This window comes from Mustelus asterias, chromosome 13, assembly GCF_964213995.1.
Source record: "Mustelus asterias chromosome 13, sMusAst1.hap1.1, whole genome shotgun sequence".
Lineage (NCBI taxonomy): Eukaryota > Metazoa > Chordata > Chondrichthyes > Carcharhiniformes > Triakidae > Mustelus > Mustelus asterias.
Genome location: NC_135813.1, coordinates 100,261,255 through 100,549,612, shown reverse-complemented (window position 1 = coordinate 100,549,612; position 288,358 = coordinate 100,261,255). Strand labels below are relative to the sequence as shown.

General features: G+C 45.9%; 1 protein-coding gene across 3 annotated transcripts; it reads right to left on the bottom strand.

Moving 5' to 3' along the window:
* Window positions 1-88,996: 88,996 nt before the first annotated feature.
* LOC144502951 (transcriptional activator MN1-like) lies at window positions 88,997-283,523 on the bottom strand. 3 transcript variants are annotated; one of them, XM_078227386.1, is made up of 2 exons: window positions 279,036-283,523; window positions 88,997-89,439 (listed from the first exon to the last, which is right to left on the bottom strand). In XM_078227386.1, the coding sequence occupies exons 1-2, from the start codon at window positions 282,673-282,675 to the stop codon at window positions 89,405-89,407; spliced, it is 3,675 nt and encodes a 1,224-aa protein (XP_078083512.1). In that variant the 5' UTR covers window positions 282,676-283,523; the 3' UTR covers window positions 88,997-89,404. The 3 variants fall into 3 exon arrangements, with proteins under 3 accessions (XP_078083512.1, XP_078083511.1, XP_078083513.1); XM_078227385.1 differs by lacking the exon at window positions 88,997-89,439 and adding an exon at window positions 246,112-253,791; XM_078227387.1 differs by lacking the exon at window positions 88,997-89,439 and adding an exon at window positions 258,582-258,734.
* Between the last annotated feature and the right edge of the window lie 4,835 nt (window positions 283,524-288,358).

Genomic DNA, 288,358 nt, shown 5'->3' with positions numbered 1-288,358 from the left:
AAACTATTCTGAACCAGAGACACCCCACAAAATATATATATAGGACCGCAGGAACAGAGGAGGCATTTCAGCTCTTCTCCATTCAATTCGATCATGGCTAATCAGTATTTTAACTTCATCCACCTAGCTTTGATTTGTAACCATTAATACCATTGCTAAATGGAAACCTAGGCAGGATTCTCCGATCTCGTCCATACTCTGTCCTAAAGCCAGCGGGAATGGAGAATTTGGCGTACGGCCAAAACTTGATTCACTGCAGCAGCACCGGAGAATCCCAGCCACAGTTGAGGTCAGGGATTTTCGGCACCTATCTGTTTTGCCATTTTCAATTGACCTAGCCTGGAGAACTATATGCCAAGGAGAGTTCCAGATTTCCAGTACCCATTGTACAAAGAAGTTTTAAAGTTTATTTATTCGTGTCAGAAGTAGGCTTACATTAACACTGCAGTGAAGTTACTCTGAAAATCCCCTAGTTGCTACTCTGGTGCCTGTTCGGGTGCACTGAAGGAGAATTTAGCATGACCAATGCACCTAACCAGCACGTCTTTTGGACTGTGGGAGGAAACCGGACCACCCTGAGGAAAGCCACGCAGACACTGGAAGAACGTGCAAACTCCACACAGACAGTGGCCCAAGCCGGGAATTGAACCCAGGTCCTTGGCACTATGAGGCAGCAGTGCTAATCAATGATTTGTCATAACATCATCAAATGATCTTGTTTAATTTAACCATTATGCCCCCATTTTCTGGAGCAGAACTATCTGAGAAAATAGTTTTTCTCTGTGCTATCAAATTCTTCAATCAACTTAAACATCTCAAATAGATTATCTAAAAATCTTCTAAATTCAAGGGAACTCAAGCCTGGTCCATGCAACTCTGTCCTCACAATTTAACCCCTTTAGTACCAATATGTAAATCTGCAATGCACCCTCTCCAAGAGCAAATTATCCTTCCTGAGTTGCAATGACCAGAACTGATATGCAAGCAACAATTAGATGAATGGCCAATTAATCTTTTTGGGAATGGGATATCAGTTGGTTGAGAAGTCGTGATCTGGACAACTCCCTGCTCCTCTTCAAATGCAGCCAGGAGTCAATGTTTCATCTGTGTTATCTCTCAATCTGCCAACCTCGTTCGCAATAACTTTCGAGCCCACCAATTTTGACTGTAATAACTCGCAGGCCATCTCGGCTCCACAATATGCGTCTCAACCCAACTGCAATAGAAAAGCAATCAGTCTCCAAAGAGGTGAAAAATCAATTTCAGGGGAGGAGGGGAAAAAAAAACACACACACTGGCACTCGCACCATTTCATCCTGACCACAAATCACAAAGTAATACCACTTGCAAACCAAATACAATAGGAAACTCTTCAGCAAGAGAAAACTTTGTAACTTTATAAGATGTGCGCGGTTGGGAAATAAATGAACAAAAGAGGAACAACGGAATTAGTTTCATTTTTTGAAAGATTGATATGTCTTCTGAGATGTGTTTGTTTTATGGTTCGGAAATACGGCCAATGAAAAGCAATACACTGGCATGAAAACAAGAGTAATTATTTAACAACTTGTTGGCTGCAAGCACGGATTACATTTGTCAACATAAATAGTCAATGTCAACACCAGGAAGAATCAAACTGCTGGTTCCATCACTCTGCCAATCTGAGTTCAAACTCCTGCAATCCAGAAAGGACGCATATTTACTTTTGGGGATGTGGCACTGCAGAAATTGCATTCTCATTATCAACATGAACTTTCGTACAAAGCAATACATAGGCTTTGCCTATTCCCAAAAGGATGGGGTTTCTGCTGCTGCCAATTGAAAATGTGCAACTCCTCGTTGGCAACAAACAGACAGGGTTACATCAGACAGAGGGAGGGCTCATTAATCAATCCAAGATTAGGTCGGGCATAGTTTGAGTGTAAAATAAAGCTTTGGCTTCGCTCTCAAGTCAGACATAGCGCAGCTTTAGATGGGGGCTGCCATTTCCTCTACTTTCTCCCAACTATCAATATTTACTCCCCAGACTCACAATAGCATCTAGTCTGACAGTATCATTATTCCTCGCAGCCTTCCTTATGGCTCTTCTGTAAAATTGGGAACTTATAGAATAATAGAATCCTACAGTGCAGAAGGAGGCCATTCGGCCCATCGAGCCTGAACCGACCACAATCCCACCCAGGCTCTAGCCCCATAACCCCACATATTTACCCTAGTCCCCCTGATACTAAGGGGCAATTTAGCAAGGCTAAATCCACCCAACCCGCCCGCGCATCTTTAGACCGTGGGAGGAAAGCGGAGCACCCAGAGGAAACCCACGCAGGTGGGGAGAATGTGCAGACTCCACACAGACAGTAACCCAAGCCCTGAATCGAACCCGGGTCCCTGGTGCTGCAAGGCAACAGTGCGAACCACTGTGCCACTGTGCCACCCCACTTATGGGCACTATTTACTGAAGTGTGATCATTTTAACACTGCTGGCTCAAGTCCACTGGAAACTGTGCTGAGAGCACTCAGGCTCATTTCACTTAAGAATTTTACACCCAGAAGACAGAGGAGACTTTCACACCATTAGCCTGATTTGGCATTAATTTGGCATTCAGGTTGTAGAAAGAGAAGACGGCGAACCAATCACACTCTGGGCCATGGCTAACAACAACCCAACCTCTGCTGACGACACTCTAAACACTGACTACAACACCCAGTGCTTGACGATACAAATTCCTGACTGATTCCACCCCAGTCCCCTGCCTGATTACACCTCTATCCCTGACCAATTAGATCCTAATCCATCATTGGCTGCAAGCCAATCCTAGACAGGCTGACCTCAACCCTTGACGGGTACACACAAATCTCAGACTGCCGACTATCAAGAGTTTAATCCGTTATATCTCCAGTCTTCAACTTTCTTCAGACACTTCACAGATTGTTTTCGGAAAGAGGATGTGTAGTTAGTTAATAGTGCACCTTCAGTTCAGCACTGTACGGTGCCAAAGTTGGAAACAACACAACAGACTAACATCATTGAAATTTGGAAACCAAATGATCACTGAGCATTTTTAGGTGATCTCAATGCTAAATGAATCTGTGCACACGTTTTAAAACAGTGGTGAGTCTCTGACTGTGTAATAGCAAGAGGACTCAGATTACCCACATGTAACTGGCTTTGTTGCCTCCTAATACTGAACTGCATGTACAGTGAAACACAGGGTACTTTCTTAAGATTTGAGGGGATTTTTCTCCTATGGCTCTCCAGTGCAGTCACTTAAATTTACTTTGCCGTTAAGCCATTCTTCACAGTTCCTTACACTGTGTAAAAATGTAACTCTGATATGCAAATAGGATGATAGTGAAAAAAGAGCCAACATATCACAATTAATATACAGATTGATCTTCTACATTTTAGGATCTTAAGATTGCAGGATCCACTTGGTCCCCCCCACCCCTCCAATCCCCCTCTCCATCTCTCCCTTATTTTACAATGCGAGCGAATACTGGTGGCCTCATTCCTTTGAAATCTTATATTACCCACAGGAGACTTGACCTGAGCTCTCAGTCCCTTCCACCCCATCCCTGCCCCCCCCCCCCCCCCACCTTCCTAGAGGCGGACCTGTGAGCTTCATTGAACACAAAAGTTAACAGCAGCATCTGGGAGCCATCAGTCTGGTAGTATGGGAAAGGAGGACTGCAGAACCTGCTCACTCCCCCTGACCTGCCTATCATCAGTGCATTCCTCAGCCAAACTTCTAATCCAAACATATTTTCTGACTCTTTAAATAACATACCCCCATTCCCATGTGCTCTACAGTAAGATTTAACTCCTTCAAAGCTGCTCTAGCCCCTTTCGGGTGCTTGTGCATGATTTGAAAAGATATGCTCATAAGGGGCATCGAGTTTTACAATTTGTATACACACCATGTATATTTTGTCGGTATCATGGCCTCATACTGTCATTTAAAAGTGTTATGTCAAAAAACTGCCCCGATGAAACATCACCCTCAGTTTCTTCAATGTCAATTTAATTTTACCTTCGTTATGCTGTTATCCCTGAACATTACACTGTGAAAGTTACACACAAGTTTCCTGGAGTAAGTTTGTTTGGTGCAGCTCTGATGTAACTTGAACATAGAAACTATGTAAGAACAGCGTAACTCTTAAATGCTCTCCACAGACTCGCAGCAGCTGCTAAACACTGTCGGACAGCAAGGTGAGAAACCAACCATCACTTTTACTGCAGCATCAGTCTAGACTCATCCAGACTCGTACCCTCATAGCCACTCCTGTACCAGTTGAGTTTGCTGGCTCTCATTCATGCCAGAGTTGCAGGCAGTTAAGGCTCAACTGGCTCCTCTGACAAAGCCTGCCAAGCCTTCCTCCAAGAAATACAGGACACTCTCTATCTCTCTCTAAAACAGATTGATCATTCCAGAACCAGGTTAGATTGCATTGCCACTATGAGCCCCTTCTTACCCAGTGATCACAAGCATTGAATCATAGAATCCCGACAGTGCAGAAGGAGGCCATTCGACCCATTGAGTCTGCCCTGACCACAATCCCACCCAGGCCTCATTCCCGTAACCCACATATTTACCCTCTAATTGCCCTAACACTAGGGTCAATTCAGCATGGACAATCAACCTAACCCGCACATCTTTGGACTGTGGGAGGAAACCGGAGCACCCGGAGGAAACCCACACAGACACGGGGAGAATGCGTAAACTCCATACAGACAGTGACCCGAGGCTGGAATTGAACCCGGGTCCCTGGCACTGTGAGGCAGCAGTGCTAACCACTGTGCCACCGTGCTGTCCTGTAGCATCTATAATATGTCTCCAGTCTGCTGCCTTAAATCTCTGCCCAACCCGGGCAGTATCACAACCTTCATCCTGTTAAAGTAACAATTGAAATATACTGGGATTTGTATTTCAATTCTTTTTGTTAATAAATGTGCCAATAAGTCAGGAAATAGACCATTTAGTAGGTTCAGACTAGTTCAAACCTGGCAAGTTCCAGCTGGGTCCAAAGGATCTATTTTGACATGATCTGTTAGGGTGCATAGAAAGTGTAGCTAAGGTGCTGCCATTGCAGTCAACAGTCAGTGAGCATTTTCTGCACAATCTCCCATCTGGCACTCTAATAATGAGGAGCTGGGAATGAAATTCCTGCCTATTTACATATATCAGAGGTTGCCAAGTTGATACCCTTCAGTGCCCGCTGCATGCCATCCTGCCTCTCTGCAGTTTGGCTAATCTAACCATACAATCCTTGGTTCTATGTCTCTGCTGTGTCCAGGGATATGACTGAAGCACTGGATTCATGCCCTGACAGCGTCTGGATTAATACTTCATGGATCCCCTGTAGCAGCCTGGAAGGATCCAAAGACATGAAACATTCAGAGCTGTTGCTACTTTAGTTGCTGCAGTTATTACAAAGGAGTGAATCTGTAAGTCATCATGCCGGCAGACTTGCTTAATGGCATTCTTAGAGAGAAGTAGCTTCGAGATGTGCAGGTCCATAGAGAGGTCCTCACTGGGCTGCTCTGGTCTGTACATGTGTTGGGAAAGGTGATTCCCGTTAGGCTTCTGACCTCAGCTACCCTAAAGACATTATTCCTAGGACTCCTCCTCCAAGATAGAACAAAGAACAATACAGCAAAGGAACAGGCCCTTCAGCCCACCAACCCTAGGCTGATATGTGCCTTCTATCCTTCTGCTCTGTGGCTATCAAGATACACCTTGAATGTTGCTAACATGCCTGCTTCCACCACCTCCAGTGGCTGTGCGTTCTAGGCACCCATTATTCTCTGTGTGAATAGCTTTCCCTGCACATCACCCCCAAACTTACCACCTCTCATCTTAAACCGGTACTCAGTTGTAGTTGACCCTTCCACCTGGGAAAAAGCTGATGCCTCTCTTAATTTTGTAAACTTCAATCTGGTCGCCCCTCATCCTCTGCCTTTCCAGTGAAAACAATCCAAGTTTATCCAACCTCTCTTCATACCAAAATCCCTCCAGACCAGGCAACATCCTGGTAAACCTTCTTTGCACCCTTTCCAAAGCATCCACATCCTTCTGGTAGCATGGCGGCCATGTGCCTATTGCATTATACGGCAGACACACCCATCTAGGCAGATGGGAGCCCCTTGTCTAAATTTGATTGGAATGTGGATTTTGGGTTGGCTGAAGCTATAGGTCCCAAAATATTTATTGGGGAAAGAAAGGAAAGATCAACAGTAAAATGGAATGCAGTTGTCAGTAATTTAATAATATGCTAAAAGGAGTTTTAATGTAGGAAAATGTGTAATTGTCCATTTTGGTAGGAAGGATGAAAAAGGAAGCATTTTATCTCAATGGTAGGAGATTGCAGAGCTCTGAGGTGCAGAGGGATCTGGGTGTCCTACTGCATGCATCGCAAAAGATTAGTATGCAGATACAGCAAGTAATTAGGAAAGCTAATTGAATGTTATTGTTTATTGTGAAGGCATTTAGAATACTGTGTACAGCATTGGTCTCCTTATTTAAGGACGGATGTAAATGCATTGGAAGCAGTTCAGAGAAGTTTTACTAGGTTAATACCCCTGGAATGGTTGACTTATGAGGAAAGGTTGGCTTGTATTCATTGGAGTTTAGAAGAGTAAAAGGAGACTTGATTGAAACATATAAGATCCTGAAGGATCTTGACAGGGATGTGGAGGGGATGTTTCCTCTTATGGGAGAATCTAGAACTCGATGTGATTGTTTAAAAATACAGCAGAGAAGAGGAGAAATGTTTTCTCTCAGAGGCTGTTGAGTCTTTGGAACTCTTTTCCTCAAAATCAAAGTCTTTGGACATTTTTAAGGCAGAGGTAGATAGATTCTTTACAAGCAAAGGGTGAAAGGTTATTAGGGGTAGGTGGGATGTAGAGTTGAGGTTGCAATTAGATCAACTAATATCTTACTGAATGGCAGAACAGACTCGAGGGGCTGAATGACCTACTTCTGCTCCAAATTTATTTGTTTGCATGTTTGTATGTTCATATAATTTTGCTGGATTAAAGCCTTTGGTTAGCAAGACTCTGCTGAGAATGCCAAGTCATAAAGTTACACCTGTGGAGTATTGTAGAGTGTTACAATCAGGGAAGTGGTAGACTAGCATCCCCCTTTTCCCACTCTTCATATCGCCACAATAGGACATGCTTGCCAATTAAGTGAGCTTTTAATGCTTTGACTGTAAAATGCACACACAGACACATTCCCTTTTAAGACTTTGAAATAACAAAGAATAGTATTTATTGTACTTAACACATCCAAGCTAAATGAAAATAATAAAAATAAATGCTCTGACTCTCACGCACATGCATTCAAGGATTCTCACACACGTGTGCACACATAAGTCACAAAGTGGGAAGTTAGGTTAAATAGTTTAAAAGTCCAATTATAGTCAGTGGTATATGGATCTTGTCGATTGATGACTTGGATGCTTTCAGACTGGTCTTGGTTGTCTTTTGAGATTCTGGTCAAGATGACTTAAAGATGTTGATGGATGGAGACAGCAGATGCTGGTTTGATTTTTAAGACATATTCTATAATCTGTCTGTAGTCAAACAGCAAGCAGGGTTCAAACTTGCAGGATCAATTGAGAGAGAGAGAGGGAGAGAGTGCCCACCCCAGTGACCTGCTTCTCCTAGTTCTCTTCTTCTGTTCCCTGGTTTGGAGAAAAGCAGTTTAGTAAAACACAAAAGAGGATTAGTTGGCTCATCACATGATCCCCTCTTGACAACTGACCACTTACCCAAATATGGTCATGACCAAAGGGAATGTGTCTGTGTGTGTATTTTACAGTCAAAGCGTTAAAAACTCATTTAATTGGCAAGCATGTCCTATTGTGGCCATATGAAGTGTGGGAAAAGGGGGAAGCTAATCTACCACTTCCCTGATTGTAACACTCTACAATACTCCACAGACTTGGCATTCTCATCAGAGTCTTGCTAACCAAAGGCTTTAATCCATGGCATTCAGGTCCCTGGTTCAAACAGTTTATATCTGGAAGAGTTTCCTTCCAGCCAGGGTTTATTGTCCAAAGTTATTACATCTAATGGCTTGTTTCACACCCAGCTATATCCACATTTGCTGCCTGGGCATTATGTGAATGGATCAGGAGATGGGCTATGATGAGTTCTTCCAGATTGCTTGGTTCCAATTTTTAACTTTTAGGATAGGGTTATACAAATGTTCAACCATTTTCGATGCTGCTGTTTTAAGTTACGGGAATGCTGTCTCAGTCTTTCAAAACTGAATTATTGGGTTTCATCCCAATACTTAAATACAGTAATTTTTGATATAAAGTTTGGCTTTATAACAAGAGAAAAGGGTAAGAGATCATTCCAGTCTGGCTCCATATCGCTTGTAGGTACTCCACTCTATATCTCGTTACACACTGAACCACGTTCATATGTATACCTCAGTGTCAGCTTCTGCACATGTTGAAGAAAAGGTAACAAGGATTGAATGGTCTGTACGTATGTTGTATCTGCTCCTTTATTGAATACCAGGCAAAAGGCCATGATTCATTCCTGACTGTTACTGTAACTCTTGTCTAACACAGTGGCAGTTCCTGTATCAATGTACAATACTTATAACGTGAGGGGAAATGCCCTCACTCCTGACTGGTCTATTTGTGATGTGGCGATGTCCTCGTGTGTGCGGAACTTGGCTGTCGGTTTCTGCTCGGCGACTCTGTGCTGTCGTGTGTCGTGAAGGCCGCCTGTGAACAGAATTCCCACTCACCTGAAGAAGGAGCTGAAGGCTCCGAAAGCTTGTGGCTTTTGCTACCAAATAAACCTGTTGGACTTTAACCTGGTGTTGTGAGACTTCTTACTTGGTCTATTTGTGTCAGAGTATCAGGTCCCTCATACCACCTTCAGTGAAGATCCCTGGTATAGAGACACAGGTCAAGATTTCGTCAATAGCGTGCCATTCCTGATGTTATAATCGGAACTGTGTGACACTTTTGTCTTTTCTCTTTTTGCCTTTTCCCACATGATTATAATTCAAATTCGAAGAGCCAGCTGTGTACCTGCAAATCACATTTGATTTAACAGCTCATGAAGTCTTTCGTTGGTGAAAGCCACCATCAGCTGACGATGCAGCATCTACAGGTCACTTATTAAACAGGGAAGATCTGCATCAGGCTGAATGAGTGGGCATATGCACGGCAGATGCAATATAATGTGGATAAATGCAAGGTAATCCACTTCGGTAGTAATAATAGGAAGGCAGATTATTATTTGAATGAATGTGAATTGAGAGAGGTGGATATTCAGCGTGACCTTGGGGTCCTTGTGCATCAGTCGCTGAAAGTAAGCGTGCGGGTACAGCAGGCAGTAAAGAAGGCAATGGTATGTTGGCCTCATTGGCAAGAGGATTTGAGTATAGGAATAGCGATGTTTTACTGCAATTGTACAGAGCATTGGTGAGGCCATACCTGGAGTATTGTGGGCAGTTTTGGTGTCCTTATCTGAGGAAGGATGTCCTTACTATAGCGGGAGTACAACTAAGATTAACCAGGCTGATTCTGAGGATGGCAGGTCTGTCATGTGAAGAGAGACTAAGTCAGTTAGGATTGTATTCATTGGAGTTTAGAAGAGTGAGAGGGGATCTCATAGAAACTTATACAATTCTAACAGGTTTAGACAGGATAGATTCAGAAGAAAATGTTCCCAATGGTGGGGGAGTCCAGAACTCGGGGGTCATAATTTGAGGATAAGGGGTAAACCTTTTAAAACTAAAGTGAGGAGAAATATCTTCACCCAGATGGTGGTGAATCTGTGGAATTCACTATCACAGAATGTAGTTGAGGCCAAAACGTTATCTGATTTCAAGAGTGGGAGTTGGCTGGAGTGGAAGGAATCTGGATTGGGCCCCATTTCCACTGAGCTTCCGTTCATTTCCATGCGAATTTGGCAAGTTCTGATGAAGAGGAGTGGGTTGTGTCTAATGTGACATGACATTGGGAGACAGGGCAGCAATCCTGTCCGGTAAACAGTCCATTGTAGGGATGGCAGCCTGAAATGGAGCAGCCGGCAGAACCAACATTGAGGTTCATTCACTTAGGCCGAAGAGGAGCCTGTCTCTCTCTCCCACCACACCCCAACCCAAAGAGAGGAATCAGCAAGAGCCCAGACAGTACCGTGAGAGATCTCCCCTACATGAGGGAGGTAATAGGGTGACACGACGACACAGTGGTTAGCACCGTTGCTTCACAGCGCCAGGGACCTGGGTTTGGTTCCAGCCTCTGGTGGCCGTCTCTGTGGATTTTTATTTCGATTTTTGTTTTGTTTTTGGAGCACCATTAATGGCATGGGTGTCAGCACTTATTCAGCAAGTAAAATCAAGCCCGCCACACATCCTCCGCAACCCGTCTCCCTTCCCCACACTCACCCACCCACCGGATTTGGTGCAATGGGAGTGTCATGTGGCTAGCTCATCACATCGACAGCAGCAGAGCCAGGGACCAAAATTCTTCAGCTGTTCATGCCCAGTTGCCGCTGTCAGGGAGGACAAAGGAGGTGACACTCAGCCAAAACTCTATTCACTGCAGCGGGAAGGGAGAATCCCGGCCGGGTCTCAGGACCTCTGGGCAGAGATTATTCCTTCTTCCAGTGCAATGCCCTCTGTACTACAACTGCTGCTGTTCAGGACAATGCAGATTGCTGGGACAGTTAGGGATGGACAGTCATGGTCAGAGAAATTCAGAAGCCACTTAAGTGCTCCCTGTATGTCCATGTCAGGGTACTTAGCATTGGCAGGGTGGAGGAGGGTCGGCTGCATTTTGGATTTCGAAGCACTGTGCCTTTTTTTCTCTGCACAAAAAAAACACTATCAGAAATTGGAACAAAAAATACTTCACATTTTTGTGTGGTGAGGTTAGAGGGAGAGAGCGTTATTTGAAACCTCAAGCAGCTCACTGAAGGCTCAGTTAAGTGGAGGCAGCAGCGACATGAATCTAAAGACTATCCCCAGAAAGAAAACAAATATTTCCCCTTTCCGGAATGAGTCGGGTGGTAAACGTCCCACCAGGTGAGCCAACCAAACCAGATGTTGGCCAGGTTCGCTTTCCAGCCTGCACCAAATTAGCTGAGCTCAGCTAGGGCAACAGATGTGACACTATCGGGTTCCAAATCTGCTGACTGAACAGGCTGGGTCTCTTTTCTCTGGAAAAGAGAAGATGGAGGGCTGACCTAATAGAGGTCTTTAAAATTATGAACCCAGTTTGATGGGGTAAACATATGGGCGAAGTTTCTACTTCTGGGAGAATCCAGAACCGTGGGGTCAGAAATATAACTTGGTCACTAATAAATCCAACAAGGAATTCAAGGGAAACCTCTTTAACCAGCGAATAGTTAGATGGTGGAACTTGCGACCGCAAAATGCAGCTGAGGCAAATAGCACAGGCACATTTAAGGGGAAGCTAAAGAAGCAATGAGGGAGAAAAGAATAGATGGACATGTTTTTTGTGTTTCATGAAGGAGGTACATTTATGAACCCTAGTTTAGACCAATTGGGCTGAAAAGCTTGATTCTGCATTCCACATTCTATGTAACTCGATGCAGTGTGTGTGTGTAGTGTCCCAAATAGGCTTACATTAACACCGCAATGAAGTTACTGTGAAAATCCCCTAGTCGCCACACTCCGGCGCCTGTTCGGTTACACTGCGGGAGAATTTAGCATGGCCAATGCATCTAACCAGCACATCTTTCAGACTGTGGGAGGAAACCAGAGCACCCGGAGGAAACCCATGCAAACATGGGGAGAACGTGACAGACAGTGACCCAAGCTGGGAATTGAACCTGGGTCGCTGGCACTGTGAGGCAGCAGTGCTAAGCACCGTGCCACACGTATGTGCACGTGTGTGTGATTGTGTGTGTGTGTTGTGTCCATGTGTTGTGTATGTGCGCTGTGTGTGTGTGTTTTGTGTTTTATGTGTGTTTGTGTGTGTGTTTTGTGTGTGCGTGTGTGTGTTGTGCGTGTGTGTTGTGTGTGTGTGTTGTGTCCGTGTGTTGTGTGTGTGCACTGTGTGTGTGTGTTTTGTGTGTGTGTGTGTGTGTTGTGGCCGTGTGTTGTGTGTGTGTGTGTTTTGTGTGTGTGTGTGTTTGTGTGTGTGTGTTTGTGTATGCGTGTGTGTTTACCTGAATGAGTGAGTGGAGGACACGCAATGCCTGTACAGCTCCACCCTGAGTGACGAGATTCAGTCCCTTGAGAAGGGCTGGGAACAAAGAGAAAATAAAACTTGACTCTGAAAGGAAAGCTTTCAGATCTGGAGAAGTCCTGGTGATTCTCCTGGCATTTGTAGCTTGGAGTTGCCAATCGAATTGCCCACATGCGGCCAGTCGAAACATGTGCAAATGTGGGGGTCATAGCATTGCCTGTTAAAAGAGCAAACTGGACACCTCGGAGTCTCCTCTGGTCTGGAGACTGGGTGCTTTACAAAGTAATTGAATGTCTTTAGGTAAAAAAAACACTTTAACACACTTGTCACAAAGCCTCTGCTCGGGTCAAGATGGCCCTCGTTCCTAAGTGACAGGTCCCAGTCTTGTTTTCAGTGGGAGAACCACAAGTGGTTTCTGCCGATTAATTGCTGGCAGCACTCTGACCACAAGCACCAGACACCTCAGTGACAGCCAGCTGATTTATTACAGCCCACAGCCACACAACAAAATCAATCAGTTCTTAGCTCACCATCAGAATCGTCACCACCCCTGAGACAGTTTCCTAAAATAAAACACACATGCGCACAGGCAGACAGACACACACACACACACGCACACGCATGGGTTCAGAGTAATTTACAGTACTCATACTTATATGTAGCAAACTGTTCAGGGAGTACAATCACAAAGAGCAGCTCCTTTGTAAACTCAGTAAGATGAGATGGAAAGGATTTCAGATATCAGAAACAGCAGAAAATAAAAAGAGAAAATAAAAAGAGTTTGGGCACAATTAAATTGGGAAATTTATTTTACGCTCACGTTTCTACTCAATCTCAATTGCAAGTGACTGAATGCAAAATATGCCATAGACCAGCAAGATTAGGCAATATTTTCAAGTACATTTCTTTTCTAATTTAAAGCACACTCCTTGCTATATTAACGAGGGGTGACCGATGCATTTTGACCAATACGGTTAAGAATTGCTTCAGCACAAAAAATAAACAGATTACCACCTTTGAGTAACTTGATTCTAAACAACTGAAAATAACTTTTTAAAAATAAAACTAAATAAAGCAGTTTGCTAGTTATATTAGCATTTAGACAGTTACATGGGTAAGATGGGGATAGAGGGGTATGGGCCAATCACAGGCAATTGGGATTAGCTTAGGGGTTTAAAAAAAAGGGCGGCATGGACAAGTTGGGCCAAAGGATCTGTTTCCATGCTGTAAACCTCTATGACTCAATGACTCTATTCGTGTACACAACTCAGTGCTTTAGTAAATTTAACAAAATTGTGGCAGCACGGTGGCACAGTGGGTTAGCACTGCCGCCTCACAGTGGCAGGGACCCGGGTTCAATTCTGGCCTTGGGTCACTGTCTGTGCGGAGTCTGCACACGCTCTCCGTGGGTTTCCTCCGGGTGCTCCGGTTTCTTCCCACAGTCCAAAGACATGCTGCTTAGGTACATTGGCCATGCTAAATTCTCCCTCAGTGTACCCGAACAGGCGCCGGAGTGTGGCGGCTCGGGGATTTTCACAGTAACTTCATTGCAGTGTTAATGTAAACCTACTTGTGACACTAATAAAAAAAAACAAAAGCTTTTAAAGCGGATCTATTAGTGCCTTTGTACCTTAAAAAACAGATGGATTCTTCAAAGGTTCATAAACAAGGGTAATTAGAGGAGAGTTAATTTGATCAGCATACTGAGGATGATGCAGCTTCCAGCATGATCTTGCTGAAATCAGTGCTAAAACATTGTGGAAATCTGAGTTGCACTGAATGTTATTGGCACTTAAAATTCCGCACTCTATTCTGTTAGTTTGGCTAATTTCAGCTAAGTTGCACTTATTGAAACAAGCACAACCTAGCAGGAGCTCCAGGCCATTTCTTGTGCAGATTACGAATAATTTCGATTTGATGAGTGAGTAAGTGCGGTGAATGTGACACACCGACACACTAAATGCAATTGAGAAGGTCGGTGGTAAGTGCTGGAAATATACAGCAGTCAGGAGCCCCTGTATGTGTCCATGTCTGGGAGTGCATTTCTTCATACACATTGGAGATTTGCCTCCTTACTGCCTGGGCGGTGATCTGGCAGAGAGCGTTATTGTCCCTCATACACTCCCGTGGGTCTGGTTGATCCATTCCCCAAGTATAGCTGAAAAACAAGAGAGCTAAAGACTCCTATGAGCGCCCTTCCCAGATGGGACACCGTTGAAACTCTGCCAGTTGTCTTTCAAACAGTGCCCTTACAACCACCAAGGGCTCAGTTCCCTCGTGAGTTTAGTGTCAGGTCGATGGAGATTCCACCTGTCGCATGGCTCAACCCTGACTGCTGCCAGCTTCCCAGCAGTTGAGGTCATTTCGGTATTTTGGGTATGTTTCCAGAAGGATTCATTCAGGGAGCCCACCGTTCGGGATGGAGGGGAGTTATTGCAGTCAACTTTGAGCCTTACTTAGTCTGTTGTAATCCAGGAAAGATTGTGCCTTGTGCTACCAAATAACCCTGTTGGACTTTAACCTGGTGTTGTGAGACTTCTTACTGTATCCAGGAAAGTCCAAAGAGGAAGTTTTAATCTTTCAAAAAGAAAATAATTGTGGGTCTGAGGAAGTTCAAGTCGCCCTTGTTTAGGGAATTCTAAATCTCCTCCATCCCATATCATAGATACATTCCAGGAATGCACGGCATTCCTACAGTCCATTGTCACTAAGACACAAACTACAGGAGATTGGTTATGACATAGTCCAATTCCATGCAGATATTTAGAATATCCTTGCCAAAATGTGATGCTCCACATGTTACAATCCCTGTGTGGGGATTCATAAACCAAATTTACCAATGACTCCCCAAAGAAGAAATTCCCAACAAGATTTCACTTTCTGTAACTTTTATTTTAACAAGAATCAGAATCAATGTAAATTGAACTTGAATGAACAGGTGACTTGTACTTCAGATAAAAAGATATTTTCACTTTAAGTAATCAATACAACATAGATACGCCTTAAACAACCACAAGCATTCCCTTTCAGTACGAATGGCATTAAGTAGCCACACAGTTCCACAAAATGCTGTTCTTTACTCGGGCAGGGTAGGTCAAGAGTCCTATCTGATAACAGCCTTCATCTTTCAGTTTCATGGCTACATTTATTATCAGCGCAGAACATTTCTATGAACCCTCTATCCCGTGGGTCGCAACAGTCCAGATGGTGTAGCTTTCCAGAGGTCTTTTTCATCTGACCGACCAATAAAACCTTAGTTCGCAGTTTGGTCGCATCTGAGAAAACACCATCTCATTAGCATTTCCGAGCTACCCAGACAGCCTTCCAGGTTTTGGACCTTTTTAGCCAGCTTGCACATTGGCTCCAAGAGCTCCTGTCTCCTTTTCTGCAAAACAGATAAACCGACAGCAATGTGCTATCTCCTCACAAAAAGTGCTATGTTCCTTTGTCTGTCCCTGCCTGTTATCTCTTTGTGCCAACATCTGGATCTTCACCCTCCAGCTCTCCTGCTTGTAGATCTCCTTCGTTAAAGTTTATTTATGAGTGTCACAAGTAGGGCAGCAAGGTGGCACAGTGGTTAGCACTGCAGCCTCACAGTGCCAGGGACCCGGGTTCAATTCCCGGCTTGGGTCACTGTCTGTGCAGAGTCTGCACATTCTCCCAGTGTCTGCGTGGGTTTCCTCCGGGTGCTCTGGTTTCCACCCACAGTCCGAAAGACGTGCTGGTTAGTGCATTGGCCATGCTAAATTCACCCTCAGTGTACCCGAACAGGCGCCGAATGTGACAACTAGGTGATTTTCACAACAACGTCATTACAGTGTTAATGTAAACCTACTTGTGACACTAATAAATTGAACTAAAAAAAATGTAGGCTTAGGGATAATTTAACATCCAAAGGAAAACCATGGCGACACGGCGAGAACCTGCAGACTCCGCACAGACAGTGACCCAAGCCGGGAATCTACAGCTCTTTCTTGTGCCTGCCACCTCCATGGTTGCTGGTCTTAACTTCCTTCCTGTTGATACTGCTTCCAGGCCAAAGATGCCAAATTACATGGACTGGTATTTCTAATTGTCCAAGAAAAGCTCAATTAATTCCTTTACAATTGATGCAATAGTTATTTAAACATACTTAAAAACTGTTGCAAATTCCACAGACATTTTATTTTTCCTCCGTTTACTGCTTCCGGATCAAAGGTTGTCTCACACATCAATTCCAGCAGGAGATTGCGGAACTGATGTTCGGTGGCAGATTTTTACCTCCCGTCTTCTCCGTATACACTCAAAGGCAAGTTGAGTGGAATGGGAAAATCTGCCCCTTTTATCTCATCATTCTGAGCTGAATTCAAATCAAGACCTTAGAGGTGAAAACCCCAATATCTAACCAATTGTGCCAGCTAGTTTCTCACCAGCCGTTAATTCCATTGTGTCATATTGAGCCCCCTAATTCTCTTTAAGCATCCTTTAAAGGCAGTCCTGAGGTTCTATCTGTTTCAGAGTGTTCAGAGATGGACAGCAGATATGGGCGGTGCTGAAATCTCTTTCTTAATATTTGTTATAAATCTAATTTGGTCATCAAGTTAAGATGCAAGTGTAATGACTGATCATTGTAACCTACAAGCGTCTGCAGTCAATGTAGTATGAGCGTCAACCATTGCTCCCACAAAATGGGGTCACCTTGATGGGGCACTCCATTGTCAATAGCAAGAGTACTTTCCATATCTTGGGAAGCTCCTCTCGATGAAGGCAGACATGGATGACAAAATCCATCGTCGCCTCCATTGTGCCAGCTCAGCCTTTGGTCTACGGAGGAAAAGAGTATCTGAGGACTAGGATCTCAAACCTATGACTAAGGTAATCATTTACCAGGCAGTAGTAATCCCTGTATTCCTATATTCAGAGACTTGGGCAATGTACTGCAGGCACTGGAGAAGTATCGCCAGCAGTACCTTTGCAAGATCCTCCAAATTCAGTCGCAAGAAAGGTGGTTCACTTCAAGTTTTTAGGTGTCCAGATCACCAATAACCTGGTCCCCCCATGCTGATACTATAGTTAAGAAAGCCCACCAACTCCTCTACTTTCTCAGAAGACTAAGGAAATTTAGCATGTCAGCTACGACTCTCACCAACTTTTACAGATGCACCTTGGAAAGCATTCTTTCTGCTTGTATCGCAGCTTGCTATGGCTCCTGCTCTGCCCAAGACCGCAAGGAACTACAAAAGGTCATGAATATAGCCCAATCCATCATGCAAACCAGCCTCCCATACATTGACTCTGTCTACACTTCCCGCTGCCTCGGCAAAGCATAATTAAGGACCCCACGAACCCCGGACATTCTCTCTTCCACCTTCTTCCTTTGGGAAAAAGATACAAAAGTCTGAGGTCACGTATCAACCGACTCAAGAACAGCTTCTTCCCTGCTGCTGTCAGACTTTCGAATGGACTCACCTTGCATTAAGTTGATCTTTCTCTACACCCTAGCTATGACTGTAACACTACATCCTGCACTCTCTCGTTTCCTTCTCTATGAACGGTATGTTTTGTCTGTATAGCACACAAGAAACAATACTTTTCACTGTATGTTAATACATGTGACAATAATAAATCAAATCAAATCAAATCACTTTTCCCAGCATTGAGGTGCCAATCACTTGAAACCAGATCTGCTGGGTGGGTAATATTGTTCATATGCCTGACACCAGGCTCCCAAAGCAACCAGGCTACTTGGAACTCGGTTATGGCGGGAGATTCCCAAGAGGACAGTGGAAATGCTTCAGCATTTCAAAGCACCCCTAAAGTGGTCAAATATACCCAGTGACTCGTGAGAGACCCTAACTGCAATCAATCAAAATGGAGAAGGTTCTTTCGGGAAGGCATCAAACACATCGAGAGACTTCATCGGGAATGTGCAGAGGCGAACTCAAGGCACCGGAGGAAGTACACAAACCTCCAAACCAACCCATCTAGCTAACCCTTCACCCTTCAAGCACCACCTGCCCCTCATGTGGCAGCGACTGCCAATTGCACATTAGACTTATCAGCCAAATCAGAGACCATTGAACTGGAATGGACATAAGTCACCCTCAATCCCAGGGGACTGCTGAAGAAGGAGATTAGCAAGACCAGCAATTAAATGCCAGCACTAGGCCATTTGCCAATTAGTTTCCACATAATTAAAGAGTTTGAAATAAGGCTGAAATGCTCCTAATACAATTCATAGGCTATTTGTGGATGCATTTCTCCCATTACCTTCAGCAGACTTACTGCTTGCTGCATGTGTTTCTCAGCCTCCATTCCTGATCAAGCTGGTTGCTGGACTTTGACTAATTAATTACAGTTCCGCTCTTTTTTGTTGGCTCTTCAACAAAAACAAAGAATGTTATTAGGAGGCAGGGTTATCTGAGGTCTCATGCTGCAAGTGAAAGGGCCCTATTAAAATAGAACCATGAGAGATATTGGTACAGTTGATATCTTTCTTCCCATGCAAGTGCTCGGCCTGCACTTGGCAACTTTCCACAGTGGAATATTAAAATCTGGAGGTCACTGTGTGGAGGATTCTCAGGCCAGACTCGAGTCCCATCATTCTCTGGCACGCCATACTGGAACATTCCTGACAGCGGATTGCCGTGATGACAGACACACCATTCATCCGGCGTTGATGACACTCTGTAGCGCGAGGGTTTGGAAATCTATCCACATGAAAGGCCCACATTCCCATGTCTGCAGAAATGAGTGCTTGGCCTCCTCCTAAACTTAAACCTCAATTGAGACTGTGGGGCTCCCAACAAAAAGATGGAAGGCAAGGCAGCACTGTAATAAACATCATACGCATCTGGTGTGACACGTACAACACGAAACTTGGATGATGGACGAATACACGCCACTTTTCTCACGGTATTAACAAAGTGAAACACTGATAAGAGTTATTCTCGGCATTCCACACACTGGAATCCCCCATAGAACATAGAAACCCGACAGTGCAGAAGGAGGCCATTCAGCCCATCGAGTCTGCACCGACCACAATCCCACCCAGGCCCTACCCCCACATATTTTACCCGCTAATCCCTCTAACCTACGCATCCCAGGACTCTAAGGGACAATTTTTAACCTGACCAATCAACCTAACCCGCACATCTTTGGACTGTGGGAGGAAACCGGAGCACCCGGAGGAAACCCACGCAGACACGAGGAGAATGTGCAAACTCCACAGAGACAGTGACCCGAGCCGTGAATCGAACCCGGGACCCTGGAGCTGTGAAGCAGCAGTGCTAACCACTGTGCTACCATGCCGCCCATGTAGAAGGTATACGGCTCACATTAAATGGGATTGACAGCTGATCTGGATTAAGGAAGCCAGGTGGAAACAGAATCAATGCTGATTAATCTGGATTAACTGTTTAATCGCTGAACAAAATTGCACAGGAGCATAGCTGCCATATGTAACACCCTGACAAGCACACCAGCTGGGATCAGCTAAGTTCATACGGACGGGGAAGTTCCACAACATGTGACGGTTTAGTAACAGAGCAGTTCTTTATATAACATCTGTTGGTCAAGTCTGTAATTATCTCACTAGGGCATCACTAATGGGGTCTCCTACTTCAGTATGTCTCAATATTTTGTCCTAGTTTGGGTTTGCAATCTAGAGATAGGCCCCTGACAATCTGAAAATGAGAATTTATCAATTCAGCAGTCAACCTGTGCCACCAGCCATGTCAAGTATGTTTCCAAAATGGACATTGTGGAGCTAGCAGAAGCTGTTATAAGTATGGTTCCTTTAAACCTTGATGATGCTCAACATTTTTTCATTCAATCTTGGATTACATTGAATTCTAAAACCAGGTATATCTATGGGCATGTAATCACATCCTTAGAATGTGTTGGATGGGCTGGATCCTTTATTTACTTTGAGTTTTGTTATCTTAACGAATCATGGGAAGTCTTTGTTTGAGACGATGCAGGTAAAACACATGGAGGTAATAAAGTAGGAGTTGTGCAATTCAGTAAAGTTTAAAGTTTATTTATTCGTGTCACAAGCAGGCTTACATTAACACTGTAATGAAGTTACTGTGAAAATCCCCTAGTCGCCACACTCCGGCATCTGTTCGGGTACACTGAGGGAGAATTTAGCATGTTCAATACACCTAACCAGCACATCTTTGGACTGTGGGAGGAAACCGGAGCACCCGGAGGAAACCCACACATACACAGGGAGAATGTACAAATTCCACACAGAGTGTGACTCCAGCCGGGAATTGAACCCAGGTCCCTGGTGCTGTGAGACAGCAGTGCTAACCACTTGTGGTGAACCATCGTTGGTTCCCGCTAGATAGTACTGAGCCAGGGTCTGGCCAGTACTACAAGTATGTATATATGTTGCTGTTGGGTTAAGGATGGGTTGTTCTACTTGTTGCTGTTGGGGTAAGGTTGGGTTGTTACACCTTTGTATTGTAGTATTGTGGTACATCCCAGTCGGGCTCCGCCTCCTAGGAGAGGTATAAAGGTCCCTGCTCTGGCTGGGACCCCTCAGTCTGGGATCGTGTATATCATTGGTAGCTGCCTTGTTACAGCAAATAAAAGCCTTTATTTCCTGAGCATCAAGCCTCGTGTATGATAACGCGCATCAATTTTATTTGCTGTAACAAGGCAGCTACCAATGATATACACGATCCCAGACTGAGGGGTCCCAGCCAGAGCAGGGACCTTTATACCTCTCCCAGGAAGCGGAGCCCGACTGGGATGTACCACAATACTACAATACAAAGGTGTAACAACCCCACCCTAACCCCAACAGCAACAAGTAGAACAACCCATCCCTAACCCAACAGCAACATATATACATACTTGTAGTACTGGCCAGACCCTGGCTCAGTACTATCTAGTGGGAACCAACGATGGTTCACCACACCACTGTGCCACCGTGCTGCCCAGAATGAATTATTTGATTTGATTTATTATTGTCACAAGAATTGGAATACAGTGAAAAGTATTGTTTCTTGAGCGCTTTACAGACAAAGCATACCGTTCATAGAGAAGGAAAGGAGAGGTTGCAGAATGTAGTGGTCCAGACATAGCTAGGGTGTAGAGAAAGTTCAACTTAATATAAGTTAGGTCCATTCAAAAGTCTGATGGCAGCAGGGAAGAAGCTGTTCTTGAGTCGGTTGGTACGTGGCCTCAGGCTTTTGTATCTTTTTCCCGACGGAAGAAGGTGGAAGAGAGTATGCCCAGGGTACGTGGGGTCCTTGATTATGCTGGCTGCTTTTCCAAGGCAGCGGGAAGTGTAGACAGAGTCAATGGATGGGAGGCTGGTTTGCGTGATGGACTGGGCTTTGTTCACGACACTTTGTAATTTCCTGCGGTCGGATGGACCTATAGCATTTGCAATTAAGACAGGAGAAGTGTAGGATTTTTTTAGTGCGGCGACGTTTATTTTTGCTATTACCGAATGCAGTACACACAACAATACACTTGTGAGCACATTTTCAGAATTACCGTTCACTGCAGACAGATAAGAACATCTTGCATTACAATCCCTCCCTACCCTCCATTCATCACAGTGCAGTTATATTGGCTAATTAAATGTAACCATTCAGCAATGAAAAAATAAGTTCCTCAAGTTACACAAAGCTTTGCCTCTGATGGAATCAACTGTCCGTTGTTATTGCAACACTTCCTTATCTGGAAATAACCCTTACTGTGAGCCGAGAAAGGTGCAATACCCTGTTCTCCATTTCCAGAGTTTCTTACATGCCCTGTTTAACAGATAACGGCAAATGACTACATCAACGCTCGGGTAATGTTTCTCAATAAACCTCATTGTCACAAGTATGGCAAATACGCAGAGACGATTTTATATTGGAGAGTCACTTTGGCACAGTTGGTGATATTCTTGCCTCTGGGCTTCAAGGCTTACTCTAGGGTTTGAGGTTATAATCTAGGCTGACCCTTCAACACATACGTTTCTGAGTTCTGTTAAGGCATCGTGTAAATACCTGCTTTTCTTTCTCAACTTAGGCACATGTCCCACTCCCCCCACAGTTCCTCAAGAGGCATGCGTCACAGCACAGGGAGCTGCATCAGGGTTCCAGTTCAGATTTATTTTACTCTGGCTTAAACAGTACATAAAGCCTGACTGGCTGAAACTGCAGAGAATCGTTTATTCCAGTTATACTACACATCTACACAATTCACATTAATGTGAATTGATTTTGCCTCGGCATTGATGTAAACTGGGAGGTGTAATTTAGCTGTGAAGTTGCCTGAATCAAATTGAAGCAAGCAATGTTACAGCACTTGCAGGAGGTAGTCACAGCACTTGAACCTCATTGCAGTACAAGTACATCTGGTGCAAAGCCAATTTTTAAAGAGTTACCAGGCACTCCATTGGACCAATCAGCAATATTTTTAATTGAACTTATTCATCCTTTTAATGTAAGTGGAGAATCTCATGAAGGCTGGGCAGACAGCTTTGCAACACTGATACCAGGGGATTTCCATGCCAACTCTCCTGATCAACCAACCGTAACTTCAGCAGCTAATCAATGGCAACCTTCTATCAGGGATTTCCATCAAGGTTTTAATGGCTGACGGGCAGACCCTCTGAGGAAAAACCCTGCTCACACGCGGGAAGCTAAGCCCAGATCTGCGTCTGCATGCTCCAAGTTGCCTCATCAGAGAGCCGACGGTATAACTCAGATCTACCATTCATAGAATCCCAACAGTGCAGTCGGAGCCCATTCGGCCCACCACGACTGCACCGACAACAATCCCACCCAGGGCCCTTTCCCATAACCCCATATATTTACCCTGCTAATCCCCCTAACACTGATGCTATGGGTGGGATTTTCCAGCTACGCTCTTCCCCAAGGCCAGAAATTCCTGCTTGAGGTCATAGAAACATAGAAGATAGGAGGAGGCCATTTGGTCCTTCGAGCCTGCTCGGCCATTCATTAAGATCATGGCTGATCATCCAACTCAATCACCTAATCCTGCTTTTTCCCCATAATCTTTGATCCCATTCTCCCCAAGTGCTATATCCAGCCACCTCTTGAATACATGGTCAACAGGCCTTTGCTTGTTCCTCCCACACCCACTACGATTCCCGTGGTGGGCGAGACTGGAAAATTCTGCTCTAAAGGTCAGGTTAGCATGGTCAATCAACCTACCCTGCACATCTTTTTTTTGGAGTGTGGGAGGAAGCACCCGGTGGAAATGGAGACATGGAGAGAACGTACAAACTCCACAGTGACCCGAGGCCAGAATTGAACCCGGGTCCCTGGCTCTGTGAGACAGCTGTGCTAACCACTGTGCCCCCGCACCATTCTCCCTGCCCTATCAGTCTAATCAGTTACCACTCTTTCGATCGGATTAATGTCTAATAAGAACCCTTTGCTTCAAATCTGAAAAACACTTTAGTGTATCACTCCTATCTCAACTGACAGTTCCCCTCGAGGTCACAGCATTAATTCATGAAAAGATTGAATTGTATTTTTTGGAACGATTCCAAAATATGTTTTAGTAATCTGAAGTATGCCTGTACAGACATGTAAGGAGTGCAGACAGAAAGGGCATGGTGGCTTGGGTCTAGAAACCTATTTGTACAAGAGCGATCGTACGCAATAGCTTACATTTTCCAATCAGTAACTATGCATAAAGAGGGCATAACCAATCAGTAAGAGAGAGAATCACTATCACTAAACCTCTATCCATTTAACACAATACACACATCTCCAATGTGAGATTTGGCGACATTGGAAATCACCCATTTGAAACAGAAAAGAGCTTCACTTCCATATGTTAATTTAGTTCTAATCATTGTTTATACATGTCTAACACTCTTTCACCTGCCCACCTGTATAAAATAGGCATCACAGGTTCCAGAAAGAGAGCTTGGACAGTCCTGGTGGTCCTCGCTCTGTTTGTTTCTGTCTTCTTTTCATTTGGTTCTCCCCTCTTCTGAAGCAGTGAACTCATGTTTGAGATCCCATTACACGGTCACACTCTTCTCTCCAGTATTTCACCCTGGTGTTCATTCCTCGGGTGTGATTGTAAGCAGTGGGTTATACCTTGTCAACTGAAGAGCTGATGAAAAGGGAATCATTGATCTCAGCATTCATGGCCCAGAATGGGGAAATGAGTGAGGCTTTAGAGGCTGATCAGGGTTGGGCTCAGCTGTGGTTTCTTTGGGTAACTTTGTCACATGATGAATGTCCATTTGGTTCAGGCACTTGGTGAACTTTACTCCATCAATTATTCAACACTTTCGGGAAAGAGTGGAAAATGGTGGACAAAGAAGAGAACAATAAGAGACAATGGCAGCAAACTATTTAAAAATAATGCGCATTTATATAGTACCATCAACATAGGTCCCGAGGTCATTGGGCAAAAATTGATACCAATCCACAGATCAAGATATTAGACAGGATGACTAAAAAGTTTAGTCGTAAATATCGGTTTCAAGGAAGTTCTGAGAGGAGGAGAGATTAGTGGAGATGCAAAGAAGTTTAGGGAGGAATTTTCAGAGTTTAGGGCCTAGACGGCTAAAATGCCTAAAGTGCAGAAGGAGACCATTCAGCCCATCGTGTCTGCACCAACCACAATCCCACCCAACCCCTATTCCCATAACCCTACATATTTACCCTGCTAATCCCCTGACACTAGGGTCAATTTAGTATGGCCAGTCAACCTAACCCATATATCTTTGGACTGTGGGAGGAAACCAGAGCACCCGGAGGAAACCCACGCAGATACGGGGAGAACATGCAGACAGTGACCCGAGGCTGGAATTGAACCCGGGTCCCTGGCACTGTGAGGCAGCAGTGCTAACCACTGTGCTACCATGCCATGATAAAGGCATGACCACCATTCAAGAAGCATAGGAATTGAGTGATGCACGAGAGGCCAGAGTTGGAGAAGCACAGTCAGCAGGAATGGAGATGGACAGGGCATGAAGATGCTGTGGTATGCTGGTTTCCACCACCAGCCATTTTAGAGGAGGCAGGATTGGAACTGGCACAGCTACCCGCTCCCACAAAGCAGGTAGCCAATTAGGCTCATTGGCAGTCTTATCGGCTGCAATGAAAGGGGGTTGCCCAGGATTATTCTGTTTTTTTCACACTGATGGGGGCCAGCTTACTTGCCTGGAGTTGGGCAGCCAGGTGGCTAAATGGAGAACCTCCCTGCTGGCATGGATCAGCCAGCTGCCATCCTGCAGAAGGGATCTCTTCACACAATGGTGGCCTGACTGCAAGAACCATTTTTAATTAAGGTTCTTTCAGAGGTTGGTGGGAGAGTGCCTCCATGCTATTGAAGCACCCTCTCTGTTACTTACTCTTTACAGTAAGAAGTCTCACAACACCAGGTTAAAGTCCAACAGGTTTATTTGGTAGCAAATACCATAAGCTTTCGGAGCACTGCTCCTTCGTCAGATGGAGTGGAAATCTGCGCTCAAACAGTGCAAACAGACAGAATCAAGTTGCAGAATACTGATTAGAATGCGAATCCTACAACCAGCCAGGTCTTAAATGTACAGACAATGTGGGTGGAGGGAACATTAAACACAGGTTAAAGAGAAGTGTATTGTCTCCAGACAGAACAGCTAGTGAAATTCTGCAAGTCCAGGAGGCAAGCTGTGGGGGTTACTGAGAATGTGACATAAATCCAACATCCCGGTTTAGGCCGTCCTCATGTGTGCGGAACTTGGCTATCAGTTTCTGCTCAGCGACTCTGCGCTGTCGTGTGTTGTGAAGGCCGCCTTGGAGAACGCTTACCTGAAGATCCAAGGCTGAAGGTTGGGTTCGGAAACTGGAAACCTTCGTTTCCCGCTCCCATCAAAAAAATCCAGCCCGTAATTTTTTGAGGGTTATAGGCCTGGAGGAGGTCACAGTGATCTGGAGGTTTGATGACATGGGTGGTGGATGTTAAGATGAAAACTCTTTAAGTTGCTGTGGTGATGGGCTGGGAGGCAAATGTCAGTGGCGATATGTGAGTGAAAATGAGTGTGGGTTGGGACAAGGGAAGCAAAAATTTTGGATAAGCTCAAGTTTATGAAAGATAGAAAATGAGAGACCAGCCAGGAAAGTGTTGGAAGAGTCAGCTCTGGAGGTAACAAAAGCAATGGTGAGGATTTCAGTGGAGATCAGCTGATGCCAGAGCGGCGACAGGCAACGTTAAGCAGGTAGATGTAGGTGGTTTTTGCCTTGGAGAGGACATATGAGTCGAAACGCAGCTCAAATGGCAGGCTGTGCTCGTGCAAGGTCTGGACAGAGTCCAGAGAAAGGGGAATGAATGGTAAAAACATATACCTCATGTGTGCCATGTACCTAAATGTTGGCATCCCTTGGACTTAAGGGAGTGAAAATGGGGCCATACCAGGGTTCCAGTGCGGACAAAGTCATCAAACCAAGGAGCTAATGAAGTGATTGAATAGATTGACAGCAGCAGAAGTATTGGAGCGAATGGAGTGCCAAGGACTAGCTGGCTGTAAGTTAGAACGCACTGTTGTAAGAACTGATGCATGGAAACACAACGCTGATCATGTCCTAATGGAACATCCACATGGACACTTTCCAGCAGGGGTCAATGGATAATGATTAGCTGAGGTTTTTAGCGCTCTTGAACCTGCCCATACCACTATGCTGGCTAAGAAAGAAAAAGCTCAACATGGATCAGGATTGGCACTGGGGAGCGTTCAGCATTCTGTGGCTCAGTCCCTCAACAGTGCACTTACAAATTGACGCCTGTTTTACTGCAGTTTGTATCAAACAATTGTGAACCAAATGTTTGGCTGGAAGGTGGGGCGAATCAGTGGCGGCTCTACAGCCCCACTCAGAATGTAATAACACTCCAGCAGTATTGAAAGAGGCACAGAACTTTGTGAGGGAGAAAACAGATTTACTGTGCTTCACAGTTTCTAATACAGTGTCGCTCTGAGACCTGGACTGAACTTTACTGGGCACAATAACATCCAATAACATCATTAACCCCACATAACAAAATCAGCTCGAGATTGAACAGAGCAGCGGCACTCTGACAGAGGCGGTCAATGAATGAACCTCTTGTGCTGCACTCCCAAGAGATAATTGGAGTTTTTACAACACCAAGAAAGTCAAACAATAAACGTGTCGGAGAGCGGACAGATTCCATGGGACTGCACAGTTCAGGGAGAGTTAGCACTGAGATATCTATAGATGCTTCAGAATAACTGTGTGTCACATGTGTGGGGGTCATCCACTTCATGTTACACTGTATATGGTGTTGCAGAGTGTTGTTCCATCTGCATGCATTTCTCTCCGGTACTCGGCGATACTTTGAGCCATCGCATGTTTGTTACACTTCTCCTGCCACCATCTGCCTGTTACGTCTATGTCACATGGTGTGCATATAGGACATAGGAACATTCGAATAGGAGTAGCTCGTTCAGCACCTCGAGCCTGTTCCACCATTCAGTCAGATCATGGCTGATCTGTGCCCTAACTCCACCCTTGCCCCACGTCCCTATCAGTTTTAGTTTTAAGATTAACAACTCATCTACCATCAATTGCTGGCTGCAGAAGAGAATTCCCAACTTCTCCCATCCTTTGTGGGAAGGAGTGGGATCCTCATTTTACTCCTGAAAGGTCTGGCTCTATTATTTTGATAATGCTGCCTCGTCCTAGATGCCCCAACCTGTGGAAACACTTTTTCTTCACCAACCCTATCTTAAAACCTTGAAAACATTGATCAATTCATTCTTCAACCATTTAAATTCCAGGGAATATAATCCTAATTTGTGTAGTCTCTCCACTTCATTTAACCCTTGAAATCCAGGGATCGTTCTGTTAAATCTACACTGACTTCCCCCCCCCGAGGCCAATATATATCCTTCCTAAGGTGTGGTGCCCAGAACTGCTCAGAGTACTGCAGGAGAGTTCTAACCAGGGCCTGGTGTAGCTGATTCATGATATCTCCCCCCATGTATTCTATCTTCCTAGCTATAAAGCCAGTATTCCATTAGCCCTTTCAATTATTTTATGTACCTGTATGTGACGTTTTAATGATCTGTGTATCTGAGCCCCAAGTCTCTTTGCTTCTCCACTGCTTCTAGCTTTTCACCATTTAAAAAGTACCATGCTCAATCCTTTTTAGGTCCAACATGGATGACCTCACATTTGCGAACGTTGCCACGGTTGTGCCCATTCATTTAATTAATCAATATCGCTTTGTAATTTTATACTTTGGCACAGCTTAAAACACTGCCTTACTGTGAGTCACTGCCAAATTTGGTGGTCATGATGTGGAGATGCCGGCGTTGGACTGGGGTAAGCACAGTAAGAAGTCTCACAACACCAGGTTAAAGTCCAACAGGTTTATTTGGTAGCAAATACCATAAGCTTTCGGAGCGCTGCCCCTTCGTCAGATGGAGTGAAAATCTGTTCTCAAAGATTTGCATTCTAATTAGTATTCTGTAATTTGATTTCTGTGTCTGTTTGCACTGTTTGAGAACAGATAACCACTCCATCTGACGAAGGGGCAGCACTCCGAAAGCTTATGGTATTTGCTACCAAATAAACCTGTTGGACTTTAACCTGGTGTTGTGAGACTTCTTAATTTGGTGGTGCACAGTGGTTAGCACTGCTGCCTCATAGCGCCAAAGACCCAGGTTCAATTCCGGCCTCAGGTGGCTGTGTGGAGTTTACACATTCCCCCTGTGTCTGCATGGGTTTCCTCCGGATGTCCCGGTTTCCTCCCACAGTCCAAAGATGTGTGGGTTAGATAGATTGGCCATGCTAAATTGACCCGAGTGTCAGGGGGATTAGCAGGGTAAATATGTGCGGTTATGGGGATAGGGTCTGGGTGAGATTGTGGTTGGTGCAGGCTCGATGGGCCGAATGGTCTCCTTCTACACTGTCGGGATTCTATGATTCTATGAAATTTGGATTGTGAGGTGTGATTTTCCTAAAAGAAACTAAGTGCCCAACAGGCGGGGAAATGGGAGTGTTTCCTGCTCATTTTTTGGGTGAGCTTGGAGCTTAGTAAAATGTATTTCCGGCACTCTTTACACAGAGGCCATCGGGGATTCATGCCGGTGGGGGGGTGTGGGGCCTAATCCTGCTCGAGGCGCCGGCATCAGAGTGCTGAGGGAGCCTGTGCGCATGCGCCAATCTCCCAGTATAACCCCCCATCCCCCCCAAATGCCATCCTCCCCCCACCACCCCTATCAATCGCCAGCCCTGACTGGCACTGCCCAAGAGCAAACCCCCTGCCCCCGACCTCCTGGGGGGGCCTCAATAGCCTCTCGTCCCACCAAAGCACCTGGTCCCCTTTGCTGGGGAACACATGTGATCCTCGCTGGTAAGGACCTCCACCGGCAGGGTCAGAAACATTAGCGAGCCCGGACCATTGCATCCTGGACTCACTAAAGAGATGCAAATAAGCATTTGCAAAGTGTAATCAGCCTCACGCTGTTCTCTGGTGCAAGGCTGATTATGTCAAAAGAAGTGGCTTGGGAAGATCACGACCGGTCAGCCGCCAGTCGCAATTTCTGTTTTAGGCCTTGCGCAGATATTTCCTGGTCTGCTGTGTTTCTCGGGCAGTGCAGTGGGCCTGGAAAATAATTCCGGAGGTTTTCTAGCCCATGATTAAGTCATGAACAGATACAGTGAATAGTTGTGTCTCCAATACAGATCCTTGTGCACCACCATTAGTCACATCCTACCAATTATAGTGTTTGTTCATTATCCCCACTGTCCATCTCCTGCTGCTTTGCTTTCAATGCCATGAGTTTTCAACATCAGCTAATAGTCTCTTGTGAGAAACTTTATCAAATGCCTCCTGGACTTCCATGTATATAAAACATAGAAACATAGAAACTAGAAACTAGAGTAGGTCATTCGGGCCTTCAAGCCTGCTCCAGCATACATTTTGATCATGGCTGATTATCAAATTCCATATCCTGATCCCACCTTCCCCCCATTACCCTTGATCCCTTTAGCCCCAAGAGCTATGCCAAATTTTTTCTTGAAATCTAACCATAAGTTTAAGTCCATTTATTAGTGTCACAAGTAAGGCTTACATTAACACAGTAAGAAGTTTAACAACACCAGGTTAAAGTCCAACAGGTTTATTTGGTAGCAAAAGCCACACAAGCTTTCGGAGCCTTAAGCCCCGGGCTTAAAGGTCCGAAAGCTTGTGTGGCTTTTGCTACCAAACAAACCTGTTGGACTTTAACCTGGTGTTTTTAAACTTCTTACTGTGTTTACCCCAGTCCAACGCTGGCATCTCCACATCATTACATTAACACTGCAATGAAGTTAATGTGAAATTCCCCTGGTCGCCACACTCCGATGTCTGTTTGGGTCAATGCACCTAACCAGCACACCTTTCAGACTGTGGGAGGAAACCGGAGCACCCGGAGGAAACCCACCCAAACACGAGGAGAAAGTGCAAACTCCACACAGACTGTGACCCAAGCCGGGACTCGAACGCAGGTCCCTGGCACTGTGAGGTAGCAGTGCTAACCACTGCACCACCGTGCCACCCTAACTACTTTCTGTGGTAGTGAATTCCACATATTCACCACTCTCTGGGTGAAGAAATTTCTCCTCACCTCAATTCTAAAAGTCCTTACCCTCAAACGATGACCTCTAGTTTTGGACACCCCATCATCGGGAACAATTTTTTTGTATCTACCCTGTCTAATCCTGTTAGAATTTTATACATTTCTATGAGATCCCCCCTCACTCTTCTAAACACCAATAAATATAACCCTAACCGACTTATATAATAGTCATATGACAGACCTGCCATCCCAGGAATCAGCCTGGTAAACCTTTGCTGCACTCCCTCTATAGCAAGGACACCCTTCCTCAGATAAGGACACCAAAACTGCACACAATACTCCAGGTGTGGCTTCATCAACGCCCTAGGCAACTGCAGTAAAACATGCTTATGTCTATACTCAAATCCATAGATAGTCCCTTGTCTACTAATTTAATCACTTCTTCAAGGGCGGCACGATGGCACAGTGGTTAGCACTGCTGCCTCACAGCGCCAGGGACTTGGGTTCGATTATTGGCTTGAGTCACTGCCTGTGTGGAGTGTGCACATTCTCCCCATGTCTGCGTGGGTTTCCTCCGGGTGCTTCGGTTTCCTCCCACAGTCCAAAGATGTACGAGTTAGGTGGATTGGCCATGATAAATTGTCCATTAGTATCAGGGAGGTGAGCAAGATAAATACTTGGGGTTACAGGGATAGGGCTTGGGTGGGATCATTGTCAGTGCAGGCTCGATGGGCCAAATGGCCTCCTTCTGCCCTGTTGGGATTCTATGATTCAAAGGAAATCAATCCGATTCTTCAGGCAGCTGGCTCTCTCTATCCTTCATGATCAACTCCAGCAGTTTCCCAGCTACAGACATTTGACTAACTGGCCTAGAATTCCTTGGATTCCCTCTGTCTTCTTTCTATTGGAGTGATAGGCACAATTTTTAATCCAAAAGAATTCTTGCCAAACCAAGAAAACTTTGCAAGATTATTACTGGGGCTTCTCCAACATTCCCAACTCCTTTTAAAACCATGGATTGAAACTGGGGATTTGTAGCCTCTTAATGCAATTATTGCTGTGTTGCCAAAATGAATGTTGTTGAGTCCCTGCCCCTCATTCAACATCAGTTTCCCTGGGATGTCTGGCATGCTGACCTCTTCCTCTGTATGAAATACCAAAAGCAAAGTATTTACTCAACAGGTCCGCCATTTTTTTATATTCATAGACACCATCTGTGCACAAATTAATGTCACTCTGTATATTTCTGTCACTGTCGAATGCACCCCCGTTTTGACCTTTCTCTGGGCAGAACGTTACGGTCGTAGGGATCCATTTTCAGCCATGTTGACACACATCCGATCTTCCCAGGAAGGCACTGACAGGCAAATTGTATCGAAACAGGTGGCATGATACCTTTAATTTACAAATTGGGGTTTGAATGCCAGTTTTGGGACCTCTTTGCAACTGATGAGAAAATGGGTAGGCCAGGCGAAGCCAACTGCCCCTGGTTCTTCAGCAACATAACGGACGGCACAGTGGCACAGTGGTTAGCACTGCTGCCTCACAGCGCCAGGGACCTGGGTTCGATTCTGGCCTCGGATCACTGGTAGTGTGGAGTTTGCACGTTCTCCCCGTGTCTGTATGGGTTTCCTCTGGGTGCTCCAGTTTCCTCCCACAGTCTGAAAATGTGTGGGTTAGGTGGATTGGCCATGCTAAATTGCCCCAAAGTGTCAGGGGGACTAGCAGGGTAAATATGTGGGGCTATGGGGATAGGGCCTGCATGGGAATGTGGTCGGTGCAGACTCGATGGGTCAAATGGCCTCCCTCTGCACTGTAGTGTTCCTATGAATCCATGGTCCTTAAAGAGACCACTGGAAGCCAGCCACAGAAAGGTAAGTAAACATTTTAATCATTTCTTTTCTATGGAGCCAATGGGATCTGCAATTATGGCAGGTGAGGCCCACTTTTGAATGGACCTCAGTCTGAAGCCATGATCAAGGGCTGGAGTCACTCTCTGTCATTTTCTATCATATCAAGTCAGGTGTGCATTACAAAATTCTGGGAAAATTCTGGAAGTGGTTTTACAATGGTTCAAAATGATCAGCCAGAAAATGCTGGGCAGCGCATGTGAGAATTTTCAATATGTTCTCCCACCAGGAGAGCAAAGACTATCTGTATAGCCTCAGCACTCATTTAGAGGTACACTGTTTTGGAACGATAATCCTCTGGGATCAATATCCCAGCGTAAATTCCAAGCTGGGCCTGCGGGTGGATTCTCTTCTTGACTCCAGCTTAGGGCACAGGGTTCAGAGGAGATAACCTCCAATGTCAGTGGTCGCCCATGTCACATCTTGGTCACCTGCCTGACCCCTGCAGGCCACCAATTGTAGCCAAAGTTAGCTGTTCATCTCAGGATTCCTAGTCAATGTTCATATTCTTTCTTTTCATTCATTTGTGGGACATGGGCATCGCTGGCTGGGCCAGCATTTATTGCCCATCCCTAGTTGCCCTTGGAGAGCAGTTGAGAGTCAACCACATTGCTGTAGCTCTGGAGTCACATATAGTCATGATGTGGAGATGCCGGCGTTGGACTGGGGTAAGCACAGTAAGAAGTCTCACAACACCAGGTTAAAGTCCAACAGGTTTATTTGGTAGCAAATACCATAAGCTTTCGGAGCACTGCTCCTTCGTCAGATGGAGTGGATATCTGATATCCACTCCATCTGACGAAGGAGCAGTGCTCCGAAAGCTTATGGTATTTGCTACCAAATAAACTTGTTGGACTTTAACCTGGTGTTGTGAGACTTCTTACTGTCACATATAGGCCAGACCAGGTAAGGATGGCAGATTTCCTTCCCTAAAGGACATTAGTGAACCAGATGGGTTTTTCCGATAATCGGCAATGGTTTCATGGTCATCAGTAGATTCTTAATTCCAGATTTTTTTATTCAATTCAAATTCCACCATCTGCTGTGGCGGCATTCGAACCCCGGTCCCCAGAACATTAGCTGAGTTTCTGGATTAATAGCTGAGCGATCACACCACTAGGCCATCACCTCCCCATTCATTGGTGGAACAGGCTCAAAGGCTCCCGTGGCCTCTGCACCTGTTCTTTCTGTTTATGTCGACCATGCAAGGTCCACTTTATTAAACAGGCTGCAAAATGAAAGACACGCTCGCAATTTTTTTTCAAGGATCCACTTACAACCCAGGACAGAACCCACCCTCCAGCAAGTGGACCCAACATCCAGCTATCCAGCAGACAGTTCTCCTTTTGTCACCTGGAACAATGGCCAGGACTCAAATGTCAGTCTGGGGCTGAAGAAACTCCTTCCTGACAGGAGTGGGGGTGCTGCTGCAATCAGGAGAAGAACAAACCCTTCACCGGGACCCCACCTCATTCCCAGATCATGCGCCATATTCCTGCATGAGAAGGCTTGAGGAAATTCAGGATTGTAAATTAATATTGAAAGAACCTGGGGAGATAAATTTGAAAAGTCTAATCCACAGGGTCTGTCAGTCAATCATATATGGGCATGCTCTTATCGTCAGTCACATGTACCCTGTAGTCGGTCAGTCACACAGAGATCAGGGTTAAAATACGATGAAGTCCTTCAGTCACACGGTATCCCAATAAAATATCTGCTTTGCAAATCACATGATTCTCATATTAGGTTCACTCTCCCGCCTGGCATTAACACTGGGCAAGAATAGAAGGTTCACAGACTATTTTCTGTGTCCCATTTGCCATTTGCTTGTTAGGTTACAGTTCTGTCATTAGGCACGGTGATGCAATTACTACCTTTTTACTCAGACTCTTAGCCCCGTACCTCCGTATAAGGGTCTGAGGAGAGATAGGCTTCCATTTCATCCGTGTTTTCAGCAGCTTGCTCCCTGCTAGCCTTGGCGTGAGCTCAGGCGGCCTCTAATCCTGTGACAAAAATACACTTGCAAATCCCCGTCATAAAAATACCTGCAAAGTAACCGACACATGTTTGAGATAGCTTCCAGTGGGAATAAAAATCCAAAAATAAGAGATGAGTTCAGAGTCCCTGATTGGGAACAAGGTGGAGATGGGGGGGGGAGAAGAGTGAGTGAGAGAGGAGGAGGCACATGTTCACATTCTTGTAGCTACTTAACCCTCAGAACTCCAAAATGACCCATTGTTATAAATTTGATTATGGGGGTGGAATTCTCCCAACTGGGACTAAGTCCCCTGTTTGGGGTGGCACGGTGGCACAGTGGTTAGCACTGCTGCCTCACAGCGCCAGGGACCCGGGTTCGATTCCCGGCTTGGGTCACTGTCTGAGCAGAGTTTGCACATTCTCCCCTTGTCTCCCTGAGTTTCCTCCGGGTGCTCCAGTTTCCTCCCACAGTCCAAAGATGGATGGGACATGCTAAATTGCCCCTTAGTGTCAGGGGGACTAGCAGGGTAAATGCATGGTGTTGTGAGGATTGGGCCTGGGTGGGATTGTGGACAGTGCAGACTTGATGGGCCGAATGGCCTTCTTCTGCACTGTAGGGATTCTATGATTCTATGGATCAGGAGGGTAGGTGGAATGTTTCCCGCTGCAGAGGCCGACGGTAAAACATGCCGTATCTTCCGACCCCGACCTAATTAATTATGCAACCGGGTGTTTTGCATCATATTCCATGGCAGGGCGAGCTTGATGGTGCGTTATCCACCACCATAACCAGGCGACATATTTAAAAGGCACCCAGAATCCCCACTGTCTGCACCATTTGCCAAAGTGCCAGGAAGGGGAGATTCGGGTCAAGCCACTAAGATTGGTGAGACCTCCCTGGACATCTTCCCCCAAGTGTCGAGGTCAAAAGGTCGAGGTCTGCCCAACCGATGGGAGGAGGAAGCCCAGCAGAGAAACAAACCTGTCATGGGTGCGGGTGGCCAATACCGTCAATGTCCGGGGAATGCGGAGGTCGACAATCCAGTGCCGCAAGAGTATGAACAACTTTATTCACTCTTCCAGAATAAGCCTCATCCATGGTCGCAGAATCCACAAAGACTCAAATATGTCAGTGTATAAATACCAGTGGCGATGGCATGTCCTGCACACAGCCCCACTTCATGTGTCCACGCTGTGGCCACTTTGCATCCTACACCCTTCCGCAGATGTGGGACACTGCATGGAGTGGTGGCGAGTGGCAGTTGTGGGGAGAAGGAGGGTAACCCCATCGAGGGAAAAAGCAGCCTCCATATCACACACATGTCTGAGTCCTCCCATGAATGTAAATGTGCGCAGTGCTTCTGAAAGAGCTGGCCCACAACCTCTGCCCAGTCCACACCAGTGACGACCTGTCACACAGATGTGGGCTGCCTTGCAATGGGGGGAATGAGGAATGTTGAGTAATGCAATGCTCTAATCGAAATATCATGCAACCTCTCTCAAGCATCCCCTTATTTAATCTCCAACACTACTGGAGGGAACGACAGAAGACTGGAGAAGGTCTACCATGCCTCAGGTCTCTCACTGAGATGTAGGAAGAACCTCAGAGCCACAAGAATTAAGTGAGACTGAGCCATCGGTGATGGGGAGATTAACCTTAGACATCCACCGAGGAAGGATTCCTCCATTGAGCAGGGCATGGAGTTAATTGACGCTGTCATTTGTATTCTCCTTTATCACTTACAGGTGCCTCCAGGAAGAGACCAAAGCCAGAGGTGGAAAGGAGGAGGAGGAGGACCCTACTCCCAGCCACAACCCAGAAGAAAACCAGGAGAGAGCAGAAGAGGAGAGCTCCACACCGTTTGAGGCATCACAGGGTTCATTTGCACCCTTCGGCAGCTCAGCTATACCCACCACAGAGGGCATTAGTGCCAGTTCAGGTCATGTCACACAACCTGGCGGTCAGCGATTGAACCGTGTCCACAGCAGGAGGGGAATAGTTCCCCCTTTACAGTGCATGGTCTGGAGGATCATGGAGCTTGTCGAGTTGGCTACTCTACTTATTACCATAGAGTGGCGGCAGAGACACTGATGTGCTGCGGCACCTGGCTCGGACCAGCACCCTGCTGAGGAGGGACAAGCTGGGCCTTTCACTGTTCTGGGAGCAGCACCTCAGATGCGTAGGTACTGGCCGAGGCTATTCCGACATTGGTCTTCGTACCTGCAAATGTCCGAGATTCATTCGATTTGATTTATTATTGTCACATGTATTAGTATATGGTGAAAAGTGTTTCTTGCGCGCTATACAGACAAAGCATACCGTACATAGAGAAGGAAGGGAGAGAGTGCAGAATGTAGTGTTACAGTTATAGCTAGGGAGTAAAGAAAGATCAACTTAATACATATGACATTATTAGAGAGTTTAAAAGACTTAGAATAGAGTTTTAGAAGCATAGAAAGAGAATAAGAGATTGAATTAGAGGGCACAGCTCGCAAGAAGTTGTCTCGCTCCAGCGCCATCTTAGATCTTTTTTATCAGTGCCATAGAAGGCTTTGTCTTTCAGGAAAGTAATGGAACCCACACTGTTGGCACCGCTCTGGATCACAAACCAGCCACTCTGCTAACTAACCTAATCCAGGGCATTTTACAACCACCTGAAAGGGCAGACGGGGCCTCAGTTCAATACCTCATCCGAAAGCTATCAGCTGGATCAAATGCAGTCCATCACTGCGGGAACTGTGGCAGCCAGGCCCACTTCTTCACAGGAGAGCCAAAGTGCCTGAAGGGCCAGGCATGGAAATGATGGGGCTTCCTCACCATTTCTCTGTCTGGTTGGCAAGGAGCCGCACCAGAGCCAACTAAATCCAGCCCAATATGCAGTTAGAAACCGAGAGGAGAATTGGGCTGATGGTTGTATTCTCTGCAGAAGAATAATGCTGAGAGGAAGAAGCGATCATGTCTGTCGGAACAGTCACAAAACTATTGTTCTTAGGGTGTGGGTGACACCAACAAGACAGTATTTATTGTCCATTCCTAGTTAAGGTCACCACACCTGTGGGATTGGAGTTAAGTGTCAGAGATGTAGTAAAAGGGCCTGGCGCATATAGGGTTAATGTAGGACTGAGTACAGCACCATCCACACAGTGATGTAAGAGAGCACATGATCCTCACCCAGGGTCAGTCAGTTGGACAGAGCTGTGTGTACCAACCAAGCATGGAGATTGTTCCCAGCTTGTATTCTTTACTGTATATTTGTAACTTGTTCTCAGGGTTTATAAAGATTTATAGTTCACCTACGTATGACTGTGAAGACATATTCAAAACTAACCAACACTCTACAACATGGTAGCAGCTTGTAGATAAACCTGAATTCTTGCAGAAAATGCAGAGTAAAATTGAAATGCTAGAAGATTGAGAAAATTTTGCAAAACAGCCTGACTTGAAAAGAAGCTCCAGAACCAGAGGATTATGGGAAAGATTGTCAGGAAAAAAAACTTAAAAGAAAGGCTTAGAAACTGAAGGCAGAAATTTAAAATTCCTTACTGCAGCAGATGACTTCACTGAATCTCCTTTGGAGGTCCAGTTTCTAATCCTACAGTGCAGAGTCAACAGACCTTAGCAGGGGTGAGCTAAGTCTTATAAAACTCCAGGCTACAGCAAGTCCCAGGAAACCTGGGAGTCAGAAGCGCAATTTGAAAAAAACCTGTCACTAAAGCTCAATCGTCGAGTTGTCAATGTTCCCTGTGGAACAGAAAAAATAATTAATTAAATAATCCGGGAGAACCTCAACTTCAACGCTCAGCTGAGAGAAAGCAAAAGCCAAGAGTTGACAAATTTGCGACTTAAAGTATAAGAGAACTCTTCAGGCAGTCGATCCTGACTATTTTTTTCTAAGTTGAGTTGACATTATAATGGTGCCCACCAAAACCAACATGCGCAGAAAATCCTTTTGTCTTCCAGTGAACTGTGCTGCCATCTTGAAATTCAAAAAGCTCTTTAAATTTAAATTTAAAAATTTAACCATGGATCAGAAGTTGACACTTCCAAATCAATTTGGGTTAATCCAAAGACCAAATAATTCACATAATCAGGGACATTAGATGTAAGTAGTCTTAACACACAGCATCCCTTCAAATTTAGACAAAAACATCAGAAGCTGAGTTAACATACTGCTTTACTCGGTAGGAACAATTGCAGATGATACTATTGTAAGACAAGGAATCACCAAATCATCTGCTGACTTTGAAGAACCATTCAACGTTTATTTTAAGGTCGAAGTGGCGATATTCGCTGATGGCTGCATAATGCTCAGCACCATTCACATCTCCTCAGATATTGAATCAATCCATGTCCAAATGCAGCGAAACCTGGACAATATCCAGACTTGGGCTAACATGTGGCAAGTAACATTTGTGCCACACAAGTGCCAGGCAATGGCCATCTTCAATAAGAGGGAATCTAGCCATCATCCTTGACAGCTGAATCCCCCATTATCAACATCTTGAGTGTTACCATTGACCAGAAACTCAACTGGACTAGCGATAAAATACTATGGCTACCAGAGCAGGTCAGAGGCTAGGAATCTAGCAGTGAGCATTTTATCTCCTGACTCCAAAGCCTGTCCACCATTTATAAGGCTCGTGTCAGAATGTGAGGGAATATCCTCCGTTTGCCTGGATGGGTGTAGCTCCAGCAACACCTTTGCATCATCCAGAACAAAGCATCCCACTTGATTGACTTCCCATCCACAAACACTCCACCACTGGCACACAGTGACAACAGTGTGTAACATCTACAAGATACACTGCAGGAGCTCACCAAGGTTCCTTAGAGAGCACCTTCCAAACTCACGACTGCTACCATCTATAAGGACAAGTGCAGCAGGCACTTGGAAACACCACCACCTGTAAGTTTCCCTCTATCTCATCTACCATCCTGACTTGGAAATAAATCAGTGTTCCTTCACTGTCGCTGGGTCATAATCCTGGAACTCCCTCCCGAACAACACTGTGGATTTACCTACACGACATGGAATGTAGCGGTTTATGAAGGCAGCTCACGTCCACCTTCTCAAATGAAAATAAGGATGGGCAATTAATGCTCGCTTAGCCAGCAAAGTCCACATCCCATGAATGAATAAAATAACCTCTATAAAGACTTGCACATAACCTATGTCTGACCATGAAGATTTCTTCATACCTACTGAACTGTAACCAACCCCCTGCAACAGCAGAGACCAAGAGCGGTGGCAGGCTCCCTTTTCTCAAGGACATTCATCAAGCACGGTGGCACAGTAGCTAGCACTGCTGACTCACACCAGGGACCCGGGCTCAATTCTGGCCTCGGGTGACTGTGTGGAGTTTGCACGTTCTCCCCATGTCTGCGTGGGTTTCCTCTGGGTGCTCTGGTTTCCTCCCACAGTCCAAACATGTGCATGTTAGGTGGATTGGCCATGATTTGATTTGATTTGATTTGATTTATTATTGTCACATGTATTAACACACAGTGAGAAGTATTGTTTCTTGCGCGCTATACAGACAAAGTATACCGTTCATAGAGAAGGAAACGAGAGAGTGCAGAATGTAGTGTCACAGTCACAGTTAGGGTGTAGAGAAAGATCAACTTAATGCAAGGTAGGTCCATTCAAAAGTCTGGTGGCAGCAGGGAAGAAGCTGTTCTTGAGTCGGTCGGTACGTGACCTCAGACTTTTGTATCTTTTTCCCAAAGGAAGAAGGTGGAAGAGAGAATGTCCACGGTGCGTGGGGTCCTTAATTATGCTGGCTGCTTTGCCGAGGCAGCGGGAAGTGTAGACAGAGTCAATGGATGGGAGGCTGGTTTGCATGATGGAATGGACTACATTCATGACCTTTTGTAGTTCCTTGTGGTCTTGGGCAGAGCAGGAGCCATGCCAAGCTGTGATACAACCAGAAAGAATGCTTTCTATGGTGCATCTGTAAAAGTTGGTGAGAGTCGTAGCTGACATGCCAAATTTCCTTAGTCTTCTGAGAAAGTAGAGGCGCTGGTGGGCTTTCTTAACGATAGTGTCGGCATGGGGGGGACCAGGACAGGTTGTTGGTGATCTGGACACATAAAAACTTGAAGCTCTCAACCCTTTCTACTTCATCCCCATTGATGTAGACAGCAGCATGTTCTCCTTTACGCTTCCTGAAGTTGATGACAATCTCCTTCGTTTTGTTGACATTGAGGGAGAGATTATTGTTGCCGCACCAGTTCACCAGATGCTAAGTTTCCGCTTAGTGTCAGAGGGAATGGCGGGGTGGATGCATGAGGTGGTGGTGATTTGGCATGAGTGGGATTGTTGGCAGTGCAGGCTCAATGGACTGGATGACCTCCTTCTGCACTACAGGAATTCTATACTGTGTTTTCACAGCAATCGAGTTCATAGCCTATAGATTGCCAGATTTATTCAACTGCACAACTTACCAGGGCAATGATCTCACAGCCTGAGTCCACCAACTTATCACTTGGCGAATGTAGATATTTTATGTCCACAATGAATTAAGCTGAAGTGCGTTAAATGTTACACAGATAAATTCAGCAACCATTTTGTGCACCGTTTGTCGGAGGTCAATGTAAAATAATGCATTGCACCCCCCTATATCTGTGACTGACACCAACATTCACAAACGCTCATTCTTTCACATAAACCAACAGAATTACAGAGCACCAAGTATGTCAGAATACAGTAATAAGTGAAAGTGTTGTATCCTGGAGATGAGGGAATATTCCTGTGTGGGCTTACGTTATGTTATAAAATGGAAATTGACTGCTTGGATCAAGACAAATGGGCAGAAAGCAAAAGTGATCAAATTAATTTCTTATTTCATGTCCTCAAACGGAAGTAGAAAAATTAGTTGCGTTTGCACATTCAGGTTGCGAAAGAGAAAATTTCATTATTATTTTATTAATTTACAAGGTGCATTGTGAACGATGAAGATTGTGTTAGCATTTTTATGTGATTCTGTGGTAGGAACCTTTTAAGGGTCAGACTCAGAGCAGAGGATCCAATCATTTACAGCATCACTGACCACTGTCGCCTTAATACCAGTCGATGAACCACATCAATGAACATCACAGGGTCCTGTCCTGTGTCACCCCAAGACTGAACAGGAGGGTTCCTGGTTTGCTACTGAGGTAAGTAACACAATGTGACCATGAGAAACTACTTACACCAGCCTGGTTGCATGATGTTGTAAATTGCAGCTGTTTATAACACCAATAGTTAAACTCTCAGGCCCCCTGTCCCATGTTCAAGTGTCCTGATGTCTTATTGAGACCAAGGTGTTCATCTATCCCATCTCCAGCGCTGCTATCTCATTTTCTTTTTTCCATCAAACCGATCAGCTGGTATCCTGTCGGTTCCTGAATTGATCTGACGGAGATGTCTTCCCCCTCAAGGTGCAACTCCTGGCTACGGTTACGCTGTTTTCCACTTCCGTGCCATCTCCACAATCCTCTTTCTCCTTTGCTTCAGGGTGGGCAGTGACTTCATCCCCAGAGGAAATCATCCAGTACAGTGTAGCCAGATCTGCTGAAAAGGTATTAACATCCAAACAATGAATTTATGGGTTTCAAGGTTTTGCGAACTGTGAACTTTTTAAGAGGTTTTGATTTAAAAATCAATGGCCTATTCAAATGTATTGACTGTAGGTAGAGCATAGGAAATTGTGTTCATATATTTTAAAATGTCACTGTCCCTAGTCAAATAATTGTTAGCTCAATTGATAGAATATTAGATGTGTTTCATAACTAGGTGTTTGGGATTCTTTTACCTCATAATGTAGAATATCATAGGTAATTTCGACTTAACGTAGTGGTAAATGGGACGTGGCTAGATCCTTGGAGATATTTTCACTGTCATGGTTATGTTGGAGTAATAAGCTCCAGGAGGTAAGGTGGCACAGTGGTTAGCACTGCTGCCTCACAATGCCAGGGACCTGGTTTCAATTCCGGCCTCAGGTCACTGTCTGTGTGGAGTTTGCACATTCTCCCCGTGTCTTGCGTGGGTTTCCTCCGGGTGCTCCTGTTTCCTCCCACATTTCAAAGATGTGCGGGTTAGGTTGATTGGCCATGCTAAATTGACCCGAGTGTTAGGGGATTAGTAGGGTAAATATGTGGGGTTACGGGAATAGGGCCTGGGTGGGATTGTGGTCGGTACAGACTCGATGGGCTGAATGGCCTCCTTCTGCACGGTTGGGATTCTACGCGGTGTATTCAAATTCCACCATGGCAGTTTGAGAACTTAAATTCAGTTTTCACAAAATGACCACAAAGCTGTCCGAATCATATAAACTCCCAACTGGCTGCATAAAATTTGGTAAGAAGTCTCACAATACCAGGTTAAAGTCCAACAGGTTTATTTGGTAGCACAAGCCACAAGCTTTCGGAGCGCTGCCCCTTCATCAGGTGAGTCAGCACTCCGAACGCTTGTGGCTTGTGCTACCAAATAAACCTGTTGGACTTTAACCTGGTGTTGTGAGACTTCTTATTGTGCTTACCCCAGTCCAACGCCGGCATCTCCACTCCATAAAATTTGCCAGGGAACAAAACTTGCTTTTCTTACTGGTGTGGTCCGTATGTGGCTCCAATCCCACGCCAATTTTGTTGACTCATAATTGCTCTTGGGCGTGGCCTAGCAAGCCACTGAACTGTATCAAACTGCACCACAACCTTCTCTGGACAACTAGAAATGGGTCATTCTGGTTAAGCATCAGGCCTCTTTTCACATTCTTCCATAGATTTGGGTGCGTGGGGTTCTCTGGTGTACTTTCTTGCCACTTACACACAAGTTTATTTTAATCTCTGAAAGGATATGATGTGGAGATGCTGGTGTTGGACTGGGGTAAGCACAGTTAGAAGTCTCACAACACCAGGTTAAAGTCCAACAGGTTTATTTGGAATCACGAGCTTTCAGAGCACTGCTCCTTCAACAGGTGAGTCACTCACTCACCTGATGAAGGAGCAGCGCTCCAAAACCTCATGATTCCAAATAAATCTGGAAGGATAGGCAAAGCAGTAACTATTCTCAATGCTGTTTGAAACAATGCTTCTCTAATGTTTCAAAGGGAAGGTTTAATCGCTGTTCCTGCATCTGAGGTGTAGTGCATAGAGGCTAACTTGTAAGGTGGTCCACCTGATCTTCCATGGAAATTCACCAACCATGAAGAGGAAGACTTCTCATACATAGTGCACTATGTATGAGAAAATTGTGTATATAGGGTTCTTGTTGTACTTTTGAACATACTTCAAGTGTTACCTCTGGCAATAGTGTACTTGGACAATGTCTTGATCACAGGAACATTGAAACGAGAACACCTAGCGAACCTGGAAGAGATCTTATGGCAATTTTCGGTGGTCGGGATATGCCTGAAAAGGGAAAAATGTGTCTTCCAATCAAGTGTCATGACTATTTGGGCTATCAGATGGATAGCAAGGGCCTTCATCTGGCAGCTCCAGGGAACCTACTGAATTCAAATCATTCCTGGAGTTAGTGAATTATTACGGGAAGTTTATTCCTAATTTAGCTTCTTCGCTGACCCCCTTGCATGTCGCACTATGGAAATATCAAAGGTGTTCTTGGGGGACGCCACAGCTGGAGGCTTTCCACAGTGTTAAAGGGCAACTTTTGTCCTCTAATTTATTGACTCTTGAGAAAGCATCTTGACAAATACATGAATAGGATGGGAATAGAGAGATATGATCCCTGGAAGGGTAGGGGGTTTTAGTTCAGTCGGGCAACATGGTCGGTGCAGGCTTGGAGGGCCGAAGGGCCTATTCCTGTGCTGTAACTTTCTTTGTTCTTTGACTCATTTTGACCCCAAAAAGGACCTTATCTTGACTTGCGCTGCCTCCCACTATGGGATTGGGTCAGTACTGGCACATTGCTGGAGGGATGGGACAGACAAGCCTATTGCTGACGCTGAGTGGAGATATCCCCAGATTGAGAAAAAGGATTGGCATTTGTCTTTGGCATTAAAATGTTCCATCAGTACATTTACAGTAGATGCTTTAACATAGTAACTGATCATAAACCATTGGGTCTTGCTACTGGCAGTTTATGAATACCTCTTAAAGTACCGCCCATGATCCAGATAGCTAACACCAATGCACTAAGTCATCTGCCGTTGCCCATAAGTCCGGCTTCACCACCAGCCATGAAAGAGGTCGGGATGATGCTCAGTTTTTTGAATACTTTACCAGCACCTGCAAGACAAATCAAGGCCTGGACGCAAAAGGATCCAGTCCTATCTAAATTAAAGCATATAATATTGCATGGTGCGGGGGGGGATTCAGAGAACAGCCCTCAGATGAAATGAAACGCCACTTGAAGAAGAAAGATGATGTATGAGACTTATGGAATTAGACCGTAGCTATCCTGGGATTTCAAAAATGAAAATACTAGCCAGGAGCTACATGTGGTGGCCCAGCCTTGACACATTACTGACTTGGTCAGATAGCGTGAGTCCTGCCAAGAGAATCAAAAACTGCCCCCGCCTCAGCGTCCCTACATCCATGGGAGTGGCCTGGTAAGTCCTGGGTGTGAGTGCATGTGGACTTAGCCAGGCATTTCATGGGCTCCACGTTCCTGATTATGGTCGATGCACACTCCAAATGATTGAAGATACATGGTTGAACTCCATCACTTCCCATGCTACCATTGAGAAACTACGACAAAGTTTCTGCAAGCACAGGATACCTGGAGTTCTGGTCTCTGACAATGGCACTGCCTTTACGAGCACCAAGTTTTAGCCCTTCGTGTTTTCTAATGGAATCAAACAAATTAGGACAGCACCCTATCACCCATCATCTGAACGGGTGGTGCAGACTTTTAAGCTCGGTATAAAGAAGCAACCTGTAGCGTCCATAGAGTCCAAACTAGTGTGATTTTTATTCAACTACAGAACGACCCCTCACACAGCGACAGGAATCACCCCAGCGGAATTGTTAATGCGATGGAGGCTTCGCACAAGATAAAGTTTACTGTTCCCAATCCTGGTGGGGAGGGTGGAATCAGAACAAGAGAATAGAAGAAGAACCATGATTCTGTAAGGACAGAAAGAATGTTCATAACCGGTGACCCAAACTATGTGAGAAACTTCAGGGTCAGTTGGGTGCCTGGAATCATAACGGAAAAAATGGGGCTCATGTCTTATAAGGTCCAAATGCAGGGCAAAATTGCCAAGAAACACCTAGGCCATTTCAGGAGTAGGGAGTCCGTGCCAGTGCAGGCCTTGTTACCAACCATGGGGACGGCCACTGCCAGCGTCAAGCCATGACTAGAGGACAACCCCACGGCTGCCCCACTGAGTGATGAAGGCATGGATTCTGAAATGGAAGTGGAAGAGGCCGGTACCCCAACTGAAGTGAGACCTCAAGAAGAGTCGGTGACTTTACAACGCTCCCTTTGGAAGCGAAGGAGCAGCGGGGGGTTTAAAACCAGTTGGCTCCACTCAGACTGGCAGTCAAAAGAACATAAGAACATAAGAACTTAAGAAATAGGAGCAGGAGTAGGCCATCTAGCCCCTCGAGCCTGCCCCGCCATTCAGTAAGATCATGGCTGATCTGAAGTGGATCAGTTCCACTTACCCGCCTGATCCCTATAACCCCTAATTCCCTTACCGATCAGGAATCCATCTATCCGTGATTTAAACATATTCAACAAGGTTGCCTCCACCACTTCAGTGGGCAGAGAATTCCAGAGATTCACCATCCTCTGAGAGAAGAAGTTCCTCCTCAACTCTGCCCTAAACTGACCCCCCTTTATTTTGAGGCTGTGCCCTCGAGTTCTAACTTCCTTTCTAAGTGGAAAGAATCTCTCCACCTCGACCCTATCCAGCCCCTTCATTATCTTATAGGTCTCTATAAGATCCCCCCTCAGCCTTCTAAATTCCAACGAGTACAAACCCAATCTGCTCAGTCTCTCCTCATAATCAACACCCCTCATCTCTGGTATCAACCTGGTGAACCTTCTCTGCACTCCCTCCAAGGCCAATATATCCTTCCGCAAATAAGGGGACCAATACTGCACACAGTATTCCAGCTGCGGCCTCACCAATGCCCTGTACAGATGCAGCAAGACATTTCTGCTTTTATATTCTATCCCCCTTGCGATATAGGCCAATGTCCCATTTGCCTTCTTGATCACCTGTTGCACCTGCAGACTGGGTTTTTGCGTCTCATGCACAAGGAACCCCAGGTCCCTTTGCACAGTAGCATGTTGTAATTTTTTTCCATTTAGATAATAATCCAATTTGCTATTATTTCCTCCAAAGTGAATAAACTCGCATTTGTCAACGTTATACTCCATCTGCCAGATCCTCGCCCACTCACTCAGCCTGTCCAAATCTCTCTGCAGACCTTCTACACCCTCCACACGATTCACTTTTCCACTTATCTTTGTGTCGTCTGCAAACTTTGTTACCCTACACTCAGTCCCCTCCTCCAGATCGTCTATAAAAATGGTAAATAGTTGAGGCCCCAGTACCAATCCCTGTGGCACGCCACTAGTTACCATCTGCCAACCAGAAAAGCGCCCGTTTATTCCGACTCTCTGCTTCCTGTCGGATAGCCAATCCCCAATCCACGCTAACACCCTACCCCCAATTCCGTGTGACCCAATCTTCTTCAGCAACCTTTTGTGAGGCACCTTATCAAACGCCTTTTGGAAATCCAAAAACACCGCATCCACCGGTTCCCCTCCGTCAACCGCACTAGTCACATCTTCATAAAAATCCAACAAGTTCGTCAAGCATGACTTTCCCCTCATGAATCCATGCTGCGTCTGCTTAATTGAACCATTCTTATCCAGATGGCCTGCTATTTCTTCTTTAATGATGGATTCCAGCATTTTCCCAACTACAGACGTTAAGCTAACCGGCCTGTAGTTACCCGCCTTTTGTCTATTTCCTTTTTTAAACAGCGGCGTAACATTAGCCGTTTTCCAATCTGCCGGCACTACCCCAGAATCCAACAAACTTTGATAAATAACCACTAACGCATCCGTTATTACCTCTGACATTTCTTTCAGTACCCTGGGATGCATTCCATCCGGGCCCGGGGACTTGTCCACCTTCAGTCCCGTTAGTCTACCAAGCACTGCCTCCCTGGTAACATTAATTGTATTGAGTACCTCTCCTCCTACCAACCCTCTATCGTTAATATTCGGTAAACTATTTGTGTCTTCCACCGTGAAGACCGACACAAAAAACTTATTTAAAGTTTCAGCCATTTCCTCATTTCCCACTATTAAATCCCCCCTCTCGTCCTCCAAGGGTCCAACATTCACTCTATTCCTTTTTATATATTTGTAAAAGCTTTTACTATCATTTTTTATATTTAGAGCTAGCCTAGCTTCATAACCTATCTTTCCTTTCTTTATCGCTTTCTTAGTCGTTCTTTGTTGTTTCTTAAAGTTTTCCCAATCTTCCGATTCTCCACTATTTTTGGCCACTCTGTATGCATCGGTCTTTAATTTAATACTGTCCTTAATTTCCTTCATTATCCACGGATGGTTATCCTTTTTCTTACAGTCCTTCTTTATCACCGGAATATATTGTTGCTGAGTACTGAAAAGGATCTCCTTAAAAATCCTCCACTGTTCCTCAGCTGTCCTACCTACCACTCTGCTCTCCCAGTCCACCTTAGCCAATTCAGCCCTCATCCTATCATACTTCCCTCTGTTCAAACAGAGGACACTGGTATGGGACCCTACTTTCTCCTCTTCCATTTGTATCAGAAATTTGACCATATTGTTATCACTTGACCCAAGAGGGTCCTTCACAAGAACATCCTTAATTCTACCTACCTCGTTACACATTACCAGATCTAAGATAACTCGTTCCCTCGTCGGTTCTGTAACATACTGTTCAAGGTAACTATCCCGACTGCATTCTAAGAACTCTTCTTCCATCCCACCCCTTCCAACTTGAGTCAGCCAATCAATATGCAGGTTGAAGTCCCCCATGATTATTGTCGTTCCGCTTTTGCACGCATCCATTATTTGCTTGTTTATAGCCCTCCCCACCTCAACACTATTATTTGGGGGCCTATAGACTACGCCTACTAGTGTCTTTCTCCCCCTACTATTCCTTATCTCTACCCATAACGATTCCACGTTTTGTTCCTTAGAACCTAATTCATCCCTCACTACTACCCTGATATTATCTTTTATCAACAGAGCTACCCCATCACCTTTTCCTTCCTGTCTATTCTTCCTAAATGCCTGATACCCCCGGATATTCATCTCCCAGTCCTGGTCTCCCTGCAGCCATGTTTCTGTAATGGCCACTAGATCATACCCATTTGTGCTGATTTGCACCATCAACTCATTAACTTTGTTCCGAATGCTTCTTGCATTCAGGCAAAGTGTCTTTATTCTAGCTTTTATCTGGACCCGATTTGATGAAACGCTATCAACCTCTCCCTCGCCCTCTACTCCTTTAACTACTTGAATGCCCTCATTCACTTGCACTCACTCCGTCTCCTCTACCATTGATTTTGTAATTCCTCTTACCTCGACACCCTCCCCCCCATAAATTAGTTTAAAGCCCTATCTACAGCCCTAGTGATACGATTCGCTAGGACTCTGGTCTCAGCACGGTTCAAACGGAGACCATCCCATCTATAAAGGTCCCATCTGCCCAAATACTGGTGCCAATGCCCCATGAATTCGAACCCATTCCTCCCACACCAATCCTTGAGCCACGCAGTCGTCTCCTTAATCCTATTAACCCTGCGCCAATTCGCGCGTGGCTCAGGTAGTAATCCAGAGATTACCACCTTGTTGGTTCTGCTTTTTAATTTGTTCCCTAGCTCTTCGTACCCCCTCTGCAGATCCTTAGTTCCTGTTTTGTCTACATCATTGGTACCTACATGGACCACGACAACTGTATTTTCACCCTCCCACTCCAAATTCCTCCGCAGCCCAGATGATACATCCTGGACCCGAGCACCAGGCAGGCAACACAACCTACGGTATTGCTTCTCCTGGTCACAGAGAACAGTGTCTATGCCCTTAACTACACTATCCCCAATTACTGCTACATTTCTCTTTGATTTCTCCATTGCAGCAGCACCCTGCACCCTGGTACTGCCGACAGTTTGCTCGTCCTTCTCGCAGTCATTTTTCCCATCTACACTGGTGGCAAGAACCTCAAATAAAGTCAATAAACCCGGGACTGATCTACACTCTGTAGGCGTTGAAATGCGTTCAGGGTGGAGTCAGAACAAGAGAATAGAAGAAGAACCATGATTCTGTAAGGACAGAAAGAATGTTCATAACCGGTGACCCAAACTATGTGAGAAACTTCAGGGTCAGTTGGGTGCCTGGAATCATAACGGAAAAAATGGGGCTCATGTCTTATAAGGTCCAAATGCAGGGCAAAATTGCCAAGAAACACCTAGGCCATTTCAGGAGTAGGGAGTCCGTGCCAGTGCAGGCCTCATTACCAACCATGGGGACGGCCACTGCCAGCGTCAAACCATGACCAGAGGACAACCCCACGGCTGCCCCACTGAGTGATTGGTGACGGAAGACTGACCTCGGTAAGATTATTACAGTAGGATTTATATAAAAGTGCAAGTTTATGTAGCAGAGCAATTTGATACTTATTTGATTTCTACAAAGTGACTGCAGATGAAGTATGCGTATAAAAAGCCCTGTGTTAGTACATATATCTCCAAAATTCGCAAGGTGTAACAAACGAGTGCAAGATATAGGCCTCGAAATTAAGCAGGTTATAGCATAACGTGTCACATGACACTAAAGGCAGAGCTAGGAGAACACTGACTAAATCCTCTGAAAAAGAAATTGTCTTCCTACTTGTCGACTTTTACTGTCAACTATTATTTTTGGTACAATGCGTCTTTGAAAGGCCAGTGATGTCCGTAAATTAATATTAACAAGCGCAGCCTAACAAGGGCCAAACTTCTCTCACTTTTCATTGTGATTAAACGTTGTTCATTGAACCAGATATAAATTTATGATTCTCTTTAAAATTTAACAGCTAACATTGTACTTTATTTTTATTTCATACTTTATGATTGTGACACCCAATGGGATTAGGAAAAAATTTCCTCCTATTGAAAGCGTATGAGGCCCGTAAGTCAAGCCAAAGTACAGTCAAGCAGCTGAAATAGTTCCAAATGCAGCATGATAATTATATTCTTTTAGTTCTTTTAGCTTCTCAATCCTCAGGAAACCTCTCAATGAGCCCCCCCCCCCCCCCCCCCCCCCCCGCCCCCCTCTTCTTCTTGGCTGCCTCCTCCCAGGAGGCCATCTTTGGGTTCCCAACTGGGAATTCAGTCCAATATCAGGATCAGGGACCTGGAGGAACCCCATTCACACGTAAAGTATGGTTTTGATCATCAGCTATGGAGAGGAAGTATAAGCTGAGGCTATAATAAACTCAGATGGAAGAAACATGTCCCGTAATTGCCTGAGAGGAAAAATCATTAGCTTGCCTCTAATGTCAGACCCACGTTGGATTATAATGTGTGAAGCAGTCTCATTGCACACCTTCGGGCTGTGTGTGTAAATTATCTATTGAACTACTCACGGCTGGGCCTAGGAGAGTTAAACCGTCCCACAGAGTTCCTCAAGGAGGAACCATTGCTCGAGGCCCACAACTGTCAGTACTTGAATGTGCCAGGAATTCTTTTGACCAAGGTGGTTGCAGAGACTGCCTCATGGTAGTGACAGATATGAGTAAAAGTGAGAGGGAAGTCTCTTGGGTGCAATGTCTTGCCTTGTGGTCTGAATGTTTGGAACACGTAAAGAGAAGTCTATAGCACCTTCACCAATAGGACCTGGCTGAAAGTGGAGCTTTAGGAACAATGTGGGAAGTGATCAAGCCATGTTTATCCAATTCCTGTGGACTTAGTGAGTGTCAAGGCTGAGTGAGTAAGATGTTAGAACTGATTTGCTCACTTTTTATCATTAGATGCCATTAAAAAAAATTCAATATGTGAGCTGCTTGCTAAACAAGATAGAGTGACTCATTTATAATAGATACAAATTCTTTGTTTGACTCTCACCATTCACCCCATCTACAGCATCCAAACAACTCCAATCAAACGTACACATGACATTCTCTGTGACAGTGCCCATGAGGCAGAATCTCTCCTTGACCTCCTCAACGTCTTTGAAACCTGTGACACAGTTGAGAACACCTGCCATCCTTCTCCAATTCAGTCAGGGTCAGTGAGCAGTGCCGAAGAGCGTGCCAGGAGCATCACCAGGTAGCCCTTAAAATGAGGTGCTAACCTGGTGAAAGCGCAACAAAGGACTACCAGTATGCTAATCAGCGGAAGCAGCTGCTAAGTGTTCTAACAACCAATGGATTCAATCAAAGCTCTATACTCCTGCCACGTCCCGTCATGAATGGTGGTGGACAATTGAAGAACTAATGGGAGGAAGTTCCACAGACTTCCCCGTCCTCAATGATGAAGGAGCCCAGCACATAAGTGCAAAGGTCAAGGCTGAAGCATTTGCAACTGTCTTCAGCCACGAATGCCAAGTGAATGATTCACCTCAGCCTCCTCGTGAGGTGTCAGTATCAGTCGTCCACAAATTTGATTCACTCTACATTATATCAAGAAATGGGTGAAGGCACTGGATTCTGCAAAGGGTAAAAGACCCCGATAGCGTTCTGTCTGTAGCACTGAAGACTCCAAAGTTAATTGCGTCTGTGGCCAGGCTGTTACAGTGCAGCTACAGCACTGGCATCTACCCGACAATGTGGAAAATTGCCCAGGTATGTCCTATCCACAAATAGCAGGACAAATTCAATCTGTTCAATTACTGCCCCATCAGTCTACTCTCAATCATCAGCAAACTAATGGAAGGTATCATTTCTAAGAAATGATGCTTTCTCCATAAAAAGGGATTGGGTTCCACAGGCCACTAGGATTCTGACCTCATTTCAGCTGAGACGTGGACAAGAGTTGAACTCCAGAGGCGAGATGAGAGAGGGTGCTCTTGACACCATGGCAGCTTTAGACTGAGTGTGGGACCAAGGAGCTCTCGGAAAAGTGAAGTCAATGGGAGTCCACTGATTGGGGTCGTGCCTAGTACACAGTTATCTCAGCTTAGAATATCATTGTCGGAGTTCCTCTGGATAATGTCCCAGGCCCAACCATCTTCAGTTGCTTCATCAATGGCCTCCGCTCCATCATAAGATCAGAAGCTGGGGCATTGGCTGATGATTGCACAATGTTCAGTACCAATCCCGACTCCTTGGATACTGAAGCAGTCCAAGCCGCATGAAGCAAGACCTGAACCAGTTTCAGGTTTGGGATGATAAGTGGCAAGTAACATTCATACCAGACAAGTGACACATTATGACCATTTCCAACAAGAGAGACTCTAAACATCTCCTCTTGATATTCAACAGCATTGCTGAATCCCCCACTATCAACATCCTGGGAGTTACCAATAATCAGAGTCTTAACTGGACTAGCCACTTAAATACTATGACTACATGAGCAGGTCAGTGGCTAGGAATTCTGTGGTGAGGAATTCATCTCTTGACTCTCTAAAGCGGGTCCATCATTTACAAGGAACAAGTCCGAAATACAATGTATTTCTCCCCACTTGCTTGGATGAATGCAGCTCCACCAAAACATATGAAGATGAACATCATCCAGCACAAAGCAGCGTGCTTGAACGGCAACCTATCTACCATCTTAAACATTCACTCCCTTCACCATCAGCACACAGTTGCACCAGTGTGTACCATGTATAAGATACACTGCAGAAGTTCACTGAGGTTCCTTCAATGGCCACTTCCAAACTCACAACCTGCACCATCTAAAGAACAAATGATTTTTCTCTGTTGCCATGCTTGATGACTCGTTGAACATGATTTTGCCTATGATTCCAGCCAGATAAGCCTTGGAATTAATGTTATTTTTCTTGCTTTGTTACCTCAGGAATTCCCTCTCACATCCCCTCCCAAAGATCCACCTTTGGCCACTTCCCCCAAAACCACATACTGCCTCTTGACAACATCATTCACAGATATGGGGTCAGCTTCCTCATGTTTACTGAAACTGCCCAGCTTTATCCTTCTGCATCCTGCCTTTCCCTCCATCCACCCCCCACCCCCCCACCCCCACCTCATCACACCCCACTGCCTCTGAGTGGACCTTCCAGCCCCAGATGGAGAGAGTGCAGAGGAGATTTACCAGAATGCTGCCTGGTTTGGAGGGTAGGTCTTATGAGGAAAGGTTGAGGGAGCTAGGGCTTTTCTCTTTAGAGTGGAGGAGGATGAGAGGCGACTTAATAGAAGTTTATAAGATGATGAGGGGGATAGATAGAGTGGACATTCAGAGACTATTTCCTCGGGTGGATGTAGCTGTTACTAGGGGGCATAACTATAAGGTTCATGGTGGAAGATATAGGAGGGATGATCCGAGGTAGGTTCTTTACTCAGAGAGTGGTTGGGGTGTGGAATGGACTGCCTGCTGTGATAGTGGAGTCGGACACTTTAGGAACTTTCAAGCGGTTATTGGGTAGGCACATGGAGCACACCAGAATGAAAGGGAGTGGGATAGCTTGATCTTGGTTTCGGACAAAGCTTGGCACAACATCGAGGGCCGAAGGGCCTGTACTGTGCTGTACTGTTCTATGTTCTATGTTCTCGATCAAACCCATTAGAGAGACTTCCTAATGCCCCCTTTGTATTATCACCTGTTCCCACACTTTCTTCAACTCATCTGCCACTTCACTCTTGCTATGATTGCCTCCATACTTGATTATTCCAATGCCTTGTTTTCCAACTTCTCATCCACAGCCTTCAGCTCATCCTGAATTCTGAAGCCCCTATAGTATCCAGCATGGAGTGTTGCACACCAATCACCTCCGCCCTTGGCTCCAGGTGGTCTTGGAATGACACATTTCTTTCCCACTGACTGATCCTGTGTATTCTCCCCTTCCTTCATCCTACCTTGATCAACATGCCTTCAGTCACTGTGTGCTCTGAAATTCCTTCTCCACATCCCACTGCTTCTTTACGCCTTTCTCCTCCTTTAAGAATCTCAACAGCAATAATTTATATTTATAGAGTCATAAAATTATAGAACCACTACAGTGCAGAAGGAGGCCATTTGGCCCATCGAGCCTGCACCGACAACAATCCCACTCAGGCCCTATCCCTGCAACACCACATATTTACCCTACTAGGCCCCCTGACACTTGGGTCAATTTAGCATGGCCAATCAACCTAACCCGCACATCTTTGGAGTGTGGAGGAAAATGGAGCACCCGGAGGAAACCCATGCAGACATGGGGAGAACTTGCAAACCCCACACATTCTGTCACCCAATGTCGGAATTGAACCTGGGTCACTGGTGCTGTGCGACATCAGAGCTAACCAGTGTGCCACTCCATTATGTTAAGTACACTTTATGGAGTGCATCTAACATTATGAAGTGGCCTAAGGTGCTTTACTGAAGTGTTATAACAGTGAGCCACGTGAAGAGAACCAGGTCAGATGACCAATAGCTTGGGTCAATGGGGGAGGTTTTGAGAAGTGTCTTAAAGGCGAGGTGCTGGATAGAACCCAGGGCCTTAAACAGGCAAGGTACATTCTCTATTATCAAAGTACATCCCATCTGGGATGGGCGGCATGGTGGCACAGTGGTTAACACTGCTGCCTCACAGTGCCAGGGACCTGGGTTTGATTCCCGGCTTGGGCCACTGTCCGCGCGGAGTTTGCACATTTCAGCCCTTGTCTGCGTGGGTTTCCTCCAGGTGCTCCAATTTCCTCCCACAGTCTGAAAGACGTACTGGTTAGATGCATGCCAAATTCTCCCTCAATGTGCCCGAACAGGTGCCAGAGTGTGATGACTAGGAGATTTTCACAGTAACTTCATTGCAGTGTTAATGTAAGCCTACTTGTGACACTAATAAATAAACTTTAAAACAACTCTCATTGAAGACCTACCTGACCAAGTTTGTTTGGCTCAGAATGTATTACTCCACTTCATAGTTCCTCCTTCTGTTCAATATTTCTATTCTTTGTCCCTGTGAAGTGCCTTGGTGTGGTTTTGTTTGCATTGAAAGGCTATTTGAAATATAAGTCAATGTTGTTCTTGAACAGGAACTGGAACTTTAAACAGCCCTAATAGCTATTTGAAAAGTAACACTCATTACTCTAATAGTTGCCTTGGTTTAGGTAAGTGAGAAAGTCTGTCCTTCACATGTCCACTAATACATTTCTATACTGCAAGAATCTGCTGATTCCCAATTTGATGTTCCTTGCGTTTAGTTTTGGAGTGTCAACCAGAGTCATTGCACTCAGCTTCCCAAAATGTCTATCTAACTGACCACACAGGCAATAAAAACACTGCTTTATTTATGGCACAATGGAATTCACAGAGCTGTATTATATGCATCTAGTGAAATGAGAAATCACAAATTTCCCAGAGAACAAAACTGAGAAAAAAAAAAGATTTGCTAAACTTCAACCTCCAACATCCCTAAAGTGTCTTAAATTTAAACCAGATACTAAAGTTTCGTTATTGTTATTCAAAGAATCTCCACAGTGCAGAAGCTGGCCATTTGGCCCATTGAGTCTGCACCAACTCTCTGATAGAGCATCCCACCCAGACCCTGCCCCCATGTATTTATCCCACTAAACCCCCTAACCTAGGCATCTTTGGACACTAAGGGGCAATTTAACATGGCCAATCCACCCGGCCTGCACATCTTTGGACCCAGAATTAGCTGGAATCTCATGGCATGCCCCTTTTGTTACATATTTTTCCTCACCTTTCAGCTTGAAAAAAAGTTTTGTGATGCAAATTGCTGGGAGTTGCAGGCTAGGAACAGAGCATCGACAACCATGGTGAGTGATGGGATCAACAGTCCATTGGCTTACCCAATGACATCTTAGAATAGAGAATGAAATGAAGGAGAGGGAAGTTGGGTGAATTAAAGTCAAATTAGAGACAGAGAGAGAGGAAATAAAAGGAAATGTGAGGGGAAGTTTTCAAAATTAAAAATTTGAGTACCTCTTGGAACAGGAAAAAAATTCCATCAGAGTTTCAACTTTTCACATTGTGTTGAATGGCATTGAGTAAAAAGAAATGTGGGTCCATTCATTGTCAAGTACCAGCACTAATTTCCCATGGCAAGTTTAATTCATTTCAACAGCACAAATCATAGGATCATAGAACCCCTACAGTCCCTGAAGGAGGCCAATCAGTCCATCAAGCCTGCACTGACTCTCCGACAACAATCCCACGCAGGCCCTGTCCCCATAACCTCACATATTTACCTGCTAATCCCCCTAACCTACACATCTTGGGATACCAAGGGGCAATTTTAGCACGGCCAATCCACCTAACCTGCACATCTTTGGAGTGCTGGAAAAAACCGGAGCACCCGGGGGGAACCCACGCAGACACGGGGAGAATGTACAAACTCCACACAGTCACCCAAAGGTCAGAATTGAACCCAGGTCCCTAGTGCTGTGAGGCAGCAATGCTAATCACGATGCCACCATGCTGCACACAGTAGCAAATTCTTGAAACCCACTGGTAAGCAAGTATTGTTGCAACTGTACAAGGCATTGGTGAGGCCGCACCTGGAGTGCACAGTTTTGGTCCCCGTATTTGAGGAAGTAGTGGCATTGGAGGCAGCTCAGAGGAGGTTCACTAGGTTGATTCCAAAGATGAGGGGTTTGTTGTATGAAGAGAGATTGCACTGTTTAGGCCCAGACTCTCTGGAATTTAGAAGAATGAGGGGAGATCAAATTGAGGTATTCAAGATGATAAAAGGTATGGATAAAGTAGACTTGGAGCAGATGCTTCTGCTGGTGGGGCATTCTAGGATAAGTTCATAGACTTAGAATAAGGGGTAGAAAATTTAAAACAAAGTTGAGGAGAAACTATTTTTCCCAAAGAGTTGTGAATCTGTAGAATTTACTATCCCAAAGTGCGGTGGATGCTGGGACAGTGAGTAAATTTAAGGAGGCGTTAGATTTTTAATTGGTAATGAGTTGAAAGATTACGGGAAGAAGATGGGAAAATGGGGATGAGAAATATATCAAAAGTTAAAAAAAGTTTATTTATTGGCCACAAGTAAGGCTTACATTAACACTGCAATGAGGTTACTGTGAAATTTCCCTAGTCGCCACAGTCCGGCACCTGTTCGGGTCAATGCACCTAACCAGCACATCTTTCAGAATGTAGGAGGAAACCGGAGCACCCGGAGGAAACCCACGCAGACACGGGGAGAACATGCAAACTTCACACAGACAATGGCCCAAACCAGGAATCGAACCCGGGTCCCTGGCGCTGTGAAGCAGCAGTGCTAACCACTGTGCTACCGTGTCGCCCAGCCATGATCAAATGGCGGAGCAGACTCGATGGGCCGAATATGCTCCTATATCTTATGAACATATGAACTGGGAGGTTGATGATGATCGCTTGTTTTCACCAGGCTAATGGTTCAGATCTTCCAGAATTTGTGCAAACACACAACTCAGGGATATCTCTCCATCACCACTAAGTGCTGTGCTATTTACACACTAATTCCCGATAACCTCCACTGAACTGACTGTTTTTTTCCCATTAATTTCTGGGCCAATATTTAGCAGATATGAAATATGAATCACTACGATTATCTAAATATTGGATAGTGGTTAAGTGAACAGCTGCTCAGGCTGTTGTAGTACATTGACTAAGTATTCAATGGCACAATGCAGAAATCTTTTGATATAATGATTTTAGAAATACTAGTTGATCAGCTGTGGCATTGCACCCAGCAGGTCAGGGCCAAGGACAGTGTTCACTTTAACAGGGTTAAGGGTTATGGGCTATAATTGGACCATGGGAGGGAAGGAAAGGGGGGAAGTTACCAAGGAAGATGAAGAGTTGAGCCAAAACATTGGAAAGCTAGCCGGATTGTGACATCTGAAGTTCGTGGGAAATCAAGCCAGCAGAGAGTGGATGATGGGATACATGGAATGGGATGCCAGTCGCAAAGGCTGGACTACATATAAGGTCAAACGTATGGAAAGGAAAACACCTCCAGTATGAACTAATGGGAACTGGGAATGAGGAGACTGAGTTCTGTTTCAGGAGCCAGTTCCAGGCACATGATGGTTGTCAGTATGTTGGGGGCTCCAATGCTCCCATTAGTTTTTTAACTGGACAGTTCCTGATTATAGTTCACCATTTCATGATGGCAAGTAGAGGATGTTAAAAAAAACCTCAGTTTTTTACAATGCCACTGAACATCATAAGCAAATGGTCAGTTTAGGATGCAAGTCTCTCAACAAAAGGCAGTTTGGGCTGATGTTTGGCAGCTAACAGCCAATTCACAAGGAGGGTGATGTTTTTGCTATGTAACGGCAATAGTGAGTCTCCAAAATGTCAGCATCAACAGTACCGGGACACACTCAAGAAGGCAACCTTATTTTAAGGGAGTTGGAAAGTAAAGGAGAAAGAGGCAACTTGCATTGTAGCTTTCTACTAAAAGAAGAACATAGCTTATAAAGTTATGGTCAACAAGGAATCTCAAAATATATTGACATTTTGAATGAATGGATGGTACAGTGAACACAGAACGCTGTCATATAATGTTACGTGATATTCCACATCAGTTAATAAGTCTCTTAATATTATGCTTTACAGCACCACCTACAGGTGTAATACCTGGCATTTTAGGACCCCTCACAACTTTAAGATATATATATTAATATATCATACAGTGAACGATGACACATATGGCACAATCTTCTCTCCCAAAGTAGAATAACTACTTCCCATTTAATGCCAATGAGCCATCTTAGTTAAATTGAGAGATATCTGAACTAACTCAAAGCCACACAAGAGGCTCTCTGGAAATGGGGCAGAATTTTATCGCCCCGTCGCAGTGGGTCAGAGCTGGAAAATGTGGCAAGCCATTCAAAAGTTCACTGACTTTAGCTGGAGTGGAAAATCCCACTGGCAGTAGGCGCCATATAATTCCATCGGTGGACTTTTCAGGATGGCCATGTAGGAAAGGGTCTCACTGCGCTTAATGTCAAGTTTCTGTTTGTATCAACATTTTGAAAAACTCCAACAACAGACTGTGTAGTGTAATGATTTACAAATGTACAATTTCTATTTATAAATCCGTAAAACCAGATGGATATGTCATCAGGAAATTTAACATTCTCATCCTTTACTTCACTAATTTTCTTTAAATCTTCTCTTCTGAATATGTTGACTTATGCTGGGACAAGACTCCACATGTGCTGGTAGCTCTCCAGTGCCTTGCTGGAGTCACCATTCCTTATGTGTATGCTGAGGTAGAGAATGTGGGCAGCTTAGCTGGATGGCAGGGAGAGTAGCGATTGAACCCAATCCCTTCCTCAGCTAATGTTCACACCTGAACACCTCCCAGCTGGGAGGACTCAGAGAATGGTTAGAACCAGTGACATTTATAAAGCATTTCACATGTGCAAAAGCATCCCCAAGGCACTTGAACAGAACCAGCGGTGAACACAAAGAAGGAAATAAGAATGAATGCACAGCCAAAGACATAGGTTTGGAGGATGTTTTTTGAAGGTCAAATAATTCCACCTTCTGACTGCTATCTCGCCCTCTGAACACTAGAGCACTCGGGATAATTGAGTGCATGGGGCAGAATATTTCACGCTTTCCAGTTTGTGAATCTTCCAAGGCAACAACTGTTCCATCAGGTAGAGATTGAGAAACAGAGAGAGATATAAACATCGTATAAAGGAATCAACATCAATGTCAATAAGAATCAAATTAACCATTTAATTCACCTGAGATGGAAACCACTTTGGTCTCAACAGCAGGAAAGCATGTATATTACACAGACTGGTTTTTTTTTCTCTGTTAAGTATGTATTTTCTGGCTAACACTTAATTACAAAATGGATGGAATTGAACTAATATTAACTTTCTTTATTCCAGACACATCCATATTGTTCTAGTAACCTTTCAGAAATTGGGTTCCAGCTTCTTAACATAGTACCCTTTTAATCTGATACACAACTGTGTAAACATAGATTGTTCTGTATCATTGGTTGGCTGAGTTCATTTTAGTTTCAGGGTTGGTTATAAGTTCATGGTTTCATTGGTATCTTCTGGTTTGGTTGACTAATTTTACTAATGTAAAATTCAGCTGGAAAACAGTTATTGAATTTGATAGGGCACATTTCAAGATCCCATTGTTGGAGCCAGGAAGGAGTAGTTTCAAGTTTAAGTTTATTTATTAGTCTCACAAGTAGGCTTACATTAACACTGCAATGAAATGACTGTGAAAATCCCCTAGTCACCACACTCTGACGCCTGTTCAGGTACACTGAGGGAGAATTTAGCATGGCCAATGCACCTAACCAGCACATCTTTCGCACTGTGGGAGGAAACTGGAGTACCCAGAGGAAACCCACACAGACACGAGGAGGACGTGCAGATTCCGCACAGATAGTGACCCAAGCCGGGAATCAAACCCGAGTCCCTGGCACTGTGAGGCAGCAATACTAACCACTGTGCCACCATGTCATCCCTTTACTTTTGGTTTGGTGAGTTACAGTTTGATTAGTTAGCTATTTGGTTTAGGTCCGGTTGGTTAAGTTTGGGTTTGGGAAGATTAGCTGCTTAATTGCTCGTGGTCTGTGGGTTAGATGAGTAGTTGTGGTTAAGTTGGCTTGGTTAATTTAGTTGCATAATTAATAACTTGTGCTCTGGTTAATTGGGTGATGAATTGATTGCTCAAGCGTTGTTCGGTTGTGGTATGGTTGGTTCCTTGGGTGTGGCTTCATTGTTGCTAGTTTGTGCAGTTGTTGTGACTTGTTTTGCTGACAATATTAAACTTGCATTTCTGCTTTGCAGGATAATTAAAGCTGCATCTTTGCCCTTTAGCTGACATGGTTTATTTCTTTTCTGCTTTGAAAAAAATTCATTTATCAATTAAATTTACATCTCTTTACACAAACTTGAGTCTTCGTGAATATGTACAAAGTATTAGAAAAACTGAAAGTTCCATCAAAGTACATTTTTGACAATACTTTAACAAAATGGCTGCTAATTTCTACTCTTCTTTCGTGATTCACGGCAGTACGATATCGTTATAGATTGTGCGGAAATTTTTTTTGTAAATGCATTGTAACCTGCATGCATGATTTGGAGAAGCTTAAATCAAGGGGGGGGGGGGGTGGTGAGAAGCCAGGGGTTCTGAGATTAGCCCATAGTGTGACTTTGGCAATGTCTTTAACTCCATCCAACAGCTTCTCAAGTGTCATCTTGACAAACAATTGTACCAAGCATGGAAAAAAAGGGATACTTGGTGTGAAATCACATCCATTGGTATCAGTATACATATTTAAAGTTTAAAGTTTATTTATTCGTGTCACAAGTAGGCTTACATTAACACTGCAATGAAGTTACTGTGAAAATCCCCGAGTCGTCACACTCCAGCGCCTGTTCAGGTTCACTAAGGGAGAATTTAGCATGGCCAGTGCACATAACCAATACGTCTTTCAGACTCTGGGAGGAAACAGGGGCATCCGGAGGAAACCCACGCAGACACAGGGAGAACGTGCAAACTCCACACGGACAGTGACCCGGAATCAAACCGGGGTCGTTGGCACTATGAGGCAGCAGTGCTGACCACTGTGCCACCAGAATGTGCCAAAATTAAAATGAATGGGTTAAAACCCCTGGTAAAGTAGCGGACAGAGGAATTTCATATAAACTGGTCGATTTACGCTCCACCGCGTGACTTCACCCCAACTGCTCTGTTAAGAATTGAGGCTGAGCTATGTCCCATAGGTTTCATAGGTTTACTATCTCTCAGCATGGGCCTCAGTGCAGGTGCAACCAGCAAGCGCAATAGAAATGGAGAACATTGTTGGTTGCAGGTAGGGTTCCGTGTGGGATTGGACCTAGTGGGCGATTTTAATCTTATGTGGCCCAGCAGAAAGTGAGCGGGAGAGTCATTTAAAGTTCTCTACATATAATCACTTGCTGACCACTTCTCATCCCCTCCAGAGCCATCAGCAATGGCCACTGTTGGGATTTTTATAGAATCAAAGAATCCGACAGTGCAGAAGGAGGCCATTTGGCCCATCGAGCCTGCACTGACAACAATCCCGCCCAGGCCCTATCCCCATAATCGCAAGCATTTACCCTAGCTAGTCCCCCTGACATCCTGTTCTACTAAATAGGCATCCAAAGCCGGTCAGGTGTTTTTTTTAATCATGTGCCTGTTAGGTTTGGACAGTATTGTGGCCTGACTGCCAGATTTACAAGGGTACCTGAGCAGGTCAACCCAGTGCAGCACAGCAACAATGTTGGGAGCAGTCGATCAAAGTAAACATGCAATTATGGTTTCTGTTTCCTTGCACAGGAGAGCTTCTCCGGGCCCCCAAAAAAAGAAATGATGGGGCCTTTCAACTGCAGCCTCATGTCCGCCGTGCTCTCCACCACTGCCCCCACCCCCAGCCCCATCCCAAAATGATCCCCAGGTCCCCTGTGGGAGAGCTCAGAAGCCTATCCCATGGATTTACCACTCACCAGCAGCATGCTTGTCGTATGAGGAATGGTTGAGGAGTCTGGGTCTGTACTCGTTGGAGTTTAGAAGGATGACCAATCTTATTGAAAGTTACAGGATACTGCGAGGCCTGGATAGAGTGAACGTAGAGAGGATGTTTCCACTGGTAGGAAAAACTAGAACCAGAGGGCACAACCTCAGGCTAAAGGGATGATCCTTTAAAACAGAGATGAGGAGGAATTTCTTCAGCCAGAGAGTGGTGAATCTGTGGAACTCTTTGCTGCAGAAGGCTGTGGAGGCCGGGTCGTTGAATGTCTTTAAGACAAAGATAGATAGGTTCTTGATTAATAAGAGGATCAGGGGTTACGGGAAAAGGCAGGAGAATGGGGATGAGAAAAATATCAGCAATGATTGAATGGTGGAGCAGACTCGATGGGCCAAGTGGCCTAATTCTGCTCCTATATCTTGTGATCTTATGGTCTTATGTAGACAATAAGGAGTTGAGCCACGACTGGAACAGTTGGGAAACAATCTGGCATTATTTAAATGAGGGTTAAAATACCCTGAACCACATCTTTTCAGGGCGTTTGAGTTTTTGAATTGTGATCAAAATTTGTCAACAAGATCCGGCCACAGTTGAAATTGGGGTCTCAAGAAGATCAAAACATAGGCCCCAGTGTGGAGATGCCTCAATGTGAAGTTCATCTTGGAGTGCACCAAAATCCTCATTGTAAGATTCATTGCAGATCTGCCCCTCACCATATGGCTAAGCAGATGTCTCAAAATAGCCTTTAGGCCCAATCACAATCAGAGGCAGCATGAGAACATCAGTGTGGGATTCATCCTAGGAATTTATGGGGCAGCATGGTGGCACAGTGGTTAGCACTGCTCACACCACCAGCAACCTGGATTCGATTCCCAGCTTGGGTCACTGTCTGTGCAGAGTCTGCACATTCTCCCCGTGTCTGTGTGGATTTCCTCTAGGTGCTCCGGTTTCCTCCCATAGTCTGAAAGACGTGCTGGTTAAGTGCATTGGCCATGTTAAATTCTCCCTCAGTATACCTGAACAGGCGCCAGAGTGTGGCGACTAGAGCATTTTCACAGTAAGTCATTACAGTGTTGATGTAAACCCACTTGTGACAATAATCAATAAACTTTGAATGGGGCGCTTCTGGCAATTCTCAACTTCCACTACCCTACTCAGTTTTACTGTGTTGACGCCATGTTCCATCATTCATGGTCAATGAGCATGCTCAGTGAATTAGCGAGCATCTTTAATAGCTCCACCAGGGTCAGTCTGAAGAAAGACAAGCGACAAAAACGATTCGGAACAGGAACTTCAGGATTTATATTATTCTGGAAGAAGCAATCAGAGCTGAACGTCAAACCTAAAGGAAAAAGAATAAAGCAAGATCAACAATTTCCTCAGTATTTTACCGCATTGGCCTCCGTAACATTCCTGTTTATCCGGGTTTCTGCCGACTTTCCACCACAGCCAGAGAGGCTGATCGAGAGAATTCCTATGGAAAATCCCAGCCAAAGGATCTATTCGCCATGTTTGGAAACAGAAACTATATATTTTTTAATATATAAAAATGGTGTTCTTGGAGGAAAAGCAGATGCTAACATGCAAAATGGCATCAGAGGTCACATGTAGACACTGGGAGCCCAAACGCCATGACATCACAAGGTATGGTAAAGTCATGTAAAGACATAGGGAGGATTCCATAAATGTAAAAAAACACAGTTCACACGAAAAGTAGCAGATACCAAACAATAGTTAGATTGATACAATGCAAGTTTAACTCATGTAGTTTTTTTTTTATTTTCATTTAACCAGGCCAAATTTTCACATCTAAAGGGAACTCAAGCAGCCAGTGACTGGCTTTAGTACTTAGTTGGTATTTGGGATGAAATACTCACATATACAATTCAAACCAATAAAAAAAAAGAAACTTGAATGAATGAGATTTACATAGAAAATAAATTTTGATTAGAATAACGCACTTGCAAAAGGAGGGCCTGAACCATGATACCAAACCAAGCTGAATCATGCTGAGCCTGTCCTCACTGCAAAGTTGTGTTGGTCACTTAAGTAGGGGATGTTTGGCCTCTTGAAAGTAGACCATGGCCCAATTCTCAATTTGTCTCTCATCTGTGAGCAATCACAAAGAATGGAATTGAATTAATTATTTATTTTATGATATTAAATGTAATAGGAATATTGCTCATAAAGAAAAGAGAATTAAGTTGGCACAAAGAGGGATCCCATTGTTTTAAGCATGCATATGAGTTGTTAAAGGTGTTCTAGCATTCAAATTAAGATCATGTATTTAGAATGACTCATTTTGGTGATGCCTAGGCATAGGCTTTTCACCTACTAAGTCCAAACGTAGCCAAGCATAGTTTGACGATGCCCAAATTTGGTTGGTTCCAATATGATTAGGCCTGGCTTGGTTCGCCCCTGTGGTTTTCTTTGGCCCAGTTTAGTTAGGCTTGGTTTGGTTAGGCCAGGTGTGGTTGAGCCTGAGTTTGGACCATAGTTCATTGATTTTTAAATCCAGCTGCAATATTCCTTCTTTTGGGCAATCAAATTTGACTTTGAGTTGCTGATCAGAAGTCAAGTTGAAATTTTCCCGTGGAGCGGCCGAGCCTCACATTGATGACTGGGAGCCACATTACTCAGTCCACAGTAGAAACTCATATCCATCAATGGACAAACAGCATTCCAGCAGCTGGCTGCATCAAGAGAGTGCAAATACCAGCTCTGTCAGGAGAGGTCAAAGTGGAATTTGTCCACGTGTGCTATTGCACAGCAAAGTCAGAACAAATTAGTGTCACCTCCTGCCTCCTATCATTTTTTGAAGCATTTTTCAGACATTTCCTAAGGGTGAATTCTGTTGTCAAGGTTGAATACCATGGCGACTTTCACACCTGAATTTCCTTAATGTACAACATGGTTAACAAATCAATTTTAGAATTTTATGTTTAAGTCCTAACTTAAGTTTAGTCAGAAATGCTTTGAGAAGTTATCAGTGATGCTCAAAAGGGTGCTTTCTATAAAATAAAATATCAACTTGCAAGTACGAACTTTATGGAAATGGCACCACATTGTACACGTTCAACACGCCACAACGTTCACTGTCCCAGTTTATAACTAATGCAGGCAAAGACTCTGCTACCAATGGTGGGACCAAAGGGAGAGCAGGACTTGCCGAAGGCCAAAATTGGGGGGTGGGGAGGGGGTCAAAGTTCACAGACGAGATGTAAACTGCCACAGTAAGATCAGGCAAAACCAGAGTTGTTTGATGGTGAGCAGTTCAAATTCAATGTGTTGAGAGCAATGGGAAAAGAGCTCTGAGCATGTAGGATTTAATGTGACACACAATTAAATGAACCCAATTTAAAGAAATTTGATTTACGAAGGCAGATGAATGAGAATCAAAGAAGGAACGTGTTCGGAGAAATTAAGTCCGGAGATGAGAAAGGTAAAAGTGAGGCATTCAAAGGTAGGAATGAGGTAGTGTTGAGGTGGGCCATTTGGTGGAGATGGGATAAAGTGGTCTCGACAGCCATATTGTAAGTTTCAAACTCAATTGTGAGTCAAGTACGATGGCAAAGTTTTTTTGTGTGGGCAGAAGTAGCCTGGGTAAGCGTCCATCAGTTCAGAACAAAATCAGTGACAAGCTAAGGCAGGGGCAGAAACATTTAGAATATTGAACAGTACAGCACACGAACAGGCTCTTCGGCCCACAATGTTGGGACGAACATGATTTTTCAGCCATTCCCACCGGCGGGATCTACTGGTCCCACCGACGGTAACCATCCTCCCCCCCCCCCCCCCCCCCAGCCACAGGTTCCCCGGCAGCAGGGGATGCAAACAACAGGAAACCCCGTTGACAGCCGCAGGACCGGAAGACCCTGCCGCCAGCCAATGGCGAGCGACCTCTGCCACCGCAAAACACACGGCAGGGGGCGCACGGGGAAAACCCGCCCAACAACTTTGAGATTCCGTTGAAGAAAACAAATCACCCATCTGCAACCAGTCAGGCAATTTGACAGCATAGAAGGAGCAGGTAAGTCGAGGTAAAAGTTGGAGATTTGGAGCTGTGCGTATGGAATCTGGCCTCGTGTCCGCAAATGATGTCATTGAGGGGTTACATGTGGATGAGGAAAGGAAGGGGACTGGGGGAAGGTTATGCGTAGGAGAGCCATGGCTAGAGATGTTCTGGCTGCTTTGGGACTAATAAGAGTGAGATGTGAAAAGGGCAGTCCCTTGAGTTGGTAGAGACACGTTCAACCACACATAACATCATGGAGAGGTCGAGGAGAATAAATCACCATCATTGTAGCAAGAAAGAATGTGATTTGTGGTTTTAGTCAAAGTGGTCACGTGATGGCAGGTGAGCAGAAACTGGAGTGAAGGGAATCAAATGGGGCAATCAACCTGGAATTAGAATGCAATAATAGATTTCAAGGATCTTAACGAGGGGAGACATATTAGTGATGGGTCAGGGGTGGAGAGGATCAATCCATCAACAGTGAATTATTTCAGGGTGAATCCGGTGTTTCTGAAAGGCAGGGGTCAATTCCTGAGCAAAGGGAACCATTGACAATGTCAGCAAGCATGTGGGCAATGAAGGGTAGTTGTGCGGTCAGTAATTGGACAGGTAGAGACTGAGGGGTGCAGGGGATGGGTGTCACAAAAGAGATAAGCTTGGAAAGGGAAGAGAAGAAATTGAGGAGAAAGAAAATAGAGGGATGGGATGAGAGGTAGGATGAATGGAAGGTGGGGGCTGCTTTGATGTCACAGGGAAGAGGACATGAATATATCAGCAGAAAAAGATACAGGGAGGGTTCCAATCTTAGATGTAAATGCTTCATATTTGCAACTGGAGATATAAGTCAATAAAAAGAAAATTGGACATAGTGTAAAAGAGGCAAGAAATTTGCCATTGCCCATTTTGTGGTGCTGCTGTTGACCAATTTTACCATAGAATTGACCAAACAGATTTGTGTTGGGTCCAGAATAGGTTTATCAATAATTAAGTTATGGCTGGAAGGGTCTTGTTTATGAGCATTCTGGAGGACGGCGCAGATGAGGGTAGATTGGAGGAATCTGAAGCGATGGCATTGGAAGGATAAAGAGGTTGGGCTGATGTTAAAGAGATTAGTCCATGAAGAGCGAGCAGGGAGTAATGGCTGCATTGAAGAAAGGATGAGACATTTGGGACCGCTTCTCCCTGCCTACAGCCTGCCTCTCCGAAGACTGTGACAACTACTGAGGTGGAAATTGTAGAGAATACCAAGGAAAAGGCTGGGGTAGCCTGTGGACCTGTTCAAGAGTGGTTTAGCTTGGGACAGGAGGTGCAAGGGAGAAGGTAAGATGCAGGGTGAGGCCAAGTGAAGCAAGAGCCAGAGAAGGAGCAGAAAGTGTGAAAAGCAGACGGGCTTAGGGAAACTGGGTGTAGAGCATGAGTCAACATCCACTTGGGAGTAGACACAGAAAATGACTTTACATTATTTGGCGCAGTGACAGAAAGCTATGAACGGCAAGGTACACTGATAGATCATCCAGCTCCATGAGCCTCCAATGCTGTTCCATTTGATCATTGCTGATCTGTATCTCAACGCTGCCTCCCCAAGACAAAGAAGATTCTTGGTGGGGAGGGAGGGAGGGAGCAGGGATAGACTCTTGGTACAAAGGGGTACCCAGCCCAATGGCTTGAAAGCCGTCTGGAAGGGGAAACTCAACTTTAAGCAAAAAATAATGAAATGGCAATTCTCGACAGGTACCGCATAACATTGCAGTTTATTCAGTAAGGTAAGGATTTCTCACTGTGTAACTTGCACAGAGATGTTTATTCAGCAGGATAAGGATTACGCTGTGTATCTCTATGAGGTTAGTCAGAAGATTCAGGATAAGAGGAATATAATTGCGAAAGAATTTAAGACAATTTTTAAAGAAGGTTTAGGCAGTGGTGTTTTGTTCATTGGCTGTGAATATCCTAGTATTTCCTGCCCTAACTTCATTGGAGGTGCAGCAGACACCCCACTCTTTTCGAGGGACTTCGGATGAAATTACGACACTGGACTGGCAGCAGCTCCAGAGAAATTCTTGGCCTTTGTGATTGCTGCCTGTGTCCCTCCTGAAGCAACGTTGGTGTTCCATGACCACAGCTTGTTCAAGGCTTACTGGAGCCTCACCAGTGAGGGCGCCAGAGCTCCAGTGTCAATCAAGACCAGGGGAATCAGTCAGTCAAGCCCTCTGTGGTGTCCAATATTCTACCAGAGTAACAAGGCAATGGCTGGGAAATGTTTGAAATTGTTATGAGTCCTTCAACCTAATAAGCTATCATCATTGGTGTGGCATTACTTTGTGCACGACTTGCAAAGTATTCCTTATTTACTGGCCTCTCAACACATTTCTTTGACTCGCATTCCAGTTTTCCAGTGAGCAAGGCTGAGGCTGTCACAGATTCAAGTGACTATTAAAGTAGTTGTGGGCATTGTGGAATGATTGGAGAATGGCAACAGCCATCAGTGACCTTTTCTTGTGCTTACCATTGATCTTATCTAATCACGCAGCTCATCTTGCTTGGGGGGTGGGGGGGGGGGAGAGGGTGGCTTTGGGAGATTAAAATCACAGACCATGCCATCAGCAGACAGCAAGTCATCCCATATCCCACCAAGTGTAAGGAATATTGTAGCTGTCATTTCCCTAACTTTTCCAAACCAATTTAAGAAGCTTCACGCCACTCACAACATTTATGACCCAGGCACAGAAATGCACCCTATAAAACGTTAAAAAAAATGTTAACTCAAAAGTCTTGTTGCCATGGTTTCAGTAACCCTCTCCAGTCCACCTAATAAAACATTGTCTCTTCCTCTCCCTCTCTCTCCTCCTTGATCATCCATTTATATACAGGTCAACGCAGCAGCAAAGGTTCCAGCTCGGTAAGTGATGTCCGAATGTGATGCCATCCACGACTGCACAGGGCTCTGTGGCTTAGAGTCAATGAGGTCAGTGCTGTGGACTGAAAGATGCTGAGAGTGGTTGCCGGCTGGGCCCATTGACGCCTTGCTTTGGGAATTGTCCTGGGCTGTAAGGGGTTAAGAAATACAATTAGCAAGACACGTAAGTCTCAGTTTTATTCAAAGCACAAACCTTTTATTTTCATAGAATTCCTACAGTGCAGAAAATGCCATTCGGCCCATCGCGTCTGTACTGACTCTCTGACAGAGTATCTTACCCAGGCCCTCTCATCCACCCTATCCCCATAACCCCACGCATTTACCATGGTTAATCCATCTAACCTCACATCCTGGGACACTAAGGGGCAATTTAGCATGGCCCATCCGTCTAACCTGCACATCTTTGGACTGTGGGAGGAAACCAGAGCACCCAGAGGAAACCCACGCAGACACTGGGAGAGCGTGCAAACTCCAAACAGACAGAGTCCCAAGGTCCCTGGCTCTGTGAGGTAGCAGTGCTAACCACTGTGCCACGGTGATTTTGATCTGTAACTTGCTTTGTGAATTTTGTCTTCATCAAGATGAGGGATGTTAGTTTCGGCATACGGAACACTTTCCGTTCAGGCAGTCAGTGCCTCGATGATCACCGTCAGGGTCAAGTACAGCATAGCATAGGTGCAAGGTAAATCTCCCTTTATATTCAGTCATGTCGTGCTTCAAGGTATGGTGCAGCAGGGGATAGATACAAAGTAAAACTCCTCAAACTGTTCCATTCAACACTCCTAGATTTGATCTGAAACAGGCTAAATGCAGGGAAAGCTCCCTCTTCTCTGCCCCAATAAGGTGCCCAACTCAAACCTCCGTCAAACCACCCCTTGCACTGGTGTGATGTTATCCCATTTCTAATACTAACAACCATGTAGTGTCTCTGAGTGAGACTACCAATTAATGACTAGGTTTGGTGTATGTTTGAGCTGGGAGAGTGATGCCCACCAAAACGGGATTATTTGATTTCACTTCATGTTACAGACAAGGGGTTTTCCTTTTCCCTTTGGTCAGGTCTTGCTTAACACCCCCTGTGGAAAGAGGATGCAAACCAGCACTTGCTGCTATTTACAACTATTAGCCATTCTCAAGGGCAATTATGGATGAGCAACAAGTGCAAGCTTTGCCAGGGACGCTCACGTTCCACGAAAGAATAAACAAAAAATCTAAAAGCCCCAACATTAAAGTTTAAGTTTGTTTATTAGTGTCACAAGTAAGCTTATATTAACACTGCAATGAGGTTACTGTGAAAATCCCCTAGTTGTCACGCTCCGGCGCCTGTTTGGGTACACTGAGGGAGAATTTTAGCATGGCCAATGCACCCAACCGGCACATCTTTTGGATTGTGGGAGGAAACCAGAGCACCCAGAGGAAACCCACACAGACACGAGGAGAACATGCAGACTCCGCACAGAGAGTGATCCAAGCTGGGAATCGAACTAAGGTCCTTGGTGCTGTGAGGCAGCAGCGCTAAACACTGCCACCAGGCACACCTGAGGCTTGGAACCAAAGTTCAAATCCCAGTCTATGATTTTTCTGCCCCCTTCCCTGTGTGAAGGGGAGGGTGTACCAGTGTCTCAGCAACTCTCAACCAGAGTACATATTGCAACAACAAGAACCACCCATAATGAGAGGAAGGAAAGGAAAAGTAACTGTCAGGAATCTCCACACTGGAGCTCCTTCATCAGATTATACAAAAACAGCATTGATGGACCCATGTCGACAGCTATAACGCAAGCTGTGCCATTCACCCAGCAAAGGCAGAACAATGCTGGGGGTCTAAACAAAGAGGTTGCGGAGAAACAATAATGATGCATCATTTATTAAAAGATAATGTCCGTGCTTTTACACAGTACCCTGAGGAACAATTGCACATTCTTCGAAACGTATCTGGAGAAAGAAAATTGTTAAATAATTCCCGGGGTGGTTTCTCTGGCACTATTGTTTCAGGTTAGAAATGCACAGGCTACAGAACTATACACTGCTGTGCAAGAGAGGAGCCCCACAGCTTCAACACAGACCCCCAGCTAAGTGTGGGGGGTGGGGGGGGGGGGGGGGGGGCGTTTGTGACGTCACTCAACCGTGCATCTTGACGGATCAATCAGTGAGCAGTACCTACAAACTGGGGGATAAAAAAAAATATTTTAAACGAAAATAGATTGCAGAGCCATTTCCATGGAAACAATTGAGATAGTTTGTATAGAAATGCTAGCCTTGACAACATGTCATATACCTTTTGTTCCGTTAAAAGATTTAACATGACCTACTCTTCAAGAGCAACCTTCCCCTAACCTCTCCCACCAAACAGCACACCCACAAAACACCCCTTCAGGCCAAAGGCAGAGAGCAATCAGCATAGGACCCCTGTGTCTTTGTCAATCCATCATTTGGTGACAGGTCGCTCCAAGTCCCTGTTGTGTACAGCAGCAACACCCCAGCATTGCACAGATCAACCCTCTGCTAGCAAAGGGCATTCTTTTCTGACTAAGTCGAAACCCAGATCACTTAGATGCAAATCAATTAGTTCTGCGTAACTTTATTGGTATATAACATACTTATATAGTACAAAGACAAAGCAACTCTAAAATATGTGCACATACAATTTTGTTGTGAATTTTACATGGTGAAATGCCCTTGTTATGAGAGAAATATAGATACTTTGGTTTGCCCAGACAGGGAACAATAGGCGCATCTAAGCAGTTCGACAGATGGATAGATAGAGAGACAGATAAGCAGACAAATTGGATGAACAGATTTATGCCACCCTTGAGCCAGGGAGGAGGGAATTCAGTCAAGATCCCTCCTTAAGGATAAAGATTGGAAGGAGTCAGGAAATGGAAGGCTGCTTCCGTGTGTTGAACCCACCTCTGGAGGGGGCGGGGGGGGGGGGGGGGGGGGGAGGGGGGGGGGGGTGGGGGCAGAAGTAAATTAAAGCCACCACTTCCACAGGGACAACCCTTAGCTGGATTGGAATCCGGTTTGATTTTTTTAAAAATTATTCCATTCAAGAAAGTCAAATTCAAATTGAATCCAATTCATGGTCCCCACGAGAGGGACAAACAAGATACAAGCTGACAAGGTGAGGCATTGCACCCCTTCCCGGGCTTGATCTGATGCTTCACCTTAGCCAAAAGGTCGAGATGGCTTTGAAAAATTGCATCGGGGAAAGCCTTGGTTTAACCTCATCGGCTATCCTAATCATTGAATCTACCTTAGCCTGCGAGATCAACTTGCTTGATCATTGACTCTCCCCTGCCATGTAAATAGGGTTTGGGCCAGTTGGAGGCAACAGGAGTGGGGTCCTATCAAAAGTGCTGCCAGTATCTGGAGTACCTCAGCCCAGGAAAAGCCAACACCTATAGGAGAGAATGGGACAAAACAGAAGAACAATAAAACCAATCTAGCCTGTTAGTACTTGCAACTTAGCAACAACAACCTCTTGGCAGCAATGTACAGCTTGCTGTCACCCTGGATGTGTGTTTAATTACAGTAAGGAGGCCTGCTCCCTGTACCCAACAGCCTGACGTTTTGCAAAATGAAATGATTTATGTTTTTCCAAAGAAAAAGAAATACAATCATGAGTCAGACAAATGTTTTAATATTGAAACGGAAAAAGAATTGTTCCTTTTTGTCTACATTCGGCACAGACTGTTCTTGGCAGTTCTCAGGACTCTGTTCCTTGAAACAATATTACCCAACAGCACAACATGTCCTTCTGAAGAACTTCTTCTGACTCGCACAGAAACAGTGAGGAATTCAACAACACTGAGATGGCAGGACAACAATTCACTCAGCTTGAAGCAGCCTCTACATCTAGAACTTAACTTCACTTGGGTGCTGGCTGCACTGCCTCTGGTGTGCATGTGGTCTCTGTCTCTTTAAGACAGTACAGCAATAGAGGGTCACCTGACTTGAGGGGCCAATGGAAACCGAGAGTGAGCGTTCACACCAGAGGGTGGAATCCTCTCTCGGGCAGAATCTTCTGGAAGCATGGAGTAAGCATGTAGAACTGGGGCTCTGGCTCAGGGCAGCCTTCACGCTGCATAAACCTCCTGTACCTAAGTTTCTCTATTCAATAAATACCTTCTTTGTTCCAGACAAGATCTGAAGCCTCTCTTAACAGTTCCAGACACCAGCCACCCAAGATATATAACAGACTCCAAGTTAGAAGGTTGTTGGACCAAGCTCCAATCATATAAGTGTTGCTGACGCTCCAGTTCAGCAGGGAATTAATCCTCCACTGTCTCACTTGATCAACCTGTCGACAAGATGAGGAAGTACATCATGACAAAGGTTTGAGAAGATCTATGGGCCTAGGTAATGCTTTTAAAAAATTCATTCATGGGATATGGGTGTTGCTGTCTGGCCAACATTTATTGACCATCCCTCGTCATCCTTGAACCGAGTGGATTGCTAGGACATTTCAGAGGGCAGTTGACAGTCAATCACATTGCTGTGGTTCTGGAGTCACATGTAGGCCAGACCAGATATGGATGGCAGATTTCCTTCCCTACAGGACATTAGTGAAGCAGATGGGTTTTTCCAATAATCGACAATGGTTTCGTAGTCATCAGTAGATTCTTACTTCCAAATATTTCTTGTTGAATTCAAATTCCACCAACTGCTGTGGCGGGATTCGAACCTGGGTCCCTAGAACATCAGCTGAGTTTCTGGATTAATAGTCTAGCGATAATACCATTAGGCCATCGCTTCCCTGTATTCTTGCTGATGATATATCAGAACAATGGCCTGCCATTGTTGCCCAACTCTTAACCTTGCTTTCTTTGGTCATATGTTATTAAGCTCCCACTTTTATTACCACTTACTTTTGGAGCTTATCTCCTGAGGACAGTGAGAAATCAGAATCGCTGCAGATGCTGAAAGGTTAAGCTACCAATGCAACATCTCTGTAGTGCAGGCTGTATGAGGGTGGTTACTAACTTGCGTTTTAGTCCCTTACCTTCCTCTGCTTCTAAATGGTACAAATAGAGGCGAATCCCTAATGATTACACTGTTACTTGCACTGTTGAAGGACAAAAGCTACAAAATTGAATTTCCAGAGCATGGGGAATAGTATTGAAACTGGCAGGAAGACTCAGATTAGGGATGGGATTGCAGTAGAGCGGGTGCAGAGGAGGTTCACCAGGACGCTGCCTGGGATTTGATATTTAAGTTATGAAGAGAGGCTGCGTAAGCTTGGGTTGTTTTCGTTGGAGCAGAGAAGACCAAGGGGCGACCTGTGTACGAGGGACATGGACAGAGTGGATAAGGAGCAGCTCTTCCCCTTAGTTGAAGGATCACTCATGAGGGGACATAGGTTCAAGGTGAGGGGCAGGAAGTTCAAGGGGATGTGAGGAAAACCCTTTTTTACTCAGAGGTTCGTGACGGTCTGGAATGCGCTGCCTGGGAGGGTGGTGGAGGCGGGATGCCTCACATCCTTTAACAAGTACCTGGATGAGCACTTGGCACATCATAACATTCAGGACTATGGGCCAAGTGCTGGCAGATGGGATTAGGTGGGAGTTCAGGTGCAGACTCGATGGGCCGAAGGGCCTCTTCTGCACTGTATGATTCTACAAATAAGAAAACAATATTCCCAACAATTAATTGGAAACAAAGGTTTACCAATTTAAATATGTCTTGAATTACCCATACTGCCTGTCTCTGACTGCTGAGCGACACTGAACACCTCTTAGATCAGCTTCTGCCGGGGCCACCTGGGAAATTGAACAGTTGACATCACAACTGCGTTGAAATGCTGCATCATTTAGGCAGGTGAGTCCAGCCACTCATCTCCATTGTGAAGGAAAATTATTGGAATGCTTACTCATTGGCTTCTAATCAGGGCTGGAGCATTGCGAACTTGGTATAAGTTAGTCAGAGGAAGAGGCTGCACAGACTTCAGGATAGCATTAGAAATACAAAGAGTTGAGCAGTTTCTTATGAAATGAGCAATGACTTGATGTGCCGTGTTGCGGTTTTTACTCTGTAACCTCAGTCAGAGGATTTGGATACTCCAGAGCAGACTTAATTTGAAAGGAATCCTGCTTTTACCCAATAAAGAACCATATGGTTGTTGTCAGTGTGTCCTTTAAAGATGGGTCACTCATCCCTTGCTGCCCTTGCTGCTTTCTGCCAAGAGAACCTCAGAAGGCCTACAGGACCTGACAGCACAGACAGCCTCTCCAGGCTTCACTGATAGATTGGAGAGAGCACACAGAGGCTGGCGCTAATACAAAACACCTGAAAAAAATAGACAGGCAGCTAAAAAGTACAAGAAATCAGAGCAATAGGAGAGTTCCTAAGCACAACAAACACTACATCTGGAAGCAATGTACATAACACTGTCTTCTTTCTGGTAACAATCTCCCCTTTATCATTTCCTTCTTCATAGCACTGCCCTATCTCACTTCTTTCACACTAACACTGCCTGCTCTGCAGAATTGCTCTCTCTATAGCTCTTCATTCTGTAAAGCCCATCTCTCATTACAATACTACCCTATCTACTGCACATTCCTCTGTACTTCCTGTAAATATTGCGTAAGAGAGCGAGAGAGAAGTGCAATGTGGAAGGGTGAGTTATAAAAAGGATAATACTCGGGGTGGACTGTGTTATAGTGAACAAAGTGTTACAGAGCGGAGTGTTATTGAGGGAGTGTTATAGAGGAAACAATATCATAGAGGACAGAGTGTTATGGAGGGTAGCATTGTAGAGAAAACAGTGTTTTAGAGGAGGGAATGTTATAGAGGGGAGCATTAAGGAAGAGGGAGTGTTTTAGAAGAGGCAGTGCTATAGAGAAGACAGTGTCATAGAGGGAGTATTATAGAAGGTGGAATGTTATAGAGGGTTGTGTTATAAAGGGGAGTGTTGTGGAGGGGAGTGTTGTAGAGGGTGGAGTGTTGTAGAGGGTGGAGTGTTGTAGAGGGGAGTGTTATAGAGGGAGTGTTGTAGAGGGGAGTGTTGTAGAGGGGAGTGTTGTAGAGGGGAGTGTTGTAGAGGGTGGAGTGTTGTAGAGGGTGGAGTGTTGTAGAAGGTGGAGTGTTGTAGAGGGTGGAGTGTTATAGAGGGAATATTATAGAGAAGACGGTGCTGTAGAAGACTGTACTATATAACTGCCTTTTCATAATATTCCTTTTGCATTTGATACAAAGGCTGGGATTCACATGTAGAGGCAGTGGCTCCACCCACCAGCTGGAAATTTTGGCTGAAACAGTTTCCAGCAGCCATGGAAGCTATAACCCTATTTTTCATGGTTCAGGCAATTGTTTGCCTAAGGTCCTAGCTTCCACCCCTCTGAGGCGGGATTTCCCACCTCCAAGAACTCCTGGTCAATCAGAGGGCCAGAGGCTCTTCAGTTCCAGCAGCATCACCGGGAACAGTGGCTAATGCTGGGTCTGCAACAAACTCAGACCAAAAACATTGCTGGAAGTCCAGAAGAGAGGTGAGCGAGGCTCAGGTTTTTCAACATGTTCACGGATTTCTGGACTCTCAGTCAAGCTTCATTATGTATTATTGGTTGAGATCCCAGATATCTATTAAAGTACCTGAGCCCCAGGGAAAACATTTCTTAATTGACAACTCTCTGATCTATGCTGTCAATTTCACAATGTTTATTTCCATGAGATAAAAATAAATTGAGTGCTTGCATTTTCTGCTATTGATACTATAAAGTATCTGGATGATTGACACTTTCATTACGCCATCGTAAAAAATTCAGTTTTCTTTACGGAAAGTGATCAGTAAATTACCTTTTTAAAGCTTTATTTACACATCCTATTTCAATATAGGTTTCATTCCTTCTCTACTATGTATGGTGGGTGAATGGGTATGGAAGTGCCAACAGCTTGGCCCGGGGTGCGTGGGGGGTGGCGGGGGGGTGCTGATGGGGGGGGAACATGACCATCATAGGCATTGTTTTGGGGGAATACTTTGGCATGGAGAATGGAGTATAAGTGGCCATATGGCAAGGATGGGAGTATACCATGCCTTGGGGAGCATGCGTTGTAATGGTTGGGGCAAGGGGAGTATGTGGAGGGTGAGGTTGTGTGAGAGATGAGGGCTGGAAGGCCTTTCACAAGAACATGACAAATAGAAGCAGGGCTAGGCCACCAGGCCCTTCAAGCCTGCCTTACTATTCAGTACAATCATGGCTGATCTATGCCGGCCTCAACTCCTTTTCTGTGCCATTTCCCCACAGCCCCCCATTCCTCGATCTACCAAATATTTATCCACCCCCACTTTAAATATTTGTAATGATCCAGCCTCCACCACCCTTTGGGCAGTGAATTCCAGAGATTCACCAACCTCTGCCAGAAGATATTTCTATGCGCCTTCATTTTAAATGACTGACCCTTTATCTTGTAGCTATGTCCCCACTAGTGAAAATACCTCACCATCTACCCTGTCAAGCCCCCTCAGGATCTTATATGTTTGAATAAGGTCACCCCTCACTCTTCAAACTCCAAGAAATATAGACCCAAGCTATTTACTCAGTCTTGATAAAACAACACTCATCCCAGGAATTAGCCTGGTGACTCTTCTTTAGACTGCTCCCAATATTATTATATCCTTTATTAGGTAAGGGGGCCAAAACTGTACGCAGTATTACATGTGAGGCCTCATCAACACCCTGTACAATTGCGACAAAACTTTCCTATTTTTAAACTCCAAGCCCTTTGCAATGAAGGCCAAAATGCTGTTTTTTTCAATTGGAATGTTCAAAACGTCAGCCAGAAAGAGACTAAAACTAGCCAAAGTTGTTTAAAAGGTTATTTATTGGTGTCACAAGTAGGCTTACATGAAGTTACTGTGAAAATCCCCCAGTCGCCACACCCCAGCGCCTGTTCGGGTACGCTGAGGGAGAATCTTACATGGCCAATGCACCTAACCAGCTCGTCTTTTAGACTGTGGGAGCGCCCGGAGGAAACCCACGCAGACACGGGGGGGAATGTGCAGACTCCGCATAGGCAGCGACCCAAACCGGGAATCGCTGTGAGGCAGCAGTGCTAACCGTTGTGTCACCGTGCCGTGTGAGAGGTTTACCCACATAACAGCAGTAACTGCACTTCGTAAGCAACTATTTGGCTGTTGGTTACTTCCAAATGTCCTGAGAATATGAGACAGAAAGTTATTCCTTCTTCTAACCTTCAGGTGAACATTGAGTGGCTTTACTCCGATCCAGGAAGCTCGATACAAACACTATCCCTACAGTTATTAAATAGATTGAGGTCTCTATTAAAATAATGCCACACGAGTGCATTCATTAATATTGGTACACCATCATTTCTAATCTCATTTCCTGCACTCCAGCTTTCCCTGACATAATGTGTCAGATCTCCACTTGAATTGAACCAGTAACCCAGCTTAACTCGGATCTGGTGGGTCAAGGATTTCTCTTGAGAAACCAACTCCCCGATCGTACTGCCATTTCTGGCCTTTCCCACTAGGAGTGACATTAGGTGTTTAATGTTTTTGCTTTTCAAACTAACAGGCACACCATTGACTGATTTTTAGATCAAAGGGTCATCAGAGCAGTCAGGGAAATGGCAACTGACATGAAGATTTTTTTCTTGGGTCAGAGACCACATGTACACTCGTGGAGTGAAAGGCCCTTTTTGTACTTGAATGGATTTACACTGGGGAAGAGACAAGTAAAGCCACATAGGTGCAGTCAATTATACCCCTGTGCTTGTGGAAATCCCATCTTCTGTTAGGAGTGGCAAGCTCGTTCTTCCTGTTGGCTGCTTTCCATAATATAGTTGTTGAAATAACTGGTGGTGGCAGTTGTCCAGCAATCTGCCCAATGTACGCCTGCACTGTAGACAGGGAGGTGCCACAGAAGTGTCCCTCACTTTCACACACCATGGCACTGTATGTGGGGACCTGGATGATCATCAGACATTCCCAGAGAGGTGCACCAATTCCTGCAGGTGAATAGTAAGAATAGATGTGGGGAACCCACTTCTATTTGCATCAAAATTGCTTTTTCTTCATAATCCTCCTCTAAACAATGCAGAGAATAATTCTCCAAAGAATTTCTAGACACAATTTTTAATTGAGGGAATCGAATAAGTTACTGCTAAAGGAAATGCAAAAATAAAATGCATGCAGATTGTGATGATAATGTCTTTCACCCACTTTAGCACAGCTCAATTTTGGGAATATGGGATCTATCTAAGGGCGGCACGGTGGCACAATGGTTAGCACTGCTGTCTCACAGCGCCAGGGACCCAAGTTTGATTCCCGGCTTGGGTCACTGTCTGTGTGGAGTTTGCACCTTCTCCCCGTGTCTGCGTGGGTTTCCTCCGGGAGCTCCGGTTTCCTGCCATAGTCCGAAGACATGCTGATTAGTGCATTGGCCATGCTAAATTCTCCCTCAGTGTACATGAACAGGCACCGGAGTGTGGCAACTAGGGGATTTTCCCAGTAACTTCATTACAGTGTCAATGTAACCCTACCTGTGACACTCATTAAAAATAAAGCTATTCAAAATAGAACAAATTCAGCTCACATGTAGCAATTCTTGAGGTCTAACTTTTGAAGTGGCTGTTGACCAAATACAGCTTTCCTCATTCAAATTATGATTTTCAGTTTGACTGTATCGGGCTGGACATTCATTTGGAGGTCTTGTGGCGCAGTGGGTAGCCTCCTTACCTCTGAGCCAGAGGCTCTGGGCTCGAGTCCCACCCCAGGACTTGATGGCCAAGAAAGGTGGGTTCATAACACGGCCAAACAGGTTGAGTGTCAACCTGCAAAATCCTTCCAATGTGCAAATGGCTGGTGATATGAGTGGGAGAGACTCCTGGTTAGCCATGCTTGTTGCGGAGTGGCACCCCGCAAGCTATCAGCCTCCAGCAACAGACTAGCGACCTGTTCTGGGAATTACTAGCTGTGGAAGCAGATAAAAGTCTGCCTTAGTGCACCAGTGGGTGTGAGAAGAGATGCGATGGCCAAGTTGTATTATCGCTAGACTATTAATCCAGAAACTCAGTTAATGTCCTGAGGACCCAGATTCGAATCCCACCATGGCAGATGATGGAATTTGAATTCAACAAAAAATAAATATCTGGAATTAAGAATCTGCTGATGACCATGAAACCATTGCCGATTGTTCTGGTTCACTAATGCCCTTTGGGGAAGGAAATCTGCCGTCCTTACCTGGTCTGGCCTACATGTGACTCCAAAGCCACAGCAATGTGGTTGACTGTCAACTGCCCTCTGAAATGGCCTAGCAAGCCACTCAGTTCAAGGATGACTAGGGATGGGCAATAAATACTGGCCAGCCAGTGATGGCCATGTCCAATGAATGATTTTTTAAAAATTGGTCAAATACAGCCTTCCTCATTTAAATTGTGATTTTCATTTTGACCGTAGCGGGGCATTCATTTCCCATTTCATATGCGTTCACTAGTTTACTACTTGTATTCATTTTGCTATCAGTAGCACACACCATACTATTTAAATAAAGCTCTTATTAATGCATCTCTGTGGAAATGGTATCCTGTGATACGCATCTCCACCTCATTTCTCAGAGCAGCTCACCCGGTTGATCATGTTTGCATCAGCCTGGCTGGGTGGAAAGATTTTCCTATCATTCTGTTTCCTCTGACCTCACTGTACAGGCATTTAATGCGTGAAGGGTTTGTGCCTGTGAGGCTGAATGATATCACAGCCACAATAATTCAAAAGGGGTTGGCATCTTAACGTCATTACTTGAGCGGTGAACAACGTGTTAAGAGTGTTGACCGAATGCCTTCAAAACAGCGCTCCTCATCTAGCCCACTGCACGCGATAAACTACCATTCCTCACTTTTAAATGATATCCCCCTTCCCACTCAATAGAGGAACTATTTGAGTTTTGTCAAAAACTCAAGTTCTTCCCGATAAATTAAGGAGCTGCCCAAGTCCCCGTCAAATTTCATCACATTTAAGCATCTGCAGCACTCTCTAGCCAAGGGCAATACTGTAAATTAAGGGACTAACAGAGAATCCATTGGGAAGCCGACATCTAATAAAATGAAGACTAAACTCCCAAAGGAGTGAGACTGGGATGAAGATACCTCATATCTAATGAGCACCAAGCAGTTACCAGAAGCAGGGCCACTGCTCCAGCGTATACAATTGGCAATTTCTTGTTTCATTTTCATTTGTTTCTTTGAATAAAAGCGTTCAGAACATTTCGCTACCTCTGAAAAACACACTCCCACCCCCAAAGCATCTCTTTATTTACTGCACTTATAGGTATTGAGTTTCTCATTTGGATAATCTTTGTCAGAGATGAGTCACTTATACACAGACACAACAGACAAACATAGACACAAGACCTGCACACACAACATACCCCGCAACGCACACAAACACCCAATCTGTAATGAGCAGACTGGATAACCCTTACCCTGCCGAATAAATGGTAACTTCACACAATTACACTGCAAGTAACCCTTACCCTGCTGAACAACCATTTTACAAACAGCAACATCATCTCCAAACTACAATGGCAGAAGGCATCAAATGCTCAGCTGAATTGTACTGTTGAGATGCAGTTGTTGATGTAGTGCGGCTTAACACAACTACAATCTGTGGAATGCAAATGATCTGTTTTTTTTAGGAGAGTTTTATCCAGCTGATATAACTCATGCGCTGCTTGAAGTTGTTTGCTGCCTATTTGCTCTGTATCTCGCTGAGGAATGAGACTATTGACAGCCCTGGCTGTTTATTCTGAGCCAAATTTAAGGAGCAGGATGCGTGCCTTTAGAATATTTCTGTAACAATTCCAACTTCCATGGCACTCATCATTTAAATAAACTGTAGCTCTCCGTGTTGCACTGTCAGTGAAATATGCTTCCATTAAATCCTTCTTCCCAACTTTTTCTGCTCGTTCTTCTCCTCCTCACCCCCGCAGGTACTGAGTTATGCTAGGGCCATTGTTCCATGTGCCAAGGCTTCATGCCATCACTTCCCCCAAGCCTCTATACCCAGCTCCACACAGCCGAGCTATAGTGGAACACCAGTCAAAATGGAGAGTGTGGCCAGTGTCTCCCTGGCAAGGCACCGAAAGGCAAAGGCTATTTGGCATGATGAGTCTATTGCTTTTTACCTTCAACCTTCAGGCATTGTAACCAGCTGACCATTCCCATTCCCACCACTGCCCTCATATCCTCATTGTGTAAATGCCAGGTAATCATTGAAGAATCATAGAAATTTATGGCAAAAAAGGAAACTATTCAGCCCATCTTCTCTGTGCTAGCCAAAAAATATCTATTCAGCCCAATCCCAATTTCCTGTTCTTGGTGTATAATCTTGTGGGTTATAACGTTTCAAGTGCATATCAAAGTGCTTTTCGAGTTCCCTGTTTCTTTCATGCAGTGAGTTGGTGATGCCCACCACTCTCTGTGTGAAAAGACCTCTGTTTAACTCCCCCCTAACCCTTCCACCACTTACTTTAATTCCATAGTCATTACTAAGAGAAATAAGTCTTTCCAATACTCCCTATGTTGGCCCTTTTTATTTTTATACACCTCAATGAAATGTCCCCTCAGCTTTCTCTGTTCCAAAAAAAACCTTTCCTCAAAGTTAACGTTCGGCTGGCAACATCTAAAGTCTAGTCTATTTATTAGTGTCACGAGTAAGCTTACATTGACACTGCAATAAAGTTACTGTGAAAATCCCCTGGTCACCACACTCTGGCACCTGTGGGCGCCACTGAGGGAGAATTTAGCATGGTCAATGTACCTAACCAGCACGTCTTTCGGACTGCGGGGGGAAACCGGAGCACCCAGAGGAAACCCACGCAGACATGGGGAGAACATACAGATTCTGCACAGACAGTGATCCACGCTGGGAATCGAACCTGGGTCCCTGGTGCTGTGAGGCAGCAGTGCTAACCACTGTGTCACCGTGCCGTCCTCCTTTAGTGTGACCACCTCTTTCTTCCACTGTGGTGGAGGGTGAGCGGAACTGCTCTGTTGTTTGTACCTGTGGCCTGAAGTCTCCGTAGGGTTAAAATGGCAGGGAAAAGTGAGCCAGCCATGTATCTCAAAGCTAATGGAAAATCCGCAGTGATTACAAACAATAGCAGATGCCTAATATCGCTGGGTTGCTGGCACCGACATCCTACCCTGATCACACAACAGCCTGGTAGAGATGGAAAAGGTCACAGCAGGTCAAACTTTGTCTGGGTCAAACTGTGCCTCTGAAACTGCTGAAAGTTTTTTTCTCACTGGAAACAGAAACTTCTCAGGTTGCTGAGACTTGAGGAAACGTCACTGCCAGCAGTGGGGCTGGCCAAGAAGGCAAAGCAACCAGAGCAGCAATGGCAAAGTTACAGTACATGCTTTAGCAAGGTGGGAGGGGCCACGGTCTACCTCGTGAATACACAAGCTTAATGCACTGGAGCTAAGTAATGCACATGATTTAAAACTGAATTAACGCCAGAGTAAATGCCTCACTCAGCTCTTTTCCTTTCTCCTCAGTACATGAGGATATCAGAAGCTATCTGGTAGCTATAATGGAGAACCAGCTAACTTAACAGCCATAGGACATTTTACTCCATTAAAGGTGTTTTATATGTCTATTTGGGAATATGTGACTCCTAGGATGGCAGGTCTGTCAGATGATAAATCGGTTAGGATTATATTCACTGGAGTTTAGAAGAGTGAGAGGGGATCTCAAAGAAACTTATAAAATTCGAACAGGGTTAGACAGGGTAGATTCAGAAACAATGTTCCCAATGGTGGGGGACTCCAGAACTAGGGGGTCACAGTTTGAGGATAAGGGGTAAACGTTTGAGAACTGCAGCACGGTGGCACAGTGGTTAGCACCGCTGCCTCATAGCACCAGGGAACCAGGTTCAATTCCGGCCTCGGGTGGCTGTCTGTGTGGGGGTTGCACATTCTCCCCGTGTCTGTGTGGGTTTCCTCCAGGTGCTCCGCTTTCCTCCCAAAGTCCAAAGGTGTGTGGGTTAGGTTGATTGGCTATGCTAAATTGACCTTAGTGTCAGGGGTTTGGCAGGGTAAATACGTGGGGTTACGGGAATAAGGCCTGGGTGGGATTGTGGTCGGCGCAGGCTTGATGGCCTGAATGGCCTCCTTCTGCACTGTAGGGATTCTATGACAACTGAGATGAGGAGAAATCTCTTCATCCAGCGGGTGGTTAATGTGCGGTGTGGAATTCACTACCGCAGAATGTAGTTGAGGCCAAAACATTGTCTGATTTCGAGAAGAAATTAGATATAGCTCTTGGAGCTATATCTAGGGACATTGGGGAGAGATATGGGGGAGAAGGGGAGGATCAGGATATTGAATTTGATGATCAGCCATGATCATAATGAATGGCGGAGCAGCTCGAAGGGCCAACTGGCTATGTAAGACCATAAGATATAGGAACAGAATTAGGCCATTGAGTCTGCTCCGTCATTCAATCATGGCTGATATGTTTCTCATCCCCATTCTGCCTTTTCCCCACAATCTTTGATCCCCTTACCAATCAAGAACCTATCTACCTCTGTCTTAAATACACTGACCCGGCCTCCACAGCCTTCTGTGGCAAAGAGTTCCACAGATTCACCACCTTCTGGCTGAAGAAATTCCTCCTCATCTCGGTTCTGAAGGGTCATCCCTTTACTCTGTGTCTGCGCCCTCGGATCCTAGAGTCTCCCACAAATGGAAACATCTTCCCCACATCCACTCTACCCAGGCCTTTCGATATTCTGTAAGTTTGTATGTGCAAGCTGTCAAGAATTTAAAGAGCTAGCTTAATTCTGCTCTCTGTGTGAAAGTAAAGACTGTCTTAATGCCTTTCAGCTATTGTTAAAAAGCTTAAAAATTATATTTTCTTTGACGATCCCAGGCTTGTCTCATGAACGTCTGGGAGGTGTGGAACGTCAGTGGGTGTTTCCCTGCTGGGAGACTCACCCAGCGGTATGCCCCTGTAAAGTTGCCTGTAGTGACATTAGCATGAATGGCAAGTTGAGCTTATCCATCCTACTTTGAGGTCATTTGTGACAATTTTAAGGGGTTAAAATCAGGTTCTGTGGAAAGTAAAATTGGTCAGAGTGTCAAGCGGGAGTCAGATCCGATCTTGTCAGTACCCCGGCCAGGTGGGGGTGGGGGGGATATGTTGAAATTAATCCCTGCCTTTCATTGCATTTCATTGAAATTTGCTGCAAGTTGAAACTTCACTATAGTCAGAGCTTCCACTGTAAGCAGCAACTCCTCCACAAGCTTGGTGCAATGAGCTCCATTTTAATCTGAGAAAAGTGATTGCATATTAAGCACAATTCGGCAAACATCCAGATGTCTGGAGTCAGTGCTTAATGAGGAGTTCAAATTCATGCAGAAACTCGACACCGTTTCTTCTTCATCTACGACTTCGATGCCTCAGCAACTCCTAACCTCACAGGGAGTCCCTGACTCAAGTGAGCCTTGAAGGAGCAGCGCTCCGAAAGCTAATGATATTTGCTACCAAATAAACCTGTTGGACTTTAACCTGGTGTTGTTAAAACTCTTACTGTGTTTACCCCAGTCCAATGCCGGCATCTCCACATCAAGTGAGCCTCACAGAGCTTCAGCACGGCGGATCTCAGCAAACATCGGAGAACAAAGTGTTCTGCAAAATTGAGGTGGGTCTCGCCATACCTCCGAGGAAATGGAAAATCTGTCTCCCCATTCTGTTATTGCCATGGGTCAGGTGCCACACTGCTGCTTCCCACCCCAACTGGCCAGCATGGGATTGCCCAGTGATAACTGCTCCTGCTGACACCCTCAATCTTCCATTAGTCATAAACCAGAGGATCAATTCTGAGTGTTCCTGCCTGGCCTCAGAAATAATGGACTCAAAATGTATTCACTGCCTTACGTTCCTGTTAATCAGAGAATCATAGAATCCCTACAATGCAGAAGGAGACTATTCAGCCCATCGAGTCTGCAACTGACCACAATCCCATCCAGGCCCTATCCCCGTATCCCTACATATTTTACCCTGCTAATCCCCTGACACTAAGGGCCAATTTATCATGGTCAACCCACCTAACCCGTACATCTTTGGACTGTGGGAGGAAACCGGAGCACCCGGAGGAAACCCACGCAGACACAGGGAGAACTCCACACAGATAGTGACCCAAGGCCGGAATTGAACCCGGGTCCCTGGCGCTGTGCTCACCACTGTGCCACCGTGACACCTGGCAATATAGTGGTGATGCAGCTACCATTCTTTGAAAGGGGACCTGTGGCCAGGAGTCCCGGTCCAAGCTATGAGGTAAATGCCATTGCATTAAGAGCCGGTCACCATTGTTTATGGTACAGAAATGGAGAGCTAGACTTTGGAAGCCTGAGCTGCATTCATTTCATCAACTGTGATTCTTCTCAGGTAAAGCACTTGTGGGTGAAGATCTGGTTCAGTGAGCAGGGTAAGAGCATAGAGAAAACTAACTCAGGCAGATACCATTTGTTACTGGACTCAAGTGAACAGCCGGGCAGCTCAGCAGGGAGGAGCAGGCAGTGGATTTAAAGGGAAAGCAACAATAAATAAAATGTTGGATGGCACAATGGCACAGAGGTTAGCACTGCTGCCTGACAACGCCAGGAGCCCAGGTTCGATCCAGCCTAGTGTGACTATCTGTATGGAGTTTGCATATTCTCCCCGTGTCTGCGTGTGTTTCCTCCGGGTGCTCTGGCTTCCTCCCACACTCCAAAGATGTGCAGGTTAGGTGGATTGGCCATGTTAAATTGCCCCTTGGCATCCAAATATGTTCAGGTTCGGTGGATTAGTGGAAGTGCGTGGGGTTACAGGAATAGGACCTGGGTAAGATGCTTTTTTGGAGAGTTGGCATGGACTTGATGGGCTCAATGGCGTCCTTCTGCACTGGAGGGATTCTATGGTTCTACTTTTATCATTAAAATAAATGAATATCATCTGGTCTTGTGGTTCCCTAAGTTGATGGATCTATTTGGATATATTGGAACTTGCAATAAGAGAACACCACATCAGAATGTCAAGGACCTTGTTGGATATATCGGGGAAAGAATATATAACAGTGTTACAGTGAGGAAGGTACGGTATATAACAGTGTTACAGTGAGGAAGATGTGTGTATATAACAGTGTTACGGTGAGGAAGGTGTGGTATTTAACAGTGTTACAGTGAGGAAGGTATGGTATATAACAGTGTTACGGTGAGGAAGGTGTAATATATAATAGTGTTACAGTGAGGAAGGTGTAATATATAATAGTGTTACAGTGAGGAAGGTGTGGTATATAACCGTGGTAGAGTGAGGAAGTTGCGGTATATAACAGTGTTACAGTGAGGTGTTTAGGGCACTTTAGTCAGTGCTACCATGACAGTGATGGGGTATATCAGAGAGTATTACCATGAGGAATTACATTGTTACAGTGAACAACGTGGGGTTGATTGGTAATTGTTGCACTGAGGTAGCTGTGGTGAATCTGAGAGGGTTGCACTGAGGGATGTAGGTGTTCCAAAGAGTGTTGTAGTGAGGCGGTTGTGGGGCGGGATTTTCCGGCCTCGCTCGACCTGAATCCAGACAATTCTGCCCGAGTCAATGGACCTTTCCATGGTCCACCCCTCGCCCGCTGCGATCCCCGTGGCAGGCACAGCGGTAAAATTCACCCCGTGGTGTATCAAGAGTGTTACAGTGAGCAATGTAAGTACTTTAGCATGTGTTATCGTGAGGGATATGGGTATATCTGAGAATCTTAAGGGTGTATGGGAAATAAGAGTGCGTTAAAGTAGCGGGTGTGGGTATATCATGTTTCTTCAGAAAGAACTCTTCAAATGCAGACAATAAAAATATAACAAAACTTACTCCAACTTACAAATCAAAGAAAGGGTTTAATAAAGGAACTTCATGACTCCAAACTTGGGGCCTCGCCCTGGGGCACTCCAAGCTCTCCACAATTCCCAACAGGTTCTTATTTATCGTGAGTCAGCTGACCATCACGTCATTCTGTAATTGGTTCCATGGTTTACTGGGTCATCTGACCCTTCCAGTTTGTTCCCATTGGTCACATTACATCCAATACAAAGTTGTCACCGGTTACATTCTAACATATCAAGCATTGTGGAATTAATTCCAGTTGTGGGTAAAATGTTCTCAATTGGTTCTTAAACTTTCTCCTCACATCATTCTCTTTTCAGTCATTTACTTCACCAGAGTATGATGATGCCTTTCAGCCCATTTTTCACATTTTGAAGGAGACGTGTTGCTTTCTAAGGTCATTGTCACTGGGTGGAACCTTTCTGCTGGATTGCGTGGCCTGCCAGACATGTCAACGGTGGAAAACGTTGAGAAATATGACCAAAAAGAGAAGGGGAAAATGCGAGACATGACAAACACATTCTATTTTTAAGCGGGAGATACATCGATACAGAGCGCATTTTTAAACCAGATGAATGAGTCTCAGTCTGCATGAGTTAGCCTCAGCCAGACTGAACCTCCATTCAACCAACTAACCATAGTTTTCAACCGCAATGTAAGTGTCGTGGCAATCCTGGTCACTTTGATAAAGAAAGCACACAGGGCTTTGACTGGATAAATATGAAACAGCTGAGACAGATACACAATACTGAGTGGAAGAACATTGTGAGTTAGAGTGTTAGAGAATGACTTCACTGCTGTGCTCAGTTCCCTCCCCTTCTGAAAGGAGGCAAGGGTGAGTAATACGATGGAAAGAATTACTTCACTCCTCCTGGAGTTCCATTTTCCTTGGAATTAAGACTTTTTTTTTGCAGAATCCTGCAGAGAGCATGGTGCCTCTTGCATTTCACTAACCCTGTCTCGCGAACGCCCAGAGTTTGATTTAAAAGCTATCACCTGGAAATGTAGGTTGAAGTGCTGCAGGAAAATATAACGGGGATTCTCAGAAGCTTATAGGCTGTGGTGCTGCTCTGCTCTAATGAAAATGAGATGACAAGTCAAGTGAGAATGCCTGAAACCAAAGCTTAGAAATTACTGTGTGTAACTTAGTGTATGGATGCTAACGGGAGTTCTTAAGACATTAGTACGTGGACACTTACGGGCTCCGAAGCTATTGGTATACAGACACTTAAGGAAGTTCTTAAGACATTAATATATGGACGCTTATGGGCTCTTAAGATATTAGTGCATGGACACTTGAGGAGGTTTGTAAGACATTAGTACATGGACACTAATGGCCTCCTAAGATATCAGTGTACAGACACGTAGGAGGTTCTTAAGACATTAGTACATGGATATTAATGGGATTTTAAGAGATTAGTGTAAAGACACTTAAGGAGGTGTTAAAAACATTGGTGCATGGATATTAATGGGCTCCTAAGATATTACTGTACAAAGAACAAAGAAAATTACAGCACAGGAACAGGCCCTTCGGCCCTCCAAGCCTGCACCGACCATGCTGCCCGACTTAACTAAAGCTCCCTACCCTTCCGGGGACCATATCCCTCTATTCCCATCCTATTCATGTACTTGTCAAGATGCCCCTTAAAAGTCACTACCGTATCCACTTCCACTACCTCCCCCCCTATAGAACCATAGAAACCCTACAGTGCAGAAAGAGGCCATTCGGCCCATCGAGTCTGCACCGACAACAATCCCACCCAGGCCCTATCCCCGTATCCCTACATATTTACCTGCTAATCCCTCTAACCCTCATATTTACCCACTAATCCCTCTAATCTACGCATACTGTTAAAGGTTCTGCCATTTACTGTATATTTCCTATCTGTATTACACCTTCCAAAATGCATTACCTCACATTTGCCCGGATTAAACTCCATCTGCCATCTCTCCGCCCAAGTCTCCAACTGATCTATATCTGTTATATCTATATATTTATCTATATACCGACAGTTAAGGAGGTTCTTAAGACATTGGTGCATGGACATTTATGGGATTTTAAGATATTAGTGTGCAGACACTTAATGGAGTTCTTAAGACATTAGTGCATGGACATTTATACGACTCTGAAAGTATTAACATATGGACACTTAGACATTGGTGCATGGGTACTTAGTGGGGTCCTGTGACTGATTCTTTCTTTCCACTGTTTGATTGGCTGCTTCAAGAGACACATTAACCTCCTTATTTTACATTGGTTCACACCTCAATAAAATGGATGACAAAATAATATTACCCAATCATATGAAGCATCAATATACTAATATCACATATCCAAAAGCAAAATGATTAATGACTATTTCTGAAAAGTTGAAGAGTCCTGTCTGAAACATTAACCTATCTTTCTCCTTTATAATGCTGAATCACCTGGGGGGTGATTCTCCCAAAAACATTCTAAGTGCCAAATTCACATGAAAACTGGAGCAACTCCCACCGATTATTTCAGTGGGATTTTCGAAATGAATCTCCCACACTCTGAGCATTGCAGAATGCCTCAGCGGAATTCACTCTGGCAATCTGGAAGTGAAACCTATAACCATTGGAGAGGCTGACAGCACAGCGCTGAGCGGGCCACTGTGCATGTGCCAATCTGTCAGCATGGAGATCGGTGCATGCACAGTAGCCCCGCATTGCCAGTCTCCCGATTGCTAGGCTCGCTGGATCGCTGGCCAACCCTGTGACCCCCGCATCACTGCCACTCCGACCCCGTCACCCCCTGATCACTGGCCTCGGGCAAGCCCCGGTGTCTCCCCCCACCCCGCTAGCCCCTGATCTCCCTGAACCCCCCCCCACCGGCAGTCCTTGAAGAGGTCAGAGCTCTGGCGAAGGGTCATCTAGGCTCGAAACGTTGGCTCTATTCTCTCCCCGCGGATGCTGTCAGACCTGCTGAGATTTTCCAGCATTTTATGTTTTTGTTTGTGCTATTTGAGGTCGAGTTAAGTCTTGAATGAGATGTGAGAGGAGAATGATATCATGAAACATGTCACGGTAACCCACACTCACATTGTTTGATCATTTCCTTGTCTTCTGCTATCACTCATGCTAACAAATGAAGTCAGCTTTAATCTGGAACTAATGGGTTAATGGAGCTTGAATCATCATTGGTTAAAGAAAATGTTTTTTTCCCCTTCTTCTGAACTCAACTGCAGAGAGAAATGTTTTTGAAAACCACAGTACCACAGAGATTGCAACACACACATATATAAAAAGAGAACGCTTTGAAATGTTCCTTACCCATCTTACCCTCTCAGAACACACAGTGTCAGTATGCTTACAGAGGTTATTTATGGTCACTTGTGTGCCTGGCACGTGCTGAAACCCATTATCATGTTCAAGTGAGTCCAAACCAAACCCCTGCATAAGTAGTCTGGTTTACTTCAGAGTGCAATGTTTTTTCTCCCCAAAAGGGACAACCTTTGCGTCTGCAATAAAGTAGAAAGGGTTGTGAATGAAGCCCAGTCCACCCAAACCAGCCTCCCATTCATTGACTCTGTCTACACTTCCCGCTGCCTCAGAAAAGCAGCCAGCATAATTAAGGACCCCACGCACCCCGGACATACTCTCTTCCACCTTCTTCCGTCGGGAAAAAGATACAAAAGTCTGAGGTCACGTACCAACTGACTCAAGAACAGCTTCTCCCCTGCTGCCATCTGACTTTTGAATGGACCTGCCTCGTATTAAGTTGACCTCTCTCTACACCCTAGCTATGACTGTAACACCATATTCGGCACCCTCTCCTTTCCTTCTCTATGTACGGTATGATTTGTCTGTCTAGTGCGCAAGGAGCAATACTTTTCACTATATACTAATACATGTGACAATAATAAATCAAATTATTCATCTAAACTATGAAGATGTAGATACAGCTTGGTCAGGACCAAGTCTCAGGAGTCGTTGGAGTCCTTGTAAGCTTTCTGCTGCTTATTCAGCCTAACCATTACGGCTCTGGAATGCATGATTATGAGGGTTAATTTGGAAAGAATGGCAGGACTCAGTGACAGAACAAAGAACAAAGAACAGTACAGGAACAGGATCTTCAGCCCTCCAAGCCTGCGCCAATTATGATTTCTGCCTAAACTAAAACTGTATGCACTTGCGGAGTCCATATCCTTCCGTCCTTATCCTAGTCACATATTTGTCCAGTTGCCCCTTAAATGCCGCTATCATACCTGCTCCCACCACCTCCCCGGGTAGCGCATTCCAGACATTCACCACCCTCTGTGTAAAAAACTTGCCTCGCACATCTCCTCTAAACTTTTTCCCATGCACCTTAAACCTGTGTCCCTGAGGACTTGACTTTTCTATCCTAGGAAAGAACATCGGAATATCCACTCTGCCCATGCCACTCATAATCTTGTAAACCTCTATCAGGTCACCCCCTCAACCTCCATCGTTCCAGTGAGAACAAAGTGAGTTTATCAACCTCTCCTCATAGCTAATACCCTCCAGACCAGGCAACATCCTGGTAAACCTCTTCTGTACCCTCTCCAAAGCACCCACATCCTTCTGGTAGTGCGACAACCAGAATTGTACACAATATTCTAAATGAGACCTAACTAAGGTCTTGTACAGCTGCAGCATGACCTACCAATTTTTATACTCACTATACTATAGAAGTATTTCATTAATAAGATGATCTGACTGATCAATCACAGTGCCTCTTGCTCTGGAGTATTGTGAACCTCGAGTATTGGAGCCTGGTGCACATGGGGTTCTAAAGGGCATTGGATGAAGTACCAGAAAAGAGACTTGCCAACAAAACCCACGGAACAAAAGGGACAGTCCTTGGCAGCACAAGGTTAAGGTTAGCTGAGTGACAGGAAACAGAGAGGTGAGGCGTTTGGTTGTTTTGCAGACTCGAGGAAGGTCTCGAGTGGGGTTTCCAAGCCAACAGTACTAGGACCACTAGGCCTAGACCTGGATGTGCAGGGCACAATGTCTACATTTGCAGATGATTTGAAACTTGGAAGTATTGTGAACTGTGCGTACATAGAGATAGACTTCAAGGGGATTTTTCTTTTTATTTGTTCATGGAATGTGAGCATCGCCAGCATTTATTTCTTATCCCTAATTCCTTGAGTGGCTTGCGTGGACATTTTGGAGGGGCATTTAAGAGTCAACCACACTGTTGTGGATCCAGAGTTGCGGGTAGGCCAGACCAGGTAACGGTGGCAGATTTCCTTCCCTAAAGGACATTAGTGATCCAGATGGGTTTTTCTGACAATTGTCAAAGATTTCACAGTCATCAGTAGATTCTTAATTTCAGATATTCCAGATGTGCTGGTTAGGTGCATTGACCCAAACAGGCGGCGGAGTGTGGCAATTCACAGTAACTTCATTGCAGTGTTAATGTAAGCCTTACCTGTGACTAATAACACAGAGGGTGGTGGGCGAGTGGAATTGGCTGCTGTCAGTGGTGGTGGAGGCAAACTCAATAGGGTCTTTTAAGAGACTCCTGGATGAGTACATGGGACTTAATAGGATGGAGGGTTACAGGTAGGCCTGAAAGGTAGGAATATGTTCGGCACAACTTGTGGGGCCGAAGGGCCTGTTTTGTGCTGTAGTTTTTCTATGTTTCTATGTTTTAGTGATAATACCACTGTGCCACCACTTCCCAATAGTATAGACAGTTAGGTGAAATGGACAGACAAATGACAGACTAAATTTAAATAGGAAAGTGTCAAATTGTACACTTTGGGAGCAAGAATGAGGAGAGACGTTATGAAACCTTTAAACAGGAGGTTCAGGAGTAGAGGAACCTGGGGGTACATTCATGCACATTGTTGAAGGTGGGCAGGGCAAGTATAGAAAGCAGCTAATAAGCAGTTAATATATGATCCTGAGCTTTAGCAATAGAGGCGTGGAGTACAAAAGCAAAAAGGTTATGGTGAACCTTTGTAAAACATTGGTTCAGCCTCAACTGGAGTATTCTGTCCCTTTCTTTAAGGACAGTGTGAAGGTGTTAGAGAGGCTGCAAGGGTTTTGGCAAAAGAGAGAGGAAAGGTGGAAAGGTTACGAACCAGAGGACATCGGTTTAAGGTGAGTGACTAAAAAACTAAGGCATCGTGAGGAAAGAAACATTTTTACGCAGTGAGTGGTTAGGATCTGGAATGCATTGCCGGAGAGTGCGGTGGAGGCAGGGTCAGTTGTGGTTTGCAAAATGGAACTGGATAATTACCTGAAGAGAAAAAAAATTAAAAGGCTTTGAGGATTGGGCTGGGGAGTAGGACTCGCTGACCGCGATCTTACCTTCTTGCCCCACTGAATCATGGGTGGGGAGAGCCGGTAAGATCGCGAGACAGCCAAAAAATCGGGTGTCCAATTTTGTGCCTTTCGCGATCTTACTGGCACCGGATATCCACTGCCAGTAAATATTTGAATTTATTTACAAAGAACAAAGAACAAAGAAAATTACAGCACAGGAACAGGCCCTTCGGCCCTCCAAGCCTGCACCGACCATGCTGCCCGACTGAACTAAAACCCCCTACCCTTCTGGGTACAATATCCCTCTATTCCCATCCTATTCATGTATTTGTCAAGACGCCCCTTAAAACTCACTATCGTATCTGCTTCCACTACCATCCCCGGCAGCGAGTTCCAGGCACCCATCGACACTCTGTGTAAAAAGAAACTTGCCTTGTACATCTCCTTTAAACCTTGCCCCTCGCACCTTAAACCTATGCCCCCTAGTAATTGACTCTTCCACCATGGGAAAAAGCTTCTGGCTATCCACTCTGTCCATGCCCCTCATAATCTTGTAGACTTCTATCAGGTCGCCCCTCAACCTCTGTTGTTCCAGTGAGAACAAACCAAGTTTCTCCAACCTCTCCTCATAGCTAATGCCCTCCATACCAAGCAACATCCTGGTAATTCTTTCTGAACCCTCTCCAAAGCCTCCACACCTTTCTGGTAGTGTGGCGACCAGAATTGAACACTATATTCCAAGTGCGGCCTAACTAAGGTTCTATAAAGCTACAGCATGACTTGCCAATTTTCAAATTCAATGACCCAGCCAACGAAGGCGAGCATGCCGTATGCCTTCTTGACTATCTTCTCCACCTGCGTTGCCACTTTCAGTGACCTGTGTACTTGTACACCCATTTCCCTCTGCCTTTCAATACCCTTAAGCGTTCTGCCATTTACTGTATATTTCCCATCTGTATTAAACCTTCCAAAATGCATTACCTCACATTGTCCAGGTTAAACTCCATCTGCCATCTCTCCACCCAAGCCTCCAGCCGATCTATATCCTACTGTATCCTCTGATGGTCCTTATCGCTATCCACAAATCCACGAACCTTTGTGTCATCCGCAAACTTACAAATCAAACCAGTTACGTTTTCCTCCAAATCATTTATATATATATACTACAAACAGCAAAGATCCCAGCACTGATCCCTGAGGAATGCCACTTGTCACAGTCCTCCATTCAGAAATGCACCCTTCCACTGCTACCCTCTGTCTTCTTTGACTGAGCCAGTTTTGTATCCACCTTGCCAGCTCACCTCTGATCCCATGCGACTTCACCTTCTGCACTAGTCTGCCATGAGGGACCTTGTCAAAGGCCTTACTGAAGTCCATGTAGACAACATCCACTGCCCTACCGTCATCAATCATCTTCGTCACTTCCTCAAAAAACTCGATCAAGTTCGTGAGACACGACCTCCCCTTCACAAAACTATGTCGCCTCTCACTAATACGTCCACTTATTTCCAAGTGGGAGTAAATCCTGTCTTGAAGAATCCTCTCCAATAATTTCCCTACCACTGACGTAAGGCTTACTGGCCTGTAATTACCTGGATTATTCTTGCTACCCTTCTTAAACAAAGGAATTGGTTAAACAAACAAATTGGTTATTCTCCAATCCTCTGGGACCTCCCCTGTAAGAAGTCTCACAACACCAGGCCAAAGTCCAAGAGGTCCACCTGGTAGCAAACACCACAAGCCCTCGGAGCGCCGCTCCCTCGCCAGATGGCTCCATCTGACGAAGGAGCAGCGCTCCGAAAGCCCACGGCACCCGCCACCGAACAAACCCGCTGGACCCCAACCTGGTGTTGTGAGACCTCCTACTGTGTTCACCCCAGTCCAACACCGGCATCTCCACATCATGACCTCCCCTGTAGCCAGTGAGGATACAAAGATTTCTCTAAAGGCCCCAGCAATTTCCTTCCTTACCTCTCTCAGTATTCTGGGGTATATCCCATCAGGCCCTGGGGACTTGTCTATCTTAATGTTTCTCAAGAACCCCAATACCTCCTCCTTTTTGATCTCAACATGACTCAAACTGTCTACACATCCTTTCCCAGACTCATCATCCACCAAGTCCTTCTCTTTGGTGAATACTGACGCAAAGTACTCAAAGTACTCATTTAATACCTCGTCCATTTCCTCTGGCTCCACACATAGATTCCCTGCCTTAAAAATAAATTTTAATGTAATTAGCGAGGCCGGGACGGAATCAGCTCACTACCCTGCGATAGCTGGGGTGGGGGTTAGGCCGGGGGGGCCGGCTGATAACAGCAGAGGCACTGACAGGCCTCTGCGCTTTCAGAGCACAGAAGTCTGCACATATGCAATTTCACACTCTGCTGCTGTCAGCCAGCTTTCGGGTGATTTCGGCCCTGCCCAGTCCCCCTAATGGCACATTTCAAATTTATCAAGATTTTCTTCACAGAGTGAGGGTAGGATTCGATTTTTAAGTTGTCCAAAAAAAGGTGCCATTTTCTCCCGTTTTCACACGCGTTCGGGACTTAGAAATTTTTTTGGTAAGATCACCCCCACTGAGTTGCTCTCACAGAGGGGTAGCATTGTCATGATGGGCTGAATGGACTCCTTCTGTGACGTAACCATTCTATAATTCTACGCTTCCATGAGAAAGGAAAAGATTGATAATCTTTTCCTTGTCCTGAATAATCTTATAAGGCAACATATCTGCTTCTTTTTTATTCATTCATGAGACATGGGCATCACTGGCTGGCCAGCATTTTTTGCCTCTCCCTAGTTGCCTTTGGAGGGCAGTTGAGAGTCAACCACATTGCTGTGGCTCTGGAATCACATGTAGGCCAGACCAGGTAAGGACGGCAGATTTCCTTCCCTAAAGGGCATTAGTGAACCAGATGGGTTTTTCTGACAATCAACAATGGTTTCATAGTCATCATAGAGACATAGGGATTTATAGCATGGAAACAGGCCCTTCGACCCAATTTGCCCATGCCGTCCTTTCTTTTAAATCCCTAAGCTTGTTCCAATTGCCCGCATTTGGCCCATATCCCTCTATATCCATCTTACCCTGTAACTGTCTAAACACTTTTTAAAAGACAAAATTGTACCCGCCTCTACTACTACCTCTAACAGCTTGTTCCAGACACACACCACGCTCTCCGTGAAAAAATTGCCCCTCTGGACCCTTTTGTAACTCCCCCTTCTCACCTTAAACCTATGCCCTCTAGTTTTAGACTCCACTACCTTTGGGAAAAAATATTGACTGTCTGGCTGATCTATGCCCCTCATTATTTTATAGACCCCTATAAGATCGCCCCTCAGCCTCCTATGCTCCAAAGAAAAAAGTCCCAGTCTATCCAGCCTCTCCTTATAACTCAAATCATCAACTCCCGGTAGCATCCTAGTAAATCTTTTCTGCACTCTTTCCAGTTTAATAATATCCTTTCTATAATAGGGTGACTAGAACTGCACACAGTATTCCAAGTGTAGCCTTACCAATGTCTTGTACAACTTCAACAAGACGTCCCAACTCCTGTATTCAATGTTCTGACTAGTGAAACCAAGCATGCTGAATGCCTTCTTCACCACTCTGTCCACTGTGACTCCACTTTCAAGGAACTATGAACCTGTATCACTAGATCTCTTTGTTCTGTAACTCTCCCCAACACCCTATCATTAACTGAGTAAGTCCTGCCCTGGTTCAATCTACCAAAATGCATCACCTTGCATTTATCGAAATTAAACTCCATCTGCCATTCGTCAGCCCACTGGCCCAATTGATCAAAATCCCGTTGCAATCCGAGATAACCTTCATCACTGTCCACTATGCCACCAATCTTGGTGTCATCTGCAAACTTACTAACCATGCCTCCAATATTCTCATCCAAATCATTAATATAAATGACAAATAACAGTGGACCCAGCACCAATCCCTGAGGCACACTGCTAGTCACAGGCCTCCAATTGAAAAACAATCCTCCACAACCACTCTCTGGCTTCTGTCATCAAGCCAATTTTGTATCCAATTAGCTACCTCACCCTAAATCCCGTGAGACTTAATCTTATGCAACAACCTACCATGTGGTACCTTGTCAAAGGCCTTGCTAAATTCCATGTAGACAAATCAACTGCACTGCCCTCATCTACCTTCTTGGTTATCCTTCAAAAAACTCAATCAAATTTGTGAGATATGATTTTCCACTCACAAAGCCATGTTGACTGTTCCTAATCAGTCCTTGTGTCTCGAAATGCCTGTACATCTTGTCTCTCAGAATACCTTCCAACAACTCACTCACCACAGATGCGAGGCTCACCGGCCTCAGTTCCCAGGCTTTTCCCTGCAGCCCTTTTTAAACAAAGGCACAACATTTGCCACCCTCCAATCCTCAGTAGATTCATAATTCCAGATATATTTTTTATTAAATTCAAATTCCATCATATGCTGTGGCGGGATTCGAACTCTGGTCCCCAGAACATTAGCTGAGTTTCTGGATTAATAGTCTAGCGTTGATACCACGAGGCCATCACCTCCCCGGTTCTGCTCTCCCTTCCCTCCCATTTCACACTGGGGAAGTTTTGTTCTTCTGCTAACACTTTCTCCAAACTGACCCAACCACTTGGAAAATCAAGCATACCAGAGCACTTGCTTTTCTCAAAAATGAGGAATGTATTTTTAAGCTTTAGTGAGATTCTGATAAACAATGGTTGGTTTGCCAAGAATTATTCTGCTTGGATCCAGATCCGTACAGAATGTTTGTATAAAACCCAGCAATGTGGAATATTTGTACCTTGGCCCAGTAATCATTCACTGCAATCTAGCCTAAATCAAAAATGCTTTAAACACAATGTGATCTTCCACAGATTGTAATGTAGTGAGAGAAAGGAGTGGTGCACAGCCGGACAATATTCATTGAGCGATGCAACAGTTACCAATCACTGGGAAAATCTACCTAGAACAGGGTCAAAGGATGATTTTTTTTTGGATACAATAGAGTGTGTTTCACCATGCCTATGTATTTTTCTGCATGCAGTTGTGTTGGGCGGCACGGTGGCACAGTGGTTATCACTGCTGCCTCACAGCACCAGGGATCCGGGTTCGATTCCCGGGTCACTGTCTGTGCAGAGTCTGCACCTTCTTCCTGTGTCTGCATGGGTTTCCTCCAGTTTCCTCCCACAGTCCGAAAGACGTGCTGGTTAGGTGCATTGGCAATGCTAAATTCTCTCTCAGTGTAACCCGAACAGGTGTCGGAGTGTGGCGACTGGGGGATTTTCACAGGAACTTCATTGCAGTGTTAATGTAACCCTACTTCTGACACTAATAAATAACTTGTAAACCTTCAACTTCAGGGTATGCCTACATTCATGTTTGTCCGTATCAGGTAGGAGCCATCACCACAGAGTTCTTGGATAGACATTGTCTTCACAGTGAGGTCACCCTCCAATATGTTGTGTGACACTACCACAATGATAAATCGAATAAATCCAGGACAGGTCAAGTAGCTCAAACCCAAGTATTTGTGATGGCGCTGCGAGTAGAATTGGATTCCACCGCAATTTGTAACCCACATGGCCTGGAATATCATTCTGCTATTCTCAGCAAACAAAGGAATCGGGTCCTGGAGATTGTAAAAGAACAAGCCACGAGCAGAATCAGTTTTTATTTCCATCCCTCGAACACAAACTCAACCATTGTCAGGTAGGACTGGTAAACTTTATTATGAGTTCTTTAGACCATAAAATATCGGAGCAGAATTAGGCCATTTGGCCCATTGAGACTGCTCCAACATTCAATTATCATAGAATCCTACAGTGCAGAAAGAGGCCATTCGGCCCATCGAGTCTGCACCAACCACAATCCCACCCAGACCCTATCCCACATATCCCAACATATTTACCCTCTAACCTATGCATCCTGGGACACTAAGGGGCAATTTAGAATGACCAATCAACCTAGCCTGCACATCTTTGGACTGTGGGAGGAAGCCGGAGCACCCGGAGGAAACCCACACAGACACAGGGAGAATGTGAAAACTCCACACAGACAGCAACCCGAGCCAGGATTTGAACCCAGGTCCCTGGAGCTGTAAAGCAGCAGTGCTAACCACTGTGCTACCGTGCCGCCCGTATTATGGCTGATAAGTTTCTCAACTCCAATCTCCTGCTTTTTTCCCGTAATCCTTGATCACTTTATCAATCAAGAACCTATCTATCTCTGTCTTAAATGCATTCAATGGCCTGGCCTCCACAGCCTTCTATTGACATGGGCATCGCTGGCTGGCCGGCATTTATTGCCCATCCCTAGTTGCCCTTGAGAAGATAGTGGTGAGCTGCCTTCTTGAATCGCTGCAGTCCATGTTCTGTGGGTTGACCCATAATACCACCACGGAGGGAATTCCAGAAATTTGACCCAGCGACTGGGAAGGAACGGCAATATATTTCCAAGACAGGATGGTGAGTGGCTTGGAGGGGAACTTGCAGGTGGTGGTGTTCCTTCCCATGTATCTGCTGCTCTTGTCCTTTAGATGGAAGTGATCGTGGGTTTGGAAGGTGCTGTCTAAGGATCTTTGGTGAATTGCTGCAGTGCATCTTGTAGATAGTACACACTGCTGCTACTGAGCGTCGGTGGTGGAGGGAGTGGATGTTTGTGGATGTGGTGCCAATCAAGCGGGGCTGCTTTGTCCTGGATGGTGTCAAGTTTCTTGAGCGTTGTTGGAACTGCACCCATCCAGGCAAGTGGATGGGTGCAACCTGCTGAGTTTATCCAGCATTTTCTGTTTTTATTTCAGATTTCCAGCATCCGCAGTATTTTATTTTTATCCAGCAACAATGACACCATCCACAACAAAGCAGCTCGTTTGATCAACATCCTATCCACCACCTTAATTATTCATCTCTCCCGCTCCAGCACTATGTGGTTTGCAGCGTGTACCATCTACAAGATACACTATAGCAACTCACCAAGGTTTCTTCAAATAGCACCTCCCAAACCTGTGATCTCGACCACCAAGACAGACGACACACGAGATCACCACCATCTGCAAACTCTCCTCCAAATCATACCCCATTCCTTCGCTGTCACTGGGTCCAAACCTGGATCCACCTCCCAAGCAGCAATGTGCACTCATCTACTCTGACTGTACAAACTGCACGAATGCAAAAAGGTGAGTAATCACCAGCAATTAGGGATAGGGAATACATTGGTCTGACCGTGACATGCACATTCTGTGAATGAATAAAGAAAAGCATGTGTGGTTGCTGTCTCTGTGTATCAGTGTGTGGGTGTCTCCATATATATCTGTGCGTGGGCACATCAATGTTTACATTCTTCTGCATCTGCCAGTCAGTAGCTTCTGAGGGGTTTTCAGCCTCGTTTAACCCTATATCAGCACAGCTTCATAGTCACTGAAATTATTTTTTATTTACTCTGTTTCTGAGTGAAGTGGCTGAACCTGTCTTGCACTCTGTACTATTCCATGGAGCTACGAACTGTGAGAGGACCATTCCAATTTGTGAAATTCTATCTGGGGATATCTCCATGTCATATGGAATTACTGCCTCAACACCATCGCTGCATTTCTAAGGTCTGCTTTCTGGCATTTAGCTCAATGCCAACGACTGGAAAAGAGGAAGTGTTTCAAAATTTATTTATTGGTGTCAGAAGTAGGCTTACATTAACACTGTACTGAAGTTACAGCGAAAATCCCCTAGTCGCCACACTCCAGCGCCTGTTCTGGTACACCGAGGGAGAATTTAGCCTGGCCAATGCACCTAACCACGTCTTTCGGACTGTGGGAGGAAACCGGAGCACCCGGAGGAAACCCGAGCGGACACGGGGAGAACGTGCAGACTCCGCACAGACAGTGACACAAACTGGGAATCGAACCCAGGTCCCTGACGCTGTGAGACAGCAATACTAACCAGTGTGCCACTGTGCCAGTGTGTGTCAGACAGTGGGCCGCCTGATACACCACCTCAACCAACATGAGGCAATTAACAATGACTTCTCTTTCAAATTGCTTTCCGAGATCTGCCTTTACTTATTGAAGGCTTCCTTCATTTATTTTCCTCTCTATCATGCTGTCTCAGTGCCTGTCCCACTATCCCACTCATCCTCACTTCTCCCTCTTCTCCCCAACAAGGATTTAAGGGGGGACGAGCTCGTTGCCTCCGCAAACATAGGGAAAGTGATCCACCACCCCAAATGGATATAGAAATCCATCTCATCACATATCATCTATCACTCTTCAGCAACAAGACCAAATATTACAAGAGGATTTCAGCAAGGTGTCGAAATGCTGGCAGTGAGGACAGCAGGCTCTGCTGGGAAGTAAAAGAACACATTATCTACAGAGATTCTGTCCCCAGTGCCCAATGTCATGTTTGTTGCCATTACAACGCTATAGGAGACATGAAAGAGTTTTTGGTTTGGTGGGCAGGTCTGTGCAGGTGGCGGATTGTCACGCTGAAGTGGGTGATGCCAAGGAATTAATTTGACAACGGCGTAAAACTTTTGCCTTCCGCGATGAAAGTGCACGCTCAGAACAACATCAGATCCAGACTCCACAAAATGTCACATCGAGACACACTGAAACATTGCACCCAGACACTGAAACATTGCACCCAGACACTGAAACATCACACCCAGACAGACTGAAACATCACACCCAGACACTGAAACATCACACCCAGACACTGAAACATCACACCCAGACACTGAAACATCACACCCAGACACACTGAAACATCACACCCAGACACACTGAATCATCACAGCCAGACACACTGAAACATCACACCCAGACACACTGAAATATCACACGCAGACACTGAAACATCACACCCAGACACTGAAACATCACACCCAGACAGACTGAAACATCACACCCAGACACTGAAACATCACACCCAGACAGTGAAACATCACACCCAGACACTGAAACATCACACCCAGACACACTGAAACATCACACCCAGACACACTGAATCATCACAGCCAGACACACTGAAACATCACACCCAGACAAACTGAACTATCACACCCAGACACTGAAACATCACACCCAGACACTGAAACATCACACCCAGACACACTGAAACATCACACCCAGACACTGAAACATCACACCCAGACACTGAAACATCACACCCAGACACACTGAAACATCACACACAGACACACTGAAACATCACACCCAGACACTGAAACATCACACCCAGACACTGAAACATCACGCCTAGACAGACTGAAACATCACACCCAGACACACTGAAACATCACACCCAGACACACTGAAACATCACACCCAGACACTGAAACATCACACCCAGACACACTGAAACATCGCACCCAGACACTGAAACATCACACCCAGACACTGAAACATCACACCCAGACACACTGAAACATCACACCCAGACACACTGAAACATCACACCCAGACACTGAAACATCACACCCAGACAAACTGAAACATCGCACCCAGACACACTGAAACATCACGCCTAGACACACTGAAACATCACACCCAGACACACTGAAACATCACACCCAGACACACTGAAACATGACACCCAGACACACTGAATCATCACAGCCGGACACACTGAAACATCACACCCAGACACGCTGAAACATCACACCCAGACACACTGATACATCACACCCAGACACATTGAAACATCACACCCAGACACACTGATACATCACACCCAGACACACTGATACATCACACCCAGACACATTGAAACTTCACACCCAGACACATTGAAACATCACACCCAGACACTGAAACATCACACCCAGACACATTGAAACATCACACCCAGACACACTGAAAGATCACACCCAGAAACACTGAAACATCACACACACACACATTGAAACATCACACCCAGACACTGAAACATCACACCCACACACACTGAAACATCACACCCAGACACTGAAACATCACACCCAGATACACTGAAACATCACACCCAGACACTGAAACAGCACACCGAGACACACTGAAACATCACACCCAGACACACTGAAACATCGCACCCAGACACTGAAACATCACACCCAGACACACTGAAACATCACACCCAGACACACTGAAACATCATGCCTAGACACACTGAAACATCACACCCAGACACACTGAAACATCGCACCCAGACACACTGAAACATCACACCCAGACACATTGAAACATCACACCCAGACACACTGAAACATCACACCCAGACATACTGAAACATCACACCCAGACACTGAAACATCACACCCAGACACACTGAAACATCACACCCAGACACACTGAAACATCACACCCAGACACTGAAACATCACACCCAGACACACTGAAACATCACACCCAGACACTGAAACATCACACCCAGACACACTGAAACATCACACCCAGACACACTGAAACATCACACCCAGACACACTGAAACATCACACCCAGACACACTGAAACATCACACCAAGACTCACTGAAACATCACACCCAGACACACTGAAACATCACACCCAGACACACTGAAACATCACACCCAGACTCACTGAAACATCACACCCAGACTCACTGAAACATCACACCCAGACACACTGAAACATCACACCCAGACACACTGAAACATCACACCCAGACACACTGAAACATCACACCCAGACACACTGAAACATCACACCCAGACACACTGAAACATCACACCCAGACACACTGAAACATCACACCCAGACACACTGAAACATCACACCCAGACACACTGAAACATCACACCCAGACACACTGAAACATCACACCCAGACACACTGAAACATCGCACCCAGACACTGAAACATCACACCCAGACACACTGAAACATCACACCCAGACACTGAAACATCACGCCTAGACAGACTGAAACATCACACCCAGACACACTGAAATATCACACCCAGACACACTGAAACATCACACCCAGACTCACTGAAACATCACACCCAGACACTGAAACATCACACCCAGACACACTGAAACATCACACCCAGACTCACAGAAACATCACACCCAGACACTGAAACATCACACCCAGACACACTGAAACATCACACCCAGACTCACTGAAACATCACACCCAGACACACTGAAACATCACACCCAGACACACTGAAACATCACACCCAGACACTGAAACATCACACCCAGACACACTGAAACATCACACCCAGACTCACTGAAACATCACACCCAGACACTGAAAGATCACACCCAGACACACTGAAACATCACACCCAGACTCACTGAATCATCACAGCCAGACAGACTGAAACATCACACCCAGACACACTGAAATATCACACCCAGACACACTGAAACATCACACCCAGACACACTGAAACATCACACCCAGACACACTGAAATATCACACCCAGACACACTGAAACATCACACCCAGACACACTGAAACATCACACCCAGACACACTGAAACATCACACCCAGACACACTGAATCATCACAGCCAGACACACTGAAACATCACACCCAGACACACTGAAATATCACACCCAGACACACTGAAACATCACACCGAGACACTGAAACATGACACCCAGACACACTGAAACATCACACCCAGACACACTGAAACATCACACCCAGACACACTGAAACATCACACCGAGACACTGAAACATCACACCCAGACATACTGAAACATCACAGCCAGACACACTGAAACATCACACCCAGACACTGAAACATCACACCCAGACACTGAAACATCACGCCTAGACAGACTGAAACATCACACCCAGACACACTGAAACATCACACCCAGACACACTGAAACATCACACCCAGACACTGAAACATCACGCCTAGACAGACTGAAACATCACACCCAGACACACTGAAACATCACACCCAGACACACTGAAACATCACACCCAGACACTGAAACATCACGCCTAGACAGACTGAAACATCACACACAGACACACTGAAACATCACACCGAGACACACTGAAACATCACACCCAGACACACTGAAACATCACACCCAGACACTGAAACATCACGCCGAGACAGACTGAAACATCACACCCAGACACACTGAAACATCACACCCAGACACAATGAAACATCACACCCAGACACACTGAAACATCACACCCAGACACTGAAACATCACACCCAGACACTGAAACATCACACCCAGACACACTGAAACATCACACCCAGATACACTGAAACATCACACCTAGACACTGAAACATCACACCCAGACACACTGAAACATCACACCCAGATACACTGAAACATCACACCTAGACACTGAAACATCACACACAGACACACTGAAACATCACACCCAGACACTGAAACATCACACCCAGACACACTGAAACATCACACCCAGATACACTGAAACATCACACCCAGACACACTGAAACATCACACCCAGACACTGAAACATCACACACAGACACATTGAAACATCACACCCAGACACACTGAAACATCACACCCAAACACACTGAAACATCACACCCAGACACACTGAAACATCACACCCAGACACTGAAACATCACACACAGGCACACTGAAACATCACACCCAGACACACTGAAACATCACACACAGACACACTGAAACATCACACCCAGACACTGAAACATCACACACAGACACACTGAAACATCACACACAGACACTGAAACATCGCACCCAGACACTGAAACATCACACACAGACACACTGAAACATCACAAACAGACACACTGAAACATCACACACAGACATTGAAACATCGCACCCAGACACTGAAACATCACACCCAGACACTGAAACTTCACACCCAGACACACTGAAACATCACACCCAGACACTGAAACATCACACCCAGACACTGAAACATCACACCCAGACACTGAAACATCACACCCAGACACAGAAACATCACACCCAGACACTGAAACATCACACCCAGACACACTGAAACATCACACCCAGACTCACTGATACATCACACCCAGACACTGAAACATCACACCCAGACTCACTGATTCATCTCACCCAGACACAAAAACATCACACCCAGACTCACTGATTCATCTCACCCAGACACTAAAACATCACACCCAGACACACTGAAACATCACACCCAGACACACTGAAAAATCACACCCAGACAGACTGAAACATCACACCCAGACACACTGAAACTTCACACCCAGACACACTGAAACATCACACCCAGACACACTGAAACATCACACCCAGACACTGAAACATCACACCCAGACACACTGAAACATCACACCCAGACACTGAAACTTCACACCCAGATACACTGAAACATCACACCCAGATACACAGAGACATCACACCCAGACACTGAAACATCACACCCAGACACACTGAAACATCACACCCAGACACACTGAAACATCACACCCAGACACACTGAAACATCACACCCAGACACACTGAAACTTCACACCCAGACACAGTGAAACTTCACACCCAGACACACTGAAACATCACACCCAGACACTGAGACATCACACCCAGACACACTGAAACATCACACACAGACCCTTGAAAGATCACAAGCGGACACTGAAACATCACACCCAGGCACTGAATCATCACACCCAGACACACCAAAACATCACACCCAGACACACTGAAACATCACACCCAGACACACTGAAACATCACACCCAGACACTGAAACATCACACCCAGACACACTGAAACATCACACCCAGACACTGAAACTTCATGCCCAGACACACTGAAACATCACACGCAGACACGTGGAAACATTACAACCAGACATTGAATCATCACACCCAGACACTGTAACATCACACCCAGACACACTGAAACATCACACCCAGACACATTGAAACTTCACACCCAGACACACAGAGACATCACACCCAGACACATGGAAACATTACAACCAGACATTGAATCATCACAGCCAGGCACTGAATCATCACACCCAGACACTGAAACATCACACCCAGACACACTGAAACATCACACCCAGGCACACTGAAACATCACACCCAGACACACTGAAACATCGCACCAAGACACAGAAACATCACACCCAGACACAATGAAACATCGAACCCAGACACTCAGACATCACATCCAGACACTGAAACATCACACCGAATCACACTGAAACATCACACCCAGACACACCAAAACATCACACCCAGACACACTGAAACATCACACCCAGACACTGAAACATCACACCCAGACACACCAAAACATCACACCCAGACACACTGAAACATCACACCCAGACAAACTGAAACATCACAACCAGACAAGCTGAAACATCACAACCAGACACTGAAACATCACACCCAGACACACTGAAACATAACAACCAGACACACTGAAACATCACACCCAGACACACTGAAACATCACACCCAGACACACTGAAACATCACACCCAGACACTGAAACATCACACCCAGACATACTGAAACATCACACCCAGACACTGAAACATCACAACCAGACACTGAAACATCACACCCAGACAAACTGAAACATCACAACCAGACACTGAAACATCACACCCAGACACACTGAAACATCACACCCAGACACACTGAAACATCACACCCAGACACACTGAAACATCACACCCAGACACACTGAAACATCACACCCAGACACACTGAAACATCACACCCAGACACACTGAAACATCACAACCAGACAAACTGAAACATCACAACCAGACACTGAAACATCACACCCAGACACACTGAAACATCACACCCAGACACACTGAAACATCACAACCAGACACTGAAACATCACACCCAGACAATGAAACATCACACCCAGACACACTGAAACATCGCACCCAGACACACTGAAACATCACACCCAGACAAACTGAAACATCACACCCAGACACACTGAAACATCACACCCAGACAATGAAACATCACACCCAGACAAACTGAAACACCACAACCAGACACTGAAACATCGCGCCCAGACACACTGAAACATCTCACCCAGACACATTGAAACATCACACCCAGACACACTGAAACATCACACCCAGACAGACAAAAACATCACACCCAGACACACTGAAACATCACACACAGACACTGAAACTTCACACCCAGACACACTGAAACATCACACCCAGACAATGAAACATCACACCCAGACACACTGAAACATCAGACCGAGACACACTGAAACATCACACCCAGATACACTGAAACATCACACCCACACACACTGAAACATCACACACAGACACACTGAAACATCACACCCAGACACACTGAAACATCACACCCAGACACAATGAAACATCACACCCAGACACAATGAAACATCACACCCAGACACACTGAAACATCACACCCAGACACACTGAAACATCACACCCAGACACACTGAAACATCACACCCAGATACACTGAAACATCACACCCAGACACAATGAAACATCACACCCAGATACACTGAAACATCACACCCACACACACTGAAACATCACACCCAGACACACTGAAACATCACACCCAGACACACTGAAACATCACACCCAGACACAATGAAACATCACACCCAGATACACTGAAACATCACACCCAGACACTGAAACATCACACCCAGACACACTGAAACATCACACCCAGACACTGAAACATCACACCCAGACACTGAAAGATCACACCCAGACAATGAAACATCACACCCAGACACACTGAAACATCAGACCGAGACACACTGAAACATCACACCCAGACACACTGAAACATCACACCCAGACACAATGAAACATCACACCCAGATACACTGAAACATCACACACAGACACTGAAACATGACACACAGACACACTGAAACATCACACCCAGACACACTGAAACATCACACACAGACACACTGAAACATCAGACACAGACACTGAAACATCGCACCCAGACATTGAAACATCACACCCAGACACTGAAACTTCACACCCCAGACACTGAAACATCACACGCAGACACACTGAAACATCATAACCAGACACACTGAAACATCACACCCAGACACTGAAACTTCACACCCCAGACACTGAAACATCACACTCAGACACACTGAAACATCACACCCAGACACACTGAAACATCACACCCAGACACTGAAACATCACACCCAGACACAGAAACATCACACCCAGACACTGAAACATCACACCCAGACACTGAAGCTTCACACCCCAGACACTGAAACATCACACTCAGACACACTGAAACATCACACCCAGACACACTGAAACATCACACCCAGACACTGAAACATCACACCCAGACACTGAAACATCACACCCAGACACTGAAACATCACACCCAGACACTGAAACATCACACCCAGACACTGAAAATTCACACCCCAGACACTGAAACATCACACACAGACACACTGAAACATCACACCCAGACACTGAAACATCACACCCAGACACAGAAACATCACACCCAGACACTGAAACATCACACCCAGACACACTGAAACATCACAACCAGACTCACTGATACATCACACCCAGACACACTGAAACATCACACCCAGACACACTGAAACATCACACCCAGATACACTGAAACATCACACCCAGACACACTGAAACATCACACACAGACACACTGAAACATCACACACAGACACTGAAACTTCACACCCAGACACACTGAAACATCACACCCAGACAATGAAACATCACACCCAGACACACTGAAACATCACACCCAGACACAATGAAACATCACACCCAGACACTGAAACATCACACCCAGACACTGAAACATCACACCCAGACACTGAAACATTGCACCCAGACACTGAAACATCACACCCAGACACTGAAACATCACACCCAGACACTGAAACATTGCACCCAGACACTGAAACATCGCACCCAGACACTGAAACATCACACCCAGACACTGAAACATCACACCCAGATACTGAAACATCACACCCAGACACACTGAAACATCACACCCAGACACACTGAAACATCACACCCAGATACACTGAAACATCACACCCAGACACACTGAAACATCACACACAGACACACTGAAACATCACACACAGACACTGAAACATCACACCCAGATACACTGAAACATCACACCCAGACACACTGAAACATCACACCCAGACACACTGAAACATCACACCCAGATACACTGAAACATCACACCCAGACACACTGAAACATCACACACAGACACACTGAAACATCACACACAGACACTGAAACATCGCACCCAGACACACTGAAACATCACACCCAGACAGCGAAACATCGCACCCAGACACACTGAAACATCACACCCATACACTGAAACATCACACACAGACACTGAAACTTCACACCCAGACACTGAAACATCATACCCAGACACTGAAACTTCACACCCAGATACACTGAAACATCACACCCAGACACACTGAAACATCACACACAGACACACTGAAACATCACACACAGACACTGAAACTTCACACCCAGACACACTGAAACATCACACCCAGACAATGAAACATCACACCCAGACACACTGAAACATCACACCCAGATACACTGAAACTTCACACCCACATACACTGAAACATCACAACCAGACAAACTGAAACATCACATCCAGACACACTGAAACATCGCACCCAGATACAGTGAAACATCACACCCAGATCATGAAACATCACACCCAGACACACTGAAACACCACACCCAGACACACTGAAACATCACACCCAGACACACTGAAACATCACACCCAGACACACTGAAACATCACACCCAGACACACTGAAACATCACACCCAGACACACTGATACATCACACCCAGACACACTGAAACATCACACCCAGACACACTGAAACATCACACCCAGGCACTGAAACATCACACCCAGACACTGAAACATCACACCCAGACACTGAAACATCGCACCCAGACACTGAAACATCACACCCAGACACTGAAACATCACACCCAGACACTGAAACATCACACCCAGACACTGAAACATCGCACCCAGACACTGAAACATCACACCCAGACACTGAAACATCACACCCAGGCACAATGAAACATCACACCCAGACACTGAAACATCGCACCCATACACACTGAAACATCACACCCAGATACACTGAAACATCACACCCAGACACACTGAAACATCACACCCAGACACACTGAAACATCACACCCAGATACACTGAAACATCACACCCAGACACACTGAAACATCACACACAGACACACTGAAACATCACACACAGACACTGAAACTTCACACCCAGACACACTGAAACATCACACCCAGACAATGAAACATCACACCCAGACACACTGAAACATCACACCCAGACACAATGAAACATCACACCCAGACACTGAAACATCACACCCAGACACTGAAACATCACACCCAGACACTGAAACATTGCACCCAGACACTGAAACATCACACCTAGACACTGAAACATCACACCCAGACACTGAAACATTGCACCCAGACACTGAAACATCGCACCCAGACACTGAAACATCACACCCAGACACTGAAACATCACACCCAGATACTGAAACATCACACCCAGACACACTGAAACATCACACCCAGACACACTGAAACATCACACCCAGATACACTGAAACATCACACCCAGACACACTGAAACATCACACACAGACACACTGAAACATCACACACAGACACTGAAACATCACACCCAGATACACTGAAACATCACACCCAGACACACTGAAACATCACACCCAGACACACTGAAACATCACACCCAGATACACTGAAACATCACACCCAGACACACTGAAACATCACACACAGACACACTGAAACATCACACACAGACACTGAAACATCGCACCCAGACACACTGAAACATCACACCCAGACAGCGAAACATCGCACCCAGACACACTGAAACATCACACCCATACACTGAAACATCACACACAGACACTGAAACTTCACACCCAGACACTGAAACATCATACCCAGACACTGAAACTTCACACCCAGATACACTGAAACATCACACCCAGACACACTGAAACATCACACACAGACACACTGAAACATCACACACAGACACTGAAACTTCACACCCAGACACACTGAAACATCACACCCAGACAATGAAACATCACACCCAGACACACTGAAACATCACACCCAGATACACTGAAACTTCACACCCACATACACTGAAACATCACAACCAGACAAACTGAAACATCACATCCAGACACACTGAAACATCGCACCCAGATACAGTGAAACATCACACCCAGACCATGAAACATCACACCCAGACACACTGAAACACCACACCCAGACACACTGAAACATCACACCCAGACACACTGAAACATCACACCCAGACACACTGAAACATCACACCCAGACACACTGAAACATCACACCCAGACACACTGATACATCACACCCAGACACACTGAAACATCACACCCAGACACACTGAAACATCACACCCAGACACACTGAAACATCACACCCAGACACAATGAAACATCACACCCAGACACACTGAAACATCACACCCAGACACACTGAAACATCGCGCCCAGACACACTGAAACATCTCACCCAGACACATTGAAACATCACACCCAGACACACTGAAACATCACACCCAGACAGACAAAAACATCACACCCAGACACACTGAAACATCACACACAGACACTGAAACTTCACACCCAGACACACTGAAACATCACACCCAGACAATGAAACATCACACCCAGACACACTGAAACATCAGACCGAGACACACTGAAACATCACACCCAGATACACTGAAACATCACACCCACACACACTGAAACATCACACACAGACACACTGAAACATCACACCCAGACACACTGAAACATCACACCCAGACACAATGAAACATCACACCCAGACACAATGAAACATCACACCCAGACACACTGAAACATCACACCCAGACACACTGAAACATCACACCCAGACACACTGAAACATCACACCCAGATACACTGAAACATCACACCCAGACACAATGAAACATCACACCCAGATACACTGAAACATCACACCCACACACACTGAAACATCACACCCAGACACACTGAAACATCACACCCAGACACACTGAAACATCACACCCAGACACAATGAAACATCACACCCAGATACACTGAAACATCACACCCAGACACTGAAACATCACACCCAGACACACTGAAACATCACACCCAGACACTGAAACATCACACCCAGACACTGAAAGATCACACCCAGACAATGAAACATCACACCCAGACACACTGAAACATCAGACCGAGACACACTGAAACATCACACCCAGACACACTGAAACATCACACCCAGACACAATGAAACATCACACCCAGATACACTGAAACATGACACACAGACACTGAAACATGACACACAGACACACTGAAACATCACACCCAGACACACTGAAACATCACACACAGACACACTGAAACATCAGACACAGACACTGAAACATCGCACCCAGACATTGAAACATCACACCCAGACACTGAAACTTCACACCCCAGACACTGAAACATCACACGCAGACACACTGAAACATCATAACCAGACACACTGAAACATCACACCCAGACACTGAAACTTCACACCCCAGACACTGAAACATCACACCCAGACACACTGAAACATCACACCCAGACACACTGAAACATCACACCCAGACACACTGAAACATCACACCCAGATACACTGAAACATCACACCCAGACACAATGAAACATCACACCCAGATACACTGAAACATCACACCCACACACACTGAAACATCACACCCAGACACACTGAAACATCACACCCAGACACACTGAAACATCACACCCAGACACAATGAAACATCACACCCAGATACACTGAAACATCACACCCAGACACTGAAACATCACACCCAGACACACTGAAACATCACACCCAGACACTGAAACATCACACCCAGACACTGAAAGATCACACCCAGACAATGAAACATCACACCCAGACACACTGAAACATCAGACCGAGACACACTGAAACATCACACCCAGACACACTGAAACATCACACCCAGACACAATGAAACATCACACCCAGATACACTGAAACATGACACACAGACACTGAAACATGACACACAGACACACTGAAACATCACACCCAGACACACTGAAACATCACACACAGACACACTGAAACATCAGACACAGACACTGAAACATCGCACCCAGACATTGAAACATCACACCCAGACACTGAAACTTCACACCCCAGACACTGAAACATCACACGCAGACACACTGAAACATCATAACCAGACACACTGAAACATCACACCCAGACACTGAAACTTCACACCCCAGACACTGAAACATCACACTCAGACACACTGAAACATCACACCCAGACACACTGAAACATCACACCCAGACACTGAAACATCACACCCAGACACAGAAACATCACACCCAGACACTGAAACATCACACCCAGACACTGAAGCTTCACACCCCAGACACTGAAACATCACACTCAGACACACTGAAACATCACACCCAGACACACTGAAACATCACACCCAGACACTGAAACATCACACCCAGACACTGAAACATCACACCCAGACACTGAAACATCACACCCAGACACTGAAACATCACACCCAGACACTGAAAATTCACACCCCAGACACTGAAACATCACACACAGACACACTGAAACATCACACCCAGACACTGAAACATCACACCCAGACACAGAAACATCACACCCAGACACTGAAACATCACACCCAGACACACTGAAACATCACAACCAGACTCACTGATACATCACACCCAGACACACTGAAACATCACACCCAGACACACTGAAACATCACACCCAGACACCGAAACATCGCACCCAGACAGACTGAAACATCACACCCAGACAGCGAAACATCGCACCCAGACACACTGAAACATCACACACAGACACTGAAACTTCACACCCAGACACACTGAAACATCACACCCAGACAATGAAACATCACACCCAGACACACTGAAACATCACACCCAGACACAATGAAACATCACACCCAGACACTGAAACATCACACCCAGACACTGAAACATCGCACCCAGACACTGAAACATCGCACCCAGACACTGAAACATCACACCCAGACACTGAAACATCACACCCAGACACTGAAACATCGCACCCAGACACTGAAACATCACACCCAGACACTGAAACATCACACCCAGACACAATGAAACATCACACCCAGACACTGAAACATCGCACCCAGACACACTGAAACATCACACCCAGATACACTGAAACATCACACCCAGACACACTGAAACATCACACCCAGACACACTGAAACATCACACCCAGATACACTGAAACATCACACCCAGACACACTGAAACATCACACACAGACACACTGAAACATCACACACAGACACTGAAACTTCACACCCAGACACACTGAAACATCACACCCAGACAATGAAACATCACACCCAGACACACTGAAACATCACACCCAGACACAATGAAACATCACACCCAGACACTGAAACATCACACCCAGACACTGAAACATCACACCCAGACACTGAAACATTGCACCCAGACACTGAAACATCACACCCAGACACTGAAACATCACACCCAGACACTGAAACATTGCACCCAGACACTGAAACATCGCACCCAGACACTGAAACATCACACCCAGACACTGAAACATCACACCCAGATACTGAAACATCACACCCAGACACACTGAAACATCACACCCAGACACACTGAAACATCACACCCAGATACACTGAAACATCACACCCAGACACACTGAAACATCACACACAGACACACTGAAACATCACACACAGACACTGAAACATCACACCCAGATACACTGAAACATCACACCCAGACACACTGAAACATCACACCCAGACACACTGAAACATCACACCCAGATACACTGAAACATCACACCCAGACACACTGAAACATCACACACAGACACACTGAAACATCACACACAGACACTGAAACATCGCACCCAGACACACTGAAACATCACACCCAAACAGCGAAACATCGCACCCAGACACACTGAAACATCACACCCATACACTGAAACATCACACACAGACACTGAAACTTCACACCCAGACACTGAAACATCATACCCAGACACTGAAACTTCACACCCAGATACACTGAAACATCACACCCAGACACACTGAAACATCACACACAGACACACTGAAACATCACACACAGACACTGAAACTTCACACCCAGACACACTGAAACATCACACCCAGGCAATGAAACATCACACCCAGACACACTGAAACATCACACCCAGATACACTGAAACTTCACACCCACATACACTGAAACATCACAACCAGACAAACTGAAACATCACATCCAGACACACTGAAACATCGCACCCAGATACAGTGAAACATCACACCCAGACCATGAAACATCACACCCAGACACACTGAAACACCACACCCAGACACACTGAAACATCACACCCAGACACACTGAAACATCACACCCAGACACACTGAAACATCACACCCAGACACACTGAAACATCACACCCAGACACACTGATACATCACACCCAGACACACTGAAACATCACACCCAGACACACTGAAACATCACACCCAGGCACTGAAACATCACACCCAGACACTGAAACATCACACCCAGACACTGAAACATCGCACCCAGACACTGAAACATCGCACCCAGACACTGAAACATCACACCCAGACACTGAAACATCACACCCAGACACTGAAACATCGCACCCAGACACTGAAACATCACACCCAGACACTGAAACATCACACCCAGACACAATGAAACATCACACCCAGACACTGAAACATCGCACCCAGACACACTGAAACATCACACCCAGATACACTGAAACATCACACCCAGACACACTGAAACATCACACCCAGACACACTGAAACATCACACCCAGATACACTGAAACATCACACCCAGACACACTGAAACATCACACACAGACACACTGAAACATCACACACAGACACTGAAACTTCACACCCAGACACACTGAAACATCACACCCAGACAATGAAACATCACACCCAGACACACTGAAACATCACACCCAGACACAATGAAACATCACACCCAGACACTGAAACATCACACCCAGACACTGAAACATCACACCCAGACACTGAAACATTGCACCCAAACACTGAAACATCACACCCAGACACTGAAACATCACACCCAGACACTGAAACATTGCACCCAGACACTGAAACATCGCACCCAGACACTGAAACATCACACCCAGACACTGAAACATCACACCCAGATACTGAAACATCACACCCAGACACACTGAAACATCACACCCAGACACACTGAAACATCACACCCAGATACACTGAAACATCACACCCAGACACACTGAAACATCACACACAGACACACTGAAACATCACACACAGACACTGAAACATCACACCCAGATACACTGAAACATCACACCCAGACACACTGAAACATCACACCCAGACACACTGAAACATCACACCCAGATACACTGAAACATCACACCCAGACACACTGAAACATCACACACAGACACACTGAAACATCACACACAGACACTGAAACATCGCACCCAGACACACTGAAACATCACACCCAGACAGCGAAACATCGCACCCAGACACACTGAAACATCACACCCATACACTGAAACATCACACACAGACACTGAAACTTCACACCCAGACACTGAAACATCATACCCAGACACTGAAACTTCACACCCAGATACACTGAAACATCACACCCAGACACACTGAAACATCACACACAGACACACTGAAACATCACACACAGACACTGAAACTTCACACCCAGACACACTGAAACATCACACCCAGACAATGAAACATCACACCCAGACACACTGAAACATCACACCCAGATACACTGAAACTTCACACCCACATACACTGAAACATCACAACCAGACAAACTGAAACATCACATCCAGACACACTGAAACATCGCACCCAGATACAGTGAAACATCACACCCAGACCATGAAACATCACACCCAGACACACTGAAACACCACACCCAGACACACTGAAACATCACACCCAGACACACTGAAACATCACACCCAGACACACTGAAACATCACACCCAGACACACTGAAACATCACACCCAGACACACTGATACATCACACCCAGACACACTGAAACATCACACCCAGACACACTGAAACATCACACCCAGGCACATTGAAACATCACACCCAGGCAATGAAACATCACACCCAGACACACTGAAACATCACACCCAGATACACTGAAACTTCACACCCACATACACTGAAACATCACAACCAGACAAACTGAAACATCACATCCAGACACACTGAAACATCGCACCCAGATACAGTGAAACATCACACCCAGACCATGAAACATCACACCCAGACACACTGAAACACCACACCCAGACACACTGAAACATCACACCCAGACACACTGAAACATCACACCCAGACACACTGAAACATCACACCCAGACACACTGAAACATCACACCCAGACACACTGATACATCACACCCAGACACACTGAAACATCACACCCAGACACACTGAAACATCACACCCAGACACTTTGAAACATCACACCCAGACAATGAAACATCACACCCAGACACACTGAAACATCACACCCAGACAATGAAACATCACACCCAGACACTGAAACATCACACACAGACACTGAAACATCGCACCCAGACACACTTAAACATCACACCCAGACAATGAAACATCACACCCAGACACACTGAAACATCACACCCAGACACTGAAACTTCACACCCAGACACACTGAAACATCAGACCCAGACAATGAAACTTCACACCCAGACACTGAAACACCACACCCAGACAATTAAACATCACACCCACACACACTGAAACATCACACCCAGATACACTGAAACATCACACCCAGACACTGAAACATCACACCCAGACAATGAAACATCACACCCACACACACTGAAACTTCACACCCAGACACACTGAAACATCACACCCACACACACTGAAACATAACAACCAGACACACTGAAACATCACACCCAGACACACTGAAACATCACACACAGACACACTGAAACATCACACACAGACACTGAAACTTCACACCCAGACACACTGAAACATCACACCCAGACAATGAAACATCACACCCAGACACACTGAAACATCACACCCAGATACACTGAAACTTCACACCCACATACACTGAAACATCACAACCAGACAAACTGAAACATCACATCCAGACACACTGAAACATCGCACCCAGATACAGTGAAACATCACACCCAGATCATGAAACATCACACCCAGACACACTGAAACACCACACCCAGACACACTGAAACATCACACCCAGACACACTGAAACATCACACCCAGACACACTGAAACATCACACCCAGACACACTGAAACATCACACCCAGACACACTGATACATCACACCCAGACACACTGAAACATCACACCCAGACACACTGAAACATCACACCCAGGCACTGAAACATCACACCCAGACACTGAAACATCACACCCAGACACTGAAACATCGCACCCAGACACTGAAACATCACACCCAGACACTGAAACATCACACCCAGACACTGAAACATCACACCCAGACACTGAAACATCGCACCCAGACACTGAAACATCACACCCAGACACTGAAACATCACACCCAGGCACAATGAAACATCACACCCAGACACTGAAACATCGCACCCAGACACACTGAAACATCACACCCAGATACACTGAAACATCACACCCAGACACACTGAAACATCACACCCAGACACACTGAAACATCACACCCAGATACACTGAAACATCACACCCAGACACACTGAAACATCACACACAGACACACTGAAACATCACACACAGACACTGAAACTTCACACCCAGACACACTGAAACATCACACCCAGACAATGAAACATCACACCCAGACACACTGAAACATCACACCCAGACACAATGAAACATCACACCCAGACACTGAAACATCACACCCAGACACTGAAACATCACACCCAGACACTGAAACATTGCACCCAGACACTGAAACATCACACCTAGACACTGAAACATCACACCCAGACACTGAAACATTGCACCCAGACACTGAAACATCGCACCCAGACACTGAAACATCACACCCAGACACTGAAACATCACACCCAGATACTGAAACATCACACCCAGACACACTGAAACATCACACCCAGACACACTGAAACATCACACCCAGATACACTGAAACATCACACCCAGACACACTGAAACATCACACACAGACACACTGAAACATCACACACAGACACTGAAACATCACACCCAGATACACTGAAACATCACACCCAGACACACTGAAACATCACACCCAGACACACTGAAACATCACACCCAGATACACTGAAACATCACACCCAGACACACTGAAACATCACACACAGACACACTGAAACATCACACACAGACACTGAAACATCGCACCCAGACACACTGAAACATCACACCCAGACAGCGAAACATCGCACCCAGACACACTGAAACATCACACCCATACACTGAAACATCACACACAGACACTGAAACTTCACACCCAGACACTGAAACATCATACCCAGACACTGAAACTTCACACCCAGATACACTGAAACATCACACCCAGACACACTGAAACATCACACACAGACACACTGAAACATCACACACAGACACTGAAACTTCACACCCAGACACACTGAAACATCACACCCAGACAATGAAACATCACACCCAGACACACTGAAACATCACACCCAGATACACTGAAACTTCACACCCACATACACTGAAACATCACAACCAGACAAACTGAAACATCACATCCAGACACACTGAAACATCGCACCCAGATACAGTGAAACATCACACCCAGACCATGAAACATCACACCCAGACACACTGAAACACCACACCCAGACACACTGAAACATCACACCCAGACACACTGAAACATCACACCCAGACACACTGAAACATCACACCCAGACACACTGAAACATCACACCCAGACACACTGATACATCACACCCAGACACACTGAAACATCACACCCAGACACACTGAAACATCACACCCAGACACACTGAAACATCACACCCAGACACAATGAAACATCACACCCAGACACACTGAAACATCACACCCAGACACACTGAAACATCGCGCCCAGACACACTGAAACATCTCACCCAGACACATTGAAACATCACACCCAGACACACTGAAACATCACACCCAGACAGACAAAAACATCACACCCAGACACACTGAAACATCACACACAGACACTGAAACTTCACACCCAGACACACTGAAACATCACACCCAGACAATGAAACATCACACCCAGACACACTGAAACATCAGACCGAGACACACTGAAACATCACACCCAGATACACTGAAACATCACACCCACACACACTGAAACATCACACACAGACACACTGAAACATCACACCCAGACACACTGAAACATCACACCCAGACACAATGAAACATCACACCCAGACACAATGAAACATCACACCCAGACACACTGAAACATCACACCCAGACACACTGAAACATCACACCCAGACACACTGAAACATCACACCCAGATACACTGAAACATCACACCCAGACACAATGAAACATCACACCCAGATACACTGAAACATCACACCCACACACACTGAAACATCACACCCAGACACACTGAAACATCACACCCAGACACACTGAAACATCACACCCAGACACAATGAAACATCACACCCAGATACACTGAAACATCACACCCAGACACTGAAACATCACACCCAGACACACTGAAACATCACACCCAGACACTGAAACATCACACCCAGACACTGAAAGATCACACCCAGACAATGAAACATCACACCCAGACACACTGAAACATCAGACCGAGACACACTGAAACATCACACCCAGACACACTGAAACATCACACCCAGACACAATGAAACATCACACCCAGATACACTGAAACATGACACACAGACACTGAAACATGACACACAGACACACTGAAACATCACACCCAGACACACTGAAACATCACACACAGACACACTGAAACATCAGACACAGACACTGAAACATCGCACCCAGACATTGAAACATCACACCCAGACACTGAAACTTCACACCCCAGACACTGAAACATCACACGCAGACACACTGAAACATCATAACCAGACACACTGAAACATCACACCCAGACACTGAAACTTCACACCCCAGACACTGAAACATCACACCCAGACACACTGAAACATCACACCCAGACACACTGAAACATCACACCCAGACACACTGAAACATCACACCCAGATACACTGAAACATCACACCCAGACACAATGAAACATCACACCCAGATACACTGAAACATCACACCCACACACACTGAAACATCACACCCAGACACACTGAAACATCACACCCAGACACACTGAAACATCACACCCAGACACAATGAAACATCACACCCAGATACACTGAAACATCACACCCAGACACTGAAACATCACACCCAGACACACTGAAACATCACACCCAGACACTGAAACATCACACCCAGACACTGAAAGATCACACCCAGACAATGAAACATCACACCCAGACACACTGAAACATCAGACCGAGACACACTGAAACATCACACCCAGACACACTGAAACATCACACCCAGACACAATGAAACATCACACCCAGATACACTGAAACATGACACACAGACACTGAAACATGACACACAGACACACTGAAACATCACACCCAGACACACTGAAACATCACACACAGACACACTGAAACATCAGACACAGACACTGAAACATCGCACCCAGACATTGAAACATCACACCCAGACACTGAAACTTCACACCCCAGACACTGAAACATCACACGCAGACACACTGAAACATCATAACCAGACACACTGAAACATCACACCCAGACACTGAAACTTCACACCCCAGACACTGAAACATCACACTCAGACACACTGAAACATCACACCCAGACACACTGAAACATCACACCCAGACACTGAAACATCACACCCAGACACAGAAACATCACACCCAGACACTGAAACATCACACCCAGACACTGAAGCTTCACACCCCAGACACTGAAACATCACACTCAGACACACTGAAACATCACACCCAGACACACTGAAACATCACACCCAGACACTGAAACATCACACCCAGACACTGAAACATCACACCCAGACACTGAAACATCACACCCAGACACTGAAACATCACACCCAGACACTGAAAATTCACACCCCAGACACTGAAACATCACACACAGACACACTGAAACATCACACCCAGACACTGAAACATCACACCCAGACACAGAAACATCACACCCAGACACTGAAACATCACACCCAGACACACTGAAACATCACAACCAGACTCACTGATACATCACACCCAGACACACTGAAACATCACACCCAGACACACTGAAACATCACACCCAGACACCGAAACATCGCACCCAGACAGACTGAAACATCACACCCAGACAGCGAAACATCGCACCCAGACACACTGAAACATCACACACAGACACTGAAACTTCACACCCAGACACACTGAAACATCACACCCAGACAATGAAACATCACACCCAGACACAATGAAACATCACACCCAGACACAATGAAACATCACACCCAGACACTGAAACATCACACCCAGACACTGAAACATCGCACCCAGACACTGAAACATCGCACCCAGACACTGAAACATCACACCCAGACACTGAAACATCACACCCAGACACTGAAACATCGCACCCAGACACTGAAACATCACACCCAGACACTGAAACATCACACCCAGACACAATGAAACATCACACCCAGACACTGAAACATCGCACCCAGACACACTGAAACATCACACCCAGATACACTGAAACATCACACCCAGACACACTGAAACATCACACCCAGACACACTGAAACATCACACCCAGATACACTGAAACATCACACCCAGACACACTGAAACATCACACACAGACACACTGAAACATCACACACAGACACTGAAACTTCACACCCAGACGCACTGAAACATCACACCCAGACAATGAAACATCACACCCAGACACACTGAAACATCACACCCAGACACAATGAAACATCACACCCAGACACTGAAACATCACACCCAGACACTGAAACATCACACCCAGACACTGAAACATTGCACCCAGACACTGAAACATCACACCCAGACACTGAAACATCACACCCAGACACTGAAACATTGCACCCAGACACTGAAACATCGCACCCAGACACTGAAACATCACACCCAGACACTGAAACATCACACCCAGATACTGAAACATCACACCCAGACACACTGAAACATCACACCCAGACACACTGAAACATCACACCCAGATACACTGAAACATCACACCCAGACACACTGAAACATCACACACAGACACACTGAAACATCACACACAGACACTGAAACATCACACCCAGATACACTGAAACATCACACCCAGACACACTGAAACATCACACCCAGACACACTGAAACATCACACCCAGATACACTGAAACATCACACCCAGACACACTGAAACATCACACACAGACACACTGAAACATCACACACAGACACTGAAACATCGCACCCAGACACACTGAAACATCACACCCAGACAGCGAAACATCGCACCCAGACACACTGAAACATCACACCCATACACTGAAACATCACACACAGACACTGAAACTTCACACCCAGACACTGAAACATCATACCCAGACACTGAAACTTCACACCCAGATACACTGAAACATCACACCCAGACACACTGAAACATCACACACAGACACACTGAAACATCACACACAGACACTGAAACTTCACACCCAGACACACTGAAACATCACACCCAGGCAATGAAACATCACACCCAGACACACTGAAACATCACACCCAGATACACTGAAACTTCACACCCACATACACTGAAACATCACAACCAGACAAACTGAAACATCACATCCAGACACACTGAAACATCGCACCCAGATACAGTGAAACATCACACCCAGACCATGAAACATCACACCCAGACACACTGAAACACCACACCCAGACACACTGAAACATCACACCCAGACACACTGAAACATCACACCCAGACACACTGAAACATCACACCCAGACACACTGAAACATCACACCCAGACACACTGATACATCACACCCAGACACACTGAAACATCACACCCAGACACACTGAAACATCACACCCAGGCACTGAAACATCACACCCAGACACTGAAACATCACACCCAGACACTGAAACATCGCACCCAGACACTGAAACATCGCACCCAGACACTGAAACATCACACCCAGACACTGAAACATCACACCCAGACACTGAAACATCGCACCCAGACACTGAAACATCACACCCAGACACTGAAACATCACACCCAGACACAATGAAACATCACACCCAGACACTGAAACATCGCACCCAGACACACTGAAACATCACACCCAGATACACTGAAACATCACACCCAGACACACTGAAACATCACACCCAGACACACTGAAACATCACACCCAGATACACTGAAACATCACACCCAGACACACTGAAACATCACACACAGACACACTGAAACATCACACACAGACACTGAAACTTCACACCCAGACACACTGAAACATCACACCCAGACAATGAAACATCACACCCAGACACACTGAAACATCACACCCAGACACAATGAAACATCACACCCAGACACTGAAACATCACACCCAGACACTGAAACATCACACCCAGACACTGAAACATTGCACCCAAACACTGAAACATCACACCCAGACACTGAAACATCACACCCAGACACTGAAACATTGCACCCAGACACTGAAACATCGCACCCAGACACTGAAACATCACACCCAGACACTGAAACATCACACCCAGATACTGAAACATCACACCCAGACACACTGAAACATCACACCCAGACACACTGAAACATCACACCCAGATACACTGAAACATCACACCCAGACACACTGAAACATCACACACAGACACACTGAAACATCACACACAGACACTGAAACATCACACCCAGATACACTGAAACATCACACCCAGACACACTGAAACATCACACCCAGACACACTGAAACATCACACCCAGATACACTGAAACATCACACCCAGACACACTGAAACATCACACACAGACACACTGAAACATCACACACAGACACTGAAACATCGCACCCAGACACACTGAAACATCACACCCAGACAGCGAAACATCGCACCCAGACACACTGAAACATCACACCCATACACTGAAACATCACACACAGACACTGAAACTTCACACCCAGACACTGAAACATCATACCCAGACACTGAAACTTCACACCCAGATACACTGAAACATCACACCCAGACACACTGAAACATCACACACAGACACACTGAAACATCACACACAGACACTGAAACTTCACACCCAGACACACTGAAACATCACACCCAGACAATGAAACATCACACCCAGACACACTGAAACATCACACCCAGATACACTGAAACTTCACACCCACATACACTGAAACATCACAACCAGACAAACTGAAACATCACATCCAGACACACTGAAACATCGCACCCAGATACAGTGAAACATCACACCCAGACCATGAAACATCACACCCAGACACACTGAAACACCACACCCAGACACACTGAAACATCACACCCAGACACACTGAAACATCACACCCAGACACACTGAAACATCACACCCAGACACACTGAAACATCACACCCAGACACACTGATACATCACACCCAGACACACTGAAACATCACACCCAGACACACTGAAACATCACACCCAGGCACATTGAAACATCACACCCAGGCAATGAAACATCACACCCAGACACACTGAAACATCACACCCAGATACACTGAAACTTCACACCCACATACACTGAAACATCACAACCAGACAAACTGAAACATCACATCCAGACACACTGAAACATCGCACCCAGATACAGTGAAACATCACACCCAGACCATGAAACATCACACCCAGACACACTGAAACACCACACCCAGACACACTGAAACATCACACCCAGACACACTGAAACATCACACCCAGACACACTGAAACATCACACCCAGACACACTGAAACATCACACCCAGACACACTGATACATCACACCCAGACACACTGAAACATCACACCCAGACACACTGAAACATCACACCCAGACACTTTGAAACATCACACCCAGACAATGAAACATCACACCCAGACACACTGAAACATCACACCCAGACAATGAAACATCACACCCAGACACTGAAACATCACACACAGACACTGAAACATCGCACCCAGACACACTTAAACATCACACCCAGACAATGAAACATCACACCCAGACACACTGAAACATCACACCCAGACACTGAAACTTCACACCCAGACACACTGAAACATCAGACCCAGACAATGAAACTTCACACCCAGACACTGAAACACCACACCCAGACAATTAAACATCACACCCACACACACTGAAACATCACACCCAGATACACTGAAACATCACACCCAGACACTGAAACATCACACCCAGACAATGAAACATCACACCCACACACACTGAAACTTCACACCCAGACACACTGAAACATCACACCCACACACACTGAAACATCACACCCAGACACACTGAAACATCACACCCACACACACTGAAACATCACACCCAGACACACTGAAACATCACACCCACACACACTGAAACATCACACCCGCACACACTGAAACTTCACACCAAGACACACTGAAACTTCACACCCCGACACACTCAAACATCACACCCACACACACTGAAACTCACACCCAGACTCTGAAACATCACACCCAGTCATCCAGAAACATCGTACCCAGACACACTGAAACATCACACCCAGACACTGAGACATCACACCCAGACACACTGAAACATCACACACAGACCCTTGAAAGATCACAAGCGGACACTGTAACGTCACACCCAGACACTGAAACATCGCACCCAGACACACCAATACATCACACCCAGACACACTGAAACATCACACCCAGACACGTGGAAACATTACAACCAGACATTGAATAATCACGCCCAGACTCTGAAACATCACACCCAGACACATTGAAACTTCACACCCAGACACACAGAGACATCACACCCAGACACATGGAAACATTACAACCAGACATTGAATCATCACACCCAGACTCTGAAACATCACACCCAGACACACTGAAACATCACACCCAGACAGACTGAAACATCACACCCAGACACACTGAAACATCACACACAGACCCTTGAAAGATCACAAGCGGACACTGAAACGTCACACCCAGGCACTGAATCATCACACCCAGACACACCAAAACATCACACCCAGACACACTGAAACATCACACCCAGACAAACTGAAACATCACACCCAGACACTGAAACTTCACACCCAGACACACTGAAACATCACACCCAGACACACTGAAACATCAGACCCAGACAATGAAACATCACACCCAGACACACTGAAACATCACACCCAGACAATGAAACTTCACACCCAGACACACTGAAACATCACACCCAGACAATGAAACATCACACCCAGACACACTGAAACATCAGACCTAGACACACTGAAACACCAGACCCAGACAATGAAACATCACACCCAGACACACTGAAACATCACACCCAGACACACTGAAACATCACATCCAGACACTGAAACATCACGCCTAGACAGACTGAAACATCACACCCAGACACACTGAAACATCACACCGAGACACAATGAAACATCACACCCAGACACACTGAAACATCACACCCAGACACTGAAACATCACACCCAGACACTGAAACATCACACCCAGACACACTTAAACATCACACCCAGATACACTGAAACATCACACCCAGACACTGAAACATCACACACAGACACACTGAAACATCACACCCAGACACACTGAAACATCACACACAGATACACTGAAACATCACACCCAGACACTGAAACATCACACCCAGACACACTGAAACATCACACCCAGATACACTGAAACATCACACCCAGACACTGAAACATCACACACAGACACACTGAAACATCACACCCAGACACACTGAAACATCACACACAGACACACTGAAACATCACACCCAGACACAGAAACATCACACACAGACACACTGAAACATCACACACAGACACTGAAACATCGCACCCAGACACTGAAACATCACACACAGACACACTGAAACATCACACACAGACACACTGAAACATCACACACAGACACTGAAACATCGCACCCAGACACTAAAACATCACACCCAGACACTGAAACTTCACACCCAGACACACTGAAACATCACACCCAGACACTGAAACTTCACACCCCAGACACTGAAACATCACACTCAGACACACTGAAACATCACACCCAGACACACTGAAACATCACAACCAGACACTGAAACATCACACCCAGACACTGAAACATCACACCCAGACACACTGAAACATCACAACCAGACACTGAAACATCACACCCAGACACTGAAACATCACACCCAGACACTGAAACATCACACCCAGACACAGAAACATCACACCCAGACACTGAAACATCACACCGACACACTGAAACGTCACACCCAGACTCACTGATACATCACACCCAGACACTGAAACATCACACCCAGACTCACTGATTCATCTCACCCAGACACTAAAACATCACACCCAGACTCACTGATTCATCTCACCCAGACACTAAAACATCACACCCAGACACACTGAAACATCACACCCAGACACACTGAAAAATCACACCCAGACATACTGAAACATCACACCCAGACACACTGAAACTTCACACCCAGACACACTGAAACATCACACCCAGACACACTGAAACATCACACCCAGACACTGAAACATCACACCCAGACACACTGAAACATCACACCCAGACACTGAAACTTCACACCCAGATACACTGAAACATCACACCCAGATACACAGAGACATCACACCCAGACACTGAAACATCACACCCAGACACACTGAAACATCACACCCAGACACACTGAAACATCACACCCAGACACACTGAAACATCACACCCAGACACACTGAAACTTCACACCCAGACACAGTGAAACTTCACACCCAGACACACTGAAACATCACACCCAGACACTGAGACATCACACCCAGACACACTGAAACATCACACACAGACCCTTGAAAGATCACAAGCGGACACTGAAACATCACACCCAGGCACTGAAACATCACACCCAGACACACTGAAACATCACACCCAGACACTGAAACATCACACCCAGACACACTGAAACATCACACCCGCACACACTGAAACTTCACACCAAGACACACTGAAACTTCACACCCCGACACACTCAAACATCACACCCACACACACTGAAACTCACACCCAGACTCTGAAACATCACACCCAGTCATCCAGAAACATCGTACCCAGACACACTGAAACATCACACCCAGACACTGAGACATCACACCCAGACACACTGAAACATCACACACAGACCCTTGAAAGATCACAAGCGGACACTGTAACGTCACACCCAGACACTGAAACATCGCACCCAGACACACCAATACATCACACCCAGACACACTGAAACATCACACCCAGACACGTGGAAACATTACAACCAGACATTGAATAATCACGCCCAGACTCTGAAACATCACACCCAGACACATTGAAACTTCACACCCAGACACACAGAGACATCACACCCAGACACATGGAAACATTACAACCAGACATTGAATCATCACACCCAGACTCTGAAACATCACACCCAGACACACTGAAACATCACACCCAGACAGACTGAAACATCACACCCAGACACACTGAAACATCACACACAGACCCTTGAAAGATCACAAGCGGACACTGAAACGTCACACCCAGGCACTGAATCATCACACCCAGACACACCAAAACATCACACCCAGACACACTGAAACATCACACCCAGACAAACTGAAACATCACACCCAGACACTGAAACTTCACACCCAGACACACTGAAACATCACACCCAGACACACTGAAACATCAGACCCAGACAATGAAACATCACACCCAGACACACTGAAACATCACACCCAGACAATGAAACTTCACACCCAGACACACTGAAACATCACACCCAGACAATGAAACATCACACCCAGACACACTGAAACATCAGACCTAGACACACTGAAACACCAGACCCAGACAATGAAACATCACACCCAGACACACTGAAACATCACACCCAGACACACTGAAACATCACATCCAGACACTGAAACATCACGCCTAGACAGACTGAAACATCACACCCAGACACACTGAAACATCACACCGAGACACAATGAAACATCACACCCAGACACACTGAAACATCACACCCAGACACTGAAACATCATACCCAGACACTGAAACATCACACCCAGACACACTTAAACATCACACCCAGATACACTGAAACATCACACCCAGACACTGAAACATCACACACAGACACACTGAAACATCACACCCAGACACACTGAAACATCACACACAGATACACTGAAACATCACACCCAGACACTGAAACATCACACCCAGACACACTGAAACATCACACCCAGATACACTGAAACATCACACCCAGACACTGAAACATCACACACAGACACACTGAAACATCACACCCAGACACACTGAAACATCACACACAGACACACTGAAACATCACACCCAGACACTGAAACATCACACACAGACACACTGAAACATCACACACAGACACTGAAACATCGCACCCAGACACTGAAACATCACACACAGACACACTGAAACATCACACACAGACACACTGAAACATCACACACAGACACTGAAACATCGCACCCAGACACTAAAACATCACACCCAGACACTGAAACTTCACACCCAGACACACTGAAACATCACACCCAGACACTGAAACTTCACACCCCAGACACTGAAACATCACACTCAGACACACTGAAACATCACACCCAGACACACTGAAACATCACAACCAGACACTGAAACATCACACCCAGACACTGAAACATCACACCCAGACACACTGAAACATCACAACCAGACACTGAAACATCACACCCAGACACTGAAACATCACACCCAGACACTGAAACATCACACCCAGACACAGAAACATCACACCCAGACACTGAAACATCACACCGACACACTGAAACGTCACACCCAGACTCACTGATACATCACACCCAGACACTGAAACATCACACCCAGACTCACTGATTCATCTCACCCAGACACTAAAACATCACACCCAGACTCACTGATTCATCTCACCCAGACACTAAAACATCACACCCAGACACACTGAAACATCACACCCAGACACACTGAAAAATCACACCCAGACATACTGAAACATCACACCCAGACACACTGAAACTTCACACCCAGACACACTGAAACATCACACCCAGACACACTGAAACATCACACCCAGACACTGAAACATCACACCCAGACACACTGAAACATCACACCCAGACACTGAAACTTCACACCCAGATACACTGAAACATCACACCCAGATACACAGAGACATCACACCCAGACACTGAAACATCACACCCAGACACACTGAAACATCACACCCAGACACACTGAAACATCACACCCAGACACACTGAAACATCACACCCAGACACACTGAAACTTCACACCCAGACACAGTGAAACTTCACACCCAGACACACTGAAACATCACACCCAGACACTGAGACATCACACCCAGACACACTGAAACATCACACACAGACCCTTGAAAGATCACAAGCGGACACTGAAACATCACACCCAGGCACTGAAACATCACACCCAGACACACTGAAACATCACACCCAGACACTGAAACATCACACCCAGACACACTGAAACATCACACCCAGACACTGAAACTTCATGCCCAGACACACTGAAACATCACACGCAGACACGTGGAAACATTACAACCAGACATTGAATCATCACACCCAGACAGTGTAACATCACACCCAGACACACTGAAACATCACACCCAGACACATTGAAACTTCACACCCAGACACACAGAGACATCACACCCAGACACATGGAAACATTACAACCAGACATTGAATCATCACAGCCAGGCACTGAATCATCACACCCAGACACTGAAACATCACACCCAGACACACCAAAACATCACACCCAGGCACACTGAAACATCACACCCAGACACACTGAAACATCGCACCAAGACACAGAAACATCACACCCAGATCCACTGAAACATCGAACCCAGACACTCAGACATCACATCCAGACACTGAAACATCACACCGAATCACACTGAAACATCACACCCAGACACACCAAAACATCACACCCAGACACGCCAAAACATCACACCCAGACACACCAAAACATCACACCCAGACACACGGAAACATCACACCCAGACACACTGAAACATCACAACCAGACAAGCTGAAACATCACAACCAGACACTGAAACATCACACCCAGACACACTGAAACATAACAACCAGACACACTGAAACATCACACCCAGACACACTGAAACATCACACCCAGACACACTGAAACATCACACCCAGACACTGAAACATCACACCCAGACATACTGAAACATCACACCCAGACACTGAAACATCACAACCAGACACTGAAACATCACACCCAGACAAACTGAAACATCACAACCAGACACTGAAACATCACACCCAGACAAACTGAAACATCACACCCAGACACACTGAAACATCACACCCAGACACACTGAAACATCACAACCAGACAAACTGAAACATCACAACCAGACACTGAAACATCACACCCAGACAATGAAACATCACACCCAGACACACTGAAACATCGCACCCAGACACACTGAAACATCACACCCAGACAAACTGAAACATCACACCCAGACACACTGAAACATCGCACCCAGACACACTGAAACATCACACCCAGACAAACTGAAACATCACACCCAGACACACTGAAACATCGCACCCAGACACACTGAAACATCACACCCAGACAATGAAACATCACACCCAGACACACTGAAACATCACACCCAGACACACTGAAACATCACACCCAGACAATGAAACATCACACCGAGACAAACTGAAACATCACAACCAGACACTGAAACATCGCGCCCAGACACACTGAAACATCTCACCCAGACACAATGAAACATCACACCCAGACACACTGAAACATCACACCCAGACAGACAAAAACATCACACCCAGACACACTGAAACTTCACACCCAGACACACTGAAACATCACACCCAGACACACTGAAACATCACACCCAGACAGCGAAACATCGCACCCAGACACACTGAAACATCACACCCATACACTGAAACATGACACACAGACACTGAAACTTCACACCCAGACACACTGAAACATCACACCCAGACAATGAAACATCACACCCAGACACACTGAAACATCAGACCGAGACACACTGAAACATCACACCCAGATACACTGAAACATCACACCCACACACACTGAAACATCACACACAGACACACTGAAACATCACACCCAGACACACTGAAACATCACACCCAGACACAATGAAACATCACACCCAGACACAATGAAACATCACACCCAGACACACTGAAACATCACACCCACACACACTGCAACATCACACCCAGACACACTGAAACATCACACCCAGACACAATGAAACATCATACCCAGATACACTGAAACATCACACCCACACACACTGAAACATCACACCCAGACACACTGAAACATCACACCCAGACACACTGAAACATCACACCCAGACACAATGAAACATCACACCCAGATACACTGAAACATCACACCCAGACACTGAAACATCACACCCAGACACACTGAAACATCACACCCAGACACTGAAACATCACACCCAGACACTGAAACATCACACCCAGACAATGAAACATCACACCCAGACACACTGAAACATCAGACCGAGACACACTGAAACATCACACCCAGACACACTGAAACATCACACCCAGACACAATGAAACATCACACCCAGATCCACTGAAACATCACACCCAGACACTGAAACATCACACACAGACACACTGAAACATCACACCCAGACACACTGAAACATCACACACAGACACACTGAAACATCACACACAGACACTGAAACATCGCACCCAGACATTGAAACATCACACTCCGACACTGAAACTTCACACCCCAGACACTGAAACATCACACTCAGACACAGTGAAACATCACACCCAGACACACTGAAACATCACACCCAGACACTGAAACTTCACACCCCAGACACTGAAACATCACACTCAGACACACTGAAACATCACACCCAGACACACTGAAACATCACACCCAGACACTGAAACATCACACCCAGACACAGAAACATCACACCCAGACACTGAAACATCACACCCAGACACTGAAACTTCACACCCCAGACACTGAAACATCACACTCAGAAACACTGAAACATCACACCCAGACACACTGAAACATCACACCCAGACACTGAAACATCACACCCAGACACAGAAACATCACACCCAGACACTGAAACATCACACCCAGACACTGAAACATCACACCCAGACACTGAAACTTCACACCCCAGACACTGAAACATCACACACAGACACACTGAAACATCACACCCAGACACTGAAACATCACACCCAGACACAGAAACATCACACCCAGACACTGAAACATCACACCCAGACACACTGAAACATCGCAACCAGACTCACTGATACATCACACCCAGACACACTGAAACATCACACCCAGACACACTGAAACATCACACCCAGACACCGAAACATCGCACCCAGACACACTGAAACATCACACCCAGACAGCGAAACATCGCACCCAGACACACTGAAAGATCACACACAGACACTGAAACTTCACACCCAGACACACTGAAACATCACACCCAGACAATGAAACATCACACCCAGACACACTGAAACATCACACCCAGACACAATGAAACATCACACCCAGACACTGAAACATCACACCCAGACACTGAAACATCACACCCAGACACTGAAACATCGCACCCAGACACTGAAACATCACACCCAGACACTGAAACATCACACCCAGACACTGAAACATCACACCCAGACACTGAAACATCGCACCCAGACACTGAAACATCACACCCAGACACTGAAACATCACACCCAGACACAATGAAACATCACACCCAGACACACTGAAACATCACACCCAGATACACTGAAACATCACACCCAGACACACTGAAACATCACACCCAGATACACTGAAACATCACACCCAGACACACTGAAACATCACACCCAGACACACTGAAATATCACACCCAGATACACTGAAACATCACACCCAGACACACTGAAACATCACACACAGACACACTGAAACATCACACACAGACACTGAAACTTCACACCCAGACACACTGAAACATCACACCCAGACAATGAAACATCACACCCAGACACACTGAAACATCACAGCCAGACACAATGAAACATCACACCCAGACACTGAAACATCACAGCCAGACACTGAAACATCACACCCAGACACTGAAACATCACACCCAGACACTGAAACATCGCACCCAGACACTGAAACATCACACCCAGACACTGAAACATCACACCCAGACACTGAAACATCACACCCAGACACTGCAACATCGCACCCAGACACTGAAACATCACACCCAGACACTGAAACATCACACCCAGACACAATGAAACATCACACCCAGACACTGAAACATCGCACCCAGACACACTGAAACATCACACCCAGATACACTGAAACATCACACCCAGACACACTGAAACATCACACCCAGACACACTGAAACATCACACCCAGATACACTGAAACATCACACCCAGACACACTGAATCATCATACACAGACACACTGAAACATCACACACAGACACTGAAACATCGCACCCATACACACTGAAACATCACACCCAGACAGCGAAACATCGCACCCAGACACACTGAAACATCACACCCATACACTGAAACATCACACACAGACACTGAAACTTCACACCCAGACACTGAAACATCATACCCAGACACTGAAACTTCACACCCAGATACACTGAAACATCATACCCAGACACACTGAAACATCACACACAGACACACTGAAACATCACACACAGACACTGAAACTTCACACCCAGACACACTGAAACATCACACCCAGACAGTGAAACATCACACCCAGTCACACTGAAACATCACACCCAGACACACTGAAACTTCACACCCACATACACTGAAACATCACAACCAGACAAACTGAAACATCACATCCAGACACACTGAAACATCGCACCCAGATACAGTGAAACATCACACCCAGACCATGAAACATCACACCCAGACACACTGAAACACCACACCCAGACACACTGAAACATCACACCCAGACACACTGAAACATCACACACAGACACACTGAAACATCACACCCAGACACACTGAAACATCACACCCAGACAGACTGTTACATCACACCCAGACACACTGATACATCACACCCAGACACACTGAAACATCACACCCAGACACACTGAAACATCACACCCAGACACATTGAAACATCACACCCAGACAATGAAACATCACACCCAGACACACTGAAACATCACACCCAGACACACTGAAACATCACACCCAGACACACTGAAACATCACACCCAGACACACTGAAACATCACACCCAGACACACTGAAACATCACACCCAGACACACTGAAACATCACACCCAGACACACTGAAACATCACACCCAGACACATTGAAACATCACACCCAGACAATGACACATCACACCCAGACACACTGAAACATCACACCCAGACACTGAAACATCACACCCAGACACACTGAAACATCACACCCAGACACACTGAAACATCACACCCAGACACACTGAAACATCACACCCAGACACTGAAACATCACATCCAGACACACTGAAACATCACACCCAGAGACTGAAACATCACACCCAGACACTGAAACATCACACCCAGACACTGAAACATCACACCCAGACACTTAAATATCACACCCAGACAATGAAACTTCACACCCAGACACACTGAAACATCACACCCAGACAATGAAACATCACACCCAGACACACTGAAACATCACACCCAGACAATGAAACTTCACACCCAGACACACTGAAACATCACACCCAGACAATGAAACATCGCACCCAGACACTTAAACATCACACCCAGACAATGAAACTTCACACCCAGACACACTGAAACATCACACACAGACACCGAAACATCGCACCCAGACACACTTAAACATCACACCAAGACAATGAAACATCACACCCAGACACACTGAAACATCACACCCAGACACTGAAACTTCACACCCAGACACACTGAATCATCAGACCCAAACAATGAAACTTCACACCCAGACACTGAAACATCACACCCAGACAATGAAACTTCACACCCAGACACACTGAAACATCACACCCACACACACTGAAACATCACACCCAGGCACTCTGAAACATCACACCCAGACACTGAAACATCACACCCAGACAATGAAACATCACACCCACACACACTGAAACTTCACACCAAGACACACTGAAACTTCACACCCAGACACACTGAAACATCACACCCACACACACTGAAACTCACACCCAGACTCTGAAACATCACACCCAGTCATCCAGAAACATCGTACCCAGACACACTGAAACATCACACCCAGACACTGAGACATCACACCCAGACACACTGAAACATCACACACAGACCCTTGAAAGATCACAAGCGGACACTGTAACGTCACACCCAGACACTGAAACATCGCACCCAGACACACCAAAACATCACACCCAGACACACTGAAACATCACACCCAGACACACTGAAACATCACACCCAGACACGTGGAAACATTACAACCACACATTGAATAATCACGCCCAGACTCTGAAACATCACACTCAGACACATTGAAACTTCACACCCAGACACACAGAGACATCACACCCAGACACATGGAAACATTACAACCAGACATTGAATCATCACACCCAGACTCTGAAACATCACACCCAGACACACTGAAACATCACACCCAGACAGACTGAAACATCACACCCAGACACACTGAAACATCACACACAGACCCTTGAAAGATCACAAGCGGACACTGAAACGTCACACCCAGGCACTGAATCATCACACCCAGACACACCAAAACATCACACCCAGACACACTGAAACATCACACCCAGACAAACTGAAACATCACACCCAGACACTGAAACTTCACACCCAGACACACTGAAACATCACACCCAGACACACTGAAACATCAGACCCAGACAATGAAACATCACACACAGACACACTGAAACATCACACCCAGACAATGAAACTTCACACCCAGACACACTGAAACATCACACCCAGACAATGAAACATCACACCCAGACACACTGAAACATCAGACCTAGACACACTGAAACACCAGACCCAGACAATGACACATCACACCCAGACATACTGAAACATCACACCCAGACAATGAAACATCACACCCAGACACACTGAAACTCACACCCAGACACACTGAAACATCACACCCAGTCATCCAGAAACATCGCACCCAGACACACTGAAACATCACACCCAGACACTGAGACATCACACCCAGACACACTGAAACATCACACACAGACCCTTGAAAGATCACAAGCGGACACTGTAACGTCACACCCAGACACTGAAACATCGCACCCAGACACACCAAAACATCACACCCAGACACACCAAAACATCACACCCAGACACACTGAAACATCACACCCAGACACTGAAACTTCATGCCCAGACACACTGAAACATCACACGTAGACACACTGAATCATCACACCCAGACACTAAAACTTCATGCCCAGACACACCAAAACATCACACCCAGACACTGAAACATCGCACCCAGACACACCAAAACATCACACCCAGACACACCAAAACATCACACCCAGACACACTGAAACATCACACCCAGACACTGAAACTTCATGCCCAGACACACTGAAACATCACACGTAGACACACTGAATCATCACACCCAGACACTAAAACTTCATGCCCAGACACACCAAAACATCACACGCAGACACGTGGAAACATTACAACCAGACATTGAATCATCACACCCAGGCACTGAATCATCACACCCAGACACTGAAACATCACACCCAGACACACCAAAACATCACACCCAGACACAATGAAACATCGCACCAAGACACAGAAACATCACACCCAGACACACTGAAACATCACAGCCAGACAATGAAACATCACACCCGATCATCCAGAAAAATCGAACCCAGACACTCAGACATCACATCCAGACACTGAAACATCACACCGAATCACACTGAAACTTCACACCCAGACACTGAAACTTCACGCCCAGACACACTGAAACATCACCCCCAGCCACTGAAACATCACACCCAGACAAACTGAAACATCACAATCAGACACTGAAACATCGCGCCCAGACACACTGAAACATCACACCCAGACAGCGAAACATCGCACCCAGACACACTGAAACATCACACCCATACACTGAAACATCACACCCAGACACACTGAAACATCACACCCAGACACTGAAACATCACACCCAGACACTGAAACATCATACCCAGACACTGAAACTTCACACCCAGATACACTGAAACATCACACCCAGACACACTGAAACATCACACCCAGACACACTGAAACATCACACACAGACACTGAAACTTCACACCCAGACACACTGAAACATCACACCCAGACAATGAAACATCACACCCAGACACACTGAAACATCACACCCAGATACAGTGAAACTTCACACCCAGACACTGAAACATCACAACCAGACAAACTGAAACATCACATCCAGACACACTGAAACATCACACACAGACACTGAAACATCACACCCAGATACACTGAAACATCACACCCAGACACATTGGAACATCACACACAGACACTGAAACATCACACCCAGATACACTGAAACATCACAGCCAGACAATGAAACATCAAACCCAGACACACTGAAACACTACACCCAGACACACTGAAACATCACACCCAGACACACTGAAACATCACACCCAGACACACTGAAACATCACACCCAGACACACTGAAACATCACACCCAGACACACTGAAACATCACACCCAGACACACTGAAACATCACACCCAGACACACTGAAACACCACACCCACACACACTGAAACATCACACCCAGACACTGAAACATCACACGCAGACACACTGAATCATCACACCCAGACACACTGAAACATCACACCCACAAACACTGAAACATCACACCCAGACACTGAAACATCACACGCAGACACACTGAATCATCACACCCAGACACACTGAATCATCACACCCAGACACTGAAACTTCACACCCAGATACACTGAAACATCACACCCAGACACACTGAAACATCACACCCAGACACACTGAAACATCACACACAGACACTGAAACTTCACACCCAGACACACTGAAACATCACACCCAGACAATGAAACATCACACCCAGACACACTGAAACATCACACCCAGACACTGAAACATCACACCCAGACACTGAAACATCACACCCAGACACTGAAACATCACACACAGACACTGAAACATCACACCCAGATACAGTGAAACTTCACACCCAGACACTGAAACATCACAACCAGACAAACTGAAAAATCACATCCAGACACACTGAAACATCACACACAGACACTGAAACATCACACCCAGATACACTGAAACATCACACCCAGACAATGAAACATCACACCCAGACACACTGAAACACCACACCCAGACACACTGAAACATCACACCCAGACACACTGAAACATCACACACAGACACACTGAAACATCACACCCAGACACACTGAAACATCACACGCAGACACACTGAATCAACACACCCAGACACACTGAAACATCACACCCACACACACTGAAACATCACACCCAGACACTGAAACATCACACGCAGACACACTGAATCATCACACCCAGACACACTGAATCATCACACCCAGACACTGAAACTTCACACCCAGATACACTGAAACATCACACCCAGACACACTGAAACATCACACCCAGACACACTGAAACATCACACACAGACACTGAAACTTCACACCCAGACACACTGAAACATCACACCCAGACAATGAAACATCACACCCAGACACACTGAAACATCACACCCAGACACTGAAACATCACACCCAGACACTGAAACATCACACCCAGACACTGAAACATCACACACAGACACTGAAACATCACACCCAGATACAGTGAAACTTCACACCCAGACACTGAAACATCACAACCAGACAAACTGAAACATCACATCCAGACACACTGAAACATCACACACAGACACTGAAACATCACACCCAGATACACTGAAACATCACACCCAGACAATGAAACATCACACCCAGACACACTGAAACACCACACCCAGACACACTGAAACATCACACCCAGACACACTGAAACATCACACCCAGACACACTGAAACATCACACCCAGACACACTGAAACATCACACCCAGACACACTGAAACATCACACCCAGACACACTGAAATATCACACCCACACACACTGAAACATCACACCCAGACACACTGAATCATCACACACAGACACACTGAAACATCACACCCAGACAATGAAACATCACACCCAGACAATGAAACATCACACCCAGACACACTGAAACACCACACCCAGACACACTGAAACATCACACCCAGACACACTGAAACATCACACCCAGACACACTGAAACATCACACCCAGACACACTGAAACATCACACCCAGACACACTGAAACATCACACCCGCACACTCTGAAACTTCACACCCAGACACACTGAAACATCACACCCAGACACTGAAACTTCACACCCAGACACACTGAAACATCACACCCAGACACACTGAAACATCACACCCAGACAATGAAACATCACACCCAGACAATGAAACATCACACCCAGACACACTGAAACACCACACCCAGACACACTGAAACATCACACCCAGACACACTGAAACATCACACCCAGACACACTGAAACATCACACCCAGACACACTGAAACATCACACCCAGACACACTGAAACATCACACCCAGACACTCTGAAACTTCACACCCAGACACACTGAAACATCACACCCAGACACTGAAACTTCACACACAGACACACTGAAACATCACACACAGACACACTGAAACATCACACCCAGACACTGAAAGATCACACCCAGACACACGGAAACATCACACCCAGACACTGAAACATCACGCCTAGACAGACTGAAACATCACACCCAGACACACTGAAATATCACACCCAGACATTGAAACTTCACACCCAGACACACTGAAACATCACACCCAGACACTGAAACATCACACACAGACACACTGAAACATCACACCCGCACACTCTGAAACATCACACCCAGACACACTGAAACATCACACCCAGACACTGAAACTTCACACCCAGACACACTGAAACATCACACCCAGACACATTGAAACATCACACACAGACACACTGAAACATCACACCCAGACACTGAAACTTCACACCCAGACACACTGAAACATCACACCCAGACACATTGAAACATCACACCCAGACACATTGAAACATCACACCCAGACACACTGAAACATCGCACCCAGACACACTGAAACATCACGCACAGACACCGAAACATCGCACCCAGACACACTGAAACATCACACCCAGACACTGAAACTTCACACCCAGACACACTGAAACATCAGACCCAGACAATGAAACTTCACACCCAGACACTGAAACATCACACCCAGACACACTGAAACATCACACCCAGACACACTGAAACATCACACACAGACACTGAAACTTCACACCCAGACACACTGAAACATCACACCCAGACAATGAAACATCACACCCAGACACACTGAAACATCACACCCAGATACAGTGAAACTTCACACCCAGACACTGAAACATCACAACCAGACAAACTGAAACATCACATCCAGACACACTGAAACATCACACCCAGACACACTGAAACATCACACCCAGACACATTGAAACATCACACACAGACACTGAAACATCACACCCAGATACACTGAAACATCACACCCAGACAATGAAACATCACACCCAGACACACTGAAACACCACACCCAGACACACTGAAACATCACACCCAGACACACTGAAACATCACACCCAGACACACTGAAACATCACACCCAGACACACTGAAACATCACACCCAGACACACTGAAACATCACACCCAGACACACTGAAACATCACACCCACACACACTGAAACATCACACCCAGACACACTGAATCATCACACCCAGACACACTGAAACATCACACCCAGACAATGAAACATCACACCCAGACAATGAAACATCACACCCAGACACACTGAAACACCACACCCAGACACACTGAAACATCACACCCAGACACACTGAAACATCACATCCAGACACACTGAAACATCACACCCAGACACACTGAAACATCACACCCAGACACACTGAAACATCACACCCGCACACTCTGAAACTTCACACCCAGACACACTGAAACATCACACCCAGACACTGAAACTTCACACCCAGACACACTGAAATATCACACCCAGACACACTGAAACATCACACCCAGACAATGAAACATCACACCCAGACAATGAAACATCACACCCAGACACACTGAAACACCACTCCCAGACACACTGAAACATCACACCCAGACACACTGAAACATCACACCCAGACACACTGAAACATCACACCCAGACACACTGAAACATCACACCCAGACACACTGAAACATCACACCCAGACACTCTGAAACTTCACACCCAGACACACTGAAACATCACACCCAGACACTGAAACTTCACACACAGACACACTGAAACATCACACACAGACACACTTAAACATCACACCCAGACAATGAAACATCACACCCAGACACACTGAAACATCTCACCCAGACACTGAAACTTCACACCCAGACACACTGAAACATCACACCCAGACACTGAAACATCACACCCAGACACACTGAAACATCACACCCAGACACACTGAAACATCACACCCAGACACACTGAAACATCACACCCAGACACTGAAACATCACACCCAGACACACGGAAACATCACACCCAGACACTGAAACATCACGCCTAGACAGACTGAAACATCACACCCAGACACACTGAAATATCACACCCAGACACTGAAACTTCACACCCAGACACACTGAAACATCACACCCAGACACTGAAACATCACACACAGACACACTGAAACATCACACCCGCACACTCTGAAACATCACACCCAGACACACTGAAACATCACACCCAGACACACTGAAACTTCACACCCAGACACACTGAAACATCACACCCAGACACATTGAAACATCACACACAGACACACTGAAACATCACACCCAGACACTGAAACTTCACACCCAGACACACTGAAACATCACACCCAGACACATTGAAACATCACACGTAGACACATTGAAACATCACACCCAGACACACTGAAACATCGCACCCAGACACACTGAAACATCACACACAGACACCGAAACATCGCACCCAGACACACTTAAACATCACACCCAGACAATGAAACATCACACCCAGACACACTGAAACATCACACCCAGACACTGAAACTTCACACCCAGACACACTGAAACATCAGACCCAGACAATGAAACTTCACACCCAGATACTGAAACATCACACCCAGACAATGAAACATCACACCCACACACACTGAAACTTCACACCCAGACAAACTGAAACATCACACCCACACACACTGAAACTCACACCCAGACTCTGAAACATCACACCCAGTCATCCAGAAACATCGTACCCAGACACACTGAAACATCACACCTAGACACTGAGACATCACACACAGACACACTGAAACATCACACACAGACCCTTGAAAGATCACAAGCGGACACTGTAACGTCACACCCAGACACTGAAACATCGCACCCAGACACACCAAAACATCACACCCAGACACACTGAAACATCACACCAAGACACACTGAAACATCACACCCACACACGTGGAAACATTACAACCAGGCATTGAATAATCACGCCCAGACTCTGAAAAATCACACCCAGACACATTGAAACTTCACACCCAGACACATTGAAACTTCACACCCAGACACACAGAGACATCACACCCAGACACATGGAAACATTACAACCAGACATTGAATCATCACACCCAGACTCTGAAACATCACACCCAGACACACTGAAACATCACACCCAGACAGACTGAAACATCACACCCAGACACACTGAAACATCACACACAGACCCTTGAAAGATCACAAGCGGACACTGAAACGTCACACCCAGGCACTGAATCATCACACCCAGACACACCAAAACATCACACCCAGACACACTGAAACATCACACCCAGACACACTGAAACATCACACCCAGACAAACTGAAACATCACACCCAGACACTGAAACTTCACACCCAGACACACTGAAACATCACACCCAGACACACTGAAACATCACACCCAGACAATGAAACATCACACCCAGACACACTGAAACATCACACCCAGACAATGAAACTTCACACCCAGACACACTGAAACATCACACCCAGACAATGAAACATCACACCCAGACACACTGAAACATCAGACCTAGACACACTGAAACATTACACCCAGTCGTCCAGAAACATCGCACCCAGACACACTGAAACATCACACCCAGACACTGAGACATCACACCCAGACACACTGAAACATCACACACAGACCCTTGAAAGATCACAAGCGGACACTGTAACGTCACACCCAGACACTGAAACATCGCACCCAGACACACCAAAACATCACACCCAGACACACTGAAACATCACACCCAGACACTGAAACTTCATGCCCAGACACACTGAAACATCACACGTAGACACACTGAAACATCACACCCAGACACTGAAACTTCATGCCCAGACACACTGAAACATCACACGCAGACACGTGGAATCATTACAACCAGACATTGAATCATCACACCCAGGCACTGAATCATCACACCCAGACACTGAAACATCACACCCAGACACACCAAAACATCACACCCAGACACAATGAAACATCGCACCAAGACGCAGAAACATCACACCCAGACACACTGAAACATCACAGCCAGACAATGAAACATCACACCCGGTCATCCAGAAAAATCGAACCCAGACACTCAGACATCACATCCAGACACTGAAACATCACACCGAATCACACTGAAACTTCACACCCAGACACTGAAACTTCACACCCAGACACACTGAAACATCACCCCCAGCCACTGAAACATCACACCCAGACAAACTGAAACATCACAAGCATACACTGAAACATCGCGCCCAGACACACTGAAACATCACACCGAGACGCAGAAACATCACACCGAGACGCTGAAACATCACACCGAGACGCTGAAACATCACACCGAGACGCTGAAACATCACACCCACAAACATTGAAACATGACAATCAGACACACTGAAACATCACACCCAGACACACTGAAACATCACACCCATACACACTGAAACATCACACCCAGACACACTGAAACATCACGCCCAGACACACTGAAACATCACCCCCAAACATCGCACCCAGACACATTGAAACATCACAACCAGACACATTGAAACATGACAATCAGACACACTGAAACATCACACCCAGACACACTGAAACATCACACCCAGACACACTGAAACATCACACCCAGACACACTGAAACATCACACCCAGACACATTGAAACATCACACCCACAAACATTGAAACATGACAATCAGACACACTGAAACATCACACCCAGACAGACTGAAACATCACACCCAGACACTGAAACATCACACCCAGACACACTGAAACCTCACACCCAGACACTGAAACATCACAACCAGACACATTGAAACATGACAATCAGACGCACTGAAACATCACACCCAGACACACTGAAACATCACACCCAGACACACTGAAACATCACACCCAGACACACTGAAACATCACACCCAGACACACTGAAACATCACACCCGCACACTCTGAAACTTCACACCCAGACACACTGAAACATCACACCCAGACACTGAAACTTCACACCCAGACACACTGAAATATCACACCCAGACACACTGAAACATCACACCCAGACAATGAAACATCACACCCAGACAATGAAACATCACACCCAGACACACTGAAACACCACTCCCAGACACACTGAAACATCACACCCAGACACACTGAAACATCACACCCACACACACTGAAACTCACACCCAGACTCTGAAACATCACACCCAGTCATCCAGAAACATCGTACCCAGACACACTGAAACATCACACCTAGACACTGAGACATCACACACAGACACACTGAAACATCACACACAGACCCTTGAAAGATCACAAGCGGACACTGTAACGTCACACCCAGACACTGAAACATCGCACCCAGACACACCAAAACATCACACCCAGACACACTGAAACATCACACCAAGACACACTGAAACATCACACCCACACACGTGGAAACATTACAACCAGGCATTGAATAATCACGCCCAGACTCTGAAAAATCACACCCAGACACATTGAAACTTCACACCCAGACACATTGAAACTTCACACCCAGACACACAGAGACATCACACCCAGACACATGGAAACATTACAACCAGACATTGAATCATCACACCCAGACTCTGAAACATCACACCCAGACACACTGAAACATCACACCCAGACAGACTGAAACATCACACCCAGACACACTGAAACATCACACACAGACCCTTGAAAGATCACAAGCGGACACTGAAACGTCACACCCAGGCACTGAATCATCACACCCAGACACACCAAAACATCACACCCAGACACACTGAAACATCACACCCAGACACACTGAAACATCACACCCAGACAAACTGAAACATCACACCCAGACACTGAAACTTCACACCCAGACACACTGAAACATCACACCCAGACACACTGAAACATCACACCCAGACAATGAAACATCACACCCAGACACACTGAAACATCACACCCAGACAATGAAACTTCACACCCAGACACACTGAAACATCACACCCAGACAATGAAACATCACACCCAGACACACTGAAACATCAGACCTAGACACACTGAAACATTACACCCAGTCGTCCAGAAACATCGCACCCAGACACACTGAAACATCACACCCAGACACTGAGACATCACACCCAGACACACTGAAACATCACACACAGACCCTTGAAAGATCACAAGCGGACACTGTAACGTCACACCCAGACACTGAAACATCGCACCCAGACACACCAAAACATCACACCCAGACACACTGAAACATCACACCCAGACACTGAAACTTCATGCCCAGACACACTGAAACATCACACGTAGACACACTGAAACATCACACCCAGACACTGAAACTTCATGCCCAGACACACTGAAACATCACACGCAGACACGTGGAATCATTACAACCAGACATTGAATCATCACACCCAGGCACTGAATCATCACACCCAGACACTGAAACATCACACCCAGACACACCAAAACATCACACCCAGACACAATGAAACATCGCACCAAGACGCAGAAACATCACACCCAGACACACTGAAACATCACAGCCAGACAATGAAACATCACACCCGGTCATCCAGAAAAATCGAACCCAGACACTCAGACATCACATCCAGACACTGAAACATCACACCGAATCACACTGAAACTTCACACCCAGACACTGAAACTTCACACCCAGACACACTGAAACATCACCCCCAGCCACTGAAACATCACACCCAGACAAACTGAAACATCACAAGCATACACTGAAACATCGCGCCCAGACACACTGAAACATCACACCGAGACGCAGAAACATCACACCGAGACGCTGAAACATCACACCGAGACGCTGAAACATCACACCGAGACGCTGAAACATCACACCCACAAACATTGAAACATGACAATCAGACACACTGAAACATCACACCCAGACACACTGAAACATCACACCCATACACACTGAAACATCACACCCAGACACACTGAAACATCACGCCCAGACACACTGAAACATCACCCCCAAACATCGCACCCAGACACATTGAAACATCACAACCAGACACATTGAAACATGACAATCAGACACACTGAAACATCACACCCAGACACACTGAAACATCACACCCAGACACACTGAAACATCACACCCAGACACACTGAAACATCACACCCAGACACATTGAAACATCACACCCACAAACATTGAAACATGACAATCAGACACACTGAAACATCACACCCAGACAGACTGAAACATCACACCCAGACACTGAAACATCACACCCAGACACACTGAAACCTCACACCCAGACACTGAAACATCACAACCAGACACATTGAAACATGACAATCAGACGCACTGAAACATCACACCCAGACACACTGAAACATCACACCCAGACACACTGAAACATCACACCCAGACACACTGAAACATCACACCCAGACACACTGAAACATCACACCCGCACACTCTGAAACTTCACACCCAGACACACTGAAACATCACACCCAGACACTGAAACTTCACACCCAGACACACTGAAATATCACACCCAGACACACTGAAACATCACACCCAGACAATGAAACATCACACCCAGACAATGAAACATCACACCCAGACACACTGAAACACCACTCCCAGACACACTGAAACATCACACCCAGACACACTGAAACATCACACCCAGACACACTGAAACATCACACCCAGACACACTGAAACATCACACCCAGACACACTGAAACATCACACCCAGACACTCTGAAACTTCACACCCAGACACACTGAAACATCACACCCAGACACTGAAACTTCACACCCAGACACACTGAAACATCACACCCAGACACATTGAAACATCACACCCAGACACATTGAAACATCACACCCAGACACACTGAAACATCGCACCCAGACACACTGAAACATCACACACAGACACCGAAACATCGCACCCAGACACACTTAAACATCACACCCAGACAATGAAACATCACACCCAGACACACTGAAACATCACACCCAGACACTGAAACTTCACACCCAGACACACTGAAACATCAGACCCAGACAATGAAACTTCACACCCAGATACTGAAACATCACACCCAGACAATGAAACATCACACCCACACACACTGAAACTTCACACCCAGACACACTGAAACATCACACCCACACACACTGAAACTCACACCCAGACTCTGAAACATCACACCCAGTCATCCAGAAACATCGTACCCAGACACACTGAAACATCACACCTAGACACTGAGACATCACACACAGACACACTGAAACATCACACACAGACCCTTGAAAGATCACAAGCGGACACTGTAACGTCACACCCAGACACTGAAACATCGCACCCAGACACACCAAAACATCACACCCAGACACACTGAAACATCACACCAAGACACACTGAAACATCACACCCACACACGTGGAAACATTACAACCAGGCATTGAATAATCACGCCCAGACTCTGAAAAATCACACCCAGACACATTGAAACTTCACACCCAGACACATTGAAACTTCACACCCAGACACACAGAGACATCACACCCAGACACATGGAAACATTACAACCAGACATTGAATCATCACACCCAGACTCTGAAACATCACACCCAGACACACTGAAACATCACACCCAGACAGACTGAAACATCACACCCAGACACACTGAAACATCACACACAGACCCTTGAAAGATCACAAGCGGACACTGAAACGTCACACCCAGGCACTGAATCATCACACCCAGACACACCAAAACATCACACCCAGACACACTGAAACATCACACCCAGACACACTGAAACATCACACCCAGACAAACTGAAACATCACACCCAGACACTGAAACTTCACACCCAGACACACTGAAACATCACACCCAGACACACTGAAACATCAGACCCAGACAATGAAACATCACACCCAGACACACTGAAACATCACACCCAGACAATGAAACTTCACACCCAGACACACTGAAACATCACACCCAGACAATGAAACATCACACCCAGACACACTGAAACATCAGACCTAGACACACTGAAACATTACACCCAGTCATCCAGAAACATCGCACCCAGACACACTGAAACATCACACCCAGACACTGAGACATCACACCCAGACACACTGAAACATCACACACAGACCCTTGAAAGATCACAAGCGGACACTGTAACGTCACACCCAGACACTGAAACATCGCACCCAGACACACCAAAACATCACACCCAGACACACTGAAACATCACACCCAGACACTGAAACTTCATGCCCAGACACACTGAAACATCACACGTAGACACACTGAAACATCACACCCAGACACTGAAACTTCATGCCCAGACACACTGAAACATCACACGCAGACACGTGGAATCATTACAACCAGACATTGAATCATCACACCCAGGCACTGAATCATCACACCCAGACACTGAAACATCACACCCAGACACACCAAAACATCACACCCAGACACAATGAAACATCGCACCAAGACGCAGAAACATCACACCCAGACACACTGAAACATCACAGCCAGACAATGAAACATCACACCCGGTCATCCAGAAAAATCGAACCCAGACACTCAGACATCACATCCAGACACTGAAACATCACACCGAATCACACTGAAACTTCACACCCAGACACTGAAACTTCACACCCAGACACACTGAAACATCACCCCCAGCCACTGAAACATCACACCCAGACAAACTGAAACATCACAAGCATACACTGAAACATCGCGCCCAGACACACTGAAACATCACACCGAGACGCAGAAACATCACACCGAGACGCTGAAACATCACACCGAGACGCTGAAACATCACACCGAGACGCTGAAACATCACACCCACAAACATTGAAACATGACAATCAGACACACTGAAACATCACACCCAGACACACTGAAACATCACACCCATACACACTGAAACATCACACCCAGACACACTGAAACATCACGCCCAGACACACTGAAACATCACCCCCAAACATCGCACCCAGACACATTGAAACATCACAACCAGACACATTGAAACATGACAATCAGACACACTGAAACATCACACCCAGACACACTGAAACATCACACCCAGACACACTGAAACATCACACCCAGACACACTGAAACATCACACCCAGACACATTGAAACATCACACCCACAAACATTGAAACATGACAATCAGACACACTGAAACATCACACCCAGACAGACTGAAACATCACACCCAGACACTGAAACATCACACCCAGACACACTGAAACCTCACACCCAGACACTGAAACATCACAACCAGACACATTGAAACATGACAATCAGACGCACTGAAACATCACACCCAGACACACTGAAACATCACACCCAGACACACTGAAACATCACACCCAGACACACTGAAACATCACACACCGACACTGAAACATCACACCCAGACACACTGAAACATCACACCCAGACACTGAAACATCACAACCAGACACACTGAAACATCACACCCAGACACACTGAAACATCACACACAGACACTGAAACATCACACCCAGACACACTGAAACATCACACACAGACACTGAAACATCACACCCAGACACACTGAAACATCACACCCAGACACTGAAACATCACAACCAGACACACTGAAACATCACACCCAGACACACTGAAACATCACACCCAGACACTGAAACATCACACCCAGACACACTGAAACATCACAGCCAGACACACTGAAACATCACAACTAGACACACTGAAACATAGAAATCATAGAATCATAGAAACCCTACAGTGCAGAAGGAGGCCATTCGGCCCATCGAGTCTGCACCGACCACAATCCCACCCAGGCCCTACCCCCACATATTTACCCACTAATCCCTCTAACTTACACATTTTAGGATTCTAAGGGGCAATTTTTAACCTGGCCAATCAACCTAACTCGCACATCTTTGGACTGTGGGAGGAAACAGGAGCACCCGGAGGAAACCCACGCAGACACGTGGAGAATGTGCAAACTCCACACGGACAGTGACCCGAGCCGGGAATCGAACCCGGGACCCTGGAGCTGTGAAGCAGCAGTGCTAACCACTGTGCTACCGTGCCACCAAACATCACACCCAGACACACTGAAACATCAGACCCAGACAATGAAACATCACACCCAGACAATGAAACTTCACACCCAGACACACTGAAACATCACACCCAGACAATGAAACATCACACCCACACACACTGAAACTTCACACCCACACACACTGAAACTCACACCCAGACACACTGAAACATCACACCCAGTCATCCAGAAACATCGTACCTAGACACTGAATCATCGTACCCAGACACACTGAAACATCACACCCAGACACACTGAAACATCACACACTGACTCTTGAAAGATCACAAGCGGACACTGTAACGTCACACCCAGACACTGAAACATCGCACCCAGACACACCAAAACATCACACCCAGACACTGAAACATCACACCCAGACACTGAAACATCACACCCAGACACACTGAAACATCACACCCAGACACACTGAAACTTCACACCCAGACACTGAAACGTCACACCCAGACACACTGAAACATCACACACAGACCCTTGAAAGATCACAAGCGGACACTGAAACGTCACACCCAGGCACTGAATCATCACACCCAGACACACCAAAACATCACACCCAGACACACTGAAACATCACACCCAGACACTGAAATTTCACACCCAGACACACTGAAACATCAGACCCAGACAATGAAACATCACACCCACACACACTGAAACCTCACACCCAGACACACTGAAACATCACACCCACACATACTGAAACTCACACCCAGACACACTGAAACATCACACCCAGTCATCCAGAAACATCACACCCAGACACTGAAACATCACACCCAGACACTGAGCCATCGTACCCAGACACACTGAAACATCACACCCAGACACTGAGACATCACACCCAGACACACTGAAACATCACACACAGACCCTTGAAAGATCACAAGCGGACACTGTAACGTCACACCCAGGCACTGAATCATCACACCCAGACACACCAAAACATCACACCCAGACACACTGAAACATCACACCCAGACACACTGAAACATCACACCCAGACACTGAAACATCGCACCCAGACACTGAATCATCACACCCAGATACACTGAAACATCACACCCAGATACACAGAGACATCACACCCAGACACACTGAAACATCACACCCAGACACACTGAAACATCGCACCCAGACACTGAAACATCACACCCAGACACACTGAAACATCACACCCAGACACACTGAAACATCACACCCAGACACACTGAAACATCACACCCAGACACAATGAAACATCACACCCAGACACTGAAACATCACACCCAGACACACTGAAACATCGCACCCAGACACTGAAACATCACATTCAGACACACTGAAACATCACACCCAGACACTGAAACATCACACCCAGACACACTGAAACATCACACCCAGACACACTGAAACATCGCACCCAGACACTGAAACATCACACCCAGACACACTGAAACATCACACCCAGACACTGAAACATCACACCCAGACACACTGAAACATCGCACCCAGACACTGAAACATCACACCCAGACACTGAAACTTCATGCCCAGACACACTGAAACATCACACCCAGACACACTGAAACATCACGCCCAGACACTGAAACATCACACCCAGACACTGAAACATCACACCCAGACACACTGAAACATCACACCCAGACACTGTAACATCACACCCAGACACATTGAAACTTCACACCCAGACACACAGAGACATCACACCCAGACACATGGAAACATTACAACCAGACATTGAATCATCACACCCAGACACTGAATCATCACACCCAGACACTGAATCATCACACCCAGACACTGTAACATCACACCCAGACACATTGAAACTTCACACCCAGACACACAGAGACATCACACCCAGACACATGGAAACATTACAACCAGACATTGAATCATCACACCCAGGCACTGAATCATCACACCCAGACACAATGAAACATCGCACCAAGACACAGAAACATCACACCCAGACACACTGAAACATCACACCCAGACACACTGAAACATCACACCCAGACACACTGAAACATCACACCCAGACACACTGAAACATCACAGCCAGACAATGAAACATCACACCCGGTCATACAGAAACATCGAACCCAAACACTCAGACATCACATCCAGACACTGAAACTTCACACCCAGACACACTGAAACATCACCCCCAGCCACTGAAACATCACACCCAGACACTGAAACATCACACCCAGACACTGAAATATCACACCCAGACACACTGAAACATCACAGCCAGACACTGAAACATCGCGCCCAGACACTGAAACATCACACCGAGACGCTGAAACATCACACCCACAAACATTGAAACATCACAACCAGACACATTGAAACATGACAATCAGACACACTGAAACATCACACCCAGACACACTGAAACATCACACCCAGACACACTGAAATATCACACCCAGATACACAGAGACATCACACCCAGACACACTGAAACATCACACCCAGACACACTGAAACATCACACCCAGACACTGAAAAATCGCACCCAGACACACCAAAACATCACACCCAGACACACTGAAACATCACACCCAGACACTGAAACTTCATGCCCAGACACACTGAAACATCACACCCACACACACTGAAACATCACACCCACACACACTGAAACATCACACCCAGACACTGAGACATCACACCCAGGCACATTGAAACATCACACCCAGACACACTGAAACATCACACCCAGACACACTGAAACATCACACACAGACTCTGAAACATCACACCCACACACACTGAAACATCACACCCACACACACTGAAACATCACACCCACACACACTGAAACATCACACCCAGACACTGAGACATCACACCCAGGCACATTGAAACATCACACCCAGACACACTGAAACATCACACCCAGACACACTGAAACATCACACCCAGACACATTGAAACATCACACACAGACACTGAAACATCACACCCAGACACACTGAAACATCACACCCAGACTCTGAAACATCGCACCCAGACTCTGAAACATCAAACCCAGACACTGAAACATCACACCCAGACACTGAAACATCACACACCGACACTGAAACATCACACCCAGACACACTGAAACATCACACCCAGACACACTGAAACATCACACCCAGACACACTGAAACATCACACCCAGACACACTGAAACATCACACCCAGACACTGAAACATCACACCCAGACACTGAAACATCACACCCAGACACTGAAACATCACACACCGACACACTGAAACATCACACCCAGACACTGAAATATCACACACCGACACACTGAAACATCACACCCAGACACTGAAACATCACACCCAGACACTGAAACATCACACACCGACACACTGAAACATCACACCCAGACACACTGAAACATCACACCCAGACACACTGAAACATCACACCCACACACACTGAAACATCACACACAGACTCTGAAACATCACACCCAGACACTGAAACATCACACCCAGACACTGAAACATCACACCCAGACACTGAAACATCACACCGAGACACTGAAACATCACACCCAGGCACATTGAAACATCACACCCAGACACACTGAAACATCACACCCAGACACACTGAAACATCACACCCAGGCACATTGAAACATCACACCCAGACACACTGAAACATCACACCCAGACACACTGAAACATCACACCCAGACACACTGAAACATCACACCCAGACACTGAAACATCACACCCAGACACATTGAAAGATCACACCCAGACACACTGAAACATCACACCCAGACACACTGAAACATCACACCCAGACACTGAAACATCACACCCAGACACACTGAAACATCACACCCAGACACTGAAAAATCGCACCCAGACACACCAAAACATCACACCCAGACACACTGAAACATCACACCCAGACACTGAAACTTCATGCCCAGACACACTGAAACATCACACCCACACACACTGAAACATCACACCCACACACACTGAAACATCACACCCAGACACTGAGACATCACACCCAGGCACATTGAAACATCACACCCAGACACACTGAAACATCACACCCAGACACACTGAAACATCACACACAGACTCTGAAACATCACACCCACACACACTGAAACATCACACCCACACACACTGAAACATCACACCCACACACACTGAAACATCACACCCAGACACTGAGACATCACACCCAGGCACATTGAAACATCACACCCAGACACACTGAAACATCACACCCAGACACACTGAAACATCACACCCAGACACATTGAAACATCACACACAGACACTGAAACATCACACCCAGACACACTGAAACATCACACCCAGACTCTGAAACATCGCACCCAGACTCTGAAACATCACACCCAGACACTGAAACATCACACCCAGACACTGAAACATCACACACCGACACTGAAACATCACACCCAGACACACTGAAACATCACACCCAGACACACTGAAACATCACACCCAGACACACTGAAACATCACACCCAGACACACTGAAACATCACACCCAGACACTGAAACATCACACCCAGACACTGAAACATCACACCCAGACACTGAAACATCACACACCGACACACTGAAACATCACACCCAGACACTGAAACATCACACACCGACACACTGAAACATCACACCCAGACACTGAAACATCACACCCAGACACTGAAACATCACACACCGACACACTGAAACATCACACCCAGACACACTGAAACATCACACCCAGACACACTGAAACATCACACCCACACACACTGAAACATCACACACAGACTCTGAAACATCACACCCAGACACTGAAACATCACACCCAGACACTGAAACATCACTCTCAGACACACTGAAACATCACACACAGACCCTTGAAAGATCACAAGCGGACACTGAAACGTCACACCCAGGCACTGAATCATCACACCCAGACACACCAAAACATCACACCCAGACACACTGAAACATCACACCCAGACACACTGAAACATCACACCCAGACAAACTGAAACATCACACCCAGACACTGAAACTTCACACCCAGACACACTGAAACATCACACCCAGACACACTGAAACATCAGACCCAGACAATGAAACATCACACCCAGACACACTGAAACATCACACCCAGACAATGAAACTTCACACCCAGACACACTGAAACATCACACCCAGACAATGAAACATCACACCCAGACACACTGAAACATCAGACCTAGACACACTGAAACATTACACCCAGTCATCCAGAAACATCGCACCCAGACACACTGAAACATCACACCCAGACACTGAGACATCACACCCAGACACACTGAAACATCACACACAGACCCTTGAAAGATCACAAGCGGACACTGTAACGTCACACCCAGACACTGAAACATCGCACCCAGACACACCAAAACATCACACCCAGACACACTGAAACATCACACCCAGACACTGAAACTTCATGCCCAGACACACTGAAACATCACACGTAGACACACTGAAACATCACACCCAGACACTGAAACTTCATGCCCAGACACACTGAAACATCACACGCAGACACGTGGAATCATTACAACCAGACATTGAATCATCACACCCAGGCACTGAATCATCACACCCAGACACTGAAACATCACACCCAGACACACCAAAACATCACACCCAGACACAATGAAACATCGCACCAAGACGCAGAAACATCACACCCAGACACACTGAAACATCACAGCCAGACAATGAAACATCACACCCGGTCATCCAGAAAAATCGAACCCAGACACTCAGACATCACATCCAGACACTGAAACATCACACCGAATCACACTGAAACTTCACACCCAGACACTGAAACTTCACACCCAGACACACTGAAACATCACCCCCAGCCACTGAAACATCACACCCAGACAAACTGAAACATCACAAGCATACACTGAAACATCGCGCCCAGACACACTGAAACATCACACCGAGACGCAGAAACATCACACCGAGACGCTGAAACATCACACCGAGACGCTGAAACATCACACCGAGACGCTGAAACATCACACCCACAAACATTGAAACATGACAATCAGACACACTGAAACATCACACCCAGACACACTGAAACATCACACCCATACACACTGAAACATCACACCCAGACACACTGAAACATCACGCCCAGACACACTGAAACATCACCCCCAAACATCGCACCCAGACACATTGAAACATCACAACCAGACACATTGAAACATGACAATCAGACACACTGAAACATCACACCCAGACACACTGAAACATCACACCCAGACACACTGAAACATCACACCCAGACACACTGAAACATCACACCCAGACACATTGAAACATCACACCCACAAACATTGAAACATGACAATCAGACACACTGAAACATCACACCCAGACAGACTGAAACATCACACCCAGACACTGAAACATCACACCCAGACACACTGAAACCTCACACCCAGACACTGAAACATCACAACCAGACACATTGAAACATGACAATCAGACGCACTGAAACATCACACCCAGACACACTGAAACATCACACCCAGACACACTGAAACATCACACCCAGACACACTGAAACATCACACACCGACACTGAAACATCACACCCAGACACACTGAAACATCACACCCAGACACTGAAACATCACAACCAGACACACTGAAACATCACACCCAGACACACTGAAACATCACACACAGACACTGAAACATCACACCCAGACACACTGAAACATCACACACAGACACTGAAACATCACACCCAGACACACTGAAACATCACACCCAGACACTGAAACATCACAACCAGACACACTGAAACATCACACCCAGACACACTGAAACATCACACCCAGACACTGAAACATCACACCCAGACACACTGAAACATCACAGCCAGACACACTGAAACATCACAACTAGACACACTGAAACATAGAAATCATAGAATCATAGAAACCCTACAGTGCAGAAGGAGGCCATTCGGCCCATCGAGTCTGCACCGACCACAATCCCACCCAGGCCCTACCCCCACATATTTACCCACTAATCCCTCTAACTTACACATTTTAGGATTCTAAGGGGCAATTTTTAACCTGGCCAATCAACCTAACTCGCACATCTTTGGACTGTGGGAGGAAACAGGAGCACCCGGAGGAAACCCACGCAGACACGTGGAGAATGTGCAAACTCCACACGGACAGTGACCCGAGCCGGGAATCGAACCCGGGACCCTGGAGCTGTGAAGCAGCAGTGCTAACCACTGTGCTACCGTGCCACCAAACATCACACCCAGACACACTGAAACATCAGACCCAGACAATGAAACATCACACCCAGACAATGAAACTTCACACCCAGACACACTGAAACATCACACCCAGACAATGAAACATCACACCCACACACACTGAAACTTCACACCCACACACACTGAAACTCACACCCAGACACACTGAAACATCACACCCAGTCATCCAGAAACATCGTACCTAGACACTGAATCATCGTACCCAGACACACTGAAACATCACACCCAGACACACTGAAACATCACACACTGACTCTTGAAAGATCACAAGCGGACACTGTAACGTCACACCCAGACACTGAAACATCGCACCCAGACACACCAAAACATCACACCCAGACACTGAAACATCACACCCAGACACTGAAACATCACACCCAGACACACTGAAACATCACACCCAGACACACTGAAACTTCACACCCAGACACTGAAACGTCACACCCAGACACACTGAAACATCACACACAGACCCTTGAAAGATCACAAGCGGACACTGAAACGTCACACCCAGGCACTGAATCATCACACCCAGACACACCAAAACATCACACCCAGACACACTGAAACATCACACCCAGACACTGAAATTTCACACCCAGACACACTGAAACATCAGACCCAGACAATGAAACATCACACCCACACACACTGAAACCTCACACCCAGACACACTGAAACATCACACCCACACATACTGAAACTCACACCCAGACACACTGAAACATCACACCCAGTCATCCAGAAACATCACACCCAGACACTGAAACATCACACCCAGACACTGAGCCATCGTACCCAGACACACTGAAACATCACACCCAGACACTGAGACATCACACCCAGACACACTGAAACATCACACACAGACCCTTGAAAGATCACAAGCGGACACTGTAACGTCACACCCAGGCACTGAATCATCACACCCAGACACACCAAAACATCACACCCAGACACACTGAAACATCACACCCAGACACACTGAAACATCACACCCAGACACTGAAACATCGCACCCAGACACTGAATCATCACACCCAGATACACTGAAACATCACACCCAGATACACAGAGACATCACACCCAGACACACTGAAACATCACACCCAGACACACTGAAACATCGCACCCAGACACTGAAACATCACACCCAGACACACTGAAACATCACACCCAGACACACTGAAACATCACACCCAGACACACTGAAACATCACACCCAGACACAATGAAACATCACACCCAGACACTGAAACATCACACCCAGACACACTGAAACATCGCACCCAGACACTGAAACATCACATTCAGACACACTGAAACATCACACCCAGACACTGAAACATCACACCCAGACACACTGAAACATCACACCCAGACACACTGAAACATCGCACCCAGACACTGAAACATCACACCCAGACACACTGAAACATCACACCCAGACACTGAAACATCACACCCAGACACACTGAAACATCGCACCCAGACACTGAAACATCACACCCAGACACTGAAACTTCATGCCCAGACACACTGAAACATCACACCCAGACACACTGAAACATCACGCCCAGACACTGAAACATCACACCCAGACACTGAAACATCACACCCAGACACACTGAAACATCACACCCAGACACTGTAACATCACACCCAGACACATTGAAACTTCACACCCAGACACACAGAGACATCACACCCAGACACATGGAAACATTACAACCAGACATTGAATCATCACACCCAGACACTGAATCATCACACCCAGACACTGAATCATCACACCCAGACACTGTAACATCACACCCAGACACATTGAAACTTCACACCCAGACACACAGAGACATCACACCCAGACACATGGAAACATTACAACCAGACATTGAATCATCACACCCAGGCACTGAATCATCACACCCAGACACAATGAAACATCGCACCAAGACACAGAAACATCACACCCAGACACACTGAAACATCACACCCAGACACACTGAAACATCACACCCAGACACACTGAAACATCACACCCAGACACACTGAAACATCACAGCCAGACAATGAAACATCACACCCGGTCATACAGAAACATCGAACCCAAACACTCAGACATCACATCCAGACACTGAAACTTCACACCCAGACACACTGAAACATCACCCCCAGCCACTGAAACATCACACCCAGACACTGAAACATCACACCCAGACACTGAAATATCACACCCAGACACACTGAAACATCACAGCCAGACACTGAAACATCGCGCCCAGACACTGAAACATCACACCGAGACGCTGAAACATCACACCCACAAACATTGAAACATCACAACCAGACACATTGAAACATGACAATCAGACACTCTGAAACATCACACCCAGACACACTGAAACATCACACCCAGACACACTGAAATATCACACCCAGATACACAGAGACATCACACCCAGACACACTGAAACATCACACCCAGACACACTGAAACATCACACCCAGACACTGAAAAATCGCACCCAGACACACCAAAACATCACACCCAGACACACTGAAACATCACACCCAGACACTGAAACTTCATGCCCAGACACACTGAAACATCACACCCACACACACTGAAACATCACACCCACACACACTGAAACATCACACCCAGACACTGAGACATCACACCCAGGCACATTGAAACATCACACCCAGACACACTGAAACATCACACCCAGACACACTGAAACATCACACACAGACTCTGAAACATCACACCCACACACACTGAAACATCACACCCACACACACTGAAACATCACACCCACACACACTGAAACATCACACCCAGACACTGAGACATCACACCCAGGCACATTGAAACATCACACCCAGACACACTGAAACATCACACCCAGACACACTGAAACATCACACCCAGACACATTGAAACATCACACACAGACACTGAAACATCACACCCAGACACACTGAAACATCACACCCAGACTCTGAAACATCGCACCCAGACTCTGAAACATCAAACCCAGACACTGAAACATCACACCCAGACACTGAAACATCACACACCGACACTGAAACATCACACCCAGACACACTGAAACATCACACCCAGACACACTGAAACATCACACCCAGACACACTGAAACATCACACCCAGACACACTGAAACATCACACCCAGACACTGAAACATCACACCCAGACACTGAAACATCACACCCAGACACTGAAACATCACACACCGACACACTGAAACATCACACCCAGACACTGAAATATCACACACCGACACACTGAAACATCACACCCAGACACTGAAACATCACACCCAGACACTGAAACATCACACACCGACACACTGAAACATCACACCCAGACACACTGAAACATCACACCCAGACACACTGAAACATCACACCCACACACACTGAAACATCACACACAGACTCTGAAACATCACACCCAGACACTGAAACATCACACCCAGACACTGAAACATCATACCCAGACACTGAAACATCACACCGAGACACTGAAACATCACACCCAGGCACATTGAAACATCACACCCAGACACACTGAAACATCACACCCAGACACACTGAAACATCACACCCAGGCACATTGAAACATCACACCCAGACACACTGAAACATCACACCCAGACACACTGAAACATCACACCCAGACACACTGAAACATCACACCCAGACACTGAAACATCACACCCAGACACATTGAAAGATCACACCCAGACACACTGAAACATCACACCCAGACACACTGAAACATCACACCCAGACACTGAAACATCACACCCAGACACACTGAAACATCACACCCAGACACTGAAAAATCGCACCCAGACACACCAAAACATCACACCCAGACACACTGAAACATCACACCCAGACACTGAAACTTCATGCCCAGACACACTGAAACATCACACCCACACACACTGAAACATCACACCCACACACACTGAAACATCACACCCAGACACTGAGACATCACACCCAGGCACATTGAAACATCACACCCAGACACACTGAAACATCACACCCAGACACACTGAAACATCACACACAGACTCTGAAACATCACACCCACACACACTGAAACATCACACCCACACACACTGAAACATCACACCCACACACACTGAAACATCACACCCAGACACTGAGACATCACACCCAGGCACATTGAAACATCACACCCAGACACACTGAAACATCACACCCAGACACACTGAAACATCACACCCAGACACATTGAAACATCACACACAGACACTGAAACATCACACCCAGACACACTGAAACATCACACCCAGACTCTGAAACATCGCACCCAGACTCTGAAACATCACACCCAGACACTGAAACATCACACCCAGACACTGAAACATCACACACCGACACTGAAACATCACACCCAGACACACTGAAACATCACACCCAGACACACTGAAACATCACACCCAGACACACTGAAACATCACACCCAGACACACTGAAACATCACACCCAGACACTGAAACATCACACCCAGACACTGAAACATCACACCCAGACACTGAAACATCACACACCGACACACTGAAACATCACACCCAGACACTGAAACATCACACACCGACACACTGAAACATCACACCCAGACACTGAAACATCACACCCAGACACTGAAACATCACACACCGACACACTGAAACATCACACCCAGACACACTGAAACATCACACCCAGACACACTGAAACATCACACCCACACACACTGAAACATCACACACAGACTCTGAAACATCACACCCAGACACTGAAACATCACACCCAGACACTGAAACATCACTCTCAGACACTGAAACATCACACCGAGACACTGAAACATCACACCCAGGCACATTGAAACATCACACCCAGACACACTGAAACATCACACCCAGACACACTGAAACATCACACCCAGGCACATTGAAACATCACACCCAGACACACTGAAACATCACACCCAGACACACTGAAACATCACACCCAGACACACTGAAACATCACACCCAGACACTGAAACATCACACCCAGACACATTGAAAGATCACCCCCAGACACACTGAAACATCACACCCAGACACACTGAAACATCACACCCAGACACTGAAACATCACACCCAGACACAGTGAAACATCACACCCAGACACACTGAAACATCACACCCAGACACACTGAAACATGACACCCAGACACTGAAACATCACACCCAGACACATTGAAAGATCACACCCAGAAACGTGAAAACATTACAACCAGACACTGAAACATCACACCCAGACACTGAAACATCACACCCAGACAGACTGAACCATCACACCCAGACACTGAAACATCACACCCAGGCACATTGAAACATCACACCCAGACACACTGAAACATCACACCCAGACACACTGAAACATCACACCCAGGCACATTGAAACATCACACCCAGACACACTGAAACATCACACCCAGACACACTGAAACATCACACCCAGACACTGAAACATCACACCCAGGCACATTGAAATATCACACCCAGATACACTGAAACATCACACCCAGACACACTGAAACATCACACCCAGACACTGAAACATCACACCCAGACACACTGAAACATCACACCCAGACAGACTGAAACATCACACCCAGACACACTGAAACATCACACCCAGACACTGAAACATCACACCCAGACACTGAAACATCACACCCAGACACACTGAAACATCACAACCAGACACACTGAAACATCACACCCAGACACACTGAAACATCACACCCAGACACACTGAAACATCACACCCAGACACACTGAAACATCACACCCAGACACACTGAAACATCACACCCAGACACACTGAAACATCACACCCAGGCACACTGAAACATCACACCCAGATACACTGAAACATCACACCGAGACGCTGAAACATCACACCCAGACACACTGAAACATCACACCCAGACACACTGAAACATCACACCCAGACACACTGAAACATCGCACCCAGACACACTGAAACATCACACGCAGATGCACTGAAACATCACACCCAGACACATTGAAACATCACACCCAGACACTGAAACATCACACCCAGGCACATTGAAACATCACACCCAGATACACTGAAACATCACACCCAGATACACTGAATCATCACACCCAGATACACTGAAACATCACACCCAGACACATTGAAACATCACACCCAGACACTGAAACATCACACCCAGGCACATTGAAACATCACACACAGATACACTGAAACATCACACCCAGACACACTGAGACATCACACCCAGACACACTGAAACATCACACCCAGACACACTGAAACATCACACCCAGACACACTAAAACATCACACCCAGACACACTGAAACATCGCACCCAGACACACTGAAACATCACACCCAGATACACTGGAACATCACACCCAGACACATAGAAACATCACACCCAGACACTGAAACATCACACCCAGGCATATTGAAACATCACACCCAGATACACTGAAACATCACACCCAGATACACTGAAACATCACACCCAGATACACTGAAACATCACACCCAGACACATTGAAACATCACACCCAGACACTGAAACATCACACCCAGGCACATTGAAACATCACACCCAGATACACTGAAACATCACACCCAGATACACTGAAACATCACACCCAGACACTGAAACATCACACCCAGACACATTGAAACATCACACCCAGACACACTGAAACATCACACCCAGACACACTGAAACATCACACCCAGGCACATTGAAACATCACACCCAGACACACTGAAACATCACACCCAGACACTGAAACATCACACCCAGACACACTGAAACATCACACCCAGACACACTGAAACATCACACCCAGACACTGAAACATCACACCCAGACACACTGAAACATCACACCCAGACACACTGAAACATCACAACCAGACACACTGAAACATCACACCCAGACACACTGAAACATCACACCCAGACACACTGAAACATCACACCCAGACACACTGAAACATCACACCCAGACACTGAAACATCACACCCAGACACACTGAAACATCACACCCAGACACACTGAAACATCACACCCAGACACACTGAAACATCACACCCAGACACACTGAAACATCACACCCAGACACACTGAAACATCACACCCAGACACACTGAAACATCACACCCAGACACACTGAAACATCACACCCAGACAGACTGAAACATCACACCCAGACACACTGAAACATCACACCCAGACACACTGAAACATCACACCCAGACACTGAAACATCACACCCAGACACACTGAAACATCACACCCAGACACACTGAAACATCACACCCAGACACTGAAACCTCACACCCAGACACTGAAACATCACACCCAGACACTGAAACATCACACCCAGACACTGAAACATCACACCCAGACACACTGAAACATCACACCCAGAAACACTGAAAGATAACACCTAGACACTGAAAGATCACACCCAGACACTGAAACATCACACCCAGACACACTGAAACATCACACCCAGACACTGAAACATCACACCCAGACACTGAAACATCTCACCCAGACAGACTGAAACATCACACCCAGACACTGAAACATCACACCCAGACAGACTGAAACATCGCACCCAGACACTGAAACATTACACCCAGACAGACTGAAACATCACACCCAGACACTGAAACATCACACCCAGACACTGAAACATCACACCCAGACACACTGATACATCACATTCAGACACACTGAAACATCACACCCAGACACTGAAACCTCACACCCAGACACTGAAACATCACACCCAGACACTGAAACATCACACCCAGACACTGAAACATCACACCCAGACACACTGAAACATCACACCCAGAAACACTGAACGATCACACCCAGACACTGAAAGATCACACCCAGACACTGAAACATCACACCCAGACACACTGAAACATCACACCCAGACACTGAAACATCACACCCAGACACTGAAACATCACACCCAGGCAGACTGAAACATCACACCCAGACACTGAAACATCACACCCAGACAGACTGAAACATCGCACCCAGACACTGAAACATTACACCCAGACAGACTGAAACATCACACCCAGACACTGAAACATCACACCCAGACACTGAAACATCACACCCAGATACTGAAACATTACACCCGGACAGACTGAAACATCACACCCAGACACTGAAACATCACACCCAGACACTGAAACATCACACCCAGACACACTGAAACATCACACCCAGATACACTGAAACATCACACCCAAACACTGAAACATCACACCCAGACACACTGAAACATCACACCCAGACACTGCAACATCACACCCAGACACTGAAACATCACACCCAGACAGACTGAAACATCACACCCAGACACTGAAACATCACACCCAGACACACTGAAACATCACACCCAGACACACTGAAACATCACACCCAGACACTGAAACATTACACCCAGACACACTGAAACATCACACCCAGACACTGAAACATCACACCCTGACACTGAAACATCACACCCAGACACACTAAAACATCGCACCCAGATACTGAAACATTACACCCGGACAGACTGAAACATCACACCCAGACACTGAAACATCACACCCAGACACTGAAACATCACACCCAGATACTGAAACCTTCCACCCAGACAGACTGAAACATCACACCCAGATACTGAAACATTACACCCAGACAGACTGAAACATCACACGCAGACACACTGAAACATCACACCCAGACACTGAAACATCACACCCAGACACTGAAACATCACACCCAGACACACTGAAACATCACACCCAGACACACTGAAACATCACACCCAGACACACTGAAACATCACACCCAGATACTGAAACATCACACCCAGACACTGAAACATCACACCCAGACACTGAAACATCACACCCAGACACTGAAACATCACACCCAGACACTGAAACATCACACCCAGACACACTGAAACATCACACCCAGACACACTGAAACATCACACCCAGACACTGAAACATCACACCCAGACACTGAAACATCACACCCAGACACACTGAAACATCACACCCAGACACTGAAACATCACACCCAGACACTGAAACTTCACACGCAGACACTGAAACATCACACCCAGACACACTGAAACATCACACCCAGACACACTGAAACATCACACCCAGACACTGAAACATCACACCCAGACACACTGAAACATCACACCCAGACACTGAAACATCACACCCAGACACTGAAACATCACACCCAGACACTGAAACATCACACCCAGACACACTGAAACATCACACCCAGACACACTGAAACATCACACCCAGACACAATGAAACATCACACCCAGATACTGAAACATTACACCCAGACAGACTGAAACATCACACGCAGACACACTGAAACATCACACCCAGACACTGAAACATCACACCCAGACACTGAAACATCACACCCAGACACTGAAACATCACACCCAGACACACTGAAACATCACACCCAGACACACTGAAACATCACACCCAGACACACTGAAACATCACACCCAGACACTGAAAGATCACACCCAGACACTGAAACATCACACCCAGACACTGAAACATCACACCCAGACACACTGAAACATCACACCCAGACACACTGAAACATCACACCCAGACACTGAAACCTCACACCCAGACACTCTGAATCATCACACCCAGACACTCTGAAACATCACACCCAGACACTCTGAATCGTCACACCCAGACGCACTGTAACATCACACCCTGATGCTTAAACACCACACCCAGACACACTGAAACATCACACCCAGACACTGAAACATCACACCCAGACACACTGAAACATCACACCCAGACACTGAAACGTTACTCCTCAGCATGCTTTCAGAAATTGTCTTGGCAAACAATCGCACATTAGCCAGTTACAACACTGGCATCTACCCGGCAATGTGGAAAATTGCCCAGGGATCTCCTGTGCACAAAAAGCAGGACAAATCCAACCCGGCCAATTGCCACCCAATCAGTCTGCTCTCGATCATCAGTAAAGTGATTGAAGGGGTCATCGACAGCGCTATCAGCAGCACCTGCTCAGCAATAACCTGCTCAGTGACGCCCAGTTTGGGTTTCGCCAGGGTCACTCAGCTCCTGACCTCATTACAGCCTTGGTTCAAACATGGACAAAAGAGCTGAATTCCAGAGGTGAGGTAAGAGTCACAGCCCTCAACATCAAGGCCGCATTCGACCGAATGTGGCATCAAGGAGCCCTAGCGAAACTGGAATCAGTGGGCACCGGGGGCAAACCCTCCGCTGCTGGAGTCCTCCTTGTACATCGGAAGATGATTGTGGTTGTGGAGGGCCAGTCATCTCAGCTCCACAACATCTCTGCAGGAGTCTCTCAGGGTAGTGTCCTTGGTCTAACAATCTTCAACTGCTTCATCAATGACCTTCCCTCCGTCATAACGTCAGAAGTGGGGATGTTCGCCGATGATTGCACAAAGTTCAGCACCATTCGTGACTCCTCAGACACTGAAGCCGTTCATGTTCAAATGCAATAAGATCTGGATAATATGCAGGCTTGGGCTGACAAGTGGCAAATAACATTCGTGCCATACAAATGCCAGGCAATGACCATCACCAATACGAGACACACTAACCACCGCCCCTTAAAATTCAATGGTGTAACCATCACTGAATCCCACATATTCAATATCCTTGGGGTTCCCATTGGCAAGAAGCTCAACTGGACTCATCATTTAACACAGTGGCTACAAGAGCAGATCAGAAGCTCGGAATACTACAGCGAGTAACTCTCCTCCTGACTCCCCAGAGCCTATCCACCATCTACAAGGCACAAGTCAGGAGTGTGATGGAATACTCCCCACTTGCCTGGATGGGTGCAGCTCCAACAACACTCAAGAAGTTTGACACCATCCAGGACAAAGCAGCCCGCTTGATTGGCACCACATCTACAAACATTCAATCCCTGCACCACCGACGCTCAGTAGCAGCAGTGTGTACTGTCTCAATACAGCCTTAGTTCAAACATGGACACCACCGTAGTGGGTCGGATTTCAAACAATGACAAGACAGAGTACAGGAATGAGATAGAGAATCTGGTGAACTGATGCGGCAACAATAATCTCTCCCTCAATGTCAACAAAACGAAGGAGATTGTCATCGACTTCAGGAAGCGTAAAGGAGAACATGCTCCTGTCTACATCAACAGGGACGAAGTAGAAAGGGTCGAGAGCTTCAAGTTTTTAGGTGTCCAGATCACCAACAACCTGTCCGGGTCCCCCCATGTCAACACTATAGTTACAAAAGCCCACCAGCGCCTCTACTTTCTCAGAAGATTTAGGAAATTTGGCATGTCAGCTACGACTCACCAACTTTTACAGATGCACCATAGAAAGCATTCTTTCTGGTTGTGTCACAGCTTGGTATGGCTCCTGCTCTGCCCAAGACTGCAAGGAACTACAAAAGGTCATGAATGTAGCCCAATCCATCACACAAACCAGCCTCCCACCCATTGACTCTGTCTACACTTCCCGCTACTTCAGCAAAGCAGCCAGCATAACGAAGGACCCCACGCACCGTGGACATTCTCTCTTCCACCTTCTTCCTTCCGGAAAAAGATACAAAAATCTGAGGTCACGTACCAACCGACTCAAGAACAGCTTCTTCTCTGCTGCTGTTAGACTTTTTAATGGACTTATCATGCATTAAGTTGATCTTTGTCTACACCCTAGCTATGACTGTAACACTACATTCTGCACTCTCTTGTTTCTTTCTCTCTGAACGGTATGTTTTGTCTGTATAGTGCGCAAGAAAAATACTTTTCACTGTATGTTAATACATGTGACAATAATAAATCAAATCAAATAGAATCATAGAATCATAGAAACCCTACAGTGCAGAAGGAGGACATTCGGCCCATCGAGTCTGCACCGACCACAATCCCACCCAGGCCCTACCCCCACATATTTACCCGCTAATCCCTCTAACCTACACATCCCAGGACTCTAAGGGGCAATTTTTAACCTGGCCAATCAACCTAACCCGCACGTCTTTGGATGTCTACAAGATGCACTGCAGCAATTCACCAAAGACCCTTAGACAGCGCCTTCGAAACCCACGGCCACTTCTATCTCGAAGGACAAGGGCAGCAGATAAATGGGAACACTCATAAATGGGAACAAGTTCACCTCCAAGCCACTCACCATCCTGACTTAGAAATATATCGGCCGTTCCTTCGCAGTGGCTGGATCAAATTCCTGGAATTCCCTCCCTAATGGCATTGTGGGTCAACCCACAGAACATGGACTGCAGCGGTTCAAGAAGGCAGCTCACCACCACCTTCTCAAGGGCAACTAGGGATGGACAATAAATACTGGCTAGCCAGCGATGCCCATGTCCCACGAACGAATAAAAAAAACACAAAGATTGGCACTTAAGCATTCAGATATCTTCCCACACACTTGCCAAACCACCATAGTAAAAACATTCTTTTCAAAGTTATGATGAGGCTACATGACGTCCTTTCATTGGAACCATTCTTCATACATGCCAATAATCAGAGAGAATTTCAGACGAGCCACACTCTACCTGACAAGGACTGCAATCCAAATATGCTTCTCAGCCGTAGGTGTCAAAGCAAGCACTCCTCTGCCTGATCTCCTACTGGAGCTAACCCCACCCCCCCCCCCCCAGTGATTGGCCATGGCAGTGTGAGACCTCTCCATTTATTGACAACACAGCTCAAGAGAAAGGAACAAGCAAATTGCTTGAGGCGCATGTTGTATATTGCAGATGTTGCAGGTTGAGATCTGTACAGGTTTGCAGGTCTGAGTACCAATGTTTCCCCATTATAACTTTCAAAAGCATGATGAATTCATACAGATCATCCTGTTAATACTTGAGTTCCACGGTGATTTGATGGTAGCATTTCTTGTTAATCCAAACTGGATTAACAAATTACCAAAGTATTCTGTTCCCTTCTCGCCTGCACTCTCTCTGTTCTTTTGTTCTCAAATCAAATAGGGAGCCTCGCTGTCCTGAGCTGGTTAGAAATCTGACCTTCCTTCCAGCCCTGATTCTGACTCACCTGATGAAGGAGCAGCGCTTCGAAAGCTAGTGGCTTTTGCTACCAAATAAACCTGTTGGACTTTAACTGGTGTTGTGAGACTTCTTACTGTATTTACCCCAGTCCAACGCCAGCATCTCCACATCACATCTATTTCCTACAGCAGCCTTTTCCTGGCTCTGACCACTGCCATTTGAAATTTGTTGTGGCGTTTATATTTTTTTTTATTTAAAAATGTTTCCTGAAATGGATGGTCTTGGCCACAATTATCCTAGTTCCAGAATCCCACAGAGACCAGGAATATTTTTCACCCCATGTGATGTATGAGGTGAGAGTACCCTGAGCCACATAAGCTTGAGGACTAGGCTGAGGTATGTCAGTCCCTTTCCAGAAACAGATATTATCTGTGGCTTCTTAATCTTTCCCACAGATCTTAGTGCAACACTGAGGTTAGATTATCTTTCAGTATAGTTGGCACTAGGAACAATCTGGATTGTGGTCAAATCAAAATAAGTCAGCGGGGACCAAAAAAAGACACCACTCTCAAATAGGTTTCCTCAATCATCTAGGAAGTGGGTACTGGGGGTAGAAGAGGAGGCCTTGTGGCGCAATGGGTCGCGTCTCTGCCTCTGGGCCAGATGCTCCGGGTTCAAGTCCCACTTCAGGACTTGACGCCCACGGAAGGTGTGTTCATAACGCGGCCAAACAGGTTGAGTATCAGCTTGTAAATCCTCCCAACAGACACCAAGGGTTGGTGGTAAGAGGGGGAGAGATTCCTGGTCAGGTTCATGGATGGGTTCATGGATGAGAGGGGTGTGGAGGGATATGGTCCAAGTGCAGGTCAGTGGGACTAGGCATAAAATGGTTCGGCACAGACAAGAAGGGCCAAAAGGCCTGTTTCTGAGCTGTAATTTTCTATGGTTCTATGGTTCTAGGTATGTGACGGAAAGAAAATGGGAGCCTTTACAATCACTGTTCATATCTCCAGGCTACAACATGCAAGTAAAGATGTATGTTACCACAGGAACTTGGGCTCCTTGGGGGCCCTTTGGCTCATTTGGCTGACCAGCTGAGGTGGATCAGATTGGCCCAACCAGCACCGGGTTCGATCCTGGTTCTGGCTGGGGTGGATTGGCGACTTGCATCCTTAGCCTATCCATGGGGGAGACGGCGATGCTATGGATTGGCCCGGATATTGAGCAGAGAAATGGGGTACTGAGAAACCAAAGTGAAGGACCAAGGACCATCGGGTAGGGCAGTGCCTTGATAGGAAAGTGTAGAAGAGGGCATTGAAAAGGCAAATCAGAGATGATGACCAGCGCTGTGTCTCCATGGTTACAGAAAGCAGTCAATGCCACTTTTGGCACTGCCTTATATCAATCATTTGCAGTTCCTACCTGATGCTGCCCCATGGAATGATACATCGCTGAGGGCAGGAATTCTCAGAGCAGATTTTTGAGATGAGGAATTCCCACCCACAATAGACATTCAACACCTACGCACAGGGCAGCAACACCATCAGCTAAAAGCTAGCCGTGGTACTGAGGGGAAGAAAAAATAATAAATGCTTCCATTTATATCATGCTTTTAACAACCTTGGGATATTCCAAAGCACCCCACTGCCATTGAGATACTCCTGAAGTGTAGTCACTTTTGTAACGGAGAAGACGCAGCAGCCAATTTGTGCACAGCAAGCTCCCACAAACTGCAAAGTGTTGTTCGGTAGCACAGGACTTGAGATGTGCTGAAAAAAGACATCTTGTCAAAGCTTTTAATCCTGCACTGAACAGGATAATCACAAGAATACCAATATCAGGGGAAACAACAACTTTATACTGTTTGAGTAGAAAGTATGATTGGTTGTCAAGTGGAGTCTGATTGACAGGGGTGTTGCCATGGAGAATGCACCAGTTAATGGTGCCTGACAGTTAACTGGCGAGCATTAGTTGAAAATTTAAACCAAGTAATATATATCAGGAAGTGCAAGGGTCCCAATACCAACCCCTGGAGAACTCCACTGCAAACCATCCTCCAATAGTCTAATCCTATTCTGATATTGTTAACGGAAACATAATTGATTTCAACCACCCAAATTTGCCAGCAATATGTAACTGATTTGATGAATTTCTTTTGCTTCTGACAAGGTTTAAATAATAAAGGCAAGACAGGATTTCCTATTAAGGGAAGAGGTATACTCAGGACAATAACATTTATAACTTCACCTGGGTGATCAGTCTGTTGTAATGTGACCATCAAGACTTGGACATAATCTTATTTACAGAATTGGACACGTGGTTCTTGCCTTAAAAGTCTTCAGTACTCAACCAGCAACAAAACATTCCAGAACCATGGCTTTTAACCCCAAATTATCATCACCCAACATTAGAGTCATGATATTTCTACTTTAATAATTGGCTCTTACTGTTGCTGGGTTAATTTGGTTGGATTCTGCTCACATTGCCACCCAGCCTCAGTATGTCAAGATTGTTTACCTTAGGGCAGAGAAGGTCAAGGGGGACCTGACTAAGGTGCACAAAATTATGAGGGACAAAGTTAGGGATATATAGGAAGGAACTTTTCCACTTTGTAGAGGGGCCAGTTACCAGGGGGTATAGATTTAAGGGAGGAGGAAGGAGATTTGGAGGGGAAACTTTTTCACCCAGTGGGTGGTGGGAATCTGGAATTCACTGCACGAAAGGGTGGTAGAGAAGGGAACCCTCACAGCATTTAAGAAGCATTTTGATGAGTACTTGAAATGCCAAGGCATATAAGGCTATGGACCAAGTGTTGGAAAATTAGATTAGAATAGATAGGTGCTTGATGACCTACGTGGACATGATGGGCCAAAGGGCCTCTTTTTGTGATGTAAAACTCTATGACTCTATGATTATGACTCTGATTGATGGAGGCATTGCCCTGAGGAATGAACTAGCAAATGGCTGTCACTTATTTTGTTCAGCTGAAACAGGCACAATGTGTCTACATGTTCTTTCTCTCTGCAAAGAACAGGGCCCTGTGTATTAGTATATGTAGCTTCCAGTACAGGCAAATGAGCCACACTGCAAACCCGACTGACAATCTTAAATTGGTCGTCAGCACATCTTTTAGCACACTGAGGATTATTTATCAAATGTTGCCCAATCACAGAACCACCTCATGTTGGACACTGCGTTTTGAGTTTTGCAAGCATGGGTAGGGTCTGTACCTTGTCCATTACGACCAGAAGAAGAGACATGTTGTTTAATACAATCTTCCAGTCTTTGGGGCGTACAGCCGACAAGATGTAAAGTTTCAACAGAATGTATCAATAAACAGCGACATGATCATGACCAGATAATCCTTTTTTGTAATGTGGATTGATGGAAAATACTTACCAGGACAACAGGGATAAAACTCCCTCACTCTTTGTAAAGATAGTATTATGGATCATTCACAGTGTCTGCCTGAGGACGGACCGGGCCTTAGTTTAACATCTCAGCTGAAAGATAGCATCTCCAGCAGTGCCTCAGTATTGGGCTGCAATGTCAACCTAGATTTTGTGTCCAAGTCTTGGAAGGAGGCTTAAATCTATAACCTTCAACTCAGAGAAAATGGTGCTACCTACTGAACAATTGCTGACTCCAAGTCCATAGATAGAAAAAGCAGGCACTTGGGCAATAAATTGACTTAGATTCAGTGTCCTAACATTGTGGGAGGTGGAGAAAAACAATTTACTGCAGATGCTGGAATCTGAAACCAAAAGAGAAAATTTCAGCAGGTTTGGCAGCATCTGTGAAGAGAGAAAAGGACTGACATTTCGAGTCCAGATAACTCTTTGTCAAAGCTAAAAGGCATAGAAAGTGGTAGATATTTATACTGTAAGGTGAGGGAATGAAAGATGAGTCATAGCCACAGAAACAAGGGGAAAGGCTGCTAATGGCAGCCCATAGAGAGAATAGAAGGTGTGAATGGCCAAACGACAGAGAAGCTGAAATCAGAAGGTAAACTGTGACCGAAGAAGATGTGGGGGGAGGGGGGAGATGGGTGAAAGAGAGATAAACTGGAAATGGCCTGCGAATGTGGAACCAGGTCCACAGATCGCGGAGGGGCAGGGGTGTCGGATAAGGGTAAGGGAAGAAATTAGAACACAGAACATTACAGCGCCGTACAGGCCCTTCGGCCCTCGATGTTGCGCCGACCTGTGAAACCAATCTAAAGCCCATCTAACCTACACTATTCCAATATCATCCATATGTTTATCTAATGACCATTAAATGCCCTTAATGTTGGCGAGTCCACGACTGTTGCAGGCAGGGCATTCCACGCCCTTACTACTCTCTAAGTAAAGAATCTACCTCTGGCATCTGTCCTATATCTATCACCCCTCAATTTAAAGCTATGTCCCCTCGTGCTAGCCATCACCATCCAAGGAAAAAGGCTCTCACTGTCCACCCTATCTAATCCTCTGATCATCTTGTATGCCTCTATTAAGTCACCTCTTAACCTTCTTCTCTCTAACGAAAACAGCCTCAAGTCCCTCAGCCTTTCCTCATAAGACCTTCCCATCATACCAGGCAACATCCTGGTAAATCTCCTCTGCACCCTTTCCAATGCTTCCACATCCTTCCTATAATGCGGCGACCAGAACTGTACGCAATACTCCAAGTGCGGCCGCACCAGAGTTTTGTACAGCTGCAACATGACCTCATGGCTCCGAAACGCAATCCCTCTACCAATAAAAGCTAACACACCGTACGCCTTCTTAACAACCCTATCAACCTGGGTGCCAACTTTCAGGGATCTATGCACATGGACACCGAGATCTCTCTGCTCATAAGAACATAAGAACATAAGAAATAGGAGCAGGAGTAGGCCATCTAGCCCCTCAAGCCTGCCCCGCCATTCAATAAGATCATGGCTGATCTGAAGTGGATCAGTTCCACTTACCCGCCTGATCCCTATAACCCCTAATTCCCTTACCGATCAGGAATCCATCTATCCGTGATTTAAACATATTCAACGAGGTAGCCTCCACCACTTCAGTGGGCAGAGAATTCCAGAGATTCACCACCCTCTGAGAGAAGAAGTTCCTCCTCAACTCTGTCCTAAACTGACCCCCCTTTATTTTGAGGCTGTGCCCTCTAGTTCTAGTTTCCTTTCTAAGTGGAAAGAATCTCTCCACCTCTACCCTATCCAGCCCCTTCATTATCTTATAGGTCTCTATAAGATCCCCCCTCAGCCTTCTAAATTCCAACGAGTACAAACCCAATCTGCTCAGTCTCTCCTCATAATCAACACCCCTCATCTCTGGTATCAACCTGGTGAACCTTCTCGGCACTCCCTCCAAGGCCAATATATCCTTCCGCAAATCCACGCTACCAAGTATCTTACCATTAGCCCAGTACTCTGTATTCCTGTTACTCCTACCAAAGTGAATCACCTCACACTTTTCCACATTAAACTCCATTTGCCACCTCTCAGCCCAGCTCTGCAGCTTATCTATGTCCCTCTGTAACCTGCAACAACCTTTCGCACTGTACACAACTCCACCGACTTTAGTGTCATCTGCAAATTTACTCACCCCAGGTTAGTAAATCACCAGATTGATACCAGAGATGAGGGGTGTTGATTATGAGGAGAGACTGAGCAGATTGGGTTTGTACTCGTTGGAATTTAGAAGGCTGAGGGGGGATCTTATAGAGACTTATAAGATAATGAAGGGGCTGGATAGGGTAGAGGTGGAGAGATTCTTTCCACTTAGAAAGGAAGCTAGAACTAGAGGGCACAGCCTCAAAATAAAGGGGGGTCAGTTTAGGACAGAGTTGAGGTGGAACTTCTTCTCTCAGAGGGTGGTGAATCTCTGGAATTCTCTGCCTACTGAAGTGGTGGAGGCTACCTCGTTGAATATGTTTAAATCACGGATAGATGGATTCCTGATCGGTAAGGGAATTAGGGGTTATAGGGATCAGGCGGGTAAGTGGAACTGATCCACTTCAGATCAGCCATGATCTTATTGAATGGCGGGGCAGGCTCGAGGGGCTAGATACTCCTGCTCCTATTTCTTATGTCCTTATGTTCTTAACCCATCCTTCTACACCCTCATCCAGGTCATTTATAAAAATGACAAACAGCAGTGGCCCCAAAACAGATCCTTGCGGTACACCACTAGTAACTGAACTCCAGGATGAACATTTCCCATCAACCACCACCCTCTGTCTTCTTACAGCTAGCCAATTTCTGATCCAAACCACTAAATCACCCTCAATCCCATGCATCCGTATTTTCTGCCACAGCTTCCAGTGGAGAACCTTATCAAATGCTTTACTGAAATCCATATACACCACATCAACTGCTTTACCCTCATCCAACTCTTTGGTCACCTTCTCAAAGAACTCAATAAGGTTTGTGAGGCATGACCTACCCTTCACAAAACCATGTTGACTATCCCTAATCAAATTATTATTTTCTAGATGCTTATAAATCCTATCTCTTATAATCCTTTCCAAAACTTTGCCCACAACAGAAGTAAGGCTCACCGGTCTATAATTACCAGGGTTGTCTCTACTCCCCTTCTTGAACAAGGGGACAACATTTGCTATCCTCCAGTCTTCAGGCACTATTCCTGTAGACAATGACGACATAAAGATCAAAGCCAACGGCTCTGCAATCTCCTCCCTAGCCTCCCAGAGAATTCTAGGATAAGTCCCATCCGGCCCAGGGGACTTATCTATTTTCACACCTTCCACAATTGCTAACACCTCCTCCTTATGAACCTCAATCCCGTCTAGTCCAATAGCCTGTATCTCAGTATTCTCCTCGACAACATTGTCTTTTTCCTGTGTGAATATTGACAAAAAATATTCATTTAGCGCCTCTCCTATCTCTTTGGACTCCACGCACAACTTCCCACTACTGTCCTTGACTGGCCCTAATCTTTCCCTGTTCATTCTTTTATTCCTGACATACCTATAGAAAGCTTTAGGGTTTTCCTTGATCCTACCTGCCAAAGACTTCTCATGTCCCCTCCTGGCTCTTCTTAACTCTCTCTTTAGGTCCTTCCTGGCTAACTTGTAATTCTCAAGCGCCCTAACTGAGCCTTCACATCTCATCTTTACATAAGTCTCCTTCTTCCTCTTCACAAGAGATTCAATTTCTTTAGTAAACCACGGTTCCCTCGCTCGACCACTTCCTCCCTGCCTGACGGGTACATACTTATCAAGGACACGCAGTAGCTGTTCCTTGAACAAGCTCCACATTTCAATTGTGCCCATCCCCTTCAGTTTCCTTCCCCATCCTATGCATCCTAAATCTCGCCTAATCGCATCATAATTTCCTTTCCCCCAGCTATAACTCTTGCCCTGCGGTATATACCTATCCTTTTCCATCGCCAAAGTAAACATAACCGAATTGTGGTCACTATCACCAAAGTGCTCACTTACCTCCAAATCTAACACCTGGCCTGGTTCATTACCTAGTACCAAATCCAATGTGGCCTCGCCTCTTGTTAGTCCATCTACATATTGTGTCAGGAAACCCTCCTGCACACACTGGACAAAAACTGACCCCTCTAAAGTACTCGAACTATAGCTTTTCCAGTCAATATTTGTAAAGTTAAAGTCCCCCAGTACAACTACCCTGTTACTTTCGCTCCTATCCAGAATCATCTTTGCAATCCTTTCCTCTACGTCTCTGGAACTTTTCGGAGGCCTATAGAAAACTCCCAACAGGGTGACCTCTCCTTTCCTGTTTCTAACCTCAGCCCATACTACTTCAGTAGACGAGTCCTCATCAAACGTCCTTTCTGCCACCGTAATACTGGCCTTGACTAACAATGCCACACCTCCCCCTCTTTTACCACCGTCCCTGATCTTACTGAAACATCTCAGCCCCGGAACCTGCAACAACCATTCCTAGTGGAGGGTCTGAGAGATATGGGGCTATGGTTGTAAGACTGACATGTGAAATAGATTTATTCCTATTGCTCGTCCATTCGAAAGTATTTGTTCAGCCAGATGTCAATTCCAATGAGAAAGCAGACGAGGTGCACTCAGATTTCGCATTGAGGGTTGATGCTGACATTTTCGATTCCTCCCTCAGATGCTTCATCATCACAGCCCAAAAGAGACCCTGAGGATCCCTCCCCCCCCCCCGCCCCCCTGCCCCAGCCATCCCCCTTAGCCCCCAAGGAGAACATCTCCAGATGCACCCACACCATATCCTCCCCTTGCACCATGCACCAGCACAGATACAGGCATGTCAATGGGCATAAGTGTGTCAGATCAGATGGTAGTGAACAGTGGCGAAGGCACATCACACTCGCCTGAGAAGTTGGCAGAGTGCACAGGGTGCTGGCAGTCAGAAGAGTGCTGGAGACCAGGGTAACGTTGAGACCGAGACAGGTGATGAGCCTCTGGAGTCATCCATCAGGCACCAGATGCTGGATGTCCAGCAGGATGCATGGAAAGATCTGGCAGAGAACCCGAGGGTCTGTGTACCTTGGTGCCTGTCTTGGGGGAGTCCATGCAGAACGGGAGCACTGTGTGGACCCTCGATGTAGCACTCGCAAACAGAAGTTTAAATCACTATGATCTCATGTTGTCACGGGTGAATTATATTTCCTTGGCACATATGTGTTGCTCCATTTGTACATTTGCCTTCACTATAGAAATGTAGCATTATGTGCAATAGCCTCAGTGTGTTTCATGTGACATAGAGGAAGGGCTGCAAAGTTTATTTCAGAGGTAAGACCTTGACTTAAGGGTATCAGAATTGTCTCTTCAAGAGAACTCAGTAAATGGCATACCTCTTGTCTTCAGCTCAACTCCTTGCTTTGGATGACTAGCTGAAAGTCCTCTGACCATAACACCATAAGATATAGGAGCAGAAGTAGGCCATTTGGCCCCTTGGGTCTGCTCTGCCATTCAATGAGACCATGACTGATCTGATATGATAATCCCCAACTTCACTTTCGCGTCTTATCCCCATAATTCTTGGTTCCCTCACCGATTGATAATCGATCTCAGCCTCCCTATCTCAAGGCCTCCCTGGTCTCCCTACCTCCGTAAGAAGTTTAACAACACCAGGTTAAAGTCCAACAGGTTTATTTGGTAGCAAAAGCCACAAGCTTTCGGAGCCTTAAGCGCCTTCTTCAGGTGAGTGGGAATTCTGTTCACAAACAGGGCATATAAAGACACAAACTCAATTTACAGAATAATGGTTGGAATGCGAATACTTACAGCTAATCAAGTCTTTAAGATACAAACAATGTGAGTGGAGAGAGCATTAAGACAGGTTAAAGAGATGTGTCTTGTCTCCAGACAGGACAGCCAGTGAGACTCTGCAGGTCCAGGCAAGCTGTGGGGATTACAGATCGTGTGACATGAACCCAATATCCCGGTTGAGGCCGTCCTCATGTGTGCGGAATTTGGCTATCAGTTTCTGCTCAGCGACGGGCATTCGGCCTCTGATATTCGGGTAAGCGTTCTCCAAGGCGGCCTTCATGACACACGACGGCGCAGAGTCGCTAAAAGGGGTCATGAAAAAGCATTGGCCAGCAGGATTAAGGAAAATCCCAAGGCTTTTTATACATATACAAAGAGCAAGAGGGTAACCAGGGAGAGGGTTGGCCCACTCAAGGATAAGGGAGGGAATCTATGTGTGGAGCCAGAGGAAATGGGCGAGGTGTTAAATGAGTACTTTGCGTCAGTATTCACCAAAGAGAAGGACTTGGTGGATGATGAGTCTGTGAAAGGATGTGTCGATAGTTTGAGTCATGTTGAGATCAAAAAGGAGGAGATATTGGGGTTCTTGAGAAACATTAAGATAGACAAGTCTGATGGGATATATCCCAGAATACTGAGAGAGGCAAGGGATGAAATTGCTGGGGCCTTGAGAGAAATCTTTGTATTCTCATTGGCTACAGGGGAGGTCCCAGAGGATTGGAAAATAGCCAATGTTGTTCCTTTGTTTAAGAAGGGTAGCAAGAATAACTCGGGAATTACAGACCGGTGAGCCTTACATCAGTGGTAGGGAAATTATTGGAGAGGATTCTTCAAGACAGGATTTATTCCCACTTGGAAATAAGTGAACATATTAGTGAGAGGCAACATGGTTTTGTGAAGGGGAGGTCATGTCTCACGAACTTGATTGAGTTTTTCAAGGAAGTAATGAAGATGATTGATGAGGGTAGGGCAATGGATGTTGTCCACATGGATTTCAGTAAGGCCTTTGACAAGGTCCCTCATGGCAGACTGGTGCAGAAGGTGAAGTCGCATGGGATCAGAGGTGAGCTGGCAAGGTGGATACAAAACTGGCTCAGTCAAAGAAGACAGAGGGTAGCAGTGGAAGGGTGTGTTTCTGAATGGAGGGCTGTGACAAGTGGCTTTCCTCAGGGATCAGTGCTGGGACCTTTGCTGTTTGTAATATACATAAATGATTTGGAGGAAAATGTAACTGGATTGATTAGTAAGTTTGCGGACGACACAAAGATTGGTGGATTTGCGGATAGCGATGAGGACTATCAGAGGATATAGCAGGATCAGTTGGAGACTTGGGCGGAGAGATGGCAGATGGAGTTTAATCCGGAAAAATATTTTGGAAGGTCTAATACAGATAGGAAATATACAGTAAGAGTATTGATAGGCAAAGGGATCTGGGTGTACAGGGACACAGGTCACTGAAAGTGGCAATGCAGGTGGAGAAGGTAGTCAAGAAGGCACACGGCATGCTTGCCTTCATCGGCCGGGGTATTGAGTTTAAAAATTGGCACATCATGTTGCAGCTTTATAGAACCTTAGTTAGGCCGCACTTGGAATATAGTGTTCAATTCTGGTCACCACACTACCAGAAGGATGTGGAGGCTTTGGAGAGGTTACATAAAAGATTTACCAGGATGTTGCCTGGTATGGAGGGCATTAGTTATGAGGAGAGGTTGGAGAAACTTGGTTTGTTCTCACTGGAGCGACGGAGGTTGAGGGGAGATCTGATAGACGTCTACAAGATTATGAGAGACATGGACAGAGTGGATAGTCAGAAGTTTTTTTCCGAGACTGGAAGAGTCAATTACTGGGAGGCATAGGTTTAAGGTGCGAGGGGCAAGGTTTAAAAGAGATGTACGAGGCAGATTTTTTACACAGAGAGTGGTGGGTGCCTGGAACTCGTTGCCGGGGGAGGTCGTGGAAGTGGATACCGTCGTGAATTTTAAGGGGTGTCTTGAAAAGTACATGAATGAGATGGGAATAGAGGGATATGGTCCCCGGAAGGGTAGGGGGTTTTAGTTAAGTCGGGCAGCATGGTCGGTGCAGGCTTGGAGGGCCGAAGGGCCTGTTCCTGTGGTGCAATTTTCTTTGTTCTTTGTTCAATGGTAATGAAAGACAGCTTTGAGGCACTGGGATTGGATCAGGCTGAGAGGAAATTCAACAGAGGTTTGCAAAGTTAATTCTGACAAAGTGAGTAGGAAAAGGCTCCTTCCTCTGATTGCAACATCATTGACAAAAAGGGCGTCGACTTAAAATGAATAGTGAGGCAAGAGGTTATGAAAATGTCATTACACGGAGGACTGTCGGAGCATGGAATGCTTTACCGCAGAGAGTTACTGAGTCAGAGATCATGCATCTTTTAATTAGGTGAGAAAAAAATTAATGCTCAGGAAACCAAAGAGGTATGAAGACAGTGCAACACATTGGAAATGGCTCTAGTTTGTTCTTGCAAAATACTAGTGTCAACACCATGAGACGAGCAGTGGCTCTCTTCCGCAACATAACGTTCTGTGGTTCTACTGGAAAATATGCTTGTACTTCTGGCTAAGTGATATAGGTGCAGAGTTGAGGCAGGGATAATGGTCAGTGATGCACTGAATCTTCCTTTCCCTCCATCTGCACAGAGGTTCTAATGGCAATGTATTTACATACGGCTACAGTTTTTTAATTCATTCATGGGACATGGATGTTGCTAGCTGGCCAGCATTTATTGTCCATCCCTAGTTGTCCTTGTTGCTGTGGCTCTGGAGTCACAAGTCGGCCAGACCAGATAAGGATGGCAGATTTCCTTCCCTAAATTTAAGTTTAAGCTTATTTCTCAGTGTCACAAGTAGGCTTACATTAACTATGTAAGTGCGGCCTAACTAAGGTTCTATAAAGCTGCAACATGATGTGCCAATTTTTAAACTCAAGTAGGCTTACATTAACAATGCAATGAATCCCCAAGTCACCACACTCCGTTGCCTATTCGGGCACACTGAGGGAGAATTTAGCATGGCCAATGCACCTAACCAGCATGTCTTTCGGGCTGTGGGAGGAAACTGGAGCATCCAGAGGAAACCCACGTAGACATGGGGAGAATGTGCAGACTCTGCACAGACAGTGACCTAAGCTAGGAATCGAAACCGGGTCCCTGGCGCTGTGAGGCAGCAGTGCTAACTACTGTGCCACCATGCCATCCTAAAGGACAATAGTGAACTGATGGACTTTTCCAACAATGGTTTCATGGTCATCAGTAGATTCTTAATTCAAGATATTGTTTATTGAATTCAGATTCCACCAGCTGCCATGGCGGGATTCAAGCCCAGAACATTAGCTGAGTTTCTGGATAAATAGCATCATGATAATACCACTCGGCCATCGCCTCCCCTCACAGGGAATAATTTCCTACCCATTGCTTTGCTGTGCTTTACTCATTTGTTACTTTATTAATGCGACATTGTAAAGTGATCCAGGCAGTCCTAATGCAAGTTAATGTCCTATCACCAAACAAATTTTCTTTCAGGGCCAATAATAAGTTACCACATTGATCTTGGCAAGGCGGGAGAGCAGAACTCATGTGGAAACTCACAGGAGCACTCTATCCCTGTATTTTGTCTGACAATGTGCCATGAAAACTTTAAAATGATGTTGGGAAGGCCAGCAATATGGAACATAGAACATAAACATAGAAAACTACAGCACAAAAGAGGCCCTTCGGCCCCACAAGTTGTGCCAAACATATCCCTACCTTTTAGGCCTACCTATAACCCTCCATCCTATTAAGTCCCATTTACTCATCCAGGAGTCTCTTAAAAGACCCTATTGAGTTTGCCTCCACCACCACTGACGGCAGCCGATTCCACTCGCCCACCACCCTCTGTGTGAAAAACTTCCCCCTAACATTTCCCCTGTACCTACACCCCAGCACCTTAAACCTGTGTCCTCTCGTAGCAGCCATTTCCACCCTGGGAAAAAGCCTCTGAGAGTCCATCCGATCTATGCCTCTCAACATCTTGTATACCTCAATTAGGTCTCCTCTCATCCTACGTCTCTCCAAGGAGAAAAGACCGAGCTCCCTCAGCCTATCCTCATAAGGCATGCCAACCAATCCAGGCAACATCCTTGTAAATCGCCTCTGCACCCTTTCAATCTTTTCCACATCCTTCCTGTAATGAGGCGACCAGAACTGAGCACAGTACTCCAAGTGGGGTCTGACGAGGGTCTTATATAGCTGCATCATTATCCCTGGACTTCTAAACTCAATCCCTCGATTGATAAAGGCCAGCACACCATACGCCTTCTTAACCACCTCTTCCACCTGCGGGGCCGATTTTAGAGTCCTATGGACCCGGACCCCAAGGTCCTTCTGATCCTCTACAGTACTAAGAGACTTTCCCTTTATATTGTACTCCTTCATCCCATTTGACCTGCCAAAATGGACCACTACGCATTTATCTGGGTTGAAGTCCATCTGCCACTTCTCCACCCAGTCTTGCATCCTATCTATGTCCCTCTGGAACTTCTGACATCCCTTCAGACTATCCACAACCCCACCAACCTTCGTGTGATCGGCAAACTTACCAACCCATCCCTCCACTTCCTCATCCAGGTCATTTATGAAAATGACAAACAGAAAGGGTCCCAGAACAGATCCCTGGGGCACACCACTGGTGACCGACCTCCATTTAGAAAAAGACCCATCTATACACACTCTCTGCCTCTTTTGGGCAAGCCAGTTCTGGATCCACAGGGCAGCAGCACCTTGGATCCCTTGCCCTCTCACGTTTTCTAGAAGCCTTGCATGGGGGACCTTATCGAACACCTTGCTAAAATCCATATAAACCACCAGGCTCGTAAGGCACGATCTGCCTTTGACAAAGCCATGCTGAGTATTCTTGAGCATACTAAACCTCTCTAAATGCTCATAAATCTTGTCCCTCAGGATCTTCTCCATCAGCTTACCAACCACTGAGGTTAGACTCACCGGTCGGTAATTTCCTGGGCTATCCCGTGTTTTATGCCTCCTCCTCAGGTGCACGAAAATGCATGTCCCGGACATCGGAAGCTTGGGTAACCTTTGTCTTCAGATTTAAATCAGTTTTAATTTCCTCATTAGTATAGTGGTTAGTATCTCTGCCAGTCATGCGGAAGACCGGGGTTCAATTCCCCGATGGGGAGACGTTTAATTTTTAAGGCTGGAACAGCAGAACAGTGGTTAGCACTGCTACCTCACAGCACCGGGGACCCGGGTTCAATTCCGGCCTTGGGTCACTTTCTGTGTGGAGTTTGCACATTCACCCCATGTCTGCGTGGGTTTCCTCCGGGTGCTCCGGTTTCCTCCCACAGTCCAAAGATGTGCAGGTTAGGTGGATCGGCCAAGCTAAATTTCCCCTTAGTGTCAGGGGGATTAGCAGGGTAAATATGTGGGGTTCCTGGAATAGAGCCTGGATGGGATTGTGGTTGGTGCAGACTTGATGGGCCAAATGGCCTCCTCCTGCACTGTAGGGATTCTATAGTTCTATTCTATAATTTGGATTAGACTGCTTTAAGAGCTGCTCGAATCTCAAGTGTATGCGACATTCAATTTTACAGCCTAACCTCATTTTCAAAATAATTCACAACTCTAGATGTGTGCACAGGTGGACAACACCACTTAGTCAGACAGGAAACTTGTCAGTAAGTCAAATTTATAGTGATGGGTGCAATTAAGGGGGAGTGTCACACCAAGTGGGACAAACACTTAAAAGGCTCCTGGAGAGCGTTAAAAGGTATGTCTACAAAACAGTAAGCTTGGCTGAGACTGAAGGAGCAAGGAATTAAGAAGTAGAAAGCCAAGGATGAGGGAAGATAGAGGCCCTTAGATTCAGGAATGAGTCTACCCACAAGTGGCAACTAAGGCCATCTGCCTTCCCCTTTAATCAGTGCTAAAGTCAAGGTAATGCTGCATGGGATGCCAGCAGTGGGTTACCCACAGTGGCAATGGACAGTGCTAGTCATTTTTTTTCACAGGGCATGAGTATCGCTGGCTAGGCCAGCATTTACTGCCCATCCCCCATTGCCTATGAGGAGGTGGTGGTGAGCTGCCTTCTTGAACCAGCCTATGTGGTGTAGGAACACCCACAATGCCATTCGAGAGGGGAGTTCCAGGAGTTTGATCCAGCGACGGTGAAGGAATAGTGATACATTTCCAAGTCATGATGGTGTGTGGCTTGGAGAGGAACTTTTAGGTGGTGGTGTCCCCCAGGTATCTGCTGCCCTGTCCTAGATGGTAGAGATGTGGGTTTAGAAGGTGCTGGTGAAGGAGATTTGATGAGTTGCTGCAGTGTATCTTATAGATGATCCACACTGCTGCCATTGTGTACTGGTGATGGAGGAAGTGGACGTTGAAGGTGGTGGGAGGGGTGCCAATCAAGCGGGCTGTATTGTCCTGGATGGTGTCGAGCTTTTTGAGTGTTGTTGGAGCCACACTTATGCAGCCAGATGGAGAGCATTCCATCACATTCCTGACTTGTGCCTTGTGCACAGGCTTTGGGGAGTCAGGCGATGAGTTACTCTCCACAGAATTCCCAGCCTATGTAGTCCTCGTAGCCATAATATTTATATGGCTGGCAAGAGTTTGCCACCAAATGTTAGCCCCTCGCTGACCATCTCATAGAATCATAGAATAGAATCACAGAATTCCTAACGTGCCGAAAGAGGTCATTCAGCCCATCGAGTCTGCACCGACAACAATCCCACCAGGCCCTATCCCCATAACACCACGTATTTACCCTGCTAATCTCCCTGAGATTAAGAACCAATTTAGCATGGCCAATCCACCTAACCTGCATATCTTTGGATTGTGGGAGGGAGCTGTAACACTCCCATGCAGACAGGGGGAGTACGTGCAATCTCCACACAGGCAGTCACCCAAGGCGGGAATCGAATCCAGGTCGCTGGCAGTATGAGCAGCAAAGCAAACCACTGTGCTTAGTTTACTTTAGTTTATTTCTTAGTGTCACAAGCAGGCTTACATTAACACTGCAATGAAGTTACTATGAAAATCCCCTCGTCGCCACACTCCGGTGCCATTCCTCGATCAATGAGTTTGGAATGGAATCCTGCAATGCCAAGTCTTTGCTCCTTTCCAGCAATTGGGATTTCCACCTCGGGGTGGGTATATTACAACACCATGCTTGCTTTCCAATGATGCTGCGTGTAAGAGATACCAGCATTTGGGTACACTGAGGAAAATTTAGCAAGGCCAATGCACCTGATCAGCACATCTTTTGGACTGTGGGAGGAAACCAGAGCACCCAAAGGAAACCCACGCAGACACGGGGAGAACGCGCAGACTCCACACAAACAGTGAGCCAAGCCAGGAATCGAACCCGGGTCCCTGGCGCTGTGAGGCAGCAGTGCTAACCACTGTGCCACCGTGCCGCCCCAGCTGGTCCGTGTTAATATGCACAGGGGCTGGAGGTGTCCTTGCAGCCGACGCCACGTGCCTCGCTGCTGATCCAAAGCCAGCATAAGAGGGTGTCACAAATTTCCCTGGTGAAGTTTCTCGGTCAGAGACATTAGCCAGGAGTTGGTTCCCATACCGGTTTCTGTCACAACTAGACCATTCCCCCAGGCAAGAGGTGGTGGGTATTTTATGGTGGAATTTTGCTGCCTTGCAAAGAAGCTCAAGGGACACTGGAATTTTTTTTTAATGACTTCTTGGTTTCATGACCTTCAGAGAGAGGGATGGCAAAGAGTTCAATTGCACTGCTGAAGGCAGCCTTTAAATTTTAAAACACCACACATTGCTCAGCAAGAGCTTAGCAATGCTGGTATCTCTTACACGCAGCATCATTGGAAAGCAAGCATGGTGTTGTAATATACCCACCCCGAGGTGGAAATCCCAATTGCTGGAAAGGAGCAAAGACTTGGCATTGCAGGATTCCATTCCAAACTCATTGATCGAGGAATGACACATAGAAACAGGAGGAGGCCATTAACCCTGCCAGTCTGTTCCACCATTCAATGAGATCGTGATTGATCTGTCACCTAACTCCATATAATTTGTGGCGGCATGATGGCACAGTGGTTAGCACTGCTGCCTCATAGCGCCAGGAACCCGAGTTCAATTCCCGGCTCGAGTCACTCCCTGTGTGGAGTTTGCACATTCTCCCCATGTCTGTGTGGGTTTCGTCCAGGGGCTCCAGTTTCCTCCCACAGTCCAAAGATGTGCAGGTTAGATTGATTGGCCATGCTAAATTGTTGCTTAATGTCAAGAGGACTAGCAGAGTAAGTATTTGGGGATATGGGGTTAGGGCCTGGATGGGATTGTGGGCAGTGCAGACTCGATAGGCTAAATGGTCTCCTTCTGCACTGTAGGGATTCTATGATTCTATAATCACCAGCCTTAATATTGTTGGATAACAAAAATCTATCAATCGCCGATTTAAAATGTGCAACTGATCAGTGGCCACTTGCAGTCTGAAATTCTTGAAGGGCCGTTCCATTGATGGGTATCTTCCCTGGCCCTGTCCCTATCCCAAAGCAATGGCATTGCAGGATTCCATTCCAAACTCATTGATCCAGGAATGACACATAGAAACAGGAGGAGGCCATTAACCCTGCCAGTCTGTTCCACCATTCAATGAGATCGTGATTGATCTGTCACCTAACTCCATATAATTTGGGGCGGCACGATGGCACAGTGGTTAGCACTGCTGCCTCATAGCGCCAGGAACCCGAGTTCGATTCCTGGCTCGAGTCACTCCCTGTGTGGAGTTTGCACATTCTCCCCATGTCTGTGTGGGTTTCGTCTATCACTCACCTGAAGAAGGGGCTTGGAGCTCCAAAAGCTTGTGTGGCTTTTGCTACCAAATAAACCTGTTGGACTTTAACCTGCTGTTGTTAAACTTCTTACTGTCTCTATCCCAAAGAACAGGGATAGTGTCAACTGCACAAAGTTGTTGGGCGCCTGCACCATCTACAGTTCTCCCTCTGCAGACAGAGGCAGTGGCATAGTGGTATTTTCACTGGACTAGTAATCCAGAGACCCAGGGAAATGCTCTGGGGACTTGGGTTCAAATCCCTCCATGGCAGATGGTGAAGTTTGAATGCAATAAAAACCTGGAATTGAAATTGTAATGATGACCATTCGACCATTGCCGATTGCTGTAAAAACCCATCTGCTTCACTGATGTCCTTTAGGGAAGGATATCTGTCGTGCTCATCTGGTCTGGCTTACATGTAACTCTAGACCCACAGCAATGTGGTATGCTTAGGGATAGGCAATGGCCACATCTCATGAATGGATTTAAAAAAAATACACTCCTCTGCTGGCCTGGACTATCAGACCTTGCCACTGCTCAGGAGTTGGCAAGATGTTCAGTCCCAAGAGCTTTCCCAATAGAAAACAATCTGGTTTCATGGTAGCTATTTTCCTCAGGGTAACATAATGCTCTGTGTTCATTTGCCCTTACGAAATTGGTAAGGGAGGCCCCATTTTCGCCAGCATATCAGCCCCCCATGTATCACACAAGCCAACAAAGCTGCGGTTCAAATGAAGCAGAGGCATTAATTAAATTTGTCCACCTGTCCTGCTGTCTTTATCAGGGACGCAATGGGGGTATGAGTATGGAAGCAGGAAGCATCCTCACCCATCACCCTTCAGAGTGTCTCACTGTGGAGTAATGTTTAAGTTTAGGTATATTTATTAGTGCCACAAGTAGGCTTACATTAACACTTCAATGAAGTTACTGTGAAAATCCCCTAGTCGCCACACTCCGGCACCTATTCAGGTACACTGAGAGAGAATTCAGCATGGCCAATGCACCTAACCAGCACATCTTTCCGACTGTGGGAGGAAACCGAAGCACTCAGAGGAAACCCACGCAGACACTGGGAGAACGTGCAGACTCCGCACAGACAGTGACCCAAACCAGGAATTGAACCCGTGTCCCTGGTGCTGTGAGGCAGCAGTGCTAACCACTGTGCCACCGTGGGCAGAGAAGCTGGACTTGCCCCATACTCAAAGGGTACAGAGAAAGGTCACCTGTCTGATAAAACAGTTAAGCCCGCAAGGTTGTTCTCACTGCTGCTACAAACCACTCATAACAAGCTGCTAATATAAAGCATGTGACAAAATGCTGCTTCATTACAAACTGAGATAACACAATGACCGACTCTTACCCAGCTGAATTTAACAGTGCCTTCATCAGTAACCCAGTGAAGAATAACAGAAAGGAAAAAGCCTTGTATTTTTCTACAATGCCTCTCAGATCTCCACAGATCTCTCAATAACATCCCAAAGTCCTTCACTTACACTGAATTAGTTCATGGTGCAGTCACTGTTGTTATGGAGGCAAGCTCTATATAGTTACATGTGTAACCCTTACCCTGCTGAATAAACACAAACTCCATAGTTTTACAATGAGTAACCCTCACCCAGCTGAATAAGTAGTAACTCTACAGAGTTACACAGTGAGTAACCCTTACCCTGCTGACCAAACATAAATTCTATAGAGTTACAGTGAGTAACCCTTACCCTGCTGAATAAACACACACTCTATAGAGTTAGACAGTGAGTAACCCTTACCCTGCTGAATAAACACACACTCTATAGAGTTACACAGTGAGTAACCCTTACCCTGCTGAATAATATCATTTAAAATTAATGATAGCTCCATTAATATACAAATGATTAAGCATGTTCTTGAACCCGTTATGAAATAGAAAGGGGGCTGAATATTAACGCCCCACTCGCCACGGGAATCGAAGCAGGCGAGGGGCGGAAAGATCCGTTGACCTCAGGGGGGATTTTACGGTTTTGAGACGAGCAAGGCCGTAAAATCCCGCTCATTGTATATTAAATGTATTTAATCTTATTCGTGGGGTCATGGTTAGTGAACAAGTCTGATTTCAATCTTGCAGCCCATTGAGATGAAGGAGGGCCACTCATGCAGCCCACTCACTAGCCTAGGTTTCCTATCACTGCTTTAGAGTTACACAGTAAGTCTATCTAATGACGCAGGAAGCCCGATTGGAAAGGAACATTGTTTATTACAGACTGCAAAGTAAAACCACCACCCTGGCGTAAGCACGCTAGTCTCTGCCTGGGACTACAGTTCAGCAGGCCTAGTCTGCCTTATAAAAGGCTCAGGTAATGAGTTCCAAATGGGCAGGCCACTGCCTGTTACCAGGGGAACTCATACTCAACGAGCCCCACAAGGAGATCAATTAGTGGATTCCCCATAGACCTCGTGGGGGTTATCACAGTAACCCTTACGCTGCTGGATAAATAGGAACTCTACACCGCAGTGAGTAACCCTTAGATTGCTAAACAAACAGGAGCTCAATGCAGTTAAACAGTGAGTAATCCTTCGCTGTCACCCAGTCAAAATACTGGAACTCCCTTCCTAACAGCACTGTGGATGTACCTACTACACATGAATTGCAGTGGTTTGAGGTGGCAGCTTACCACCACCCTCTCGAGGCCAATGAGGTGGGCTACAAATGATGGTGTGGCCAATGATACCCACATCCAGTGAACGAACAAATACATTTTTAGAAGTTCTCACCACGTTGAGTAAACGGGAGGCTTGTTACCGAGCGAATACCCTGCTTATCAAAATAACTAAGTGGTTCCTTATTGGAGGAGGAAAAAAAAATCCCCGAAACCTTTTTAATGTGGTCAATTTAAGTTGATTTAAAAGGCAATTTTCAGCTAATATATTTTGTTTAGTTTTGGGAGGCTCTCTGCTCGTTTTTGGATCCAATTTTGCTCTTCTTCCTCAAGCCACTGAACCCCATGGCTGGAATACAGTCTCCTGGGGACCGAGCACCCTCCACTATCTTGCCTCGCCCACATGGCAGGTTTACATTCATGAGCTCAGCTGAGGCCCAGTGAGTGTCAGGAGAGGGGGGTCGGTGGAGGGGGGACTTTTTTTTGACACGGCCTTTGTGCCTCACTGTCATGTAAACTCCACCACAGCGTAACCGCCCAACTCACAAATCTGTCTACTCAGAAGAAAAAAACATAATTTCCTTTAATGTGCAAAGTTTTTTTCTCTCTCTCTCTCCCCAAAGTATTATGAGGAGTAGTGCTGTTGCCAGGCAACCAGCCTGCGGGAGCAGACGGCGGGGCCTCAGCTTCGTGCTCTGGTGACTCGCACACATGAGTTGACTCGGAGCCGCTCTGACCTGTCAGCTCGTCAGTCCGCTCGCTGCTAATGCGACCCTGTGTCAAGCACAACGCAGGCGCCAAAACCCAATCGCGGGGAGGCTCAAGCTCATGTCCCGGCATTAGGGGAACTGTCAGTGATCTGAGCGGATGTCAAGAGACTGAGGAGAATCCGATCACAACAGGTCGGACTGGTCAGAACCAGCCGACACAAAGGTCCCGCCAGCCCCATCAGCGACTGGTCGACAAGCCCTCCTTCCTCGTCTCTCCCGAAGAGGAATGTGAAATCAGGCTGCTTGCTCCCCTGTAGCACAATCTTCTTTCCCAATCCACCGGCTTCCGAGCCAACAAAAGATGCTTCTTCTTTGCCCATTCCAGGCTGCTGCGGTCTGCCTGTGAGCAGCTTTCGGGCCTCGCTGGAACTGCAAACCCCCGAAGAACTCCTCTCCAAAATGCGGCCGGCGAAAGCGCTCGCCCGAACCCAGGATTCACAGACCGGGGCCAAGGTGGAGATTCCGCCTCTGCCATGCAGACTCTGAAACAAAACAAACCCACACAAGCCGGCTCCCCCCTGCCAACACCGCCCTCCCCCCCCTGCCGCGACCCCCACCCCCCTGCCGCGACCCCCACCTCCCCTGCCACAACCCCCCCCCCCCCGCCAACACCCCCACCCCCCTGCCGCAACCCCCACCCCCCTGCCACAACCCCCACCTCCCCGCCGCAACCCCCGTATGGTTCAGATTCCACTGTGGTGCCTCGCCAGGTTTTAACAGCGTGCTCCAAGTCTGAACTGGCAGGGCGAACAGGACACAAGAAAAGTTAGACATCTAATCCAGGACTGAGGTTACCTGCAGTCTTGTTATCGCAGCGTTACTAAGCCTGAACCTGTTGAACAAACAGCAAAGTGAAGTATTTTTGCTCAGAGGATAACCCTGAATAAATGGCATCACTGTACATTTACACGGTGTGAAACCCTGACCCAGCTACATCAAATGTTCTTTAATTCTGTGGCTACGAAGTTTATTTCTCCCCACAAAATCACATGGAAGGAGTGTGGCACTGAGACCAGACTGGAGTAGGGGGGGCGCCGTAAAAAATAACAGTCAGCTATTGCAGTAAACTGATTTGTGAAGGCTGTGACCCTGCTGGTTCTCCCATTCCCGCTGCCTCTCCCATTCCTGCTGCCTCTCCCATTCCTGCTGCCTCTCCCATTCCTGCTGCCTCTCCCATTCCCGCTGCCTCTCCAGTTCCCGCTGCCTCTCCAGTTCCCGCTGCTTCTCCCATTCCTGCTGGTTCTCCCATTCCTGCTGCCTCTCCCATTCCTGCTGCCTCTCCAATTCCCGCTGCCTCTCCCATTCCCGCTGCTTCTCCCATTCCTGCTGGTTCTCCCATTCCTGCTGGTTCTCCCATTCCCACTGCCTCTCCCATTCCTGCTGCCTCTCCCATTCCTGCTGCCTCTCCAATTCCCGCTGCCTCTCCAATTCCCGCTGCTTCTCCCATTCCTGCTGGTTCTCCCATTCCCACTGCCTCTCCCATTCCCGCTGCCTCTCCCATTCCCGCTGCCTCTCCCATTCCCGCTGCCTCTCCCATTCCCGCTGCCTCTCCCATTCCCGCTGCCTCTCCCTTTCCTTCTGTATCTCCCCTTCCTGCTGCCTCTCCCATTCCCGCTGCCTCTCCCATTCCCACTGCCTCTCCCATTCCCGCTGCCTCTCCCATTCCCGCTGCCTCTCCCATTCCTGCTGCCTCTCCCTTTCCTTCTGTATCTCCCCTTCCTGCTGCCTCTCCCATTCCCGCTGCCTCTCCCATTCCCGCTGCCTCTCCCATTCCTGCTGCCTCTCCCATTCCTGCTGCCTCTCCCATTCCTGCTGCCTCTCCCATTCCTGCTGCCTCCCCCATTCCTGCTGATTCTCCCATTCCCACTGCCTCTCCCATTCCTGCTGGTATTCTCGCTCATGCAGGGGGGTTGATTCTCCTGGCCGGGTGACTCAAGCGGAGGCCGTGTAGCGGGCTTCCCACTGGGCGCCACGGCCTCTGCAAGTCTCTGGCCGCCGAATTTCTGACACAGAGATGAATAAATTATTATAATGCTGATTTCTATCCTATTAGTAGGCCCGGGACTGACGTCTCCAGGCCCGCTAGAGTCTCCCCCACCCCTGCCAGCTTCGGTTCACTCCAGTGGGGTTTACAACAGCTTCCCACTTGCGGGCACCGGCGGCCCGACCCTGGCCAGGGTGGGGGGTCAAGGCTGCCGGGTGGAGGGAGGAGTGCTGGATGGGAGGGAGGATGGGAGGGTGGGGGGATGTGCCGGCCTGGGTGGGAGGGTGTCAAGGCTGGCCTGGGCACGTCCGGGAGCCCAGAGATCGGGGGGTTGGTGGGCAGCGTTGTGGGGTGGCGGGGCTGGGCAGCGATCGAGCTGGCCAGTGATCGGGAGGCCAGCAGTGCGAGGCTATTGCACATGCGCCAGATCGGCAGTGGCCCCTTCAGCGCTAGGCTACCGGCCTCTCCAGCGGGTACAGGCCCCGCCCCTGATTTTTTATGATTTATGTGCTAGGGCACTCTGCAATGCACAGAATATGGGAGATTCATTTTGAAACTCCCGCTGAAATAAACAGTGGGATTTACTCCAGTTTTTACACAAATTCGGCACTGAGAATTTTTTTGGGAGAATCCCACCCCTCCTCTGTCTCCCACTCCTCTTGTGTCTCCCACTCTTACTGGTTCTCCCACTCAGGCTGGCTTTTTTCCTCCTCCTGGCAGGAGTGAGAGAGCCAGTAGAAGTAAAGCTAGCCGTAGTGAGAGAGCTCCTTAGACAGCAGGAGTGAGAGAGCCAGCAGGAGACATTAATGTAGCTTGGTCTCCTGGTGAAAAACAGTTGACCCTCTCTGATCTAATAGACATAATAGAGTAGGATCTACATCCAGGATCTTGGGGCACCCCTGTGCCTGGCACTCTGATGGGACATAACCATTCTAACCTCATTACCATGGAGCATGTTGAAGCTGTGCCTATTACACACACTCATCTCCAAACTCGGTGGCCTAGGGCTCAGCTCCTCCCTCTGCAACAGGATCCTAGACTTCCTAACCTACAGACCGCAGTCAGTAAGGATAGGCAGCGACCGCTCCTCCACGATTATCCTCAACACCGGTGCCCCGCAAAGCTGTGTCCTCAGCCCCTTACTATACTCCATATGCACCTACGACTGTGTGGCCAAATTCTGCTCCAATTCAATTTTCAAGTTTGCTGATGCCACCACCGTAGTGGGCTGAATCTCAAACAATGAGGAGATGGAGTACAGGAAAGAGATAGAGAACCTGGTGAACTGGTGTAACGAAAATAATCTCTCCCTCAATGTCAGTAAAACAAAGGAGGTAGTCATCGACTTCAGGAAGCATAGTGGAGGACATGCCCATGTCTACATCAATGGTGATGAAGTGGAAATGGTCGAGAGCTTCAAGTTTCTTTCTATTTTTGATCAACCTGCCCTCATCCCTCCATTCTGATGCTATAGCTTGGAAAGCACACCAACGTCTCTACTTTCTCAGGAGGCGAAGGAAATTCAGCATGTCACTTACTACACTCACCAAGTTTCACAGATCCACCATAGAAAGCATCCTTTCTGGATGTATTGCAGCTTGATATAGCTCCTGCTCTGACCAAGACAGCAAAAAACTACAAAGGGTTGTGAACGAAGCCCAGTCCATCACACAAACCAGTCTCCCATCCATTAACTCCATCTACATTTCCCGCTGCCTCAGAAAAGCAACCGGCATAATCAAGGACCCCACGCACCCCAGACATACGCTCTTCCACCTTCTTCCATCAGGAAAAAGATGCAAAAGTCGGAGATCATGGACTGCCCGACTCAAGAACAGCTTCTTCCCTGCTGCTATCAGACTTTTGAATGGACCTACCATATATTAAACTGATCTTTCTCTACACCCTAGCTATGACTGTAACACTATATTCTGCACCCTCTCTTTTGCTTCTCTCCTATTGTCTCTATGAACAGTCTGCTTTGTCTGTATAGTGCGCAAGAAACAATACTTTTCACTGTATCCCAATACATGTGACAATAATAAATCAAATCAAAGCGATCACACAGACACTGAATGTCCTTTAAGAAAAACACTGGAAAACCCTGGGTCCATGTAAAGAGAGTAGACATGTGGCAAAATAAATCTCCACCCCTTCTGATTACTCTTCACATCCAAAAATTAAGCGTTCCCTGGGAGCAAATAATTTACCCCAATAATTGGCCTCTTTTTGCTTTCCTAAAATCTAAATTTGGCTGCTTTTCATTAGATAGAAATGTGCGCGAATCGTTTAACAATGTAACATCTGAATAGACCTGCCACATAATCAACATTCTCTTGACACAGAAATTGGTTAGGTTTATCACAGAAATTGCCCTAAGGCACTGGAGAATTCCAGGGGCCCTATATTTACCCTGCTGAATAACTGGGAACTCTGCATAATTACAAACAAAGTAATCCCAACCTTGCTCAACAGACTCCAGTTCTTTGCAATCACAGTAAATAACCCTTATGCTGCTGAATAAGATTCAACTTGTACAATGTTCACTGTTTCAAAATCCCACGTGCATGACTCCAATAATGCATCGAACAAGATGTCCTTACAGTCTGGGTTCAGTGGACACCAGAGTACGCAATTGCAGCCAATCTCTAACAAAGAGTGAAAATCTAAACCATCACACACCGACCTGACTTTACCAGTTCCAGTCTTAAGCAGGTTGGGATGACACTGACTTTGATTCATCACATTCTTGGTACTGGGCTTCAAGTGACTTTAGCACATGCATGCTTGTCAAAATAATGGTGCGCCCATCCATAAATAGCCATAGTCCACAAAGGACTGTAAGCTTCTCTCTCTGTTTCAGAGAGAGATAAGATTAGGGGCGGCACAGTGGCACAATGGCTAGTATTGCTGTCTCACAGTGCCAGGGACCCATGTTCAATTCCAACCTCGGGTGACTGGAGTTTGCACATTCTCCCTGTGTCTGCATGGGTTTCCTCCGGGTGCTCTGGTTTCCTCCCACAGTCCAAAGATGTGCAGGTTAGGTGGATTGGTCATGCTAAATTGACCTTAGTATCAGGGGGATTAGCAAGTTAAATGCTTGGGGCTACGGGAATAAGGCACGGGTGGGATTGTGGTCGGTGCAGCCTCAATGGGCTGAATGGCCTCCTTCTGCACTGTAGGGATTCTACGATTCTACACTGTAGAGATTCTATATTCTATGATTCCACAGTGCTCTGTATCGAGCACTGCTGAGCAGGATTCTCTCCTGCTCTTACCACCTGCTGTAGGTGATTTAGAAAGATCAACAGGTTGATTGTCATATCATGAACACTCCTTCTGTAGCCAACTAGTTCTGAAGTGGGACTCGAACCAGGAGTTTCTGGTTCAGAGGCAGGGACATTACCCACCGAGCCACGAAACCTCCTCCAAATTAATGATAGATCTGGAATATTAGACATGATTGAGAGAAACATGTCACAACAGAAGTCAGACCTGTACAATCCCAATCAATGGAATATGATGTTTAATTCAATACAATTTTAATGCTGCTTAATGTCTCCTGTTCAGGGTTATTAAATAAAGATAGATTTGCTTTGTTGACAGATTCATTGAAACACTCCCCCTTTGAAGATCCAACTGAAGTTCCTTCACCCAATTACAAGCGAACAATTCTGGAAATGCTAGAACCACTTCCTCAACCATTCAGCAGATCATTTTATACACATTTGTTCATGAGCATCGCTGTCGAGGTCAGTATTTATTGCCTGTCCCTAAACTGCTCTTGAGAAGGTGGAGGCCGATCATAGAATCATAGATTAGAATCCAAAAATTCCTACAGTGCAGAAGGAGGCCATTCGGCCAATCAAGTCTTCATTGACAATAATCTCACTCAGGCCCTATCCCCATAACCCCACATATTTACCCCACTAACCCAGGCATCCTGGAGCACTAAGGGGCAATTTAGCATGGCTAAACAACCTAACCCACACATTTTTGGACTGTGGGAGGAAACCAGACCACCCGGAGGAAACCCACACAGACACGGGGAGAATGTGCAAACTCCACATCGAAGCCGGGAATCGAACCCAGGTCCCTGGAGCTGCGAGGCAGCAGTGCTAACCACTGTGCCACCGTGCCGCCCACCTTCTTGAACCACTGCAGTCTGCATGGTGTGAGTGTACCCACAGTGCTTTTTCGTCCAGCAGTTTGACACCACTGAATGGCTTGCAAGGCCATTTCAGAAGGCATTTAAGGGTCGAATACATCCCTGTGGGTCTGGAGTCACATGTAGAAGGTGCCTCGGTGGCACAGTCGTTAGCACCGCTGACTCACAGTGCCAGGGACCCAGGTTCAATTCTGGCTTGCGTAACTGTCTGTGCGGACTTTACATGTTCTCCCCGTGTGTGCGTGGGTTTCCTCCGGGTGCTCCAGTTTCCTCCCACAGTCCGAAAGACATTCTGGTTCGGTGCACTGGCCATGCTAAATTCTCCCTCAGTGTACCCGAACAGATGCCGGAGTGTGGCGACGTGGGGATTTTCACAGTAACTTCATTACAGTGTTAATGTAAGCCTGCTTGTGACACTAATAAATAAAATAAATAGACCAGACCAGTTAAGGACAGCAGATTTCATTCCCTGAAGGACATTAGTGAAATAGATAGACTTTCACAACAATCCTGGAATCTTCTACTCATTCTTCATGAGACTAAGCATTTTTTTATTCTATGAACAAAGAAAAAAGAACAAAGAAAACTACAGCACAGGAACAGGCCCTTCGGCCCTCCAAGCCTGCACCAACCATGCTGCCCAACTTAACTAAAACCCCCTACCCTTCTGGGGACCATATCCCTCTATTTCCATCCTATTCATGTATTTGTCACGACGCCCCTTAAAAGTCACTACCGTATCCGCTTCCACTACCTCCCCCGGCAGCGAGTTCCAGGCACCCACTACTCTTTGTGTAAAAAATCTGCCTCGTACATCTCCTTTAAACCTTGCCCCTCGCACCTTAAACCTATGCCCCCAAGTAATATGCTTACTAGTTACCCTATGGTGGGATTTGAATTTGTATCTCCAGACCATTAGTCCAGGCTACTGGGTTACCAGTCCAGTCATATTACCACTCTGTTCTCACCACTCCACCCCATTCAACCCCAACCTCCACATCCCCCCCATCACCACCCCACATATTCCAATCCCAGCCACCCACCCCCACCTTTCCCCACCCAACCCCACACCCATCCATCCCCAGAATGTAGTGTCACAGACATAGCTAGGGTGTAGAGAAAGATCAACTTAATACAAGGAAGGTCCATTCAAAAACCTGATGGCAACAGGGAAGATGCTATTCTTGAGTCGGTCGGTACGTGTCCTCAGACTTTTGTATCTTTTTCACGATGCAAGAAGGTGGAAGAGCGTATGTCTGGGTGCATGGGGTCCTTGATTATGCTGGCTGCTTTTCTGAGGCAGTGGGAAGTGTAGATGGAGCCAATGGATGGGAGGCTGGTTTGCGTGATGGACTGGGCTTAATTCACTAACTCTCACCAACTTTTACAGATGCACCACAGAAAACATTCTTTCTGGTTGTATCACAGCTTGCTATGGCTCCTGCTCTACCCAAGACTGCAAGAAACTACAAAAGGTTGTGAATGAAACCAGGCACCCATCCATTGACTCTGTCTACACTTCCCACTTACTCGGAAAAGCAGCCAGCATAATTAAGGAGCCCACGCACCCCTGACATGTTCTCTTCCACCTTCTTCCATCGGGAAAAAGATACAAAAGTCTGAGGTCATGTACCAACTGACTCAAGAACAGCTTCTTCTCTGCTGTCATTAGGCTTTTGAATGGACTTACCTCGCACTAAGTTGATCTTTCTCTACACCCTAGCTATGACTGTAACACTGCATTCTGCACTCTCTCCTTTCCTTCTCTATGAACATTATGCTTTGTATAGCATGCAAGAAACAATACTTTTCATTGTATACTAATACATGTGACAATAATAAATCAAATTAAAATCAAATCACAACCAATTGTAGTCCCTTGCGGTCTTGGGCAGAGCAGGAGCCATACTACCAAGCTGTGATACAACCAGAAAGAATGCTTTCTGTAAAAGTTGATGAAAGTCATAGCGGACATGCCAAATTTCCTTAGCCTCCTTAGAAAGTAGTACGTGGCTTGTTGTCTGTTTGGTAATGCTCCTGTGAAGCAGTACGGGATATGTGCTGCACTGTTGGAGGCGTTGAGTTTTTAAGATCAGACATTAAAACGAGCCCCCATCTGCCAACTCGGATGGAGGTTAAAAAAACCCCCGGTGGTATTCTGAAAAAGTAAGAAGTCTGACAACACCAGGTTAAAGTCCAACAGGTTTATTTGGTACCAAAATTATTTAGCTTTTGCTGCCAAATAAACCTGTTGGACTTTAACCTGATGTTGTGAGACTTCTTACTGTGTTTGCCCCAGTCCAACGCCGGCATCTCCACATTCTGAAAAAGGGCAGGGAAGTTATCCCCTGTTCAATATTTATCCCTCCATCGACATCACACAAACAAATGAACAGATTATTTGATCATTATCAGATCACTCTTTCTGTGAGTGTGCTGTGTGTAAATTAGCTGCAGCTCTACAACATTACAGGAGTGGCTACACTTCAAAAGTACTTCATTGGCTGTAAAGTGCTCTGAGGCATCTGTAGATCAGGAAAAAATACGATATAGATCCAAGTCTTTCGTTTACAGTCTATCTCACCCCAAACCAATGTTTGCGTGCACAGTTCAGGACATCTCGTGGCCAGAAAGGTGTTGAAAGGGTGGAAATCAGGGTTGATGCTTGCATTCAGAGCACAGTTGCAGCACCAGCAAATCAATTGATTTAATCAGCTCATCAGCCCGTGTAGGCTGCTGCTGGGTCTGTCAGTGGCACTGCATGTTTATGACCAGAATGCCCTGATTAAAGCAGGACAGTTGAAGGTATGTACTCGGGGGCGGGGGCGGGGTGGGGAATGAAGTGTAGATGTGGACCATGCACACGTCGATAAATCACAGAGGGTAAACACTTACAGGCCATTAGGACACCTGGGAGGTAAATTGACTTTGAGTACCTGCACTCCTTATCCTCTCCAGGTGACTTATAGTTATCTCGCTGGGGACAAAGGTATGTTTTTTTTCCAAGAATCAGTTCTAAAGACAGAATCCGCCCTTCTTTAACTGTCCATACAACACAGAGTGCCTGTACTCTGAGATGGAGCAAGAGAGAGAGACCCACAGGCCAGAAAAACTGATATTTTTATCCAAGTTATGTTTTGCCTCAGGCACGACAAAAGCTAATTTTACAGCGGTTTTGCAGGCTCTGTGTGAGCAGCCAGTGTGGATTAACCAGAGTTGCTTCTTGGCAGCCATCCCTGTTTACTTACAGACATATAGTTACGCTGGTTGTTGCAAAAGCAAAAAAAAAGTGACCATTAGCTACGATTATCTGCCCATTTTCATAAAGGTAGGCCAAGGAAACAAGTGAGGTGGGCCAGCTATTTATAGGACTCAGCTGTACAGACCACAGCACCACCTCACATTTATATAGCACCTTTAATGTTGTAAATACACCTGAGGGCTTCACTGGGAGGGTGGACGGTACTGGGACATAAACTGACAGCGAGACGAAGAACGTGGCATTGGGACAGGTGGTCGAAAATAGTATGTAAAGGAGTGTTTTAGGTGAGAGAGAGGTGGAGAGATGGAAATGTTTAGGAAATGGGTTCCAGGGCTTAAGGGCCCAGATGGTTAAGACAGAGCTAGCGTTGGTGTGGTGAAAGAAGGAAAGGATGGGCACGAGGCCACAATTGGAAAGGTTCTCAAAGGGTTGCAGGGCTTTTTTTTTCAAGATGGCGCCGGCGCGAGGCGACTTCTTGCAAGCTGTGCCCAACATGCCTTCTAATTCTATCTTTTACTCTCAATCTATGCTTCTAGAACTTCATTCTACATTCTGCACTCTCTTCTTTCCTTCTCTATGAACAGTATGCTTTGTCTGTATGGCGTGCAAGAAACAATACTTTTCACTGTATGTTAATACATGACAATAATAAATCAAATCAAATCAAATCAAAAGGGCTGTTGGAGGTCATTAGGACAGGGAGGAGTGAGATTTTAGAAGGATTTGAACACAGATGTTTGATATCTTACTACCAATCAATGGAGTTTTTCATTAATTATATTAGCGATTTATACTTTGAAATCAAAAACACACTGGGGATTCTTTCCACAAAATGGCAGAGTGTTGTTTCCAGCGAGAAAAATGACATCTTTTGGGCATGTTTCTCGTCATCATGGGCATGACCGCCCCCCCCCCCAAACGGTCATCATCGGCATCCCCAACTCCCACCTCTGCTTCCCCCCATCACCACATATAAATGAATCCCCCCCCCTTCCCCCAGTGAGGCTCCCACTGTGGTCCGCCAACCTGGCCGTGCCAACCTGTGACAAGAGGCAGTGCTGGGGGCTTGTCCCAGGGGCTATACTTAGTTTTATGCCCCTGGGGGATCTCCATGACAGGTTCACATTTATGTGAACCTGTTGTAAACCACGCAAACATGACGTCACAATGGTGCAGTTCGAAAATATAGCAAGGGCTCAATATCAGCGAGGGTCTTTAATTATATGTAACTATAGTGTAACATATGCAAATCAGGTTCAAGCCCATTGATGCCGTCACTGGCGAGGGGCGGCGAAAATCGGAAATCACAATTTCTCTGGCAAAATTCATGACTTCCAGGTTTCACTGGATCATGAGTCCTCGCCGGCATTCCCGCGGACAGTGAATGCAGGCTTAAGATCCCACACACAATTTCTAAATTTGCGGAAGACACCAAGTTCGGACATACAGGGGAAAATTTTACTGTCCTGCCCACCACGGGAATTGGAGCGGGCAAGGGGGAACAATGGGAAGGCCCGTTGACCTCGGGCGGGATTTTACGATTTCGGGACGAACGAGGCAGTAAAGTCCCGTCCAGAATCAAAACTGAGCAGGATTAAATTACAAGGCGTCATCACGCGGAATGAAGATAGCGTTGATAAATTAATTTCAACATTGTTAAGTGAGAGGTTACCACATTTGGTCAAACAAATAAGGGGATCTCATATTGCTCTTCCCCACAAGAATAAACACTCAAGTATCTACTTAATTCTTGCATAATAAGAAGACCTCTATTTGGTCACCCCTCTGTCTTTTTTTAAGAGGAACATGAGTCAATTCATCTATATAAAATTTTTCAAAACTCTATCCTTAAAGTTACAAGGCCAATGTTCAGAGTGGACCGGGCAACCCCCAATCCATTCCTTACTCTCCAAAAATCAAATTCAAAATCCAATTGAGTCCAATTCAAGGTCCCCATAAGAGAGACAAACAGGATCCAAGCTGACAAGATAAGGCATTGTATCCCATCTTGTGCTTGATCTGACACTTGGGGCAGGATTTTACGGCTTTGCTCACCTGGAAAATGTAAAGTCCCGCCCGAGATCAACGGACTTTCCCATGCTCTGCCCCTCGCCCGCAATGGAATGGAATAAAGGGCAAAAGGATTTGGACGTATAAATACACAAATGACTAAAAGTAGCAACACAGATTAATAAAACCATGAAAAAAAAACAAGCTCTAGGGTTTACTTCTAGGCTGGTAGAATTGTAAAGTTATGCTAATCTTGTGTTGTACCTTGGTTAGACCACAGTGCAATATTACCTACAGTTCTAGTCACCCTGTTATAAAAAGGATATAGCGGTACTGGAGAAGGTGCAAGAGAGATTCACAAGGATGATACCAAAAATGTGAGTTGATGCCAATTAGGAAAAGGTGAATTAACTGCTCAGTTTGGCTAAAATCAATGCCGGAATTTTACCGGCCCACCTGCTGTTAGAATGTAACCAGTGACAACTTTGTATTGGATGTAATGTGACCAATGGCAACAAGCTGTAAGGGTCAGCTGACCGAGTAAACCATGGAACCAATTGCAGAATGATGTGATGGTCAGCTAACCAGCTGACTCACGATAAATAAGAATCTGTTGGGAATTGTGGGGGAATTTGGATTGGCCCAGGACAAGGCCCCAAGTTTGGAGTAATGAAGTTTCTTTATTAAACCCTTTCTTTGATTTATAAGTTGGAGTTAGTTTTGTTGTATTTTTATTGTCTGAATTTGAAGAATTCCTTCCAAAGAAACACCCGCCACAAGAATTGGAGCAGGGGAGGGGCAAAGCATGGGAAGGTCTGTTGATCTCGGGCGGGACTTTACGGTTTCCAGGTGAGCGAAGCCGTAAAATCCCGCCCCAAGTGTCAGATCAAGCACAAGATGGGATACAATGCCTTATCTTGTCAGCTTGGATCCTGTTTTTCTTTCTTATGGGGACCTTGAATTGGATTCAATTGGATTTTGAATTTGATTTTTGGAGAGAGAAAGGAATGGATTGGGGGTTGCCCGGTCCACTCTGAACATTGACCTTGTAACTTTAAGGATAGAGTTCTTAAAAATTTTTAAATGATGAACTGACTGATCATGTTCCTCTTAAAAAAAGACAGAGGGGTGACCTAATAGAGGTCTTCTTATTATGCAAGAATTGAGTAGATACTTGAGTGTTTATTCTTGTGGGAAAGAGCAAAACTAGGGACCATCAATAAAAGATAGTCACCAAGTGATCCAATAAGGAATTTAGAAGAAAGTTCCTTACCCAGAGAGGGGTGACAATGTGAAGCTCAGTGCCATGTGAAGAAGTTGAGATGACTGGCATTTATTGTATATGAGGGCAGGGGAGATAAGCATGTAAGGAAAAGGGAATAGAGTGTTATGTTCATACTTAGATAAGCAAGGATGGAAGGAGGTTTCAGTGGAGCATAAACTGGCATAGACTGATTGAGCCGAATGGCCTGTTTTCTATGCTATTTTCTTTGTAATTCTATGGTCTGTTGCTATGTTTACTGGTCTCCAGTCAAGCAAAAGGAGGGCCATTCAATTGGCCTCCAGGCACCTGGATTTTCAACTTCTTCTGACATCCAGCAAATTCTGCTGCTAAAAAATGAGTCTTAGCGAAGTAAGTGGTCAGGTTTGACTTCAATGTCATCCTTGGATAGTTGTAACTTTGGGTGAGTTATCAACGATCGCATAATCAGATCCTCAGGTTTGGGAGAGGAATTGGGAGAAAATTGGCAACAAATAAACAAATAAGAATAAGGGAAGGTTTATAATGCAACCAGCATCAAACTATCCTGAAAGGTTTTAGGAATCAGGAGTTTTGGTGGCATATTTTGAACTCAGAATGAAGAAGGGAGAAAAGATCACAGTAAAACTGACTATATAGTATTGAAGGCAAGAGATAAAGAGGGAAAAAAAACAATGTTAAAGAGAAAGGAGAGCAATCAAGGGGAGAGAATGGCTTATGGGTATTGTCACTGGACAAGCAATCCAGAGACCCAGGGTAATACTCTGGGACCTGTGCTCAAATCCCACCATGGCAGATGGTGAAATTTGAATTCAATAAAGATCTGGAATTAAAAAGTCCAACGATGACCATGAAATCACTGCCAGTTGTCGCAAACACCCATCTGGTTCACTAATGCCCCTTTAGGGAAGGAAATCTGCCATCCTGACTCGGTCTGGCCTACATGTGACTTCAGAGCCTCAGAAATGTGGTTGACTCTTAAATGCCCTCAGGGATGGTCAATAAATGCTGGCCCAACCAGCGATGCCCACATCGCATGAACAAATATTTTTAAAAATCAAAGGCGAGAGTGAAAATGGATTGCCCCACACGGATCTCACATTCCCATGCAAATTATTTGGAACTTGGTCTTAGCCCCAGTCTGCTGCTTGCTTTCGTCCATGTGACCAACAATCTCATTGAAGATTTGAGCCCAAGGGGTCAATAAAGTAAACAGCTCCGAACGCAAGGGGACTGACAGCAATAAAGATATTAATTATGTGAAACCTTTACTGCTTAAGAGAGGCCTTTGTCGCTGCAGTGAAGCTGATTTACAAGCAGGGTCATCAGTAAACACATTACTGCACTGAGACGTAAATAATTTTAAAAAGGAAAGCTCTCTAAATCGAAGCTCCACTACCCTTACACTTCTTTCCCTCAGGTACAGATTGATCCTATCAAACCTGACCCCTCATAAATATGTTTTCTTGCTCCATTTTCTTGAGTATATTGGATTTTCTTTTTTTTTTCATTTTACAACCAAATGAGCCCTGGTAGCATAAGAGGAGTTCAGTTTGGACGAATATTCTATTGTTTAGTACAAGTTTCCAAGTCTGTGCTGGAAAGGAGAGATGGTTTCATTAATGTTTATTTGCAGCTCGCTCTCCGTTGGGACCAAATGCTCCATCCGGTTTAGAACCAAGCCGTACAGATCAGAAAGGCCAACCCTTGACCTGTGTTTCATTGGCCGATCATCAACTGGGGCAGCAGGGACAATCAGTTGGGCGTCAGCACAGATGAAAATGCTGGACAGGATTCCCTCTGCTGATGGTCTTGCGGTAACCCCTGTGGAAAGTTGTTTGTAAGCCGACAGACAGATACTGGATCAGGGTCAGCCATGAAGTGGCTTAGAATCCAGCAGCATGCTCGATGCCACATTACAAAGTCCAGCACTATGTGCTGAGGGTCGCACTAAAGCATGGGGCAGCTGCCGCAGAGGCGCAATGGGGAAAGGTCGCTAAGATCTTTCAACCACTGTACACCGAGGGAAGGGAAATTGTATAGAACCCCCCTCAGGGGAAGCGATGACCTAGTAGTATCATTGCTAGACTATTCAATCAGAAACTCAGCTAATGTTCTGGGGACCCAGGTTCGAATCCCGCCACAGCAGATGGTGGAATCTAAATTCAATAAAAAATATCTGGAATTAAGAATCTATTAATGACCATTGTCAATTATCGGAAAAAACCCATCTGGTTCACTAATGTCCTTTAGGGAAGAAAATCTTCCATCCTTACCTGGTCTCACCTACATGTGACTCCATAGAATCCCTACAGTGCAGGAGGAGGCCCTTTGGCCCATCGAGCCTGCACTGACAACAATCCCATCCAGGGCCTGTCCCCATAACCACATGTAGTTACCTTGCTAACCCCCCTAACACTAAGGGGCAATTTTAGCATAGCCAATCAACCTAACCTGCAGATCTTTGGACTGTGGGAGGAAACTTGTGGGAGCACCTGGAGGAAACCCACGCAGACACAGGGAGAACGTGCAAACTCCATACAGACAGTCACCCGAGGCTGGAATTGAACCTGAGTCACTGGCTCTGTGAGGAGCAGTGCTAACCACTGTGCCACCGTGCCGCCTGTCCAGAGCCACAGTTGACTCTGAACTGCCATCAGATGGGCAATAAATGCTGACCAACCAGTGACGCCCATGACCCACGAATAAATTTTAAAAACTCATGTTGAATGTATATAGTGAATATTATACACATCACAATTGTATTGAAGCACCTCAGAGTGCAACTTGATCTATGTAGACAACCTAAATACCCCTTGTACCATTGGTAATGAGTATTTTGAAATATTTGTAATGTTCCTTTGGCTGTATTGACTCGGAGTGCAAGGTGATCGATGTAGAAAACTTGAATATTATTGCATTGTAATGGCCATTTTGTAATGCTTGTAATGTTCTTTCAGATGGTTTACGAAGTATATTTGTGTAACAAAAAGAGATTGACATTTGCGTGAGGTACCAGAAGATGCCTGCTACTTGTGGAAATGTGACACCAGCGTGAATCAGTGCCATCAGGGGAGGTAGCAAGAAAAATGAATGACAATAAAGTGTATTTGGACAATAAGTTTGTATATGGCACGCTAACATGAGGCTGACAGGGGAGTGTTTTAAACTGAAAACTGAGGCCGTGTCACATTGAGAAACATACAGCTGGCCCAAATGCCGGACGCAGAGAGGTCAAGAGGCTGTTTGATACTCCAGCAAAGAGAGGACTTTAACCACACCATCAACAGCAAACAGGGTATTTCTATGAACACTGCAGGGAAAGCCGCTGTCCCCCAGTGTAGCAATAACTTGCACTTGTAGAGCAAAGAACAAAGAACAATACAGCACAGGAATAGGCCCTTCAGCCCTACAAGCCTGCGCCGCTCATGTGCCCAACTAGACCATTCGTTTCTATCCCTCTATTCCCAGTCTGTTCATGTGGCTATCTAGATAAGTCTGAAACGACCCCAGCGTGTCTGCCTCAATCACCTTGCTTGGGAGTGCATTCCAGGCCCTCACCACCCTCTGTGTAAAATACATCCCCCTGACATCTGTGTTGAACCTTGCCCCCGTCACCTTGAACCTGTGACCCCTTGTGTTCGTCACCTCCGACCTGGGAAAAAGCTTCCCACTGTTCACCCTATCTATGCCCTTCATAATTTTATACACCTCTATTAGGTCGCCCCTCATCCTCCGTCTTTCCAGGGAGAACATCCCCAGTTTACCCAATCTCTCCTCATAGCTAAGACCCTCCATACCAGACAACATCCTGGTAAACTTTTTCTGCACTCTCTCCAAAGCCTCCACGTCCTTCTGGTAGTGTGGCGACCAGAACTGGACACAGTATTCCAAATGTGGCCGAACCAATGTTCTATACAGCCGCAACATCATATGCCAACTTTTATATTCTATGCCCCGTCCAATAAAGGCAAGCATGCCATATGCATTCTTCACCACCCTCTCCACCCTGTGCTGCCATCTTTAAGGATCTGTGGACTTGTACCCCCAGGTCCCTCTGTGTGTCTATACTCCTGATGGTTCTGCCATTTATTGTATTACATTAGATCTACCGAAATGCATCACTTCGCATTTGTCTGGATTAAATTCGATCTGCCATTTCTCCACCCAATGTTCCAGCCTATCTATATCCTGCTGTATTCTCTGACAATGTTCATCACTATCCGCAACTCCAGCAATCTTCGTGTCATCCGCAAACTTACTGATCACACCAGCTACATCTTCCTCCAAATCATTTATATATATCACAAACAGCAGAGGTCCCAGTACAGAGCCCTGCGGAACGCCACTGATCACAGACCTCCAACCGGAAAAAGAGCCCTCCACTGTTACCCTCTGTCTTCTATGGCTAAGCCAGTTCTCCACCCATCTAGCTAGCTCACCTTTTATCCCGTGAGATTTAACCTTTTGCACCAGCCTGCCATGAGGGACCTTGTCAAACACTTTACTAAAATCCATATAGACGACATCCACGGCCCTTCGTGGCCCTTTGTGAGGCATGACCTCCCTTGTACAAAACCATGTTGTCTATCGCTAATGAGATTATTCAGTTCTAAATACGCATATATCCTATCTCTAAGAATCTTCTCCAACAACTTCCCTACCACGGATGTCAAGCTCACCGGCCTATAATTACCCGGGTTATCCTTGCTACCCTTCTTAAATAACGGGACCACATTTGCTATCCTCCAATCCTCTGGGACCTCTCCTGTGTCCAGTGAAGAGACAAAGATTTCTGTTAGAGGCCCAGGAATTTCATCTCTTGCCTCACTGAGGTGTCTAGGATAGATGCCATCCGGCCCTGGGGATTTGTCTGTCTTAATGTTTCCTAAAAAACCTAACACTTCCTCCCTTGTAATTGAGATTTTTTCTAATATGTCAACACATCTCTCTGAGACACTACCAGTCAACATGTCCCTCTCTTAACTGTTTTAACTGTTGTCAGGCATCCAATATACTTTGCGATGTCAAGGTGGGACTTGCATATGAATGGGTCGGGGTCAGGAGAGGTAATCAAAGACACAGTCGATGAAGAAGCTTTTGAGAAAGTTTGTGAAATGGGCAGAACAGCAGCAAGATGGGAGTCTTCCCAGGAGTGCAGCTATAAGATGGTTGAAGATTCTACCACAAATGTTAGAGTAAAGGAAGAATGAGAAGAAAGAACTTGCATGGCTATAGTACCTACACAAACTCAGTACATCCCGAAAACCCATAGAGCCAATGAAATACTTTTGAGGTGTCACCACTGTTATCGTCTTGTAAATGAAGGATAACAGATGCATTCCTCATCCCACAGGTAGTTTCATAGAAAATGGAATGATTCACATCTGGGTGGCACAGCGGCACAGTGGTTAACACTGCTGCTTCACAGCTCCAGGGACCCGGGTTCGATTCCCGGCTTGGGTCACTGTCTGTGCGGAGTCTGCACGTTCTCCCCGTGTCTGTGTAGGTTTCCTCCGGGTGCTCCGGTTTCCTCCCACAGTCGGAAAGATGTGCTGGTTAGGGTGCATTGGGCGTGCTAAATTCTCCATCAGTGTACCCGAACAGGTGCCGGAGTGTGGCGACTAGGGGGATTTTCACAGTAACTTCACTGCAGTGTTAATGTAAGCCTACTTGTGACGTTAATAAAATAAGTGTAATGAAGCGATCAATTTCAGCACAACTCACATCAGTCCGCTCAGCAAACACAGAACGCTAAATAGCCCCACCAAAGGTAATTTATTAAAGGGAGCAACCTTTTAAATAGAGAGATCAGTGTTTTGCACATTGCTCCTGCCCAGATGCAGATTATCTCTGAAAGCGCCGCTCCTCCCACTAAAGAATTACAGCTAACGGGCTTGAGCAACAAAATCAATTTCACCGACAGTGCATCAGCAAGCAGAGCAACCATGCAATCGACTGACCTTCCCCCTTCCCCCCTCCCCCAGAGCGAGCACAAGATCGATCCACCCTCAGAACAAGAGTCCCTGATCGGTGCACAAAGCAGCCTTGGGTGCATCAACACCCTTCAGTCTCGGCTGCCATTTCAATAGAGTTAAATTTCAAATCCCAGCTCCCTCCCTCGTGCCTCAGTCAGCTCACGCTGCCACCCAATCTGGTCCCCAGCTACATGGATCAGGAAGGTCTCAGGTTCAATCCTCGCTCTGCGCCATTAGCTGATTTCAGCTGCTGGGCTCCAATTGATGTCACACTCTAGGTTAGGAAATCAGCCACAACCACTTTTTTCTGATGGTCCTCTGGTGATCCTTGACAGAATGGATACATCTGCAGGATGTTGGGTAAGAATATACTCTGTGTCTGTCACACTCCCTCTTTCTGTTTCTCTGGCTTAGACTTATCTCTCTCTTTCAGACTGTTTGCCATCTTGGTATCTTATTCGACCCTGAGCTGAGCTTCCAGTCCAATACCCTCCATCATACAGGCTGCCTATTTCAACCTCCAGAACAATGTCCAGTTTCAATCCCACTAAACCCTCATCCATGTCACTGCCACTTCCATGCCCACCTTGTCATCTTCCCACGCTCCACCTCCAGAAACTCCAGTTTGTTTAAATCTCTGCGGCCTGCACCCAATCCTCGGACAAGTCTCACTCAGCGATTACCCCTGTGCTTGCTGACTGACATTGGTTCCTAATGTCTCAATACCTCAAGCTGAAAATTCCTACCTTGGTGCTTAAATATCTTCAGGCATTTTTACTTCTCTCTCTCTCTCTGTGACTTCCTCCATCCTCCAAACCCCCACTCCTGTCTCTCCATTTCACTGACTCTGGCTTTGTGTACATTGCCCTCAGGTCCCATGCTCAGATGTTCCCTCACTTCTGCCTCTCCACTCTGCCTTTGAGACCCTCATTAAAACCCATCCCCTGGACTGAGCCTTTGGTCACCTCTCATTTCCTTCTTTCTTTTATTGCCCCCCTCCCCCTTTCTCCCTCCTCACCCCCGGGCCCAGTCCCTGCCTCTGTCTGCTTCTTTGGGTTGGATTTTGCCCCAGAGTTTGAGACTCCAAAGTCGGGCCCCAGTGCACTTTGCCGTGAGTGAAACCAGTGGAGCAATCATCTTAGAAGCGGCTTCCTAATTGGAATTGGGATTGGGTGCAGGCAGCAGAGATTTAAACAAACTGGAGTTTCTGGAGGTAGAGCGTGGGAAGATGACAAGGTGGACATGGAAGTGGCAATGACATGGATGAGGGTTTAGTGGGATTAAAACTGGCCATGCTGACCATCTAATCAAGGGAGAGATGGGCAGTGCTGAGGCAGCTCGGAGACCCCGGGAACACCTCCACATGGAGACGCCCTCAACCAGCCTGCACAGCAGTAGGCAAATGAAAAGGATCCAGACCAATAGATGCAAATGAGTTTCCACTGGACTGATCCCAGTCAGGATTGCGGCCTTTTATACACACAACCCACTCAGTATAGCATGGAACCTCTGTCTCTGATCCCACCCCCTTGCCCCCCACCCAGCCGAACTGCTGCAGGGAGGCAACCTTCAATGAGCTGCTGGCTTTTGGACACTGTAGGGAGGTGCTCCTCAACTGGCAAAGTTGCCCTTAATTTGGGCCTTATCCATGTTAATTATCTGCCCATCTTAAAGTTTATTAATTAGTGTCACAAGTAGGCTTACATTCACACTGCAATGCAGTTACGGTGAAGATGGCCTAGTCGCCACACTCCGGCGCCTGTTCAGGTACACTGAGGGAGAATTTAGCACGGCCCAATGCACCTTTCCGATTGTGGGAGGAAACCGGAGCACCCGGAGGAAACCCACGCAGACACAGGGAGAACGTGCAGACTCCGCACAGACAGTGACCCAAGCTGGGAATTGAACGCGGGTCCCTGGCGGCGTGAAGCAGCAGTGCTAACCATTGTGGCACCATGCCGCCTCTGGATTACGCAGCCAATCCGCTGCATAAGCCACCCTTCGGAAACTTCCCGTTTGGCTGGAATACATCAAGTGTGGTTACCCCCATCTCCAAATCCACCATGACTGGGCAGCTGGTAAAATGCAGCCCTTTATCTATGTTTCCATCTTTCCTCTCTCTAACACTCTAGCTTTTACTCTGTCAATCCTCCTTCCTCTTTCAAATTGTGGCTCTATCACCCCCTCTCTCCCACTTGCTCTGCCTCTCTCTATCTGCATTCCTATATCTCTCATTTGTTCCATCTCATCCAGTCCCTCTCTCTATCACTTTGCCCTTCACGTTCCGGCAATCTGTCTTTCTCTCACTCGCTTTCTCGTTCCGCCCTTCCATTTTGCTACATTCGCTAATGACCGTGACAGCCAGCCACCCTGCGAAGGGTTAAATTATTGAAAAGCCTTCAGCCCTCTGGGTTCACTGATATTTTCTATCAATGAATTATGCAGAACTCACCAGATAATGACCCACCAGGCAGAACTGTTTAACAAAACCAGAAAAACAAAAAAAAGTCAATCAATGCTGAGACTCAAATACTCCAGGGAAGCGATAGCAAGCACAGCTTGAGATAGAAAAGAAAATAGCATTGGTGAGGGGGAGGGGAGGATGGAAAGCAGCATCCTTTAACACAGAACCGCCCCCCACCGCCCCCCCGCACCCCCACCTAAGTGTGGTTTACAGCCAGAATTTATGAGTATAATTTAGATGGTAATTGAGTGCACTCAGTACCTACAGCCTGTGAATTACACTATGTACTTGATTTGTGTTTCAGTAAAATGATGCCCCCACTTACACATGTACAATCACACATATACTCACATACAAAAACACACATGCACAATCACACCTACACATGCATATATATATAAGAACATAAGAACTAGGAGCAGGAGTAGGCCATCTGGCCCCTTGAGCCTGCTCCGCCATTCAATAAGATCATGGCTGATCTTTTTGTGTGGACTCAGCTCCACTTACCCGCCCGCTCATCATAACCCTTAATTCCTTTACTTTTCAAAAATGTATCTATCCTTGCCTTAAAAACATTCAAAGAGGTAGCCTCAACTGCTTCACTGGGCAGGGAATTCCACAGATTCACAACCCTGTGTGTGAAGAAGTTCCTCCTCAACTCAGTCCGAAATCTGCTTCCCCTTATTTTGAGGCTATGCTCCCTAGTTCTAGTTTCACCCGCTAGTGGAAACAACTTCCCTGCTTCTATCTTATCTATTCCCTTCATAATCTTATATGTTTCTCTAAGATCTCCCCTCATTCTTCTGAATTCCAATGAGTATAGCCCCAGTCTACTCAGTCTCTCCTCATAAGCCAACCCTCTCGACTCTGGAATCAACCTAGTGAATCTCCTCTGCACCCCCTCCAGTGCCAGTATATCCTTTCTCAAGTAAGGAGCTACACACACAAACACACACACACACTTACACAGGTACAAACACATATACTCACATACAAAATCACACATATAAACATGTGCATATATATATAGACACACAAATACATAAAACCACACATATACTCATACAAAAACACATGCACACATACACATGCATGTCTATATATATAGACACACACACACACGTACAATCACACATACTTCTTTTTATTCAGTCATGGGACATGGGTGTCATTGGTTGGCTAGCATTTGTTGCCCATCCCTAGTCGCCCTTGAACTGAGTGGTTTGCTGGGTCACTTTGGAGAGCATCTGAGAGTCAACCACATTGCTGTGGTCTGGAGTCACATATAGGCCAGACCAGGTAAGGACGGCAGATTGCCTTCCCTAAAGGACATTAGTGACCCAGATGGGTTTTCCAACAATCGACAATGGTTTCATGGTCATCAGTAGATTCTTAATTCCAGATATGTTTTATTGAATTCAACTTCCACCATCTGCCGTGGCGGGATTCAAACCCGGGTCCCCAGAACATTAGCTGAGTTTCTGGATTAATATTCCAGCAATAATACCACCGCCTTCCTTTCATATACACACATATATACAATCACACGTACACACATATACAATCTCACATATACAATCGCACAAAAAGATGCACATGCATAATCATACATATATGCATATACACACATGCATATATAGACACATACTTGCTTATTTACAATCACACATACATATACACACATACAGATATACATACAGATATATGTACAGACACACTCAAACACAGAAACAAACAAACATATGCATGCACATACACACACACACACTCCCTCTTCCAAGATCCTCTGCATAGCAGCTTTGGACCCAACTAAATATTCAAAGAGCAAACAGCAGAAAAAAGAGCAAGGTTAAACCATCACTGTGGGGATGAAAGATATCAGCGATTCCTTTGCAGACTAGGTACTGTTCAAAATAAAAATAACTAAACAGGCCGAGGGAGAGTATGAAGGATTCAGTACATCAAATGTGATTCACATTAACCTAACTGGGCAGCGAGTGAATGTTAGGGGGGGGCCACCTGCTGGGAGAGACCATCCTGGGGCAGTTTATGGATTAGACTGAAGGGAGACCCCCACCAGGTCTGTCTGCGGACAAATGCCTCCGGCAGTTGAAGGGTTACACACGGGTTACTGCCCCCAACATATTGATGTTCAAACCTCAGCATCGCAAAGCTCAGTGAAGGGGAGAAGGAAAAATCCCTGCTCCTTTTTCTCCTTCCCTACTCTCGGCTGTGATCTCCTTAAATGACAGAGCATGCTTGGCAAGCCGAATAGTCTGTTCTCATCCTCCCATAATAAATCAAGCAGCTCAGTGGGTAAAAGCATCACCCAGTTTGGCACTTCAACCAGGAAAGTCTCAAATTCTACCCTTAGCCAGTGTTGCTGGTTGACCTCATTGTCTACAGCAGCTTGAGGTGCTACAATTGGCCAAAGTGTTCCTGATTTAAAAGACCTGGGGAATATTGTCCAGGCTTCCCACTTCTGATCATTAAGTAGTGGATTTTCACAGTAACTTCATTGCAGTGTTAATGTAAGCCTACTTGCGACACTAAATAAATATAATTTTAAAAACCTACTGGAAAGCATACACCTGTTAACTGTCACGTGAGGACAGGATTGGGTCAGTCTGTGATGCCCCTCACAGTGGAATACCTTCCAACAATTGCAGTCTAGGTCACTCAGGAAGGGTTGCTACTTTAGCAGAAGTCTCGAAGGGGCAGCTGGCACGCCTAAAGAACCTTCAGCACAGGTGGTAGAAAATTGGATCATGGCCAAAACAGTTGGTTTGTTTTAAATGAAGGTCCACTACCCACAAAGACACACACACATATATACACACACACACAAATATATACACACATGCACACACACATACACTATGAGAATGTAAACCATTAAATTTCCAGTGATCACTCAGAGGGTTAAACACCTGGGAGAGTCATGGCAATGTTCCTGCCATTTCTTAATACAGGAAACAACCCTCAATTGTAAGAAAACTGCACTCACTCAGAACACCTGAGATTAGGTTAATTATAAATCCTTCCCTCCCTCATTCAATTGATTAAAATACCCTGCAACATCGAGAGTATTAACACTGTATCAAATCACCAATTAACAAAGAGTTTCCATTGATCAGCCCTGACATTGGCAATTAAGCTCTTGCCATTGCGGGCCCCACAAAACAGCCTTCTGTTCATCCTATCCCACGTACAGGATCTGCATGTCACAGCTGCTGGGGTCTCTGCTCATTCACCAGGAAAGGTCTGGGCCTGACTATAGCAACAGGAACAAGACTGGTTCATAAAACGACCCAAAATGTTGCCTGTGAGCCGATGTCTTTTTTTTCCCCAATAAAGATTGTTATTAAATTCATAGAATGTAAAGCGTCTGATATTGGACATCTCGGTTTTATTTCTATTGCGTCTTTATACAGTCAATAGCCAGAAATGCTTTGAAAGGGAAAATCACTGAATTTGAAATTCCAGTCTGTTTTTCTCTCGGATTGTGTCTTTCTATTCTCATGGCTCTTTTCCCGTTCTTGCATTGTATCCTACAATTGAAAGAGGACCACACAAGCTCCACTGATGTATTAGTTGGTAAGTACAGTCCCGAAGCAATATTGATCCACTGAGACATGGAAGGACAGAGATTAGATTCCCTTTCTCGGTTGAGTTAATTGGTGTAAGAGTGAAAAACGGATGCAGCAATTGGCCTCCTGTGCTCCAGGGTTGGGGAGGGGTGAAAGGTGCAGGGTTACCATCCTCGCTCGGTATCTTTGACCCTGAGCTAAGCCTTTTATCGCAAAGACCACCGGTTTTTGCTTCAGCTCATCTCCAACTGACTTGACCATTCCATTACTCTCCCGGTCAACCTTGCATTTTCCATCCACCATACGCTTGAGCTCGTCCAGTATTCTGCAGTCTGTGCTCTAACAAGGACCAAATCTCACTCACCCATCACCCCTGTACTCGCCAACTTGTGTTGGTTCCCCAGACACCAACACCTTGACTTTAAAATTCCCATCCTGACCCTCAAATCATTCCATAGCCTCTTTAACCGAGCTTTTGATCACCATGCCTAATATCACCTTCTTTGGTTCAGTGTAATTATTGTCTCATTATCCTCATGTGAAGTGCCTTGGGGCATCTTCCCTCATTAAAGACGCTACATAAATGTAAGTTGTTAATCAAGTGACAGCGCCTCTTTTCTTACCGAGCGGGTCTGTATTCCAACATATCGCTTCCTTGCAAAAGCACCAACTCTCAAATATTTCCATAATTGCTCTTCCAATTAAGGATTGCTGGCACAAAAGTAATTAAATTGAGAGGGTCCTCAAATAAAAGTGGTCGTTGTTATTTATTATTAAATATGTATATTTCATTCCTTCCATCCTTTCCTCTATTCATTAGTTTCTCACCTTTTTTGCTTTTCTCTCTCCTCTCTTCGTTCTTTCCCCCTCTCCCAACTCCTTCCTCTCTCATTTTTCCATTTGCTCCTTCCCTCCCTCTGATCATTACTTTCTCTAAACCTCTTACTTTCTCTCCCTTTATTGCTTCCATCCCTCTCTTTTCTCCTGTTTTAATTAAATGCCCACATCTAAATTAATCTATCATATGGTGTCTGTTCCTCCACTTTCAGTCAGTTCCAAGACATCACAAAATACAAGACGAGAGATTACTGTTGGTAATAACATGCATTCATCCAACATTCATCTGTCTGCCCTCTTAACAAAGGTGTTAACTCATTTATTTTAAATTAGCAGACACAGGAATGTCATACAAACCCATTAAGCATTCATCCACTAATGTCACCAAAAGCCATTCTAACCTATAGCCTTCAGTCACTGCTGTCACTGTCACCCGTGAGAGGCGGGTTGTGGGAAGAAATCGCTTGGACACGACCAAATGAAAAGAAACTGTTTTCTATTAAAATTATCTCAATATCTCCCTACCTTTTTTAAAAAACTGGACAGAGTGTACGAATCACATGAAAAGGATTGTGAATGTGAAACAACTGCAGGAAGAGTGCCAGGGCAGACCAACTAACTTTGACAAAACTTCTAAAAGGTGCCGGGACTGGATTGAAGTATTAATCGCAGGGAGGGGCTGTCAGAAGCTAAACACTGCATGAAGTCAACAAGGGTTAAACAGCGCTTCAGCTTCTGGTAACCAAGCTCCCTCTGATCAAGCACAGAAGGAAAATTCGATTAAAACCCTTTTTCAGACCCCCACCCCCCCAAGTTAATGGAAGGTACTCCTCTCATCAGAATGCCTATTCTTCCTCCTTACAGATTTACATTTCCACAGACCCACTATCAAAGTGCCCATTGTCTGACATGACCTATGGCATTTCCCAAGGGCACTGGGAACTGCTCTCTCCGATTTCGCCAAAGCCCCTCTGGTTCCTGAAGAGTAGGGAGGTCCCAAAAGACTAAAGGCAGAATGCGATTACAAAAGGGGGGGAAAAAAAATAAAAGAATGAAACAAATTTGCAAGCCAATAACTCCATCATGGTTTGGATTGCAAAACTGATCAGCCATTTTGCTGGGAGGCAAGGCAGGGCAGAGGGGGAGGGGTGGCTGACTTAGCCGCAGTTTGTTATTACACTTTGTCATCACTCCCAAGCCGTAACTGTTCACTGATCCATCACAGGATATATATGAATCAGAAGTTAATTACAGACAAGGAAGATCATTCGACCCATGTTAGTTTATCCATCAAAGAGGAAAGTTTGGCAGTGTCCATCACAGCATCGAGCTAGTTTTTGAATGGCTCTGAGATGGTTCTCATGACCAGACCCAGAGCTCTATTCCAAGTGTTGACTGCTGTTTACTTAACAAAATTCTTACTGACATGAGTCCTAAATTCATCATTCGCTAGTATGAACTGGTATCAATTTTCCGCCTATCCTGATTTGCCTTGGAAGATGTGTTTCAGATCTGCTTTAGCTATGCCATTTTTAAAATATTCATTTACGGGATGTGGGCGTCACTCGCTGGGCCCAGCATTTATTGCCCGTCGCTAACTGGCCTCCATTTCAGAGGGTATTTAAGAGTCAAGTACGTTGATAGCTTATATTTTTTTTAATAGGATGTCTTAGGTGGCATCACAGTGGGTGGCATCCTTGCCTCTGAGCCTGAAGCTCTGAGTTCAAGTCCTCTAACCACCCACCCTCTCAGGACTTGATGGCCAAGGAAGGTGCATTCATAACACAGCCAAATAGCTTGAGTATCAACCTGCAAATCCTTTCAATTTACGCGGTTTCTGTGGAGTTCCCTCAATCTCCTGTCAGAGATTCCGCACCACGGTTCTTGCTGGATAAGATCTGAGTCTGTTACCATGGCGAATCAATTCCAGCCTCACCATTACCTACTCCTGCACCATTCATAGTGCAGGATTTCATGACTTCGCTCAGGCGAGATCGTAAAATCCCGCCCGAGGCCAACAGAGATTTCCGTTCTGCGAGCCTCGACTGCCCCAGAATGGCCATAGAGTCTGTCACCCATTTGTTCTTCCAGTGTGTAGCATCTTGCACTTATAGACATTGAATTTCACCTTATGCCTTTTGTAATTGTTTGACTACATCCTCCGACACAACTTCTACCTATTTTCATTAGCTATCGCTTATGGACTCAGTTTGCAGATGTGTATTGGGAACAGCAGGGATTCCAGAGAAATGTGGCGATTGAGTGGGATCAATTCAGGACCTGCCCCAAATAACCAAGGGCATAAATAACTGAGGAGGGGGTTGGACCTGAATAAATGAGGAGAGCGTAGGGCCCATCAGAGAGGTACATGGTAACTTATGAGTTGATGCTGAAGATGTGGGAAGGATTCGCAATGAGAACATTGGGGGTAATTTTCCCGTCCTGCCCGCCACAGGAATTGTAGTGGGTCAGAGGGCGTGGGGGAAGTGGGTACGGATCATGCAAAGATCCATTGACCTCGGGCGGGATGTTTTGGTTTTGGGGCGAGCGTGACCAGTAATACCTGTCCTTTGTCTCTGTCTTCCCCAAGGAGAAAGATGATGCAGACATTCTTGTTAAAGAGGAGTGTGAAAAATAAGCATTATGATAGAGGAAGCACTGGAGGGACTGACATCCTTGAATGTGGATAAATTAACAGGGCCAGATGGATTGTATCCCAGGCTATTAAAGGAAGGCACAGAGGAAAGAGTCAACTCTCTTTAGGATCATTTTCCAAACCTCACTAGAAACAAGAGAGGTACCAGAGGATTGGAGGTCTGTAAACATTTTACCATTATTTATAAAAGGCGCAAGGAATAGGCCAGAAAATTATAGGTTGGTCAAGTCTAACTTGGTGAGAAAATTATTGGAATCAATTCTGAGTGACAGGATAAACCATCACTCAGAAATACATTGATTGATCAGGGATAGTCAGCATGGCTTTGTTAAGGGGAGGTAATGTCTTACCAACTTAATAGAATTTTTTGAGGAAGTAACAAGGAGGATTAATGAGGATAGTGCAGTGGATGTTGTCTGTATGGATCTTAGTAAAGGCGTATGACAAGGTCCCGCAGGACAGATTGGTCAGAGAAGTGAAATCCCATGTGACACAAGGGAAAGTGGAAAGTTGGATGCAAAATTGGTTCAGTGACAGGGAACAAAGAGTTATGGATGTTTTGGCGAATGGAAAGTGATTTCCAGTGGTGTTCCACAGGGCTTAGAGTTGGGACCCTGGCTGTTTGGTGCATATATTAATAATTTGGACTTAAGTGAGGAAGGAAATTTACAGATAGCACAAACATTGGCCGTGTAGTTGATAGTGAAGAGGATAGTTGTTGGTTCCAGAATGATATCAATGGTTTGGTCGAGTGAGTGTTAAAGTGACAAATAGAATTCAATCTGGAAAGATGAGGATGGCAAACAAAGCAAATAATAACAGGAAGATATTGGGAAGGCTGAAAGGAATAAGAGACCTTGAAGGTGGCAGGATAGATGGACAAGGTGATCGAGAAAGCATGTGGAATGCTTTCTTTTATTGGGTGAGGGATTGAATACAAAAACAGGGGTGTAATGATGAAACCGTATAAAACACTGGTTAGGCTACAGCTGGAGTTTTGTGTGCAGTTCTGGTCGCCACATTACAGGAAGGACATAATTGCTTTGGCGAGAGTGCAGAGGAGATTTACAAGAATGTTGCCAGGGCTTCAAAATTGCAACCTTGAGAAAAGATTGGATAGGCTAGGGTTGTTTTCCTTAGAATAGAGGGAGCTGAGGGGTGACCTAACTGAGGTGTACAGACTTGATTCCCCTAGCTGAGGGGTCAGTGACCAGGGGACTTAGATTTAAGGTGATTAGTAGAAGGATTAGAGGGGTGGATTCAAAATCCGAATTGGTGGCTGAGGCAGAGATGCTCAACTCATTCAAAAGGTACCTGGATCTGCACCTGAAATGCTGTAACCTACAAGGCTATGGACCAGGTGCTGGGAAGTGGGAATAAAGTGAGTGCTGTTCCTCTTTCTCTCTCCTTTTTTGGCCTGCGCAGACATGATGGGCAGAATGGCTTTTTTCTGTGCCATAACCATCCTATGGTTCTAACTGCGGACTGAACATAATTGATTCAAAGGAATCTGGCTGAAGAAACATTGTGTTAAATTTGCATATTTACCAGATGAGAAAAGCTAATCTTTGTGGCTGCCTTCATGTCAGTGGGAGAACTATGATCAGATCCAAAATTTGCACCAAATTTGACGCAAGATTTGATGCAAGGATGTCACCTCTTCTGCAAAAACAGTGGTAGAATCTAGGTGTACTTTCTTCACTGTAAGCCAATCAAGAGAGTTTGCAGAACTTGTGTAAGACAAGTGCGAAGAAAGTAATTCCCAGTAGATTCTTACTGCCCAACAAATCATGATCTTCTAACAATGTTCAATAACGCAAGGATAGTTCACCTGATTGGTGATGCTGATTTACCAGTGGGTTTGGCCAATTGGAAAAATGGGCGGAGGTTGGTCCCATTCCCATGTGATTTAAATTCCAATTTCCAGATGGAATAATCACCATTGGATCATCTTAACTCTTACTGGCAACTGCCACTTGTTTAAGGGTCTCCTGTGTTTACAGGTTGGAATCTGCACTGACAGTGCAATAATGTCTGAAACTGTTAAAGATCTGTGCAAAATCTGATTCCTGAGAAGCGTTCCGGGCAAATCCTGTGGTCAGCAAATAAAGTTCAATCCCAATGCTGCAACATAGTTGTTTATTCATTTTCACAGCCGCCATCCAACATGCACTGAGTTCCTATCTATATCCATTGGTGAGTTTGCCAGGCAGTGATCGGTGGCAGGGGTGGGGGGGGGGAATGGTGAGTGGGGTAAGGAAAACAGGGTGCCTGAGGCCGCAATCCTCTCAGTTCCAGGAAGTTTTTTTTAATATTCATTCATGGGACATGGGCATCGCAGCATTTATTGCCCATCCCTAATTGCCCAAGGGCAATTGAAAGTCAACCGCATTGCTATGGCTCTGGATTCACATGTAGGCCAGACCAGGTGAGGACAGCAGATTTCCTTCCCATTAGTGAACCAGATGGGTTTTTCTGACAATTGACAATGGTTTCATGGTCATCAGTAGATACTTAATTCCAGGTATTTTTTTATTGAATTCACGTAAGCCTGGAAAGGGAGAGGGAGAAAATAAAAGCCAATCCTGAGGATATTTGATCTCCTTGACTCCACTGAGAAAATGGAAGCATTTTAAATCAGAACCGGTTATGATCATGAGCAGAAGGAGTCAAATAAAATCAATATCTCTGCTCGTTGATCATGTAACTTATTGATTGGAATATTTTGCATATATCCCAGAATCAAGACTTGGCCACTATCTTTGTTTATAGAAGCTATGTTGGATCAGCTGTAAATGATTTTCCAGCCTGCAAGCCCTGAAGTCCCAGTGGTGTAGATTGAATATTCAAGCACATTTTTCTTCATTTACTGAGGTGGCGGAGTTTCTTTTTCTTAAAACTTTCTTCCCTCCACATCTCCTCTCCTGATCACTTACTGGGGTGACCACTACACAGGTAACTGGCACTTCCAGTACTTTGGTCCAACTGGGTCTATGGACTTACGCTGTGTGAGTTGCTGGAGAGTTTGATTATAGAGGTTGTCACAACTGTATCTGATCTGACACCCTTCCAGCAACAACAATAAGGAGCAAAAGTCCCAACTGATTCTTCCCATTGGAGTGAGGTTGGCTAAGCAACTCTATCGCCCAGCCCAAGGTAACATCACCTCTGTTAACACATTTTTAAATGACCTTCAGTGAAAAATCACTGTTGTTTCGATCAACAACAGCCCTCTCACTCACAACAATCCTGAAATACATTCTTACACACTCAAAAATAGACCCACACACTTCAACACACTAATCCAGATAGGCACACGTAAATACAAACTCACACGCACGCACACACACTCTTACACACTAATTCATGCATGCACAGACACAAAAATGCAGATTCAGCATCAAATACACGAACTCACACAAACACTTGCACAAATACATACTCACACATAGCCTTACACACTAACTTAGCTGCATACTCACACCAATACAGACTCACACTCTTACACACTAACATAAATGCACATTCATACAATTACCAACTCACACATACTAACTCACATGCACACACGCCAATACGGACTCACACACTCTTACACACCAACTCATATGAATCATAGAATCATAGAATTCTACAGTGCAGAAGGAGGCCATTTGGCCCATCGAGTCTGCACTGACCACAATTCCACCCAGGCCCTATCCCCATAACCCCATGTATTTACCCTGCTAACCCCCTGACACTAAGGGGCAATTTAGCTTGGCCAATCCACCTAACCCACACATTTTTGGACCATGGGAGGAAACCAGACCACCCGGAGGAAATCCACATAGACACGGGAGAATATGCAAACTCCACACAGTCACCCTAGGTTGGAATTGAACCCAGGTCCCTGGCGCTGTGAGGCAGCAGTGCTAACCACTGTGCCACTGTGTCACCCCTAATGATTCTATGATGATTCTATATGCAAACTCATACAATTACCAACTCACACACTCTTACGCATTAACTCCCATGCACCCACAGACAAACACAGTAAGAGGTTTAACAACACCAGGTTAAAGTCCAACAGGTTTATTTGGTAGCAAAAGCCACACAAGCTTTCGGAGCTCCAAGCCCCTTCTTCAGGTGAGTGGGAATTCACCCACAGACAAATACAGACACACACTAACTCACATGCACACTCACACAAATACATTCTCATACACTTTTACACACTAATCCACATGTAAATTCACATAAGTACAGACTCCTTGGACAGGACCCGCCGTTCACGCCACGTACTGCTGCAGTGAAGTCAGAGAATTTGGGAGCCAGCCAAATCTCCGTATACTGCAGCGGACTGGGAAAGCCTCGACGGTATGAATGGTGGTAAGACTCCAGCCATACACTCTTGCACACACATTCGCATGCACACATGGATACAGACTCACACACTCTCCCACACTAACTCACATGCACACTCACAAATATAGACTCACAATATTACTCCATAACATGCTCATCTTCCAACTCTACGTAGCAGTAACTCAGACGCGAGGAATTAGAAGTGAAACATAAAATATGAACTGGAGAATCTGAAAGCAATAGTGCCCTGAAAATGCTGATTTAGTACATGAGCTGTATTAATATGTCCCGGCTAGAGGCGCAGAAACAACATGACAAATGTGTCCCAGGGATGCAAGCAACCTGCTCTGTGGAATATCCAACACGATATTACTTTAAATAATCAATGTCTGATTAATCTTTTCTTCCCCACTACCCCCGACCACCCCCCACCCCCACCACGAAACACAGGAAAGCTTACTTCTCTCTAAAAAGCACAAACCTGTTCTTGCTAAAGAGCAAGAAACAAAGCAACTTCCCCACTCACAAAACAAAAAGGAAAGTCTCGTATCAAAGACGCATTGAGGAGAAAGGGGTCCCTCATTCATTCATCTCAACGCCAGGGAACAAACGCTTTCTATTGGATTTCACTACAAGGTCAAAGTTCACTCCTTTTTCCCATTGAAAAAGAATGTGAATTTGATGATGGTTTTTTTTCTTTCTTTCTCTGTCTGTCCCTCTCCACCCCCCCAACCCCCACCCCCACCCCCTCAACTTTCTTTCTCTTTTATTAGCCTGACCACTAAAGGAACAAAACACACACCAGGCAATGGGTTTCCTATTAAAGTTGAACAACTAGATAGACGATCGCAGGAAGACCTGGTGTCAGCCCGCTGCAGAACGATGGACAAATAGCTAGTGTAACATCAGCCCCTTTCCACTTGGCCTGAAGTCCTAACAATAATATATCACTCATCTGCAGACAGTGAGAGAGTTCTTCAAAGGCTAATCCTACTCAGGCACGAACTCTCATATAAAGCCAGAAATTTAGGCTGCATTTTGGTTGAAGGTAGGGGTGGGGCCCTCCTACACAGTGATACTATAACTCACTTTGGGGAGTGTAATCATTTGTTTCCTGGCCCAGTCCTTCCCTACTGTCTATTCTGAATCATCACATGCCACTCACCTCTCTCCAGCTCCTAATCTCCCACCCTCTCGGGCGGCGCGGTGACACAATGGTCAGTTAGCACCGCTGCCTCACAGTGCCAGGGACCCAGGTTCAGTTCCAGCCTCGGGTCACTGTCTGCGTGGAGTTTGCACATTCTCCCCGTGTCTGCGTGGGTTTCCTCCGGGTGCTCCGGTTTCCTCCCACAGTCCAAAGATGTGCAGGTTAGGTTGATTGGCCATGCTAAATTAACCCTAGTGTCAGGGGGATTAGCAGGGTAAATATGAGGGGTTATAGGAATAAGGCCTGGGTGGGATTGTGGTCAGTACAGGTTTGATGGGCCAAATGGTCTCCTTCTGTACTGTAGGGATTCTATGATTCCATATCCTCTCTCAATGGGACAAGGTTTCTCACACGAGTGTCGATCATAGAATCCCTACGGTGCAGAATGAGACCATTCAGCCCATTAATGCACCGACTCTCTAACAGTATCTTAGCCAGGCCCTCTCCCCCGCCATGTCCCCGTAACCGCATGGCTGATCCCCCTAAACCTACACATCTTGGAACACTAAGGGACAATTTTAGCATGGCCAATCCACCTAAACTGCACATCTTTTGACTGTGGGAGGAAACCAGAACACCCGGAGGAAACCCATGCAGATACAGGGAGAACGTGCAAACTCTACACAGTTGCGCAAAGTCAGAAGCGAACCCAGGTCCTTGGTGCTGTGAGACAACAGGTAATATACCAATGTCTTAAAACCATTCAATTCATGTCGAAGCTACTGCAAGACCATTGATTCCCACGCACATCATCCTGCCAGAGGATGCCGCTGAGACTGGATAAGGTGTTTCTGAAGTTGTTGTAGATTGAGGTGGAATCAGTGACTGTGTCGGGTCAATGCTGCCCTTGTCCATGTTCAGTTCAAAGGGTCTAGCAGCATTACACCTGTCTATTCTTTTGCACAGAGAACAGGACAAGGAGAAGTAACTACTTCATCATAATCATTTCTTTCTTTCATGAGAAACAAATCTTCGGCCAGAAGAGTAACTGACACCTGCAGAACTACATCCCAAGAAAGGGTCAGCATCTTCAATGCAGCAAAGTCTTCACAATGGGTTAAAACAGGAAAGGTTCAGCTACAGAATCGACATATTTACATGTTATTTACAGGCCACACAGTCCAAAAGTCCATGTTGGTGTTTGTGCTTCACAGGAACCTCCTTCCACTCATCTCCTCCAACTCCAACAAGCCTTCTCTTCCTTCCCCCCCCCCCCCCCCCCCCGCCACCCCATGTACTCATCCAGCATCCTCTTAACCTGAACAATTCCAAGTGTTACTGAGTTCCACATTCAAAGCACTCCATGCATAAATAGATTTCTCCTAAATTTTCTATTGGATTTATTCACAAGTATCTTCTAGTTATGCTTCCTAGTTCTGGTCTCCCCAGTAAGTGGAAACACCAGCCTAATGCAATTTTCCAGCCACGCTCGCCCCAAAACTGGAAAATCCCACCCAAGGTCAACGGACCTTTGCATGGTGTGCCCCCCCCCCCCCCCCCCCCCCCCCGCCCCCGCCCCCCCGCTACGATTCCTGTGGCGGGCAGGATGGGAACATTCTGTCTACCCTATCAACTCTTATCAAGTTTCACTTTCCTAAACTAATGAGCACAACCTGTTTAATCTTTCTTGATAAGTATGTCGTCTCAGTTCTGTGCTATCCTTGGAGATCTCTTTTGCACCTTCTCCCTGCCTACATGTACTTTCCATAATAGGGAGACCAGGGAGGCGTACAGTCCTCCAATTGTGGTCCAAACAAGATTCTACAAACATTTAACACAATTTCTCCATTTTTCAATGTTGTCACACTAGAAATGACCCCCAGCTCTTAGTTTGCTTCTTAGATGGCCTTATTAACCTACTTCTCTACTTTTAGTGTCTTTCCCCGCAGTTTCTCTATCTCATTCAAACACTTTAGGCTAAAATGTTGCCTGCTTCAAAGCAGTCCATTCTCCAGGGACAGATAGCTCCAACATACTCTACCCACACAGCCCATGTGGGCTGCCTCACTAATGTCAGCGGACAAATTGCACATATCTCACAGATAACATTCACAGGGTTACAGTGAAGGGTGTAGGTAAGATTGTGAGAAATCGCAGAGTTATAACAAAGGATATGTGGTGTAGGGAGTGTCACAGTGAGGAGGTGCAGGTAAGATTGTGGGGAATGTCAGTGTGCATTATAGTGAAGAACGTGTGGTGTATCAGACCATGTTACCGTGAGGCTGTGCATAAGATTGTGAGGCATGTCAGTGTGTATTATAGTGAAGGATGTGTGGTATATGAGACAGTGTTACAGTCAGGAATGTGTGGATGATTGTGAGATATGTCAGTGTGTATTATAGTGATGGATGTGTGGTTTATCAGAGAGTGTTACAGCGAGAGGTGGGGTGGTGGGGGGGTGGGGAGGGAGGGGTGGGGGCGGGGGCAGTGTATTAAACATTCCAATCACTATGATGTGACTGAGAGTCCCTGCCTAAAATGTTCCCCATCTCCCCTCCCCGCAGATTCCTGTTATCTTATCCCTGAGGTATGGTTTTGTTGTAAATCATGAGAAAAGCAATTGTATCTGCACTACTCAAGTCTGTCAGCAGCCTATAATTAATCACTTCTCTAGTTATAGGAAGCAGTGTACAAACCCCATCAAGAAAATATCAATTTAGCAAAATGAGTCTTGCCAGCTCAGCTTGGCTGCTGGCTATTGAGGGGGGTGGTGGGAAGGGGTGGAGGGGGTGGGGGGGTGGGGGGGTGGTGGGGGGCCATGGGGGGGGGAGGGGGGGTGGGGTGCATGTCTCCACTTCACAATCCGCCACCAAAGACCATCAAAGCTCCAATATTTAGATAATCTTTTCTAAGCTAATACAAGATACATGTCCTCTGATAAACTTATAATTTAGCAAGTTAGGCAAAAGCACCATAAACACAACAGTTCCTCAAATTACTAGATATCACGATAAGCCTCAGTGTTCTCAAGTGCTGAGCTTTCAACAGGATGAGTGCCCGTTTCTCATTCCTGGTGGTTTCTTAGATTAAAGCCAGGAGGATCAGCACCAGAACATCAGCAGCACTGTGACCTGCACCCAACGTAGGCAGGGGCTGTCTCTGTGTTATGACTGTACATTTCTCAGACACTATTTCATAACTGCGTGTCTCACAGACATGACGTGACTTTGCGTGTTTCAGACTCTATGATATAACTGCCCACATTGCAGACTTTGTGGCAGAACATACAGTCCAGGTTGCATTGGCAGGTACCTTTTTTCTCTCTCGCCCCCTGCCCCAACCCCCCGTATCAACCAAAGTATGACACAGGCTGGACTGCAATTGTGTGATGTCTGAATGTTTTTTAAATACATTGAATTTTCGAGTGCGGTTCTCCTAAGGAGTAACGTTATCCCAAGACACCATATGCTTCAAAGATTTAGGAGCAAAATTTCTTGAGGAATTGCTATCAATGGATGCATGAGAATTAATGTTTAATAATGTCCTTTCCCCATTTTAATTGGCTTTTACACTTCAAAAGCAGCTCATTCGAGAGACTTCCTGAGGATGCAAAAGGCACAAGGTTTTCTTTCCTTTTTTACCCCAGACTGAATTTTTAATGCTTTATCTGTAAAATACCTGATCCATTCTGAATCATGACCTTTTACAACACAGAAGGAGAATCGCCTGTGTCAGCACACTGAAAGAGCTATCCACTTAATCCCAATTACTTGATCTTTCATGTAACTTTTGAATCTTGGAGTTTACTGGGATTAAGATTTTAAAAGTTCTCCCCTTCCTACCAGTCCATTTTGTGGGAAACTCAGAATAGACGCCTTTAATGTGGTAAAATATCACAAGACGCTTTACAAGGGCACGGTGACACAGTGGTTAGCACTGCTGCCTCACAGCGCCAGGGACCCGGGTTCGCTTCCCGGTGTTGGGTCATTGCCTGTACAGAGTTTGCACATTCTCCCCGTGTCTGTGGGTTTCCTCCGAGTGGTTCGATTTCCGTCCGAAAGACGTGCTGTTTTAAGTACATTGGGCTTTAAGTACAAGGGGCTTGGAGCTCCGAAAGCTTGTGTGGCTTTTGCTACCAAATAAACCTGTTGGACTTTAACCTGGTGTTGTTAAACTTCTTATTAAGTACATTGGCCATGCTAAATTCTCCCTCAGTGTACCCAAACAGGCGCCGGAGTGTGGCAACTAGGGGATTTTCACAGTAACTTCATTGCAGTGTTAATGTAAGCCTGCTTGTGACACTAACAAATAAACTTAAAAATGATCAAAGAAAATTTGACACCAAGTCACAATACTATAATCTCAATGGTAAGAAGTAACTTTGACTTGTAAAATCATTTAACATGCACTAAAAATAGGAAATTTGCAAACCTTTAGTCAAAAGAAATGTATTTATTCTCTATGCTCAATTCTCTAAATTCTGTTTTCTCCCTGTCTTTGCAGAGTTTCCCAGTTTGTGTGTGTGTCACAAAGTAATATTTTTCTATTGTGACTGCTTTAACACTTCATAATCTCAGTTTATCTGAGTACTGTTAGGGTAAGGGGCAAGGTGCCGGCAACATCAATGGTTCTAACAAGCACACGCAGGAGATGCTGTGTTTGATATGCACTTGCCAATAAGAGACAAACAGGCAAGAAAGTAAGAGCAAGCAATCTCGACTGTGTAATAGGCCCACTGGGGTCTATCAGGACAGATTCTAAGGCTCAGCCAGTGCGATGGGTTTCCCATCCGAATCTGTGCACCATAAATCATGAAAAGGACAGTTTCTAACAGGTCAAATTAAGATAAAATGCCTTTAATTATCAAAGCAACAGCTACTTGTCCCGTCACAAGCTGTATTTCATCCCTGAAGAGAGACCAAGCCCCAGACGAGATGTGCTTATTGTGTTGCCGTGACACTAGGCAGGCTTCAGCTGGTTTCCTTTCAAGAGATGGAGAGGAAGGTGGCTTCCTCTCAACTGCCATTCAACTATTTCAAGAAAAGGAAATTCTAAGCAGTGGGTGGGGGAGGGGCACAAATCAAGAACGAATGTTCTCCGACCGCCCCCCCCCCCACCCCGCACCACCCCCTCCCCCCACCCCCCCCACAACCTCAGCCCATAGCTTAAAGCCGGCTGATTAGGCCAATTATCATTACTTAATGACTTTTCAATACCACTCCATTCAAACAGAACAAAAAAATTTAGTGACACCACAAAGGACTCAAGGAACGACTGTGCGGACTCAGGTTTCCAGTACGGAACCCAACCTGAAACTGGAGCCTCGGCCTCAATAGGCATCATCCGAGGAGTGAGATATGTGAGAAAGTTGAGATAGCATAAACCTTGAGAGGAAAAGCCTTTTTTTGTGTGTGGTATGTGGCCTCGACTCTCAGTGCCCCTGGTGTGGTTTTTTTTGGCAGCCTTATGCTGAGGCTGTGTGTGTGTGTGTTTTGTTTTAATAAACTATTGATTAGGTTTGTTTGCTGGCTGGCTGGAGACTCATTAACAAACAGCTGAGAAGCTGCTTTTTCAGGATTTTAATCCCCCCCCCAAATCTTTAGCCTCTGAAAAGGCTATTGGGCTGCCCTCCTGCTGCTACAGCTCAACCCTGGCACCTGGGTCACTGTTCAGCCAGGCCCAATGTCAGCGCCTGTGATCCTCGCGCACAGAAAACAATCTAACTCTCGCCTTGACTTCTGTGGGTTGAGTGCTGAGTGGTTGCATAAAGAACGGGTTACAGCAACCGAATCATTAGCCTGCACTGTAACTGTTCCTGTAGCTGGGGACAGACAGGAAAGGTTTCGTTTGCTCATTAAGGAGTGAACCAGCTGGACAAGTCGCATAACATTTGCTATTTATTGGGCGGGGTGGTTGGCAAAGGGGCGAAACCTCAGCCTGCCCTCAGAATTCGGGGGATTTTCTATTTTGTTTTAGTCTCAATTATCACCCCCCCCCCGCAACTCTTTTCCTGAAGATTCTTACTGGGAATGGTTCCAGGGACACCCATCCCCTTTACAGCATTACAACCAACCCGCTCCAATCCTCACCCGACATCTGCACACAAAAATGGTGGCACAGTGGTTAGCACTGTTGCCTCTCAGCGTCAGGGACCCAGGATCGATTCCCGGCTTGGGTCACTGTCTGTGCGGAGTCTGCATATTCTCCCCGTGTTTGCGTGGGTTTCCTCCGGGTGCTCCGGTTTCCTCCCACAGTCTGAAAGACATGCTGGTTGGGTGCTAAATTCACCCTCAGTGTACCCGAACAGCCGCCGGAGTGTGGCAACTAGGGGATTTTCACAGTAACTTCATTGCAGTGTTAATGTAAGCCTAATTGTGACACTAATAAATAAACTTAAAGTCCGTCTGAATCACTTTTGGACCTTGCCCACTGAAACCGCCACTACCCACTACCATCCACCCACATGCCCTTCCCCTCACTGCCCTGCCCTTAACCTGACTGCCCTGCCCCTCTGCTCAGTGCACTGAGACCAGTTGTTATACACCCTTTGCTGGTGATGAAAACCGAAATCACCCATGGACTGAGTAACTCAGGCCATGCAGAATGATGCACTTAGCCACTGAATTGGTGGGGGAACAGGAATTGTGCTTCTAACATACTGGGAGGGCACGAGAGATCATGGAGATCATAGAATACCTATAGTATAGAGGGAGGCCTTTCGGCCCATTGAGTCTGCATTGACAACAATCCTACCCACACCCTATACCCATAACCCCATGTATTTACCCTGCCCTGACATGAAGGGGCAACTTAGCATGGTCAATCAACCTAACCTGCACATCTTTGGAGTGTTTTAAAGTTTTAACATTTATTTATTAGTGTCACTAGTAGGTTAACATTAACACTGCAATGAAGTTACTGTTAAAATCCCCTAGTCGCCACACTCCGGCGCCTGTTCGGGTACACTGAAGGAAAATTTATCATGGCCAATGTACCTAACCAGCTCGTCTTTCGGACTGTGGGAGGAAACCGGAGCACCTGAAGGAAACCCACACAGACACTGGGAGAGCGTGCAGACTCCGCGCAGTCGCCCAAGCCGGAATGGAATCTGGGTCCCTGGTGCTATGAGGCAGCAGTGCTAACCACTCACTGTGCCACCGTGCCGCCTAAACTATTCTCAAAGCGCCACAATCGTGCACTCATAAATCTGCAGCAGATACGTTTCTGTGGTTGACTCTGGAACAACCCGATGCATTAATGGCTTACCTCGCAATCAGTCTTTGTGCTCACCATTCCCTCGAATCACAACATGCGTCTTACACCAAGCCCTGTGCGTCTCGTGATTCTCTGGAGTCCCCCGAGTGCCATTAGTTTTACAGAAGCAGAGTTTTTGTTTGTTTGTACACACGGGAGCCTGCGGGCTGGCTTGGCAATATAATATTTCTTTGTTAAATTTGAATATAAACAAAAGAGAACAGAAAGCATGTCCCCCTTCTGCCTCAGCCCAGTGAAAGCCAGGGTTACAGAGTAGACAGTGCTTTCCCTCAAACGGAATCGCTCATAATTATTTTTCCAAAGCTGCGCTGTCATTTCCTTCAACTCGATGAGCCATGGCGGATGCACAAACCGATGAAGGAAAAATAAAAAGTTTGAGAACTGCAGGGCAGCCGGTCCCCATTTCACTGAAATCTGAGTTCAGTGTGCAAAGTCTGAGCTGTATCTGCATTGAAAGCAGCTCAAGGATGGGATCAGGCTGAGCACATGTACAGACAAATCTCCTTCAAGCCCTTCCAAAATAAGCTAAGCCACTGCAATCAAGTTAAATGCACAGATATCCTCTGAATGGGTGGCAAGACAGGGTCTAAAGGGGTAAGGAGAATTAAGGAAATAATCTGTATTTGAAACATAGAAGATAGGAGGAGGCCATTTGGCCCTTCTCTGCCATTCATTACGATCATGGCTGATTATTCAACTCAGTAGCCCAATCCTGCACCGACCACAATCCCACCCAGACTTTATTCCCATAACCCCATATATTTACCCTGCTAATCCCCTGACACTAGGGTCAATTTATCATGCTCAATCCACCTAACCCGCATATCTTTGGACTGTGGGAGGAAACCGGAGCACCCAGAGGAAACCCATGCAGACACGGGGAGAATGTGCAAACACCACACAGACAGTGACCCGAGGCCGGAATTGAACCTGGGACCCTGAAGCAGCAGTGCTAACCACTGTGCCACCATGCTGCCCTCATTGAGTCATTGAGGTATTTCAGTATAGTACTGCTTAACACAGGAAAATGTGGCAGCCAATTTGTACACAGCAATATCCCACAAGCAGCAATGGATAAATCAGTTGATATAGCCTGTTTTGTTGATGTGAGTTGAGTGATAAAGTGTAGCCAGTTACTGAGAGTTGTGAGGGCTGGAAGAGGTGAGTTGTTCTCCTTGAATTGTGTCCTCGGGTCTCTTACGTCCACCTGTGAAAGCAGGTTGGGTCTCAGTTTAACATCTCACCCTAAAGACAACGGGAGCAATCTTACTGGATCGCCACACCAGCCGATACCAGTACACAGTACACTGAGAGATTGGGGCGCCTGTGCAATGACACTCCCCGAGCTCAGCAGCCGGCTTCACAGGCAAGCTGAGGCTCCACCAACCCTCTCTCCCACCCCCCCCCCCCCCCCCCTCTCCCAACCTTACTGGTGAGAATCACATGACAAAGTGCCATAAATTCACGTTACTCACCTTGCTGACAAAAACGGAGAGAAAACCTACCGTTCTCTCGCCCATTCGACAATTAGAATCTTCTCAAAGGTCTAATAGGGACATTTCATTTGAGCTAGTGTAGTATTGGCCCAGTCAAACCTGATAGCTTCCAGGTTCAATTCCTGACCAATGCTGAATTAATTAGGTTTGCGCTTGACTCTGGCCGTCATTCCATTCATTAAAATTGTGAGTTTTGAATGGGGTCCGGATTGAATTCAGCGTAACTAATTTCCCACATTGTGGAATATCCTGCTGACAATCATTCCTCTGGGCTCACATACAAGAAGAACAAAACTTGGATTTTGCTTCCAAATAAAACAGGCAATTCCAACTCAAACAGAGGAAGTTATCAGTGCTTGCAGGTGGAAATGTCCATCTGTTGCTGTCGTCAGTTCCTCTTTGTCATCGGTGTTTCGTGTGTCCATGGAGTTACCTGTTGTGTGTTCTAACATGGGTTGTGGAGCCTGATTGCAGGCCTGCATAGCTTTCCACAGTGCCGACAGTTTGAGCTGTTTGATTTCTGTTGCGATTGCCCAGACTTTCTCACTCACCTTTTGTCCTTTGCTGCCTGCATTCTTTGCTGTTTGAAGAAAACAACGCCACTACTTGAGATTGCCCCCCAGGTAGTACTTTATTGTGAATTTTTCTCCCAGGTCTGTGATGGACATGCAAGATTTCATGAGGTTCGCCTCCAAAGGGTCTTTGAACCCTAATTTTGATCTACCTCACAAACAGTGTCCATGTTTAAGCCGTGAATAGGATCTGATCATCTGTCATGCATACCACATATCCACTCCATCTGAACTGGGCTCTGATGATGAGTACTGCAATTCCAGACATTTCTACTCTTTGAAGTACCTCAGTGTTGGACACTTTGTCTTCCCCTACGACTCTCACTAACTTTTACAGATACACCACAGAAAGCATTCTTTCTGGTTGTATCAGAGCTCCTGCTCTGCCCAAGAGTGCAGGAAACTGCAAAGGGTCATGAATGAAGCCCAATCCATCTCGCAAACCAGCCTCCCATCCATTGACTCATTCTACACTTCTCTTGGAAAAGCAGCCAGCATAATTAAGGACCCCACACACCCCGGACATACTCTCTTCCTCCTTCTTCCGTCGGGAGAAAGATACAAAAGTCTGAGCTCACATACCAACTGACCCAAGAACAGCTTCTTCCCTGCTGCTAACTAACTTTTGAATGGACTTACCTTGCACTAAATTGATCTTTCTGTACACCCTAGCTATGACTGTAATACTACATTCTGCACTCTCTCCTTTCCTTCTGTATGTATGGGATGCTTTGTCTGTATAGCGCGCAAGAAACAATACTTTTCACTGTATACTAATATGTGTGACAATAATAAATCAAATCAAATCAAATCCCATTTGATGCCCACAATGTTCCAAATGCATCTCATGTGGAACCTGCCTAACTGCATATGTTTGGAGTGGGTAGTTCATGCCTCACAGGCATATAGCAGGGTAAGTAGTGCTGCAGCTTTGTACACAGCTACTTTTGTCGTAAGTTTAATACCCCATTTCCTCCACAGCCTCTCACAATAAGCAGGCAAATTCTGAGCTTGCTCTGGCAATTCTGTTGGCCACCTCACCGCCAATGCAGACATTCCTGGTGACTGTGTCCAAGGCAGCTGAAGCTTACTAACATCTTCAGGATTGTATCTTGATAGTTATAGTCGGTGGGGTCCAATCAGAATTTGGTGGCGGTTGGTGGAATATTTCCGTTTGCCTTAAGCGGATGGTTAGCTCATAGATGTCAGCTGCTCCTGGGCACGTTAGCAGAGTGGTTAGCACTGCTGCCTCAAAGCGCCAGGGACCTGGGTTCAATTCCCGGCTTGGGTCAATTGGCCATGCTAAATTCTCCCTCAGTGTACCCGAACAGGCGCTGGACTGTGGCGACTAGGGGATTTTCACAGTAACTTCATTGCAGTGTTAATGTAGGCCTTCTTGTGACTAATAAATAAATCTTTTAGAACTTTAAAAAATGGTCATGATCCTTTGACGACCAAGCTCACAATGTGAGGACACAGTCATCAGCATGCAGCAATTCCCATATCACCACCTCTGATACCACAGCTGATGATTTCAATCGTCTCCTGTTGAAGGGATTGTCACCCGTCCTGAATTGGGTGTGTATTCCATCAGCATTTCCATCAAATGTCCCAGAATTAAGGCAGCAAAGAATCTATTGAAGAGCACTGGGGCCATGGCACAGCCCTACTTGACACCCCTGTCACCTCAGAGGTCAGTGTACTCACCACAGTCAGCGACTCTGGACGTGAAACTGATCTGTCAGATTTCCAGCTCTATCGAGACATGCAAGCTTGGCTCAGACTTTCCACAAGCTTCCTCTATTTACTCTGTCAAAGATCTTCATCTGGCCACAAAGGCACCCACCCCTCCACCACCAACCACCCCTCCCCCCCACAACTGACCAACAGTCACCGCCCCCACCCCCAACATCTCCCCAGTTGGCCAACACACCTCCTCCCCCACCCCCACCAACTGGCCAAGACCCGGCCTCCAACTGGCTGACACCTCCCTCACGGCCGGCTGATACCTTTTTATGTTGCTCTGCTGGACAATGACAAAGTCAATCTGATGCCAGTGTTTAGATCTCAGGTGTATCATGGGTGTACTTTGCTTTCCGTTTAAAAATGGTGTTGGTGATTGATGTTACCAGCAGTTGCAAAGACTCAGGAGAAGAATGTAATTGCTGCTGTATTTCCCCACACCTTGGTTCCTGGGAAACCATCCCAAGTTTGATAAGTCAGCTCTTGCATTGAAGTCCTGATCACAATGAGCTTGTTCTGCAGTGGAGAATTTGCAAAAGCTCTGACAAGGTCTTCAATGAATTAGTCCTTGCTATCCTCAGGACTCGCCATTGTTGCAGCGTAGGCAACTGGTGGTTGTCATATACTTGTTTTTCACAAGAGGTAGAGTCATGAGATAGTTGTTAAGGGAGAGTATCCAAACTTTCTAAGATGCCATCCATACTTGATAGAAAAGCTGGCACCTGCCTCATGCCTCTCACTCTTTGACTCACCTATCCAGAAGAACGCGTAGCCTGCTGATAGCTCTGATAGCTGGCACTGGTCCTCCAGGCAGCTTCTGCTTAAATTGGCAATGTTGTATTGTATTAGCTCCCTGGCAACCAGAGCAGTTCTGTGCCTGGGTTGGGAGCTGTTGGCTTTCTCAAATACAGCTTGCCCGTTCAAAGAAGCCCGAGTTCCCATTTCCTCGTCTTTTTGTCTCACCCGCAACATACTGCAATCTGTGTGGGTGGAGTTCGAAAGAACTGCATATTCTTTTTCTCGGGATATGATGGGATGTGTGTGAAGGAGTCGGTAAGGTTTGCACACACAAAACACCAGTGGCATTTGGCCAACCCCACCCTCTTGGCCTTGAACATCTGGTGGCTTGACATGTCAAGACGACTGGAGATGCAGTCGACTGGAGTAGATGATCTGCAGCACCTTCTGCGCAGGTACCAATGAAGTTTACAGCTGTACATACAGCTGTACGTTCAATCCCAGTAAAGGAAAACCATCTTCCTCTGCTACACCCATTGAGGCGGCTTGTTCTTTAGCACACACTTGACAAAGGATGATTGGAGAGATAGGAGTTCTCCCTCACAATGTGGGCACTTGCTCTCATGCTACCACCACCTGGTTTGGTTCTATGAACCAATGCAGTTGGCGAGTGTGGCCACTGCTTTCCGCAAGCAGCTATGTGGGGCCACAAGGTGGGAGCTGAGTGAGTGTCGAGGGCTCGGTGCAGCTATCCATCCAGTTTATGAAGTAGGTCGCAGCTGACTCTGGCAGAAGGGGCTACCTCTGACATCCACCCCACACAACCCGAAGGCTATCTGAATGAGGCAAGCGCGCAAGATTACAGTATCCCGGACGTAATGCCAATGTGGTCGTAAAAAAAAATGCCAGCCCTTCTTTTTCTTTGATGTGCAAGTTTTACATTTATTGAATTTAATTATTTTCTGGGTCAAGGCTTTTAGTTTCACCCATCTCTCCCATACACCACAGTATAAGAACAATGGCTCCTTACACATCAAGTGGGACATTTGCCAGTGACATTTCAGGTCTGACTTGGCAACAGGCTTGGAAGTTTTAGAACCAGGGGAAAAGGCAAATGCCACTTGACCTATTGAATGAGAACCTTCAGCCAGGCAGAAAGGTGAAAGCCTGAATAAGCTCCATCATAATCCCATTCCAAACGGACAGTCCTCAATGTTAGATCTCTTTTACCACACATTGCTGACACAGGATAATGGGCACTAACTTCACTGCTTTTCACTGCCCAAAATGCTTGAGATATTCGAATAGAATCGGGGACTATATAAATGCTCGGGTCATTGTTTTAACTGCAATTCCTGAATTTGCTGCAGTCACATTGGATAGCTGGCAGATTTGATGGATTGTTCCCTCTTGGTCAAACAAGGCCCCAATTGCATCAGCAGGTTACCTCCCTCCTGTGGCCTCTTACAGCAAGACAAAATAATCAATTGCAGATGAATGCGGAGTAGTTAGGTGCTCAGTGGCTCTCATCCCAATATAGACTGAAACTGAATATTTTAAATGGACCCACTAATCATAGCTCAGCCTGCTCCTGTCCTCAGTCAACGCCTGCACACAGACACACACTTCTATCAGCAGTCATTGTATCGTAACCCTCCTTATCCCGAGGTATGGTGTCCCCTCTACTTCTCTCAGTGATGTCACCTAAAGTAGCCCAGACTGGGGATTGATGCTGTGATCTGTGCAGCGTTACACTGAATAGCACATTTACACACTGAGTGAGAGGAGCTACCAGTTTTATTTTAGAAGTGCAATTTATCACCTCGCAATGGGTTACAAAGTGGAGTCACGGAGGATCAACCGGGAGTCTCAGCTGAGGAATAATGCCAAAGAGCAGGAGGCAAAAGAGAGTGGACTCAGAGCAGACTTGTTGAGTTATCACTTGCATTATATTTTATTCATCTTCTTGAGTCTCATTAAAACATATGTATACATTAGGCATGAGTACAGGCGAATGCACCTACAGTACATAGTACAGATTTTCCTTTCTCTTCCTGTTTCCAAAACTAAGTCCTGTTGCACTGAACGAGACAAAACACTCAACAAAAAACAAACCGTGGGAACTGCTCCAGTCGGTCGACTGGGACCAAAAGCAGCATTGTGTGAGATAGTCAAAGAAAATCTTCAAATTTCAAAATGGCAAGAACAGGATTTGTCAAACCACACAGAAAGGAGTTATTAGCTCATATTGTTACATGGGCAACTATATTTAACCTGCAGCTGGAGCAGAATGGGTGACCTTCCACCCTGCCCCAATATCTTAAAGGACCTTTGTGTTAATCTACCGATCATGGGTCTGTATGGGACAGAGCCCACAGCAATCTTTCAATATACAGGCAGTTCCCCGCTCACCCAATTTTATATTTACCCCCACTCTCAAGAATACCCAAAATTGGCCACATTTATAAAAGAAACAAATCAATCATATCCTAATTCTCACACAGTAATTCAACACCAGATGGAACAGTGTTTTGTTTTTCTTATTTCTGGACTAGGTGGTTTAGATTGGTAGCACACTGATCTTTGACCTTCGAGTGAGAAGCTAGCCCAGATAGAGGGGCTAAAGACCTTTCTCTGATGGTGGCACGGCTCTGCAGTAGATCAGCCTTTCACCTCTTTATTCACTGCCTAAATCTTTGCCCACAATGGCAGCCATTAAGGGCCCTACATTCTGAGGCAGATGAGGGCAATAGTGGCATTAAGACATTGATGTACACAAATCTGTGGAACGGTGAGCGCTTGATCCTTAAACCGAAGTACAAATAGTGACGCTTCATGGTTAGAGAGAGCTGGAGCATGAACATGTAGCAATGTGAATTTATATGGTGGGACATTTCATAGAATCCCAACAGTGCAGAAAGAAGCAATTCAGCCCATCGAGCCTGCACCGACAACAATCCCACCCAAGCCCTATCCCCATAACCCCACCTATTTACCCTGCTAATCCCACTGACACCAAAAGTAGATTTAGCGCAGCCAACCAACTTAACCCACACATTTTTGGTCCGTGGGAGGAAACCGGAGCACCCGCAGGAAACCCACGCAGACACGGGGAGAACGTACAAACTCCACACGGTCAGTCACCTAAGGCCGGGATTGAACCCGGGTCCTTGATGCTGTGGGGCAGCAGTGTTAATCACTGTGCCATTGTTAAAGTGTAGCATTGTTAAGTTATATTATGGTGGGACATCTGAAAACAACTTACAGGGGGAGGAGAGTAAACCCAGCAAAGGATGGGCTAAATGAGGATTTTATTGAAATACAAACAAGATGGATTTAGGAGGCGCTATAGAAGGAGGGAAATGAAGTATCAAGGCTAAATTATATGGTGACTGAATGACGGCTGATGGGTGATCAGTGGGGAGGTGGAGGTGATCATTAGTCCACAGCAGGGGAAATGGAGGTCACATGCAGTTGAGAAAGATTGCTAAATTGAGAAGAGGTGAGGTGGTCGAGGGATTTGGAAATGAGATAAAGCAAGCCTTGTTGAAAGAAATGTATCGAAGAACATCCAGAATTTTACTCTCACAAAGCAAGTTAATTAATAAATGTCTGCCAGGGGATGACAGATGGGGATGCAGGTTTGTGACTGATTATGCAATACTTTACCGTGGGAACAAGAGCACATTACCAGAACATTTCCAAGTACCAGTACAGCGCTCATAAAGGCAGTGAACTGTCCTGTCACCATTAAACTTGTTGGACAACTTTACCACTGCACTCTGGGCAAAATCTGAACGTAACATCATGTAAGGCAGTTTACAGTTCAAATAAAGCTACAGGCAGGGACATCCGGTGACATGGGCAATTCAAATCACTGTGAGGTGGGACAGTTATAATGCGTTTAACCTACAGGAATTGGACCACACCAAAAGGTGCCAAATGTGGGGTCAACTTCATTCAACAGAGTGAGTAACGGTGTGAGGAAGCATGTGCTTCAAGCAGATTGCATGACAAGCAACACATAACACTTGGCAGAAGTCACCATTTGCGTTGTGATAAGCTGTACTGGTTTTGCTACCGTTATATGCAACAAAACCACAATAGTAAGGAAGGCAGGCAGTGAAAATAGGAACTCGGGCAGTGAAAATGTGGACTGAAGCTCCTTCACACTGAACAGACTCCACAAGCTGTGAGTGACACAGTGCACAATACTCCAGTTACCACTTTCAAAGATCCAAATTTGGAAAAAAAAAGCTTTTTTCAAAGAAAAGTCAGTAAAACACAGGTCCAAATATTTATAATGGGCTCTCGTCTCAATCTCATAATAATTGCTGTTTAGCTTTTTAAGAGACTAATGTGGCTCCTCACTAGTGTAAGTTACTTGGAAGTGGACAGTGAATGTGAGCTCCATACAACAACCTGATACTTGCTCCTGTGCATTACTTATAAGTAGGGCAGCATGGTGCTGCAATGATTAGCACTGCTGCCTCAGAGCGCGAGGGACCCGGGTTCAATTCCCGGCTTGGGTCACTGTCTGTGTGGAGTCTGCACGTTCTCCCCGTGTCTGCCTGGGTCCCCTCCGAGTTCTCTGGTTTCCTCCCACAGTCCGAAAGACGTGCCGGTTCGGTGGATTGGCCATGCTAAATTCTCCCTCAGTGTACCCAAACGGGAGCCGGAGTGTGGCGACTCGGGGATTTTCACAGTAACTTCGTTGCAGTGTTAATGTAAGCCTACTTGTGGCACTAATAAATAAACTTAAACCTAATCTTGGTAAACAGAGTGGGGAGATTTCCTCTGTTCTCAATTTCCAGTGAAGTCAGAACGGCATTCCGCAGGAACAAATCCAATCGTTGGCTTGAAATGGCAATAATAAATCTTCCCTCTCGGTTCACCCTGTTAATAATATATAACGGAGAGAAGAATTCTTCCAGGATTCGAGTTTTTCCTCATTGATTTTTGAACAGATACTCAGGACCTTACAGATTTTGCTTGGAAGTACAGTGGTTAGCTGACTCTTTCTCACTAGCACTGGGACTCCGGATCACTTCAGCAACACCGTGGCTAAACTACCATCTATTTTGCCCATATAGCACGATAAAGGAAACATTCCACGCATGGTTTATTTATTGCCTGTCTGGTCAGCATTCCCCAATGACAGAGGTTTAAAGCAGGTAAAGTCCTCAGCGGAAAGTCACCTCCAATATAACGGCCAATTGCAAAATGCTTCAAAACATAGTGTGAGGATCATAGGACATTCCTGAGAACAACGAGACCAAAACATTGTGCAAAGCCAGAGCTGCGCTTCTTGGCATTTTAAATAAACACCCTCTCCAACTGGCTCTTGGGAACATTTAGTCTGTTCAATGTTTCAGCAATGATAAATTCGCTCACTTAAGACCAAGTGTGCAAAGCAATTTAGACAACGGTAGGTTTAAGTATGAGTGGCTTCACCCATTTTGAAACAGAAGGTGGAAATAGGGGCAACATTTGGTTTGGGATTTTTAGTCTTCTTAATAGTTAAAAAAGTTTAATTGATTTATTCACCTCATCCCACCGAACCCCCCAGTTTACGCTCAAATTTCAAAGATGGCAATATTGTTCCAAGAAGTGAACTCGAATTGTGCAATTCAAATTGTTGGAATAGGTATGGAAATTATGGAAAATCAGGGGAGAATATAAACTACCAGAAATTGAGAAATTTACTCAATGAAATCTGAGTGGGTTTTGTGATCTGAACGCCAAAAATGTTTTGATGTCAGGCTGAGATGAGGAGGATGGTAGTGAATCTGTGGAATTTTTTTACCACAGAGGGCTGTAGAGGTTGGGTCATTAAGTCTGAGACAGACAGATTTTTAATCAGTAAGGGAATCGAGGGTTATGGGGATAAGGCGGGAAAGTGGAATTGAGGATTAGCAGACCAGTCATTATCTCATTGAATGGCAGAGCAGATTTGATGGGCTGAATGGCCCACTTCTGCTCCTATATGGTAATCCCATTGTGTCATTCTCATTGCTTTGTCCATATGAACCAACCATCAATTAGTTAATACGTTCATGACTTTCAAAATATTAAACTGCTTTCTAAAACTTGCTGATTAACAATCGATTATTAATGGTACAGCTTCTGAAGAGGGCACACGTAAGCAGTAAACATAAAGCACCCGGATCACTCTTTATATAATTCCTCACCTCTTTTCTGTGTAGCTCAGCTAATTCAGAATAAGCAGGAATTGGGCCTGGGTTTGTGTGGCCCAGTCCACCCATTGAGTCAAGTTCCCATCATAATTTCAAAACACTCAGATAATCCACCTGGCAGATTCCTTGTTGCTGTTTTTTCCTGCAAACACACGAGTGGCTGACTGACTGTAGACAGATTTACTTTGGGAGATTACAATTGACACACAAGAGCTGAATTCGACTCAGCCATGGTTAATTCCCTTTCACAATGATGCACCAACATGAAGTGGACAAACCGTAAACAGAATCAAGCCCTTGGCTTCACACCTTAAAAGAGGGCTTCAGAAAAAAAAATGTAGTCCCCATAAAACATCTCAGACTCATGGCCCTGTGCACACGACCACATACACGACTGTCAGATTATAGCATCATGCCCATTATTGCCATGTTGTTTTATCATATCAATTGGTTCTTGTATTTGTGTCTCTTTTAAGATGTATGAAAAGAGTGACAAAGGGGAAGACGCTGACCGTTTCCCTCTCAGGCATGTCCTTCTGAATTATGATTTACCCATCTTTTTCCCGCAATATTTTCAATTGCTCTGAGGAGAGGGGTAGAGCAGCAACAAGCACCACCCCATTCTGCAATCCTCAGGAGTATTCAGCCAGTATTTAGTATATATTTTTTAAACGATAGATCGCTGGGCATGGAGAAGGCATCTGGACAAAGCCACAGCGAGGTGTAGCTAGGCTTTATCTATTCCTGCTCACGAGAGTCAATGAAAAAAGTCAGAGCTGGCAACGGAATCTGTACCGGAAAAAAGACCGCTCACTCATCAGTGTGGAAATTGAATAGCTGGAGGGATGGATAAGAGGGACACGTTCCCTCAATTTGTTTTTGGCATGGATTATGGCCCCTTCCTTACTCTCTATGCGGCAATCGCTTTAATGATCCTCCAATTCTTTATGTGTGCCGGAACATAGGCCACAAATCAGCCACAATCTCATTAAGTAACAATGGTGCTAAATGGACTACTCCTGTTCCTAGCTCCATATATCTGTCTTTGCCCCGTGTCCTTAATATGAAGTGATGGTCCCTCGGTGAAGGGATTAGGTGAATGCGACACTGCAAAGGACATAGAAAAATGAATCCACCTTGTGGTAAATCCCACCCTTGTTGTTCATTCTTGCTCTGCCTTGTAAACTTTGTATTGATCTCCTCATCATAGGCCCTGCATGCCTTGCTGCCTCAGCAGAGGCACTTTAAACATTTCCAAATAAAAGAAACATGGTTTTACAAAAAAAACACTGCCATTCATTGGTTACGGGAAATGAGTGAAATTTCATGTGATCTTTAAAAATGCATTTGTGTTTTGTTGTTAGAGAAATTGAAATACTATGAGCTCTGGTTGATCCAAGACCACTCTAGTTGTACATAACTTGGTGGATTAGATTGGTTCAAACCACCAGTCCATTTTCTCTTTAGTCCCGAAATTATGGAGTGGGAATCAGAGGCATCATTACACTTGAGTTTTCAGTTACCCATGTTTACTTCTGTGTCTCGCAGCGTGGAGCCAGTAGTGGCTGAAGTTCGCAACAAATTATCACATCGGCAAAGAAAAGCATCCAAGCATCCAAGCATCCAGCCACAATCCCACCCCTTAACCTGCTCCTCTCCCGTTCCCCCACCTGATATAGGTTGAGGTGACAACCCAACTCGGACCAGTTTTGATTGACAAATATAACACATAACAAACTTTGGATTCCTGGTAAAAAGGTCTGAAAAAAAATTATTGCCCACTGTGCCTCGCTTTTTGACTGTGGGATTGTTGCCTGGGAGGCCAGGTGCCCGGACAGTGCAGGAAGTGGGGAGTGGGGGGGGGGGGGAGAAATAAGATATAAGTGCATGGAATCCAGTGAGGAGAGCATTGTACAATTCCAATAACAGTCTGTTCAGCTCAGTTTAGGTTCAGTCTCTGTAGCTTTAATTTTCTGTTTTGTTGAGTATTCCAACAGGCCTGGTGTTGGGCAAGCCACTGTCGCAAACGCCGGGCTCGGAATTAACCCTTTCCAGGCCACCAGCCAGCGTCGCAGGTACTGAGGCAAAGTGCCAGCAAGAGGGCCCAGATCCTTTCGTGACTATGACCTGTTATTTGTTTTGACGTTCTGTCTGTCTGTCTGTCGCTCTGTAGCAGCCGAGAGGAAGAAAACAACAACAAAAAGAAAAATAAATCAAAAGAAAGTTCATCTCTGTTCAGGTCAAAGCAGCCACGAATGTCCCAAATCGATTAGAGATGTCCGAATGCAAAGATCTCCAAGTCTGCATGGGGCTCCGGCCTTTGGAGTCAGTAAGATCGTCTGTGCAGTGAACTGACAGGCACTGCAAATGGTTGCCAGTCTGGACTGATGAGGCCTTGTTCTGGGAAAGCTCGTGGGCTGGAAAGGGTTAATAAACAGAATAAGTTTTAGTTTTCTGGATTAAGGATCATTTTCGCTTTCTCTCTTTTTAAAAAAAAACAATCTGATTTTTCTTATTGAGCGCAAGTAAATCCTCGATCCCACAGCAGCCCCTGTATTTCTTTTTATTCAGTTGTGGGACATGGGTGTCGCTGGCTAGGCCAGCACTTATTGCCCCATCCCCAGTTGCCCTTGAACTGAGTGGCTTGCTAGACCATTTCAGAGGACAGCTGAGAGTCAACCACGTTGCTGTGGCTCTGGAGTCACATGTAGGTCAGACCAGGTAAGGACGGCAGATTTTCTTCCCTGAAGGACATTAGTGAACCAGATGGGTTTTGTTGACAATTGTCATCAGTAGATTCTTAATTCCAGGTATGTTTATCGAATTCCACCAAGCGCCATGGTGGGTTCGAACCCGGGTCCCCAGAACATTAGCTGAGTTTCTGGATTAATAATCAAGCGATAATACCACTAGGCCATCACCTTCCCTCTGTATAACCTGCCATTGACAACCCCACCTGTTTACATGAACTGTGCTGCTCAAGTTTGGCAAGCGTTGAACTGCAGAATGCAGGACTTTCAATGCAGTAACTACCCTCCAACCCAGAATATCAAGAATCGTAGAATCTCTACAGTACAGAAGGAGGCCATTCGGCCCATCAAGCCTGTACCAGCAACGATCCCACCCAGGCCCTATCCCTATAAACCAATATATTTACCCTGCTAATCACCGTGACACTAATGGATAATTTATCACAGCCAATCCACCTAATTTGCACATCTTTGGACTGTGGGAGGAAACCTATGCAGACATGGGGAGAACATGCAAACTCCACACTGACAGTGACCCAAGTCGGGAATCGAACCCATGTCCCTGGTGTTGTGAAGCAGCAGTGCTAACCACTGTGCCACCGTGCCACCCTTATGCAGGTTGGAAAATTATAGTTTGAGGAAGGAATGATCAGCGTCAGTTAGTTGTGAATAACTTAGGTGGGGAAATGGATTTACTCAATGTGAATGGCCCATCAAGTATATCCATTGGTGACCAAGTAAATCAGGTTCAACTAAGTATAAAACAGTTCCCTTTAATGTGTTTCTGTGAAGAGACTTATATTCTCTCCTCCTATCCTAAATTTGTAACATTGCTACTGAAAACAATGGGTCGTCATTCTGCAGTTGTCACCTTGAAGGTGGTTTCCACAAGAATGATATTCTCATCTCTACCCAACTGGATCCTTTCCTCTCGCAACTCTAAAACACTTGGGCAATGCAGAACCACCCCCGCTCCCCCCCCCAATTGGGGAGAGGTGCCACCCACAGCAGATATAGGGCATGAAAAACCTCTTAGAATTCTCTTCAGCGTAAAGGTCAGATATTAACACTTGTTATTTTCCTTCACATGAGACTGATCCTCCTGACATGAAGAAGCAAGCGGTAAGAAGTTACCTTTTTTCAAAAAAAAGGGGTTGACTTCAGCCAAATGCTTTAAATGATGACATCAAAGGATTTGCCCTCTTAAAGGCTATTATCTTGCCTTCGTAACTGGGCAAGTCCATTTTTCTCCCTCCGTTTTCCATTTCACGCCATACCGTACAAATGCTCAAACTGACAAAAGGCACCATGGGGGTGAAATGCTTCAAGGGTGGTAACAGAGAATGGTTTACACACCATCCAACCTCTTCGAAGAGTGAAACTGTCGACTTGCTACAACTCAAAATGAATTTCACCTCTGATGTATATCTATTTCACTGAAGTTTGACCCTCAAGACAGAGCAAGCACACCATCTAGTTACAATACTCTGATTCTGTCACCTATTGGAGTGGAGAGTCATTACGTTATCATCTTAACATCTGTAAAAGGTCACATCCTGCAGGTAGTTTTTTTTTGCTCAACAATTTTAACCTGCTATGCTTCTTCTGAAGGTTACGGAGAATGGATTTGACTCAGTCCAATTATCCACATGCAAACGGTGTAGAACTTTAATCCCAGGCCTTTGCTGAGTTATTGAACATCAGCTGCTGCAGTAACGAGGGGCTACAGTGGGTTGCAAGTACCCCCAGAGGGTAAGAATCTTCCAAGAGTTCCCACTCCTGATCAGGTGCGCCTGTCAGCCAAAGGCAGGATCGGGTTTTGCGGTACGCCTCATGATCAACTTGACACTCACAGTGAAAAATGACACTTGAGCAAAGTAGGCGAGGCCTTCCATTGCTGAAGATGAGTGCCCAGCACCATTCACTGCTTATTCGTAGAATCATACAGAGCAGAAAGAGGCTATTTGGCCCATCGAGTCTGCATTGACCACAATCACCCAGACCCTATCCTCATAACTCCATGTATTTACTCTAGCTAGTCCCCCTGACAATAAGGCACAATTTACCATGGCCAATCCACCTAACCTGCACATCTTTGAGAGTGGGAGGTAACCGGAGCACCTGGAGGAAACCTACACAGACATGGGAAGAACATGCAAACTCCACACAGACAGTGACCCAAGCCGGGAATTGAACCCGGGTCCCTGGCGCTGTGAGGCAGCAGTGCTAACCATTGTGCCACCATGCCGTCCCTAGACATTACATTGGCTCACTGGATTACTAGCCCAGTGACAATAGCACTATGCCACTGCCTCCCTACTTTATTAAGAATAAAGTAACATGCAGTCCCAAAAGTGATATTGATAAGGCTGACCACTGCCTTCATTTGGGACACCACTGACATTAGTCCTTGTGAGACAAGTGCAAATTTACAGAGAGCCTCACAAAGTTTTTTAACTGGAAACACTAGAGCAAAGTTAACAGGAATTATACTCTCATCTATTTAAGGCCAGAACAAATGAAATACCACCTCCTTCAGTCAACCACATGAGTCACCTTTGCAATCATTTTGAAACAACTGAAAACAAAGCAAGCCTTCTGTCAAAGAATACAATCCCCCTCCTCGCCTCGGGCACTACTTTGTGCAGAGGCGCAGACAGCACGGTGGCACAGTGGTTAGCACTGCTGCCTCACAGTGCCAGGGACCCGGCTTCAATTCCCAGCTTGGGTGACTGTCTATGCAAAGTCTGCACGTTCTCCCCGTGTCCGCGTGGGTTTCCTCTGGGTGTTCCGGTTCCTTCCCACAGTCTGAAAGATGTGCTGGTTAGGTGCAATGGCCGTGCTAAATTCTCCCTCAGTGTACCCGAACAGGCGCCGGAGTTTGGCGACTAGGGGATTTTCACAGTAACTTCATTGCAGTGTTAATGTAAGCCTACTTGCGACACTAATAACTAAATGAAGCTAAGAGGTCTCAGAAGGGGAGGGAGGAGGGTTCCACAATTAATATCCAGGAGATACAAAGCAAGGCATAAAATATTCAAAACAGCTTTTAGGCTGTACAATTAGCACCATAAAACTTGTGAGATTAAGAGTTACGCAGACGACAACTGAACTCAGCTCAGACCCAGCTGCTCTCCTAACAGCTGGTAGCCATCGAACTGAGGAGGTTGTGTGTGACAGGGATAGTGTCTAGAGCAAGGAGTGCCATCTCCCATTGATTTCTGAGCCAAGATTGTTTCCTCATAGCAGAAGCTTAAGTGTCAGAACATCTTGGGACTACGAGAATGTCCGTTACACTACAGCACCCATGATTCTGCAATCCTACATTTCCAGCGTCAAACATCAGTTGCACTCAGACAGAGTGCGGCTTGAAGTATCATAGTTTCATAGTTACAATGTTGTAGCTCTATCACTGACCCTCACTATCCCTCCCCGCCGCCCAACCCACTGCGAGAATAGGGTTGCATAGTCACTCCATTGGAGCAGACTAATGATGGAATTCTTTTTTTCAATTTCTACTTTTGAAAGACACCATGCTTTAAAATTCAGTAAATATAGAAATGTATCAAAATAACAACATACAGTACACCACGGCAAACACTAGGACAATGGGACTCCTGATAAAGCATGAGAGACAGATGCAAGCTACTGCTCAGTCATATATGTTGCTAATTCTCCTGATTGTCTTGGGAGTTTCCAGGAGTTCAAGATTAGTCTCCCAGACGCTGCCAAGAGCAAATCAGGGTGAAGATTGTCGGGGCACGAAGAATATCATGGATATTCAGGAATAGGCAGGAATCATCTGATCAGTTAAAAAGAGGTTTGTTGCTTTCCAATTGGCATAGGAAGGCAATGCGCTGCATGAGCGGGCATGTCAGGTACTTGAAGGCAGCAGGTCATGTGATGAAATCTCTTGGAACACGTCCACTCAGAGTTGGCAACGCGACCTTCATCTACAATCCTCGGCTGGCTTGCTGCTCCCGTGGGTCTTTCGGCCTCCATTCACAAGCTACCCAACTACAAACTGGGACTTCGGCGCTATTCCCCATTCTTGCTCTTGTTAGTAGGTGGCAAGGTCATTCCTGTTCGTAAGTGAGAGGCCTTTCTAAAATAGAGGTATGGGTCTGGCGGTTTTGCTCTATCCTGTGGGGTACTGGGGAACAGGGGGTTTGGGAATAAGTCCCTGACCTTCACTTACCAATTGTCAATTACCAAGTGCCTCGACAGAGATCCCATGAATGGATGAGAAAGCATCAAGTTAATAGGGTCCTGTTACCCAAACTGATGGCTGTTCCAAAGTGCATGTGTTTCTGAGTTCCACCGTGTGGCATCTCAGTTGCTGGACCAGCCTGATGCTTTAGCTCGTCTGCAGCACAATTAAATGACAACTCAACATTCAGCTCTACTGAAATCAGCACAACACATCCTGGTTAGAAATACGCACCGTGCTTTTTTTTCGCGCGCTCGCGCGCCGATGTCATGCTGAACACCTCGAACAGCTTTACGTTTTTTTTCAGCCCATGCGCACGCCAACTGCCCAGCTACAGACTACAAGTAACACGTTTGCTTTATCGCAACATTGTGTCAGCTGTCCTCGTGGAGAACGGCATCTAAAAAAAATAAAGAGGGCAGTCAGACTTGTCATCAGAGCTATACTCCTCCGAGTCATTCTCCCCAGCACCCCCCCCCCCCCCCCGCAAGCGCATTCCAATACAAGACCGGTGGCCATTAAATCGTGAGCCAGCCCAGCCTCTAAGAGCTACAATATAAATATATCAAGTCTCTTTTCCGACCATTCCGTCCCTTCATCTCCATAAATTGCAGAACCTTCTGAGGTGAAGTCCCAAAAGCGTCCAGGTTCCATCCAGAACCAAGTAGCCGCTTGTTGTGTGTGGCCCTCAACAGTAATTGTTCGCAAACTATTCACTGCCAGGAAGCACCACGGCCAAATATAATCTTAATCTCATCCAACGTCCACACAAATGCACCTTCCAGAAGGCTGTCACTGAACAACAATTGGATTATTTGTTGACTTCTCCCTTAGTTCAGGGATCCCGGGGTGAGTTGTAGCATCTCGACTCACCCGCACAGATTCCACTGGTCAAATGACCTTCTGCAGTAGCATAACCATTCCCTGATTCTGATCAACTCAACACAGTCCAAGGATTGAACCAGGAAATATGTCAAGTTTATAAGATAAACTCACACCAGTGAAACCATCACTCCACCTTCCATGATCAATGGTGCAACTATTCACTTTCCCTGTTGTACAGGTGTTTTAGAAGGTTATGTATAAATAACACAATATGACACCGTCCTTAAAATTTTCTTTGCTTCTCCTCTATCTCAACTCCAAATTCCACAAAGTAGCTAAACTAAGGTCCATGTTTCCATCCCTCTCACCCCTAGTACCCATGCCCCTACCACCCTCACCCTGATCACCCTCATCTCAAGTACCCTCAGTCCTAGTGCCTTCACACCTTTCACACAGAAACCACTCTCTTGGTCTGTAAACACTTATGATGGAAAAGTAATTTAGCTGAGAAAATGGAACACTGGCATTAGTAACAACACATCAGGTTCTGCACCATATGATCTGCAGGGCAACTACAAGGACACCAGCAGATGTGCTGAATGTCTAGACAGGCAAGTGCAATCGTAGAAGGGCAATGACATTAGTGGGGCATACACTCCTGTCAATAATACCATGCCACTCCCGAGAAGGACAAACAAGAACAAATTAAAACTGTTCTTAAAATGATCTAGAACAAAGAAAAATACAGCTCAGGAACAGGCCCTTCGGCCTTCCAAGCCTGTACCGATCATGATGTCGCAACTAAACTAAAAAAAACCTTCCGCCCTTACTCGGATCAAATCCGTTTAGTCCCTCCCTATTCATTACCCATCCAGATGCCTCTTGTTGCTAATGTGCCTGCTTCCACCACCTCCTCTGGTAGCGCATTCCAGGTACCTACCACTCTCCATGTGAAAAACGTCCCCCACACGACTCCCTCAAACTTTCCCCCTCTCACCTTGAACCTGTGCCCCCTTTGTAATTGTCACTTCAATGCTGGGAAAAAGCTTCTGACCATCCACCCTGTCTATGCCTCTCATAATTTTGTAGACCTCGATCTGACTTCTCTCTTTTGATTAGAAATTAAACAAGAAAGTTATACTCTAGCTTCATTCTAAAGGTACCAATTGCTGCTTGGCTGTGTATCAATGAACCTTAATGTGCACACACTGCAACCATTTTATTTGATCATTCAGTATATACACATTCACGGGGCTGCGCAAAGACATGGACTGCACTTCATGTGCAGATATTGCACTGTGCATATGTACAGGTGATACTGTCTATGTCTATACATGTAGACATGTGAACATAAATTGTCATCTACACACATATCCATTGCAATGCCAGCATGTACCCATCATACTGTATGCAGACAAGTTTCAGGAACAGACTAAGAGTGTTAACTTCATATAAAATTTCTATTAAAGTAAGAGGTTTCGAAGAGGAGGCAAAGAACACGGTTGATGTTTCTGGCTAAAGTAAGAAGCATAATGATGATGCGTGATATTTTCCAAGGAGCTGGTTTTATTTCAATGCAAATTAAGATGTAAAATTTATTAAAAGGCAGAACATAAAATATTCCACTGGCAAGGAAGGATACTATTGAATGAGCAGCGAGCAGTGGTGCAAGAAGGGACTGAGAAACAAACGATGATGACAGGGCAGAGGACAAGTGCTGGGATTTCAGGCTGGAGGAGACCATTGAGGTCGGACAGATGTCATAGAGGAATTGAAAAGCGAGGAGCAGCATCTTAAAAGCCAATTCACCAAGGCACTTCTTAAAGTCTGAACTATCAGCAAAAGTGGAAGTGTTTTCAATCAAACTTTCTTGTTTAATTCTTAATCAAAAGAGAGACCTGATAGAGGTCTACTAAATTATGAGAGGCATAGACAGAGTGGATAGTCAGAGGCTTTTTCCCAGGGTGGAACTGTCAATTACAAGGGGGCACAGGTTCAAGGGCTCAAAATATTCCAGCTCTCTCGTGGCTCAGTGTGAATCCACAGTTGAACATGCGGCTGTTAACTGGCTCTCAAATCCAGCCCTGGCCTGGCCTCCCTCTGTCTCTGTAACCCTCCTCCAACCCTACAGCCTCTGCACTCCTGCAACTCTCGCTCCTTGTGCATTCCAGATTTAATCACAGCACCATTGGAGACTGTACCCTGAGCTGCCTCCACTCGAAAACTCTGGAATTCCCCTCGAAACCTCTTCACCCCTCTTTCTTCCTTTAAGTTTATTTGTCAGTGTCACAAGTAGGCTTACATTAACACTGCAATGAAGTTACTGTGGACATCACCTAGTTGCCACATTCTGGGTACACTGAGGGAGAATTTAGCGCAGCCAATGCACCCAACCAGCATGTCTTTCGGACTGTGGGAGGAAATTGGAGTACCTGGAGGAAGCCCACGCAGACACGGGGAGAACATGCAGACTCTGCACAGACAGTGAGCCAAGCCGGGAATCGAACCCGGGTCCCTGGCGCTTTGAGGAAGCAGTGCTAACCACTGTGCCACCCATGTTCCATGTTTCTTAAAGCCAACTTCACTGCCTTTTGTTTTCCTGTCCTAATATCTCCTTTGTGTTAAACTGGGAGGATAAGGATTCTGTGAGGAATCTCCAGATGTTTTTACTGGGTTTTTTTTATTCGTTCATGGAATTTGGGTGTCGTTGGCTGGGCCAGTGTTTATTGTCCATCCCTGAGGGTTTATGAGAATCAACCACATTGCTGTGCATCTGGTGTCACATGTAGGTCAGACCAGGTAAAGATGACAAATTTCCTTCCCTAAAGGGCATTAGTGAACTAGATTGGTTTTAATGACAATCGACAATGGCTTCATGGTTATCCAGATTCCAGATTTTTATTGAATTCAAATTTCACCATCTGCCATGGTGGGATTTGAACCCAGGTCCTCAGAGCATTTTTACCCTGGATCTCTGGATTACTAGTCCAGTGACAATACCACTACCCCATTGCCTCCCCATTAAAGGTGCTATATCAATGCAAGTTGCTGTCTAAGCCTCACCCACGAGTGGCCACTTGGTTAAAGCAATGGAAGGCAGCTGACGGGGAGAATTTGTAACTCTTGTCGGGGTTGGGGCTGGGAAGAGGGGTATGAGGAAAGCGCAGACAGAGAGAACAAACAGGGAAAAGATTAATTATTTCACACACAGACGCACGCAAAAATAACTTTCAGCTTGCACTAGATCAAACTGCGTAAGTATTCCGGTTTCCCTTCACGAAACTGGGAAAAGTGAGGGGGAAGGGGGGGAAATCACAAGTAACAAAGAAAAGAAATAAATGGGCCTTTTAAAAGCTGGATGCACATTTTCCTGTGCAGCAAAAACAGTCAAGTGTGAAATCTAATTCCCATCCCCGCCCTACATAAAAATAATTAAATTGAGCAAGAGCAGAGCAACAATACATTATTCAATTTTATATTTCAATTCATTTCATTAGAATCTTCGCTTATCAGTTGGTTACAATCAGTGAAATTGAGCATGTACAATTTGGTCCCTTTGTTGGCTAGCCTCCAGGACTGCATCTAAACTTAATACCTCGCACTCTTCAATCTTTTATCAAAAAGAAAAACAAAGATGAGTTTACCTCCTTATAAAATATGCCTTGACTGCTTTCATACTGTATCAGTAGGACATAAAAAGCAGCAAACTGCACTGAATTCAACCACAAGCAGAGGAACCCTTCCGACAGAAATGATAAGTAATGGCTTTACTTGAGGGAGACATGGTTTGTTTTACTGTGTGATACTGTGCTGTGTGGGAATTTTTTTTCTCTCTCTCTGGCTCGTGGTCGTTTCGGTGCAAGGAAAGTGATTTGAAATTGCAATCTGCCGTGGGTCACTCCTGAGACTCGGATGTACACTGTGGTTAAGCACAACTGGGCGAATGTAAGTGACAGGGGCAGAGAGTTTGAATATTTGCCGTGGCCCTCCGGGCTTGTCCCTTTCACCTACTGGAGCAACTGCTGCACGACTGCCTGAGTTCCATCCACCGAACACAGCATGAGCCCTGTATGAAGACGACCACTCTCAATGGTTAGCCAAGCATGAGATCCTGATCTGTCTCTCTCTCTCTCTCTCTCTTTCTCTCTCTTCCCCTCTCAAGCAATCCAATCACTTTCCGAGCTATTGCCTTGAATGGCAACAAACTGGAAACGCACCATGTACTTAAACAATCAAGGAGTCAAGAATTGGGGGCCTTTCGTTCTCTCTGGGTTGAGATTTTTTTTCTCTCTCTCTTTCTCCCTTTAACAAATAAACTAGTCATTCCAGCTACATATTCCTAGCTGATTGGACACCGACAAGGCTACAGAAACTGGTCTTTCTACTTGGTTGCCTCTGAAAGGGGCTCTGCCCTCCCCTACCCTTCCTTTCCCATCTCAGGCAGGCTGAGGCTGAATGGGAAGATGTAACCCGGGGTCAATGGTGGCGGGAAGGGGAGAGAAAAAGTCCTTTCTCCACCACCCCCCCCTCCCTTCAAACTGCACAATACCTCAAATCAGCAACTTGCCTGCAGGAATTTAGCTGTTTAAGAGACTCCAGTGGCTATTTCGGCCTCTGTGCAAATGCAAACGCCACAAGACATCCCCCCACCCCCTACCACAATCTTTGCTCCCTTGGCATTTTCAAGTTCTGTGAGCTTATAAGTATCACACAGTTCCCTCTTTGTCGCCCCCATTTTAAAATTACAATTTGACTCCCAGTGCCCCAGTCCAATGCACAGTTACCAACTCTGGTTGAAGGCATTCCAAAGACAGAGAACTTTCATTTCCACCCCCCCACCCCCCGAAACACCTTGCCCCAGTCAAACAGCCTTTCTTTCCCCCACCTCTGGTACTTTTAGAACCAATAAACTGAATTGTACAAATAAAATGAAAGGCTGGCTGGGCCCAGGTCACTTATTACACCATCCACCGCCACCCCCCCACCGCCCCCCCAACCCCCTGCCCCCCAGCTTCCCCAGCTACCTGAATTTGGAATTGGAGCTGGGCACGCCAGATAAGAAGTGTTACATTGATCCTTATCATGGTCAGACCTCTCAAAGGAAGAGATTCTCCGAGTTCCACAAACATTTCCGAGTTTCCACAGCCGCGAGGTGAGAGCAGCGAGCCAATGTCCTATGTGGTTCCCTGCAGAGTACACTGACCCAGGAGAATGGGGAGTGGAACAGGGACTTCACTCAGCACTGAAGTGACTTTGGTACAAAGTGGCAGCATTTACCAGGGCCCAGGCTGCCCACTCAAAACAGGAGGAACAGAGTATGAGAGGGAGAGACAGGCAGGTAAAGGATGGTCTGATTGTCCTACTGTAACTGAACCACCCAGTGTTATTTTTATTTGTTTATTATTGTCACAAATAGGCTTACATTAACACTGCAATGAAGTTACTGTGAAAACCCCCTAGTCACCACACTCCGGCACCTGTTAGGTATACTGCGGGAGAATTTTGCATGGCCAATGCAACGAGCCAGCACATCTTTGGACTGTGGGAGGAAACCGGAGGAAGCTCATGCAGACACGGGGAGAACATGCAGACTCCATACAGACAGTGACCCAGCCGGGAATCAAACCCAGGTCCCTGGTGCTGTGAGGCAGCAGTGCTAACCACTGTGTCACCGTGCCACCCATTGTGGCAATGATCATCTAGACACTCCTTGACCTTCACCTGTTTGAAGACCTTAGCCAGGTGAGCAATGGGAGCAGCACAATTGTTCCTACTGGCCCCGGGGGCTCCTATTCCTGGTCACTATCCAAGGCTTACTCTGGAAAATATTTCTGGGTGGAAATTAGGTGAGAACAGGATTGAGATGGTTGTGACACTCTGCCCGTTCATTCCGCCTACAATCAATACCTTCAGGAAATGGAGGAACAGGGAACAAATGTAATTCACACCTTGTTCCCACACATTTGCAGTCAAAGAGGGGATAGATGGAAAGTGCTGCCTGTTAAGAATCTCTTCCATCATTTTATTGCGCCAAAAAAGCCACACATTATTCACTGCTGCAGATAAAAAAACTTTACCAAGGAAGCCAATGTTCTTTGAGAGGTCACACACTGAAGGAATCACCATCAGATTGTGCTGCCATAAGCCTCGGCAGGAATCAGTAAAACACACTGCCATGGTAAAGTGGTTCAATGAAGGTGATTCCAGAAACATGTTTGATATGAACAGAACAACTCACAGGGCTTTTTACACCCAGTCGCAAATGGGGAACAATATGCACAACTGATGGACACACCAAGCAGCTCGAATGGAAGCAAACTTTGAAATATCATTCTATCTACCAGCCTGTCAAACACAATGTACCAAAGCATTCAGAGACACTAAGGATTAAATATGCAGATAGAGATGTAGATTTTAAACAGATTAACACCATTATTAAGATACCACTAATTGGAAGATCTAGACTAGACAGATAGAGAGACAAGCACAGTGAGAAGGAAGCAAATAGGCAAAGAGAGGCAGGCACATTTAGCAGATACAGAAAGATGGAAAGAGACAGACACAGAAAGGCAAAAAAAACAGGCACATATGTACCAACATACATAGATGGGCATGGATAAATGGAAATCAGTACACAGACACAGTTAGACAAACAGACAGGTACATAGATTGACACAAATAGACAAATTTGCAGGTACAGGCAGTCAGATACAGGTAGTCAATCATGGATAGATGGACAGACATGAACAGGCCAAGGCAATGCACACTGAGGGACGGGCGTAGACAGACGAACAAAGAAAGATAGATGTACAAAGACAGACAGGCACAAATGGATGGACAGGAACAGTCACAAACACAGATGGACACAGATGTGGATAGATCTAAAAGGACAAATGTGAAAACAAATGAAGACGGACTAAAGTACAATACAAACAGGACCACAAAAAGACAGATAAACAAAAACACGGGTACAAATAATGTGGACAAAGAGTCAGATTCACATAAAAAACACAGACAGACAAATTCAGCAAGGAAGACACAGAACAATAGACACAGGCAGATGGACAGGCACACTGAAATATATACCCTCTTATGCAATGTCTCATATTCAAAGTTTCATAGAGTTGGCAGTAACTGCACCAATCAAATTCAGTACTAATCATTGTATTCAGAAGTTCTTCATCACCAGTTTAAAAACAAAAACATAACTGTAATAGCATTCTGAAATTGCCAGTCGCAGATATTATAGATACACAAAAATGAACAAAACAGATTATTGCAGTGGGCGCATTTTTTAAAATGAATATTAGATAGTGTGCAGCATTTCATCTGCTAAAATATAAAGCTCTTCAGCAAATGATTGTGTTCAGATTCAAAAAGCTCCTCTTTATCCACTCCAAATCTCTTCCAATTTCTCCTGAAAGTACTGACCCTCACCGAGATCTTTCTGCTCCTGAATCTCACTGAGATCCCTCTGCTACTCAAAGCAGTGCCTCACTGGGGCCTGTCCTCTCTACGAGATGCTGATTCTCACTGTGCTGCCTCCTCTCCTGCAGGTACTGACTCTCACTGAAGTCCCACTTCTCCTGAAAACACTGAAGCTCAGTGAGGCCTTTCCCCTCTTGAAAGGCACCGATTCTCACTATGGCCTTTCATCTCATGAACAAACTGACTCATTGAGGACCCTCTTCTCTAGTCTCTCACTGGGGACCCTACTATCTGGAAGATGCCGATCCTTAGGCCACTCTCCATTGCTTTGTCCCAAATGTTTCTTGTTTGAGCTCAATGAATGTTGTCAGGGAACTTGGATCATGTGGTCTCACAAAGTAATCATCCAGCAGTTTCTCCAAATACTCTTCTCTTCAGATGTCATTGGATAATGATCAGGAGAAGGAGTCCTCATTAATCCAAGAAACCCCTATCAGCATTCCCCCTGAGGGTAGTTATCTCAGTGCAGGCCAGGGATGGAATCTGGGATCGTCAAGGTTTGTAAGCTCAGTACCACACCAGGTAGTACTGTTATCTATTGAACCATTTTGAAAAGCCAGAACTGGGTGGCATGGTGGCACAGTGGTTAGCACTGTTGCCCCACAGCGCCAGGGACCCGGGTTCAATTCCCGGCTTGGGTCACTGTCTGTGTGGAGTCTGCATGTTCTCCCCATGTCTGCAGAGGTTTCCTTCGGTTTCCTCCCCCAGTTCAAAGACGTGCTGGTTAGGTGCATTGGCCATACTAAATTCTCCCTCAGTGTACCCGAACAGCTGCTGGAATATGGCGACCAGGGAATTTTCACAGTAACTTCATTGCAGTGTACTTTTCACAGTAACTTCATTGCAAGATACTTGTGATGAATAAATAAAACTTTAACTTTACTTTCCCTTCCGGCACTCTTAATTCTCCTTGTTCTGTTTACAAGTTAATATGACCTCAATCCCTGAATTCTTCCATACATCCAGCGATGTGCAGGCAGTTCCAGCTAAGCACCAACATTAAGCTCATGAAGTACAAATAAGGTGTTAAAGCTCACACAGTACACTGGACTGAGACTACCTCCTCCACAGCATCTTAATCCAAGCTCCAGACTGTGCCCAGCGTCCATCTGAATATTGCATTTATGATGTAACAGTGCTCATGTAAAGCAAAACCATGTACATAGATGTTCAGTAAATTTCATTGATTTCATAGAATCTCGACAGTGCAGAAGGAAGCCATTCAGCTCATCGGGCCTGTGCCAACAACAATCCCACGCAGGCCCTATCCCTACACATTTACCCTGCTAATCCCCCTGCCACTAAGGGTCAATTTAGCATTGCGAATCAACCTAACCCACACATCTTTGAACTGTGGGAGGAAACCGGAGCACCCGGAGGAAACCCACCCAGATACGGGGAGAATGTGCAAACTCCACATTCACCTGAGGCCGGAATTGAACCCGGGTCCCTGGTGCTGTGAGGCAGCCATGTTAGCCACTGTGCCCCTGAAGTACCATCACATTCTATATACATAGTCATATTCAGCAAGGAATACGTACATGACAGGACTGACAATGCCTATAAGAGGACTGCTATGTTTGTAATATGACTGATCGCACCTGTAATAAGACTGACTGTATTCATAATATGACTGACAAATGTCCATGACAGGACTGACAGTATTTGCAAAAGAACTTCCTGTGTTCATAATACGACTAATGCCGTTCATAATAGGACTGATTGTGTATGACTGACAACAAATGTTCATGATAGGAATGGCAGTGTCTGCAAGAGGGCTGACTGTATCCATAACATGACCACAGTGTCTGTGCCGAGACTGACAATCCATAAAACAACTGATGGTATTCACAATATGACCATTAGTGACTTGACCAGGTCTGATTGTGTTCAATAAAGGACCAACATTGGAATTTTGCAAGAATTGTTACTTTAACGTCAGTTAATTAAAATAAGTTAGATCCACGTGGTGTTAAAATAATGTTGACCAGAAAATCTAGACTGCCATGTCCATAACAGACTGATCGGGCTAATGTTTGAACCGAGGTGGTATTCTGTCCTTACTGACCAGCCACACTTTCACAGAAACTGCCCAGTGTTGTCCCACTGAAATCAAGGAGAGGGAAATCAGACAGGTTTACAACAATCAGGTGATCTATTCTGCCAGATTACGACCCTGAGGGGGAATTTGAAAATTACTCCCCGACCCCCTCAGATTAACAGAGGATTAACAGAGTCTGCAACAGGGCTGACAATGCTTATAGCAAAACTAAGTCTCCAAGACGTATGGGAACAAGCATGTGGCATTCCTCACTTCTGAACATATTAATGCTGTTGTAACATTTACCCTTATCTACCATTTCTTATGGAAGTGAACAAATGAGACTGACTGGTGTCCTCACAGTTGCATTCCTGTATTGCTGACACTGCGAGGTACCTATGATCTACATTTTGAGATTGTGTGTCTGTCAGCGATGCTCTCAGAAACACAATTAAATGTTTTCTTTCCCACAATCTAATGATAACACAAGACTAATTTTGCTTCATCCCGCCAAAAAAATAATTTCTTTCTGCCTCTTCTTAAGGCTCTGACTTTTGGCGGGGAACAGCTCCAAGATATTAACACCCTTCAAGCACCTCACCCAATGTCTTGACAGACACCCCCCCCCCCCCGCCCCCCAATGTGGGTTGAAGCAGTGACTTTCCCCGAGCAATGTGACAGCAGGGTTAGCAGACACGAAAGGTTTCATGGACAAATCCTTCTCCTTTTCACATGTGCATGCATTTTCTGAACTGCAGTTGGGAGACCCAGTGGTGCTGAGGAAAATTTTAGCCCCTCAACAACCCAGCTAAGTTCAGCTACCTCTATTCATTTATTGTTACAAGTAGACTTATATTAACAATGCAATGACGTTGCTGTGAAAATCACCTAGTTGCTGCACTCCGGTTCTGTTCGGGTACACTGAGGGAGAATTTAGTATGGCCAATGCACCTAACCAGCATGTCTTTTGGACTGTGGGAAGAAACTGGAGCACTCAGAGGAAACCCACGCAGACACGGGGAGAATGTGCAGACTCCACACTGACAGCGACCTAAACCGGAAATCGAACCCGGGTCCTTGGCGCTGTGAGGCAGCAGTGCTAACCCACTGTGCCATCGTGCCGCTACACCCAGGGCCTCGAAGCTGAGATCTTTTTGGTCTGCACTCCCCAGAATTAATTCACCCAAGCCTTCATGAAACCTTTTAAAATCAATTTCAATCCCAACACATTAAACTGTTGAAATAATTGCAGGTAGCACTGGCCCACCCCATCCAATTCCACCTTTCCAAGATGTCTGACCTCAGTGCAGAGAAAACAACAGGTGAAAACTCTTAGTTATTATATTTTTGAACAGGAGTTTAATTTTTAAACAACTAAGCATTCATTGGCTTCAAGATAATACCAAATAAAGCACTAATTTAATTGGGTTTGTAATAAGTGAGCTAATTATGGCAGGAGTAATTAACACCTTCACTGCAGCCTTCCTCAGCTAAGTCTGAAACAAGATACCCAGCCTGAGAAATACACTCCCCACGGAGGTGTCGTTATCAGCTCCAAGGCACCAATATAGCAGTGCTGTTGAGAATGACATTTAAAATCGCATTTCGTTCAGCACACCTGTTTTAAATTTGGAAAAAGAATCTATAAATGAGAAAAATTGAATATAAGGAGCTCGGCCAGTGGTGCCCTTTTGCAATAGTTGCAGGTGATGCATAGTTGCATCATCAGTCTTACTCTATCCACCTTCCACACCAGCAAATTTGATCCTTGTTTCCCCTGGTGGTGTGGAATTAGGATTATAAATCTCAGAATAGGCTGGCCTGATGGCACAGGATATCAGTGCATGTAGGCATCATACTGATAGCCAGCATGCCATGGGTCGCCCTCTAACCTCAAGATGTTCCTCACACTGGCAACTCACACTTTGGCCAAGCAAAAAGGAGAAAGACCTCAGGTTTGGCAGGGTTGGACGGGGGAAGGGGGTGTGGTGGGGAGGGACTGTTAGAGGAGAAGAGGGGAGTTTGGGGGGGGGGGGAATAGAGATTTGTAGGTGGAAGCTAAGAAGCAAGGTTAAGTCTCTTTAAAAAGCCCAATATAGGTGCTTGAATCCAAGTTCTCACAAAAGAAGCAGGGAGAGGTATGCGGAATTTATTTATGCAGTGAATTGTTCTGATTTGGCATACACCCCTCGACAGGTTGGTGGAAGCCGGTTCAATGGTTACTTTCAAATGGGAATTGGATAAATACTTAATAAAAGGTTCTGGAGAAAGAGCAGACAGAATAAAATTAATCGGTTAACTTTAGATGGCCTTTCTTCTACCCTCTAAGATTTAATGCTTGTATGGTTTCTGGTTACAAGAGAAAATTATGAAAGTGATCCAAGTAAAAGTCTTTACTAAAGTAAAAAATATAGTCGTCTGGTCGCACAGAACTTGGAGTCACTGAAAAAGAAACAAAAAGCGTGTCTCTTTTTGACAGCAGTCAAATGATTAGGAAATGGGAAAAAACAAGAAAGTTCCCCCAAAAAACTTTATGCAAGTTATAGAATGAATTATCACTGAAGGGCACCAAAGCAGGAGGATATACAGCTGAATATATTTCCAGACAAAAAGAGATGAAGGAACATGGTTTAAAAAAAAGTGTGTGGTTGGGTTGATCTATTGGGCCTGTTGACTATTTCTCTGTTCGGGATAACTACTCTGTTCCATCTCTAACTTACCGCCCACCATGTCTGATTGTGATGTGACGAACAGGAAAGCAAGTCTCATTGGGCTGGGGAGAAGACGAGATTTCTGACTGGATACGGAATTCAATTAAAAGCAACAGAATTATTTTTGCAAAACAAATTTCATTCTAATGGCAGACCTTGCATTGTGCCATGTAAAGGCTGGGACATGAATGAGTTCTGAACCCTTATTAAACAGTTGCAGCATTTTGTTGATGGTGGTTACAATTTATCTTAATGTATTTTAAAGGGGGGTAATGCCTTTACTAAGGCAACAGGCAAAGGAAATGCGTGTAAACATATAAGGCTGTTAATCTTTACACCGTCTAATTGGAATGCCAGAGTGTCCATCATAGTAATGTTGGAATTAAACTAAAGTCTATTTTCTGACTTTGGAATCTTAGGGACAGTCAGTACATGGAGTTCCACAAAAAAAAACGCAGTTGTGTGAATTGGGATGGGTAAGTTTTAAGCCTGCGCTTTGTGATTTAATGTCCACATTCTCAGAGAGGGGCAGACTAAAAGGGCTGGTCTAAGAGCTAAAAGGATCAATTCATCAGTGCACCGCATACATCCGACAGAAGGCAGATCCCACTGCAAATGTATTTGTTTATTTCAATAAACGCCATTTGTGACCCCACTCTCTTAGCAGTAAACAAGTGATGGAATTATTTGAAGTTTTTATGAGGCGCCTGCCACATCGATAGATCAGAATTGACAGAGTTTAATTACATGAGCTTTACATTTTTGTGTGTGTGTGTGTTTTAAAAATGACTGTTGGTATGAACCGAATTAATTAGAAAAATCTAATAGGGAACCATACACACTGACAGAAATGATCAGCAAAATCAGTATCAAGCCCGGAGTGGCTGCAAACAATTTCTGCAGATGAATAGTCCCTTATTGAAGAGAAAATCAAATATCCCCACAGACCATTACTTGGGATCTTCTTTACAGCAACCGTTCAATAGATGAAAAGGTCTTTAATATAAAGCTGAACACGCACTTATTCCCATCTCTATTTACTGATTACTATTATCTGGAGCGAGCTTTAAAGATTTCATTCTTATGTCGCTCAGGGAAACTTGTTTTTTTACCAGTGTAGTCCCTTCACGCTGCCGCTGTTGTGCTGTAGCTCTCTTCCCCAGTCTCAGCTATTCGAGTTGCTGAGATTTTTGCTAAATCGCACTGCAGTTTGGACAGGTTTAACAGTTTGAAGCACAACTATTGGGGGGACAGTGGGAGGATAGATCCATAAAATATTAACCGGAGATTGAATGCAAAACGGAGATTATCCAGTTCAGAGAAATGCAATTCCTGTTCACTTCAGTCCCCCACATGGAAACAGGGCGCTACGGCGGGGATAAAACCATTTTCCACTCCAGTATTCGCGCACCGAGCTGTCGCTGCATTAAGGATAGTTGAGTGGGTGGGTCAGTGTGTGTGACAGGCTATTAAACGGGATTGTGTGTAAATATCTGTATACGTGTTTATGTCTGTGTTTGGGGACATGCATCGCACTGTCGACACACATACGCATGTACACACATAAATGCATGCATGTACACATATGCAGGCACATATACATGCATGCACGCAGACATATATACATGCGCATGCATATATGTACAAATGTATTCTCACAAATGCATGCATACACATGTACACACACACATGCACACATACATGCACTCGCATACATGCACATGCATGGACACACACACGCATGCATACACATAAATGCTCACGCATGCATGCATTCATACATGGACTATGCACAAACACATGCGCACACATACATACATACATGGACACACACGCATACACATATCCACAGCCAACATCACAGAGAAATGTGAGAAGTGGCATTCTGATCAGAGTTGCAAATTGCAAACCATCTCCTTAGAGATGCGGACCTGAATTCGTTTGGGATGATACTCCCAACGTTTTGCGCTTAAACCAGAATAAGTGAGTGCCACTTCTAAATCAGCAATCTACAATGTTTTGGGTAAGACAGAAGGTGGGTGTCCTGACGGGATGCAAACCCCCGAGCCTTGTGTTCTCCTTTTCCATATAAAACCCGCAGCCCGACCTGCACCCCAAACACTGAGACCGCCAGAAGTTGGGGACAAGCAGCCGACTGCAGTCACATTCAAACAACAAATGCTCCAGGCGGGAGCCGAGCGGCCAGAGAGAGTACTCACTCCTTTAGCCTATTCCTAATCGCCTGTCTATCCGCACCCAGAAAGCAGGAAGCCCCTTTATATATCAGTCTCCCTCTCAATAACCTGGGGATCAGGATTAACACAAGAAATCCACCCATCTCATTGCAAGTACCATAAAGACTCCTCGGGTTTTCCGCCGAGCGGATAGATGAAGTTCACTCAGAAAGACTCGCCACGGAACAACAATGGCCAGGAAACGAAATCACTCCGAGGAAAATCCCAAACCAGCCCCGAATTCAGTTACCAAAAAGGGGCAAAATATTGAAATGGCCATGCTCACTGTCAAAGTCTACAACTAATCTGATGATATCACTTTGCACTAACTACATAAACTTGCGAGATGCAATAAATTAACAGTCGCGCGTTTTAATCAACCATCTCGTGTTATTTAAAAGGGAAACCTAGTAGAGATTCCTGGGGGCGATTACAGTGGGAAATTCGCCTGTTTTTAATGACCGAAGTTGATTGAGAAGGTTGAATTCGGTCTCGGTTTCTGGCAGGGGTTCTGCGTTTTATGTTGAATCTGAAATTCCTCCACCCTCCCCCCACCCCCCAATTATTTTACCTGCATTTCTTTCCTGGAATTTGTTAGTCCAATGGGGCAAAATAAAAAAAGAACAGCAATCTATGGTTCAAAATAAAATCAACGTTGCGTTGTAATACGATTAATTTCGTTGCGTTTCCTCTGATATTCCTCTGGCTTGTTTCCTGACTCCAGTTTAAGTCCTACAGGTCAGTCAAGAGGTCCCTTCCCCAGACACTGTCCAGCATTGAGGCCGCTTAGAAGGTCTGTTGGCAGCATTGCAAGGGTTAACCCTCAGAGGACTCAGGGAATGTTTCAGCCCCTGAGTAACAAATGGGTTTCCCTTCACTCCATTGGCCTAGACAAAGCCAACCCCGGTGCGGGGATCTCACACCTGGGAGATCACACTGAATTGCACAGTTCAGTTAAAAAGAATTCACACCTCACCCCGCTCGGCGCTCCTATAACCCATCGCACAATGACAATATGCTCTGAATATCACACCCGGGGTATCTGAGGCTTGCTACACACAGCCGTCTACTCCTAATTTCATCAATTAGTACGCCAGACCACACGAGGATATGCTCCAAAAAGTAAAATAGATTGAATCAGGTGAAAGCTGACAACTTGCGGTTAACACTGAATATAACACATTATAGTGTTCAGTGAGTGTCATCTATTACACTATTGAATCGTACGCCGCCTGACAAACTGTGGCTATCACCCTTTGCAGACACACTACTGAGTGTGTTTTCAGTCCCAGTGAACTGCTGGGGAAACGACAATGCCAGAGTCATACAGTTAGTGCAGATCAACCCGGAGCCTGTGCGAGGACAAGATCACAGCGGGTCGGACCTGCCCGTCCATTCACTCCTATTGTACCAAGTACAGAATCCAGACACAACACACAACTCCTAAACTACACAAAGCAAGAATCCAGACAGAAACATTCCCCATCGCTACCTCCACCCGCCCACCCCCCCCCCCCCTCCTCCCCACACACACATCGCCAATTATTTCCAATTCTATCGCCAAGTATACAGAATGCTGTCTGTTCCACCAGCCCCCGCCACCCTCCCTCCCACACAAGTAATAACTCTGCCCCGCACCCGGATTAGCAAATGTCTCTCCGCGGTCTGCAGTGCTACACTGATATTCAACAGTGCCAAGGCATCCTTAGGTTTGTCCTGACAAGAGGGCGCAATGGACTATCCGACCACAAACAGGTGTGTGTGTGTGTGTGAGGGGGAAGGGAGGGGGGAGTTTGTGGTAAGCAACCCCATCAATAAAATGTAACCCCGCTTACAAAACGGCAACTTGCTGCTGAATGTCACCCCCTCGGGGGTCGCTCCTTTGTGCGAATTTTGACAAGAGTTTGGTTAGTTGTGCCCCCCCACCCCCCCCCCCCCCCCCGTGTCTGAGAGAGTTCTGACTGCCAATTGGAGAGAGGGCTAGCAGAGAACCCTTCATATCAAGTCGAATCCGTTGGGATGTTGATGGGAATGTCACATGGTATATTGTGCTATTGATTGCATTGTGTCCCCTGCTCTGCTTTCTGGCAATGTCAATGGAAAACATCCAGTGCCCTCTCCTATTTAAAAAACACACACACACACAAAGCTCTCCACCAGGTAAAACATCACTGAGACCAAGTTGACATCAACTAACGCGCCCACCCAGTTCCAGCTCACAAATCAACTTTTATTTCAATGGTTTAGCGGACTAACTTTTCAATGAATATTTTTCTTATATTAAAATACTCGATTCGGGTGTGTGTGTGGTGTAGGGGGAGGGGGAGACGGGTGTGTGTGTGGTGTGGGGGGAGGGGGAGACGGGTGTGTGAGTGGGGGAAGGGGGGGGAACACTTGACATTCTCCAAGTGCAAGCCCGCGCTCACACTTTGTTAAAATCTTCTCGCTGATTCCCGGTGAGCCCTTTGTTTTATTGTTCAGAAAGTATTATCTGTGAACTAAGAAAATATTCAAGTAAAGTTTTGACGGTTCAACTTGTCCGCGCTTGGGCGGCGCCAAACATCTGGAATGGGATAGGATAGGGGGACTGGAGAATATCGGGGTCAGTACAGATGTCTGAGTGTAAATGCGCTGCTGTGTGTGTTTGAGTGTGAATGCTGTGTGTGCATTTGAGTGTGAATATTGTGTGTGTATGTGTGAATGCTGTATCTGTGTATTTGAGTGTGAATGTTGTGTATGTATGTGTGTGAATGCTGTATCTGTGTATGAGTAAATATTGTGTCTGTGTATTTGAGTGTGAATGCTGTGTGTGTATTTGAGTGTAAATGTTGTGTCTGTGTTTGATTGTGGGTGCTGTTTGTGTGTATTTGAGTGTAAATGTGTCTGTGTATTTGAGTGTGAATGTTATGTGTGTGTTTGAGTGTGAATGGTGTGTATGTATGTGTGTGAATGCTGTATCTGTGTATGAGTGTAAATATTGTGTCTGTGTATTTGAGTGTGAATGCTGTGTGTGTATTTGAGTGTGAATGTTGTGTCTGTGTTTGAGTGTGAATGTTGTGTGTGTGTGTTTGATTGTGGGTGCTGTTTGTGTGTATTTGAGTGTAAATGTGTCTGTGTATTTGAGTGTGAATGTTGTATCTGTGTATTTGAGTGTGAATGTTGTGTGTATGTGTGTGAATGCTGTATCTGTGTATGAGTGTAAATATTGTGTCTGTGTATTTGAGTGTGAATGTTGTGTCTGTATTTGAGTGTGAATATTGTGTGTGTGTATTTGAGAGTAAATGCTTGCATGTGTGTATCTGAGTGTGAGTTTGTATATGTGAGTGTGAATTTTTGTGAGTGTGTGTGTATGAATACTGGCGTATAAGCATGAATGTGTGTAAGTTTATGCATCCGAGTGCACTGTCATTGTAGGTGTTTGAAGATGGATGGGTAGGTTCCTGTCTGGAGTAATAGCTGTGTCTGATAGTGTACGTGTGCCTGTGATAATGCGGCTGAGTACAGTATGTGTATATAAATGTGTATGTGTAACTGTTGTGATTGTGTGTTATCTGAATGTGCGTGCATACGTATGTCCAAGTGTGCATCAATGTAGATGTAAGGGGTTAAGAGTGTGTCAGAGTGTGTGTGTGTTAAACCAAGGAAACACAGAAACAAAGTAGTTCGTCAATAGTGAGCGTTCCAGGTCACTAAGTCCACATGATGAAGGTTTATTTCAAATGCATTCCTCAGCCAAACTAAGGAGGCAGTTGTAGGGGAATTCTGCTAACTAGCTATTGATCTAGCTGGCCTTGACTGTTGTGAACATGAAGAGGCAAAAAGGACGCTGTGCAACTACATTTAAAAATGGGAGAAGGTTCAGAAGAAACCAATTTATGTCCTTGGCGGCGCGTAGCTCCGAGAATGCTGATGCGCTTCTCGCCAATACAAGCCTTGCATGTTAAACACGCCTGCTCCACAGTGCAACCCTCCTGGACTGAGTATTAAAACAGAACAAAGGAACTATCGGCAGGACTACCTATACTCCTGCATACGGGAAGCAGGAATGCCATTGGGACCATGGTTATTGAATTGTGTGTTCCAAACTTCTAACAGTATCTCCCTCTCCCACCCCATCCCTCCCAACCTCTCTTCGAGCTGGACCAGGAGCCGAGCCAGGCCGCTTTGCCCCTTTTTCTCAGAGACAGGCAGGCAAAAAGCACAGATGTGAGCTGGAAACTAATTCAGGCAAATAGGGCACAGAGCCGCAAGAACCTGTTGTGTAGTTTCGCTGACCAGCCGATCAGCTTTCAGCGAAGCGGACACAGTTTGGCTTTCCAACACGAGATTTATTTTCTCTCTCTCAAAAATGATGCAATTGGAAAAAAAAATATTTAAAAGGTGGAGGGAAGCGTTATCATTTATTAATACCAAACGGGGGCGAATCCTGGGGAAGGGTGGATGATTTGTTTTACCGTATCTGCCTCGAAGTTAAATGAACAGTTTCGAAGCCTTGTCTTATCCGAGCAAAAACATCATTTTCTCGGGATTTGGACAATATGCGCTCAGTTTATTAACAGTAACCCTTGGAGCCTTCACCCCCCTCCCCCCCGCCCCCACCCCACACCCCCACCAACAGCATTACGAATCCATCCTTATTGCAGTAGAATTGGAGATGTGTGTGCAGGAGCATCGATTAGATAACTCAAGGCCATTCTGAATCAACCCTGTGTCCTCTTCTGGCCCTGGGGATTGATGGAAAAACCCATCCGGGCAGCTGCTGAAGGGTTAACTCAATCGATGTTGTCGGTGGAAAGCTAATGTTGAAGGGGGATTAAGAGATGGGTAAACGCACCCGGGTACAAAATACTCCCGATTTACAAATTCTCATTCAGTTTAATTTCACAAGGAAAACTCACTTTTTAGATTGTGAACATTTGCTTTCAACGGATTCAGTGCAAGGTGAAGTAACATTGTTTGCTCGGGAATGAATGGAATCAGTTCAGTTTTTAACGCATTCGCTCATGGTCTTCTGACTTGCTCAGTAAGAGCCTTACTGAAATCAAGCCAGCAGCACCGGGACCTTTCCCACTTATATATATATATATATAAACATTGGCTTCACTTTACTCCAAGTATTGTCTTTCAACCTGAAAGTGTGATCACACCTCACTAACATGATAAAACATTGTCCCCTCTCCCCTCCGCTGCCACTTTTTTCTCCAAGGGCACCATTACTGTCCAGAACTCATGCAAAAGTCTTGTAAACCACTTCACCAATGGGGAAATGCTTGCTCCTTGTGGGTGCCCCATTTCTGAGGTGAATTGTGAACTAAAAATGCTCAGACTCTCACATAAACATACTGACCGAGCAGCTTATTGTGTAGTATGTTAGACCCAAGTAAAAGAAACAAGTGAGTTACCTTCTTTGTTGGTGTTTGCAGACTTGGCCTTTTCCCATGGTGCTATTTGCTTGTCTTCATCCTGTGAATCCATCATGGCCTTGTCATTGGGCATGTACCAGGTAGAGTTATGCTCTGCCATCAATGACTCAATGTCTATCGTGCTGATGGCAGCTTTGCTATTGTCCGTGCCGCAGGCGGCCAGCTCTGTGTCCCCGTTCTGACCGACGCATTCAGCCTTTTTGTTCTTCATGGCAAGAGGCTGGTCTTCGGATATGCTGAACTGTTGCCGCTGTAGCTGAATCTGTGCTTGCAGGATCTCCAGCGGGTGAATCTCGTCCTGTGCCGATGTGCTGGTGGGAGTGCGGACCTGCTCCATGCCCGGTGTGCCCGGGTGCCCACTGCCGGTGCTGCTGAGCCCGAAGCTGTCGGCGACGGGCCCGGTGTTGGAGGTAGTGTTGCTGTTCGGGTGTGCATTGAGCATGCCGTGACCCATCGGCTTCTGGCTGCTCATCAGCCCGTGGTCAGCTCGCTGCAGTTTGGGGGAGCTGGTCACTAGCCGGCTGGGCTTGGATATGTTGTTGTCGGAGCTCGAGGACACCTCATCTTCGTTCCCATAGTTGGCGCCGACATCGTCCGAAAAGTCGACTTGAGGCGAGCTGCCATCTGACTTTGTCACGCTTTGAATCCCGCTGTCTAGGGAGGACATGAGGTCAGGTTGGTCAGGAAGTAGGAGGTCATTCCCTTTTGCCCATGAGGGAGAGGTGAGGGATTTGTCATGCGGAGTCCCGCCTCGATCGCCAGCGTGCATAGACTGACCCTGCTGCCCTGGGCTGACCCCGGGATTCACATTCTCTGCCGAATATTTGTCAAAAAAATTCCCCGGGCTGACGTGGCCACTGTCCCTTTTTCTCCTCCCTCTCCCTCTCCCCGTCTGCCCTTTGCCTTCACTTGGGATGGCCTCCAAGGCGTAGTTTGGGGACAGGTTGCATTCCGGTTGCGATGGCTGGCTTGGCCCCTGAGTGGTGTTCTGGGCCGCAGGTGTGGCCAGCTTACCGCTCCCATTGCCAGCGACCCCCATGGGGTTATTTTGAGGAGGGTTGCTCTGGAAGTATTCTGGTCCATTGCCAGTGCTGCCAGTGGAGGCGCCACCAACACTGCCACCACTGCCTCCAGCTCCACTGTTTGGTCCACCATTGCTGTTGTCCTGCTCAGTTTGACTCAGCTTCCGTTTCCCTTCATTCTGGTTCTTTTTATTAAATGTGACATTGAGGTTGGGCGCCCCTAAGCTGGCGATCATGTTCTGACAAGCTGTAGAGAGGGCAGCCAGGCAGCTCTGCCCGTAGATGGTATTATCCTTCGAACCAGGCTTGCTGAAGGAGCCCAGTGAAAGGGACCCTATCTTACTCATTGAGGGACGCTGGTTGGGCTGAAATTCAGACTGGGGTGGGTAGTTACCCGGAGACGGAGGCACTCCAGGGGGGTTGTTGTGTGGATTTGCCGGTCGGTTCGGTCCCCCAAATAGAAAGCCCGGTTGTCCACCCATTTGGGGACCTGGGAAATCAGGCCCGGGTCTTCTATCAGTCGTAGCGTTGGGGAGGCCCATGCCCCCACTGGGAGACTGCATCTGCGTGACATTGCCCATGTTGCTGCCAAACTGAGAGTGCATCCCAGGAGAGTGCAAACCCTGTACATGTCCATCACCTGGCATTCTCATTGGCTCTTGCATACCTAGTCCATTCCCACCTGGCCTGAACAGCATGCCTGACCCATTCTGCTGTAAGTTCATCTGGACTGACTCATGGGGGCTCCCATCCGGAGGCACGGCGGAGCCACCCATCCTTCTCTGAAGCATATCACCCGGTGGGTGGTGGGCGGGAAACCAGGAGTTTTCTTGGCCCATCTGCGGATTCTGCGGGTCAAAACTGGGCATCCTCCCGCCACCTTCCCTCTCAAAGTTTGGCTGCGACATACTTCCCACTTGGTTACTGTGCACTATGCTGTTTTGGTTGACGTCTCCGTGATGCCCCAGGTGCTGGAGATCGGGTTGCCTCATTCTGTGCCGCTGGTTCCTCGATACCATTTGCTTGAACATCATCAGCATGTTTTGGCGCTGCTGTAGGGACTGTTGATCCGTCCCTGGATGCTGCAGAGGGGGCCCTGGGGGGAAGCCCTCTGGACCAGGTGGCGAAAACTCATTGGGAAGGCCCGGGTAGGCAGAGGGAGATAGATGGTTTTCCAAACTCGCATTATGCATACTGTTGCTACTCCAAGTAGCACAATTGTCCACATTGTGGTTATTTGGAAAGTCAAACCTGGGCCGCTTTGCCACATTGAGATAGGGAGCATCAAAATGCTGTAGTCTCTGATTGGGCTGCTGTTGAATGTTGAACATAGGCTCGCTGTATGGGTGCATATTCCTGTTCTCTAATCTTTGAATTGGGTATTCAAAAGGAGCATGCTGATTCTGCATCATTGTCCCATTGTCCTGCAGGCTAGAGTTAGGAGCCCCGGCCTCCGCTTGCTGTTGCCTGGGTATCGCTGGGGGACAAGAGTTCTGTCGGGCAAGCAGACCTGCCTGTTGCTGCAGTAAAGGATTCCTGGCAGCGACGCCAGGCTCCATGCCCACAGACATCTTCCGAGCATTCCCAAACCTTTCGTAGAACACGCCGTGCTGTTGCTGCGGATGGACTTTGCCCAAGCTCACCATGCCTGGCGTCCTGGGCATGGCCGGGTTGGCGGCAAAGTTGGTGCTGGGCACGTGCCTGCCAGCGCCATAGTGAGGGAGCTGGGCACCGGACTCCGAGGGGGAAAAGACTGGCATGTCAAAGGGCCCCGAGGGGGCATCATTCTGGTAGTTGTATTCCATTGAGTCCACTGCTGGCTGGTTCTGCAGGCGCCTCTGCTCCAGTCCATGGGCATCGGATGAGGAAGAGGTGGGAAGCCCGTGGAAAGAGGCGGCTCGATTGGGGGACTGGTCCAGGGGGAGGCAAGGTGCATGGTTCGAAGACGGGGTGTGGTGTGGGTGGTAGTCAGTGAGGTTACCTGACCTCCCTGGGGGTGCCTGCTGCTGCTGCTGTTGCTGCTGCTGCTGTGAGAAGGCTTCACCCCCTCCTCCTCCTGCATTCTCAGCCAGGGGGTCATAACTTTCTCCAAAGGCTTGCTGCTGGCCACCCAGGGGGTTGCTGCTGTAGCCGCCTGTCCCCAGGAGACGTCCGCCGTGGAGGCAGGAAGCCCCGGGCTCTGCGGTTCCGCAGAAGCTGCCGCTGAAGTGCTGGTGGTGGGAATGCTGCGGGTGGGGGGCGTTGGGGAAGTAACCGTGGGCCGGCGGGGCTTGGGGCTGGGGCTGGGGCTGAGGAGGAGGGGGCTGAGGCTGGGGTGGAGGGGCCTGAGGGGGCTGGGGCTGCTGCATGGCCCCGGCCCCGTGCAGCTCCGAGTGGCCCCGGGGGTGGAAGGTGTACTGCTCGCCGCCCAGAGCCGGGCTCATCCCCATGCCTAGCATTGGGGGCTCCGCCAGGGGGTTGAGGGACTGCTCCTCTATGGCATTGCCACTCCCGCCGGGGAAACCCGGGCTCTTGTAGTGACCCGACATACCCAGGGCAGCCTGAGCGAAGTTCCTCTCCCCTCCCTGGCTCCTGCTGAATTGATCCAGCCCGTACATAACTTGCCAAAGCCCCGATCAATACGGCATGACAGTCCAAACCCCAGGAGCTGATATTCTCAGTGGCAGAAACACAGAGAGAGAGAAAATAAACAATAAAAGTAAAGAGAGGAGAGGAAAAAACCGCTTGCTTCAGTGGCTAAAGTCCAAAATAATATATATTTTAAAAATGTTCAAATACAAGGAGGTTGAAAAAAAAAACTCACCCTATCAGGATCACATTGTGAGTCCACACTCTCTACAATGTCAATTCAATCCTCAGATCATTTTGGGTTTTGTTCGGTTAGCTTTTAAGAAAAAAGAGAATTTTTTTTTTGGAGTGGGGGGGTAGTTTATTATCTATTCTTAATTTGTTCTCTATGTCCTCTCACCTTTTGCGAACCAAATGGAATCTCTCCACAACGCTGTTATGGTCAGGAAGGGAAGGGGGGTTGAGTTTCTTCTCTCTCTCTCTCTCCCCCCACCCCCTTGTCCAGAGATAGGGGATGGATTGGGGAAGAGGGAGGGAAGGAAGGGATCCTGGATGGAAGCGCTCGGACACTGCACCCGCTTAGCCGTTCAGCACCGTAGCTTCCAAACTTGCATCCATCCACCGAGTCCAGATCGCCGGAGCAAAGAATCCTCTGGCTGCCAACACTTCAGCTGCGGTTCCTCGCCGCCTCTTGTCTTTGTTTTATTATTTTTTTTGTTGTCGCCTCTCGCAATCTTAATCCAGCACATGTGGGTGAGTCTGAGGTTAACACACACACTCTCTCTCTTCTCTCTCGCTGTCTGCCCGTCTCTCTCTCTGTGTCTCTCTTTCAGCCTCGCTCACTAGTGCTTGCTTGAGGAACACAGTCTGATCTCATCCCCCGGAAAGGCAAGCAACAAGTTTGCATACTGGTATCTGCAATCAATTTCAGCCATTATTCCTCTACCAATCATTGCATGCTGCTGGCCAGTAGGAGGGACTTAGAGTTAAGGTGGACCGAATTAGACCCCCTCCTCCTCCTCCCCCCTTAAGAGAGACAAAGAGGCAAGCACACAAAAAAGGGAAGAGTAGAAACGGGGGGGAGACACTTTGCAAAGTGCATGCAGCATCCAGACCCCCTCTGACCGTGGCTCTAATTGATAAGCCAAGCTTTTATCACCACTGCATTTAGAACATTTTACACAATGATTTGCTTCCGAGCTGCACTCACCCGCCCCCCCGCGTCCAAGTTGACAATATTTTTGTTTTCGAGATGGGGGGGGGGGGAGGTGGCTTCGCGAAGGAAGTTTAAAGATTGCTCCGAGAAAGCGAAGAAACAAAAAAAAGACGTCTGTTTTAGCCTGATGATTATCGTTAACAGGTTCATTTACACACACACACACACCCCCAGAAATTATGTTTTGTCCCGCGGAGTTGTAAAACGGTGAATTAGATCACGTCGGGATGCATTAATATTGTAGAAGTTTTAGCGAGGAATTAATAAGGGATGTGTTCTCTGAAAGAGATAGAGAGGGAGAAGGCTATCTATTCTATGCTAGTCTATTTACTATCTTTACTCCCGCCATTTGGTTTAAGTTATACCCAGACCCCACCCCCCACCCCCCGATCTTTTCCACGTTTCATTCCCATAGCTGTTCTGGAAGCAAAACCAAAAACCCAAAAGGTTTAAAGGCTACGGCGAAGCGGTTGGAGGCGCCGTCCATACCTCCTTAAACAAGCCAATTAGTCTTCTGGGGCTAACGAATGTAATTCTGTTGTGATGCTAAAATAAATAGTGCAATTTAATATCTCCCCTTCACTTTATGAAATATTTATGCCAATAATCTCTAGTTAAAATGTTTAAACCTTTATGTGATCTGGGCGCGGAGTGGCGAGGGTTGAAATTCATCCTGCAATTAGACACAAGAAAAAGGACTCTTCAGCCTAGCCAGGAACCCGATCCTCCTCAGAGACAGTGAGCGAGGGAGAGGGAAAGAGAGAGAGGAGGGTGAGAGAGAGAAAGACAGTGAGAGGAAGAGAGAAAGACGGTAGGGGGGGGGGGGGGGGAGAGGGAAAGACACTAAGAGAGAAAGACAGTGAGAGAGAGACAGTGAGGGAGAGGGAGGAAAAATGAGAGGGAAGAGGGAGAGAGAGGGAAGAAGGAAAAGAGAGGGGGATAAGAGGGAGGGGGAAGAGGGAGGAAGAGAGGGAAAGAGAGAGGGGGAGGCAGAGGGAGGGAGAGAAAGGGGGAGGGAGAGAGAGACAATGAGAGGGGAGAGAGAAGGGAGGGAGAGGGAGAAAGAGGGAGGCAGAGGCAGAGAGAACAGCTTCACTGGGAATCTGGGAACGCGCGCACACACACACTGAGGATATCAAGGCGAAAATATAATCGACTGCAAATGAATAATTCTAACTATTAATATAATAACAGCCAGGATTTTAAAATACTTCCAGGTCTGTTCTGTTTGGGAGTCTTTTTTTTACACAATTAATTCGTGTTCATTTCACCGTCGCTGTAAATGAAAAGCGATTATTTGGGGGGGGGGTAAAGTTTAGAAAACGGGAGTCCAAACGCCTGGAAGTGTCCGAGTGCGGGAAGGATGGGGGGGAGGGGGGGATTAATGTATTGCAGTAATTTTTTCTTTTTTTTAAAAAAAGAATCTGTGCTCGGGCTGTTATGGAATCCAAGGAGCTGGAGCTGGTGATTAAATATTGATTCTGTGTAATTAGTTTTCATGTGAGCCATCCGCGTGGTGATGTTTTTAGGTATTGAGTAACAGCGCCGAAATGAACTTCGACACTGAAATTATTAGTTAGGATGTGACAGGCTGGGAGAGATTTGAACGAATTTGCATTGTGATCTCGGGGAGAGAGAAATAGAGAATGAAATTTTTCCCAAGGAGACAGGAATGAATCATATTCCCCCACACATATACACATAGTGTGCTTAAAGTTTAATAACGTGTACAATGGCTTTAAAATATTCTTCCGAGGCTGAAGTTGAAGAAATATATGTTATCGGACAGTATTTTGTGAGGTAAATATGTTATCAAAACAGGACAAAAATGAACAGTCAGGCTGGGTATGTCTGTATCACAGATTGACCCAGACACCAAGCGTACTTTGCAACACTAAAGTGCTGCATATATTTTATAAAAGCGTCAAACATGACCCTCCCCAGTCTGAGAAGTTTAACTGCAATCACTTCCCCTCCATCAAAGTTCTTGATTCCTCGTTCATCCTAAATTGCTGCAAATTACCTGAAGTCTTGCTGCCCCCTTTCAAATATGCGCCCAGACTACAGGCAGGGTTAAAATGTCATGCACATTAATAAACACGTGTATATTTCTGTGTGCCTTTAGCCGGGAAATAATTATAGAACATAATAGATATCTCGGTCCCTGAGTCCAAACGCTGTTTTCTGCCTCTCTCTCTCCCTCCTCTTTCCCCCCACTCTCTCTCTCACAGACACAAAGCGCTTGTTCTTTGTGGGTTGGACAAGGATTTTGAAGACTTGCACACGTGGACATTGCCATCTCGTGGCGTTGGTTGGAACCTCCGGAGAATGAGTGCGTTCAAAGACTATTTTTTCCATGGAAATTTGTGCAGGCGAAAGAGAGAGAGAGAGAGAGACGCAGTCGAGCACCAAAAAGTTGATGTTTCAACATCTTTGTTTCCACCAGTTGAAGGTATCGATCCGGGAGCTCCTTTTTTTGCAAATCTGCTCTGTTCTTGCAGCGAACAGCATGCACCCAGGGATGTGTTAAAGAGATATTACCTTGCTGCTGGGCGGGGAATATTAATAGTCCAGTTTCCTGATACTCTGATCCAAATGTGCCTGAACTAAGATAAATCCTTTCCCCCTTTCTTTTGGGCGGATATATCACCATTGGGTTCTTAAACCAGGCTAAATAGGGTAAAATAAACAGTCCGGCAGGGATAGATCTTATTTATCCCAGAGTGCCGAGAAATTGGAGGGGAGATATGCAAAGGCACTGACATTCATTATGGGACTATCACTGAACACGGGGCAGAGGCCACAGAGACTAGGAGACTGTAAACAGGTTAATGTGACACCCAAATCCACAAAGCTCTGGTAAACAGCATTCAAATTCTTCGAGTGCATGTAAAATTATTAAATCGGTTATTTGAAGTATATTTTCGGGTCATTTGTACAATAAGAACCTAGTCAAAAGCATTCGGCACATTCTATCCTCCCTATTAGTCATAAACTCAAACCTGTGGAGATTTGAGGTTATTCGAGCCTCTGTCGGAGTGGAGTTGGTTAGTACTGAACTTCACTATTGGGCTGGATTCAGAACCTCTTTGGTCAAATTTGCAGGTGATGGAATCGTTAACAGTGCAGAAGGAGGCCATTCAGCTCCGAAAGACCATCCAACCCAGGCCTGCCCTATTCCCATAACCCCGTGCGTTTACCATGGTTGATCTACCTAACTTATATATCTTTGGACACGATGGGGAAATTTAACGTGGCCAATCCACCCAACCGGCACATCTTTGGATTGTGGGAGGAAGCAGGAGCACCTGGAGGAAACTCACGTAGACACGGGGAGAACGTGCAAACTCCACACAGGCGGTCAGCCGAGGAATTGAACTGTGAGGCAGCAGTGCTAGCCATTGTGCTACCATGTCGCCCCAAAAATTGGCAGGGGCAATGGAACCAGGAGAGGCAGCTCAGAGACTTAACCACGAGTTGGATAGGAAGTACATGGGAAGAACAGTGCCAGAGTAAATTTATCACAGTAAGTTTAAAATGTAAAGTGCTGCATGAAGAAAGTAGATCCACAAATGTGTTGAACTAGCTAAGAATGAATTTGTAAGAGTGTTGGGAGATTTGGCATTTGACATGAAACATGTCCAACCAGAGTAACAATCAGCAAAACCAATAGGATTTTGAACCATATCATTAACACAGTGCAATATAAGTCAGAGCAGGTAATAATCATAAGTTTTATAATCACCAGGTTCAACTAACCAAGAAATAAAGACATGACAACACTCAGAAGCATTGCTGATAAGTCGCAAGCCTGATTCCTGGTGTCAGCAGAAGACTGGAGAAACTTCAACTTTTGCTATCCAGAATGCAGGAATCTGACTGTTGTTCTATACAACCTGACTGACATCGTATAGAAAGTTAACCCAGAATATTACATTAAATTGAATGACCGAAGAATGCAGGTCATAGTCTCAAACTGGTGAAATGTCATATAGGCAAAACACGGTGGCGGATGCTGGAAATCTGAAATGAAAACTGAAAATGCTGGAAATGCTCATCAAGTCTGGCAGCATCTGTGGAGAGAGAAAGACATTTCGTATGGCTCTTCAGGGCTGAAGAGATGTGGAGAGGTAGAATGTCATGTGAGGACTGGTATCATAAACTCTTCCTCCATCCAGATATCCATTCCAATGACAGAATAGTGGAGGCAAATGTGGAATCAGGCAACATTTAGGATGTGAAATATGGGCCACGATTCTCCTGAAAGCGCTGAATTGGCGGGAAAACTGTTCTGGATCCCGACTGTTTTGTCAGTTCAGCTTCTCACCTGAATCTCCCCACTCTGTGCACTGCAGAGGTCCCAATCGTGAATCTCATTAAAAACCCAGGGGTTGGGGCCTATCCGCGCCAGAGCCTGACAGCTCCGGAACTCTGCGCATGTGCAGTAGCCCCGATCTGTCAGTCTCCCCGTTTGCTGGCCAGCCCGGGACCCCCCT

Coding starts and splice junctions, on each gene's coding strand:
- LOC144502951 (XM_078227385.1), bottom strand. CDS start 282,675: ATGTACGGGCTGGATCAATTCAGCAGGAGCCAGGGAGGGGAGAGGAAC. Junction 253,792..279,035: donor TGCAAACACCAACAAAGAAG/GTAACTCACTTG, acceptor AACCCTTTCCAG/CCCACGAGCTTTCCCAGAAC.